Source organism: Bubalus kerabau, chromosome 4, assembly GCF_029407905.1.
Source record: "Bubalus kerabau isolate K-KA32 ecotype Philippines breed swamp buffalo chromosome 4, PCC_UOA_SB_1v2, whole genome shotgun sequence".
Lineage (NCBI taxonomy): Eukaryota > Metazoa > Chordata > Mammalia > Artiodactyla > Bovidae > Bubalus > Bubalus kerabau.
Genome location: NC_073627.1, coordinates 11,932,469 through 12,220,826, shown reverse-complemented (window position 1 = coordinate 12,220,826; position 288,358 = coordinate 11,932,469). Strand labels below are relative to the sequence as shown.

Sequence of the window (288,358 nt, the reverse complement as noted above, 5' to 3'; positions counted from 1 at the left end):
AACTTGAGGGTATGTTGCTGTGAGTTCCTGAGATGGGGAGCAAAAGATGACTGCCAAACTTGGAGATCATGAGTTAGTTTGGATTTAGGTCACAGAATCTAGTCAGTTTTTGCTCCCCTCCTCTTTTCTTCAAAAGCTTTCCAATTTATTAGTGAACTCCCACAAGAGGAGAAGCGGGGTTCTACCCTGGCACTGTTCCCTGTCCAGAGTCCCGCCTCTCTCACTAATGCACCCGGGGACCCAACGGTGCGGCCCCTGCCCAGAGTCCCCTAGGGGTTACCTCAAGCTCTGGGTAGCTGAGCACCACCAGGGAGGCGCAGGCGCTGCCACTGTCGTCTTTCACAAAAGACACGTCCACGCCCCCGACCCTCTGCAGGCCTGAGAAGGCGGGGTCCCGTTGCCAAGCCTCCGTGTCCCGGTCCACAACACGGGTCTTCAACGAGGCTTGCTCCCTGAGAGTAGAAACAGGTCCAGCGGGCCGCGCGGCCCAGAAGCCCCGCACCCCGCGGTCCAGCTAAGGCCGCCCTCACGCGGATTCCAGGCCCGGGAGTCGAAGCTCTACCAGGGACCCTCCTGGTCTCGAAGTCCCTCCCTCCCCTGGGACCCAGACGCGGTCCCGGAAGCTACAGCCCTTTCGCCCGCAAGCCAAAAGCAGGCCCAGGCCCCTGCGGCCCTAAGTCAGGGGTTATGAGGTCGGAGGTCCGCGGGGACCCACGTCGCTCCAATCCCCGGACTTCGCGCGTGCCCTGCCTCATTACCGTTTCCAGTCCAACAAGATCTCCTCAGGCGGTTTTCCAGCCGCCTTTCGGGCCATGCCGCTGCCTGGAGCGCCCCCTTCCTGTAGCGTCACTTCCGGAGCGCCGCGCGCAGGCGCTATGCCTGCGTCGTCGCCGTGGCAGCGTTTGCTGAGGCTCTTGGACACCGCCGTCTGGTGGCCGGAGGCCTAGCTGGGCATTAGCTGCGCCGAAAGAGCGGCAGCCAGTCGTCAGAGTTGACCTTCTGACATAGCCGCGGGGAAGGGAAAGTCTTACCCCTCCAGAGCTTCTGATGGGATGTGAAAGTTACACTGACAAACACAGATCTGCAGGAGAAAAGCATGTGTTCATATTTTACTGAGTTTCTCCGCGTACCTGCTTACCTTGTGGCTTAGCTGGTAAAGAATCCGCCTGCAATGCGGGAGACCTGGGTTGGGAAGATCTCCTGGAGAAGGGAAAGGTTAACCCACTCCAGTATTCTGGCATGGAGAATTCCATGGACTGTATAGTCCATAGGGTCGCCAAGAATCGGACACGACTGATCGACTTTCACTGCTACACGTACAGGGAGGGGACCTTTCATTAGACAGTGGAGACCCAAAGAAGTGGCCAGAACGAAAGCTTTATACCTATTAGAGAAAGAAACAATGAATTTGTGAAGAACCAACCAGTCCATTCTGAAGGAGATCAGCCCTGGGATTTCTTTGGAAGGAATGATGCTAAAGCTGAAACTCCAGTACTTTGGCCACCTCATGTGAAGAGTTGACTCATTGGAAAAGACTCTGATGCTGAGAGGGATTGGGGGCAGGAGGAGAAGGGGACGACAGAGGATGAGATGGCTGGATGGCATCACTGACTTGATGGACGTGAGTCTCAGTGAACTCCGGTAGTTGGTGATGGACAGGGAGGCCTGGCGTGCTGCGATTCATGGGGTCGCAAAGAGTCGGACACGACTGAGCGACTGAACTGAACTGAACTGATAAGGCAAGTGAGGTTTGGGCTGTGGGTAGTAAATAGTGAAACCAGATCGAGCTTTCCTCACACAGCCTTCTCAATCCTAAACCCCCTGCCTCTGGTGATAAGAATGTCCCTCTCCTTCCTGGGAGGGGACCTTTCACCTGGGAGATTTGGAGCGAAAAATGGTTGAAGCAGGAGTGATTTTGCTGCTTCTGCCATTGTCTAAAATTTCTCTGGCTTAAGATCAATATGCCAAGGTGCCATATTTTGGGGTAGTGTGTCCTGAACGCCATCACCAAGCATCTTCCGTTTACGTGGTACCTTGACCTCAGTTTCAGTGACTCTTTTTGAGGACAGGACACAGTCCTTAGTGGGTCCAGACTCATAATTTGACCTGGTGGATCTTGGTGAGCATAAAAACTAAATAGGGACAACCTGTGGGGCATTGACTGACCCCTGCTTGTCAGTTGAAAGAATAATGATTCCATTCTCGTTGTGCTAGGTGTTGTACAAGATGCTGAGGTTACAGCTTCCTGATGTTAGAACTGCAGTTGTGTTAAGTGCTGACATGAAAAGAATATGGGAGCCTGTTCAAACTGGTGGTAAAAGGAGCCCTGAAGGTTGAGTACAAGAGAGCATTTTAGGCAAAGAGAACAGCACATGTAAAGGGCTGAGACAGCAAAGAGGTTGGTATATTTGATGTACTGAAAGGTGACCAGATAGGCTGAGGTGCAGCGATTTAACCAGTGGTTTATGTTCTACTAGGGGAATTTGGAGAAGTATATAGATAAGTAATCTGAATACAAACCTCAAGAGGAAAATACAGGAGACTAGGACAGGAGTCTGAGTTTCAGGAAAGGCTTCATATGGCATTGACCACGGATGGGCCTGGAGATGTGGGTAAGTTTTCAGCTGGGAGAGGGGATGATGACTGTTTCCTGAGCGCTCACAGCAGACCAGGCACTGTGTTGTGATTTACCCACGCCCTCTTATTTCTCACCACAGCACTGTATTTTACAGATGGGGAAATTGAGGGGTAAAGAGGTCAAGTGGCTTGCCTGAGGCCAGACAGCAGGCAAATGGGAGGGCCAAGAATTACTCTGGGGTCCACCTGGGCTGTACTCTGTGTCAGCCTTGTGTTACAGACAGGATGCAGAGGGCTTTCGATCCAGTAATCCGGAGCCATTCACTGGCCTGTGGAGACGGAGACAGTTTTTGGGTGCTGAGGAGAGAGCAGTGGCCTGGATGGAGGTTCTGATGTGCTTCAGGGTACAGGCGTGGTGATGGGGAGGGAATGCTGGGGAAAGTGCAACACTCCAGGTGGGTCTCGGTGTAAAGGAAGGGAAGCAGGGTTAAAGGCAGGCCTTTATAGGATGTGCAGTCACAGGGGTGGTTTCCATGTGCTCCCACTGGGCCCTTTCCTCTCCAGTTTCTCTCTGCTGTTGCCCCAGATGGCTTCCTGAAATAATCCCAGCTCCTCAGAAGGAAGCACAGCCTTGCTGTCCTCAGAAGACACTTCAGTCTGATGAGGTGTGAATCTTGTCAGCATTTGCTTTCTTGGGAGAAGGCACATTCCTGGTGTTTTTCCAGTTGGAAATGGGATTCATAATGTTTGAGCATGGGACTAATTAATAACTAGAGGGATTAGAAAAAGCAAAAAGCAATATAAATGCAAATCATGGCATGGATGGATGGTTATTCAGCTCAAGGCCTCAGGCTTTCTTCTTCTATTAATATGTCCTCATCTAGTATCTTTCCAGATCCAGCTGATACAGTGACCTTATACTTGGCAAGAACATATTAAAAGATGTAGCAGTGGCCCTGTGTGGGGCTGGACATGGGTAGCTTTACCTACTGAGCAAGGCCCTTTTCCACAGTGATTGTTTGTCAGTAGAAGTTTGTTTCCGAAGTGGAATTGCCTGAACCTGGGAGGAAATGAAATAGCTCGTGATTGTCTCAGTTTGTTATTTAGTCGCTAAGTCATGTCTGACTCTCTGTGACCCCATGGACTGCAGTGTTCCAGGCTTCCCTGTCCTTCACTATCTCCAGGAGTTTGCTCAAACTCATGTCCATTGAGTCGGTGATGCCATCCAACCATCTCATCCTTTGTTGTCCCCTTCTCCTCCTGCCCTCAACCTTTCCCAGCATCAGGGTGTTTTACAGTGAGTCAGCTCTTCCGCATCAGGTGGTAAAAGTATTGGAGCTTCAGCATCAGTCCTTCCAATGAATATTCAGGGTTGATTTCCTTTAGGACTGACTGGTTTCATCTCCTTACTGTCCCAGGGACTCTCAAGAGCCTTCTCCAGCACCACAATTCAAAACCATCAGTTCTTCAGCACTCAGCCTTCTTTTTGGTCCAACTCTCACATCCATACATGACTACTGGAAAAACCATAGTTTTGACTATGTGGACCTTTGTTGGCATAGTAATGTCTCTGCTTTTTAATATTTAGTCTAGGTTTGTCATAGCTTTCCTTCCAAGTAGCAAGCGTCTTTTTAATTTCATGGCTGCGGTCACCTTGTATGGTGACTTTGGAGCCCAAGAAGATTAAAATCTGTCACTGTTTCAGCTTTTTCCCCAGGATGCCATGATATTCGTCTTTTGAATATTGAGTTTTAAGCTAGCTCTTTCACTCTTCTCTTTCACTCTCATCAAGAGGCTCTTTAGTTTTTCTTCAGTTTCTGCCATAAAGGCTGTATCATCTGCATATCTGAGGTGGCTGATATTTCTCCTGGCAGTCTTGATTCCAGTTTGTGATTCATCCAGCCTGACATTTTGCATGATGTACTCTTTATATAAGTTAACTAAGCAGGGTGACAATATACAGCCTTGACATAATCCTCTCCCAATTTTGAACCAGTCCATTGTTCCATGTCCAGTTCTAACTTTTGCTTTTGGACCTGCATACAGGTTTCTCAGGAGACAGGTAAGGTGGACTGTTATTCCCATCTCTTTAAGAATTTTTTACAGTTTGTTTTAATCCACACAGTCAAAGGCTTTAACATAGTCAATGAAACAGAAGTAGATGTTTTATTGGAATTCCCTTGCATTTTCTATGATCCAATGAATGTTGGCAATTTGATCTCTGATTCCTCACCTTTTCTAAATCCAGCTCATACATCTGGAAGTTCTCAGTTCATGTCCTACTGAAGCTAGCTTGAAGGATTTTGAGCATTACCTTGCTAGCATGTGAAATGAGCGCAATTGTATGGTAGTTTGAACATTCTTTGGCATTGCCCTTTGTTGGGATTGGAATGAAAACTGACTTTTTCCAGTCCTGTGGCCACTGTGGAATTTTCCAAATTTGCTGGCATATTGAGTGTAGCACTTTATTAGCATCATCTTTTAGGATTTGAAACAGCTCAGCTGGAATTCCATCACCTCCACTAGCTTTGTTCATAGTTATGCTTCCTAAGGCCCACTGACACCAGTGAAAGGTAAATAATTTACACACATAGTAAGGTCATAGGAAGAAGACAGTGATCAGTTGTGAAGATTTTCAGGTTAAGTCACCATCATCCTAGTGACTGTTTCTGTTTGGGCTGAAAGCAGAAGGAATTGTGTAGTATGTGAAGTCCAGAAAAATGAATATGACTGGAAACAAGAATGAGTAGGCTGGAGGGGAAGGTCAGGCAGGGTCAGTGGGAAGCTATGGAGGAAGGGAAGGCAGGTGGACTTGACAGACAGGGGACAGCAGGGGGCACATCTGTGAACCAGCACCTCCTCTTACTATGGTTCCAGACCATGGGTTCTCTCCTGGAGGAACCCCTTCTTTTTAGAAGAGAAAATGCAGTTTTCCCCTAAAGCAGTGTTTTGCCACTTGAATGAAAGTGGGCTGCTGGAACCTTATTGTTTCTCTCTCAAGTGTCTTTACTTCCTTTTCCCGAGGAGCTGCTTCCCCAAACCACAATCCAGCTTCCTGCCAGAATCAGCTCTTCCTCCTCATTGGCTGGAGCTCTGCTATCCTCCCGGAAAATCCTGTTAGGCAGGGAGTGAGAGGGCAGCCTTCTAGGGTGAAGCTTTGGCTGAGCCTGGAAACCAGGGAGCAGTGTGAAATTCCATGTCAGCTCTGCTGTCCTTTTGTCCAGAGGAAGTTTACCCTGTTAACGTTCTAAACCAGAGTTCACGTTTTCTGTCCAGAACCTTCCACGTTTTGGACACCCCTGCAAGGACATTTCCACAAACACATGGAACCATTCCCCAAAGTCTCTTTCCCGGAGAGGATTCTTTAGCAAGTTTATTGAAACAGGTATGACAAGTATAACAAAATTTACATTTGCCTGTGCTGGACCAGTATATTTCTGTACAAACAACAAGATAGTGTTAGCTAATGACAGTTAACACGTTGAAAGCATAACATACAAAACAACATATCTTCATCACCACCCCCCCCCCCAAAAAAAAACCCTTCATAACAGCGGGGAAAAAATTCTCCCCTGCCCCTCAAAGGAGGTCTTCACAGGCTGGCCAGCTCCATCCCAATTCTGAGGTGTCAAAGGAGTTCCAAGTGCAAACTGAAATGATGAACAAGCAACTCCCCAACTCCCACATCCATTAAACACACAATCTAGGAAACAGATGTCCTCACGGAGTGCCTTTGCATAGAATTATTAGATAAACATAGGTTACTATATTACAAGTGGATATGGTACCAGATCCTAGGTCCCTGTGCTCCCCTTCCTCAACCACAGTGAAGAGAAACCAAAATAATGAAATTGGAGCACAAATTGTTCTGCAGCTCCCTCCAGTGGTGCTGAAGGGCCTACGTTGTCCTTGGCAAGCATTTTCTATTTTTGTAGCTCTCACCATTCTGTGGGCCCAATTTCAAGTTGATTGAGTCATCATCTTATTCAGAATGTGTGTGAAAGACATTTACCTCTGACTTGTAAACAACTGTTGGTTCAGGGCTAACAGGTGCCGAGCTACCCAGGAACAGGAATTAGCCCAGAGAGGTCAGAAGCACCAAGTAGATTTTGAAAAAATGACACAACACTTACAGTGAGAATAGCAGCACAAGCTTGGGGTGCGTTGACTATTCTCTTTTTCCTTTATCAGAAACTTGCCTGGTTGTATATTCTGAGTCTGTTTCTGTGCCTTGACTGAGACCCAAAGAAAGGACCAGGTAGTCATACACTTGGGAAAATCAAGACCATGCTAAAAACTTATGTTTATTTAGCAGAATCCTACAAAAGCAAAAACTTCCCCCAGAAATGCCAGAATACCAGAACCATGCCTTTGATCCAACTTTACACTGATCAACTTTCACTTAGAATTTACTAGAATACTAGAACTGGCAGGAAATCTGGACTTCAATCCAGTCCCTTGATTTTGTAGATGAGGAAACTAAGTCACTAACAGTGTCCTTGACTCTTGGCCCAGCGCTCCTCACAATGAAAGCTTGGGGCTCTGACCCTTGAAATTTGGCAGTGAATCATTTGTGGGCATGGGTTAGGGCTGGCTAGTTTGGCATCAAGGCACTCGCAGAATGGCCTGACTTGTATTTGTATCTTCCTGGAGACCTAGAAGTATTTGTACAATTCTCTGAATTTAAAGGAATGGAAGAAGGAAGAAAGCCAGCTTCTCTTTTGTGACTGCAGAATAAACTAGAAAAGAAGGCAAAAATTAATAACCTTATTTTCCGTCCCTCTCAGCATGCAGTAGTCTGAGGAAGCAGGGCCTGGCTGGGTACATGCATGGTAAGAGACTAGGACACCTGGGGCACAGGTTTGTATGTGTGAAGCTGAGAAGCTATTTTTGGTCTCTCCTGGTCTCTCCTAGAGGATGGTGCTTTATTCTAGTTCCATGTAATCTTCAGTTCTCACCTCCCAATGAATGGTATTCCAAATATGAGGAGATAAGTTTCTGAATATACACATGTTCCTGAAACAGCTTGGCTCTCAAGACGCTGTCAGCCAGCACAGCACATCTTGGTCTCAAATTTAGTGCTGTGCCCACAGCTTTCCTTCTAAGCACCCACCCGTGAGGAGGGAAGAGCCTTCTCTGCCCAAGTCCCCTGTAGAGACAGGAAATAATTCTATCTCATTTGTCGATTCCGTTTCAGTTCAGCAGCCATTTTCCACACAGCGACACAACTGGAAAGCAGTATCTCTTCTGGGAACTGAGATTCCATTTCAGGAGGAATTTCACTGTCTTTAGTCTCCATGTAACTCACCAGTGTATCTCTCAGGCTGAAAAACCAAGGAACAATAGACAGCATTAAATAGTCATGTGACATAAGGAGTCATGTGATCACTGGTCAGTTTTTCAGGTCATCATAGGACTAAAGTGCTCATTAAGGCCGGTAATACTGAGAGTCAGTTTAAAGACAACTAACCGCTGGCTCAGTGGTTAAGAATCTGCCTACAATGCAGGAGACCTGGGTTCAATCCCTGGGGTGGGAAGATCCCCTAGAGAAGGGCATGGCAACCCACTCCAGTATTCTTGCCTGAAGAATTCCATGGACAGAGGAGCCTGGCGGGCTACAGTCCGTGGGGTCGCACAGAGTCAGACGCGACTGAGCGCATGCAGCTGAGCCGCTGAGTCACTGGCCTGGCGCTGGAATCCTGGCTTCAGGGCTCCAGTGCATCCCTGCTGCCCCCACCCTGGAGTGCACATACTCTATGGGAAGGAGCTCCCCTTGATAAGGGCCCAACCAGATGGTTCTAAACACTCGAGTAATATGTCTGCTATACAAAAAACAAAGCCTCACCATTAATAAAGCTTCTAGTCCAGTTCATGATTTAACAAAGATCATAAATTCTCTAGGAAGAGATATTCTTTCCCTACACTAAAAAGTCTGGGATAGTAAAGATTTTTTAAATAAGTTCAAAGAATACAAATGTAAATAGGCATATGCTACATAGCATAATGGAGGAAAATGGCAATTATGAAGCCCTATGTCAATGAGGAAAACAGGAGTTTATTTATTTAGCAAAACAATAAAGTAAAAATCTCTTCCTCAGACCACACATTAAAGCACAAGGAAAAAACACGGGAGGATATTTTATAACCTTGGGACAGGACCCTTAGAGGTATATTTTCCTAGAGTCCTCATAGGAAAATTCTCTCAGATTTGGCTTCATAAAATTAAAGACTGAGATAGAGCAATTGTAACATACCAGATAAAATATTAAGAAAAATACAAATAGTCCAAAAGAAAAATAATCAAGAGGCAGTTTGGAGGAAGATACACAAATGGCTGATAAGTATTTTCAGTCTTACCAGCAAATGGGAAAATATAAGCAAAAATGAGATACCATTTTTGGGCCATTAGATTGTTAAAAATATGAAAGATGGATAATATCCAGTGTTGGGTATTCTTTATATATTGGTGTAGCTTTTTCTATCAAAGTTAAAATGCACATCTCTCTGACATAGGAAGACCACTACTCATAATGTGAATATATGACTTTTGCAATTGATAATGGTTAATCAGACTTTCCTGATGGCTCAGGGGTACACAATCTGCCTGCAATGCAGGAGATGCAGGTTCAGTCCCAGGATCAGGAAGTGGGAAATGACAACCCACTCCAATAATCTTGCCTGGAGCATCCCATGGACAGAGGAGCCTGGCAGGCTATCATTCATGGGGTTGCCAAGGACTTGGACACGGCTTAGTGACTGAACAACAATGGTAAATCAGCAGGAAACCAAATTCTGCAGTGAGACAAGAACAATTTCCACGACTATGGAAAATCTTGGGAGACATGGCAGAATGTTGTATGTGTGCCTCGCTTGGCAGGCTTGCAAGCCCATACCTCCACTCAGGGTTGAAACTCTCTGCAATCTTGGGGTTCTTTAGCTTCAAGATCATCATTTCGTGAAGCTCCAGGAGGAAAGCATCCAGGCCAATCTGATTTAGGAAGGTGTTGAGCAGCTTAGCATTTTCAGGGCTGAGATCAGCTTTGTACCTTGAATCAATTTCCCCAAATGGCTCCTGGAATGAAATAAGAACAAATGATACATGAAGCCTGGAAAGGGAATGTGCGGCTCCCTGAGTCCAGGTGGACAGGAAGAGGCGAAACTCACTTTTCCCAGGCGAAGTAGCTGTTCAGACTTGTGGGCAGAGAGGAACTGCCAGAGGGCGATGGTATGTTTTAACTGGCATCTGTTTAAGGCCTGAAAGAGAAGAGAACTCTTGAATATGAGGCCCTGTTTTCATTTGGCCCTGCACTGATTCCACCTCCTTTACTATGGAGGCCACCTCTGCTTTATCCACTGATTTCCTGCCTCAACTCTGAAATGTCTCTGAAAGCCCTCTCCCACTGCAGCATCTCAGGGTCCAGCAGCAGCACGCAGTCTGCATGCACACCTCAGCAGACTTGTGCTTCCAAAATCTGTACATTCCGAGTACATCTCTGCATCTCCTGTCAACGTGTTCTGTTTACACTGTAGACTGGCTGGGAAACGAGGTATTTTCGCCTCCCCTCCTTTTCAGGGGCTGCCTAGATAGTAGATACCACCCCTACTCCCTAGGGGGTGGTATCCCAGTAGGAAGTGGAGAGACGATGGAGGGGACAATGCTGATTTCCTTTGGAAGAGGCCAGACACGAGACCTACCTTTGAAACCAGTGAGGTCAGATCACCCATCTTCAGCATGTCTTGGATATACACATTTAAGTGCATGTCTGGATCCCCGCCAGCTGTGCTCAGAAACCCCAACGTGACTTCTATGGCAGACAGAGCTTCACAGGCGTCACTGTAGGACTGCAGTTGTCCTCTGATGGCAGTGATGGCCGCATTGGGGAGGGGACACTAAAAGTCAAAAGCAGGATAGGGTCCACAGTTGGGGCATGCTGTGCACTGCTACCCTGTAAGAGTCTTATCTTCATCACTGCCAAGGCCACGGAATGGGACAGGCTCTCTAATAACAGCAGTAGTCTGCACTTGGTGCTTCTTAAGTGTAGCAATATTCAGGTATATTACAGAAAGAGAGATGAACTCGTTGAATGCTCAAATCAACTTTGTGAGGATATGAATATGGACACACACACAGATACACAGCCCCCACAAACTCACACAACATGCATAAATCAGAAAAGCAGGAATAAGTAAGTTCTCTGGACCTTTTGTCTCAGCATACACAGTCATGACAGCATTACTAAAAAACTACAAGCACAAAATTTCAATCTGTTTATACTGAACGAGAAAACTTCTGCTGGGACTTCCCTGGTGGTCTGGTGGTTAAGAACCCTCCTTGCAATGCAGGGGATGCGGGTTTTACCCATGGTTAGGGAACTAAGATCCCACATGCCACAGAGCAACTAAGCCTGCCTAGCAACTACTGACTGCATACACTCAGGATCTCGTGTGCCACAGCTAGTGAGTCTGCGAACCACAGTGAAAGTTCCCTCATGACATGGTGATGGTCCCACACGCTGCAACTAAGACCCGAGGCAGCCCAAATAAAGAAATACTTTAAAAAGATTAATGAAAAATAAAAAAAACTTCTGCTGATCCTGTGTGCCCTCTAGAAGAATCATGGCGCTCAGAACCGAGGGAGGCCCTGAAACTCTTTGGTGCTCACAGCAAATGCCCCGAGTAAAGGCAGAAGAGTCCTAACATGGGCGGAAACACTCTGGTAAGATGGAGGCACACGCAAATAAGGTTGATCATCACCTGTGGCATTTTGTTCTTGATGTCCATGAAGAGATGCTCATAGTTCCAGTCCCGTCTGTATACCAGAGTGGGTAATCCCTAAAGGGAGAAAGAAAAAGACTGGAAATGGAATCCACTGTGGAGGTTTCCATCAGATGACAATATATGCCTGAGCTGAGACTCAATGGTAGTCCCAGGGATTTCAGTGCATCACCCGGCAAAGCAGGCAGCTCCTTGTTGCCTCATGATGTGTGTGTTTAACCTGGAAGCTATGGAAACAGTGACACAGTGAGGAGCCCAGCCTGCCCGCCATGGCCAAGCAGACACTGTCACGTAGTATTCTGTGGCCCTCGAGCCACCAGTGCAGGCAGGTCGCGAGGACATGGGCTGACACCCTGAGCACAGACCGTGAGCGAGGGGCACTCAGCTGACAGCGCAGAATGAATCAGGCTCGCGCTCGAACAGTTCACCGCCTAACTGCAGGCAGGGAGGGAGCATAAACAGAACGAAGTACCACACCTTTGACTGGACCTGGAAGCAACAAGCACAGCGCAGGCTGCATTCAGGGAAGGGAGAGTGATCCAGCCTGTGCGGTCATGGCATTCAATGCAGGGAAATGGTTGGAGAGATGCATTTCTGGATGTTAGAAATGTGGCCTAAAGAGCCTGAAGACAGGGACTGGTTGGGAGCTACCGCAGCAGTGGAGCTTAAGGACAGATGCTTTGAACTAGAGCAGCGGGCTGGTTGGTGAAACGGAGGCGCCTGATGGTAGAGATGACAGACTGTGTTTGCGGACTAAAGGAAAAGGGGAAAAACAATGAGGTTCAGTGTGGGTGGCTTGTGGTGCCATTAACTACGGCAGAGAAATCTGGACTAAGTCCATTGAGATCTGCAGTCACCCTTGGGGTACTGAGGTGTGGATTGGATGCACAGACACTCTGCAGAGCCGTTGGCCCTGAATGCAGGTGTGGTCACAGATACTGGGAGTGTGGACGAAGGGTCCAGAGGATCCCTCCTCATTCTGAAATCGCTGTGATCAAAGCCACACTTGAGGCAACTTTTGCAAAACAGACACACAGACCACAGACATGTGGACCATGGACACGTGGGCCACGTCAATACAGCAGGTCAGCCTTGCCTTGAGGGTCAGCCTAGGCTTGCCCTGAAGGAAGCGGCTGATGATCTGGCGCTGGATCTTCTCCAGGTCAAACTCCTGCAGGGTCTCCCCGCCCTGCTCCACATGGTACTGACAGTTGGAGAGAATCAGTGGAATCAGATCCCGCTCTACTTCATAGCTGATGACGTGCAGGTCGGCAATCTCAGAGGCATCGACGGAGTAGCTGGGGACAGACAGAAAGAGCTTAGGGTCCCAATGAGGTGCACATGGCCTGTCCGTGCAGAGCCAGCTCCTGTCTGACGTTGCCACAGGCTGTGCAGGTGAAGGGACATGCAAATCTGTGACACTTGTGAGTGTAGCTGAAGGGGTTTCTGTTCGAGAAGGACCTGAAGCCTGGCTTGCTGTCTCTAGGTCTGGTGACCCTCCCTGTTTGTTCCCCCCAGAAACGACTTCCTGCGCTGAAAGAGCGTCCCCTGCTGTCGGCTTGCGTGCTTACCTGTTGTCTTCTTTGGAGAACTTCTCTACCGCATAGACAATTTCATTGTGCAAGTTAATCAAGTAGCTGACTAAGGCGGTGGAGCAGAGGCCCCGGCCCTGGCGGCGAGGCAGGATGACTTCCAAGTCAGTGTCCAGATCCAGGTCGGAGCTGCAGTAGTCTTTAGGGAGCTTGATCTCACCTTTAAACGACAGAGGGGCAGTCACCTCCCTGCTGTTTCTTTCATAGCCTCAGGACTAGGAGCCCACCACAGTGGGAAGGGAGGCAATGCAGAAGCCCCCTCAACAGAACACAGCTGGGAACCAAGAGTGCTTCTGTCTCCCACATCTCTTTTACATGCTGACAAGTTTCAAATAGTCTCAGCTTCTTTTTGATACCAAATTTATAGACTCAAGAGGACTGAGGGGTTGCTCTTTCTGAAATGTTATGCACTCATCTCAGACACCCTCACCAAGAGTCCACAGATCCAGCATTAGAGACACACAGCATGGTGCTGTGCACACACAGAACAGGCAGAGTTAGGCTGGAGAGAACAGGCCTTCAGAGAGGTGCTCCTGTGATGTTTAGTATTAAAGGGGAGTTGACTTACCATTGGTCTCCAGCGATCGCCTCAGCTTGTTCCATGTTGACAGAAAGATAGTGATTCTACTGCGGGTTAACTTCTTCAGCCCATCTAGCAAACAAAACACTTTTTAAGAACTGCAAGATAACACCTACTCCCATCTAGGTCAAACCAACAGAATTACTTGCTTTTTGACCCCCACCTTCATATCATCATCAACACACTCTAAATGCTGTTTAAACTAAAGCTGAGTTTGAGGAACCAGAGAGAGAGAGGGAGATTCTGGACTGATACAGCAGAAACCTCTAATGTGTCCCAGGCACTCACAGCACCCACTGCTTCATGCTACAAGCTTAGGGTACAGAACACACATTAGCTCTGAACTGGTAGTCCTGATGCTCTGTGGGAGCAGAGCCTTACCTGAATCGTGACTGCTAATGAAACTTTGGATGGATCTGTATTCAGCTTCTGAAACATTCTGGAATCGTTTCACTAGATTCCTTTGCAGGGCCAAAATCTCGGGCAAGAATTTCACCAGTCTCAGCTCTGCCTCCTAGAGAAGGGAAGACCACCAGGAACACTTTAGTGTACCTAGATAATGTTCCTGGGAAACAGACTTTGGGGCTGGCTCGAGCCATGTATTTGTAGTTTAATACGGTCAATGTGCCATTTTACATAACACATAGTACTTGAGAATGGTGAAAGGCAAGTACATTTCCCTTCCTTCAGCAAGTACTTAGTGACTGCTTACAATGTGTTGGCCAGTGTTCTACACTCTAAGGGTCGAGAAGCAAAACTGTAGGGCTGACACAGCAAATGTGTTGGCCAGAAGCTGATGAAAGAAAACAACCTCTTGGGCCCAAGATGGTCTGGGTGTGGAGAGGCACTGCTGAGAGCAAGAAGACGAAGCATGTAGGCAATGATACTTAGAGATGATCCAGTGTCATTCTGAAGACCTAGGACCTTAGCTTCTTCAGTGTAATGGACCTGCCTGAGCACACCAGTGACAGATCACAGTGTTAGCACGATGGCCTTCCCACCGGGAATCCGTTTTCATTAACTGACCCACCAAAATTTCTGCATCATCTTACTTCTTCCTAGACTGCAAGTACTGGTGCATGGAAGTAATGATTAGAAAATGTGTTTTAGAAAATAAAAATTCAAATGGATTCAAGTTAGGAAGAGTGTGTAATTCTGGCTCTGAAAGGTATGATGCACACGTTACAGCTCTGCTCCCCTCCAGTCCTCCCAACACCCTCCCTCTGAATGGTTTAGGGGAAGATTTTTTGTTGGATTTCAGTTATGCATTCTCAACTAAAATTTTTTCATTCAATAGGCACTCATTGGTGACTAACTGCTTCAGGCACTGGGGGGATGAAGTCGAACAGATAAAGGAAAGATTTTATTCTATTCTTTCTTGCTGAGTAATTGGGAGAAACCCTCCTGGCCAAGTATGTTACAGATTTCTACTAATTCCAACGCATGCATATATTTCACCTGTGCCTTTATGCTTCAAATGACTCATACAGATGGATGTGTTTGGAGATATCTATCCCTGAGTCTTCTGCCAGAGACATTTTATTCAAAAATCAAAGTAGTTTAATGGCTGTCCCACCCTCAGGACTGATCAGACTAAATGAGAGTAGGGCCTTCACATCTCCAGGGGACATGTAAGTTGCGGTCACAGTGAAGCAGCCTCACCTTCTGCAGAAACTTCCAGAGGATGGGCACTGATTCTTTGCCGTTCTTTTGCTCCACGATGTGCTGGAGGTACTCAATGGTGATCCTTTTCCTGCAGCTCCACATCTTAGAGCAGTGAACCATGCTCTTCTTGGGCAGGTGGGGCAGGAAGGTCACTGGGTCACCATACACGATTTTGGCCACAGGGTTGGAGCTGATGCGCTCATCTTGGCTGATCTGAGCGTTCACTGCCAGGAGGGTTTTATCTAGATGCTAGGTGAAGAAAGCGACATGGGATCTGGAAGTGAGATGCTAGGTTTTTGTCTCCTCAAACAGAATAAGTCTCAGACATCTATATTTTATTACCATTATTTTAAATACTTGCTGATTTATATTTCCCAAGAGGCTTAGTTACTCTCAGTAACATTCTTATCTGACAGGGTTTATTTCTCTGCCTCGTTTGCACATTCTGCTCTAAAAAGTAGTGGAGAGAAAACGACTGCCTGCACTTTCTGGATCCCCAGTAATTCCTCAGCTTGACATACCAGCCCGCCTCGGGAGGGGACAGGATAGGGAGGGGGCAACAGGAAGTTGGGGTGACCAAACAGAGAACACCTAAATCTGTGACTTAGCCTAGGGTTTCTTTCTCTAAGGGACACTTCCAGAAGGGACAAGAGATCAAGTGCTCAGCAGAGGCTGTGGAAACCCCCTCCTGCACTTTCCCAGAGAAAGTGGCCGCATAGCTACTCATCACTTACCTCGAGTTCACGCAGAATAAGAGTCTGAACAAGATTTTCCCAGCTGTTCCTCTGTGTTCTGGTTGACAATTGTGCATCAAAATGTAAAGACCCTACAAAGAAAAATGTGTATGTTACCCAAGAAACAAAAACCACAGCATTCTACATAAAACACTGAAGAAATGTTTAATTGAAATAATGCTCCTTTTGGGAGCCGGGGTGGATATATTTTCCTAAAGTAACCTGAGTATTTAAAAATGTTTCCTGCTGCTACCACCAAACTCATGATCTTTGTGAAGGTACTTCAAACTCTAAAATCTCTAACCCACGTAATTATCACCTTAAAGCCATTCTGAACAAAATTACTGCAAAGACAATACTTTAAATCAGAAGCCCAGGGGCAAACTAACAGTGACTAGTGGTACCACAGGTCTCAACTGCTGCCACCTGGGCCTGAAGACGGAGCAGGACCCTGCGGGTGCCTTCGACGCAGAATGCCATAGAAACTGTCAGTGTGCTTCTAGAATGTGGTCACTTTGTCAGTGTGATACTCGCTGAGCTTACCTAGTGTGAAACCACTCCAGAATGAGAAACTGAAAATCAGATTTTGCTAAGTGGAAAATATATACAGATGTTGAGTGAGTGAAAGTCGCTCAGTTGTTCCGACTCATTGCGATCCCATGGACTCTACAGTCCATGGAATTCTCCAGGCCAGACTACTGGAGTGGGCAGCCTTTCCCTTCTCCAGGGGATCTTCCCAACCCAGGGATTGAACCTACGTCTCCTGCATTGCAGGCGGACTCTTTACCAGCTGAGCCACAGGCAAGCCCATACGGATGCTGATTTCTGGCAAAAAAAGCTCCAGAAGTGGGAATGGATTTTCTTGTCATGTGCCAGAACTTTTTATTGCTATTGTTATTTTCAATAACCTTGTCATTAGAGTGGTAATTTAAAAATATTTTTGCAGATAACCTAAAAGAAAACAAAACTGTTCTTCCACCACTCAGAGACAACCCTCTTACTAACTTGTCTTATAGACCTTTTCTTTCTGTGTGGACTTTAAACTAGAAAATGAGCTTAATAGTTGTTAGCCTACTTTTACATGTAACACATTGTGGATGCATATACATATTGAGTCAGTCCAAGAATGCAGTATTATTTTAGGAAAAGAAGGTGCTCACCCCGCCCCGTAAAACAAAACAGATCTCCAATAGAAAGAGACCAAGTTCCAAGTGCTTATCAAACATTAGTCTCTTTGATGTTTCTTTAATACACGTCGCTTCTTCTGGATGCCCTGTGTTCCCCATGCAGCGGCTGAACTACATCCAAGGCTGACTTTTGAAACTAAAGCCTCCCAAATACACTCGCACCACCAGGGGGTCAATGGAAAGGCCAGGCAGGTCCTTCCCTCCCTGACTCTCTGGAAAGTGCCCGTCTTCCTGCTTCCCCCTCATCTCCTTCTGGGGTCGAGGAGTGCCCTGCTTCCTCTCCTGGCTGTGCCCCACGCCCCTGGCCCCATGCCCAGCTCCTCACTGTGGCCCTGCTCTCGGAGAAGGTGGCACAGGACGAGGTGCACCACGCTGGCGGTCTCGTCTGCGCTCCTCCCCAGCGTGTTCATTAGCTGCTCCAGGTCTCTCTGGATGTGCTGCTGCAGAAACCCTTTTGGATCCCACACCAGAGGTTTGATGATGTTCATCAAGTCCTGTGGGAGCAAGAGGACAAAATGTCAAGCAAGGTCTTGTTTGTGGAGGGGATGGCAATTCAGGAGAGGTCAGGAGGGGTGAAGAGCCAGTTCTGAGCTAGAGGACAATCTCTAGGAGGGATGTCAGCGTGATTCAAACAGTAGAGGCGACAGAAAACTGAGAAGCAGAAATGAATGTGGTCTGAAAACGACTGCCTTCTATATTGTCAATGTGAAATAAAGAACTTTAAAAACCGAAACTTTTTGCTCCCATGGTTAATTAACTTAGATAAAAATGCAACATGCTATTTCTTTCCTCCCCAGAGTTACAGCAAAGACACAGGTAAAATCATGGTTATTTTAGACTCTCCATTCCCAGGTGTGGACTGGAGACACACAGCTATTCAGTAAAAACTGACTTTACATAATGTGACAAGTAGTCCCCCTTACCACCATAGGCCACAGTGGGAAAAATTAGGATATGTTAATTTTACATTATGTTCTGCGTTAGGTAACAATGACTTACTCAAAATCCACAGGGGGTGGCTAGGTCGTTTAATTTTATTTTTTTCAACTACTAAAAATGACTTATTAATTTTTTTTCATGATTTACTAAAATTTAAAAGTCAACGTACAAATTAGAACAATGACAAAAATTCAGACTAAAATGGTTTAAATAATACTAAATTTTTAATTTCAATTTTTATTTTAATTAAACCTTTTAAAATATTTTTATATAAAATTGTAATTCTAATGTTTGATATCCATCTAATTGTCAATGAATTGGTATCAGGCTTCAACATGTTTCATCTAGACCTATATGCACAAATGTAGGTTAATAAGATTTGTTTTATATTGTAAAGCATTCTTCATTTGTTACTATTGCCAATACAATTACTAATTCATGAGAACCCTGGGAACCACAAATTGGAACTTCAAAGAGGAGTAAGAAAATAGTTCCTTGTTTCTTTTGGGAAAGGATACTTAGTTATCAGAGAAGCAATACATTCATACTCTCTGAAAGGAAGGAGTAGACAAATTCATTGATCTGTCTTTCCCCTTATCCAAGTACTTCTGCATTCAGATCTTCCCCATACTTCCTAAATAGTTTCTGCTTCTGATGTCAGTAAGTCCACAGCACACAAACCTCACAGCATGCAGACGCAGGAAGCAGTCTTGTGTTTCAAGGGGCAAAATCAGAGAACTGGAGCAGAACAGGGTTAACCACAATGAAACCAAGCAGGACCCTGCAGGGCCTTCTCAGGAACTGGGTAGGGTTTTTTAGATGAAAGGATTCACTATGAAAAAACTACCATAGAAACTAGTACATGATTGGGCAGTAATATGCTCTACCTGGGGACTCTGGGTGGCTCCCAGAAGCATAGCCAGATGAGTGAGTAGCCGGAGGAGAAGGAAGACCACTGGGGACATCTGTCGGTCAGATACCACGGGCGCACCTCTGGGTGGTGGGTTTCCCAGCACGTGGCCAGTTTGAGTCCTGTCCATGGTGTTACTGGAAAGGATGAGAGAAGACAGGGTGAAGGCTGAAGAAGACCGTTTCTTCTGGCTCTGGGGGCACACTTCAGAGTCTCAGGACCGAGAGACCAGGTTCACGGTCTTAAAGAAAATGATGCTGAAAGTTACTGATTGAAATAAGCCTAGACCACTTTTCCAAGTCTTTTTCTTTATAGACAAGCCCTTCTGGCTGACCAAAAGCCCACAACAGTGTAAAGTGGCTGTTTGTGAGACTAGTGGGGGGGAAGAGGGGCAATATAATAGTAGGGGGTTTGAGGTACAAACTATTATGTATAAAATAAGCTACAAGGATATATTGTACAACACAGGCAATATAGCCAATATTTTATAACTATAAACGGAATATAGCCTCTAAAATCGTGAATTACAATACTGCACACCTGTAACTTATATAGTATTGTACATCAACTTCAGTTAAAAAAAAAAACAAATAAATAAACTTTTCTGATAAGCAGCCCTGAGATGACCTCTAAAAATGGTTCAGCATTCACTTGACCCAAAAAACCCCACAAAATCACGCAAATCAAGATTCACTTTAAGAACATTGGTGAAACCGCCCTGGCCATTGAGGGTATGCATATCTGAAAAGCCACCGAGTATCTGGAGGATGTCACTTTACAGAAGCAGTGTGTGCCATTCCACTGTTACAGTGGTGGAGCTGGTCGGTGTGCAAAGGACAAGCACTGGGGCTGAAGGCAGGGTCGGCGGCCCAAAAACAGTGCTGAATTTTTACTGCACATGCTCAAAAATGCAGAAGGTGATGCTGAACTGAAGGACTTAGATGTAGATTATCTTGCTTATCAAGCACAGCCAGGTGAACAAAACCCCACAATGCGGCACAGGACTTACAGAGCTCAGGGTTGGAACAACCCCTCCATGAGCTCTCCCTGCCACACTGAGATGATCCTTTCTGAAAAAGAACAGACTGTTCCTAAACCAGAAGAGGAGGTTGCACAGAAGAAAAAGATACCCAGAAGAAACTGAAGGAACAAAAACTTAAGGTACTGGAATAAATACTGCAAAAAATAAATGCAAATAAATAATAATAATGAAATAAAATCATTATCAAAACAAAACTGGCTGTTTGTGCTACTCCTGGGGCCATATGTCAGGATGGTGGTCTGGACTTGCTTCTTGCCCTGAATCAGCGGGGGAGCGGCAGGCAGGCAAAGGACAGAGTCTGGAGTAGCTGACATTAACATGGAAGTATATACACACTGGTCTCCTTTCCCACATTCAAAACTAGGATCCAATCTCTGCAAAGGATTTGGCATCACACCCAGATGGGAGGTGCAGTGTGATGGCTATGTTCAGCTGAAATGATACTGGAGATTCTAGGACATTCTAATAGTTTATGGAGATAACAGGTTAGAATATTTTAAACTGTAACAGCACCAAAATAGCTAGACTATAAGGTCAATGTAGAGAGGCCACACCTCCTATTAAGGGGGCATTTACAGCCATACTTGTCTAATGAGCAAGTGTGGGATTATGAGATCCAGTTTTTAGCTGGATTCTGAAGTATTTGATAAGATTGACTAGGTCCCTCTATTTTTCTCAAAAAAAAAAAAAAAAAAAAAAAAGAGTAAGCTAAGAGTTTGTAAATGACAGACTTAAACTTCCCCCTGAATTTTGTCACCCTGTTTATGTCAAGCAATTTCTACAGGGGTTGTAACCAAGGTTCAACTGGAAGATATTTGAATTAAAAAGTATTAATATTAATACGTATTAAGGTATGATCTGTTTTTGCATTAAAAGCCCAGTTAGCCAGTGACAGATCAAATGCCTCACTACTGAATGACCACAGAGACCTTGGCGTGATATCCAACATGACCCAGATCCAAATGTACTATCGTAATTGATAATATATTTAGTATCGATTTATCAGCTGGAATAGAAACAGCTGCAAAGCACATGGTTCGATTATTTATAAAGGAAATAGAAAACTGCATACTCGATAACACGAAATCCCTCCTTCGGTTGGTGATTAATCCCTCCAATTGGAGCACGACAGTCAATACAAAAGCTCTGTTGCATCGGCTTGCCACACTAGGAGAAACACAAATGTGACCCCAGATCAGTTTGGACAAATCCCAAAGTGAGCCCATACTTAGCACAGAAGGTAGTGGATGCCACTAGGATTGCTTCCTTCAGTGTATGTGTATGTCAGGTGGGGCTGCAGGAGCCCTGGGAGACAGGGCAGGCACTCCGTGCCAACTGTGGTGTGTGTGTGTGTGTGTGTGTGTGTGTGTGTGTTAGTCGCTCAGTTGTGTCCATCTCTTTGCGACCCCATGGACTATACCCACCAGGCTCCTCTGTCCAGGGGACCCTCCAGGCAAGAACACTGGAGTGGGTTGCCATTTCCTTCTTCAGCCAACTATGTTGTATGTGGGAAAATATAGACTTTTTTAAAAATAGAAGCTATTAAGTTTTATTCCCAAACAGACACTTTATAGACAAATATACAAAACTCAATCTTTTATTTTCACATTCATCACTGTTTTCCATTCATTCTCCGATGAGTTTAATGCTTCATTATCTGACACCAGGAATACTACAGTAGCTTCCAAACTGACGTCCTTAAATGGCATTCCTTAATGCCATTTAGACTTTTTTATTTTTAAACAATGTCACCATATGATTTACTACTTCCAAAGGTTCATTTTTCAAAATCAGATTGTGTGCTACTATAAATACACTAGTAGTCTGTAACAAACAAAACCAGTATCAGATTTCTGGACCACAGAATTTCAGAACTGGGAGTAGTCTTAGGAAGAATCTATTTTAATCTCATTTCATGGACAGTGAACTGAGAAGCTCAGAAATATAAGGTGCGAAGCATGTATCCAGTTTATCCTCCATGCTGCTTATTTACTGTATTAAATAACATTTGTCTGTTTCAATTCAATAGCCTGTTCTGAGCATGTATAGATGACACTATGAATGGCCCTGGCTAGATGCTTTGGGACTCAGACATGAACAATACACGCATCTTCCCCTCACAGGCTTACAAGCCACGCATCTCCTTTTCCTACCCTTTGCTGTCTAGACCCTGTCTCCTTGCTGGGCTAGTAATCCAGCCTGCAGTCTAGTCAACACCTCGTCATCACAAAGACCTGTGTCGCTGACTCTGTACTTTAGTGGCCAGGAAGGACTGCCAGCATGGTTCCAGCCCTGCAGTTCGGTCTTTCAGGGGACCTTGAGCAACATCTGGAGGCAGTTTTATTTGTCACACTGGCGAGACAGGATACTACTGCCATCCGGTGAGTTGAGGCCAGGAATGCTTGTAAACCTGCAAGAATGCCCAGGCCAGCCCCACAATAAGGCCTTATGTCCACAGGGCTGAGGTCAAGAAACCCAGGCTGGAAAACCTTCATACCGTTTGGAGGTTTAGTCAGAATACCTAGTGAAAGTGAAAGTCATTCGGTCGTGTCTGACTCTTTGCAACCCCATGGACTGCAGTCCATGGAATTCTCCAGGCCAGAATACTGGAGTGGGTAGCCCTTCCCTTCTCCAGAGGATCTTCCCAACCCAGGGATCAAACCCAGGTCTCCTGCACTGCAGGCAGTTTCTTTACCAGCTGAGCCACAAGGGAAGCCCAAGAATACAGGAGAGAGTAGCCTATCCCTTCTCCAGCAGAGCTTTTCGACCCAGGAATCGAACCCGGGTCTCCTGCATTGCAGGTGGATTCTTTACCAACTGAGCTATGAGGGAAGCCCCATAGAACAGCTGTCAAAATGAGTCTATGTTCTCCCCAGAGGTCCAGTCTCTCATTATCCTCCTCCCTCATGGGCCCCCTCCTCGGACCTGGAGGAGGAACACACATTTTGAACCTCCCCAAACCCTATCCCAAATACCAAGACTCACCTCTCCTACAGAGCACACGTGACCATTGGGACATGCTGTTGAAAGAACAGGACACAATGTTGGCTGGTGAGGTTTTGCCTAATGACCCACCATTAAAAGGGAAACCTAACTCCCTGCTTTCTGGTCTAACCAAATAATGACGTGGACTTGATGTCCCAAGCATGTTACCAGAAATCTTAAACTCTGCTAGTTTACTAACAGATATTTGACACATACCAGGAGCTCAACTTGTATCAGTGAAAAATAGTGTCTGCGTTTAATTTTACAAAGCAAAGAGAAACTAGATTATAGGCTCATACCACGGGTTATTTTTGGAGGCAAAATGGATAGTATTTTATACCCTCCTTTTATTCTCTTTGATTTTTTTTTCTTTTTGCTGTGACCAGGTTTTATAACAACTTTTAAAACTACTTTTAAAAGATTATCTACTCAAGATAGGTCATGGGTTATATTATTTCCTCTCTCAGTTCTATATTTCTAAAAGAACTATCTTTGGGTCAAAACCTTGGTTGTATTGTTAGCTGGCCCTAGACTGAGTTCCTGATGTGGTTCCCAGTGCCCCCTTCTCCCCCAAAAGGGCATATTCCAGGAAACAGAAGTGCATCCAAAAGGACCCTTTCCCTGTGACTAAGAAAAAGAATGATCTGGTTCATCCACAGTCAGCAGGTACCAATTCCCGCAAACTGTTCATGTTCTGCAAAGGCACCCACGGCAGGAGGAGGCAGGCACCGTGGACCCTTCAGGCACAAACCCATGTACCCCCATTCTATACCGATGTTTTCTGTAGTTTTAGGCTGCTATTCAAAGCTCAGGAGTGGGATTCCACCACAGGCCACACTTACTGTACCACGTGACTCCTTCCAGACCCTTCCAATTCCTAGCTTGAGCCAGCAAGTCTTCAGGCATCGTTGGAAGAAAGGCATTCTGAAAAGTCAAAAAAGCAGAGCTGGCTTTAGCTTAGTGAACACATCGACTGGCTGTCGCTGCTCAGCAAGAGGCCTTGAGTAAGAAAGTGACCTTGATTTTCTTTCTTCTCGACCCCAAAAGCTCTCTATGAAGAGCACAGAACAGCTCTCTATGAAATGACAAAGGGCAAGGCAAGGTTTTCACCCTCACTGTGGACTAAAGCATCAAGTGAGAAAGAGGAAGACGGCAAACATACAAGATAAACAGGTTCAACAGTTTCTGAGGTACCGGCTGGGTCTCTAAAGTTTTCCCTGTGAATGCAGAAGAAATCATATCCCAGTCTTACCACCATGAGGTGTGGGAAGAAGGCCAAATTCTTCAGGGGTCCTAAGACTTGGCTTTGTCCACAGAGAAGGACGGTTGCAGCATGAACAGCCATTTCTATTACTGTCCCTTCCAGGTTGCTGACCCCAGGACCTGTCCTCAGCAGGGGTAGTTCATTATTCACAAGGGATATTGCAAAATCTCTGATATCAGGAGACAAGGTCTTGCTTTTCTCAATGAATTTCTTCATAGCCTCACATTGCTGACAGGAAAAAAAAATACATCAAATAAAAATATTCTATGAATAGCAGGAGAAAAACCAAAGGTTTTCTCTTATGTTAGTCATGCTTTTTGATACCAAAAACTTATCAAATATCTGCTTAAGAGGAATCCTCTGGTGGTCCAGTGTTAGGACTACCACTTTCACCGCCGAGGACCCGAGGTTCAGTCCCTAGTTGGGGAACTGAGATCCCTCAAGACACAGGGCGCAGCCATAAATAAATAAATAAACAAATAAAGTTAGTTGCATTAAAAAACTTTTAAATCAAGGTTAGAATGGCTAAATGATTACTGCCCGAAGGGGAAATTATCCAGAGAAATCTCCTCCACGAACACAGAAACCACACATGCAAGCACTAGTTTTGAAAATTCTGTTTTGGAAAACATTATTAAGACATCTTAAGGACAACTTTATTTTTATTTATTTATTTTAAATTTATTTGGCTTCAATGGGTTTTAGTTGTGGCATGTGAGATCTAGTTCCCTGACCAGGGATTGAACCCAGGCCCCCTGCATTGGGAGTGCAGAGTCTTAGCCAGTGGACCACCAGGGAAGTCCATAAATCATTTTTTTGACTTTAGTTTTAATTGTTACCCTAAAAGCTTTGGGTGAAACAGAAAGTAGTTCCTCTTCATAAGAATGCTGAAAACCTCCATCGAAGACTTTTTTAAATTTTGGGCATAATTGTTGTACATGACTTTCTTTTTAAATAAATATTTATTTATTTGGTTGCATCCAGTCTTCGTTGTGATATGTGGTACCTATTTCCCTGACCAGACATCAAACCTGGGCCCCCTGCATTGGGAGCAGGGAATCTTAGCCAGTGGACCACCAGGGCAGTCCTGGTGTTTGTGAATTTTACCTCTATTCAAAAAGTCCGTTCAAATTGTGAGACTATGAACACAGCCCTGGAGGCTGATACTCACCTGTGGCTTAGGATGGAGGTCTGCATTGTGGGATCTGTACAAAGTGGCGACCTCTCTAAAAAGTGCTAACAGTAGGTAGACAGCCTTCTGACTTGTGGTGCTTCTACAGGCCTGAAAAAGCAAGGACATCAAGTGAGACTTTTCAAAGTTATACAGATATAGCTCAGGGCCAGACTCTCATGTGATCTATATGTGAATAAAGAATGAGATCAGTACTAAAGCCTTGGAGACGGTGAGGGAGCCTTCTCTAATACCATAGGCACCTGGAACCCTGCACCTCATGACCACCTTCTAGAGAACAACTCTTCAAAAACATTCTCATATTAAACGCAAGCTATATTTATTAAATAGCTTACAGCAGAAGTAACAGAGATCACTATCTGTTCTCTTTCTGACTACTTCCCTGGTCCCTTTTGGGAACTTTTGCTGAACTAAGATATTTCTTTCCTCTGTTTCCAGCAAAGCGTCAAGGTAAATAATGACTCAGAAAGGAAATAAGAACATAACAATTTAAGGATTGTATTTTTAAAAGCCTGCATCTATTAAAAAAAACACGTGCATATGTCTCTATGGGAATTATGAGGTTTTGCCTCCTGTGCCATTGCATCTCAGAGCAGAGGAATCCTGGAGGAAGCGGCTTTTCAGCAGGGTCTCAAAAAAAAAAGGACCTAAATGAATCAGAAAAGAGCTGCTGGTTGGCTCTCACAAACCCAGCAACCCAAATCAACCACTGCCACTCCCCTGTTTTCCAAGGGAGCTCACAGGCCATGGACATAGGACTTCCAAGGCAGCATGTCACCCTGTGGGGCTTCTTCCATTGCATCATTTGACCCTAACAAGACAAGACTCAGGCTATGAGGGGCCACTGTGTACACAGAGCAGCCGCCAGCCTGGCCTACCTCCAGAGCAGCCTCCACAGCCAGGGGCTTGGATTCCAGAATGGCTTTGCCCACTGCATCCCGGACAGCCTTGTAGTCGTTCCCATGCACCAGATACCGATCCATCTGGCCTGGATGATCCCTCTGCAACTCCAAGAACACAGGGGTTAAGCACGGTGGGTACAGGGTGGGAAATATTGACAAAGAACCTTCTTGATAGGTAAAGGAACCAGGCAATCACTGAAGGTTTAAGGGCAGTTGAACCAGGTTTCTGGGGCAGACTGAGGCACAACAGCTCACTACTGTTTGGGAAGCACCTCCTCCTCCCTGGATGAAGAGTGGGCGGAAATCTAAGGGAGGTGATACTGCAGCTGCTTTCCGTCTGCACTCAGAGGAGAGCACCAAAGGACTGACGAGTCAGGCCTAAGTTCCAGTTGGGAGGAAAAAAAAGCCAGGATTTTTAATGCCATTTTTGTAACCCCAGGACAGTAAAAATTCATTCATTTCTGGGCACTAGGAAAGGACAACTGAGCAGTCCTGAAGCCAAAATGACTGCAACTCTGTCATCCTTAGACCTTTCCTGTCTTGCCTGCTGAGGATAAAAAGGGCTTATTTTACAGAATGAATGACTTTTAATTTGCTAAAGACCAAAGCCACAGAATCATTCTTTTGCTTATCCTGTGTTGAACTCAATCAGAAGTGATGCCTACATACGCTTTGCAGGTAGAAGACAAACCAGAAACACACACAGACACACCTATTTCCTAGGCAGATAACCATGATCACAAGCTGGGTCAATTGAAACCCAGAGACAGAGGACCAGACCAAACCAGATGCAAGCATTTTCTGGGATGGATGTGGGAGAAGGTCAGGGAGGAAAGGAGAAGCAGCAGCCCTCTTCCAGGGGTGGATGGGACAGGGGAGCTGAGACAGCACTGGGGCTGCCAGACTGCCCTTCTCACCTGCTGTGCGATGACTTCCCTAGGAAATACCCAGTGGGCCGGATGGCCCTCTTTGGAGAGGCTCTGCACAAACTCCATCCCCTGCTGGCTGGTGAGCTTCCTGACCAGGTACACTCGGTACCAGTCATTCTGGACCCGGGCACAGAAGCGCTCCACCTGCTGCAGGTAGCGATGCTTCTCCTCCGCCACCTCTGCAGAGTCAGTGAGAAAGGCCAAGTGATTGGTGAGGGTACTTGTCAGTTAACTGTCTGGAACAGAGGCTAGTAAAGGCTCTGCGCCTACCCTTTGGGAATTCACACTGAGAGAACTAACCTAGAAGAAAGGGGCCATGGTACAGACCAGTATTATTCTGAGAACCAGCTTCCCACACTTCCTGAATTTCTAAATCATGGGGGCTCCCAGCCTGTGGTCAAGAAAGGTTGGAAAGAAGACCTGCCTGAGCCGTCCTGAAGCTCAGCGAGGATCTCAGATGCCTTGTCAAGACAGAGGCGGATGCGGGCCATCTTCTGCAGGTGCTCCACTGAGGCCTCACCAGCAAGCCATCGGCTGCATCCCACTGGTTGGTATGTCCTAAGGAACTGGCCTTCCTCTCGCAGGTATTTCAATTCATCCCTTATGAACAAAGCATTATTCTTCTCATGTATTGAATCCTAGGGAACATAGGACCAGAAAGAAAGGATATTATTCTTTTTTATTTACAAGACCCCATCTTTGAAATGTCACCAGTGTGGTCATGGACAATGTAATAAGGATAAAGAACAGTGTTGTGGGTTTGAGTGGATATTTTTTGAATCATGAAAAACTAACAGCTGTTTTCATTTTTATTTTAGGGACCAGAAGGAGGGAAAAGAATAAAAGCTATAATGAAAAAAAATTTTTTTTTAACGTAATTTAACTTTTCATATGCATTGTAAGATTTTTGGAAGAAACAACAATACGAAGAGAATAACAATTAGAAGTATTCACAACCTCAGCACCTGCAGAGAGGCATCATCAACTTTGGTGGCGTATTCGTCAATGCCTTTTTCCCCCTCATGCACATGCATATAATGCCAATATAGGCCATTTCTGAGGACAGAAGTAATGTTTCTGAGTCATTTTTCCCCCTAAATGGAGTACAGCATCTGTTAATGTCACCACATAAATTATATTCCATAAATTTTCAGAAAAACACTATTCCACTGCATAAACCATGTGGTTCTGAGAGCCTGCAAAAGAAATGTAGTGAGGTGATAGTCAGCTTACCTCCAGGCAGTTGCTAAAGAGCATGTACAGTTCGGTTTTATCTTCAGCCAGGAATGGTTTCTTTTCTAACTCGGACAAATAAATCTGAATATACTCTTTCACGTCACAGAAGCTAGGGAAGGAGAAATATTATATATACCTGGTTAGCTAAGGTCTGGAAACCCATTTTGTGAAAACAAAGGTATGAAGTATCGATCTGCCTATTATTCATTTCCTGCTTCCTGTATAATTATATATATACATACATACATAGCTGGGAAGATGCCCTGGAGAACAGAATGGCAACCCACTCCAGTATTCTTGCCTAGAGAATTCCACAGACAGAGGAGCCTGGCGGACTACAGTCCATGGGGTCACAAAGTGTCAGACACTACTGAGCAACTAACACTTCCACTTTCTCACGTACACGGATGTGTTTATATAGTTTATAACATGATTTTATGAAGAATAGTTTAGCACCAACTTGGAGGAATATAAAATTCCATATTTCAGATGGGCTTCCCAGGTGGTTCCGTGGTAAAGAATCCGCCTGCTAATGCAGGAGACTTGGGTTTGATCCCTGGGTCAGGAAGATCCCCTGGAGGAAGAAATGGCAACCCGCTCCAGTATTTTTGCCTGGAGAATCCCATGGACAGAGGAGCCTGGCAGGCTATAGTCCCTGGGATTGCATAAGAGTCAGACACAACTTAGTGACTATACAATAACAATTTTATATCAGCTGTTCTCAAAATTTTGGCTCAAGGACTCCTAATAGACTTAAAAATTAATGAGAACCACAAAGAGCTTTTGCTTCTATTGGTCATATCTTTTGATATTTACAATAATAGAAATTAAAACTAAGAAACATTGAAAATATGTATCAATATTCATCATTTAAAATAACCATACTAAACTCATCACATATTAACATAAATAATATAAAAAAAAATCTTTTCCAAAACAAAATTTCATTAGTAAGAAGGGCATTGTTTTTCAATCCTATCAATCTTTTTAATGCCTGGCTTAACAGAAGTTCACTGGATTCTCAAATCTGCTTCTGCTTCTAGTTGGTTTCACTATATTATATGAGGAAAATCTGGTCTCATACATTATGTAGTTGGAAAAGGGAGAAATATTTTAGTAGTCTTTTCAGGTAAATATGGAAACTCTCTTTTGATGCTACACCAAAAATGATAGATGATAATTTCTAAAGATTAGTTTCAATGTGCAATCTGAAACCTTATCAATGCACTTTTCATAGTTAATTACATTAAAATCAAATGATCTGCCTTGTATATCAGCCAGATTTCTTTTTGATCATTGCACAGTTCTGTGACATCAAGAACCAGTTATTTCATAAATACTGGTTCGCTGAGCTGTGCATATTTTGCAAATGTCAACACATTTTTATTCTATATTTTATAAAACCTCACATTCATTCATATCACCACCCATGTTGTCAAAAAGTTTGTACATATTAGAAAGCTGACAGGCTCACAGTGGAGGATATAAGTTTTCCAACATTTTATTTTATTGTTTTTTAATTTAGCCATGCTGAGACTTGAAGGATCTTAATTATCTGACCAGGGATTGAACCTGGATCTTCGGCAATGAAAGCGTGCAGGCCTAACCACCGGATCGCCAGGGAATTCCTCCAAACCTCTAAATATCTGCTTATAAGCTTGAATTTTATAATCAGCAACAAAACCCTCAGTTTGTGACAGGCTCACCTCACTTTTTTTCAAGAAAACGCCTGTCAACCACCTGCCCAGGTTTGAGTGTCATTTGTCAGTCATTCTTTCAAGTACAAGTGGTATTTCACAAAAAGAGCAGCCAGATCAGGATGTAACTCAAAAACTGCAGGAGTGGTTTTCCTTGACACAACCTTGTACCTTGATGTGCTGCTGGAGGCTTTGTGTGTACCTCTCATTATAAAACAACATTAACAGTCATATCCTTAAGAGCGGGGATTTAGTAGAATTAGTAATTTTTATAGCTTCATCAAGGACATTACATGAAACTGGCATTTTAAAAAATTACATGTGCATGGTGGTGACAGAAATAACGGCCCCTACCAGGGTCTACTTTAGTAACATCAGTGCAAACATCAACAAGTTGAAAAAGTCACATGCCATCTTAGTGTTATCTGCAGTCTGGTCAACACTGTCCCATGCACGGGTCTGCCCAGACAGCAGGTGCCTACATTTCCACAAAGTATGTAAGTCCAGTCTGATTCATTCTTAACACACAAAAGTACATGAACCACAAAAAGCAATGACGAAGCAAGTATTTTTAAATCCAGGGAATGACCATTCATATTTTTAAACTGTGTTTATGTCTGAAGATTTTTATTTCAAAATCAGTTCTGTAAATTTTACTCTAAATATTCCAGAACAAAGCATTTACCTTTGAGTGTAGTTTGTACTCATATTAATGTGTCTATACCTTATGTCAAGAGATATACATGTCAATGCATTTTTCCCTTTCTCTAAGCAAAGAGATTCACATGAATACAGATTTCACACATTTCCCAAAATTAATGAAAATCACAGAATAGCAAGAGGCTCTTTTCATATCTCAAGGCAACTGTGTCTATCTATATGCCTTAAGAGCCATTTTCGGGTATAGCAAGAAATGTATTTTAAGAGTATTTTATTTGAAAATCCTGTTTGAAAAGACAATTTCATAAATAATGGGGGGGGGGGCACCAAAATAAAATGTCTGTAGACAAGGCTGCAGTGGATCCCTGTTTTAAACATAAATTTAATCTCTATCTTAAGTCACATTTCAGACATTTAAGTTAGAAGTAGTTGTGTTTGTTGGAACTTTTCTTATAGCATCTTGATTTTGCCAGCACCTCAAGGTGAACTCCCTCAAGTTAGGACACAGGTTGAGAAACAGAGTATATTCCAAAAGACATCTTCCAAATGCAGATCAGCTTTCTAAGAATTTTTAAAAATAACATAATTCGACAAGCCCATTGAGCTGAGGCGCCATATGGGCTTCCCTGTTCATTTATAGAACCAGAGAAACTTAAGAGCACAAGCAAAACTTAGACAACATCAAGAGCGAGGAGGTTACGGTCCAAAAGCCCACAAAACTTTGTAGCTGTGGAACTGAGATGAGAATTGCAGATTCCTGACTCCCGACTTCCTGCACCCACACGTCTCACAGCGTTATGTCCCCTTCCCCCAAATCTGTCTTCTTCTTCCTAAACACGTGCTTGTGGCCATACTGAACTCACAGCCAGCATGTGATATGCCAAGGATACAGTCCATACAGATAAAGGAACCAGGGCATCTCTTGCTAAAGAAGCTTTCCCAGATAGTGAGCTAGCTACCAGTTCTGCAAAGAATGCTTTGTGGCAAAGAAAAAGCCATGAGGAGAAAAAAAACAAAGAAGTCAAGGTGTTTCCTAGGCAACTTCATGTTCGTGGTGCTCACCTGTATTTTAAAAGCAGTTTCAGTACCACTGAGCGGATCACGGGGGTCTTATCCACGACATCATCAAAAGGAGAAAGAGATTTTGTGTGTTCACGGCGTCCTAAAACCAGAAGGAGAAAGGTAGATCATTGTTCACATCAGACATAAAAAGTGAGATGAAGAACTGAATTTTTAACTCCACTCACGTTGGGGAGCCTCTCGAAGGAGCTCCTTCTCAACGAAGAGTAAGGATAGCAGGTCTTTTACTACTTCCTTCTGAGGTGGAGAATTGTCTTTGAAGCACATGGTAGAAACCAGGTCCACGAAGAAACTATTGCACATCTGCCGGAAGCGGGCATGTTTCTCAATGACCTCCCTTGGGAATGATTAAAAACCGTGGTTAAAAGTCTGATAAATTGTGTTCCAGAATTCCTCCCTACAGAGTGCTCTGGGATTTGGATAGCTTTTTTTTTTTTTTAATTAAAAGATGCAAGTATCTCCTTATATTGATTAGAATCAGTCTCCAAAAACTGCAACAGATAGTACGCACACTTGGCTCTTTTGAGAAAGACTTTGATCATTTGGACCATCTAGTAATAGCTTTTATATCCCAAGAGTTTCTCAAAGCTCCCATCTACTGGACTTGTCTTGTGCCGCACTTTTAGAAGGCATGAGAAGGGAAGAAAACCAACCTCTTGGGCTATTTTAATCAGTGCCCGATGTGAGTCTGAGTGAACTCCGGGAGTTGGTGAGGGACAGGGAGGCCTGGCGTGCTGTGATTCATGGGGTCATGAAGAGTCGGACACGACTGAGCGACTAAAATGAACTGAACTGAACTGAAAGGCATTTAGCCAGACAAGAGCTAGCTTTAGCCTCAAATCATAGAACATGGATGGCATTTACACATCAAGAGGATAAGCCAGTTGCATCTAAATTCTTTGGGTACTCGTGGTGGCTCTAATTAGTTTACAACTTTCTGGGTTTTTCCTCCAATTTTTCAATCTCCCGCTTCTGTGCCCATGCATGTCTTGGGGAAAGGATAATTTTCAGACACTAGGTGTTTATAAAGGTACATAAATAACTAGTTGTCTTTGTTAGGACACTTCTCTGCTATGAGGCTTTCTAAGGTCAATAGTATATTTTAAAAATAATTTTATTTTTGGCAGTGCTGGGTCTTCATTGCTGTGCAGGTTTTTCCTCTAGTTGTGTTAAGCAGGGTCTACTCTCCAGTTGCAGTGCTCAGGCTTCTCATTGCGGTAGCTTCTCTAGTTGCGGAGCACAGACTCTAGGGTACCTGGGCTTCAGTAGTTGCGGTACATGGGCTCAATAGTCGGGGCTCAAGGCTCTAGAGCACAGGCTCAATAACTGTGGTGCACAGGCTTACTTGCTTCACCACATGTGGGATCTTCTCTGATCAGGGATCGAACCCACATCTCTAGCATTAGCAGGTGGATTCTTTACCACTGAGCCACCAGGGAAGCCCAATAGTTATATTTTTGAATACTGTATTTGCAAAAAAGGAAGAAAAAGGAGGACGCTTTCTCAAGAGAAAGGCTGTTTTACCTGTGCTCCTGGGAAACAGTTGGAGAGTATCTGTCTGGTAAGTCGGTTAAACACAAGGGGCATCCCATATGCCCTTGCGTGAGGTTAACTTCAATGCAGCGCAGGCAGAATACATGGTCACAGGGCAGGCAGACAGGATCCTGTGCATCTCCCAGGCAGATGGGGCATGGCTGAACCCCAAACCTAGAAGCCAAGAAGGGTGGTCAGTTTTAAAGCAGGGAAGTGGGACATGAGAAGCAAAAAACACAAAACTTCCGAATTCTCAACCTTGCAGATCCCTAACCCAAAACCTCACCTGGTGAAACTCTCGCTGACCTGGTCCTTACATTTACGAAGAGTAGTCATCACCGCCATGAAAGGCCTGTGGGTCTTCATGTCAGAGTTCTCTAGCAGGCACTGAAGGAGAAGGGCATTGGCAGGAGGGCAGGGGGCAGTGAGGAAGAGCAGAGGTCAGCCAGGCAACAAAACATAGCATGCCCTCTGCCATTGGTGGAGCTAGACAGTTAAGGCTCTGCTGTCTGTAGTGCAAGGCTTTTTAAAATTTTATTTAGCAATTTCTTTAACTTTGAATAACCATTGTGACTATGCTGTTTTGGGGAGAAGACCGATATTCTCAGCTTTAGATTTTCCCCTTCTTCCTCTTTTTTTTTTTTAAGGTCTACCCCCCTTTCCATTATATTTCGAACTATAAATGATAATATAGTGACCATCTGTGTATCCACCAAGCATTAAGTAATCTTGGGATTTTCTGAATATTTGCTTTATCAGTTTCTGAATAACCAAATGTTACAGGTGTACTTTCAACTTCAAGTATATCCCTTTCTACTCCCAGGCCCAGGGAACCACATTCCTAAATTCCCACTTCTACTAGATTTCCACCCATGCATGCATGCACGCAACTCTGTATTAGGGACATCACACTATACCTAAGCTTGGCAACTTCCATTTTTCATTGGTAAAAGTAGGTTCAGATCATTCATGTTTACTACTGCATGGTACTTGTTGACAAATACATTGGTCATCTATTTTCCTGTTAATGAACATTTAGGATGTTCCTAATTTCCTGCAATTACAATCATTTCTGGACCCAACATTCTTCCATGTGTCTGAGTGGAAACAGGAAAATTCCCTAGGGTATATATTTAGAAGTGGAAACACTGTTTCTTAGGAAAGACATATCTTTAATGACATAAGATAGTAAGTTTAATTGGTATGCTTATGGAATTTTCTGGTTAGATATGATGCTTGTTATAGGTGTTTTTGAACATAATATAGATATTATGTATATCCATGACATTATCTGCTCAAGGAAATTTCCTTTCTATTCCTAATTCGGCAAGAATATCTGTTTACCAAATTATATATTTTATGAAAAGCTTTTTTTGTACCTTTTAAAATAATCATTTACAGTGTATTTTTTGATTTGTTATGTAACTGATGACATTTATAGGTTTTATAACTTTGAGCCAACCTTGAATTCCAGGACTAATCTTACTTGGAAATTATGAGTTTTTAATACCCTGCTAAATTTGATCTGTTACAATATTCAAAGATGGCCCACGGACTTGAATAGACATTTTCCAAAGAAGGTATACAAACGGGCAATAAGCACATGAAAAAACACTCAACATCACTAGTCACTAGGGAAATACAAACCGAACCACATTGGGTTGGTGCTCTATGATGACCTAGAGGGGTGGGATGAGGGGAAGGGAGGCTCAACAGGGATACACGTATACATACAGCTGATTCATGTTGTTGTATGCAGAAACTAACAACATTGTAAAGCAATTACACGCCAATAAAAAAAACCCAACACCACAACGAGATACCACTGCATACCCATTGGGAGGGTTATTATTTTAAAAATGGAAAATAACAAGTATTGGCGGGGATGTGGAGAAGTTGGAGCCCTGGGTTATTGCTGGTGGGAATGTAAAATGGTGTGGCAATTGTGGGTAATAGTATGGTGATTCCCCAAAATGCCAAACATGGAATTACCATGTGATCCAGCAATTCCACTCTTAAGTACACACCCAAAAGAATTAAAGTAGTGACTCAAATAGATACTTCTACGCCCAGGTTCATAGTGGCATTTCACCAAAAGGTGGAAACATCCCAAGTGCCATCAACAAATGGCTGGATAAACAGAATGTGCTCTCTCCATACAGTGGAATCCTACTCAGCCTTAAAGAGGAAGGCAATTCTGACACCTGCTACAATGTGGACACATCTTGAGAACATGAAATATGCTAGTTAAAACAGGACATTTCAAAGGCTGCACAGCAAAGCTGCTGGCAGTGCTTGTGTGAGGTTCCCAGGAGGCAGAGGCTGTTTTCCCTGAGAGGCCACTGATGCTGAAAGGACGGTCACTTTTTCTGCGGGGTATTATCCTGTGTGGCACCAGCTTTATAAAGGGTGTCGAAGGGCAGAGACATGGGCCTTCCTGTGCCCTTGCTCCCACCAACAGCACTGTGTTTGGAAGTCCATAAGTCCAGTGGCATTCTCTTACACCCCCGTCTTCCTGATCATGGCAGTGGCAAGCTGCTCCCGCTATGGGCCAGGCTGCTGGTCTTTCTAGGGCCACTGGAGGCCTGGTTGGAGCCCACCCTTCAGTCCTCCCAAGCAGATTTGCTGCATTGATAGTTCCTTTTCGTGCAAGAAACCCTAAATGACATACCTTGACTTACCACTCAGGAGAGGGTAAAAATTAAACCATTAAATGCCACAAATAGAGTAGCTTATGTGATGAAATCACTTTCATTACTATATTCAGATAAAACTGTCCGAGCAGAAAGGGAATATACCACCTCACTGATAGAGGTTAGGTCATGCTTCAACTGTGCTTCGTCTTACAAAGAGGCAGACCTCTGCCTGCTAGGCAGAACCTTTGCGCTCACCTTATTCAGCAAGGAGACATAGTTGGTTACCAGCTTGCGCAGCTCGGGAATTTGACTCTCTGTCTCTAGCAGCACGTGCTCCACAAAGAGCGAGATGGAGAAAATGCGATTCCAGTGGGTTCTGTCAAGAGAGGGGTTCCCTCACTCAGCTCTGACAAAAAGCACCTGAGACAGAAGGCAGAGGTGCAGGGAGGTAGTTTCAAGGCACAGGAGTTGAAAGTTAAGACAAGGAGCAGATCTTAAAGTATTGAAATCATAGAGAGACTGTTCTCTTATCACTGTGGAATTATATTAGAAATCAATATCAAAAAATATTTGAAAATAACCCACATATTTTCAAGTGCAATGTGACATTTATCAACAGAAATCTTTGACTTAGCCACTGAAAGCCTCAGGAAAACTAGAAGACTGGAAAAACACAGAGGGTGATTGCAGAGAATAAAAGATTTAAATGAGAAATATGAAAGTGAGAAATTAATATCAAAGATACTTAAAAAACCCCATGTATTTGGAAATTAAATGTCCACTTTTAAATGGTAGATGTATATAAGAAGCCATAACAAGGAAAATTAGAATATCTGTAACACAATAAAAGTGAAAAGGGAATTTCTCAGAATTTGTTGTATGCAGCTGAAGCAACTGAATACAATGTGGAATCTTGAATAAGATACGAAAACTAATAATGGACACTAACCTAAAATTTTGCAAAATTTGAACAAAATCTGTACTTAGTAATACTGTATCACATGTTAATTTCCTGCCTTTTTTTTTTTCTTTTTTTTTACAATATGGTATTTCTTTATATTCTCAGAATTGGATTAGAAGTTCAAAGCTTCATTCAAAAAAAATTTAACTCACTAAGATAATAAACTTTCTAGTCTTTAAGCAAGAATATTAGAGGCCAAAATACATGGAAGTATATCAACGTTATGGTGAATAAATATTAGATATCTAGCATTCTCTTCGTATTAAGTTAAACAAGTGGAATCAAAATGTCATAAATTTTTTTGCTAAGCAAAAATTCATGTCTCTAAAATACATATTTTAATTATACATACTATGTTTATATATACATATACATATCTGTGTATGTACAAAACTTTTTTTCCTATGCTAGATCAAGGCTTAAGAAAGAACAATAAACAAGAGACAGAAATTGGAAAACATAAACTAAATGAAACAGGAGCATTGAATATGAAATAGAAAAAGTGAAACAAACTAGACAAAAGTAAAAATCATCATATAATCCAATTGTTTTTAAACATGGATAATCATTAGAAACACATCTGGAACTCTGGAGAAAAAAGCAAAACATGGGCATTTATATTTTTCAAAAAATTCCAAGATAATTCTGATATGCCTCTGGATTTTAAAAAGTATTACAGGTTTTTCTATTACATGGTAGTTTTACTGATATAGAACTCTATTATTTTCTGTTGACCTATCATAACAATGGTATTAAGTGAATAAATAATAGTTATATAATCACAATAGTAAAAGGTGTTTACCGTTTTCATGTTTCAATACCTTTAGACCATGAAGTTTTCACACCTGGGATATGTTCTAATGTCTTTTAGTTTACAGTCTATGGGAACTTGAATAGAATTTGTATCCTACTGTTGTGTGAAAATTACAAAAAACTTTATTATGTTGAATTGGTTCATGGTGCTTTTCAGATCTACTGTATTTTTTTACTTTTCTGCATATTCATTCTATTAATTTTTGAGAGTTTGATATTGAAACTACAACTAAAAATCTTAATTAATCTACTTAAGAAATAATTGTAATATATGGTGGAACTATGTATAACTTTGTTCTGTATCTTCCAAATCTCCTGTAAATGTGTTATCATACTTTCATAATTTAAAAAATAAAAAAGAAAGAGGAAAAGAAGGAGCAGGTGAGAAGGTAAGTGAATTAGGTAGAAGCCCTTTGTGATGTTCTCCCTGACCTCTACCCACTTCTGTCTTTCTCCTCCCCACAGACTCCCAGCTCAGACAACTCAAGTTCTATGTCTCTGCCCACGTCTGGTGACTCCCACCTCGCCCTTAAAGGCCAGCCCAGGACTTGTCCTCTGGAAAGTCTACCCCGAGTGCATGCCTTTTCTCTGTCACCCTGCTGGGGTCCTCTGCAGCTGCTCCTTCTCCCGCAGGATCGTAATAATCCGCTCACCTCTGTATCACCCCCATCACTCTGTGCATTCCCTGAATGCTCAGTTCTCTCCTCTGTTTTTCTAGGATCATTGCGATGCCTGGCGTTTAAGTAGGTTTCCACAGATGTTATAGAATGAATGAGGAAAGGCCCACTTCCAGCAATAGGAACATCTGCCCTCTCTCTCTGATGTGCCTGGGCCTCCTGGGTCTTACCTGACGCCCCTGATGAAGTCTCTGGTCATCATCCCACAGTCCTGCATGTACCCTTCTGAGCAGAGGAGCTCCAGTGGCATGGAAAGATTCTTCACAGTCTGTAACCAAGCTTGGGGACTGGGCTTCAGGAGGTTTTCCGTCAGCATTTCAGCACAGGCCACTGCTGCCAACACATCCAGACTCTGGGGAGCAGAGAACAGGCCCATGACTGAGCAGTCTGTCCCCCGACCCCCACTGGGCTGCTCTAAACCTTAAATCGGAGGTCCTGGGTGTTTTTCTTGTGTTCCAGGCTTGAAGCTTCCTCTTTCATTGTCTTGGGATCGAGGAGCCATGAGTTAGATGTATTCTAACTGAGAAGCCACACTGACGTGTGTGCTGGTGAAGATGTCTCCCGGTTGGAACAAGGCCCATAAGCTTCCCCTTCCCAGGGTGGTGGTGGGAGCACCCCTCCCTCCACACTTGCTTGAGGAGGCCAAGCTGGGCTACAGGCACGAAAGATCCCTAAGACGGGCCATACCATCTCACGTCCAGCCCAGTTGTGGTTCTGTGTGCCTTTCGTAAGGCTTAGTAGAATTGGAGGGTGGATGGTCAAGATCCTGGAGAAGTTCTGTAGCCGGTTTCTGAAACGGTGGTAGGCGAGGTGCACTAATGGTAAGGAGACCTCTTCCTCTGGCCTTCCTGCATTCAGCTGATTGATGCAGGACCACAGAGCCATCTGCAGAACCTGGGATGAAAAACAAGCTTTTATTATATTATTTGTAAAGTATTTTTTAAAAAGCTACATTTTGCTTGTGGAAAATGAGAACCATTCAAAAATGACAAAAAAGAAAATTAAAAACCATGCACACTACTAGTATCCCACATTTACTTCTTGGTGTTATCCCTTCTAGACATTTCTAGATCCATACCTCTTCTCCCACTGGTCCCCAGATTAGTGTCACAATATATTCCTGATCTTTTTCCACTTCACAAGCATTGCTCTATCACAAGCACACCTGAAGAACATTGTTTTTAATGGCTGCACAATACCAATCAAATGGCTGTACTTTAACTTGTCCAACCCTCACGTTTTGACAAGTAAATTGTTTCAAATTTTCCATTTTTATAGAAATAGAACTGAAAAGAACATTCCTATGAATAAAATATTTGTCCACATCTCTGATAATGTTCTCAAGATCAAATCACCAGTTCAGATTTTATTCAGAAGTTCTCCCTTCACCCCAGTGGTTTACAGAACCACCATGCTGTTCACACCACCTTTGGCACTGGAGGAACTTCTGGCCATTTTTAAAAAACCAGTTTTGCCACATAGACAAAAATGATGGTAGCTGAAAGTTGTTCATGCCTTGTTGATTTACTAGTGAGGCTGAGAAGTCTCCTCTGTTTTCTGGACATCTGTATAATTATTCTGTTAATAGTCAACTTATAACTTTCATTCGTTTTTAAAGATTAGGGGATGTTCTTATTGGTTCCTAAGAACACTTTAGTAACCCTTAATTATGCTAGTTGTACGTTCTCAAAACTGCCAGTTTCCTTTTTTATGTACTGAAGTTTGAAATCTCCAATATTTCCATTGAAATTTCAGTTACTCTTATTATTAACTTGCTATGATCAGTTAAATATTTACCTAGTTTTCCTCCATAAAAACTAAACATTTAAAAAGAAAGCATCACAGGAAATTGGAGGTCTTCCTGTTACTAAAATCTCCATGCTTTAGGGGTGCTGAGAGGTGGGGTAAGTGTCCAGCCTCGAGGGTTCTGAAGGTGTGAGTGGCATTTTCTCACACCACTCTCCTCTTGGGCCACATTCTGTTCCACAGACATTGCAGCTCCGGCAGTGGAGGAAGTCCCATGTTGGTATTTTGTCCACTTACGCCAGCCTTGCCTGACCGCGAGTCAGTACTTACGTTTAACTGTTCCCAAGTGGACACTCTCATGGTCAAGAGAAGGAAATCTTTCAGGTAACACTGAAGAAGCTCCTGCCGCTGGTCCACTGTGAGCTGAGCAAGAAAACTTCCCAGTGGGGTCTTCTGAAAGAGTTCTAGTAACTTCTCTGCCAGTCCTGCGGGGAAGGGCAGGGGGCAGTGGGGCGGGGAGGGAGAGAGACCCACTGGGGTGGCGATGGTGACTAGGACTCCCCTTACCCACCAAACGCCTTTTTAGCTTCATTTCTGGACACTTCAGATATTTTCCAGTGAAATAACAGGAACAAAGTCAGAAGGAATGCTCTGTTCTGGTCATAAAAGCCTGCGTGTGTGCTAAGAAGTCGCTTCAGTCATGTCTGACCTTTGCGTCCCCATGGACTGTAGCCTGCAAGGTTCCTCTGTCCATGGGATTCTCCAGGCAAGAATACTGGAGTAGGGTGCCATGCCCTCCTCCAGGGGGTCTTTCCAACCCAGGGATCGAACCAATTTCTCTTATGTCTCCTGCATTGGCAAGTGGGGTCTTTACCACTAGTGCCACCTGGGAAGCCCCCATAAAAGCCTAGCTAGCCCTAAAGAGAATACAATCTGGGGTAGACCAATATTTCCACAAGTTGTAAAGTGCTTCGGGAGCCCAGGACCAAAGTGAACCAGGAACAAGTGGGCTGCCTGCCGGGAGTTGGGTCAAATGCTGCTCAGACCAAAAAGACCTGCCTTCTAGCGGATGGGGTGCTGGCCCCCAAGTCATGTGCTATCATAGAACAGTAGGGTCAGTTTTTGATAGGGTATGAAAAAGAGAAATACGCTCTCCTCAAGAGAGAGATTGTTTTGAGTTTGTTCAGAAAGAGTGACAGAAAGCTTATCGAGAAATCTAAGTTCATCTTCAAGTATTTTGACATGAATTTTTTAAAAGACATCTGGCCTTTATTTAAAGATTGAACTGTAGTCAATGTACCATGTTACTTTCAGTGATCTGATGTCTGCCTATCTTATGAAATGATCGCCATAATTTAAAAAAAAACAAAGCTATACATAAACTTTGAAAAGACTACTTCACGTATGAAAGATGACATTCCCAAAAGTGGTGTGTGACCATTGGGGTTTTCCTGGAATGCCTGTGGCCAGATGACTTGGCATATGACCACAGAGCAATGGAGGACAATGATGGCTCGGTCTGGGCAAAGGTACTACTGTGGTCACTGGCACTTGCTGAGAGGGGCTCAGCCAGACATCCTGGTGTCCTAGTTGTCCAGGACTCAAATGGAGGTGATGCCCTATGACAGGGTATCAGGGTCTCCTCCTGTAGAACACATCCCCTCCCACAACTGCTGGGCTCACCTGCATCTCCTGTGATGTACTGAGTGTGGACCCACAACTCCTCCAGATAGTCCTTGATTCTCCAGCTGAATGGGACACTATTGGAGGCCTTCTCTGGGAGGTTCATGTAGTTCTGCACCACGATGTAGGACATCTCTCCTTTAGACCTGCAACAGGCCAAACGAGGACTAGAATTAAGTGGTTACTGAGATGGCACTCAAGACGCAGATGAGATCTGCTTCTGACGCCAATTCCTCTTCATCTTCAAGTACTGGGAGGCTTAGTGGGCTGCAAAGACAGCCTCCTGGTCTACTGAACAGCTCATTTTTATACTATAAAAGAACTGAAGGATGATCTTATATCATCACTGGGTTTTACAGACAAAACAAAGACAAACCACAGTTGGAAAGCTGCTTGAAATCTTGGGCAGAACCAGTCTGGTGATGTCTGAACCCACTCTTGCCCTATACCTGTGCAGAGAATCAGAGCCACCTAAAAGCCAAGCAAAGTTTTGGTAGGCTAGCTGAGCTTGAGTTACATAAGATCAGGCCTAGGGACCGGCTCTGCGGTTCCTGCCATTGGCAGGAGGAACAGGAAAAACAACATAAATGCTCCCTTACATGCAGCTTCCCCTGCAGATGAGGTGAAACTGGGCCATTTTAACTGCAAAGGGTGCTCTGAGCACAAGGAAATGAAGAAAATCAAGAATGAAGCAAGAATTTTTCAGAATTGTGTCAACGCTTTGTTACTGTTGTCATGCCCTTGAGGTTACAAAAAGGGCCAACTTCAATGTGATTCTAAAATCCATACTAATATTTCATCAAACATCTGGGAGAGCCTATTAAGTTTGCTGCTACGTTATGGGTTTATTTCCCTTCCCAAGAAAAGAAAGTCTTCTATTCACCTTGTATCAATTGTCACAAGAGGAATGTTCAGAAGTTTAACGTCACGGAAAATAAACATCCAAAGATCTCTCGCCCAGGACGGAGAATGTGGGCTGACCAGCAGCTCAAGGTTGCCGTCCCTGTCCACGCAGGAGATCACGCTCGCCAGCAGGGGAGTCACAGCACCCTGGACCCGCTTCCAGAGGGTCTGCCTGTGTGTGGGAGAGACAAGTCCACTCAGGTTAGAAGGACCACAGACCATACTGGGACGCCCATATCCTTTTCATATTTTGTGCCTTCATGGCAGTAACAAAACATCTGCTCTATTATACCCACACTAAAGCTGTGTTTTTCATGTTTTTTACATCATTTTTAAGTACTAGAAGAGATTAAATCAAACTAAGATTAGAGGCAGGTCAGGAAGCAACAGTTAGAACTGGACATGGAACAACAGACTGGTTCCAAATAGGTAAAGGAGTACGTCAGGGCTGTATATTGTCACCCGGCTTAACTTATATGCAGAGTACATCATGAGAAACGCTTGGCTGGAGGAAGCACAAGCTGGAATCAAGATTGCCGAGAGAAATATCAATAACCTCAGATATGCAGATGACACCACCCTTATGGCAGAAACTTAAGAAGAATTAAAGAGCCTCTTGATGAACGTCAAAGAGGAGAGGGAAAAAGTTGGCTTAAAGCTCAACATTCAGAAAACTAAGATCATGGCATCCAGTCCCATCACTTCATGGGAAATAGATGGGGAAACAGTGGAAACAATGGCTGACTTTATTTTGGGGGGCTCCAAAATCACTGCAGATGGTGATTGCAGCCATGAAATTAAAAGACACTTACTCCTTGGAAGGAAAGTTATGACCAAACTAGACAGCATATTAAAAAGCAGAGCCATTACTTTGTCAACAAAGGTCCATCTAGTCAAGGCTATGGTTTTTCCAGTGGTCATGTATGGATGTGAGAGTTGGACTATAAAGAAAGCTGAGCACTGAAAAATTGATGCTTTTGAAGTGTGGTGTTGGAGAAGACTCTTGAGAGTCCCTTGTATTGCAAGGAGATCCAACCAGTCCATCCTAAAGGAAATCAGTCCTGAATATTCATTGGAAGGACTGATGTTGAAGCTGAAACTCCAATACTTTGGCCACCTGATGTGACGAGCTGACTCATTTGAAAAGACCCTGATGCTTGGAAAGATTGAGGGCAGGAGGAGAAGGGGATGACAGAGGATGAGATGGTTGGATGGCATCACTGACTCAATGGACATAGGTTTGGGTGGACTTCGGGAGTTGGTGATGGACAGGTGTGCTGCGATACATGGGGTCACAAAGCGTCGGACATGACAAAGTGAATGAACTGAACTGAACTGAAGATTAGAGGCAGAACTTGAAAGGTCCTTAATTTTATCTCTAATAGACTGGAATTCGTTCATTGAAAAGGCCAAGTAGTATTGTTTTATTTTGTTACATACTTGTTTTCCAGAACAAGTCATGTATACTCTATAAATAAATAAAAGAATGACCAAATTCACTTGAAAAGTATGTCATTTGAAGAAAATCAGTTGTGAATAGACTATAATAAAGAAACCAAAGTAAACTCATTTCACTTTACATTAAACAAGAAAGCATGTCTTTATCTAAATCACTTCAGTTGTGTATGACTTTTTGTGACCCTATAGACTGTAGCCCACCAGGCTCCTCTGTCCATGGGATCCTCCAGACAAGAATACTGGAGTGGATTGCCATGCCCTCCTCCAAGGGATCTTCCCGATCCAGGGATCGAACCTATATCTCTTACGTCTCCTGCGTTGGCAGGCACGTTCTTTACCACTAGTGCCACCTGGGAAGCCCTGTGAACACCAGCAAATGTAGGAAGTTCAGTAAGTGAAGGGGTGGTGTCAAGGGTACATAGAAAGTATAGATTTTTAAGAAGCATTTATCTAAAATCCATACAGAGGAACCAAGAGAAACAAAAATAATTCCAGATCCAAATCTGATCCTTCAGAAGGTACAACAGGGAAAGAAATGAAAAATAACTAGAGAAAAACATAGAAGCAGAAAAGCCCTACAGTTACAAAACCAGCATCAGTAAGCTCACATGGTCCATTCAACCTAGATATTCCCACATGTCCTTCTTGCCAACAGTGTGGAGATACATCCCCTCAGAATCCAAGCCTCTGGACGAGTCAAGCGTTCTCTGGGAGTCAAAGAAACTAAGGGCCAGATTGGTGAAGTCCCAGGTCTTAGACGACCTTGCAGATGGGGTGGGCGGCATCTCCCACTGCCCACTACGGGACGCAGAGCAATAGCCTCTACCTCAGCCATACAGGTTGGCATGGACTAGTCTTGAGCACAGCATCAAGGTTTGTAGAAAAAAGACCACGGACAATAAGTGAATACTTTGGGTCTTATTTTCGTGGTTATCAAATAACTTCATGCAGGAGGTCTAGGACAAAAACGTCCTTCCCTCCCCTACATATCTATCATCTCTTTAATTTACCAGCCTAAAAGGGCACCCATGTCTATGGTGATGAACATGGTGGTAAAAGTTGACATCTGATAAGAACAGATGTTCTGGTTTCTGTTTGTTTTGGGTTTTGCTATGAAAAAATTTAAACACACAAAAGTACAGAAAAGAGTCGAGCAAACCCCATACAACTTACCACCCAGACTATCTTGTGCTCTTCGGGGGAAAAAAAGTTGATGGCTCTGAATTTCTCAGAGGTTTGGAAGGAAGCGGCCCCTCAGCTTGGAGAGCCTTGTGCCCAGCCCCTCCCCGCCTCCGGGGCTTCCTTTCCTGGCGGTACCTGAACGTGCCGGCCTCCTGTAGAGCGTCCTGATTGGAGGCCGCCCTCACCACCCAGTCCTTCACATTGCAGATGGCGTTCTCTTCCTGCTTCATTAAAAGGACGTAGAGGCGCATCTTAGCGACCAGCAAGAAAGTGGCTGTGGAAAACCAGAGCAGACGTGCATTCAGCACATCCCTGGGCATCAAGCGGTGGGCTCAGCATCCCGAACCCATCCCAGCAGGAAGGGAAGCCCGTCTCCTTTGGCCAGGCCGAGTCTACAGAAATCCCAGAGGCCTGCATAGATTGCCAGAGAGCCAGCTGCTTCTGGGAGCCATGGAGAGCTACAGCAGGGGGATGACTCAGGGACCGAAGGAGAAGCCCAGGCTGGGGTGTGGACAAGAGGGGCTCCCACACCTCTGTACTCACCGTCTTCGTCTAGGAGGCTGAGGAGGATGGACACCCTCCGAACGCTGCGCTGACGGTCCTCGTTCTGGTCTCTGAGCATGCCCACCGCGCCCTGAATACAGCTTCTCAGCAGCCTGGTGGTGTCCAGGATCTGCATCTGTTGACAGACAATCAAGCCTTCCATTTCTGCTACTTACACGTCAAGAAAAGCCAGGTGATGCCAGAGATGAGGTCCAGGCACTGGGTGCAGGGGCAGTTTTCCTCCTGCCCAAGCTCCCACCTCATGCCCTCGTCAAGTTCCCCTGAGAACCACTGTGAGGGAATTCCCTGGAGGTCCAGTGATTAGGACTTTGCACTTTCACTGCCATGGGCCTGGCTCAATCCCTGGTCAGGGAACTATTAATAAGACCCTGCAAGCAATGTCGTTCAGCCAAAAAAAAAAAATCCACTACAAGACATCCTATGTGCCTGGGGACCTTGTCAGTGGTCAAGCAACAGAACAAAACTGTTCAGGGGACACCAGGAAAAGCCAAGGTCAGGTCTGCTGCTGGTGATCTCAGCTGCACTCACAGAGGCAGGGAGAGGAGTGCTGGGCTGAGCCCAGGCCATCTGAGTCCACTCCTCGGACCCCTGGATGTAAATCTAAGGAAGCGGAGCCCACAGCCCGAGGGCTTAGAGGGATAGAAAGAGTGAGAACTTACATCATGTTCTGGTCCGAAGCCTGGGCTATCACTTGTCTCAGGACTTTCTGTCTCCATTTTTACCTCTGCCACTTGCTGTGATGTGACCGCCTCAGTTTCCATCACCTCCTCACCATCTTCTTGGGCTCGGCGTCCCACCTCCACTGCAAAGAAGTAAAACAATGGAGCTACTGTTCAGAGGCAGAAGTGGTGGTGGGGAACGCTGGCAACATCGTGTGCATTGTGTGCTGGGGGTCTATCCGGGTTTCCCTGGCACCAGCCTCAGGAAGGGGCTCCAAAGGACAGACCATCAGTCACACAGATCAGCCTCCATTCACCCACTGGACGTGGTCCACCAGTGGCAACCCGAGCTTCCATCCTGGGCTCAGAAGGCTGATCCAGAAGCCAGGGTAAACAGAATCTGACATGTTCCACAGGCACCTGCAAAGACCTTGTGGAAATACTGTCTTCTCCTGGCCTTGGAAGCAGCAGACAGTGCCCTGGATTCATCAATACTCAGTTCAGCAAATGTGTCCCGAGCTCTTGCCAAGGGGAAGGTGTTGGACTGGGGGACAGTAGCCTAAGCATCTGTCCTCGCAGCAGAGTGCACACCTCCTGGCCTTCCGCTCCCACCATCCTACCTCCCCGAGGACCTTTTCTCCAGACTCACCCTTAGGGAGATCTTGTGGTTTAAACAGCTGGCTGATGGCCACATCCTGCAGTTTAGTTATGTCTGAAACCATGACTGTGGATCTCCGGAGGTCGTCGATGTGCACAGAATGCCACAGCCCTGGGAAAACAAGCCCCAGAATCTTCCCTGTGTCCTCTGGTTTCTTCCTGACAGTTGTAAGCAGGGATACACCATTGTCCTGACGTTTTAACATACTATTGAATGAATGATTTGTATCCTAAAGTCTAATCCCTTGAATATACACAGGAAACATATAGATGTCATGCTACAGATGTTAACAACTTTAGCATCAAAATCAGTTTTAAGAACTGAAATGACTAATATAAAAAAGTATTTAGAAGAGGCTTATTATTTTTATAAATGTATTATTAAACTTTCTGTATCGTAATCAGTAGAGGGGTATGAGACACCAGCAAGGTTTGCCTCTTATTAACTATGAAATTATTAACCTAAACTATTATTTGCCCATTTGCTAGAATACCAATTTTCTCATACAGGAGATTCCTTGGAGATTCAATATTACAATAAATCAAACCACACAAGTTTTTTGGTTTCACAGCATCTATAAAAATGTTGTTTATACTACACTGTATTTTATTAAGTATGTAATACCATTATGTCTCAAAACACGATGTACATGCCTTAATTAAAAAATACTTGGGACATTCCTTGTGGTCCAATTGTAAAGAATCCACCTGCCAAAGCAGGAGACACAGGTTCAGTCCCTGGTCTGGGAAGATTACACACGCCTCAGGGCCACTACGCCTGTGCATCAGGACTACTGAGCCCGTGCACCCTAGACCAGCGCACTGTGATAAGAGAAGCCACCATAGTAAGTCTGAGCACCACAACTAGAGAAAGCCCACGCATAGCAATGAAGACCCACGGCAGCCAAAAGTAAACAAATAAAAATACTGTACTGCACACACACAAAAGAAAACAACCAAAAAATACTATATTGCTCAAAATGCTAACCATCATCCTAGCTTTCATCTAGTCATAGTAGTAACACAAAAGGTCACTGATTGCAGGTCACCATAGCACATACAATAATGAAAATGCTTGAAATATTTTGAGAATTATCTCAAACACATGAGATAATTCAGAGACATGACGTGAGCAAAGGCCTTCCGAAAAATGGCACTGAAAGGCTTGGCACGAGCCTTCAGTTTGTCAGAACTGCAGGTCTGCGGAGTGCAACAAAGCAAAGTGCAAGTGAACAAGGTGTGCCTACGCAGCAAACGTCTGCTGAGTCCTCATCAGGAACAAGAGAGATTTAAGACAGCATTTTCTGGCCCCAGAAGCAGGCGTTAAGTATCCACACATTCAGAACAATGCTAGTGGGAAATATCTCTCTGCATTATCCATATAGTAAAAGGGGAGGAACCAGAGATTAATCAAGCATGTATCAACAAATAATGAAATGAGGTATTGTATGCTGTAGTAGGAGTCTGAAGATGAAGTGTTTTTTGTTTTTTTTGCATCAATCAGCTTTAAGAAAGGAGAAGGCAATGGCACCCCACTCCAGTACTCTTGCCTGGAAAATCCCATGGACGGAGGAGCCTGGTAGGCTGCAGTCCATGAGGTCTCTAAGAGTCAGACACGACTGAGCAACTTCACTTTCACTTTTCAGTTTCACTCATTGGAGAAGGAAATGGCAACCCGCTCCAGTGTTCTTGCCTGGAGAATCCCAGGGACGGGGGAGCCTGGTGGGAGGCGGTCTATGCGGTTGCACAGAGTCGGACACGACTGAAGCAACTTAGCAGCAGCAGCAGCTTTAAGAAATCTAATTGCATTTGAAACAAATACAGTTGAGATTATGTGTGTGTGCTCAGTCACTCACTTGTGTCTAACTCTTTGCAACCCCATGGATTGTAGCCTGTCAGGCTCCTCTGTCCATGGAAATTTTCCATGGACAGTAATTTTCTGGAAATTTCCCAGGCAAGGAAATGGAGTGGGTTGCCATTTCTTCCTCCAGGCAATCTTCCCAACCCAGAGATCCAACCTGCATCTCCTGTGTCTCCTGCATTAGCAGGCAGATTCTTTACCACTGAGCCACCTGGAAAGACCACTGAGATTAACATTAATCTTCTAATATTAGACTTTGTACATCATAGGACCAAACAGTGGCTTGGGGAAAGAATCAGCAGCAATGTAGGAGACTGCCTGCAATGCAGCAGACGTAGGTTTGATCCCAGGGTCGGGAAGATACCCTGGAGATGGAAATGGCAACCCATTCCTGGAAAATCCTAGGGACACAGGAGCCTGGTGGGCTACAGTCCATGGGGTCACAAGAGTTGGACATGTCTTAGTGACTAAACCACCACCACCACAGGACCAAATTAGAAATAACTTAAATATTATTATACAAACATATTCACAAATATTTTGGTCCTACCTCCATGGAATCCTACATAGGACGTTCCACTTCCCATCCGGGACAGTTTTGTGATAAAATAGACTAAGATATAGTTCTTATCTCCTTGTATCTTATTGATTTCATTTATAGCAGAATACCTGTTTTAAAAACGAAAAAAAGCAAAGACAAGACAAAACAAAAAAACAAAGAAAATAAACAAAATGAACATTGCAAAATGGCTGAAGGGTGTCCTCAAAGAGGTAAAGTTTCATCTCACTTTGTTTTTAACTATAAATAAATTTCACACCTTCATGCTTTTTATTCTCTTACAAGAGAACAGGGACAAGACTTCTCTAAATAGTCTCATTTCTTTCTCCCATTCCTGTGTTCCTCTTCTTCGAAATGGCATTTTTTATTGAATAGGAACCCTCTCTTATAACACTTAATAAGCTTGGTCAGATGCTACTCAGGATAAGGGTAGTGTTCTTGTCCATTTCAAGAAACAGACTTCTGTGGACAACCAAAGGACAAAGACAATCATGATATGAAATATGCCTTCCAATGCTTTGGAAGGTCCAAAAATTACTTTTATTTTAACATCAAGTAATAAGGGGATGCAGTTAATTCTAAAAGCATCAAATTTCCACTACAAACAACTTAAAGCTGTCAAATAAATACAACTGAAAGCATTTAAATACCATTAAGGCCCCTGAGGGGCAGAAGGAGAAGGGGACGACAGAGGATGAGATGGCTGGATGGCATCACTGACTCGATGGATATGAGTATGAGTGAATTCCGGGAGTTGGTGATGGACAGGGAGGCCTGGCATGCTGCAATTCATGGGGTCGCAAAGAGTTGGACACGACTGAGTGACTGAACTGAACTGAAGGCCCCCGAACTTGCAGTAAATTCATATCACATAATTTAAAATGAATAATGACCAAATCATGTCAACTAAAATATGTTTCAAGGATACTCTCTTATATCCTGCTAATATTCTGTTATTTTATACTTCTTGCATTGGCTATTTTTCCATTGTTAAGAGCCTTTCTCTCTTGGTTTCTCTAGTCCATATTTAGGGGAATAAAAATGGAGAATAATTTTTATTTCTAAGTTTATTCTGATACTATACAGTTTTTAAGGAAGAAATTCTTTAGGAGCTCCTGAATAAATTTGGGGTATCCTATGTAGTTTCTGAGAAAAAGAAAAAAACATACTTTGCTGAGGCAATGAGCTGAGCACTCTGACTTCCATCTTCAAAATCTGTTTGAATAACAAGGATTTTACAACTGGCTGTGTGAGCTAAGCAGTTTCTGAAAGAAAAAGGAAATTATCCAAGTGAGTTTTCTGTCCTAAAAGTTGGTGATAATATTCTCCAAAGTGATGGGAAACACAAGGGGTATATAGGAAAACTATTCAAGTGGGATTTTCCTCTGTAAGGTGAGTAGACATTCCAGTGGAGAGAGAAAAAAGCCCCAATAGATGCCTCCTAATGAGACATAAGGATGCTGGATTCAAAAAGGATGTTTTCACAGAGGATAACAGAGATCAGGACACTTGGAGAAGTAAAACGCATCCTTTTCAGAGTCACATGTTCTCAAGGTTCACTAGCCAAGCTGGTTAGAAAACACCAGTGGTTAATAGTCACACATATGAAATACAAAGTGGTCGATCCTGAGGAGGGAGAGGAGCAGGAGGGGAGGGCAGGGATCCTCACCGAACTTCCTTGAGGAAAGAGTACTCAGTGTCAAACTGCTGCAGTGACAGGATGGTGAGTTTCACAGCCCAGTCCTTTACTTCTGATTCTAAAAGTTCACAGTCATGACTGGTTAGCAGCCTGGAGAACGTAGTGATCTGCAAAGGCAGGAAATTAAAATTATTCCGTGGAATGCAAGAAAGCGTTGTCTCCTAGATTCAGATCCAAGAAACATGAGGATACTCAGCAAATATCTTCTATGGGCTCCTCATTGTGCAGTTGGTACACAGATCCAACTGGGAATCCAAACCCAGAGGAGTTTTCTAACGTGAGGTGGTGCTGAGGCAAACAGAACCTACAGGATCAAAGGTATTGGAGAGAAGACTCATCCTGCCCCTAAGATGCCTTTGAATCTTCTTCCTAGATTCCAACATCTTTTCCTGCTTTGAACCCTGCTTGTGATGATACCTTAGCGCTCAGAACAGATACCACTTGTCCTTTGCAGTCTTACTTCAACCTTTCCGTGGAGCCGGCCATTGAGGTCCGTCTCCCCCACAGCTGTTAGCCAAATCTCCCCTGCTACTGGATGACACCACACAGTGCGACCAGTACACTCCTTCAGGGCACGCTGCTAGGTCCTGAAGCATTATCTCCAGGCTGGCCTTGCCACTGAGCTTCCCATTCCTATACCCAATTGATGACCGACTACATAGATGCTACAGGAACATCAAAGCCCATCCCAAATGGAATTCATCACTGGCTCCACCAGACTTGTTGCTCATAACTAGTTTGTGATTGGCAGGAAAGCTATGAAAAACCCAGACAGTGTATTAAAAAGCAAAGACATCACTTTGCCAACAAAGGTCTGTACAGTTAAAGCTATGGTCTTTCCAGTAGTCACGTATGGTTGTGAGAGCTGGACCATAAAGAAGGCAGAATGCTAAAGAATTGATGTTTTCAAACTGTGGTGCTGGAGAAGACTCTGAGAGTCCCTTGGACAGCAAGGAGATCAAATCAGTCAATTTTAAAGGAGATCAACCCTGAATACTCATTGGAAGGACTGATGCTGAAGCTGAAGCACCAATACGTTGGCCACCTGATACGAACAGCTGATTCACTGGAAAGACCCTGATGCTGGGAAAGACTGAAGGCAGGAGGAGAAGGGGACAGCAGAGGATGAGATGGCTGGATGGCATCCCCGATGCAATGGACACAAAGTTGGGGAAACTCCAGGAGATGGTGAGAGACAGGGAAGCCTGGCATGCTTTAGTCCATGGGGTCACAAAGTCAGACATGACTTGTTGACTGAACAACAACAAAGATGTGATTAACCAAACTTCTGGTCAACCAAAGAAGAAACCATGGAGTCATCCTTAGCCTCCTCCATCTCCCAGAGCTCCTATAAAGAATCAATCTTTATCTCTGTCAATATGAATCCTTACTATGTCTCAATTCCACCCATCCATCCTTTGACTGAACTGGTACTGCAGCCTCACTACTGGTATATCTTATCTGTGAGTCTTCTATCAGACTTTTTTCCCCTTCCTCTTTCAGGTAGTGGGACATATTTCCACACACATTTCTCCATCACTCCCCTTACACAGGAAAGCAAAGCTCCTTGGTGCCACTGAAAAACCCTCCATGAAGTCTCTCTGGCTATATCTCACTCCTATCTCTCAGAACTTAGGGCCTTGAGCTTTAGGCTTCATTAGTAATTAACTCTGGGTTTCCTGCAAAGACTGGGTGTTTTAAACCTTGACATCCTTGCTCAAGTAGGACCCTCTTCTTATAGTACCTTCCAAACCATACTTTACAATCAGCTTGATGGTCACGTCTTAAAGACGAGTTTGTGACCTCATCCTGATCTGTGTTGCTCCTCTTTGCCTCTGTGGATAACACTATCATAGGCTATCAACAGTACCCATTCATGAGTGTCTTTAAACCTTACACTGTATGCTGACCAAGGACAAGCCCTGTGCCAACTCATCTTTATATCCGCAGAGTCCTTCGTGCAGTACTCGAATGTGGTATTTCCCTTGTTGAACTGAGCACTGTGCACAGCACTGCACAAAAATGGGCACTCAAACTTGGTAACACTAAACATGTAAAAATATGGAGGTCTCCTTGCACTTACCACGGAGAGGAACCAAAAGTCTCAACATGTTCATTTATGGATCCTATACACTGACTTGCAAAGAATCTTGAATTCTTGAGGCTAGGAAGTCAAGGACCCAGAGGTGAAAGAGGAAAAGGGTAAAATACAGAAAGATAATCACCTCTGTGAAGATGGCATGGCGTTCTGAATCCATTGTGCAAAGGTGAGCCTGCAGGAAGTCTGCAAAGGAGTTATGGTGCTGCCTGTAATAATATTCTTCCGACAGGGACTGTGCAGTGAACTGGCCCAGTGAGGAAGCACTCAGCCGAACCACAGCATCAGGGGTGGCACAGTCCAGCAGCACTGACTCGGCCTGCTCAGAGACTTTCTGGTAGAGTTCATCAGTCAAGACCTCGTGCCCCAGCTGCTCTATGACCTGGAGCACCACAGAGGCACACGTGTCTGAGTGGTACCCAATGAAGACGTCAGAAGGGCTGTATTTGGGTCTGGCTAGAAACTGCTCAGCTTTCACATCTATAAACTTCTCCACCCAGACCTTGAGCTCTTCCACGATATTCTTCTGCCATTTCTCCAAAACAGTGTTGATGTCCAGATAGTGCTTCTCCAGCCGGTTAATGAGGGGGATGGGAAAATGTTTGTAGACGACATCTTTCTCCTCAATGACTATCAAGCGGAAGTCTGGGTGAACCCGACATTTGACCCGATGGGTCCCCAGACCAAGGTCCACGTACTTCTGACCGCCGAGGTAGACGTAGTATTGATTGAGTGCGTCGTAGAGGCTCTCATAGAGGTTCTGCAGGTTGAGCAGCACCACCATCTTGCCGGTTTCCATGCAGATCTTTACTCGGTTGATATTTCGGCAGATCTGGGTATACTCTTGATCTTTGGGAAAACTGGATCCAAAAATAATCTCTGGTCGGTCTGTAATGAAGAACTGCTGCTGCAGGATCCGCAGGGCCACGTAATTTCTGGTCAGCACAAGCAGGTAACGGGACTCAGAATCATCCAGCTCTCTGCCATGCATCTTCTGAAGATGGCCGTATATGTTCTGGTGGATCAGCTGCATGGTGCTGACTTCCTCTGTGTACTTTGCCTCAGGTAAATTGGCTGAAAAAATGTCCAGGGCATGAATGTCGTCTTTGCCACTGAAGTTCCGAAGGACGGCTTGCGTGATGTCTTGAGGGGAAGGCTCCTTATTGGAAGCTTTTGCTGCAGCAAAGACCATTTTGATGAGGCTATAGTAGTCACGAAGCCCAAAGAATTCCTTGTCCTGCCTCTTACAAACTGTTTCATAGGCTTTGGCAAAGGATGTGAAGTATCCTTGGATTCTTGCTTGGACGAGGGGCTCTGAAGCACAAATTCCCTTGGCGCTCTCAATGAGCTCTCCTTTGTTGGGGCTGCCACGCGACACAAATATACCCCGGTTCATCTTGGCGGGATCCAGGGCCCAGTTGGAAATGCCTATGAAGCCAACTTTTTTGTGGGGGGCAGGATCGTCTTCAATGCATCCATCTTCCAGCAATGGGTGCAGCGCCTTCAGGGGCATTTTGGGTGAGTCTTCTGCTAGTCCAACCTCATCTAACACCACCACGGACACATACTGCTCAAGGTCCTTCCCCTGCTGGAAACGGGCACACTGCTTGAAGGTGCCTATGATGCCCTGTGGGGTGGAATGTGGACTACACTGGAATGACACCAGATGGACCTCCTTCAAGTGCCGGAAGAGGTCCGAGTGTGCAGCCTGGCCTTGCATGGCATCTGCCACGATGGTCTTGGCAAGAGATTTGGAGCTGCCGGGCTTGCCCACCAGGAAGAGAGGAATCTTGAGCTCGATGCAGATAACCATCATGAAGACGTTCTCCTTCAAAGCCAAGTTCCTGGCGATCGTTTTCCTCAGAGATACACCATTCAGAAAAAGATCCTGGGTTCGCGTTATCTCATCTAAGATAACCCTGCTGTCATTATACGGTGCTGGAAAGAACTTGCAAATAACTTTCCGGTAAGATTCCTTCTTCTCTAAAGAGGCATGGTAACATACCCCGATGGCCAGAACCAAGGACCAGAGGACAGGATCTCTCTCAAAGTCATTTTGGATGACCTCGGTCTCAGAGAGAAAGGAATCCAACTTAGATAAGAGCATCTCACTGTGGTCGTAAAACCATTTGAAAACTTTCACACAGCGTTCTACATCCCTGAGGCTGACAAAGCTGCATTCATTTTGTCTTTCCCTCATGAAACCCTGAGAGGCAGAAAGCACTTCCGTGATTACACGAGTCTTGCTCTTCACCATGTTGATGGACTTCACAAGTCTCTGGACAATCTGATGGATGTAGAGCTTTTCTGCAGAGTCATTCAATTGTCCAAAGTCCCACACCAGGGGGATCAGGCTCGGCGGCAGAGCATGGACACGGTACACCAGCTGCCTCAGGGGGATGGAACCAAGCCTCTCGGCCGTCTCTTCTGCACTAACCCTGTACCCCAAGCCGGCTGACTCCAGACGGCAGATCATCTCCTGGGTGTGCTTCCGGTAAGGGTTGCAGGCTGCAATGATATGCAAGCCAGAATTCTTAGCCAGGGGCTGGCCACCCACTGTGTGGTCACACAGGACCTCTTTGATGCAGCTTATGGCCTCTGTGGTGTTGGCTTCATCGAAGAACAAGATGGTGTCCAACTGATATTGGGCCTTATTGAAGTGGGCCAGCTCTTCAGCCTCCCTGACCTTGGAGTAGATCATGTCAGCAGTTGTTCCTCCGTGGACCTTGACCAACTTCATGGTTTCAGCATCGACACCCCCACGCCGCAGGTCACTAAGGAATTTAATGAGTCTGGTTTTCCCACAGCCGGTTTCTCCCATGATGATGACAGGGATGCCGCACCGGAAACGCATCTCAATGGCAAGGATCTTAAGCATATTGTCTGTTGTAAGCTCGTATGTTTCATCAGGGTCAGTGGCCCACTGGATACCCAATGCCAGGCACAGTTTTTCAAGTTTCTCATGTCTGGGCAGCTGGTCAAAGTCAACGTTGAAGGGCACCCTCTGAAGCAACAGTCCCTGGTACAGTTGCACTGTCATAACATCCTTCTTGATTACTTTCCCACTCAAGTGGTCTATGGCATCAACACCACCGTTCCGGTTGGATTGGAAATGGAAACCTATGAACGTCATGGATGTGTGGTCACTGTTGAAAAAAACGTATGGGTGGGGCTCCGACTCCCACCTCTTCCGGAGAGTGAAAGGGGCGAGGTCTTCTTCTTTGACCCCATCCATATTGAACATGTACTTCCCCGGACTTTGGTCAGATGTGTGAAGTGTAGGTGTGGCGAAATCTCGGGCCATGAAGATCATGAAAGTGACCACAAAGTTCTTGAAGCCCATCAATGTGTCTCCAACAAAGGTGGGATCACAGAAGAGAGAGGCCTCACAATCTCTGAGCTGGTAGTTCAGGAACCGAGCAAAGTTCTGAAGCTCTGACCAGGATGGGTTTATCACCCCGCAGTAAATCAGGAGGTGTTGGATGCATTCGCCAGGGCTGCCCTCAACAGAACCTTTTTGGTACTGGAATGTGTCTAGGTTTTTTTTCTGATGGAACCGTCTTAAATATTGGTAAGGTCTCTGGAATATTTCACTACAGAATTCTCTCTGATCCATTCCTGGCTCTTTGTAGCTCTGCTGAGGATCCAGCTCCATGTTGATCACTTCTTTGGGAGGTCTGCAGGTCACTTTGGGGAAGACGTCTAGAAAATTGAACTGGGGGACAAGTGCATTCTGGAAAGGAGAGACATAAATGAAATGAGTTATGGCTGAATTTCCCAAAAAGCGCTTTTTGTTTTAATCCTCAACATGGTCCAGACTGCATGGACCTTTATGAAAAATCACTTTTATTGAAGGGATTTCTGTAGATACCTCTTGGCATGAGGTGTTACCTTCTGTACATTCAGGCATGGTGTGAGCTGCACTGTAAGTAACAAAGCCCTTTTCTACTCAGCCTCTTGGAACTAAATCTCTCCATCAAGCACATACATGCGTGTTTGTGTGTGTGTATGAGCATAGAACTCCCTTCAATTAAGAAACTGATATAATGGAATTCTCTTTCCCATGTTGGCTGTCATTAAGAAAGACAGTGCTTCTCCTAGCACATGAATTTCCTGCATTCCAGTCACCACTGGCATTTAACCCAGACACACAGCACTCACCCCAGAGAGAACAAATCTAAGGTACTATTAATTAATAAAAGAATCTTTGTATTCCATGCATTATTTAAAACTAAGTTTAAAGATTCTTCTTTACTAACACTGCACTCAGCTACTCTGCTAAGACAAAAGTGGGGAATCATAAACATGAATAAAAGCCCCTGCCCCCACAGCAGCATGAGAGTGCCCTGATACACACCAGCTTCGAAGGCCTTCGTGGCAAAGTCGAATTCCTTTCTAGGATTTCAATGATATATAAGTGGCATGGGTTCCGAAGCCACATCTTCCCATTTATATCCATTAAGTACTGGAGAATGAGGAGTTTGAAAAGAAACACCCAAATACCAGTCCGTACCTAAAGATAGAATCATGTGGGTCTGTAAATATTTACACAAAAGACAGCAATCCTCCTAACCCTAAGGACCTTGTTATTCTGCTCTATCTTACAATGATTCTGAGTATCATTACATGTAGAAAGAAGAAATTCCTTATACTGGAGATAGGGTACTGCAGGATGTGGAAGCTGTGTCTTTCCCTATCCAGCCACTCAGCTAGAACCTGGGGGCAACTTACTGGAGTGAAAGTGAAAATGTTAGTCACTCAGTTGTGTCTGACTCTGTGACCTCATGGACTATAGCCTGTCAGGCTCCTCTGTCCATGGAATTCTCCAGACAAGAATACTGGAGTGGGTAGCCATTCCTTTCTCCAGGGGATCTTCCCGAGCAGGGATTAAACCTGGGTCTCCTGGATTGCAGGCAGTTTCTTTACCGTCTGAACTATCAGGGAAGCTCGACTTACTGAAGAGGTCATGTCAAAGTGGAAAATTATGGGTCTCCTCTGATATGGGGCATCCAGGAAAGGCAGAAGGGACCTCAGGACTTCATTCTCATCCACCTGAGGGTCAATCAATCGAATAACTTTTAGAGGCACTTTTGCTCCATTAAACTGCATTCTCAGTTTGCCGTGCAACCTCTTCACAAAGAGAGACCTTCCTGTTGATGTGAACATATGAAAATTAGATGCCAGGGCTGCAGATCAAGAATGAAAATGTCCAGAAAATTACTTCTCTTTGTACAAAATTAAAAACTGATGCAACCTAACATCAGCTTAAAGAATACTTTAAGCTGAGTATACTTGAGTCCTCAAATTTCCTTGCTGTTCCCCACCCAACAGCCCTGCTGCTTCCTGGGACTAAGGATGGAAGTCTGAGAAGGAGGTCAGGACAGCAGAGCTTGCTTCATCAGGGAGGGGAGTGAGTGTCACTGGACAGAAGGGAGTACCATTAAAGGGATGCAGTCAACAGAATGGAAATCATGATGGCGACTGAAGGTGGAGGCATCTGTTTCTTCTCAAGACAGAGGAAATATACCTTGTCCTGATCAGGACCCACATCAACCCCAAAGTATTCAATGGACTTAGAGAGAAAGAAAAAAAACAGCAGAGAAGCCAGTTTAAAGGAGGAAGATGGTTCAGTCAAGCTGGGACCAGGTGAGAAAAGTATCCCGTTCCAGTGAGGGCCCTGATTTATAATTTCAGGTGAGTCAATCCTCCAGGGACTTAGTTCCCTACCTGAAGAAGGGCTTATCTGAGCTCACCTCACTCCCCACTGGACAAAGAAGGGCCATCAGATGGTCCCTGGGATCGGGGACACAGCAGCCATTATTACCTACACCCGCTCTCTCCGAGGCTACGATCCCAACACACATGCGGTCCTGGAACATGGAGGCGGCTGATGGGGTCTCTTCTGGGACTCGGAAGTGGTGAGCCAGGTAGGCCTGGATGTCCTTGAGGGGCGCCTGGGGGGTGACGAGGACCTTGTGCTGGCTGAAGGCCGAGGGGAGATAGCAGTGCTCCCGCTCACAGTCACAGACCATCACGAGCCGGTAGTGCTCCCGGTGGGGCTGCGTGCACAGCCTCTGGAAGAGCGCCTCTGCCCGGCAGGCCACCTCGTAGCTCAGCTGGTCCGCATACAGCAGGCTATAGACCCCAAGTCCCTGGGAGCCTGGGGTCAGGCAGCGATGCAGGAGCAATGCCACCTCCTCGAACGTGGTGTCTGGGGTGCAGATCAGCACTTCATCGTAGGTGGGCAGAGGTTGGTGTGGGGTCTGCATGTAGATGGCCAGGGCAGCTGGCAGCACCTCAGAGTGGCCACAGAGGACAAGGTTGGGCTGGCCCTCCTGTAGGCCATGGGAGAGCTCCCGCTGCACAGGGGGTCCAGCCATCCTCGCCAGGTGAGCCAGACAGTGGCCAAGGGCCTCCAGGTCCAGGCAGTGAGGCAGGAAGACACGCATGCATGTCATCGAGCATTTCATGATGACCTTCAGCTTGTCCACCAGTCTGGACTCAGAGAAGGGCAACAGTGGCAAGTTTTCCACCACTGTTCTCTCCTGGTGGGTGTTGGCCCTTCTACTGGGCCCCCTGCAGGCCCTCGAGACATCCCATGGGGTGCACTTGCCTTTGATGAAGGAGAGCATGGTGAGGGCAGCGTTGCTGGGCGTCTCCCTCCCGAGCTCCAAGCCCAGGTAAACCAGCTGCTCAGCAGTGTAGTAGTTGAGGTAAAAGTGCTCAGCTCGCTTCTCTGCCACGAATCTCTCCCAGAGGCCCAGGAAGTCCTCCAGCTGCCGGCAGAGAGCTTCCAGCAGCTGGACGACTGGCCCGCCCTCCACCAGTGGGCCCATGAGCCCCAGGCAGAAGTCCAGCCGGATGGAGGTACCCTTTAGGGGGGTACAGTACACCTCGGCTGACCAGGCCCTGAACAGCATGTTTCCAGCAGAGTAAAGGTTTATGAAAGACTGGACAAGCCTCTGCACGTTGCAGAACACCTGCAGAGAGAGGACATGTAGTCTAGAATAACACAAACAAATTTATAATTCGAAGGGCTGGGGTTCATGTCCTCCATGGTTCACTGTGGCATCTCAAGCATGAGATTGATCATGGAAGGTCTTCCTTTCTTATTTCCATAGTCTCTTTCTTAGGAAGCGATATGTTGTGAAGATAAAGGATATCATTTATAAAGTACAAATGAACTTTACAGATTAAAAACTCATAATCAAAAGGATAGACTGTTACATAAACCAATATGTCTTTACCATTGTGGTTACTGTGGATTTCGATGAATGATGTCCAACTACATCTTTAAGTATTTTGGGATGCTTGCTGATTTACGGAGAAAATGGACATCTCTTTGGGTCATGAATTTGAAATACAGGCACTCTGCAAGACCCCCTGGCTCTACTCTCCACAGTTTTAAGAGCAGAGTGATTCCTATGAATTAAAGACAAACTCAGTCTCTTCTGACTTCCCAGGCACCTCAGCAGTGAGAGTGCTCAGCCCAAACAGATGCGATTAGGACACTTGCTCCAACGTAGATACAAATCCTTACCTCGGAAAATACCTCTACGACTTCAGCATTGCTGTGTTCTTTCTTGCCAGACATCAGCATCAATTTGTTCAAAAGCTCTTTCAGCTCTTCTAAAGAGTAGTCTCGCTTCTCCTCGTGGCCTCCCTGGCCCTCGGGAAGGATTAAACGAAGAACTGTGTCTGGGGAAATCTGTGGAACAGGGCACAGTCAGAGGTCGATTTGGGGAGGCAGAAACCCCCCGAGGACAGCAGCCGTAAGAGCCTCCTGCAGCCGTGCCTGCGATGTGAGGCTCACCTTTTGGCCATCCGTGGGAGCCTTGATCACATAGATGCCTCTGCTGTTGATCGCTGTCGCCAGGGACAGGGACGAGAGCTCCACAGACCCATGACTCTCCTTCACTGTCTTCAGCCACTCGAGGTTCCGGGCAGAGTCACGCTGTCAGGACAGGAGAGAAAATGGGCCGAAGCTTAGGCGTGATCTTCTTCCTGCCACTCTCTCCACCTCTGCCTTCCAGGGACAGACGCCTCCTCCCCTTCTCTGGCCCAGTGCACCATCACCCACAGGGGAGGCGCCCCTCATCTGCTGCCCACCACTGCCACGGGCTTTGGCTCTCCCTCCTGGGTCACGCGCTGTTGCTGCAATGGCTGTTCCTCTGTGTTCCCACCCAGTGCCCTGGATACGTGGATGGGGAGCGACAGGCATGAACTCAGCTCTCTGTGAGAAGCGGCCTTCAGCCGGGCCCCTAACCGGGGATAATGCTGGCTGAAACAAGCACGTGAGCTCTGTGAGCTCCTGCCATTCCTCTTCTGCTCCTTCACCCCTAGTGGGGCCTCAGCCACCCTGTTAGGCAAGTTATGAACTATAGGCTTGCTGGAACCCTGGTGCAGCTGATTTATGTACACGGAAATGTTTACTTTTCTGATTAAAAATGAATCTGTACCAATTGTGGAAAGTATGGAAAAATACCAAAATGTATATATAGCATATTAACTAACAACTACCCCCATTCAGAGAAAACCACTGGTAACATTTTAGCACATTTCCTTTCTATCTTTTTTCCCATGTATTTCCACCGGAGAGATCACTCTTATTTACATGCAGTTTTATATCCAGTTTTCTAACAATAGGACAGAGAAAATACTTCCATTTGGGAAGAAAAACTGTTTTTAAACATCCTTTTAAAAGGCTGCATTAAAAACCTGCCATGTGAGTGTGCAGTTGTGCCGCTAGTGTTTCTAAGTGACACTTCATTGAACTTAACCTGCTCTGGAGCCAGAAATAAGACTCACCAGTTTCATGGGCAGGTTGTGGTCATTATCCAGAGCCTTCCACAGATCTTTCAGGTGTTGCATGAACTCATCAAAACCCGCACTTGTGTCCAGCTCATAGAGCAGGGGCGCGTAACCCTGCACAGCATCGTGGAAGCAAGCTACGCGGTCCACGTCAATGTCATTCTCCCCCGCAGAGATGGAGGCCAGGTCTACGAACACCTTCAGCTCGGTGATGCCTGGGGCAGAATGGGTAGATGAATGCAGGGCTACCCTGTGATGACAGGAGCCCCAAATCTGGAACAGTGCTCCTTACTGGTGCTATTCCTGGATAGTGAATTTTTCGGGTTTTCCCACTCTGCTTCAGTAAGAACCTGGGGCACTTTTTCTTTTGCCATTTATGTTGTTTAGTGGCTAAGTCGTATCCAACTCTTTGGCAAGCCCATGGACTAGCCTGCCAGGCTCCTCTGCCCATGGGATTTCACAGGCAAGAATACTGGAGTGTGTCACCATTTTCTTTTCCAGGGGATCTTCCTGACCCAGGGATTGAACCCGACTCTCCTGCTTGGCAGGCAGATTCTTTACCACTAAGCCACCAAGGAAGCCAAGTCATTTATGTTGATACTACTGAACAAGACCTGACCCTACTGAACAACACCAATGTCTGGGCATTGCATAGGTTTTTTCTTGTGTGTGTGTACTATTTCATGTAATCCATGTAATATTGCCATTTCATTATTAAAAGTAAGCTTAGCTGGTAAATAACATGTTGACAGTCATCTACAACCAACGGCTGCTTACTAATTGAATGAAGCAGTGAAGCTGGGATGAGATGAGCACACAGCCCATCCCCTGTCCCTGGACACCAGGGCCATCCACCTTCCTTCTTTCCTGCCTCCTTCTTCCCTCCATGCATTAATTCTGCCAAAATCACCCAAGCCACAGAGCTAAAAAGACTGCCAAGCCTGTGTGCAACAATAAGTAGATGTGATTATGTCTAGAAGACAAGGCTGCCTTGGCTTCTAGTAAAAAAAAAAAAAAATTCAAGCAAAGGAAAAAGCTAAAGGGACATAATTTAAAAAAAATGATTGCCTGCTGTTCACAGCGTGCATCCAGAGTGAGAGGGAAAAAAAAGTAGCCAAGGAAATGGCTTTTACAACAGCAAATGAGTGATACTATCCTGATATAAATTCTACCTACAAACCTAGGCACACCTTGCACATTTACCTAATGAATACAGATGAAAACTTGCTAAGAGACTAGAATTATTCCAATCACTAAAATAAAGAGAGAATTATGGGAGGTGATGGAGGGCTAATTATAGTTACAATTACAATCATATTATAAAATATAAATGTATTAAAACAATGTGTCATGTACCTTAAATTTATGCAACGCTACAAGGAAAATAGTGAGGTGAAAGTCACTCAATAGTGTCTGACTCTTTGCCACCCCATGGACTATACAGTCCATGGAATTCTCCAGGCCAGCATACTGGAGTGGGTAGTCTGTCCCTTCTCCAGGCAATCTTCCCAACCCAGGGATCAAACCCTGGTCTCCCACATTGCAGGTGGATTTTTTACCAGCTGAGCCACAAGGGAACCCCAAGAATACTGGAGTGAGTGGCCTATCCCTTCTCCAGCAGATATTCCTAACCCAGGAATTGAACCAGGGTCTCCTGCAATTGCAGGCAGATTCTTTACTGACTGAGCTATGAGGGAAGCCCTTATATGTAAAATACATTTCAATTTTAAAAGTTTGAATGTAAAAAATGCAGAACATGATCAAGGGAGTGACTGCCCAGAAGTTCAGGAAGACCACCCCATGAACCATCTAAATACTCTCCAGCCTTCTGGCCACCACAGTGGCGGACTGTACCTCTGAGAGCCTCCTGGACCCAACTAATGAACTCCTTTCTCTGGGACAGCTCCTTCAGACACTGACACCGAGTCTCATCAATATCCTGCAGAAGCTTTTTGGCACGGACAATTTGCTGGTTGATACGGTCCAGTTTTTTGTGGCGAAAGTTGTCCAAGACAGTCTAGAAAGTCATCAAAGAAAGCTGTCAAAGACAGTCTGCAAGACAAAGCACTTTGTATGTGGGCTGAAACTGGCTCCTGGACCCCCAAGAAGAACTGTGCTGACCATCCCAATAGTCCCTCCCACCAAACTTCTAAAACTGACACTAGCAGTCACACTAGTGGTAAACAAAGGTAAAAACAAAGCCCTTGGCATATTCAGGCGTTGAATAAAATACAAATAACCCTGAAGGAAGCTGTGAAATCATCTTGCCCAGTTTTTCAAAGCCAGAGATCTGGGATGTCCCCACAGCCGCCCCACCCCCAACCCCAGGAGTCCCCAGTAAATAACTTACAAAGCTTAGTAAGGTGTGGAGAACACTGAAGTCACCAGTCAGGCCCAAATTCTCTTTGACCTCCAAGATGACCTTGGCTGAGTCGACTGCCTGATGCAGGTGATGGTATTCCTTGATCTGCTGGACTCGCTCCTTGATCCAATCCTGCTCTCCGGGATACAGAGCCGACATGGTCTGGAGGTCTTCAGTTAGGTCGCTGTATTTATTCACAAAGTCCTTGAAGATGTCATCGATTTCCCCAAAGGTGACCTCCCCTGACTTCAGATCCTGATACAGTTTTGTAAACCTTTTGAAACAAGGACAATATAAACATTCATACACATCCTCAGGCTGAAATATCTCCCTTTCCAAGTTCTCTTCTGGCTCACTCAGCTCCTGTGCGGCTTCTTCCCATAAGATCTGGAAGATGTGACTGTCCTTTAGCAAATATGCGTTTTTGGCCATTTCTTGGACTTCAGGGCTCAGGTTATAATGTGTTGTCCACTTCGAGTCAACGGAGGTGGCTGACACAACTTGATTTAACTTTTTCCCACTGAGGTCTTCCGAATGTCTTTCAGCAATCTCTCCAAAATCCACTTTTGAAACCATAAGAGAATGTCAAGTCAAACTCTGTTCACAATATCATTTTACTTTCCCAGTTTTCACTCCCCTTGCTGCTCTTAAGGAAATGCAAGTGAACACACTTGGTGCATTTGTTCTCAGTGAGCATCCCTAAATCTCCACCCTCGCCTTGCTCTTCAGTTTTCTTTCTTTTCTTTTTTTTTTTTAATTTTATTTTATTTTTAAACTTTACATAACTGTATTAGTTTTGCCAAATATCAAAATGAATCCGCCACAGGTATACATGTGTTCCCCATCCTGAACCCTCCTCCCTTCTCCCTCCCCATTCCATCCCTCAGTTTTCTTGACAAAGAAGGCTTTGCACCTTCTGGGTGAAGATGACCATTTGAAGTCTGCACATGTTTCCACTCCCTCCCCAAATCCTGCTGCCATGATTGAACTGAGATTGTTTTTCAAAAGCCATAAAGCAACAGGGCTGGGAAGTATAGAAAAGGAGACCACAGCAACAAAACTTTGGAACTTGAAAAGCAGATGTGCTGAGGGTAAATAATGTTTCAAGCCTGAGAACTTGGATTCTTAGCCCATAGTGGGGAAACCTGAGATTCTGCCAGGCGTCTGTCATCATAGAATTTCCCACATGCACAGACCCTGGCTGCACAGATGCTGGAATTTGAGAGGTGGTGATGAAATAAGGAGGATTGGGCTGAAAGTCTGCATAACAAGTCATCAAACAGGCTCATTTTCATCCCAACCCATTCCATCAGCAGGCTGATGGTACCTCCTCCACCCTGGCATGCAACAGGTAGTTTATATTCTAGAGAGGCTCTAGAGGGCTCACAGAGGGCTCTCTTGATTGGGGGGTTTCAGGTACATGGCGGAATAAACGCATTTCCAGACACCTACACTTCGTCAGGAAGCTAATGGTTGGTATGTGCCACTAAATTTGAGAAGCTAGAAAGGAGAAGAGAGGACACAGGGAGTAGAAGGAAGGACTGGGGCTAGATATGCATCTTGGATGCTGAGAACCCTCCAGCCCTCATTGCTGTCTTGACTCATAGAGACCTGGCAGGCAGCGCTATATCTTCCAGGCAAGAGACTGGTGATCTGAGCAGCCCAAGAGAGAGGAGCTAAAGATACAGGCTATTTCAAAACTTAGCCACCCCACCCTCAGAATCCCCCACCAGGGCGTTAGTTGCCCCTCTTAATATAAACAGATAAAAAAGAATTCTAGACAGAGGACCAAAGCCTTAAACATGAAAAACAGACATTAAAACATACCAAGAGATAAAAGCAACTTGGAGGAAAGAGGAAACTATTTAAGAAAAAGAAAATCTCTAAATAAAAAGTATAAAAAATCTCAGAAAGATATGATACTATAGCCATGAACCAGAACAGGATAGTATGGAAAAAGGATCACTCAAAGCAAAAAGAGTTCTTGTAAATTAAATAAAAGAAAGAAGAAAAAGTAAAAAATTTAATGGCAAGCTTAGAAAGAAAACTTAAGAAATTGCTCAGAAAACAGAACAAAACAAGACATGGAAAATAGGAGAGAAAATATATGGAAGTTAGATGACTATTCCAGGAGCTCCAATATCCAACTGTAGATTCCAACAGAAGAAAAAGTAATCACTTAACTAACACAAGAAGCTTCCCCAGAACTCAAGGACTTGGATTTCTAGATTACAAAGACCCACTTCAGTATGCCCAGTACAGCATATGGGAAAGAGAGCCATTCCAAGGAACATCATTATGCCATTTCAGAATAAGGGGGACAAAAAAAAAAAATCTCAAGAGCCTCCAGGGAGAAAATATGTCATCCACAAAGGATGAGAATCCCAGATCAGATCATATCAGATCAGTCGCTCAGTCGTGTCCAACTCTTTGCGACCCCATGAATCGCAGCAATCCCAACCTACTCTAAACAGTGACCCTGCAGAGACAATGGAGCCACAAACCCCAAATCCTGAAGGAAAGATCTGCACCAAACAACAGATCTCCTGTGAGGGCAGACATTTTCAGATAGGCAAGAACTCCTGGGCCCCTTACTCAGGAGAAACAAGAGTGTGTATTTCACTAAAACACAGGAGGGAGAGCAGGGAGCCATAACATCCAGGATACAGATCCAGCTGAGAAGAGAGGCAGGATACCCCTAGGATAGCTTATCTCCGGTTTGGCAAGATTCTATCTGAAAAAGCAAATGGATCTCCTTTGGAGGAAATTGTTGGTAAAGAGTCTGGCATTGAATTAAAAAAATAAATACACTGAAAACAAAGCATAGGACAAGATGAGAGTTTTAAATCTAGAGAAGACAGTTTGCATAAGAAGTGGGAGAGAATAATGGCTCCGGTGTAAAGAGTGTATTTACAGAGTCGTGACATTTAAACCCTGAGGGCTGATGAAATTATGATAAAATTGGAAGGAAGTGAGATTGGAAAGGCTATGTGTACAAGACAGAAATTGGAAAAACAAGGAAATCTAAATCCTAATTATCCATAAATGATAATGTTTAAACCTGAAAAACCAAGAAACAGGCTATTTAGCACTATGTCAGATAATTACCAAAAAATTTTTTACTTTATTAAAAATTAACACATTAGAAAAAGCCTCCCCCCTCCAAGATAAAGGGCTGCTACTCTGATATGTTTTTAATCATATTATCCTTTGACCCTTCTCCCCTGCGGACCTTTCAAGTTTGTTTATTTTAATGCTTTAAGAATATCACCTTTTATCACGTCTTTTACCCTCCCACACAACTTCAGGAGAGAGTCAACATTTGTCTTCTCTTTCTTTAGAGTGAATAGTTCAATCTCCCTCTGACTCAGCACTTGCTCTATAGGGTGTTTTTTGTCTTGGGCTAAAGAACTTTTACTCTCTGGAAAAAAAAAGAAAGGAAAGGAAGTCAGTAGAACAAACAAATATCCACTTTGTGGCAAGCCATTTCTCGAACCTCCCGTGAGTGTGCTCCACATGATGGGCTGTGTGGAGGGTGATGCCGGAGCCTGTATGCATGGCTACTCCAAGATGTCCTGTGTCAGTCAGTAGGAATAAAAACAACCAGTACTCTAACATGGTCAGTATTTGATCACTTCCCCTAATTTTCCAAATAGGGAAAGGAGTATGTCAAGGCTATATATTGTCACCCTGCTTCAGTCAGTCAGTCAGTCAGTCAGTTCAGTCGCTCAGTCGTATCCAACTCTTTGCGACCCCATGAATCGCAGCACGCCAGGCCTCCCTGTCCATCACCAACTCCCGGAGTTCACTCTGATTCATGTCCATCGAGTCAGTGATGCCATCCAGCCATCTCATCCTCTGGCGTCCCCTTCTCCTCCTGCCCCTAATCCCTCCCAGCATCAGAGTCTTTTCCAATGAATCAACTCTTCGCATGAGGTGGCCAAAGTATTGGAGTTTCAGCTTTAGCATCATTCCTTCCAAAGAACACCCAGGGCTGATCTCCTTTAGGATGGACTGGTTGGATCTCCTTGAAGTTCAAGGGACTCTCAAGAGTCTCCTCCAACACCACAGTTCAAAAGCATCAATTCTTCGGCGCTTAGCTTTCTTCACGGTCCAACTCTCACATCCATACATGACCACTGGAAAAACCATAGCCTTGACTAGACGGACCTTTGTTGGCAAAGTAATGTCTCTGGTTTTCAATATGCTATCTAGGTTGGTCATAACTTTCCTTCCAAGGAGTAAGCGTCTTTTAATTTCATAGATGCAGTCACCATCTGCAGTGATTTTGGAGCCCCCAAAAGATAAAGTCTGACACTGTTTCCCAATCTATTTCCCATGAAATGATGGGACCAGATGCCATGATCTTCATTTTCTGAATGTTGAGTTTTAAGCCAACTTTTTCACTCTCCTCTTTCACCTTCATCAAGAGGCTTTTTAGTTCCTCTTCACTTTCTGCCATAAGGAAGTCAGTAGAACAAACAAATATCCATTTTGTGGCAAGCCATTTCTCAAACCTCCCGTGAGTATGCTCCACATGCTGGGCTGTGTGGAGGGTGGTGCCGGAGCCTGTATGCATGGCTACTCCAAGATGTCCCGTGTCAGTCAGTAGGAATAAAAACAACCAGTACTCTAACGTGGTCAGTATTTGATCACTTCCCCTAATTTTCCTGAGGATTAGAAGCCATCCCCTGACAACTTCCTGGAGAGAGAAGCCATCATAAAGATGACAAAGATCACCTCTCCATAAGACACACAAGCAAAGAGAGACGCTTCTGAGCTCCTAACTCCTCAGGAGCCTGAAGTCCACATCTCAACGTGATACTTACTTGACTGCCAGATGTCAAGGAATCTATCCATGTGTTGTAGGATCAGCTCCAGGTGCCCAACTAAAATTGTTCCATTGATGAGGTCATTTGTAACTTCTGTGAACACAGAGCCCGCAGTGGCCATCAACTTCTTGCCTTCCTTGGTAATATTTGCTAATATTTCCTTGTTGGTTCCTGACCAAGTGAAGAAGAGAGTTAAAACGGTAGGCACCCCACTTCCTTCCCACTTTAATGGATTGCTAGTACCTCCTATTGCTCTGCCCCAACTTTCATATAATAAAGCAAAGTCATTCTGTATTCCCAGGTATAATTCTCACATTCTTTAGAGGGCAGGATTTTCAAACATACTTAGTTTAACCATCAGAAATTTTCTTTCCCAGTAATATTAAGATCAAACATTTGGGTCATGTAATTAAAATCAAATATAGAAGCTTTATTCACAATTGCAAAATCTTGGAACTACCCAAGATGCTCCTCAGTAGGTGACTGGACAAACCATAGTCCACCCACACAACTGAATATTATTCAGTTGTTTAAGAAGTGCGCTACTAAAAGGAACCTTTGATGCATATTGTTAAGCAAAAGAAGCCAGTCTGAAAAGGCAACAGAGAGTATGATTCCAACCATGTCCCTTTCTGGGAAAAGGCACAACTGTATAGGAGAGGAGAGGGAAGGGATGAACTGCTGGAAACAAGGAAGTTTGAGGGCAGTGAAACTGTACCATAGGATATGGTAACAGTGGATGCACACGTTAAACATTTGTCAAAATCCACAGGAAGTACAGGAGCAAACCCTAATGTAAACACTGGACTTTACTTATTCATAACATATCAATATTGGCTCATCAGTTAAAACAATGGTACTGAAGCAAGATGTTAATAATAGAGGAAATTGTGTGTGTTGAGTGGGTAGATATGGGAACACTCTGTACTTTCTGCTTAATTTTTCTGTCAACTTAAAACTGCTCTAAAATACGAGGTCCGTTAATTTAAAAGACAGAAATGGAATATTTTCAAGTGAGTATCTTTTAATAGACAACAACAAAACAAGAAGAGCCAAGTCAATTTTCTTATTTGATAACTACAACAACTCAGGCATGAGAGGAACTTGGGTTTTTTGTTGTGTTTTTTTAAGACTGTCTCAGTAATTAGATGAAATTGACACTCAAAATAATCTGTGGAGCTTTTCCATTAGATCTGAACCTATGACTCACACATAAACCTGAATATAACATTTTTAGGGCAATACACCTTTCCCCTCTTTGGTCACAAACTCTAGGGTCATGGAGGGTAGGGGTGGAAGAATCAGGCAGTACTTAGTTTTTGCTAAGGTCACCAGTACTGGATTGGACACTTACATGGATCTCAGAATAAGAAAGACAGGGCTTTAGATACAGACACACTGGGTTTGGATTTCAGTTCTTAACACTTATTATCGGCGAGACCTTAGGTAAGTCACATTACACTCTCCACCTCAGCTCTTGGTCTAAGGTTACTACGTCAGCCCAGTAGCTGTTAGTATAGCAGTTTATTTCATCAATGGTGGCTTTCAGTGTTAGTTCTCAATTATAATACAAGATACTCCGAGCCTTCCTGGGTCTGTCCATCCAAGCTGCTTCATTTGGCAAACATCAACCCGATCTAACTGACTAACAGGTCAAATACTCTGCCGCCACTCTTGAGTCAGGAGGTGCCACTGGACAGATGCTCCAAGCACCCTCCATGAACATACCATATAACTTGAAGAGGTGCTTGATGTCTGGCCACGTGAGCAGGTGATTCAAAACCCCACGCATGTCCTCTACAAACTCCCCTCTACTTGTTGGCCAGGACTTGGTGATCACAGCAGACACAAGGTTGCCACATTTTTGCAAGTCATTATAAGAGATTTTCCCAAGGATGCTGGTTTGAGACTATAAAAAGATGAATAAAGAGAGGGATATTTAGAAGGTTATATGGTTGATTTACTTTTTAATAAAGAAGCAAATTACCTACCCAACAGCATTTCAGAAGTCTCTCATAACTAGTTTTACAATGCATCAAAAAGCCAAAAGAGTAAATAAAATACTTAACTTTTCTGAGGGCATTTCCATTTTCCTGTCCACTGTCTCCTTAAGATTGAACATTGGGGATGTGGAAACAGGTAGCCACAGACAGATACTGACACAACCCACAAATTACCCCCCTTTTCTCTCGCTCAGTGCCATTTTTCTTGGAACTTTCACATTATTAAAAGTATTAAACATAATACTGCTGCTGCTAAGTCACTTCAGTCATGTCCGACTCTGTGCGACCCCACAGACAGCAGCCCACCAGGCTCCCCCGTCCCTGGGATTCTCCAGGCAAGAACACTGGAGTGGGTTGCCATTTCCTTCTCCAATGCATGAAAGTGAAAAGTGAAAGTGAAGTCGCTCAGTCGTGTCCAACTCTTAGCGACCCCATTTGGTATTATTAACTGTAATTATTTTAAAGTTGTCTACAGACAACACACACATTTTAATTCTCTTCCTAAGTGAACTGATAAAATCTTTTCAACTCTAAACATTTTTCTTCCATAATGCTTTGTTAACCTTTGGGGTCTTTTACTGCATGGTAAGCAAGTGATAAAGCCAAGGGTGGGTGAGTGGCAAAGATAATAATGAGGCATTTAGGAAAAGCCTGCAAGATTGCTGGAGGTTACATGTGAGCTGCTATGATGTAAAACAGCAGCAGGAAGCTGAGCAGCATTTCACAGAATGGGTAGAGTACTGGATTTCAGGGTGGGGAGGGGTTGCCCAGAGCCCATTCTTTGCTTGGGTGTAGAGTCTCGGAACCAGCAGTGCTTAATAGCCTTTGGCTGGTGATGTCAGAAAGCAAGTATGCATCCAAATGCGGTTCCGAGTGGGAAAGGTTGTTCACCTGGCAGACCGAGCCCACGGCTTCAATGGCACACATCTCAAAGCATTTCGCCACACTGTCTTCTGCACCTGCAGCAACCCAGTGAGAGCTGCAGAAGGCCAAAATCCGGCAGAGAGGCATCTCCTGCAAGACGGGAAGACGAGGGTGTGAGAGCTTAGGGGTGCGACACTCTCAGACCCTGTGCAATGCAAACACCCTAGTAATTTTCACTTTCCTAGTGTCATATCAGCTCCCCATTACTGTGGCCTTCTTTCCATCCCATGAGAAGCATGTCCTCCATGCTTCTAACCATTAGACCAAAAAGGCCAAAATACCTACTTAGCAGAAAAAGCATCCGGCACAGCAGCTTGCAAAAAACTAGCGAAACTGAAAGTGAGAGTCGCTCAGTTGTGTCCGACTCTTTGCGACCCCGTGGACTATACAGCCCATGGAATTCTCCAGGCCAGAATACTGTAGTGAGTAGCCTTTCCCAAGGGATCTTCCCAATCCAGAGATTGAACCCAGGTCTCCTGCATTGGAGGCAGATTCTTTACCAGCTGAGCCACAAGGGAAGCCCAAGAATACTGGAATGGGTAGCCTATCCCTTCTCCAGCGGATCTTCAGGACTCAGGAATCAAACCGGGGTCTCCTGTATTGCAGGCGGATTCTTTACCAACTGAGCTATCAGGGAAGCCCACAAAACACAGGTAAACTTTTTAATAAGATGTCTTCCTTGCTTCTCTTTTCCTAAAAAGACCCATTTAACAATTACATATAAGACTCATGTGTTTTTAAAAAGCTGAATCTTCTAGGGTCACAGGCCTCAATTAAAAATGGAGAGCACTTTTGTGTTTTCCCCCAGTTGTCACTGGGTTAACAGGGTTCTTGTCACCAACAGGCCACTTAGAGCAAAGAGCACATAGGCTTAGTTAGTGCCTATTAGAGCTTCACACAAGCCAAAGTTCCCCTGGTGGCCAGAAACTGTGCCCTTATTCTTCTCTGGGATACCATCTGTGGTCGAACTATTAAGGCTGAATCAGAAACAGTCACCTGAACCCCATGCCCTGTCCATTCAAATGCAGTCATCACATGTACTGGCTAGTCCATGTGGTCTGGTTCCAAAAAGAACATCCCCTGCCTTTCAGTACCTGTTTGAGCCTCCCTGCCATGTCCCCCAGCAAGGATTCCTTCCAGTCATACTCCATGGGGAAGTTTATTTCCACCAGTCGCCTCCAGACCTGCAAAATCCACAAGTAAGGGACAGCCAGTAAGACAGCTAGATGCCACCATGGAATTCTATGAAAGAAGACAATTATGCAGCAATCCCACTGCTGGGCATACACACAGAGGAAACCAGAAGGGAAAGAGACACGTGTACCCCAATGTTCATCGCAGCACTGTTTATAATAGCCAGGACATGGAAGCAACCTAGATGTCCATCAGCAGATGAATGGATAAGAAAGCTATGGTACATATACACAATGGAGTATTACTCAGCCATTAAAAAGAATACATTTGAATCAGTTCTAATGAGGTGGATGAAACTGGAGCCTATTATACAGAGTGAAGTAAGCCAGAAAGAAAAACACCAATACAGTATACTAATGCATATATATGGAATTTAGAAAGATGGTAACAATAACGAGACAGCAAAAGAGACACTGATGTATAGAACAGTCTTATGGACTCTGTGGGAGAGGGAGAGGGTGGGAAGATTTGGGAGAATGGCATTGAAACATGTATAATATCATGTATGAAATGAGTTGTCAGTCCAGGTTTGATGCACAATGCTGGATGCTTGGGGCTGGTGCACTGGGACGACCCAGAGGGAAGGTATGGGGAGGGGGGAGGGAGGAGGGTTCAGGATGGGGAACACATGTATACCTGTGGCAGATTCATTTTGATATTTGGCAAAACTAATACAATTTTGTAAAGTTTAAAAATAAAATAACATTAAAAAAAAATAAAGAAAGAAAGCTGAGCACCGAAAAGAAGACAATTATGGTAAAACAAAGAGCACAGTGCTTTGAGGACACATTGGTTCAGACTCATTTTTGTCCAGTTGTCTGCTGTGTCACTGCTAAGTCAGGGCAACCCACTTCAGCCTTATAAAACAGAGGGTCCTGACTGGGCCAGGTCACCACTAAGGTCCACTACTGTGCTTCGTCCAGAAAGGATTTCCCTCCATTGTTTTAATTTCAAAAAATTTCAAACTTAAGAGAAAGTTGCAATAACAGCATAAGGACACTCATACCTTCAGCCAGACTCCCCAACATTTAAAGTGGCTGCTCTATCTCTTTCCTTTTTGTGCTCCCTTTAGTCTTTCTCGAAACGGGCACTGTCTCTGCTGAACCAGAGTTGCAGACGCCATGCCTCTTGGCCCTTGCGCAGGCGTTTCCAACCCCATGGCCCTTCTGCTACACACAGTAGCATGGGTGTCACTCTGAGGCCCGTTCACTCAGGTGACATCTTCCTCATCTTTCTCCCTGCCCACATTTTGCCATTGTTCACTAGTCAACTGACTGGGTCCAGGGTCCAACCGAGGGACACACGGCATTATCATGTCTCCTTTCTAGAGGAGTTCTCCAGCCTTTCCTTTCTTCCTTTATGACAGTGAAAACATTTTTTTGCTTTCCCGTTATGGTTTATTACAGGATACTGAAGATAGTTCCTTGTGCTATATAGTAGCATCTTTTTTATCTGTTTTATACATAAGAGTTTGTATCTGTTAATACCAAACTCTTTAATTATCCTTCCCCCACCTCCTTTCCCTTTTGGTAACCAACAGGTCTATTCTCTATGCCTGTGAGTTTATCTCTGTTTAATAAATAAGTTAATTTGTGTTTTATTTCAGTTCAATCGCTCAGTTGTGTCTGACTCTTTATGACCCCATGGACTGCAGTACATCAGGCTTCCCTGTCCATCACCAACTCCTGGAGCTTGCTCAAACTCTTGTCCATTGAGTCAGTGATGCCGTCCAACCATCTCATCCTCCATCACCCCCTTCCCCTCCTGCTGTCAATCATTTCCAGCATCAGAGTTTTTTCCAATGAGTCATCGCATCAGGTGGCCAAAGTATTGGAGCTTCAGCTTCAGCATCAGTGCTTTCAATGAATATTCAAGTCTGATTTCCTTTAGGATTGACTGACTTGATCTCCTTGCTGTCCAAGGGACTCTCAACAGTCTTCTCCAACACCATAGTTCAAAAGCATCAATTCTTTGGCATTCAGCTTTCTTTATGGTCCAACTCTAACATCCATACACGACTACTAGAAAAACCATAGCTTTAACTATACGGACCTTTGTTGGTAAAGTAATGTTTCTGCTTTCTAATATGCTGTCTAGGTTGGTCACAGCTTTTCTCCCAAAGAGCAAGCGTCTTTTAATTTCAGGCTGTAGTCACCATCTGCAGTGACTCTGGAGCCCAAGAAAACAAAGTCTGCACTGTTTCCATTGTTTGCCCATCTATTTGCCATGAAGTGATGGGACTGGATGCCATGATCTTAGTCTTTGGAATGTTGAGTTTTAAGCCAGTTTTTCCACTCTCCTCTTTTACTTCAAGAGGCTCTTTAGTTTCTCTTTGCTTTCTGCCATAAGGGTGGTGTCAACTGCATATCTGAGGTTATGGTTTTTGTGTTGTATTTTAGATTCTGCATGTAAGTGATAGTATTTGGTATCTGCCTTTTTCCATCTGACTTACTTCACTTAATATGATAATCTCTAGTATGATACTAGAGATTACTCATTTCCATTACTCATTTTGATATTCAAATTGCCTCAGATTTGGCTAGTGAGAGCCCCCGCAGACTAGCTTCTGTTTCCTTTTTTTTTTTTTTAATGTAATAATCTTAGATGAACAGAAATATTGCAAAGATAGTACAGAGACTTCCAATTAACCTGAGTGCTAACACTTTACGAAGCCATAGTACAGTTGTGAAAACCAAGAAATTAGCATTGATAGATTATCATCCAGAGAAGGCAATGACAACCCACTCCAGTACTCTTGCCTGGAAAATCCCATGGATGGAGGAGCCTGGTAGGCTGCAGTCCATGGGGTCTCGAAGACTTGGACACGACTGAGCAACTTCACTTTCACTTTTCACTTTCATGCATCGGAGAAGGAAATGATAACCCACTCCAGTGTTCTTGCCTGGAGAATCCCAGGGACAGGGGAGCCTGGTGGGCTGCTGTCTATGGGGTTGCACAGAGTTGGACATGACTGAAGTGACTTAGCAGCAGCAACAGCAGATTATCATCACCAAAGCCACTAACTTTATTTGGATTTCACCACTTTTTCCAACAATCATTCTTTCGCCCTCCAGGGTATACCCTAGGATATCACCTGGGTCCTGTCTGCTTGTGAAATGTCACCACTTGATTTCAAGTACTTTTGCTTTATGGTAATACAAGGTGTTTCAGGCTGGACTTGCATTTCTTCAGCCCCACCTTTAGAATCTGCTGTTCTTTCCAGAAGCACAGGGGTTTTTCTGTTTTGTTTTTTAGAGGGAATGGCATTTAGAAGCCATGGCTGGGTGTGCTCACAGACCTGGGTGTCACCATCTCTAGGCCCTTTCAGTGGATGGAGCTAGGAAATGTTGCTTTTTACATCATGAGTTCACACTACACCTCTAGCTCTTTTCAATAGGCCTCCTTTCCCCTCCCCTGCTCCACATGTTCCCTCCTCCAATGAGAAAGAGCCCAAGCTTCCAACAGCAGCAACCCCTGTATCCATCTGCCCAGCCTTACAGTACACATAACAAAGCTTCAGACTTGCTACACTCATTTCACTCCCAACTACAAAACTTCAAAATCAAGTTCAAGATTTATGTATGTTTTTTCTGTTTTGACCTTAGACTCTGTCCCTGTGACGGTGAGTGGTCAGAGTTCTGGGATTTATGTATGTTTTTTCTGTTTTGACCTTAGACTCTGTCCCTGTGAGGGTGAGTGGTCAGAGTTCTGGGCTCTGAAGTGAAGTGTTAGTTGCTCAGTCGTGTCCAACTCTGTACGGCCCCATGCACTGTAGCCCACAGCATCCTCTGTCTATGGAATTCTCCAGGCAAGGATACTGGAGTGGTTGTCATTCCTTTCTCCAGGGGATCTACCAACCCAGGGATCAAACCCAGGTCTCCTACATTGCAGGCAGATTCTTTATCATCTGAGCCGGAATACTGATGCTCTGGGCTCTGGGTGTTCAGATCAATGATCTTCTCCCCTTGGTCTGGACAGGTAATATGTCTGAATAAGACTGAGATGTAGTGAGAGTTATCTGTTTTTGTTCATACACAGTTTCAGTGATGTGATTTTATGATGATCTCATTAAAGTATCCCTGGAAGACAACAGCCTAAGTCAGAGGGCCACTTGCTTGGTTTGTTTGCGGCACTTTCTAGAACTGTGTCCTGGAGCCAATAGCTTTAGGCCCTTCCTCCTCCTCCTCCCCAGCATAAGATTCTGTCCACATCTGTTTCTGGAAGCCCTCCCTGCCTCCAAACCTTCTGGGTCTGATTTCTAATTTCCTCACCTTCAGCTGCCGCTCAGCCCAGTTTCCCTTTCATGGAGGCCTTGCTCTCATCTTATTTTCTACTGTCAACATCATAACCTGACCCATAGCCTCAGCACAGCATCAGACGTGAATGCCCTTCCCCACCGGCCACCATGTCCCAACAAGCTCTGTCTCCCCATCCCGCCGCCTCACCACTGATGTGGGGACCACAGTCCACCCACCAGGGAGCCCATGCTTTCAGTCCTGTTAGGGGAACAGCCGTCCATTCTGCAGAGGAGACCCCTGTGTCCCCTGCACTGGACTGGCTTACCTCAATCTCCTTGCTGTAAGCGAAGGTGACAGGTGAACCAGTCTGGAACATGCTCATTGTAAACATTTTCCGAAGCCAAGATTTTGTAGCAGCGAGGGTCCCCTGGAAGACCGTTTTTACTGAATTCTTCTTTCCAGTTTCATTTCCCGGCCCTCCTGCTGAATCCTGTCACCGCAAGAGAGAGACGGAGTTGAATCAAGCCCACGTGGCAAACCCAAAGCATCATCCAGATACTTCTCCACCCGCCTCTGTGGCTGATGCCACCTGAGCACCTGGCAGAGCCTGCACATTCACAGAACTTTCATTTCCCCGGTGTTTCAGGTTCACTCTGGGTGGACAGCATGGGGGTTGAGGTAGAAGCACTGGCATGGATGCCCCCTCAAGTGACCCCAGGCAACTATAACAGAGGTGATGCTGCCTCGCCAACCAGTAGACCTCCTGGACTCTGAGCAGAGAAAGGCTGACAGACAAGGGAGAAGGGTGCACCATGGGCTCAGAGCTTCCAGCAGCTCAGAGAGCCAAGCTCGTGTAAACCCTGTCCCCGACTGACATGCTAGAGCCAGGAAGAAACCCAAATCCCTACCCTGGTGCTCTTTCCTTGAAGTTCTCCATTCATTCCCACCCCCTGAAAAGCTGCTTTTCCCGGGGGTCGAGGGCTCTAGGGATGGGGATTCCTCTTTCCTGCTCTCCTTCCCTTTCTCTTCAGAAGCATCTTTACCACAAAGTGGATACAGCCATCAGCCCCACTTAGAAAGAGGCCTCTCCCAGTTCTGATGTGTATTCTCTTTTGCTTCAACCAAGTCCCACAGATTGTGTAAGTGCCAAGGCCCCCCAAACTGGATCTGCTGGTGTCACTCCCTCCTTCCAGAGATGGTGGGCCCAAGGGCTAGAGACATCATAGTGAGGCTGCTGCCCAAGGAGCTGATTGCTAAGTGGGAGACCAGTACAATCAGTAAACAAGGCAAGTAACAAGATAGGAAAGGCACATAAAGGGTGCTGGGGACTTCCCAATAGCTCAGATAGAAAAGAATCTGCCTGAAAAGCAGAAGACCTAGGTTTGATCCCTGGGTCAGTAAGATCCCCTGGAGAAGGAAATGGCAACCCTTTCCAGTATTCTTGCCTGGAGAATTTCACGGACAGAGTAGCCTAGTAGGCTACAGTCCATGGGGTTGGAAAGAGTCGGACACGACTAAGCAACTAACACATAAAGGGTGCTGTATCCAGTCTTGGGTGTGTTTGTGGGGGCAGGTTCTCCCCTGAAAGATTCAGGGAGCTCTGGGCAGAGTGTGAGGGGTAGGCTGGGTTATGTGTGGGCAGGGGTACAGCTATGCTGGGAGAATAGCACACAGGATATGGGTGGTGTGGGTCAGCCAACAGTTCTCAGCTGAAAATGGGACATGCTGGCCCAAACTGAAAGTCACCAAATGGGCCAGCAACTTCTCCAATGATCCAGAAACTTTGGCAGGGTGTGCATGCCATCTGCAATCTGGCCTAGCCTAGACCCAGGCTCCATCTCCAGCCAGGCTAGCCTACCTGCAGAGCAGCAGGATCCTCTCCTCCCTGACACGCACATGCTGCTCTCTCACTCTGTGGGAACGCCAGCCCCTGCAAAGGCCCCGTGTTCCCAGGACACCTTATGGACATTCCAGTTTAGTATTAACCCACTGTGCTGCAATTATGTGCTCACTGGACTGCCCCCTCCTATGCATCCCTGCTGCCAGGCACCTCTCTTCTCCATCTGGGTGTGCCCTGCAACCAGCAGCAACCCAAGCCTAAAAATCTTCTCTAGAACTTTCGCCTTTGCTCCTTGTTTTTCTCCACCTGATATCCCGTCAATCCTATCAACCCTTTATATTGGCACATAACCAAAAGTGTTCAAAACTTCTTCATATAGTTTGGTTTTATTTAATTTCAGTTTTGCAAAGCTTTTTGTTTTTATGGCACATTTAGAGAATTTGGACCAAACTGTGGTTACACTAATCTGAGATCCCAACCAACGTTCAGGATAGTTATTTCTGCAGGGACATATACCATAAGTAACTAACAAATTTCACATTTCTTGAACACAGTTTATCTAGAAGTTGGCACCTGCCTAGGATGGTTTAAACAATAGCCACTTCAGGAAAAAGCAATCATCCTACCAATGTTTATTTTTAAATGTTCCCTTGGTATTTTTTTAAAAAAGAAGAGCTAAAAGGAACAAAGATAAAATACACACTCAATTATATCACTAACGTCACAGTTCTGACTTGTCAAATGGTCGGTCTGAATAGGAAATCATCTATCACCTTCATGTGGAAGCTCAAACTTCACCAGCTGAAGACCACACAACAATGAGATAAATGAGCTGTGGACACATGCAACATCACAGATGGATCTCAGAGATGTGCTGAGCAATGAAAGCCAGACACAAAAAAGGACAGAGTTCCAAGACAGGTAAAACTAACTTGTGGTGGTGGTAATCAGAAGACTGCTTACCAGTGGGAGGTGTGCAGGGAGGGGGCCCAGAACTCTGGATTGTTCCTACAGCTTGATGCGGGAGGTGGTGCTTGTGTGGAAAGGCTCTTAGGTATGCACTGAGGTGTGTGGACTTTGCTACTGTATTCGAGTTTCGGTGAACAGGAAAAAGGCTCAGGTGGGAAAGATTAGGCATGAACATGCATTTGGGTGGGGAGATTCTTGCTTGAAGTCCTGGCCACTTGCTGGGCTCTTGAATTTACCCAGTCACAGCTAATACTCTACACTTGAACTCCTGCACTGCCTCCTTCCTCCATTCTTCCCTCTAACGTAAGCCCTGGAGGGCAAGCATGCAGATCCTGGTTCACCAAAATAGCCTCATGAGCAGAACAAAACCCAGCATCAGTATGTACTGACACACCTGATGGCGGAACCAGCCGCTCTGTCATTCCAGCAATCCTAGAATCAGCCTATCTCCTTTTTGAATAGAGGATGCCTCAGGTTCCATAGCTCTGCTGGGTATGGCATTATGCGTACATGTTCAACTTACCACTACAGGTTTAAGTATAATAATTCTGCGAACAATCTCAGCAGATAAGGCAGGCATCTCATAAAACGTGTGGGCTTTTGATATTCTGCAGGTAGTTTCGTGAAGTTTCAGGCACACAGTCAAGTAGGACTGTATCAAGGGCTCCTCAAGAATCCTAACCCACAAAGAGTTGAGAGAAATGAATGAAGTAATTGAGGAGGAATTAGAAAACAGTACCCATTATTAATGACAAGTTCCTTCCCTTTAAAACGCCTACAAGGAAGGCATGTACTTGATCCCATATAGGATAACATCCAGAACATTTCCATTAATTTTGAAATTGTGACTAAGATAAAAAGGAATAAAACTCTTTTTGATTTGCCTCCATGGTTCTGAACTATTTTAACAAAAGCAAGTTAAACTATTTCCAAGTGTATTCCTTTGTTCGAAAAAAATCTTAAGGATGGATATTACCAAAGATTCAAATACCATACAATTTTTTAAAAAAAGAATCAGTAAGCTACAGCGAGGGAAAAAAGGAAAGAAATGCTAGATGCATATGTCCTGTGCATGAAATTTCTTTCAGTTCTGAGTGGACCTGCTTATTGGCTGATACATGACCAGAGCTGAGAGGTAGAGAGCTGATCAGAGGAGGGTTTAGAAGGTGGCAAGAGACAAGAATTACTGGGGCAATTCTGTAATACACAGAATTAGATGGGGTTCATGAAGTCCCAGGTGCTTGGTGTTAATGAAGATCTGACACTCCCACCTCCATCCTGAACACTCTAAGAATTCAGGTGAGGCGATCCTGGCAGTGCTCCACGAATCTAAAAAATTACCTTCTCTCCCACATTTGTTCATTTTGTACACTGTGCTTCCAGGGTGTCAGAGCTCACACATATTTGCAGGAGCAAATGACTTCAGATCATTATGGAAAGCTACCTTTGTATTTATTTTCAGCTTCTCTGACTTGCAAAAAAAAATATGAAGACTAAATGCTGATAAGATGCAGGACACAAGCATGAATATGTAATATGATGATAATCACTTAAAAATAAATGACAAAAATGCACAGGAAAAAAAATTAGATGAAAATAAACTGAAATGTTAGCACCTGATTTCTGTGCTTTTCCCTATTTAAAAAAGTAGGATGATTACATCAACACCTTGAAAAAAGAAGTGGAATATATATTAATTTATGGCCTTACATTAATGACAGCAAATATGGCATAAACCCAATCATAAGGGATAATCTTGTACAAGAGAGATTACCTTTTACTTTTCTACTTACTTTTCCTGATAAATATCCAGAAGGCACAACAGCATTTTAAAAGTATTCTCAATACTCTAGGGTGGGAAAGAAAAGAAAAAAGGGAAGATTTAATCATGATGCCACTATCTTTGCTAAAACAGAACCAAAACAAAAAAAAAATCCAACATAATAAGGCATAATAATTTTCTTTCTATAAACAAGCTTTAAGGGGCTCAAGTACTAATCTTATACCTGTTACAATTAAAACTTAGGATTTAAAATTAAACCATTTCTCCTCCCCAAAATGGGAAAGGACAACAGCAATTAGGAAGTGGACCAGCATGCAGGATAACTTCTAACCCTGACTTGCACAATCTCACATATCCAAAGGCTGTTGTTTTATTGAATTTTGTTTACTGAAACAGAATAAACTCAAGTAAATTAACCCCTTACCCTAAGAAATATTGACCCTTCCCAGTTCTCTTATATCTAAGTGCTTTACCAGATCAGGTTTTCAGGAAAGGAAAATCACAAACTCTGACCGATTAGTTTTTGACCTGCTTTTGTTAAGCAAGGTCTCAAGAGCCGATTCCAGACAACAAACCTCGAGGTTTCTTTGAGAGATTTCCTGAAGTCCGTCCAGACGGTACCAAGTCCCTAGAAGACAGTCGAGGACACGCGGGGGACACTGACTCAGGTAATCGATGAGGTGTTCCATGTAAGGAGCCAAGTTACTCAGAGGAAGCAAACTGAACCAGGATCGGAATAGATATTTATCCACATTCAGCAAATATCTATTTTTTTCCATTAGCTGGAGTAATTGATTCCTTATAAGGGAAAATTGGAACAGAAAAAAAGGGCGGCAGTGAGATTGGTATAAGAAACAAAGTTAATTAAAATTATGTTCGAAGGGATCTAGAAAGTTCTGATTTCAAAAATAATTGAAATGCCAACAACTCGATCAAATAAGAAGTAAACAATAATATATTAAGAATTCAGCAACATGGATGAACTCTAAGGACAAGATGCTCAGTGAAATCAGCCACTCACAAATGAACAAATAATTTGATTCCACTTAGGTGAGGTCCCTAGAGAAGTCTGATTCATAGAGACAGACAGCAGAGTAGTGGGGACCAGGGACTGGTGTTGGTGGGAGAATAGGCTACTGATTATCGAGAACACAGTTTCAGTTTTACAAGATGGAAGATTCTGGAGATGAATAGAGGTATTGGTCGCACCACAGAGTGAATGTACTTAACACCACTGTTGTGGTGGTGTACACTTAAAATGATTAAAATTATAAATGTAAAATTTACATCATTTTACAATGATGTAAAATTGTAGGTTATGTATATTTTACCACAATAATAAAAAAATTCACCAAGAATTAAGCATTTTCAATACCTGTATATGTATGGCTGAGTCCCTTTGCTGTTCACCTGAAACCATCCCCACACTGTTAATCTGCTATACCCCAATACAAAATAAAAAGCTTAGAAAAAAGAATTAAGTATTTTCCAGCTTTATTGAAATATGGCATATAACACTGTAAATTTAGGGTTGGTTTGATACACTTACATACTGCACGATGATTACCACAGTAACAATACTTGATCCCTGCATCCACTGTGTCATATAGTTACCATTTCTTTTCTGTATGAGAATCTTTAAGATCTAATCTCTGAGCAACTTTTAAGTAAACAATATAGTAGCAACTAGAATCACCGGGTGGTACATTAGCTCTCCAGAATTAATTTGTCCTCAGAATGCTGAAGTTTGTATTGTTGGACAAACATCATCACTTTTCCCCACCTCCCAGCCCTGGTAATCACCATTCAACTCTCTGCTCTTGTGAGTTTCACTTTTTTCAGATTCCACATATGGGAAATCATATCTATAGTATTTGCCTTTATCTGCCTTATCCCACTTAGCATAATGCCTTCAAGGTCTATCCATGTTTTGCAAGTGGCAGGATTCCCTTGCTTTCCTGACTGAATAATATTTCATCATGTATACATATATATGGTGTGTATATATATACATCATATATATGCATACACACATACACACCAGTTCTTCTTTATCCATTCATTTACTGACAGACGCTTAGGTTGTTTCCACATCTTGGCTATTGTGAATGATGCCGCAATGAACATAGGGGTGCAGATATCTCTTTAGATATTTATTTCATTTCCTTGGGAAATACACCCATAAGTAGGATTGCTGGATATGGCAAAAGCTCTTGGTTTAACTTTTGATGCCATTTTCCATTGTCGGTGTAACAATTTAAGAACTAAGCATGTTGATGCATGATGCCCTGGATTCTACATGAACCCAGTTCAGGGAAGGTCTTTAAATTATTCTGTTCTGTAACACTGTCCTGGACACCCAAAAAGATGACAATGTGAAAGAAAATACTGTACAGCAGAGTGCCACAGAACTGACAGAGGTTACGAGAAACACGTGGATAAAGCTTCACTACATACTAACGGCCACTTTTGCCTGAAAGAGCCAATATTTAAGACCAATGCTAATGTTTGTCATTCTCCAGCTAAATTTCTTCTAGACAGTTGGTCTCCAAGATAAATGACCCTTGAAAGTCATTTAAAGCATATATAATTTTATAAATAATCTTAATTTGGCTTTAATTTCAAAAGATTTCAATAATAGTGAGGAAGCAATAATTTAATTTAGCTTGCTCACTATTTCAGTCCCTAAATTCCTACAGGATAGATCCTGTTAGACTGGGGAGAGCAGATGAGACTTGGAATAGTTTCTTTGACAAAAGACAAAGTAAATAGGGAATGTTCTCTGTGCTTGGTAATAACTGCTAATATTAATTTTTGACTGAATTTGTATTTTTTATTTAGTTTTTGTACTTAAATTTGATTTACCATTTTCCTTTTACAGACTGTGCTTTCTGTGTCTTCTCTAAAAAGTCTTTGCTTACCTCAAAATGGTATTTCACTGTGTACCTACAGAGTGCAAAGCCACTGATCTTTTTCGATTCCACTTTCAGGAATTTATCTTGAGGAAATAATTGGACACGGAAAATTACAAAGAAGTGCATCAAAACATGCTTACAAAGCGAATGTGCAGAAACAATCCAGGTGTCCAGGAAGAGAGAACTAGCGAAATAAAATTTGCAACACTAAGCAGTCATTACAATAGGTGTGTATTTACTGGCAAAAATAAAATCATTCATACAATTGATACAATACACTATTAAGTGAAAAAAGAAAGTTGGAAAACAGAATAAAACAGGATAAATGATCTATTATAGAGGCAGAGAGTGGGGGACAATTGGACAAAACCAGACAAAAGGCACAAATTTCCAGACATAAATAAGTGCCAGTGACATAATGTATAACATGATAAATATAATTAACAGTACAGTGGATTATACATAAAAGCTGTTCGAGTAAATCCAAAGAGTTCTCATCAAAAAGGAAACATTTTTTTCTGTTTCTTTAATTTTGCACCTATGGATGATAGATGTTCACCAAACTTATCATTGGTCATCATTTCATGATGTAAGTCAAATCATTATGCTGTATTTCTTCAACAGTGCTGTACCTCAATTATATCTCAATAAAACTATAAGAAAAATAAATAATCTATCTTTTGTGGTTTATTTTTAAATATATAAAGCACCCACATAGCCACATTTGGACACAACTCTGCAAATACACGGGCCAAAGTGTATGATTATCTCTGTGGTTGCAGGCCATTTTTGTAGTTTTCCATTTCTTGCATGTTTAAAACTTTTTAAAGAAGTAATTTTAAAGGAAACAATATATTACTTCCATCACTAGAAGGAGAGGTAAGTGGACACTGGAAGTCCACTGGAGATCTTGGAAGCACAGTTATGATTCTAAAATTTACATACACGAGTGCAGGTCCAAAACTTACTGATCTGGTGTTCTTTCCCGAAACTCCGAGAAGGAGATGCCTTCAAGGGCTGCCCAGGTGTCCTCAGGCTGCGTGACTGAGCCCTGGGCTGGCGGGGACAGGTCCATGCCGTGGTGCAGCACAGGCAGGGCACACACCCAAAAGTCAACCTTTTTGTCCATGCACATTTGGCACAGGCTTACCAAGGACTGTCGCCAGCTAGAAAGGGAACAGAAATGGACGTGAGTCCAGGATGGCCAATGTGAGGCCCACCTGGGGGTCTGACATCCATTAGGGAAGGGACAGCTCCTCGCACAGAGCAGAAGGGCACTCTGGGTATCTGACCAGGGAGAAACCTCAGGGCTCACTGGGCACCCAACAAAAGTGTCAGGCACCGAACAGGCCCTCTTGCAGCCCCAGAGCAAACTCCCAAGGGCATCCTTCCATTCTCCATGATAGTGGGAGAGGCATAGGTTCAGAGAGGCTTGCGATCTGCAAAAGGTCCCTTGTGTAGAGCCGGAGCTTGAACACAGGTCGTCTGGCAACAGTAAATCTAAATACGAAGCACCTTTTTACATCTAAGTGGGGAGCCTACAAATAATACATGCCATGTTCCTTACAAACACATGTACGTTTGCCAGCATTTCTTTTCTCTTTGAAAATTTTATTAAATCCTGGACAGGATTTAACCGGATGTTTAAAATTTGTAAAACCAGGAGGCAAGTGTCCGTTAAGACTGGCTGCTCAGAGAAGGCTACCCAATATTATTCTTGAGTTCAATTCAAACAGCTGCAGAAAAAAGACCTGGGGATCATCAGAGGGTTCTGGGGAGGCATCTCCACCCAGTGAAATATAAGTGCCTTCGGGACAGGCCACAGCCTCCACACTCCCAGTGCTCCCAGCCCTGTGCAATGGGCACAGCAGTGGCTCCTAAACTGGGAACAACAGTGGCTGAGGCCACGGTGAGGGCATCTACAGTACTTCCACAAACATCTTTGAGTCCAGCTTCATTGTCTTACTATGACTCATTCCCCCAAACACAGGCCCACGGGGCTAAGACATGATACACCTTGCGTGCGTGTATGCTCAGGCACTTCATTTGTGTCCAACTCTTTGCTACTGTATAAACTGCAAGAATACTGGAGTGGGCTGCCATGCCTTCCTCCAAGGGATCTTCCAGACCCAGGGATCAAACTCATGTCTCCTGCATTAGCAGGCACATTCTTTACCACTGCACCACAGGGGAAGCCCATCAGTCAGTCAGTCAGTTCAGTCGCTCAGTCGTGTCCGACTCTTTGCGACCCCATGAATCGCAGCACACCAGGCCTCCCTGTCCATCACCAACTACCGGAGTTCACTGAGACTCACGTCCATCGAGTCACTGATGCCATCCAGCCATCTCATCCTCTGTCGTCCCCTTCTCCTCCTGCCCCCAACCCCTCCCAGCATCGGAGTCTTTTCCAATGAGTCAACTCTTCGCATGAGGTGGCCAAAGTACTGGAGTTTTAGCTTTAGCATCATTCCTTCCAAAGAACACCCAGGACTGATCTCCTTCAGAATGGACTGGTTGGATCTCCTTGCAGTCTAAGGGACTCTCAAGAGTCTTCTCCAACACCATGGTTCAAAAGCATCGATTCTTCGGCGCTCAGCTTTCTTCACAGTCCAACTCTCACATCCATACATGACCACTGGAAAAACCATAGCCTTGACTAGACGGACCTTTGTTGGCAAAGTAATGTCTCTGCTTTTTAATATGCTATCTAGGTTGGTCATAACTTTTCTTCCAAGGAGTAAGTGTCTTTTAATTTCATGGCTGCAGTCACCATCTGCAGTGATTTCGGAGCCCCAAAAGATAAAGTCTGACACTGTTTCCCTGTCTATTTCCCATGAAGTGATGGGACCAGATGCCATGATCTTAGTTATCTGAATGTTGAGTTTTAAGCCAACTTGAAACTCTCCTCTTTCACTTTCATCAAGAGGCTTTTTAGTTCCTCTTCACTTTCTGCCATAAGGGTGGTGTCATCTGCATATCTGAGGTTATTGATATTTCTCCCAGCAATCTTGATTCCAGCTTGTGCTTCTTCCAGCCCAGCGTTTCTCATGATGTACTCTGCATATAAGTTAAATAAGCAGGGTGACAAGATACAGCCTTGACGTACTCCTTTTCCTATTTGGAACCAGTCTGTTGTTCCATGTCCAGTTCTAACTGTTGCTTCCTAACCTGCATACAAATTTCTCAAGAGGCAGGTCAGGTGGTCTGGTATTCCCATCTCTTTCAGAATTTTCCATAGTTTATTGTGATCCACACAGTCAAAGGCTTTGGCATAGTCAATAAAGCAGAAATAGATATTTTTCTGGAACTCTCTTGCTTTTTCCATGATCCAGCGGATGTTGGCAATTTGATCTCTGGTTCCTCTGCCTTTTCTAAAACCAGCTTGAATATCTGGAAGTTCACGGTTCACGTATTGCTGAAGCCTGGCTTGGAGAATTTTCAGCATTACTTTACTAGCATGTGAGATAAGTGCAATTGTGTGGTAGTTTGCACATTCTTTGGCATTGCCTTTCTTTGGGATTCGAATGAAAATTGGCCTTTTCCAGTCCTGTGGCCACTGCTGAGTTTTTCCAAATTTGCTGGCATATTGAGTGGAGCACTTTCACAGCATCATCTTTCAGGATGTGAAATAGAATTCCATCACCTCCACTAGCTTTGTTTGTAGTGATGCTTTCTAAGGCCCACTTGACTTCACATTCCAGGATGTCTGGCTCTAGGTGGGTGATCACACCATCGTGATTATCTGGGTCGTGAAGATCTTTTTTGTACAGTTCTGTGTATTCTTGCCACCTCTTCTTAATATCTTCTGCTTCTGTTAGGTCTATACCATTTCTGTCCTTTATCAAGCCCATCTTTGCATGAAATGTTCCCTTGGTATCTTGAATTTTTTTGAAGAGATCTCTAGTCTTTCCCAATCTGTTGTTTTCCTCTATTTCTTTGCATTGATTGCTGAGGAAGGCTTTCTTATCTCTTCTTGCTATTCTTTGGAACTCTGCATTCAGATGCTTATAGCTTTCCTTTTCTCCTTTGCTTCTCTTCTTTTCACAGCTATTTGTATGGCCTCCCCACACAGCCATTTTGCTTTTTTGCATTTCTTTTCCATGGGGATGGTCTTGATCCCTGTCTCCTGCACAATGTCACGAACCTCAGTCCATAGTTCATCAGGCACTCTATCTATCAGATCTAGTTCCTTAAATCTATTTCTCACTTCCACTGTATAATCATAAGGGATTTGATTTAGGTCATACCTGAATGATCTAGTGGTTTTCCCTACATTCTTCAATTTAAGTCTGAATTTGGCAATAAGGAGTTCATGATCTGAGCCACAGTCAGCTCCCGGTCTTGTTTTTGCAGACTGTATACAGCTTCTCCATCTTTGGCTGCAAAGAATATAAGCAATCTGATTTCGATGTTGACCATCTGGTGATGTCCATGTGTAGAGTCGTCTCTTGTGTTGTTGGAAGAGGGTGTTTGTTATGACCAGTGCATTTTCTTGGCAAAACTCTATTAGTCTTTGCCCTGCTTCATTCCGTATTCCAAGGCCAAATTTGCCTGTTACTCCAGGTGTTTCTTGACTTCCTACTTTTGCATTCCAGTCCCCTATAATGAAAAGGACATCTTTTTTTGGTGTTAGTTCTAAAAGGTCTTGTAGGTCTTCACAGAACCGTTCAGCTTCTTCAGCGTTACTGATTGGGGCATAGACTTGGATTACTGTGATACTGAATGGTTTGCCTTGGAAACGAACAGAGATTATTTTGTCATTTTTAAGATTGCATCCAAGTACTGTATTTCGGACTCTTTTGTTGACCATGATGGCTACTCCATTTCTTCTGAGGGATTCCTGCCCAAAGTAGTAGATATAATGGTCATCTGAGTTAAATTCACCCATTCCAGTCCATTTCAGTTTGCTGATTCCTAGAATGTCAACATTCACTCTTGCCATCTCTTGTTTGACCACTTCCAATTTGCCTTGATTCATGGACCTGACGTTCCAGGTTCCTATGCAATATTGCTCTTTACAGTATCGGACCTTGCTTCTATCACCAGTCACATCCACAACTGGGTATTGTTTTTGCTTTGGCTCCATCCCTTCATTCTTTCTCCACTGATCTCCAGTAGCATATTGGGCACCTACTGACCTGGGGAGTTCCTCTTTCAGTATCCTATCGTTTTGCCTTTTCATACTGTTCATGGGGTTCTCAAGGCAAGAATATGAAGTGGTTTGCCATTCCCTTCTCCAGTGGACCACATTCTGTCAGACCTCTCCACCATGACCCGCCCGTCTTGGGTGGCCCCACGGGCATGGCTTAGTTTTATTGAGTTAGACAAGGCTGTGGTCCTAGTGTGATTAGATTGACTAGTTTTCTGTGACTATGGTTTCAGTGTGTCTGCCCTCTGATGCCCTCTTGTAACACCTACCGTCTTACTTGGGTTTCTCTTACCTTGGACGTGGGGTATCTCTTCACGGCTGCTCCAGCAAAGTGCAGCCGCTGCTCCTTACCTTGGACAAGGGGTATCTCCTCAAAGAGATACATCTCAAAGCCTCTCAAAAGCAAGTATTCAATAGAATATGTAATAAAATGAAAAACAGTACATAGACTAGAAAAAGGCTAGACTGATAAACACTGAAATGACAATAGTGAGTGGTAAAATTACAGGTCATTTTTTTCTTGTATGTTTTCATCTATTCTATGACAAGCTCTTATTTTTATAATCAGATAAACACCATTAGAGAGCTAGGAAATCTTTACACACACACACACTACCTCTGAGATGTTTCAAAGATGTGTTTCAGGTCCCTGCAAAAGGCATCTGGTGATGTGGCATCTGAGTGAAGGAGGTGACAGAGTGAGGCCAGGTCTTTTTCCGGTAAGAGGAAGTTGAATTTTTCCACTAACAGAAGGACAATCATGCCCATTCTCAATTTACTCTTCACTGGGCAGTCTTCAGGCAGAGGGTCCCCACCGGTTTTCAGAAATGGTGCCATTTTCTTTGTCAAACACTCCCACAGGTGCTTCCTCACCTGGTCCCAGGAGAAAAGGAAAACACACGACCATGGCGTTGAACCCACCAGAGGTGTCAGGACCTGCCCGTCACTGAGCTTCGTTTCCTGTGAGCTGGGTAGGGCCCTGAGGAATGAGGGGCAGGGAAATCTCTGGGGAGGAGTCACCCTCTACCTGCCTCCCCACTAAACCCTGAGCATCCCCTTGCCCTGGGACTTTGGGAGGTACCACCAGTGGTACATCCAGAGGCCTCAGCATGCTGGAGAGGATCTCAGGTTGGGGTCCTGAGCCTTATAAGAGTTCACTAGTCATCTCAGACGTGGCTCCAGTTCTGTCTCAAAAATGCTTAAGCCATACCACACAGTAGCTGGAGATGCCGTGGAGGAGGATGCCAGTCTTCTTGTCGTGGAAGGAAAGGGCAGGTGAGGAGGTAGGACCAGTAGAGGGCAGGTGAGGAAGTGGGACCAGGTAGTGGAGGGGAAGGGTGGGACAAGGAATGGAGGTGGGTCTAGAGGAGTTGAAACTGAAAGTGTTAGTCCCTCAGTTGTGTCCTACTCTTTGTAACCCCATGGACTGTAGCCTGCCAAGCTCCTCTGTCCATGGGATTTTCTTGTCAAGAAAACTGGAGTGAGTTGTCATTCCCTTCTCCAGGGGATCTTCCCAATCCCAGGATTGAACCCAGGTCTCCTGCAATGCAGGCAGATTCTTTACCATCTGAGCCGCCAGGGAAGCCCTAGTGAGGACGTGGGAGGAGACAAAAAATGAGGAGGACAAAGAATTCCCTAGAGGTGGTGCTAGGAGACAAGAGGCTGAAATAGCCTGCTCCCATCCATCCCCATCCACTGAGTCTTGGAGTCATCTGGCCACTAGATGGTGAGGTGATGCTGAATGCCCAGGAGACAGAAAAGGGAGATGTTGCTGACACCCCTGGTACCTTCTTCTCTTCATACTGTAGAGAAATCCATGGCTGTTCTTCTCCTTCATAGATCATGGGCACACGAATGACATTATAGAACTGCTGGAACTGGGTGAAAAAGTTCTTTAAATTGATGGCATTCCAGGTTTCAAGAATGCTGAAGATGCGATCCAGCATGACTGCAGCTGAGAACTGCTTCCCTTTCACCAAGTCTTTCCTCGTACCATCTGTTATATGATTCATCAATTTCTGAAGTGGCCCAGGGGGCTTCATACAAATTATATCATCATACTGATGCCAGTCTAAGAGTAAAGAGAATATTATACTTAGGGGCATTGAAACCCACTAGACCTGAACACTCCACCCTGGAAGGTTGATCTTGACCAGAAGAAACAAGATGAAGGAATCAAAGAAGGGAATGAAGGAGCCAAAGAAGAGAAGAAAGACAGGAAAATTACAGAATGTGGTAAACAGAATGCAGCCAGTACTCACTCCATCTGGGTACCCAGCCGTAGATGAGCAACATGGGGCTTGATACCAGAGGTAGCACAGATATTTAGGACAAGTAACCAAGACACCCTGCAACTACACTGAAAGTACTTGAAACATGCCTTTGTTGAACCAGATGGCTCAGCACACTTGGTACGTGAGTTCCTTAGAAAATTACCACATGAAGGTCAAAAATTTCATACTGAAACTGCATCACTCACTAGGAATTGTGCACCATTTTGGTATGTTACTTGGTGCAAGGGCTCATTTCCTCTGTCCTGGGAACAGTGATAACCACCTCATGAAGGATGGTACAGGTCACACAGCGGACAAAACAGCACTAGACATGGGGCAAGGGTTGAACTCGTGCTTGCTCTTATAACCAGCTGAAATGATGTGAGTGCAGACCAGAAAACCCAGGAAAATCAATTGTCAACTAATTAGAAGGAAAAGAGGTCAGTAAGACACCAGAGGCAACACAAGTGCATAAAAATAGCCATGAAAATCAGCAAGTCAAGCCTCTGAACAAGCCTCCTGCTTCTTGTTGCCCAACCTGTTGTCTTTGCTGGAAGGCCCTGCTCACACATCCCTGCCCCATCCCAGCCCTGCCCAACGATAACTCGGAATCACTATTTGGATCTGACCTCAAGCGTCAGCTCCTGTGGAAGCTTTCCCTGCTCCAAACATTCTTCCAGAGAAAAGGTGAGTGAAAGCTGCTGGCCTGGGATGGCTAGTGCCATGGAGGTGGGGGGAGCACCAGTCAGGGTCCTGGCATGGGACACCCTCGACCCCAGGACAGTGGGGCAGGGATGGACATTAACGGTCTTGGTCTCAAAGAATCTACTAGAAGATTAGAAATAAAATATTTAAGTTCCAACCTCATAGAGAAAAGAGAAAACATCCAAAAGCTAGAAAAAGCACAAAAAAGCACAAGGAAAACAAGGTAGACAGAAAGATAAGGTAATTTGTCAAAAGTGAGTCTTCCGTTGATGGTCACAGTTCATGCCAGGGGGCTAAATTCATCCATTAAAGATTATCAGACTGGGAATTCCCTGGTGGTGCACTGGTTAGGACTCCACACTTCCACTGTAGAGGGCATAGGTTCAATCCTTGGTCTGGCAATGAAGATTCCCCCATGTTGCACAGTAAAGCCCTCCACCCCCAACTTGCCCCCCCCCCAAAAAAAACCAAACCAACTAAAGTTCAGCAAAACAGGGATGTGACTGTAACAGCTGGATCTGAGAGAAAACTGAGGAGTTGGGACAAAAGCAAAGAGGCTGAGAGGGTGGGTGAGGAACAGACACAGCAGAATCAGTTTCAGGCAAAACACAGCACAACGCAAAAGACAATGGAACAGACAGAGTGCCAGTGACGGCTGTTTCTGCCAGCAGCACACACATCTGCCCTCTGGTCTCCCTGCATCACGAGGTGGAGCCCAGAATCTCCATTCTGCCTGCCCTGCAACAGTGGCTTCTACCAATGAGAGTGCTCACAAGAGGCTTAGAAGGAGGAAGAGGGGAGGGAAGACATCTCTCTGTTTATTGGGATTAATGAAAACTAAATGTATTTAACATAGATAAACCACCATCACACCAAATGGAGCAAATTACAAAACTTTCCTCAATGCACAAAATTCCACTGCCTTCCGGACACTCCTCACAAATCATGGATGATGTTAGGGGCTGGGGCACCTCCTCACCTGGGTCCAAGTGACCTCCAGACCCTCAGAAGCCAATGAAGACCCTCCTTGGCCTTCCAATCAGCCCTTCCATTGGTTATTATGACTCACCTCCTTCCTGCTTAAAATGCCTGATTTAACCCAACCAACCCAGGTACCATCTTCCAGGGAGCTCTAAGGTCAGTCTACCAACAGAACATCTAAATAGGACAGCCCACACCAAGAAGTAACCAAAGTGCCCGTGGACTTTTGCAACAAGGAAGGAAAAGTTCTAACACTGATTTCTTTTTAAAAGCTTGCAAAATGTAATTACTGAAAAACTTGGACTTCCCTGGTGGTCCAGTGGTAAAGAATTCATGTACCTATACAGAGGACACATGTTCAATCACTGTTATGGGAAGATTCCACATGCCAGGGAGCAACTAAGCCCATGCACCTCAACTACTAAAGCCCATGAACCCTAAAGCCCATCTTCTGCAACAAGAGAAGTCCCTGCAATGAGAAGCCCAAGCACAGCAACTAGAGAGAAGCCCCTGCTTGCCACAACTAGACAAAGTCTATGCAGCATTGAAGACCCAGAGTAAAAAAAAAAACTCTATTTAGTACAATATCATGATTAAGAAAGCATCTAAAAAATAAAGTTTTTGGCAATTCTGAGTTAACTCTCCAACTTAAAAATCTGTTTAATGAACAGTTCATACAATTCAATCAAAAAATAAACAACCCAGTCCAAAAATGGGCAGAAGACTTAATAGACACTTATTCAAATAAGACATACAGAGGGTCAACAGGCATATGAAAAGATGCTCAACATCACTAATTATTAGAGGAATGCAAATCAAAACTTCAATGAAGTATCACCTCACACAGGTCAGAGTGGTCATTATCAAAAATCAACGGATAAATGCTGGAGAGGGAGTAAAGAAAAGGGAATTCTCCTGCACTGTTGATGGGAATGTAAACTGGTGCAGCCACTATGGAAAACAGTATGGAGTTTCCTCAAAAGACTAAAAATAGGGCCACCATATAATCCAGCAATCCTATTCCTAGGCATATATCCATAAAACAGGAAAACTCTATTTTAAAAAGATACATGCACCCCAATGTTATTTACAATAACCCAGCATGAAAGCAACCTAGGTGTCCATCAACAGATGAATGGATAGAGAAGACATGATATACACACATACACACATATACACACTGGAATATTGCTCAGTCATTAAAAGAGAATGAAATATTGCCATATGCAGCAACTGGATGGACCTAGACATTATCATATTAAGTCAGACAGAGAAAAACAAATATTATATGATATCACTTATATGTGGAATCAAAAAATAATACAAATTAATCTATTTACAAAACAGAAACAGATTCACACACAAAGTAAACCAACATGGTTACCAATCGGGAAAGTAGGTGGGGGGAGGATAAATTAGGAGTATAGGGTTAAGAGGTACATACCTATATATAAAACAGGTAAGCAACAAGGATTTAATGTAATAGCACAGGGAAATATATTCAATATCTTGTAATAAGCTAATAAAGGAAAAAATCTGAAAAAAATAAATAACTGAATAATTTTGCTGTACACCTGAAGCTAAAACAACAACTAACTATACTTCAATAAAAGAAAGAAAGAAGAAAAGAAAATCTTTTTAACGGACTTTAAAATGACTGGCTCATATTAAAAAATGCATCTCTATCTGGTTTGACAGCTTAAGTACCAGGAACCAGCCAGATAAATCTGAAGTGACTAAGGCAGTGCTTCTTAAATAAGAGCAAAGGGGACCTGCCGTCCCAAATCACTACCATGTCTTCTGCAAAGACTAGTTTAGCACCGGCTCTTGTCTGATGAGGGGTCATCTCAAGCATGGAAACAGCCAGTTTGGATCATCCAGCAAGTGCAGGGCAAAGTCAGAAACGATCATGGGACTCTGCAATCAGCCCATATAGAAGAGAGTCTTGCAAAGGCAGGCAATCAAGTCAACACTTGGGCACATTTAAGAAGACAACACAACTCTAGTTTCTTCTCTCTTTGGGCCAGTTCAAGATAATCAAGCATCTGCCCCCATTGACCTCTACTGCTGTCAGACACCCAACAGAGATCCCTGCCATGGGCAGCTTCAATGGCAAAGACCCGTCCAGACGATTTCATCAAGTCACTCCCAGCTTTCAATCCTGCCTAGCTGAGACTCCAGACATCAGAGAGCAGAAACCAGCCAGCCCTGCTGTGCTCCATCCAAACTGCTAACCTACAGAAGTAATGAATATAATAAAACTGTTTTATGCACCCTCAAAAAACAAACAAAATAAAGCACCTGGTCTTGGTGACAGACTGGTCCATCTCTCAAAAGCTGACAGATCAATCTTTATAAACAAGAACTTTAATATTAAGTAGGCTTTATCTAATAGTAGCTCAGATGGTAAAGAACCACTGCTGCCTCTCCACGCCCCAGTCCCCTCACTTCTCAGAGGATCCACCCTCTCTCCTTTCCCTTAGAAAACATCTGCTACCTTGTTTACTCTTGTGAGTGCTTAAGTTAAACTGATCAGAAGCATGCTGCCAAGCTCAGGCTTAGAAAACATAAAGCTGGGAGGTACGACAGGGCCAATGCCAAGCAAAGAACACCCACAGAGGACAAGGAAAGCCTTTGTTCCAGAGAGTATCGTCCAGCTTCAGAGGCTGATCGATCAAGAGTCTTTGGCTTACCTCCAGAGTCCAGAAGGGAAGATTTCACTCGCAGACAGCGGTTCACATGCTCGCCTTTCTTTGGCTGTTCTTTGTAGATGAACTCATACTCCACAGAGTTCTTGCCTCGGCAGATAACGTACTTGTAAGGAATGGGTTTATCCATGTGCTGCTTGGAAATGGTGGTGCTGCCTTCAATGAGGGACCCGTTCTCATGTAAGTCTCTGTGAATAAACAGACAGCAGCTGGTTATGTGAAAATCCTCTCCCAGAAACGTTCATTCTTCTCAAACACAACATGGAGTGCAGACCTAATGCTATAAATCTATGCTGAAAGAAGGGATGCTTCTAGATCAAGGCTCACTTCCACACGGAGACAGAAAGAAGACCCAGATGAAGGATGACAAAGAACTGCATTATAGGGAAGAGTTTTTTGAAATATTCATCTTTCAAAAGTTATAAGAATTAATCAACTTGGTCAGAATTATGATTTCAATATATTTCAAAGACTGGACATTCTGTACATTTCCTTATGGGCCAACTGGGATATACTTACTTGCTGTAGTGCATTTCGCAAACATTTTGATTCCATGCAGGCTTCCCAAGTTCTTTCCCGCCCCTAACATATACTTTGTGTTGATCGGGGTTGAATCCAAAATGTTTAGAAATGATAGCATGGAAGTACACCATGATTCCTTCTGCGGAGCTCAGCAGGCTGGGGGAAAGTCACAGAAGAAAACACTGATTAGATCTGGTCTCTCTACTCCCTCTCCACACACACACATGCAGGCATACATGTGCACACACAATCTTGTTTCTGGGCGTGCACTAACACACACCCTAGCAAAGTGCAAGAGAGCCCACATTTCAGATAGACTGCCCACCATGTGGGTCCCCTTGGCTCTCCGTCTATGGTGGAGGAGGACAGTGGGCACAGGGTGGGGTGATCTCTGCCCAGCTCCAAAGAGGGGTGGTGGGAGGGGGTGACTGAGTACTCTGGGGCATGACTGCCTCTCTCCTGACTTCTGTAAGGTCCATGCTGCTCCAGGTCCCCAGAGACCATGTGATGGCGCATTTCAACCAATTGAGGAATTGGGACAGATGCCCCTCCCCTGCCTACCTCCTGAGCGTTGCTCTTTGCACTGCGAGTCAACAAAAAGGCAGCTTGGGAATCTCCTTTGGGGTGGTGTAGCCCTTTCCAGCCCCAGTGCTGGGTGGGGGCCAGGCCTGTGCCTTCCTGAGCCAGTTGCACCCACCTCTCCTTAGCTCGCTGTGTGCTCTGGTTCCTTTGCTCCTTCTCATTTTTCACAGGGGCTGCATTATTTCCGTTATTCCCCTCTGGCCTCTTCAGGTTCTTTGGCTTGGCTTTCTCATTTTCACTTGTTTTCCCTCCAGGATGAGCCGTCTGGTCCTTGGTTGCAATTTCCTGGAACAGGCACCCAAACCCCAACCTTTAGACCAGGCTCCATGCTTGCCCCCAACATAGGACGCTTGTCACAGTCGCCAGACTGGTCACATCCCTTCCCTGCTCAGAAGCTTTAAACGGCATCTGGTCCACCCACCACAGGCTCCAAGGACTCCTGTCCCAACATCGTTAACCCCAGCCCCAACCCCGGCCTCTCTTCCCTTCACCTGCTCTTGGGAGAAGCAGATTTCCTGCTGCCCCCTAAACAATCCCACCACACTCTCCCTTAGGGCCTTTGCATGTCCCGAGATAGGCACGTGGCTTGCCTGTCACTCTTTGAGTTCTCCTTGGAGAGGCCCTGACTGGCACCCACCTCAGTCCCTTGCCGTACTTCTCTCCAGGGCATTTCACACAGTCTGGCTTTGCATGTCTTTCTCCCCACTAGAATGTGAGCTCCCAAAGGCAAGAACTAGTCTCATTCATGGCTATACTCCCAGCACCTAACACATATTCACCAAATGATTAAGCTGCGGAAGGAACGGGACTAAAAGGAGCAGCCCATGGGATGGACAGCAAGGATGGGGAGGGCATCCTGGAAAGGCGACCAGGCAGGCACAAGACGCTTTACCTGGCGGTGGTTTCGGGAAGCAGGGACGCTTGTGGGTGGCTCTTTCATTTCCTCAGTCTTATCTTTAACATCTTTTTTAGCTCCTTCCACTGAACCAGCTGGCTCAGCTGCAGCATCACTTGCCTGGAAGAAATAAAGCACCAAAACATTAGGGCCAAAATGACAAAATGCACAGGGAAACTTGGACTCAGTGGCATGAGGGTCAGCCTCTGCCACCAGCCCAGGAACAGGGGTCAGCAGCTCAGGGTAGAGGCATAGCCCCTCCCACAGCCCCCCTCCCAAGAAGCAAGTCCAAGTGGACTCCCTTCCCAGACAGTGAAGTGTTGTCAGAACCGCACTGCACAGCAAGGTGTTGAGACACGGCAGGCCTACCCTGGTCATCACTCCCCTAACTCACCCCAGAACTAACTCACCCCAGAGGCAGGAGCCCTGGCCAGCTGCTCAGTGGTCTGCAGCTCTTTCCTGGGCTTGGAGGTGTCCGCCTTTGGCTCAGGCAACAAGAGCTCCTGGGCAGTATCCTTCTCCCTAGGAGAGCCTTTACTGGCAGAAGTGGGGAGATCTTCACCCGTGGAGGGGCTCGGGGACTGGTGGTCATTTCCTTCTGGGAGGGCTCCTCCCAGAGTCTGGTCCTGAGGTGCCGGGCTGCTTAGAAACTCGGTGCCTGTGGCTGCTTCTGCCTCTCCTGCAGCCTCGCCTTGCAGAGGGTGCCCCATAGCCTCCAGTGGTATTTTGCCCATACTTGGAGGCAGGCCTGGCTGGTGAGTGGGACTACCCTGCTGAGCTGGGCTTTGGCATGGAGCTGTGTCCTGGAGCCCAGAGTTTGCAAGTGAACTCAGACTACAGGGCTCCAATGAGGATGGGGACAAGGAATCCAACTCTGCAGATGTGGAAGCATTCTTCCAATTCCTTTTCTTCCTTTTACTCCTTCTACGCTGCTAAACAGAAAAAGAGACACTCATTTTGTTTCTCAGGTATTCTATACGCTCACCAAAGGTTTCCTCCAATTTCCTTTCCATTTCTGAAGTATGTCAAGCATAGCTCAACCCAACCACCTTACAACTGCTAAATCTGCCATTCGTCTCTCTTGGAAAGAATGTGAGCACGAAGTGAAGGGGGGTGGTGAACAGAGTTGAGGGACAAGTGGGGAACAGTGATGGTCACACACTTTGCTTTGCCCAATCCAAGCTGAGACCCTCATGTGGAATACCTTCCAGCAGGAGGGCCCTGTAAAGATGGCTTTCAAATGTTGAAAAGTATGCACAGGCCCGACATGTTACACTCTTATATGGTGTGTATTACAGACGAAATAGAGATGCAAAAATGAGCAGAAGGCTAAGTTGTTCCTTCCTGCACTTTCACTGGCATATTATGCTTCTGCCTGCAGGTCCTCACTCAAAGGCAAGAATCCTCAGCTTCGGAATCAGAGACGAGCTTGTAGAAGCAGTTGTGACAGGCCCCTGCGAGGACCCCGAATGGCTGAATGCCCTGCATGTATGGCAATCTTGGTCTGCAGCAAAATATTGATTAGTTCATTAAGTGCCAGTAACCTGTGACCCTCCCTGCCACTGAAGCCCAGTGTGGGCCTAGGGCTTGGCATCTTACCCCTTGCCTGGGCTAAGTCCTCGGGAGAGGGAGATGGAAGACCTTGGGGTTTATTTGCACATGGGGTGGGACATCGTGTTCTGGGTCAGCTTCCAGATTTTCTCCAAGAAACCTGACCGAACTTCCAGCCCATCTGCTTGAAACAAGCAGCGCAGGGCACAGGCTGCCCTGAACGGCAATTTCCCGGTCTGACATCGACACCAGCTAACACTGTGGGAGAAAGATGGAAGGTCATTCAAGGAGGCCACGTCCCCAACTTCCAGGGCATATAGATCTCTGAAGATCTTGCCAACATACTGATGGTAACTCAGCACATCTGGGGGACCTCAGGTTCTGCATTTCCATGGTGCTGCTGCCAGTCCAGGCTTGCTCTGTGAGCATCACCAGCAAGCAGGTCCCCACTCCAGGCACCAGCATCTCCATTAGCTTTCTTGGTGGTCCTCAAGTGCAGCCTCACTGGGAACCACAGATCAGACCAGCAGGAATCTGTATGCAGACCCCACGGCCCCAGGCCCTTTGCGGATTCTTCCTTTTGAAGGCAAGGCTGGCTTAAATTAAGTAGCTTATGCTGATTTACCAAAAGGAACCTGGAACTCTGTCCTAAGCACAAGGAACAAGAAAGTAAGATGAGTTCCTCCCCCATAAAACTGATGGTTTACTGGGAGAGAAAGACTAAAACCAGATGGTTTTAGCTTGTTAGTAGGACTCGGAGGCTTCCAGCGAAGAGACTCAGGTTGAGTCTGAAAGTCACTGATAGCCAAGAAGGCAGTTTCATCAATCGGCAAAGATTACTGGGACCTGTGCATCTGAACGTGGCCAAAGCCACAGGCTACCTTCCAGGTTGACTGGCCCACCCAGAATCAAAGCTTATGCTTGGCCAGAAGACCCCACAGGACTGGCCTTCACAGTCTGTCAACCTTATCCTACCCTAGTCCTGCCCTGGCCTCTTTTTACTTTCTGTACTTTAGGATGTTTTGGCATTTGGGGGGACCTTGCTCATCCTGGAGAGACTGCCCCTCCCAGGGTTACTAATACCCAGAGAGAGGTGGTGACTCCCCAAAAGCACATCTTTCATCTGCCAATCAACCAACACGGAGCTCCTCCCTTCACCCACCGCCCACCTCCTTTATCAAACTCTCCCTCCAAGCCAACATTTCCAGCTCCAAATCACCACAGGGCCAAGTACAGGACATCTAGACCACCCTACAGCCCAGAGTCCACCAAGAGCATTCACACTAGCCAATTCTGAACCTCCTCAAACCTGCCTGCCCTGCCCTACAAGGCAGGCTCGGGGCCACTTTCTCCCCTTGCTCCTTCTATCTCCCCTGTGGCCCTTCAGGCATGGCCCCTCCTCCTGGGAGCTGTGAGGAACACTGACCTCCCTGTCATCGCTAGTCAATCAGGGCGCCTCGGGCTTCTGGTTCCCTCTTTCGCCAGACACCTCCTTCACTTTTCACTTTGTCCTCTGCCCCACACCCCTCGACAGACCACCTGGACTCTCCCAGTAGAAAGCAAACCTATGCAGCCCTGCACTTGCTTTATTTTGTTCCTCAGAAACCGTCAACTAAACGCCTTTTATTTTCTCTTCCCTCCACGAAGGAAGTCTCTGTTTTCTTCACTGCTGCATCCACAGTGTCTAGAACAACCCCTGAGCCCCGGTAGGTCCCTAAATGCTTCTATCTCATTATATAAATTCCTCAGAAAGTCCCGTGTCTCCCTGAAGCACCGGCATGTTTCCTCTGCCCCAGGACGCACCCACCTCCATCAGGTCTGTGATCAGATCCAAAAACAAAGGGTTTTCTATCAAACTATTAGTGAAATGAAAATCAAAACTACAATGAGATATCACCTCACACCAGCCAGAATGGCTGTCATAAAAAAAAAAAAAATCCACAAACAATAAACTCTGAAGATGGGTGGAGAAAGGGAACCCTCCTACACTGTCGGTAGGAATATAAATTGGTACAGCCACTATGGAGAACAGTATGGAGGTTCCTTAAAAAACTAAAAATAGAGCTACCATATGATCCTGCAATCCCACTCCTGGGCACATATCTGGAGAAAAACATGATCCGAATGGAAAAATGCACCCCAGTGTTTATTGTGGTACTGTTTACAATAGAGAAGACAAGGAAGCAACCTAATGTCTGTTAACAGAGGAATGGATAAAAAAAGCTGTGTTACATACAATGGAATATTACTCAGCCATTAAAAACAATGTAATAATGCCATCTGCAGCAACATGGATGGATCTAAAGAGCGTCATACTGAGTGAAGTAAGTTAGACAGAGAAGGAGAAATATCGTGTGACATCCCTTATATATTGAATCTAAAAAGAAATGAAAGAAATGAACTTACTTACAAAATAGGAAGAGACTTAGAAAACGAACTTATGATTGCCAGGGGGAAGGGAGAGTAGTTTGGCATGGTCATGTACACACTGCTATGTTTAAAATGGACAGCTAATAAGGACCTATTGTATAGCACATGGAACTCTGCTCAATGTTATGTGGCAGCCTGGATGGGAGAGGAGTTTGGGGGAGAATGGACACATGTATATAGATGGCTGAGTCCCTTCACTATTCATCTGAAATTATCACAACATTGTTAACTGGTTTTACCACAATATAAAATAAAAAGTTCAAAAGAAAAAAAAAAGAGAGTTCTGACATCTGATTTGCAATTTGCCTATCTGCTCTTTATCTCACTTTCTCCTTTTTTTTTTTAAAATCCCTATTCGATTGTGCTTTTTATAAGGTGCTTCAAAACACTTAGAATAAGATTCAAATTTCACACAGGCAACTTAGTTCTCTCAATACACATCAATGGGGCCACATGAGTGTGTGGCCCCTCACAGGTCTACAGGCAAGGCACAAGGCTAAACTCTAAACTTTTCCTTGACAAAAATCAAGTCTATATATACATGTTACATATTTATGTAGTCCTCATTACTATGGTCTGTCTCTGAACTCATTAGTCAGGAATATGTACACTAAAACTAAACACTACTGATTAGGAATCCAGACCTGGGTCACAACCTCTGGGTGTGGGCAGTGGATGAGGGTGGTTGGGAGGAGACCCCAATACTCCTGATGATGTCTTTGTTGACGATGGATGGTAGGGGATGAGTATCCACTAAGATAGTCCTGCATCTGTGTTATAAATACTCTGTAGGGTGGGTGTAATATTTAATTAAAACATTTGTTAAGTGCAGAGTTTATCGACTTGTAAGGGATGCTAGAGAACTTTCTGGGGACTGACTGTCCTGTCACTGGATCAGGTAGGGGTGACAAAGCGGTACACACAGCAGAACATATCCAGGGGGCTCTACCCTGAAGGCCTGTGTATTTCATTCAATACCAGTTATACCTCAGTTCAAAGGCTGTATGCTGCTGCTACTGCTAAGTCGCTGCAGTCGTGTCTGACTCTGTACGACCCCATAGACGGCAGCCCACCAGGATCCCCCATCCCTGGGATTCTCCAGGCAAGGACACTGGAGTGGGTTGCCATTTCCTTCTCCAATGCATGAAAGTGAAAAGTGAAAGTGAAGTCGCTCAGTCTTGTCCAACTCAGCGACCCCATGGACTGCAGCCTGCCAGGCTCCTCCATCCATGGGATTTTCAAGGCAAGTGTACTGGAGTGGGGTGCCATTGCCTTCTCCGCTAAAGGCTGTATACCAGCTCTAAATGCATACATAAAGGCTACTCCTATTTCTGCCTAGAGAGAATTAGTGAGAAAAAAGTAACAGTTTGCTACTTCTTGGAGAGAAGGTGGGTTAGTCAGAATACATGTCTGATTTTATATTTTATAATGAGTGTACTCAGAGAGCAGAGAGATCTCAGTTTTGGGAGGGCAAGGTAGTCTTGTTCACTCCCCTGAATACTGGGTCAGGAGCACATGGAGGGGTGGGGGTGTGTGCTGTGGACCCTGAAAAGGCACATATGGCAGGAAGTGAGGGTGACAGGTGAGAACACTGACCAGTTGGACAGAAAGTCTGTGAAGGTTTTGACAAAGGCTGAAGGATTGGAGGCTAAGTGGGCCTGCAGCTATGCCCAAACTCCCAGGGGTCCTCTGCCTCATTCTGCATTGACAGTGATTGGGATAGAGTAGGATAGTTAGTTTAGGAATCACTCTAGGGGATTAAGAATGGAAAAGGAATTTTATGGGAGTTTGGGAACCTGTTGTAGGCTAATGACTACTCAAGAAAAGAATCCAGTAACCTAGCAACAATCTATACTATCTTGAAGGAAGACCAAGCATCCAAGCATCAGGCACATTCAGGCCACAAGTTCTGATAATTAAAACACAAGACAGTAGATATGGTATCTGAATCTTGTTACATGAAGTCAGGGAGTTAACAGTCCTTGAAGAGTAGCATTTTGTAGCCAAGACAGGAACATAGGTGAAGGGGAAAAGAAACTAAATGAAAGAGGACATTATATTAAAACTTAACCGAGCCCAAGCTCATTCTCCTGGCTGCACTGACAGGTCAGTAAATCGGGAGATGAGTTGTTGGAACAAGGAATAATGATTTTAATCGGAAAGTTAGCAGACTGAGAAGATGGCAGCCTAGCGTCTAAAAAAACCGTCTTACCACAGTTCAAATTCAGGCTCCTTTTATACACAAGAGGGGGAGGGAGAGGAGCCTACTTAGGCACTGACCAATGGCTGAGCAGGACCACTAACGGTCGCTGGTTTGACACGTGCTAAGTTGCTTCAGTCATTGTCCCACTCTTTGCAACCCTATGGACTGTAGGCCGCCAAGCTCCTCTGTCCATGGGATTCTTCAGGCAAGAATACTGGAGTGGCTTGCCATGCCCTCCCCCAGGGGATCTTCCCAACCCAGGGACTGAGCCCATGTCTCTTCCGTCTCCTGCATTGATAGGCAGGTTCTTTACCACTAGCACCACGGTCACTGGTTGACAGCTGCTCAGTAACAGTCACTTGTTTGGGGGAGGGGCCCACTTTGACATTGAATAATGGCTGAGCAGGACCACTAACTGGTCCCTGATTGACAGTTGCTCATTTTGGGGGAGGGAGAAACCACTGAGGGACCAACCAATGACTGAGTGGGGCTGCTATAGCTCCTGCCTGCCTCATCACTATGCCACCTTGAGTAGAAAGGTGTGACACCAGAAAGCAGCCAGGTCTGAAGTACCTGGTGGCCCTCACAGTGTCCTCCAGCTCTCAGTGGAGTGAGATGCCCAAGCGGCAGAGACTGCATTTGATGGGATTGTGGTCTAAGGTGGCAGGTGCCATGGGCTCAGCCCACTGCTTGCTTCAGTGGTCAGATCGTGACCAGTGAGATGACCTGGGAGCTGGTGTCCCCAGAGCAGAGCGTCCACCTGTCCGCTTTCACAGTAGATGGCTTCCCAGGTGGCACTGGTGGTAAAGAACCTGCCTGCCAATGCAAGAGACATGAGAGATACGGGCTCCATCCCTGGGTCTGGAAGATCCCTTGGAGGAGGGCATGGCAACTCACTCCAGTATTCTTGCTTGGAGAATCCCTTGGACAGAGGAGCCAGGTGGGCTATAGTCCATAGCGCCACAAAGAGTCAGACATGACTGAGGTGACTTAGCATGCATGCATGAGTGGCAGGTACAGGGTCCCTTCTGGTGGGCTAGTGGGCTAGGCATGGCTGCCTAGAAAGGTGTGGTAGAGCAGTTAAGGGCATTACCATTAACCTGCATTAAGGGCACCAGGGAGAGAGGAGGGAAGGATCCAACACACTTTGGGTTCCAGTTTGGGCTGGGGGGGCCGCTATTACAAAACCTGAGATGAATTGCCATATTTTAGTATATGTTACCACCCTTTTGCTAACATACATATGATTTAAATAAAGCCATGGTAGTCCCAGTTAGACCATATAGAGTCAAAGGAAGGACTAATGATGTAAGCCTTGATATCTACTCAAAAATGAGGAATAAGGTGGTCTTCTCCCCTCCCCACTTTTGCTTTGATTATAAAAATGAAGCCCTGTTTGTTCTTGGGGTGACGCTCCCTTGCCTGCCTGCTTGTATCTGTCATAAGTGTCCTAGGGTAATAAACTCGTTCTTTGTCTATCACTTTGCCTCACGCTGAATAATTTCAGTGATGAGACAAAAGAACCTAAGCTTCAGTAGGTACTGACACAAGGTGAGGGGTTTTAATTAAAAGACAGTGGGTTTGGACTTCTTTCCTGGTCCAGTGGTAAAGAATCCACCTGCTGATGCAGAAGATGCAGGTTTGATCCCTGGTCCAGGAAGATTCCCTATGCCGAGTGTAAACTAAGCCTGTGTGCCACAACTACTGAAGCCTGCACACCTAGAGCCTGTGCTCCACAACAGGAGAAGCCACCACGATGAGAAGCCCACACACCACAACAGAGTAGCCACTGCTCGCCGCAACTAGAGAAAGCCCTCAGAGCAACAAAGACCCAGGGCAGCCAATTAAAAAAAGAGAGAGAGTGGGTTCAAGTCCTCTCCCAAGCCAGGGATCATGGGTTCAAGTCCCAGCCTGTGGATACAAGTCCCAATCTGAGTTTGGATTAGGTTTAAGTCCCATCTGAGAAAAAGCATGGTTTCAATGGAAAGTACTGTGCCAATTCAGGAAGGACAGTGTCACCTTTCCACTGGCATCTGATCAAGCACTTCCTTCTAGCAAACAGGCACTGCCTAAGCGCCTTCTCTGCAGCCGTCCTTCCTGCCATCTTTGGACCCAAGTAAACTTCCTCAGCTTCAGTTTCCTCTTTTGTAGAACTTGGATGACACTTGTGGACAGTACTTTGATGGGGGAAGAGGGATGCGGCGGGGGTGGGGGTGGGGGGGGTGGTCCATCCACAAACATAAGGCGGGCTTTGCAGAAGCAACAAGAGAAAAAAACCTGGGATCAGAACTAGAAATATCACGTTGACCCCCAGCCTGACCAATTCCAAGTAGCGGTGTCATCATTAGGACCAGTGCCAGCCTCTCAATTACACACTATACACTTGGAAAAGGGAACAAAGACTCCACAGTAGGGACTGCCAAGGAGGAAGAGAGGGGCCAACAGGAAAAGATGTGGCAAGAATCTCTACTAAGGGCACCACGAGATTCCTGGATTTGCTGAGAATGGGAGCTTCAAGGGACTCCTGGAGTCTTGGAGAGATGCTCAGACCACCCCTTGCCCCACCAGCTGCCTGGCACCGTGCTCCCACTCCCCAACTCCAGGAAGTGATCCCTTGAACCTCCCATTCTCAGTTGAGTGGTTCCAGCAAGATTAACTCTACTCCAGCCGCAGGGTCAGCACAGCACCCTGGCTTGTTAGGAATGGGTACGTGTCCCAATCAGAGCCACCAAGATTTGAGGACAGCTTCCCCTGGGAAAGAGATATTTCCTCTTTCTTCTCTGGAAGCCCCCCAAAGAGGCATTCTCTTATCCCTCTGAACAACGCAGTGGGAGGTTGGTAACCTGTGGAAGGGTCCAAGGTGTTGGAGACTGTTGAGAGGCCAAGGAGCTAACTGACATGAGGAAGGCAGTGCAAAAACAGACAGATACCTGGACTTCGGGAATATCAAGGTGCCCGGATTAAACCTTATCTGCAGGTAGATGCCCGGATTAAACCTTGCTTGCAGTTAGGTCTACCCAAGGGCTTCTCAGTTACATGAGTGACAAATTCCCTTTATTGTATTGATTAACCTAAACTGGGGTTTCAACTGTTTGCAAGCAAAAGATCTCCAATGCTTAAAACAAACCTCAAAGTAGGTTGTTTCCTTTTTTACAGAACTTCAAAGTAGGTTGTTTCCTTTATACAGAAGCCCCAAATAAGTCAAGGCAATCAATGTTCTAACAACTTTGGTGGCATAAGATGTCAGACTCTGGTAGATACACCTGGGCCACAACATCCTCAGGGCTCCAGACCTCTATACTGTGGCATACTCCAGGAGGACCCCTCTGTGACACATGCCCAACCCTCTGGTCACTTCAGAAGGTAGTGGAGGCTTTGGATCCCATGAACAGGTGCCAGCTGCCCACCCCATGGAACCTGGATCAGGCCTGCCTTCTAGAAGAAGGGGTGCTGTCAGTAGGGAAAAAATCAAGGAAGTACACGCCATAGCGAGGGAGGTGACCCTGCAGAACCAACAGGGTCTGGGAGGTGTGGCTGTGTAAAGATGGCAGTAAATGAAAGATGGACCCCTGGAGGGACATGACCCAGTTCCTGGAAGACAAAGATTATGGGAAGGGATGACAGGATGATAATAGCCCAACATGTGGACCCCAAACCACATCCCAGCCCCCAACAGCAGACTGGTAGACATCACCACACACCACCGGCCACCAGCCAAACCCTGTTTTTAATGGAACCAAACCTGGGGACCTAAAAACAGAATAGAAATGAACTTATTTACAAAATAGAAATAGACCCACAGACATAAAAACAAACATGGATATCAAAGGTAAAAGAGGGGAGGGATAAATTAGGAGTTTGGGATTATCAGATATACACTACTATATATGAAGCAGATCATCAACAAGAATTTACTGAATAACCCAGGGAATTATATTCAATATCTTGTAATAAGCTATGATGGAAAAGATTCTGAAATGTAATATATATATATATATTTAACACATGTATAGGTGTCACTTTACTATACACCTGAAGTATTATAAATAAACTACACTTCAATTTTAAAAATTGTAATAAAATAAGTAAATAAAACCAAATCCCACCTAACCGAGCGGCAACAGGGCAGTCTCTGGATACTGATCATGTGCTCTGCTCTTGCCAGCCCTCGAGGGGAACTCTCCCACATTTGCTGCCCACTTATCCCTTTCTCATGAGAACTGCCTTTTACATCTTTCACCCACTGTCCTGATAGTACATGGATTTCTTATTTCTTTGAAAGAATTAGTTAGGTATTCCAGGTGTAAACCCTTTGTCATCATATGTTGCAAATCTTTTCTAACCACCTGCTTCTCCATAGCATTGCTGAGTGGTCTCCTCTAACCCAGAATCTGGAATATTTTATGCATCCCTATCTGCATTTAAGGGGTTGTTTTAGTGAGGCTCTGGAATATCCACATAATTTTATAAATAGTCACCTATATTTTCTAGAACTTTCAGGGTGTCTTTTACATTAGTCAACCAATCTGGTATATATCTTAGTGTTTACTATGAGTAAAGAAGGGCTTCCCTGGTGGCTCAGTGGTAAAGAATCCACCTGCCAATATGGGAGATGTGAGTCCGATCCTTGGGTCAGGAAGATTCCCTGGAAAAGGAAATGGTAACTCCACTCGAGTATTCTTGCCTGGGAAATCCCATGGACAGAGGAGCCTGGCAGGCTATAGTCCTGGGGTCACAAATGAGTTGGACGGGACTTAGCAACTAACCAACAACAAGGAGAAAAGAATTGTTTTTTCCAAATGGTGAGCCACGGTTCAAATGCCCCTTACTTAACACAGTGTTGCTCTCTGATACATGATACCACCTTTATCACCTGCTCAACTGTCATACATACTCACATCTGCATCTAGATGTTCTATGTCAACTTTCCCTACTGGGTCTCTGTTACTCCATCAAGATGCTCTATTGCTTTATATTGCTATGCTTATAGTTTACAACACATTTTGATGTCAAATCTCCCATTTATTGTTGTACTTTTCTACATTCTTTATAGGAACTCTCACCAATTTATACTCCAGATGGACTTTTAGTGTCTTTTATCCATTTCCAAAAACAAAACAAAGCCACTGGAAGCAATACTACTTTTACACATTAATTGACCAACTGGATCTATATATCTGAGGAAAGAACTGACATCTTTACAATATTAAACCTTCCTTTTGGGAAAATCTATTTGTAGTTTGCTTTTCCTGTTTTTAGATCATGAAGGGACTCTCCACATCCACTCAATATTTTCTATCAGTGCTCATGCACAGCTGTCCTCTGTATTGACAAGGTGCTTTTGGGTTTCTGTTTTTTGTTGCACCACATGGCTGGTGGGATCTTAGTTCCCCAATCACAGATTGAACTGAGGCCCCAGCAATGAAAACACCAAGTCCTAACCACTAGACCGCCAGGGAATTCCCAAAGTGTTTCTGCTCTGAACTAACCAACAGATCGAAGCCCAGAGGCAAGACCACACCTCATTTACAGCCTTCCACCAGGCACCCAGTGCCCCCACATGCAGCAGCTGCTCAATAAATCTTTGTTAAATGACTCAATTGGCCATCTTACTCAGGAAAAAAATCACCATTCTGTGAAAGGATGATAGTTAAACACATCACTCTTCAGTGTCTGAAGCCTCAGTGCTTTTCCTCACAAGCAAAATTACTTCCATTACATATATTAAGTAGTCTCACTTTTGATATTATTAGTAAAACCCTCAAGACTCACAAATGCTATAGACAATGAAAGAAGTCGGGCTAAATTCAGCAGGCTTCCATGGCACAACCAGGGTTCAGAACATGAGCCTGTAACCTCAGGTGTTGATGACTGCAGGGGCTGGGTGCATTCTCCAAGCCCTAGTAGAAGTTCAGCCTGGACCCCCACTGGTATGGTCCCAGCCCCCAAGGGAGACCCAGGCCCCCTGCTCTTCTCCATGAAGAGAATCTTGCATGGCCTGTGGAGCTTTCAGGGTAAGTTTCCCATTTGCCAAAGGAGATAGCTACACAAGAAATTAAAAGATGGATGGAAAAGTAGGGATGGGGGCCACAGGGGCTTCCCCGGGGGCTTGGTGGTAAAGAATTTGCCTGCAATGCAGGAGTTACGCGTTCTATCTCTGGGTTGGGAAGATTCCCTGGAGGAGGAAATGGCAACCCACTTCAGTGTTCTTGCTGGGAAAGTCCCACAGACAGAAAAGCACATGGGGCACACACAGCATAGGGAGCACAAGCAATAAAGCTGAAATTCAACATTAGCAGAACATCCTCAGAGTCATGAGAGCTAAAACCCACAGGCATGGCTACTGTGTCGACCAGCCTGGGTAGGAGTGGAAAAAGCCTCCCAACAGCCACCTTCAGCATCAGAGAGGGTGTGGCACTTGGTTCCATGCAAGCCTTGGCAGGGAGCATCGTGGGCCACTATTAACACAAACTACCTGCTCAGACTCTGGAGAGCACGTGTCAGTGACCTCAAACAGGATTGCATCTTCTTTTCTTCTTTTGTAGGCAGAGTAACTAGCAGCTTCCAGCTCATCGGATGTGGATGTGCCATCTGCCGCATCTACAAAACCCTTGGACACAACTCCCTGTTGAAACATGATCCCCTTCAGACAGAGCAGGGTGACCACAGGCACTGATCCATCAGGGTCTAAGGGACCCCTAACTCAAACCCAAGTGGGGACACTCTCAAGTGAGGATTGCACCAGCTCCCCAGGCCCCCTGGCATCCAGGCTCAGCAGACACGGGGTCCCTGGGGTAGGGAATAAAAGAAAGGGTTCTGCGGGTGGCAGGCAGAGCAAATCCATGCAAGCAAGCTGCCCCATGTTAGAGTTGATGTCTGAAAGCCTTGGCACATCTGACCTTCCATACAAACAGGCCTAGAGCCTGGTTCTCTAAGCTCCATCCCAATGCCCAGGCCAGTACTTGCACACAGATGCAGCTGTGGGGACATTCCTGGAGGGGCAGGTAGCCCAGCATCTGAGGCCAGGCCCCAAGGTGGCTTTTGGGAATGCGGGCATGCAGGGTAGTGACCAATCTCTCTGGATGGCACACCCTAGGGAGCACAGAGTCAGCCCTGTGCCATCCCTTCCTCCATCAAAGGAAGCAGTGAGGACCAGTGGGACTCACCACTGGGCGCCAGGCCACTGAGGGGAACAGGGCAGGACAGGGAACAGGGGAGTTGGGCCCAAAGCCAAGGCCTGGCTTCTGCACTGCAGCTGCTGCAGGGGAGCAGAGAGGTCCATTAGCCCAGGGGGGATACCTGGTGCAGCACTGCACCCAGGTGGAGGGAAGACAGGAAAGGTCAAGAGACTCTGACTGTTGAGGGGGGCAGGCAGTCGGTGTGGAAAGGGAAGGGCAGTTCCCTGAGGGGCACTTGGAAAGGCCCAGTGAATGAGATGAGTCAGAGCACACTGGCAGCCCAGGTTCAAAGCTCATCCCAGTCAGTGCCAGGTACCCAGGCCAGCTGCCAGCAGGAAATCAAGGACAGGACCAAGGTGACACTGGAAGGAACCACAGGATCAGTCAGCACCTTCAACCTGACTCCCTGGCCCATCCTGTGCTCCTCTTCCTCGTGGTAGATACAAAATATTTTAAAATTTCGTTGCTATGCCACACCGCAAGGCATGTGACAGCTTAGTTCCCTGACCAGGGATCAAACCCTCGCCCCTGGCATTGGAAGAGGGAACTTAAACACTGGACCACCAGGAAAGTTCCTCCCTCACATCTTAAATATTTGGTGGAAATAACAGATGGAGGCCACAGTACTTTCTGCTATATGGCTGATACAAATGACACTCTCCAGGGTGGAATATTCAGGTGGACTCCAACATTGGCCATAAAACACTAAGGCTGGGACTTCCCTGGTGGCCCAGTGGTTAAAAATCTGCCTTGCAAAACAGGGATGCCCGTTCGATCCCTGGTCCAGGAGGATCACACATGCCACAGGACAGCTAAGCCTATGAGTCACACAACTACTGAGCCCATGTGCTGCAACTACTGAAGCCCTAGAGCACATGCTCTGTAACAAGAGAAGCCACTGCAACAAGAAGCCTGTGCACCACAACGGGAGACTAGCCCTGACTCTCTGCAACTAGAGAAAGCCCGAGTACAGCAACAAAGACCCAATGCAGCCAAAAGTAAATAAATAAATATTAAACACACACACACACTCACACTAAGGCTGTGATAAAATCCTCTACTGAATCCTCACGTGCCTAAGGTTATTTTCTTATGATGATAGCAGAGAAGCAGAACAGGTCAAAGGGTACCTGCTTTACTAGGGGTCCCACCACGTTACTCTCACATGTAGCGAAAAACCTGCCCCATTGTTGCAAATGCTGACTTTCAATCCATTTTTTAGTTTAACAGGTTTAATATAAAACCTTGCAGCTCTTTTAATTTTGAGTGTTTGGTTTCAGAGGTGGGACAGTTATATGTTTAATGGCCATTTCTATCTTCTCTACTGTGGACTATATCAATTGCTAGTCATCTTTCTGTTGGGTAGGTTACTGTTTTCTACTTGATTTCTAAGAGTTTTTGACATATTGAGGCAACTCACTCTTAATTTTAAAATATTTCTTTGTAAATACAAATCTTTTTATGTACATGTGCGTGCTAAATTATGTCATTTGAGTCGTATCCAACTCTTTGTGACCCTATGGAGTGTAGCCCGCCGGGCTCCTCTGTCCATGGGATTCTCTAGGCAAGAAAACCGGAGTGGGTTGCCGTGCCCTCCTTCAGGGAATCTTCCAAACCCAGGGATTGAGCCTCCACTTCCTGCATCTCCTGCATGGCAGGCAGATTCTTTACTGCTGAGCTACCTGGGAAGCCCTTTTAGGTACATACAAATATGTAAACACATATTTTCCTAAACCATTTACTCTTCATTTGTGCTCATCATACAAAGTTTTTAATTCTTTTAAGACTTTTTCTATACTCAAATATACCAATCTTTTGTTTGTATTTTTCCCTTTTGCTTTAATTACTAGAAAATCTTCCCCATTCATGGGTCAGATAAATATTTATGTATATTTTTTCCAACTGTCACTATACACATTAGGGTCTGTTTCTGGGTTGTATTTCTGGTACATAGACTCCTCCCAAGATTCATTGTTTTAATGACTGGCTTTGAAACATGTTTTTGTTCATCTAATACAGCAAGTCCCACTTTAGGCATTTCTTTTCAACAATTTTCTCGGTTATTCTTGCCCATTCTTTCTTCCAAGAGAGCCTTAAACTTACTCAATCAAGGTTTAAAAAAGGTCTAATCCTGCTGGGGTCGATACTGTTTTCAATCACAGTGTCAAACACTTAACTTCCTAATGGTGCGTATTCCTTGATACTTGCTTTAAAAGTATTTACAATAGCCAGGATATGGAAGCAAGCTAAGTGTCCACTGACAGGTGAATGGATAAGGAAGATGCAGTGTAGACATACAATGGAATTTTACTCAGACATAAAAAGGAACAAAACTGGGCCATTTATACAGGTATGAATGGACCTCAAGTCCATTATACAGAGTGAAGTAAGTCAGAAAGAGAAAAATAAGCATTGTTATATTAATGCATGTTACGTAGAATCTAGGAAAATGGTCCAGATGAACCTAGTTCCAGGGCAGGTATAGAGACACAGATGTAGAGAATGGACATATGGACACAGGTAAAGGGAAGGGGAGGGTGGGATGGATTGGGAGCCTCGATTTGACAATAAATACACTACCCATGTGTAACATAGAGAGCTAGTGGGAACCTGCAGTATAGAACAGGGAGCTCAGCTTGGTGCTCTATGATGACCTAGATGGTGGGATGGGGGTGGGCACGAGGGGATATATGTATACATATAAGTGATTCCTTTCAAGTACAACAGGAACTAATACAACTTTGCAAAGCAATTATACTCCAGTTAAAAAAAATTTTTTTAATAAATAAAAAATAAATTTGAAAAACGAACTAAAAAAAAAAGTTTACCCAAAACTTCAGTGTCCCCTGTGGCCCAGGCTCAAAGCTGGCCATCCTGCTCTGGTAAGGATTAGTGTCCAAGGAGAATGAAAACACTCACACACATTTCACAACTACCGCACACACTCACACATGCATATACCACACACATACTATGAGCACACATACACGCGAACGTGTGCACATACTCACGTAGGCACGCACACACACTCACGAGGGCCACAGTAGAGACAGCTGCAGCACCTCCCCACCACCAACCACAGGGAACAACCAAGGACCACATAGGAGACCAGCCCCAACCAGGCAGAGACACAATATCCCTCTCAGTCCTCCACGGAACCTGGGAACAAACCCAGCTGCTTAGGTCTAGACAGGCTGGACTTCGGCGTGGGGAGCTCTCGCTCATCCAGAAGGATGAATCTGTCCTGAATCTGTCAGGCAACTCTCTGCAGCCTCACTTGGGCTCCTGCCTGGTCACTCACTCAAGAGACACTCTTGGGGTCCGACACTTATAGGGAGACAAGACAGCTCAGAGTGTCCTTCAAGGAATGGTGGCATTTCCAGAGCACCTCCGTTTCCCCAGAGCCTGGACGCACCTTAGGAACTGTATGGTCCATGCAAAATGCCCAGAGCAGAGACAGACATCAACGTGGCAGAAGCTCAGACACCTAGATGCAGCCCCGCCACAGCATCTGGGAGACACGACATGCTGGGTATGGTGGGAGAAAAAGGGAAGGGGATGCAGAGACCCTGAATGAATCAGGCACAGAAGGGGCAGCTCTGCCGCAGCCCAGCATGCAGGGGCCAACAGGCTGGGCAGCAGTGAAGTGAAGCTGTCCTGGAGAGGACGCTGTGGGGACACTTGTTCAGCCACTGATGAAACCACAGCAGGAAACAGTGTCCTTGTAAAGCTAGGAGATGGGCAGAACCACACCTCCCAGACCCAGCTCCCCAGGGGCCAGATACTCACACGCTTGGTTTGCCACGAGGCATTAGAACGGGGCTCGTCTGGGCTTTCTTGCCAGTCACCTGAGCCCAGGGCCAAGGAGGGGCTGCTTTCCTCCCTCAGCTCCTGTCCACACTCCATTTCCACCTCCAGGACCGATGTCTCCTTGAGGTTGCTCTGAGGACCTATAAAAGCAGATGCACATGGGTCACATCTCAGAAAGACAAGTGAATGTCCCAAGGGAAAACTTGGACTCCTCCCATGAGCACTGTTCAAGATCACTCAAGGTGCTGTCTTGGCTACAGTGAATCAGCCTGGTACAATTTCTGCTGTCGGGTGGACAAGGGTGTACATCATGCGAAATGCCAGGCTGGATGAAGCACAAGCTGGAAACAAGATTGCTGGGAGAAATATCAATAACCTCAGATATGCAGAGGACACCACCCTTATTTATGGCAGAAACTGAAGAAGAACTAAAGAGCCTCTTGATGAAAGTGAAAGAGGAGAGTGAAAAAGTTAGCTTAAAACTCAACATTCAGAAAACTAAGATCATGGCATCCGGTCCCATCACTTCATGGCAAATAGATGGGGAAACAATGGAAACAGTAAGAGACTTTATTTTGGGGGGCTCCAAAATCACTGCAGATGGTGACTGCAGCCATGAAATTAAAAGACGCTTGCTCCTTGGAAGAACAGCTATGACCAACCGAGACAGCATATTAAGAAGCAGAGACATTACTTTGCCAACAGAGGCCCACCTAGTCAAAGCTATGGTTTTTCTAGTAGTTATGTATGGATGTGAGAGTTGGACTATAAAGAAAGCTGAATGCTGAAGAATTGATGCTTTTAAACTGTGGTGTTGGAGAAGACTCTTGAGAGTCCCTTGGACTGCAAGGAGATCCAACCTGTCAATCCTAAAGGAAATCAGTCCTGAATATTCATTGGAAGGACTGATGCTGAAGCTGAAACTCCAGTACTTTGGCCACCTGAGGCGAACTGACTCATTTGAAAAGACCCTGATGCTGGGAAAGATTGAAGACAGGAGGAGAAGGGGATGACAGAGAATGAGATGGTTGAATGGCACCACCGACTCGATGGACATGAGCCTGAGAAAGCTTTGGAGATGGTGATGGACAGGGAAGCCTGGCGTGCTGCAGTCCATGGGGTTGCAAACAGCTGGACACAACTGAGCAACTTAACTGAACTGAACAAATATAATAAACATCTACAAACATCTAAGGTTCATCTACAAATGAAACTTAAGGCCAAGGAACTAAATAAAACTGGAAGGATATTTGTAACACACAACAGCCCGGGGCCACTGTCCTTTGGTAAACTGTGGGCATGCTGACCTCCTCTCTCTTCCACCAGCCTCCACTGCAGGGGGTGGGGCCCCCATTAGACTGAACCAATCAGAACCTGGCATTTCTCCAGTGCCAGTGATTGGCAGAAGTACAGCAGGGGTCCAGGGCTGGTTACTGGGGTTTCTGACCCATCAACTCCTTCCTTCCCATCAGACAAACAGACCCTATGCTTGGAATCAACTAGTTTGCCTCCATGAAGGCAGCAACCTGAGGACAAAGCAGGGCCGCTGGGACTTGAGAAAGACGCAGAGCTGTGCAGAGACCTGACTCCCTCAGTCTGGAAATGAACGTGTGAGGCCCAGTGCACGCATCCCACTGAGGAAGCTGGGAGCTGGGTGTCTGGTCATCTCCAATACAAACAGCCCCAGTGACTGAAAATCAGTAAGAATAACTTTTAAAAAAGGGAATTCCCCAAAGAAAACAGGCAGTTCAAAGAAAAGGAATTATAAGTGAGCTCTTAACCTTTGAGAAGACACTTAGTTTCCCTACCAATCAAGGAAGTAGCAAGAGAACCCAAGAGGTACCCCCTTCTACCAATCTGACTGGCCCAAAGCTAGACACGCTGGTGTGGCTGGAGAGGAAAGCTCAAAGAGCCTGCAGAGGAGAGAGGCTAGGGGAAGCCTTGTGGATTTGAAGGTTTCCATTATAAATGCACACAGCTGCTCCTTGGAGCTTGTCCTTGAGACACACTGGCACCAGAGGCAGATCCCTTGCCAGCATCCGGCCCAGCTATGTGCATTTATGGCAGAACAGGAGTCCAGATAGGACCAGCTGCTGTGTGGCAGAGGTGAGGCCAGTCTCAGCTAGAGGCCATGGCGCAGTGCCACATGATAGAAGCAGGGTGCACTAGTTTTCAACCACATGGAGGAAACATTTGGAAGGTGACACACCAAATGTTAAGTGTTGTGTTCATAAGGGTGTGAAGGGTCTGGGCTGGGGGTAAACTGAGGGAGGTTACCAATTTTTATATCCTCCCATCGTAACATATGGGTTATTCATACCAGCATGTGTTCAGTTCAGTTCAGTCCAGTCGCTCAGTCGTATCCAACTCTTTGCGACCCCATGAATCACAGCACGCCAGGCCTCCCTGTCCATCACCAACTCCCGGAGTTCACCCAGACTCATGTCCATCGAGTCAGTGATGTCATCCAGCCATCTCATCCTCTATCGTCCCCTTCTCCTCCTGCCCCCAATCCCTACCAGCATCAGAGTCTTTTCCAATAAGTCAACGCTTCACATGAGTGGCCAAAGTACTGGAGTTTCAGCTTTAGCATCGTTCCTTCCAAAGAAATCCCAGGGCTGATCTCCTTTAGGATGGACTGGTTGGATCTCCTTGCAGTCCAAGGGACTCTCAAGAGTCTTCTTCAACACCACAGTTCAAAAGCATCAATTCCTTGGCACTCAGCTTTCTTCACAGTCCAACTCTCACATCCATACATGACCACTGGAAAAACCATAGCCTGGACTAGACGGACCTTTGTTGGCAAAGTAATGTCTCTGCTTTTCAATATGCTATCTAGGTTGGTCATAACTTTTCTTCCAAAGAGTAAGCGTCTTTTAATTTCATGGCTGCAGTCACCATCTGCAGTGATTTTGGAGCCCCCCAAAATAAAGTCTGACACTGTTTCCACCTTAGTTAAACCTAAAACAATCAGCTGTACAGACTCTACTTCTGGGCTCCGAAATGAACCCCAGCAGCAGCTCTGGATCTGCTTCCCCTGCCCTCCCACAGCAATCCCCACCCCTCCCTGCATCTGCCTTGTCCTGAAGGCTAAAGAAAATTCCAAATGCCTCAAGCTTTCATATGAGGTTCCCTAGAGCAGTCAAAGTCACAGGGACAGAAAGTAGGATGGCAGATGCCAGGGGTTGGGGGTTGGGGAGGGAGGTTAGTGTCTAATGCGGACAGAGTTTCTGTGTGAAAACAGGAAGAAATTCTGGAGATGGATGGTGATGACTGGTTGCATAACAGTGTGACTGTGCCTAATGCCACTTAACTGTGTCAACTGAAAAAAAATATTCATAACCTCAGGAGTTCCCTGGTGGTCCAGTGGTTAAGAATCCACCTTGCAATGCAGGGGACACAGGTTCTATTCCTGGCTGGGGAAGGAAGATCCCACATGCCTCGGAGCAACTAAGCCCACATTGCAACTACTGAGCCTGACACTGCCAAATAAATAAATAATCTAAAAAAAAAATACTCATAACCTAAACATTGAGAGTTATGTGTTTTATTCAGTGGGAATTCTTTGGACTTCAAGCCCCCAAGACAGGATCTCAAGTTATCCCATGAGAACTGCTCCAAGGAGGCAAGGGGAGGAGCCAGGTGACACAGAAGCTTTGCAACAAAGGGCAGGGAGCCTGAACATCAAAAGATTATTGTTAATTAAAGAAAACCAGGTAACCCAAATTAAGAAATTTAGCACTTTTCTATGTATGGGAAGATGCAAATGTCTGGGCTCACTGAAATCATTCATTTGATTGATTCAGATATCTGGGGCCAGTATCTTGCTTTCACATCCAGAGTTCCTCAGGGCTCACCACAGGGAGTGGCTACAGTCTGATGGCTGCTGCTGCTGCTGCTAAGTCACTTCAGTTGTGTCGGACGATGGCTGCTAGGTAGCAGGTATTCTTTCCTTCCTGGGTTCTCTCAGGGCTCACCAGCTCACCATTCACAGTGGCTGCAACTGCTGGTGACTGTGACATCTTTATTGATATGATAGGAAATGGTCCTGTCATATTTCTCAACTGTCCAGTTAAAATGTGTTTAAATTGGTAAAGTTTGTGCATCAAAGCAAATAATCAATAATCAATCTATAATAAGGAATTGTTGTTGTTCAGTCACTATGTTGTGTGCAACTCTTCTGTGACCCCATGGACTGTAGCCTGCCAGCCTCCTCTGTCCATGGGATCTCCCAGGCAAGGATACTGGGGTGAGTTGCCATTTCCTTCCCCAGGGGACCTTCTCTTCCCAATTCAGGGATCGAACCCATGTCTCCTGCAATGGCAGGTGGATCCTTTACCACTGAGCCACCAGGAAAACCCTCTAGAAGAGAGTTTTATTCAAGCAAAACTGAGGACTACAGCCCAGGTGGCAGCCTCTCAATAGTTCCGAGGAACTGCTCTGCTGAAGCCTGGTCCTCAGTTTTACACCTTGTCAGAACAAAGAACATACACCAAACATGAGAGGGGTACATCCATGAAGTAGTTATCACGTACACTGCAAGTCAGCAAGACCCTGGTGTCTGGAAAGGGAACCTCAAGTTTGGGGGGGTTGTGGTTTGTGTTGGTTTGTGTTGATGTGGACACCACAGCACAGAACGCATCCATCCCTATCTTCAAAGCATTCTTGCTAACGGCTAAAGCACATGTGTGAGGCATGTTTGACAGGCCATGAGTCAGGCTGTTCCAGTTCACGCAGCGTTCAGGCTGAATCGTGTATAAGCCCCAATGACTTCCCCATATCTCAGTTTGTGATCATCTCTCCCATCACTTGTTTTTAAATACTTTATCACAATTAAAAAAAAAATTAAAACCACTACATAGAACAATGCAATTCTCCCAGCCCACCCAATCCTCCCACCACCCGACAGCCCCCGGGTCAGGTGTGGTGGGCATTGAAGGGGAGCAGAATTTCCCGCCTCAAAGAGCTACTTTATCACCCAGGGTTATTTCCTGCTGAAGGCAATGAAAACTCAGGGGATTTAAGAAAAGCTCTTGAACTCCCCCTCAAAGTTTTAGATTTACATCAGAAAGGGGGTCTATAACAGGAAGACAGCCATTACAAAAGCAGCTTTTAACCAAGAAACTTATCTACATAATAGAGCAACCTCTATTTTCCAAAATAGGTTGCCTCCCTGGGAAAAGTCCTCTTTTTTGTAACCCCAGATCCTAGCAGGCTCCTTAAGTCAGGATGTTATAGAAGCTCTAATTACCTGGCTGCCTTTTGGGTCTCAAATTTTTATGGGGCTCCTATACATATGAAATGTGAATCTGTCTCTTATCAATTTAATTGTTGAACAGCCCAAGAATTTAGGAGGGAAGAGGGAAATGTTTTGCTCCCTTGCGGCACAAATTCGACAGCCAGTGCAGGCAGCCACAGAAACCAAGTGTGGCCACATCTTTGGACCCACAAGTGGTGGCAGGCAGGTGGCTCTTTCTCTAACCAGTGAGCCCTCCACAGTCACACCCGAACCCGAGGGGCTAACCCTCTCCCACGGTGGCTGCCTCTGGAGCTTCCCCAGTGGCTCTCAATCCTTCCCGGACGCCTATGGGGTCTTGGGCTGCTTATCTTACTGTTTTCTATCATAAAAACATCAACAAGAAAAACTTGGAAATGCAGAAAATAGAAGGAAAAATACATTTCCCAGAAACCACCTCCCTTCCAAAAAATAATCTTTTAGCACTCAAGGAGGAAGTCCCACTTGGATACTCTGGGGCACCTGTCAGAAGAGGGGAGAATTGGGGTTGGGGAGGGCCTCCTGACCCTCTGCCCTGCTGGATCTAATGACATTGGAAGCCCTCCACAGCAGACCAGATGCACATCACCCTTGGCAAAGCCAGTCACCCTCCACCTATGTCCAGGGTGGCTTGGAACTCTCCACACACTCTCCTTTTGAGGCAGAAATTGTTAGACAGTATAAGACTTTGAGACCTCGATTTCTTTTTTTTTTTTTTTTTTAATTTCAACTTTTCTCTTCTCAAGTAAGCATCTCACTCTTTGTTCCAATTTCCAGGCATTCAGAGGAATGCCTCCCTGGTCTGGAGGGTCATAAAACCTTCAAATCCAGGACAAGACAATCATTAACTGCTGTCCAGTTTATCAAGGAGAAAAACTCCAGGTAGACAATTAGCTCCTAAACATACATCTAGCCCCTAAATAATGGTCTGGGGTCTTGAGAAAGGGTTGAGGGATGTTGCTGAAATGTCTGGAAAAACTGAGAAACTGGGGGATCCAAGAAAGCTAGAAAAATGACAAACTGGACACTGCGACGTTTAAACTAACTGGTCAGAAAGGACATATATTCAGGTCACGAGCCAACCAAAAAGGTACAGATCAATACTAGTAAAGATATGAAACTGCTACAATCCTCGCCTTTTGGGAGGTTCTTTACCCCCTCTCAATGTCTATGCTGAGGGCTTTGTATCCCTGTCTTCTAAAAATAAACTTTGCCTGTATGATTTTGCTAGTTTGCAGAATTCATTCTTCGGCTCCATGAACAGAACTTGGGTTTCACGTTTCACTTTCACGTCCTTATCTGGGTGGCCTCTCACTCCCCCTCAGATTCAGTCATCCTGGGCACCTCCAGGAAGCTGCACCACAGCCCCTTCTGGGTCCAAGCCCTGCTCAAGTTTGCAAGGAACTTGCACCCGCAGCACCAGAGGGAGGCCAGCGTCCAGGATGCCCAGAGCTCCCGGCCTGGCAGACCTACAAATGGCTAAAAGGTAGAGACAACCCCCACAGCAGCCAAGCCTCCTAACAGTTGGGTTTCAGTTTCCATTCCTGTTAGGAGAGGCTTGGCTGGGTGAGAGAGACATAGAAGCCGGCAGGAAGTGGGTGGGGGACAGAAGAAGGAAACTGGCAGTCTCATTCAACACCCGGTCCTCAGCCCTACTGTGTGCCCCACACTGAGTGATCAGGGCCCAGCTCCTCCCCTCCCACCCCCAGCGATGGGTGAGGGGCCACCCCCAGTGACCCAGCCCTAAGGACAATGGCCCTGTTTAGCACTCACTGTGCTCACAGAGGATAAGCAGGCAGCCTAGAAGCCAACCAGCTCCCCCAAACTCTCAAAGCCTTTGCCCCTGGAACTGGCAGAGATGCCAAGCATCTCAGAGGTATGGGCTGTCCACTTTGGTAGTGACCGAGCCCTGCTAAGGGTAGAGGCTCCAGAATGACCTCTGACTGGGCTGAGGTGGATGGCTATCTTGCCTGCTCTCCCTATCTGCCTGGACATGCAAGACCCTAGAAGATGACCTGGTGTTCTTAGACGAGGCTTTTTTTCCCCTGTTACGTTGGAAAACACATTAGTTGCTCTTAGCAGCCCTTTGAAAGCCCCTCGCACAAAATTAAAGGGAGGCCAGGAGGATTGAGCTTTCCTGTTGACTCTCCCAAAGGGGTGAGTCTCAGGAGGCGCCAGGCACAGGACTTGAGACCCAAATGAAGGCCTGATTTTTCTCCTGTTAATCCATCTCATGTCAATTTAATTCTTAGACAAGCCAAAAGGACCTAGAAGGGAAGAGGAAAACTTCTTCCCCGACGATGCTAAGGCCAACAAGACCTTAACCACAGCTTCCTTCTAGGGAACTGGCTCTGGGTCCTGAGTTCAAAATCTTTTCTCTACCAGTTGCTAGCTGCGTGACTGTGAACAGTTACTTACCTCTCCTTGCTTCACTCTTGGCATTTGTAAAATGGGGATTGATGATAGCTCCTCCCTCAATATTTAGCATAGCACTGGGCAAATCACAGGTTAGCTGATTGGTATTGGTTTCATTTGCGCTTTTAGTCTCTGAGGTCCCAAAGACCCCTCCTCCCAAGACCCTCTAGTCAGGCAGATGTTCTAGTAACCAGGGGTGGGGAGCTCTGGAAGGTGGGAAATTACAACTGGATACCAAAACTTCAGCCATGCCATGCCATGATTCAACATCTGGACCAGGAATTGATGATCAGGAACTGGCTGCCCACCAAGCTCCTCCCAAAGGATTAGCAACAAGAAAAAATCAATAAGAAAAGCAACAACAAAAAGTGCAACAAAAAGTGGCCACGTCTCCATACCTCTTACAGTCCAAAGAGTGCATCTGTAACAGGAGCACTTTGTGCAAATGCAGCCAAAATGGAACCAATTAAAAGAACTGGGCGGGGTCGGGGGTTGGGGGGTGGGGTGGGGGGTGGGGGCGGCATCTATCTCATCCCTGATTCAAACTGCACCTTCTTCAGTTCACACAGCAATTATTTGTTGAGCACCTACTGTGTTCCAGGCAATGTATGGGAGACTTGGGATAAAGCAGTGAATAAGAGAGCAAAGGTCTCTGAAGACCCACCATGGTGTCATCCAAGTGCTACTGGGACAGATAGCCTGGGGAAGGGCAGTTCGGAGTGAAGGGGTGGGGCAAGCACAGTTTGCAACTGGGTGGTCAGAGTGGGCCTCCAGAAGAGCAGACAGCTGAGCGAAGACTGGAAGGCAGGGATAGGGGAAGCTGTGCAGCCCTCTAAGAAAAGGTGTGTTCCAGGCAGAGGGACCAGGAAGTGCAAAGGTCCTGCGGTCAGAGCATGTCTAGCATGTACTAGAAGGAGAGGGAGACAGTCCAATGTCCCAGGCATCAAGAGAATCAAGGACCCACCAGAGTCAGCAGGTGAGGACCACCTGACAGGGTTCCTCCTTCATGCACCTATGAGCCACCCCTCATCGGGAAGGGGCCTGTGCAAGCTGTGGGGACCCCTACCCCACCAAGGGGGCCTGGGATGCCACTTTATACAGCATCCTCTGAAATCCACTAAGATCCCTCAGCTCAGCCCAACACTTCCCATTCCCTAAGGAGCAAGGAAACTCTAAGTTCTCTCCAAGAAATGAAACTGAAATTCTTTAAAAAGTGACAGATGCTTTCAGCAAAGGACCGGATAAAACTGTATTTCTAAGGAAAGTGTTTCCTCTAGAAACAGTTCTCTAGTCGCAGAAGACCTGCTAGCCTGGGATGCCTGCTGGTCAAGGTCTCCACTTCTAGGGATGGAAGAGGGACTGAGCTAACTGCCCTCCCCACCACCTGCACCAGGCTCCCAGCCCCATCAGGGCCTTACCTGCTACTCCTTCGGGGGCTGCAGGAAGCAGCCTCTGTCCACACTCGCTGCAGAACTTCGGGGCTTCCTCTTTGGAGATATGCCGGCAGGAAGGACATTCCTTACTTCCAGGGAGAGGAATTCCTGGGGCTGGCATGCTTCTGCCGATCTGGAAGCTAGAGTCTTGAGGCTGCCAGCTTTATACCCTGCCACCTGTCACGTGACCACAGCCTTGCTTCAGTTTCATTTTCTGAGAAAGTGAAATTGCAGCAGCCCAGTTCTCCCTGCTCAATTGGAACCTAGTCTGATCACCGCCCCCGAGGTTCTCCAGTCTTCCTCATCCCAACCTCCCCTTCCATGTGGCTGCAGCACCCACTTCCTTTTCTGCTGCCCCCACCAGGGCCAGGTTTGCCCCTCCCAGCCTCCTGACAAGACTCAGTGAATCTAAAAATGTCCCCACCCAGCTGAGACTGGGAGCCAGTTCAGCTGAGCCAAGTGAGTGGAGACTGGGGTTAGTAGGGGAGCAGACAGAGACTGGGGCTACCTGCTGTATGCCCCAGACAAGGGACTCAGACTCTAATTGGCTCACTGCAGAAATGCTGGCAGCAGATGGCTGAGTCAGAGCCTGCCAAAGGAACCAGCCTGCACAGGGCAGCCCAGGGCTGTACAGGGGATGACAGTCAGGACTCTTAATAACAGGGCCAGTGGTCAAGATTCCTAATAACAGGAATTGCCATCTACTAAGCCTACACTCTTCTTACAGACCATCTGGCCCTCTGAACACCCTCTGTGGGGGTGGCAGCAAACCATGGTCAGGGTCATGTGCAAGGTCAGGACTCAGGCTGAGAATCTCCAGCCTCCAGAGACCACTGAGTTCATCCATGGTGAGAGTGGAGACACGTATCTTGGTTCTTGGGGCACAAAGATCCACCTGTCACCCTCTTCTGTTGGCTTCAGACCCAAGAATTCTGCTGGAACAGTGGCCCAGTTGGCTCCTTCCCCAGCTGGGAGGGCAAGCAAAGGACCCCATCAGACAGGGACTCCCTGTCTGCCGGCCCCCTGCGGTCCCTGAGTCTCCTTCTCACTTTGTCTGACACCACCAACTTGTTCTCCCTTGACGGTGGGCTGGGTAGGGGGAGAGCAGGACCAAAAGCACCTGAAGTGTGCAGTTACCCTCAGGGTCCTGATCCCCACCTCCCTTCTACCCCTCCCAACGCCCCCTGAAACAACCATCTCTGTAGTCTGGGCACTCTCTCACTAAAAGACTCTTGATGACTCCCCAGGGCCCAGTCCTCTCTCCTAAGGTGCATTCCCTCTGTCCAAAGCTCTGCCTCCACACAGACCAGAAAACTCACAGCAGGGATCAGAATTCCTCACTCAAGTGTCCTGTTGTTTCTCCTCAGCACCAGGGGCTTATGGGTTATGGCAGGTACCAACACTTCTCTATCCTCTCAGTTACCTGACTTTTTTCCTTCCCCCTTTTTCCAGCAGCATCCTCCCAACCACCACCAAAGAAAACCAGGTGGAGGCCCCCACCTCCACTCCCCCATTCTCAGCCCTCCCTGGCTTCCCCCAGGGCCACAGCCCACTCCCAGCTGTCAAGGCCATCACGGGAGGGGCGCCAACTTGGCCTTCAGCCCCTGGCCATAGACAACTCTGATGAGTCAGACAACCCTGATAAGTCAGGAGCACCCTGCACTCTGGACGGCCCGATTATGTGGGCAGTGATCCCGGTCTCCTAAAAGTTACTGTGAAATAAAAGATAACTGGCATTTTTCGCAACATCACTTTCCTGTTGTTGCAATTAGTGAAAGCCCAGGATTCAGTTCAGGGTAGAGCCAGAGGCCCCCGGTCTGGCGGTCCCCATCGTCTATCAGCCCCCGCCGCGCCCCCTCCCAGGTAGGGTGCTCTTGGGTTCAAAGCCGGAGTCCACCACTTCCCCGCGGGGAGTCCAACCCGAGGCTGGGCCCCTGGGAACGTCGCTGGGGCCCGGGGAAAGCGCTCGGGCCCGCCGCGCCCACCTGCTGCTCGCGGCCAAAGAGCAGGGTCAGCACTGCCCCGCGGGGCCGGGATGGACCAGGAACCCGCAGAGAAACCGAAACTTGGCGCCCGAAGAAGGAGGGGGCCGGCCGGACGGCGGCCGGACGCGACGCATCGGGACGCAAGCGCCGCTCCCCGGCAGCGCCTCGGGCCGGGCCACCGCGACCCAGGACCAGACTCGGCGGGAACCCTGATCCATGGGACCCTCTCGCCTCTAGGGGAATGCCACTCCGACCAGTGGGACAGCCCGTAACCAGGGTAACTTGCGCCCTGCACTCACGGGACTCGGCATCCCTCCCCGTAAACCCGCATTCCGCCCCCTCGAGACCTGTGTCCAAGGTACCCGCGCCCGGTCCCTGCAACTGTGCACCCCAGCCCGGCCCGCTAGTTCTCACCTAGGCGGCTCCCGAGCCCACTGTGCCGCCGGTAGGCAAGGTTTCGTTTCTCTAGTCCTGGGTCCCGCCCCTCCCACTTCGGCAGACTCTGCGGAGCTCACGTGGGTGTGGCCGGAATCCCCGGTCGAGTGGCGCCCTCCAGTGGACCCGCAGCCAGGCCCTGTTCAGTTCAGTTCAGTCCACTCCAGTCTCTCAGTTGTGTCCTTTTGCGACCCCATAGACTGCAGCACGCCAGGCCTCCCTGTCCATCACCAACTCCTGGAGTTCACTCAGACTCATGTCCATCGAGTCAGTAATGCCATCCAGCCATCTCATCCTCTGTCGTTCCCTTCTCCTCCTGTCCCTAATCCCTCCCAGCATCAGAGTCTTTTCCAGTGAGTTAACTCTTCGCATGAGGTGGCCAAAGTACTGGAGTTTCAGCTTTAGCATCATTCCTTCCAAAAAACACCCAGTACTGATCTCCTTTAGAATAGACTGGTTGGATCTCCTTGCAGTCCAAGGGACTCTCAAGAGTCTTCTCCAACACCACAGTTCAAAAGCATCAATTCTTCGGCCCTCAGCCTTCTTCACAGTCCAACTCTCACATCCATACATGACCACAGGAAAAACCATAGCCTTGACTAGACGGACTTTTGTTGGCAAAGTAATGTCTCTGGTTTTCAATATGCTATCTAGGTTGGTCATAACTTTCCTTCCAAGGAGTAAGCGTCTTTTAATTTCATGGCTGCAGTCACCATCTGCAGTGATTTTGGAGCCCAAAAAAATAAAGTCTGACACTGTTTCCACTGTTTCTCCATCTATTTCCCATGAAGTGATGGGACCGGATTTAACATATATGCTAGTACATCATGAGAAACATGGGGCTGGATGAAGCACAAGCTGGAATTAAGATTGCCAGGAGAAATATCAATAACCTCAGATATGCAGATGATACTACATTTATGGCAGATAGCGAAGAAGAACTCAAGAGCCTCTTGATAAAAGTGAAAGAGGAGAGTGAAAAAGTTGGTTTAAAACTCAATATTCAGATAACTAAGATCATGGCATCTGGTCCCATCACTTCATGGCAAATAGATGGGGAGACATTGGAAACAGTGACAGACTTTATTTTTGGGGGGCTCTAAAATCACTGCAGATGGTGACTGCAGCCATGAAATTAAAAGATGCTTGCTCCTTGGAAGAAAACTTATGACCAACCTCAGTTCAGTTCAGTTCAGTTCATTTGCTCAGTCGTGTCCGACTCTTTGCGACCCCATGAATTGCAGCACGCCAGGCCTCCCTGTCCATCACCAACTCCCGGAATTTGTCGGGAGCCGCATTAGGCATTACTGACAAAATGAAGGCACGGTCCCCAGCCCCCTCTCCTCATTCCGCAGGCATGGATCCCGGGATGAGGAGTTAGGCCTTGTAATTCTGACTTGTCTTTGCCTCTCCTCAGCTGAGTTGACTGAAAAGGAATATTAAGGTGCTTATTGTTCTTGAGAGGAGCATGAGAAGGCAAAAAGCCTTCTGCAGTTGTGCTCAGAAAATAATTCATAAAGTTAATCATTGACATTTGTTCAAGGACTTTTACAAAAGAGTGTTCCAGGATGAGCACATAGGCCGTAGCTTGAGGCCATGGGAGGGATTGATATCTGAAGCCTATTTGTGAGGAGAATGTTTATGGCAAAGAAGTTTACTGAATTTAGGGCTTAGAAATAATTAAAATAATTGGAAGTTAAAGATTTAAGGAATGTTGTAAAGTTAGCATATTTTACTATAGCTTATAGAAGTTAGTGATGGACAGGGAGGCCTGGCGTGCTGCAATTCATGGGGTCGCAAAGAGTCAGACACGACTGAGTGACTGAACTGAACTGAACTGATAGAAGTTAGGAATTTTTAGAGACACTATAGCTAGAAGACTTTTTAAGAGACAGTGAGCTCAGGATGTTAGGGGCAAACAGGATTTAGGAAGATAAGTAGTAAACTGAGGAATATAGCATGAGTTACAATGTAATCACAAGTTAACTATAGGACACATTAGAAGAGGTAGATAATAGATGATAAGGCTGATTCCGCAAGAATCACTAAAGCAGGAACTCGGAAGAGCAACAATGATTTATGGAGATAATAAATCTGGGAGGGGGTAACTGAAAATGTCAAACCTCTGGCCTAATGTTTTTGTAAAAGTATAAAAGAGAAACTTAAACTTGGAATAAACAAGCAGTCCATAGAAAAATGAGAGGCTGTCTCACTGGCCGACACCGTCATCTCTTCAGGTTGAATCCCTTGTTGCTGGAGTTGGACTCCGGCAAGTGGCGCCCAGAACAGGGGATACTGAAGAGGAAGTAATCTGGGAATGTAACGCAGGATGGTCAGGATTGTACCTGTGGGTGGCTGGCACCCCTCTGCAGTTTAGGCAGGGTGAGGAGGGTACAGAATCAGTAAGAATATTCTCTAGAAGAATGGGTTTCTCTGCATCTAAGAATAGACAAATGTTTATTGAAATATTACTTCATATGTTAGCCCATAAAGGTGTTAAAGTAAGCACAGGAAGACTGTCTAAATTTCTACGTTTGTTTTATACTTTGCATGGGCCAGAAATGGTTCCTGTAGATGCTTTTGCTCTGTGGAATATGATTAGAAATGTCCTGGACCCTCGTCATGAGGCTGTTAGATAGCCTATGGGGGAGGCTATAGCGGTGGATGGTGGGTCTCCACCTTCTGCGCAGATCATGTTTTCTGCCATTGACGAAGGAAAGGAGGGAGACTGTGCTCTACCTCCTGAGGAAGTAGAGGGTTTACAGGACGCTGCGGCCAGGGGCTCTGGCAAGCCCCCTCCCCGTCTACGCAAAGCTTTAAAAATTTATCCACCACTTTCTTATTTAAGGCGACCACCGCCACCTCCACTTGTGCCTCCCAGGGCCCAGGAGTTCCCCATTTTGCCTCCAAAGCCTCCCAGAGCATTGCCTAAGGCTTAGAAAGATAAAGAGGTTTTTTTTGTTTTTTTTTTTTTTTTTAAACAAAGGAGCTTTTAAAGCAGCCGCATGCACAATATACGAGAAAACCCCCTCGGGGGGCCTCACCCAGGCTAAAAAAAAAAAAAAAAAAAGATTAATCGTAATGGAAACGATTCTACAAATAAAAAATGTTTCTCTTGTGGCCAAATGGGGCATTTTTGCTGGCAATGTCCTGCCAAGCAGGGACAACAAGCCGTGCCAATCAACCCCAGGTAGCGCACGACTGGACCTCAGTTCCACCACCGCAACAATATTAACCCCTGACCGGTTACTCCGATTCCAATGGGAGTGGCTGGCCCCCTAACTGAGGGCATTGTAGGACTTGTGCTGGGGCTTAGCTCGCTTTCTTTACAAGGAATTTCAGTGGTGCCTGGTGTAGTAGATTCTGATTATACTGGGGAAATTAAAGTTTTGATCTCGCTGCCTACTAAAACTGTGCAAATTAATAAAGGTCAAAGAATAACACAGCTTTTGCTTTTACCTTATTATCAGACAGGAGAAACCTTGACTTCTCAAGCTAGGGGCCCCAGAGGATTTGGATCTAGTGATCTAGCTTTTTGCGTGCAGGAAATTACAGCTTCTAGGCCTTTAAAAGATGTTTTAATTCAAGGAAATAAAATGTCAGGGCTGTTAGATACTGGAGCAGACGTCTCTTGCATTGCTGGAAAAGATTGGCCCTCGTCCTGGCCAACGTGCTTGACCAGTGCCGGCCGGGTAGGAATAGGGTCAGTGCCCTCGGTTGCTAAGAGCTCACAAATTTTGACATGGTCAGATGAGAAGGGGGCACAAGACACTTTTTGTCCATATGTGATTCCTTTACTACCTTTTTCTTTATGTGGGAGAGATATGTTATCCAGATGGGAATGCTTTTAATGCCCGGATGAAAAGGTTACTAATCAAATGCTGCAAATGAGGTATAATCCTGATAAAGGGCTTGGTAAAGATCAGCAGAAAATTGTTTCTCCATTAGAGGCGGTTCCTAACGAAAATACAGAAGGTCTGGGATATTCAAATTTATCCTAGAGGCTGTTGCTCTTGCTGCCGACCCTATTACCTGGAAATCTGATGATCTGGTATGGGTGGAACAATGGCTTTTAACAGCTGAAAAGTTACAGCATTTAGTTATGGAACAATTGGCAGCCGGCCATATAGAGCCTTCTAATAGCCCCTGGAATACTCCTATTTTTGTTATTAAGAAAAAATCAGGAAAATGGAGATTGTTACAAGATTTGAGGGCTATAAACGCAACTATGGAAGACATGATGGCCCTCCAGCCAGGCCTCCCTTTCCCAGTGGCTGTGCCTTTTCAGTATAATGTGATAGTTATAGATCTACAGGATTGTTGCTTTACCATTCCCCTGGCTGATCAGGATTATAAATGGCTTGCTTTCAGTCTCCCTTCAGCTAATTTTAAACAGTCCTATAGAAGGTTTCAATGGAAGGTTTTGCCTCAGGGAATGAAAAACAGCCCTACCTTGTGTCAGAAATTTGTAGACCAAGCTGTGCAAAATGTTAGAGGAAAGTATAAAGATCTATATTTGATACATTATATGGATGATATGCAGCTTATAAGGACAGAGCCTTGTTGCAACAAATTTTATCTGAATTGATTGAGGCCTTGGAAAGCTGGGATTTAAAGATAGCTCCAGATAAGATACAAGTAAATCCTCCTTTTTCTTATTTAGGGAGAGTATTAAATACCCATACCGTGAGTCATGCCCCTTTGCAGCTGTGGAAAGATCGTTTACTAACTTTAAATTATTTCCAGAAATTATTAGGGGATATTAATTGGATATGCCTACATTTAAAACTGACCACTGCAGATTTAAAGCCTCTGTTTAATTGCTTCAAAAGCGATCCTGATCCTAGTTCTAAGACAGAATTGACTAGTGAGGCCGAATCGGCTCTTGTTAATGTGGATAAGGCCTTAAATGATCAGTTAATTAGGATTAATACTACCAGAGGATGGGATTTAATTATTCTTGCCACAGAGCATACACCTACAGGGTGCTTGTGGCAAGAAGGCCCATTGGAATGGCTCCATCTATCTTATCCCAGCTTGGTGGCACAATTAATTATAAAAGGTAGAAAAAGAAGTGTGGAACTTAAAAAAAGTTTGAGATGGCTGGATGGCATCATCGACTCAATGGACATGAGTTTGATTAAACTCCAGGAGTTGGTGATGGACAGGGAGGCCTGGCGTGCGGGGATTCATGGGGTCGCAAAGAGTCGGACACGACTGAGCGACTGAACTGAACTGAACTGAACTGATGACTACAATCAGTTCTGCCTGAAAGTAACTGTTTTCCATTCTTGACCTGCTAATTGCCCAACAAAACAGTACATCTTACTGATGGAAAAGTTTCTCTTAAGTTATGTTAATGTATCTTGTTTGCAAGTCTGTTTTCCTTCAAGAGGTATACAGTATATCTCGCCCAGAGACATTCTCCTCCAGAAAGGATTCCCGTTGTGCAGATATGGATGTTGTAGGAGAACTCTCTCAGCCTTGAGGTGTTTCTTCTGTGATCAACGGCTTGCTAACAAGTATAAGATGCCTTGCTAAAAACTGTTAAAGGGATATTCTCCTGCCCCTTTCTGATGTCCGTCAGAAGCTTCCTCTTTCTCTTTTATGCTTTACTAAAACTTTGCTACACAAAAGCTTCAAGTGGTCAAGCCTTGTCTCTGGCCCCAGATCAAAATCCTCTCCTCTGGAAGCCAAGAATCCCAGGGCCGTTACGGCTCACAGCCACAACCTACCATGAGCACCCACCTGAGAACTTTTGTGAGGGTCCTCGCACAGGCCCATGTGATGCTACAAATGTCATTTAGGATGAGCATCACTGTTTTATTAAAAGGCCCCGGGTTAATGCATATATATGGAATCTAGAAAAGTGATTCTGATGAACCTATTTGCAGGGCAGGAATAGAGATATTGGAAGGACTGATGCTGAAGCTGAAACTCCAATACTTTGGCCACCTGATGTGAAGAGCTGACTCATTTGAAAAGACCCTGATGCTGGGAAAGATTGAAGGCAGGAGGAGAAGGGGATGACAGAAGATGAGATGGTTGGATGGCATCCCTGACTCAACGGACATGAGTTTGGGTAAACTCTGGGAGTTGGTGATGGACAGGGAGGCCTGGAGTGCTGTGGTTCATGGGGTTGCAAAGAGTTGGACACAACTGAGCGACTGAACTGAGCTGAATAGAGACACAAGAGAATGGACTTGTGAACACAGGGACGTAAGGAGAGGGTGGGATGAATTGAAACAGTAGCATTGAAAATATATGTATTACCAAGTGTAAAATAGATAGCTATAGAACACAGGGCACTCAGCCTGGTGCTCTGTGAGGACAGAGATGGGTAAGATGGAGGTGGAGGCTGGGAGGGAGGCTCGAGAGGGAGGGGAAATGTGTATACTTATAGCCAATTCACATTGTTGTGAGGCAGAAACCAACACAGCATTGTAAAGCACTTGTCCTCTAATTAAAATTTAAAAAAAAATTTAATTAAAAAAAAAAAGGCTCAGGGTTCCCACTCATCTTCTCCTTTCCCACACCCACCAGACACTGTCCTTCCTCTGGGCTGAGAACAGCAAACTCTGTCCTTTCTGGGGTTCCCCTCCTGCAGTGCCTGCCTCTTGCAAGGTTGGTTTCTCCTGGCCATTGAATCCCAGCATCTTTGTCTGAGCTCAGGCAGTGCTTAAGGATTTGGGGGAGGCCCGCAGAGCTTGGTTGGGCTTGTTAGTATGGGGACCTGTGAACCCTGCCAGTGCCCATATCAGAATCCTAGGCCAGCCCCGAGGTGATCCAGGGCGTTGCTAAAGGACCAACAGAGTGGGCTCCACTGTCAGGATACCACACCAGGTGAGGTCAGAAGGAACACATCATGTAGCCTGAGAAAACACATTTACCTGCCGGATGCAGCATCTTTAGTTTTAAAACCCAACTCAAGGACTTCCCTGGCAGTCCAGTGGTTAAGATCTCCTGCTTCCACTGCAGGGGTCAGGGGTTCAATTCCTGGTCAGAAATCTAAGACCCTTATACAACATGTAGAGTGACCAAAAATATAAGAAAATAAAACCCAACACATCCTTAAGGAATTTGAATTCTTCCAGTGAGAGACCAAGCCCTACAAAGGAGGTGTCTTTATGCCATTTGAAAGCCCTCAGAGTCATCTTCCCTCCACCTTCTTCTCCATGTCCTTGTCCATTCCTTACAGGAACCATGAAACAGTAAAGGGATTTTTAAAAATCCATCCTTGGAGAAATGGGGGAGGGGTGGTCCACTGTTCTGCCTTCAGTTTAGTTTGTGGTTCAAGATAAATGTGGGACAAGCCAGCTGGTGTGTCAGGTCACCTCCTCTAACGAGTCTTCCTTCAGCCTGGACAGTCCAGTGTTAGCCTGGCTGCTCAGGGCGCTCCCAGGCATGGAGTTAGAGTGACATCTGAGCACTAATCTCTCCGACAGAGGTAGCCACTTATAGCAGGAGTCCTCGGCTTCCAACTTTCTGAGAAGTCAGCATGTGGCATGGTCAGTGTGGACATTCTGTCTTGCTGGTGTTCCAAAGTAGATCGAGGTTCTGGACACTGGACACGTCCAGGTGCCGAGGACCTAGTGGGAAGTGGCCCTGTCAATGTGTCAGCTAAACCAGAACGATGGTTAACAACCCACAGAACCAAGTCAAAACACACAAACTGAATCAAATGAAGACAGAAAAGATGGAAAAGCCAGCTGTTAGGAGACCATCTTGAATACTCACAGAGAAAACCCCTCACATTCCCTAATCTGTATCAACGCAATAAATGTAGGCATTGAAACATGCACAGAATTTTTTTTTTTTTGGCTGCATCAGGTCTTAGTTGGGGTGTTCGGTCTCAGTTGAAGTGGGTGGGCTTAGTTGCCCTGAGGCATGTGGGATTTTAGTTCCCTGATCAGCGATCAAACCCATGTCCCCTGCATTGGAAGGCAGATTCTTAATTATTTCTTTGGAAGGCTGATTCTCAACCACTGGATCACCAGGGAAATCCTGTACAGTTTTTAAAAATAAAAAAAAATAATATAACATTAAACAATGTACAATATATGACTTAACAAAATCTGAAAATAAGATTGTTGTTTAGTCGCTAAGCCATATCCAACTCTTTTGTGACCCCACAGACTGTAGCCTGCCAAGCTCCTCTGTCCATGGGATTTCCCAGGCAAGACTATTGAAGTGGGTTGCCATTTCCTTCTCCCGGGGATCTTCCTGATACAGGAATCGAACCCATATCTTCTGCACTGGCAAGTGGATTCTTTAGCACTGAACCACCAGGGAAGCCCAGAAAATCAGATAGAAAATAACAGGATATGAGAACAGTGGTAGGTGCAGTTTATTTTGTGTGGCTGAGGTAGGCACAGACAGAGATCCACTGGGTGGAAGCGGATGGTGGGGTGGTAGGATGAACGAAGAAGGGGACAAGGAAGCCAGAGTACTTGATGAACAGTTTCAGATGGCATCACCTCCCACTTTGTCCCTAAAAGATGGTGCTCTGGACATTGCTGGCTTCAGTCTGGACATCTCCTTTAGGTCCAGTGTTCACAAAGGGACTGGCTCCTCCACATAGAAGCTCTGCTTGTGGAAAGTCTGCTGGTCATTATTCCCCAAGTCAGCTGCATGACAGGGGAGCCCCTGGACTTAGCCCCACAGCCCACCTGGCCAAAACCCAGTGTAGAGTATCTTCCTGATCCCTTAGATATTAGATCATTTGAAATTTCCTCAATCTTGTTGTAACCACCAGCATTTGTAGGATGGATTAGGTTGGGCCACAAACATACTTTGGGGCTGGTCTTGCTCCTTGCCTGCTTATCTGATAATCCTGGGGTCGTCTATAGGCAGGATGCTCTCCAGGGCACAGTTTGCTGCAAGGGTAAGTGTGGTAAGAGAGTGGAGCAAGGGACCTTGTGGGGGAAGGTAGGCCAGGGACGTGGTTCTGCCCTGCTGGGCTGCACAGCTCCATGGCCCTGCTCCAGAAAAGAACGTCCAGACATCTCAAAGCAGGGCCTGTGTGACCGAGCAGGCTGCACATAATGCCCACAGTAAATCTAGAGCCGTGCAGAACAACAGGGGCTTGTATTTCCTGGTTTCGTTTTGCATCTATTTCCCAGCCTGCCTTCAGATCGTTCTTTCAGCCGTTTTTCCCCAATGGAAAGACAGGAGTGAGATCTGCAGTTAAGTTTCTCAGGAAACAGGCTTTGGAGTTCCGCTTGGTTAAGGCAAAGTTTGACTGATGAAAGTCAGTTTTCTGGGCCTGGGTATTCTTGCCTGAGGATCATGTTCTTTGGACCCCATGGAGTAAAAGCTGTCCCAGGGTCAGGTGTTTCCCAAGTTAAAACAGTGAGGCCCAAAAATTTGGTCCTAGGTCAGCACCAAATTAGTTCACCCACCTTGGGCTGGCAGGCCTGCCCAGACAGAAGAACAGCCTGTAAGGAACTGTGGTTCCTTTCTTATTTAGGGAGGCAGGAGGGGCAGAAGTAAGACATACATAACGAAATAACTTCATGGCTCCCATGATGGCACCTCCCTGTACCTGTGTCTCTGTCTTCTCTTCTTATTAGGATGCCACTCAAGTCCCATATGACATCATCTGAACTTAGTTAATTACATCAGCAAAGATCCTATTTCCAAAGAAGGTCACAGTCACAGGTGCCTCTGATCAAGAATGTAACTTGTAGGGGACACAATTCAGTCCCCTACAGGCACCAGCTCCACGGGCTTTGCCAGGAGTCTCTAGAAGATTCAGCCATCAGCACTGCACAAAGATTCAAAGATTTAGATGCACTTGGGTCCTTTCAGAGGATTAAAATTATTTTAAAAGGGGAGGGGAAGGATAACAGGCTGTTTGCCAACATCAGCAGCAGAATTTACAAAGGTAGATAAATCGATGCAAAACATATTTTATAAAAATAATCATACTTTAGGCAGCCAAGGGTTTGCTATTCACCCCTGGGTTAGCCCAGGTTAGCTCTGCTCCAGGTTGACTTGATCTTTTTTTTTTTTCTCTCTCTGGGAGGCCTACAGGATCCCAGTTTCCGACTAGGGATTGAACCCAGGCCATGGCAGTGAAAGCATCAAGTCCTAAGCACTGGACTGCCAGGGAATTCCCAGGTAGACTTTATCTCAAAAAAGATGGAGATCCCTGCCCTACTCCAGCACTAATGGGGACGCCCACTGCTCCCCACCCCTATCAGCTCACAGAGCACTGCCGGGAGTCACCACGGGAGATCCCACCCATGACAAAGGTCATGCGGAGAAGACCTGACAGGCAAAGGCGGATCAGGACTCGAGGGATTCCCTGGGCCTGCTCAAGCATCTATCCTGAAACCAAAATCTGTCTGTCTACTGTTTACTATATTATGCCTTTCAACCACTCTTCTGATATTAGCAGGGGGCTCTCCCTGACCACCTTTCTCTGGAGAAAATCAACTTAGGGCTCTAAGTTGATAAGTCTTCTGGGCATGAAAGGAATATTTCTATTCTAATGCCTCTGTTGACATTCTAGCTTGCTTGACAGGTTTTTCCTTACTCTTAACAACTAACGCACGTGATTGTTCACAACTTCCCAACCATGAAAGGCACGGGGAGCCTAAGCATTCTAAAAGTCCCAATGAGCATAGAGCCCTTTGAGGGATGAAAAATTATTAGAATAGTACTGGTAAAGGGCTTCATTATTGGGCCAATGCTTGCTGCCAAGTTCCCATATCCCTTATCCATTGTGCACCTGGGAGTGCATTAGTTAATGTAGTTGGAATGTAAAAAAAAACAAGTAATAGCCTTGGTATTAACCACATCAGACCTTTGAGCCAAAATAAGTTTTTTCTTTGTTGTGACCCACTGCACCTTTGCTCTGTGAGAATGTAACTCTGTTTAGTACTTTCTGAGGCTGACACAGATTAGAAATATAAAGAAAAAACACTTCAAGGGAAAACAAGTTTTCTGGTTGATCAACCTTTATCAAAAAAGGTCATATAATGTCAACGGGCCTCCAGGCCAGAAGATAATGTACATAGCATAAGACCCTTGTTTATGGAAAGGCACACAGAAAAAAAATCCTAGTTTCGATAAGGGCAAAGCTACTGGAGTGTTTGGGCTGACTCTGCTTGACCTTGCATCTTTCATTTCCCTCTATGTACAAGTCAGGGTATAAAAGCTCCTTTTGAAAATAAAGTTATGGGCCTCACTCACCGAAGCTTGGCCTCCCTGTGTCATTCATTCACTGATGCTGTTCATCTTGAGGGTATCCCTGGACTCTGCTGAGGCTGGTCCCCAGCAGAGCACCCTCAGCCTCCCCTGCCCACTGGGTGTGGGGCCTGCAGGGATGTGGCTGCAGAGCCCTCAGCTGCCACTTTTGGGTCTGGTGGCACTGAGAGCATTGCTCCTGGACACCATGACAGACCAATCACACCAGATCCCCAGCATCATTTCATTTTTGAGTAAATGGATTACTGGGGCATGGGCAAGATGTGATTGCTGGCATTGCAGCCTGAGTCCTAAACCATGCCCCTTCTTCCTCCTGTCCAACCTCCTTCCATCATCAGGGTTTTGCATCAAGTAGCTTCCTCCCAGGGCCACGTCCCCAAAGACTCAATTCTTAATAAAACCAGACCTTGAGGGTGAGCTGCCTGACCTGCATTAGACACTCAGTTCATGTGGGAGAGAGAGTGAGGACAGAGGAGGGTGGAGCAAATAGAATTCGAGGAGGTTCAACGCATGACAGCAGCAACTACTTCTTAAATGCATACTACATGTACACCCCAGGTCTCCACTCTCCTCTTCAAATTAATCTGTGCAACAGCCTATGGCCATTACACCCTGAACATGCCAGATCTCATTTCATCTGTGCCCTTTTGGAAACTGAGTCAGAGAGAGTAGACCATTTACCAGTCATCATGTGTTGAGAAATCAGGACAGCCTGGACTCAAACACAGTTCTCTCTGAGCCCGCCATACCAGCTGCCTCCTCGGCTGTGACTTTTAGATTTTCTTTCGATTGTCTTCAGAGTTTCCATAGAAACAAACACAAGCACAGGCTCTAAACAACCTGAGGCTTCCTAACCACTGTATTTTATTTTTATATATTTATTCTTTTACCTTTGCCAGGGCACAGCATGCGGGATCTTAGTCCCTGATCAGAAATTGAACCCATGCCCCCTCCAGTGGAAGGTCTTAACCACTGGACCACCAGGGAAGTCGCTTCCTAACTATTTTAGATTTGAACATTCTAAACTCACATCATCTGACACAGCAGCCAAGAGACAGGTCGCACTGAGCTCTCCACATGTAGCTGGTCTGAATTGAGATGTGAGTATACAGTTCATGTTGGATTTCAGAGATTTAGTATGAGAAAAGTAATGCAAAATACTTCACTGATAAGTTTTACATGGATTTCGTGTTGGAAATATTTATTTAGATATTATGTTAAATAAAAAGATATGCTAATTTCACCTGTTTGTTTTTACATTCTTTAATACTATTGCTTGAGACGTTAAAATGTCACGTTGGGACTGCATTTTCTGTTGGACAGTGCTGCTCTACATCACCATCATCTGTGTAGTCAGGGCTCCACCAGCTGCTGTAACAGCAGACAGTCAGAGCTTACTTCTGGCCCATCTAACAGTGCTGGCCAGGGCTCAGCTCAGGAGGAGCCCTCCTTCACTCCACTGACTGAAACTCTGCCATTCACAATATGTGGCTTCACAGGCCTTTCTTTTCAGCTGTGGAGCCCCTCCAAAGGCCCTGATGGGATCTGAAAGTCACACTGAAAAACACAGATCTGCAGGAGAAAAGCATGTGTATACATTTTACTGAATTTCTACATGTACAAGGGACCTTTCATTGGTGAATGGAAACCTGAAGAAGTAACCAGAGCAGGAAGCTTTATATATTTAAGAAAAAGAAACAATGAATTTTTTAAGGCAGAGATTGTTTGGGCTGTGGGAAGTAAATGGTGAAACCAGATCAAGGTTTTCTTATACAGCCTTCTCGGCCCTAACAGCCCTGCCTCTGGTGATAAGAATTTCCCTCTCCCTCCTGATACAGGGAGGGGACATTTCACCTGGGAGAACTGGAGTGAAAAATGGGAGGAGCGGGCCATCTCTGATGGCTCAGCAGGTCAAGAATCCACTTGTCAATTCAGGAGCCACAGGAGGCACAGTTTCAATTCCTGGGTCAGGAAGATCCACTGGAGGAGGAAATGGCAACCTACTCCAGTATTCTTGCCTGGAAAATCCCATGGACAGAGGACCCTGGTGAGCTCTAGTCAAAAAAAGGGTCGCAAAGAGTCGGACACGACTGAGTGACTAAGCACACACTTTGGAGAAGCAGGAATGACCTTGCTTCCTCTGCTGTTGTCTCCAATTTCTCCAGCTTAAGATCGATAGGGCAAGGTTCCATTTTGGGGGGTAGTGTGTCCTGAACGCCATCACCAAGCATCTTCCATTTACATAATACCTTGACCTCAGTTTCAGTGACTCTTTTTGAGGACAGGACACAGTTCTTAGTGGTTCCAGGCTCAAATTTGACTCAGTGGATCTTGGTGAGCAGAAGGACAAACAAGAGCAACTTGTAGAGCACTGACCCCTGCTTGTCCATTGAGTGAATAGTGATTCCATTCTCTTTGTGCCAGATGTTGTGCGAGATGATGGGGTTGCAACTTCCTGATGGTAGAACTGCATTGTGTTAAGTACTGGCCTGAAAATAATATGGGAGCCTGCTTAAACTGGTAGTAAGAGGAGATCTGATGGGTGAGTATGACAGCATTTCACGCAAAGAAACAGCACATGTAAAGGGCTGAGGCAGGAAAGAGGTCGGTTTATTTGATGTACTGAAAGGCAGCCAGCTAGGCTGAGGTGTAGCAATTTAACCAGTGGTCTATGTTCTACTAGGGGAATTTGGAGAAGCATCTGGTAAATAGTCTGAATATAGACCTCAAGAGGAAAATACGGGAGACTAGAACTGCAGTCTGAGTTTTGGGAAAGGCTTCATATGGCATTGACCACTGGTGGGTCTGGAGATGTAAGTTTTCAGCTGGGAGAGGGGATGAGGACTGTTTTCTGAGCACTCACAGCAGACTAGGCACTGTGTTGTGATTTACCCACACCCTCTTATTTCTCACCACAGCACTGAAGGGTATTTTACAGATGGGGAAATTGAGGGGTAAAAGGTCAGTGGCTTTCCCAAAGTCAGAGAGACAGGAGGCCAGACTTTACTCTGGGGTCTATCTGGGCTATACTCTTGTCATGTTACAGAGCAGACAGGATGCAGAGGGCTTTCAATCCAGTAATCCGGAGCCATTCACTGGCCTGCGGAAGTGGAGACAGTTTTTGGGTGCTGAGGAGAGAGCAGTGGTCTGGATGGAGGTTCTGATGTGCTTCAGGGTACAGGCGTGGTGATGAGGAGGGAATGCTGGGGAAAGTGGAACACCCCAAGTGGGTCTCGGTGTAAAGGAAGGGGAGCAGGGTTAAAGGCAGGCTTTTATAGGATATGCAGTCACAGGGGTGGTGTTCGTGTGCTCCCGCTGGGTGCTTTCCTCTCCAGTTTCTCTCTGCTGTTGCCCCAGATGGCTTCCTGAAATAATCCCAGCTCCTCAGAAGGAAGCACAGCCCTGCTGTCCTCAGAATACAATTCAGTCTGATGAGGTGTGAATCTTGTCAGCATTTGCTTTCTTGGGTGAAGACACATTACTGGTGTTTTTCCAGTTGGAAATGGGATTCACAATGTTTGAGCATGGGATTATTAGTGATCAGAGAGCTTAGAAAAGACAGAAAGCTATATAGATGTTAATAATGGCATGGATGGATTTGTATTCAACTCAAGGCCTCAGGGGCTCTTCTCTTATCTCCACCTCTAGTGTGTCTTCAGGCCCAGCTGATACACCAACCTTACACTTGGCGCCAATGCATTAAGTCAGATGTAGCAGTGCCCTTGGTCTTCCCTGGTTGCTCAGCAGTAAAGAATCTGCTTGCCAATGCTGAAGACACGGTTTCAGTCCCTGGATTGGGAAGATCCCTTGGAGAAGGAAATGGCAACCCACTCCAGTATTCTTGCCTGGGAAATCCCATGGACAGAGGAGCCTGGTGGGCTACAGTCCATGGGGCCACAAAGAATCAGACACAACTTAGTCATTAAAGAACCGTAACAGAAGCAAGCAGTGCTCTTGTGCAGAGCTGGACATGGGTAGCTTTACCTACTGAGCAAGACCCTTTCTTCACAGTGATTGCTTCTGTGTTGCAATTGCCTGAAGCTAGGAGTAACTGATTGGGACAGAAATGGTATGGACCTAACAGAAGAAGAAGATATTAAGAAGAGGTGGCAAGAATACACAGAAGAACTGTACAAAAAAGATCTTCACGACTAAGATAATCACGATGGTGTGATCACTCACCTAGAGCCAGACATCCTGGAGTGTGAAGTTAAGTGGGCCTTAGAAAGCATCACTACAAACAAAGCTAGTGCAGGTGATGGAATTCCAGTTGAGCTATTTCAAATCCTGAAAGATGATGCTGTGAAAGTGCTGCACTCAGTATGCCAGCAAATTTGGAAAACTCAGCAGTGGCCACAGGACTGGAAAAGGTCAGTTTTCATTCCATCCCAAAGAAAGGCAATGCCAAAGAATGTTCAAACTACCACACAATTGCACTTATCTCACACGCTAGTAAAGTAATGCTGAAAATTCTCCAAGCCAGGCTTCAGCAATACGTGAACCGTGAACTTCCAGATATTCAAGCTGGTTTTAGAAAAGGCAGAGGAAACAGAGATCAAATTGCCAACATCCACTGGATCATGGAAAAAGCAAGAGAAAGAGAGTTCCAGAAATACATCTACTTCTGCTTTATCGACTATGCCAAAGCCTTTGACTGTGTGGATCACAATAAACTGTAGAAAATTCTGAAAGAGATCGGAATACCAGACCACCTGACCTGCCTCTTGAGAAACCTATATGCAGGTCAGGAAGCAACAGTTAGAACTGGACATGGAACAACAGACTGGTTCCAAATAGGAAAAGGAGTACATCAAGGCTGTATATTGTCACCCTGCTTATTTAACTTATATGCAGAGTACATCATGAGAAACGCAGGGCTGGAAGAAACACAAGCTGGAATCAAGATTGCCGGGAGAAATATCAATAACCTCAGATATGCAGATGACACCACCCTTTTGGCAGAAAGTGAAGAGGAACTGAAAAGCCTTTTGATGAAAGTGAAAGAGGAGAGTGAAAAAGTTGGCTTAAAGCTCAACATTCAGATAACTAAGATCATGGCATCTGGTCCCATCACTTCATGGCAAATACATGGGGAGATAGTGGAAACAGTGACATACTTTATTTTTTTGGGCTCCAAAATCACTGTAGATGGTGACTGCAGCCATGATTTTAAAAGACGCTTACTCCTTGGAAGGAAAGTTATGTCCAACCTAGATAGCATATTCAAAAGCAGAGACATTACTTTGCCAACAAAGGTCCATCTAGTCAAGGCTATGGTTTTTCCAGTGGTCATGTATGGATGCAAGAGTTGGACTGTGAAGAAAGCTGAGTGCAGAAGAATGGACGCTTTTGAACTGTGGTGTTGGAGAAGACTCTTGAGAGTCCCTTGGACTGCAAGGAGATTCAACCAGTCCATTCTAAAAGAGATCAGTCCTGGGTGTTCTTCGGAAGGACTGATGCTAAAGCCGAAACTCCAGTACTTTGGCCACCTCATGCGAAGAGTTGACTCATTGGAAAAGACTCTGATGCTGGGAGGGATTGGGGGCAGGAGAAGAAGGGGACGACAGAGGATGAGATGGCTGGATGGCATCACCGACTAGATGGATGTGAGTTTGAGTGAACTCCGGGAGTTGGTGATGGACAGGGAGGCCTGGCATGCTGCGATTCACGGGGTCACAAAGAGTCGGACACGACTGAGCGACTGAGTTGAACTGAACTGAGGAGTAACTGATTAGGGCATGACTATCTCCATTAACACATGATGAAATCCTATAGCCAGTGATGAAAGATAAATAATATATACACAAAGTAAGGTCTTAGAAAGAAGGGAGACAGTGATCAGTTGTGAAGATTTTCAGGTTAAGTCACCATCATCGTAGTGACTGTTTCTTCTTGGGCTGAAAGCAGAAGGAACTGTGCAGCACGAAAAGTCCAGATGAATGAACATGAATGGAAACAAGAATGAGTAGGCTGGAAGGGAAGGTCAAGCAGAGTCAGTGGGAACTACAGAGTAAGGGAAGGTGGGTGGACTTGATAGATCTAGGGCAGCAGGGGGCACATCTCCTTGTGAATCAGCACCTCCTCTTACTATGGTTCCAGACCATGGGTTCTCTCCTGGAGGAACTCCTTTTTAGAAGAGAAATACAGTTTTCCCCTAAATCAGTGTTTTGCCACTCCTGGAAGAGTGCCTTTGCATAGAATTATTAGATAAACATAGGTTACTATATGCAAGTGGATGTGGTATCAGATCCTAGGTCCCTGTGCTTCCCTTCCTCAACCACAGTGAAGAGAAACCAAAATAATGAAATTGGAGCACAGATTGTTCTGCAGCTCCCTCCAGTGGTGCTGAAGGGCCTACATTGTCTTTGGCAAGCGTTTTCTATTTTTGTAGCTCTCACCATTCTGTGGGCCCAATTTCAAGTTGATCGAGTCATCATATTCAGAATGTGTATGAAAGACATTTGCCTCTGACTTGTAAACAACTGTTGTCTCAGGGCTAACAGGTGCCGAGCTACCCAGGAACAGGAATTAGTCCAGAGAGGTCAGAAGCACCAAGTAGATTTTGAAAAAACGACACATTTACAGTGAGAATAGCAGCACAAGCTTGGGGTGCGTTGACTATTCTCTTTTTCCTTTATTCTGTTTCTGTGCCTTGACTGAGACCCAAAGAAAGGACCAGGTAGTCATACACTTGGGAAAATCAAGATCATGCTAAGAGCTTTATTGTTTATTTATCAGAATCCTATAGAAGCAAAAACTTTCCCCAGAAATGCCAGAACGATGCGTTTGATCTAACTTTACACTGATCAACTTTCACTTAGAATTTACTAGAATACTAGAACTGGCAGGAAATCTGGACTTCAATCCAGTCCCTTCATTTTGTAGATGTGGAAACTAAGACACCAACAGTGTCCTTGACTCTTGGCCCAGCGCTCCTCACAATGAAAGCTTGGGGCTCTGACCCTTGAAATTTGGCAGTGAATCATTTCTGGGCATGGGTGAGAGCTGGCTAGTTTGGCCTCAAGGCACTCGCAGAATGGCCTGATTTGTATTTGTATCTTCCTGGAGACCTAGAAGTATTTGTACAATTCTCTGAATTTAAAGGAATGGAAGAAGGAAGAAAGCCAGATTCTCTTTTGTGACTGCAGAATAAACTAGAAAAGAAGGCAAAAATTAATAATCTTATTTTCCGTCCCTCTCAGCATGCAGTAGTCTGAGGAAGCAGAGCCTGGTGTGGTGGGTACGTGCATGGTAAGAGACTAGGACACCTGGGGCACAGGTTTGTATGTGTGAAGCTGAGAAGCTATTTTTGGTCTCTCCTGGTCTCTCCTAGAGGATGGTGCTTTATTCTAGTTCCATGTAATCTTCAGTTCTCACCTCCCAATGAACAGTATTCCAAATATGAGGAGATAAGTTTCTGAATATACACATGTTCCTGAAACAGCTTGGCTCTCAAGACGCTGTCAGCCAGCACAGCACATCTTGGTCTCAAATTTAGTGCTGTGCCCACAGATTTCCTTCTAAGCACCCACCCGTGAGGAGGGAAGAGCCTTCTCTGCCCAAGTCCCCTGTAGAGACAGGAAATAATTCTATCTCATTTGTCGATTCCGTTTCAGTTCAGCAGCCATTTTCCACACAGCGACACAATTGGAAAGCAGTATCTCTTCTGGGAACTGAGATTCCATTTCAGGAGGAATTTCACTGTCTTTAGTCTCCATGTAACTCACCAGTGTATCTCTCAGGCTGAAAAACCAAGAAACAATAGACAGCGTTAAATAGTCATGTGACATAAGGAGACCATCAATGGTCAGTTTTTCAGTCATCACAGGACTAAAGTCCTTATTAAGGCCAGTAGTATTGAGAGTTAGCTTAAAGACAACTAACTGCTGAGTTACTGACCTGGCACTAGAATCTTGGGGTCAAGGTTCTAGTACATCCCTGCTGCCCCCTCCTTGGACTGCACATACTCTACAGGAAGGAGCTCCCCTTGATAAGGGCCCAGCCAGATGGTTCTAAGCACTCTAGTAATACGTCTGCTATATAAAAAACAAAGCCTCACCATTCAAATAAAGCTTGTATTCCAGTTCATGATTTGTATTAACAAAGATCATAAATTCTCTAGGAAGTGACCATCTTTCCCTACACTAAAAAGTCCAGTAAAGATTTCTTGAATGAGATCAAAGAATACAAATGTTAATAGGCATATGCCACATAGCATAATGGAGGAAAACAGCAATTATGAAGCCCTATGTCGGTGAGAAAATCTGGAATTTGATTATCTGTTTAGAAAAACAGTAAAGTGCAATTTCTACTTCAGACCACACACAAAAATGAATTGGTTAACAAAACAAATGTAATATATAAAACTATAAAGGAACAAGGAAAAAACATGGGAGAATATTTTATAACTTTGGTAGAAGACCTTTCAGTTCAGTTCAGTCCCTCAGTCGAGTCCGACTCTTTGCAACCCCGTGAATCGCAGCACACCAGGCCTCCCTGTCCATCACCAACTCCTGGAGTCCACCCAAACCCAGGTCCATCGAGTTGGTGATGCCATCCAACCATCTCATCCTTGGTCATCCCCTTCTCCTCCTGCCCTCAATCTTTCCCAGCATCAGGGTCTTTTCAAATGAGTCAGCTCTTAGCATCAGGTGGCCAAAGTATTGGAGTTTCAGCTTCAACATCAGTCCTACCAAGGAACACCCAGGACTGATCTCCTTTAGGATGGACTGGTTGGATCTCCTTGCAGTCCAAGGAACTCTCAAGAGTCTTCTCCAACACCACAGTTCAAAAGCAATAAGACCCTTAGAGGTATATTTTCCTAGAGTCTCTGTAGAAAAATTCTCTCAGATTTGGCTTCTTAAAATTAAAGACTGAGCTACAGCACGTGTAACATAACAGGTAAAATATTAAGAAAAAGACAAATAGCCCAAAAGAAAAAACAGCCAAAGTATATCAAGAGGCAATTCGGAGGAAGATATAAAAATGGCTGATAAATACGTTTAGCTTCACCAGTAAATAAGAAACTACTAGGAAAAATGAAATACCAATTTTGGCTCATTAGATGGATAGAAGTATAAAAGATGGATAATATCCAGTATGGGCATTCTTATACATTATACATTAATGTAGTTCTTTCTATCAAATTTAAAATGCACATCTCTCTGACATAGTAATTCTACTTGTCATATTGAGAATATATGACTCTTGCAATTGGTAATGGTAAATCATCAGGAAACCAAGTTCTGCATGAAGATTTTCATGTTGGTGGAAGATGTTGGAAGACATGGAAGAATGTTGTGTGCGCCTTGCTAGGCAAAGTGCGTGTGCTTGTGCTTGTGTGTCTACAAGTCCGTACCTCCACTTAGGGTTGAAATTCTCTGTGGCCTTGGGGTTTTTTAGCTTCAGGATCATCATGTCGTGAAGATCCAGGAGGAAAGCCTCCAGGCCAATATGATTCAGGAAGGTGTTGAGCAGCTTAGCATTTTCAGGGTTGAGATCAGCTTTGTACCTTGAATCAATTTCCCCAAATGGCTCCTGGAATGAAAGAAGAACAAGTGACACATGGAAGCCTGGGAAGGGAAAATGCGACTCCCTGGGTCCAGGCGGACAGGGAGAGGCCAGACTCACTTTTTCCTGTCGAAGCATCAGTTCAGACTTGTGGGCAGAGAGGATACGCCAGAGCGCAACGATGTGTTTTAACTGGCATCTATTGAAGGCCTGCAAGAGAGCAGAACTCCTGATTGGAGGCCCTGTTTTCATTCGGCCCTGCACCAATTCCACGTCCCTCACTGTGGAGGCCACCTCTGTTTCGTGTTCCCTGCTTCATCTCCAAGATGTCTCTGAAAGCCCTCTCCCACTCGTAGCATCTCAGGGTCCACCAGTGGCACGCAGTCTGCACGCACACCTCGGCAGACTTGTGGTTCTGAGATCCGTACATTCCAAGTACATCTCTGTGTCTCCTGTCAACTTGTTCTGTTTACACTGTAGACTGGCTGGGTGAGGGGGTATTCTCGCCTCCCCTCTTTTTCAGGGGTTGCATATATTGGTACCCCTGTGGGGTGGTATCCCAGTAGGAAGTGGGGAGATGATAGAGGGACAATGCTGATTTCCTTTGGAAGAGGCCAGACACGAGACCCACCTTTGAAACCAGTGAGGTCGGATCGCCCATCTTCAGCATGTCTTGGATATACACATTTAAGTGCATGTCTGGATCCCCACCAGCTGCGCTCAGAAACCCCAACATGACTTCTGTGGCAGACAGAGCTTCACAGGCGTCACTGTAGGACTGCAGTTGTCCTCTGATGGCAGTGATGGCCGCGTTGGGGAGGGGACACTAGAAAGTCAAAAGCAGGATAGGGTCCACAGTTGGGGCATGCTGTGCACTGCTACCCTGTAAGAGTCTTATCTTCATCACTGCCAAGGCCACGGAATGGGACAGGCTCTCTAATAACAGTAGTGGTCTGCACTTGGTGCTTCTTAAGTGAAGCAATATTCAGGTATATTACAGAAAGAGAGATAAACTCGTTGAATGCTCAAATCAACTTTGTGAGGATATGAATATGGACACACATACACATCACACAGATATACAGCCCCCACAAACACACACAACATGCATAAATCAGAAAAGCAGGAATAAGTAAGTCTCTGGACCTTTTGCCTCAGCATACACAGTCATGACATCATCTCTAAAATCTACAAGCACAAGACTTCAATCAGTTTATACTCAATGAGAAAACCTTTTGCTGGGACTTCCCTGGTGGTCCAGTGGTTAAGATTCTGCCTTGCAATGCAGGGGATGCGGGTTCTATCCCTGGTCTGGGAGCTAAGATGCCACATGCCACGGAGCAACTAAGCCCACGTACTGCAGCTACTGCCCCCATGCATTCAGGATCTCGTGCGCCACAGCTAGTGAGTCTGTGCCTTGCAATGAAAGTTCTCTCATGATGCAAAAAGGTCCCTCGTGGGGCAACTAAGACCCAACACAGCCAAAATAAAGAACTACTTTTTAAAAAGATTTATGACAAAAATAGAACTTCTACTGATTTGCTATCCTATTTACCCTCTGGAAAAAAAAAATCGCTGAACTTGGAACAGAGGGAGGCCCTGAAACTCTTTGGTGCTCACAGCAAATGCCCCGAGTAAAGGCAGAAGAGTCCTAATGTGGATGGAAACACTCTGGTAAGATGGAGGCACACGCAAATAAGTTTGATCATCACCTGTGGCATTTTGTTCTTGATGTCCATGAAGAGATGCTCATAGTTCCAGTCCCGTCTGTATACCAGAGTGGGTAATCCCTAAAGGGAGAAAGAAAAAGACTGGAAATGGAATCCACTGTGGAGGTTTCCATCAGATGACAATATATGCCTGAGCTGAGACTCAATGGTAGTCCCAGGGATTTCAGTGCATCACCTGGCAAAGCAGGCAGCTCCTTGTTGCCTCATGATGTGTGTGTTTAACCTGGAAGCTATGGAAACAGTGACACAGTGAGGAGCCCAGCCTGCCCGCCATGGCCAAGCAGACACTGTCACATAGTATTCTGTGGCCCTCGAGCCACCAGTGCAGGCAGGTCGCGAGGACATGGGCTGACACCCTGAGCACAGACCGTGAGCGAGGGGCACTCAGCTGACAGCGCAGAATGAATCAGGCTCGCGCTCGAACAGTTCACCGCCTAACTGCAGGCAGGGAGGGAGCATAAACAGAACGAAGTACCACACCTTTGACTGGACCTGGAAGCAACAAGCACAGCGCAGGCTGCATTCAGGGAAGGGAGAGTGATCCAGCCTGTGCGGTCATGGGATTCAATGCAGGGAAATGGTTGGAGAGATGCATTTCTGGATGTTAGAAATGTGGCCTAAAGAGCCTGAAGACAGGGACTGGTTGGGAGCTACCGCAGCAGTGGAGCTTAAGGACAGATGCTTTGAACTAGAGCAGCGGGCTGGTTGGTGAAACGGAGGCGCCTGATGGTAGAGATGACAGACTGTGTTTGCGGACTAAAGGAAAAGGGGAAAAACAATGAGGTTCAGTGTGGGTGGCTTGTGGTGCCATTAACTACGGCAGAGAAATCTGGACTAAGTCCATTGAGATCTGCAGTCACCCTTGGGGTACTGAGGTGTGGATTGGATGCACAGACGACTCTGCAGAGCCGTTGGCCCTGAATGCAGGTGTGGTCACAGATACTGGGAGTGTGGACGAAGGGTCCAGAGGATCCCTCCTCATTCTGAAATCGCTGTGATCAAAGCCACACTTGAGGCAACTTTTGCAAAACAGACACACAGACCACAGACATGTGGACCATGGACACGTGGGCCACGTCAATACAGCAGGTCAGCCTTGCCTTGAGGGTCAGCCTAGGCTTGCCCTGAAGGAAGCGGCTGATGATCTGGCGCTGGATCTTCTCCAGGTCAAACTCCTGCAGGGTCTCCCCGCCCTGCTCCACTTGGTACTGGCAGTTGGAGAGAATCAGTGGAATCAGGTCCCGCTCCACTTCGTAGCTAATGATGTGCAGGTCGGCAATCTCAGAGGCATCGACGGAGTAGCTGGGGACAGACAGACAGAGCTCAGGGTCCCAGTGAGGTGCACGTGGCCTGTCCGTGCAGAGCCAGCTCCTGTCTGACGTTGCCACAGGCTGTGCAGGTGCTGCTGCTGCTGCTGCTAAGTCGCTTCAGTCGTGTCTGACTCTGTGGGACCCCATAGACGGCAGCCCACCAGGCTCTGCCGTCCTTGGGATTCTCCAGGCAAGAACACTGGAGTGGGTTGCCATTTCCTTCTCCAATGTGCAGGTGAAGGGACACGCAAATCGGTGACACTTGTGAGTGTAGCTGAAGGGGTTTCTGTTTAAGAAAGACCTGAAGCCTGGCTTGCTGTCTCTAGGTCTGGTGACCCTATTTTCCTGTTTGCTCCCCCCAGAAACGACTTCCTGTGCTGAAAGAGCATCCCCTGCTGTCAGCCTGCATGCTTACCTGTTGTCTTCTTTGGAGAACTTCTCTACCGCATAGACAATTTCATTGTGCAAGCTAATCAAGTAGCTGACTAAGGCGGTGGAGCAGAGGCCCCGGCCCTGGCGGCGAGGCAGGATGACTTCCAAGTCAGTGTCCAGATCCAGGTCAGAGCTGCAGTAGTCTTTAGGGAGCTTGATCTCACCTTTAAACGACAGAGGGGCAGTCACCTCCCTGCTGTTTCTTTCATAGCCTCAGGACTAGGAGCCCACCATGGTGGGAAGGCGAGCAATGCAGAAGCCCCCTCAACAGAACAGAGCTGGGAACCAAGAGTGCTTCTGTCTCCCACGTCTCTTTTATGTGCTGACAAGTTTGGAATATTCTCAGCTCCTTTTTGATTTTATATACTTTACTTTGATTTTATAAAATTTATTTTGAATTTACAGGACTTTAGAGGACTGAGGGGTTGTTCTTTCTGATATGTTATTCACTCATCAGACACCCCCACAAGAGTCCAGCATTAGAGGCACAGAGGCACACAGCATGGTGCTGTGCACACACAGAAAAGGCAGAGTTCAGCTCAGCTCAGTTCAGCCGCTCAGTCGTGTCTGACTCTTTGCGAACCCATGGACGCCAGGCTTCCCTGTCCATCACCAACTCCCGAAGCTTGCTAGACTGGAGAGAACAGGCCTTCAGAGAGGTGCTCCTGTAATGTTTAGTATTAAAGGGGATTTGACTTACCATTGGTCTCCAGCGATCGCCTCAGCTTGTTCCATGTTGACAGAAAGATAGTGATTCTACTGAGGGCTAACTTCTTCAGCCCATCTAGCAAACGAAACACTTTTTAAGAACTCCAAGATAACACCTACTCCTATCTAGGTCAAACCAATAGAATTACTTGATCTTTGACCCCCACCTTCATATCATCACCAACACACTCTAAATGCTGTTTAAACTAAAGCTGTGTTTGAGGAACCAAAAAGAGAGAGTGAGATTCTGGACTGCTACAGCAAAAGCCTCTAATGTGTCCCAGGCATTCACAGCACCCACTGCTTCATGCTACAAGCTTAGAGTACAGAACACACATTAGCCCTGAACTGGAGCCCCTGAGTTGGACCAATTCTTTGTACCACAGGGGTAGTCCTGATGCCCTGTGAGAGCAGAGCCTTACCTGAATCGTGACTGCTAATGAAACTTCGGATGGATTTGTACTCAACTTCTGAAACATTCTGGAATCGTTTCACTAGATTCCTTTGCATCTCCAAAACCTCAGGCAAGAATTTCACCAGTCGCAGTTCTGCTTCCTAGAGAAGGGAAGAACACCGGGAACACTTTTTAACATATCTACATAATGATCCTGGGAAACAGACTTTGGGGCTGGCTCAGGCCATGTATTTGTAGTTTAATACAGTCAATGTGGAGAAGGCAATGGCACCCCACTCCAGTACTCTTGCCTGGAAAAATCCTATGGACAGAGGAGCCTGGTAGGCTGTAGTCCATGGGGTCACTAAGAGTTGGGAACGACTGAGCGACTTCACTTTCACTTTTCACTTTCATGCATTGGAGAAGGAAATGGCAACCCACTCCAGTATTCTTGCCTGGAGAATCCCAAGGACAGAGGAGCCTAGTGGGCTGCCATCTATAGGGTCACAGATTCGGACACGACTGAAGTGACTTAGCAGCAGCAGCAGCAGCAGCACGGTCAATGTGCCATTTTAGATGATAACACATCATAATACTTGCAAATGGGTTAATAGACCAAATCATTCTCTCAGCAAGTACCTAGCGACTGCTTACAATGTGTTGGCCAGTGTTCTACCCTCTAAGGGTCAAGAAGCAAACTTGTGTGGCTGACACATCAAATGTGTTGGCCAGACGCTGATGAAAGAAAACAGCCTCTTGGGCCCATGAGATGGGCTGGGTGTGGAGAGGCACTCCTGAGAACAAGAAGATGAAGCATATAGGCAATGATGCTTAGTGATGATCTGGTGTCATTCTGAAGACCTAAGACCTATGCTTCTTCAGTTTAATGGACCTGAGCACACCAGTGACAGATCAGAGTGTTATCATGATGGCCTTCCCACCGGGAATCCATTTTCTTTAACTGACCCACCAAAATTTCTGCATCATCTTACTTCTTGCTAGACTGCAAATACTGGTGCATGGAGGGAAATGATTAGAAAATCTGTTGTAGAAAATAAGAGTTCAAATGGATTAAAGTTAGGACAGTGTATAATTCTGGCTCTAAAATGTATAATGCACATGTTACTGTGTTACTGCTCTGTTTCCTTCAATCCTATCACCACCCTCCCTCTGAATGGTTCAGGAACAGAGAAAAATTTTTGTTTGATATTGGCTATCCATTCTCAACTAAAGTTTTTTCATTTAACAGACACTCATTTGGAGACTAACTGCTCCAGGCACTGGGGAATGAAGATGAACAGACAAAGGAAAGATTTTATTCTATTTTTTCTTACTGAGTGATTGGGAGAAACCCTCCTGGCCCTCAAGTACTTTACAGATTCCTACTAATTCCAATTCGTGTATATATTTCACCTGTGACTTTATGCTTCAAATGACTTATACAGATGGATATGTTTGGAGATCTCTGCTCTATCCCTGAGTCTTCTGCCAGAGACACTTTATTCAAAACTCAAAGTAGTTTAATGGCCGTCTCATTTTCAGGGCTGATCAGACTAAATGAGAGCAGGGCCTTCACATCTCCAGGGGACATGTAAGTGGCGGTCACAGCGAAGCAGCCTTACCTTCTGCAGGAACTTCCAGAGGATGGGCACTGATTCTTTGCCGTTCTTTTGCTCCACGATGTGCTGGAGGTACTCAATGGTGATCCTTTTCCTGCAGCTCCACATTTTAGAGCAGTGAACCATGCTATTCTTGGGCAGGTGGGGCAGGAAGGTCACTGGGTCACCATACACGATTTTGGCCACAGGGTTGGAGCTGATGCGCTCATCTTGGCTGATCTGAGCGTTCACTGCCAGGAGGGTTTTATCTAGATACTAGGTGAGGAAAGCGACATGGGATCTGGAAGTGAGATGCTACTTCAGATGGACTGGATACCTAGTGTGACCTTACCAGTGGGCTGATTTTGGAGGCTGCCCTCCTTGTTTTAGCCCGTAATCAAATAGTCACATTTCCTATCTTTATCATAATTTATATGTTCCTTATTTGCAGGTTTTTGTCTCTCCGAACAGAATGAGTCTCAGACACCTATATTTTATTACTATTATTTTGAATACTTGCTGATTTATATTTCCTGATGGGCTTAGTTACTCTCAGTAGCATTCTTATCTGACAGGGTTTATTTCTCTGCCTCTTGCTCACATGTTCTGCTATAAAAAGTAGTGGAGAGAAAAGGACTGCCGGCATTCTGGATTCCCAGTAATTCCCCAACTTGACATACTGGCCCGCCTCAGGAGGGGACAGGATGGGGGAGAGGGCAACAGGAGGGTGGGGTGACCAAATAGAAAACACCTAAATCTGTGACTTAGCCTAGGGTTTCTTTCTCTAAGGGACACTTGCAGAAGAGACAACAGACCGAGGGCTCAGCAGAGGCCACAGAAACCCCTTCCTGCACTTTCCCAGACAAAGTAGCCCCATAGCTACTCGTCACTTACCTCTAGTTCATGCAGAATAATAGTCTCAACTAGCTTTTCCCACCTGTTCCTCTCTTCTCTGGTTGACAATTCCGCATCAAAATCTGAAGAGCCTACAAAGAAAAATGTGTGTGTTACCCTAGAAACAAAAACCACAGCAGTCTGCCTAAATGCTAAAGAAATGTTCAATTGAAATAATGCTCCTTTTGGGAGCAGGGGCGCATATTTTTTCCAAAAGTAACCTGAACATTTAAAAATGTTTCCTGATGCTAAAACCAAACTTATGATCTTTGAGAAGATACTTCAAACTCTAAAATCTCTAAGCACATAATTATCATTTTAAGCTATTCTGAACAAAATTACTGAAAGAACCAATACTGTAAATCAGAAGCCCAGGGCCAAAATAACGGTAACCAGTGTCTCAACTGCTGCCACCTGGGCTTGAAGATGGAGCAGGACCCTGTGGGTGTCCATGTGGTGCAGAGAGCTGTAGAAACTGTCGGTGCGTGTCTAGAATTTGCTCACTTTGTCACTATGAATTTGGCTGAACTTACCTGGTGTGAAATCACACCAGAATGAAAGACTTAAAATCTGATTTTGCTAAATGGGTACATCTGTGCTGATGTTGGTTTATGGCAAAAAAAAAAAAAAAAAAAAAAAAAAAAGCTCCTGAAGTGGATTTTCTTGCCATATGGCAGAAGTTTCAATCGTTGTTGTTATTTTAAATAATATTTTCATTAGAGTGGTAATTTTAAAAGATTTTTGCAAATAAACAAAAAGAAAACAAAACTGATCTTAATTCCAGCACTCAGATAACCTTCTTATTAATTTGTCTTACAGACCTTTTCTTTCTGGGTGGATTTTAAGTTTTAAACTAGAAAAATTAGCTCAGTGATCATAATAGTTGTTAGCCTGTTTTTTAATGGAACAAATTGTGGACATGACATGTATTAAATCAAGCTGAAATGGGTCAGGACCCTATGGTAATTGGGCCACTCTTGTCCTCTGCCTGCCTTTGTCTGTGGAGAAACTTTAGCCAGAGAATAAGTTTAATCAGAGAAATGATAAAATACAGAAACAGAGGAAAACAGTCATCGGAGGCCAAATAATAATAATGTAGTCATTAAGCATAATCAAGGACCTTTAGTTCCTTCTTAAGGGTTATAGATAATATTCTGAGACATATTCTATGAGCTGTCTTATAGATACTGAAACCCCAGTTGGAGAAATTAACCACATGATGACCATACTGAGCCATGACATAAGCTGCCATAATTCTGAGAGTTGGCTTCAAAGAAATGGAAACAAATCTACCCTGCAACTGAAGATTAACTGTACAAGACAATCATGATGATGATAGTCAGACCATCGACGACCAATTTCAAGAGTACTGGCACAGCTGACTGTCCTGCTTCTGTATGTAGTCCCCTCCTTTCACTTATAAAAGCTTTCGCCTACTAGTTGTCAGAGAAGGGAGTCGGCCTTTGGTAAGACATCTACCAGCCATCCTCTTCCTTACCCCTGCCTGCTGCCCACTGCCGGCATGCTAAAAAAAGAAAACTTTTCTTTTCACCAAGTTGGCCTCTTTATGGCTTTTGGGTGGTGAGCTGCCAGACCCCACTTTTGGCAACAAGCCCACTACAGCATTTTTTAAGGAAAAGCAAATGCTGTCCTCCCCCACCCCCCACCAAAAAAATGGGACAGATGTACAATTGAAAGAAGCCAAGTTCCAAGCCCTTATCAAACATTAGTCTCTTTGATGTTTCTTTAACACACATCACCTCTTTTGAATGCCCTGTGTTCCCCATGAAGTGGCTGAACTACATTCAAGGCTGACTTTTGAAACTAAAGCCTCCCAAATACACTCACACCAGCAGGAGGTCAATGGAAAAGCCAGGCAGGTCCTCCCCTCCCCGACTCTCTGGAAAGTACACGTCTTCCTGCCTCCCCCTCATCTCCTTCTGGGGTCGAGGAGTGCCCTGCTTCCTTCCTCTCCTGGCTGTGCCCCACACCCTGGCCCCGTGCCCAGCTCCTCACTGTGGCCCTGCTCTCGGAGAAGGCGGCACAGGACGAGGTGCACCACGCTGGCGGTCTCGTCCGCGCTCCTCCCCAGCATGTTCATTAGCTGCTCCAGGTCTCTCTGGATGTGCTGCTGCAGAAACCTTTTTGGATCCGACACCGGAGGTTTGATGATGTTCATCAAGTCCTGTGGGGGCAAGGGGACAAAATGTTAAGCAAGGTCTTGTTTGTGGAGGGGATGGCAAGTTTAGGAGAGGTCAGGAGGGGTGAAGAGCCAGTTTCGAGCCAGAGGACAGTCTCTAGGAGGGATGTCAGTGAGATTCAAACAGCACAGGCGACAGAAAGCTGAGGAGCAGAAATGACTACAGTCTGAAAATCACTGTCTTCTATATTGTCAATGTGAAATAAAGAATTTTTAAAGCCTAAACTTTTTGCTCTCATAGTTAATTAACTGAGAGAAAACTCAGCATGTTCTTTCTTTCTTCCCCAGAGTCACAGAAAAGACACAGGTAAAATCATCGTTATTTTAGCCTCTCCAATCCCAGGTGTGGACCAGAGACACAGAGTTCATTAAAAACTGTCTTTACATAATCTGACAAGTAGTTCGCCTTACCACCATAGGCCACAGTGGGAAAATTAGGATATGTGAATTTTACATTGTGTTGTGCATTAGGTAACGCCCCTTATTTGAAATCCACAGAAAGTGGCTAGAACTTTCTATTTCATATTTTTCAACTATTTAAATGATTTACTAAACATTTTAAATGATTAAAAGTTAAAAGTCAAAGTACAAATTACAAGAGTGACAATTAAAAAAATTCAGACTAAAATGGTTTAAATAATGCTAAATTTTTATTTAAATTTTGATTGCAATTGAACATTTTAAAGTGTTTTTATATAAAACTTTTAATTCTAAATTCAATATCCATCCAAAATCTAAGTAAAGAATTGGTATCATATATGGTTAATTGAGTTCATCTTTATATCACCCTGTTGATTATCTTTTACAATGGTATCCTTCTTTTTTAAACTTCCAATGAGTTACATTTAGAATAAGCTTTACTCCTTTCATGGAAAAAAAAGGATTGGTATCAGGCTTCAACATGTTCCATCTGGACCTACATACACAGATAAACGTAGGTTAATGAGATTTGTTTTATATTGTAAAACATTCTTCATGTGTTACTATTGCCAGTACCATGCTAATTCATGAGAACCTCTTGAACCACAGATTGGAACTTCAAAGAGGTATAAGAAAATAGTTCCTTGTTTCTACTGGAAAAGGATACTTAGTTATCAGAGAAGCAATACATTCACACTCTCTGAAAGGGAAGAGTGGACAGATTCACTGATCTGTCTTTCCCCTTATCCAAGTACTTCTGTGCTCAGATCTTCCACACTTCCTAAGTAGTTTCTGCTTCTGATGTCAGTAAGGGCACAACAGAAACCTCTCAGCATGCAGACATAGGAAGTAGTCTTGTGTTTCAAGGGGCAAAATCAGAGAACTCTGGAGTGGAACAGGGTTAGTCACAATAAAACCAGCAGTACCCTTCAGAGCCTTCCCAGGAACTGGGTAGGGCTTTTTAGACAAAAGGATTCACTATAAAAAAAACTACCATAGAAACTAGTACATGATTGGGCAGTACAATGCTCTACCTGTGGACTCTGGGTGGCTCCCAGAACCATAGCCAGATGAGTGAGTAGCCGGAGGAGAAGGAAGACCACTGGGGACATCTGTCGGTCAGATACCACGGGCGCATCTCTGGGTGGTGGGTTTCCCAGCACGTGGCCAGTTTGAGTCCTGTCCATGGTGTTACTGGAAAGGATGAGAGAAGACAGGGTGAAGGCTGAAGAAGACCGTTTCTTCTGGCTCTGGGGGCGCACTTCAGAGTCTCAGGACCGAGAGACCAGGTTCACGGTCTTGAAGAAAATGATGCTGAAAGTTACTGATTGTAATAAGCCTAGACCACTTTTCCAAGTCTTTTTCTTTATAGACAGCCCCTTCTGGCTGACCAAAAGCCCACAACAGTGTAAAGTGGCTGTTTGTGAGACTAGTAGGGGGGGAAGAGGGGCAATATAATAGTAGGGGGTTTGAGGTACAAACTATTATGTATAAAATAAGCTACAAGGATATATTGTACAACACAGGCAATATAGCCAATATTTTATAACTATAAATGGAATATAGCCTTTAAAATCATGAATTATAATACTGCACACTTGTAACTTATATAGTATTGTACATCAACTTAGTATAAAAATAAAATAAGTCTTTCTGATAAGCAGCCCTGAGATGACCTCTAAAAATGGTTCAGCATTCACTTGACCCAAAAAACCCCACAAAATCATGCAAATCAAGATTCACTTTAAGAACATTGGTGAAACTGCCCCAGCCATTGAGGGTGTGCATATCCGAAAAGCCACCGAGTATCTGGAGGATGTCACTTTACAGAAGCAGTGTGTGCCATTCCACTGTTACAGTGGTGGAGCTGGTCGGTGTGCAAAGGACAAGCACTGGGGCTGAAGGCAGGGTCGGCGGCCCAAAAACAGTGCTGAATTTTTACTGCACATGCTCAAAAATGCAGAAGGTGATGCTGAACTGAAGGACTTAGATGTAGATTATCTTGCTTATCGAGCACAGCCAGGTGAACAAAACCCCACAGTGGGGCACAGGACTTACAGAGCTCAGGGTTGGATTAACCCCTCCATGAGCTCTCCCTGCCACACTGAGATAATCCTTTCTGAAAAAGAACAGACTGTTCCCAAACCAGAAGAGGAGGTTGCACAGAAGAAAAAGATATCCCAGAAGAAACTGAAGGAACAAAAACTTAAGGTATCGGAATAAATACTGCAAAAAATAAATGCAAATAAATAATAATAATAATGAAATAAAATCATTATCAAAACAAAACTGGCTGTTTGTGCTACTCCTGGGGCCATATGTCAGGATGGTGGTCTGGACTTGCTTCTTGCCCTGAATCAGCAGGGGAGTGGCAGGCAGGCAAAGGACAGAGTCTGGAGTAGCTGACATTAACATGGAAGTATATACACACTGGTTTCCTTTCCCACATTCAAAACTAGGATCCAATCTCTGCAAAGGATTTGGCATCACACCCAGATGGGAGGTGCAGTGTGATGGCTATGTTCAGCTGAAATGATACTGGAGATTCTAGGACATTCTAATAGTTTATGGAGATAACAGGTTAGAATATTTTAAACTGTAACAGCACCAAAATAGCTTGACTATAAGGTCAATGTAGAGAGGCCACACCTCCTATTAAGGGAGCATTTACAACCATACTTGTCTAATGAGCAAGTGTGGGATTATGAGATCCAGTTTTTAGCTGGATTCTGAAGTATTTGATAAGATTGACTAGGTCTCTTCTACTTTTCTCAAAAAAAAAAAAAAAGAGTAAGCTAAGAGTTTGTAAATGACAGACTTAAACTTCCCCCTGAATTTGGTCACCCTGTTTATGTCAAGCAATTTCTACAGGGGTTGTAACCAAGGTTCAACTGGAAGATATTTGAATTAAAAAGTATTAATATTAGCCAGTCAGAATGGCTGTGATCCAAAAGTCTACAAGCAATAAATGCTGGAGAGGGTGTGGAGAAAAGGGAACCCTCTTACACTGTTGGTGGGAATGCAAACTAGTACAGCCACTATGGAGAACAGTGTGGAGATTCCTTAAAAAACTGGAAATAAAACTACCTTATGATCCAGCAATCCCACTGCTGGGCATACACACTGAGGAAACCAGAAGGGAAAGAGACACGTGTACCCCAATGTTCATCGCAGCACTGTTTATAATAGCCAGGACATGGAAGGAACCTAGATGTCCATCAGCAGATGAATGGATAAGAAAGCTGTGGTACATATACACAATGGAGTATTACTCAGCCATTAAAAAGAATACATTTGAATCAGTTCTAATGAGGTGGATGAAACTGGAGCCTATTATACAGAGTGAAGTAAGCCAGAAAGAAAAACACCAATACAGTATACTAATGCATATATATGGAATTTAGAAAGATGGTAACAATAACCCTGTGTACTAGACAGCAAAAGAGACACTGATGTATAGAACAGTCTTATGGACTCTGTGGGAGAGGAAGAGGGTGGGAAGATTTGGGAGAATGGCATTGAAGCATGTATAATATCATGTATGAAACAAGTCACCAGTCCAGGTTCGATGCACGATACTGGATGCTTGGGGCTGGTGCACTGGGATGACCCAGAGGGATGGTATGGGGAGGGAGGAGGGAGGAGGGTTCAGGATGGGGAACACATGTATACCTGTGGCGGATTCATTTAGATACTTGGCAAAACTAACACAATACTGTAAAGTTTAAAAATAAAATTAAATTAAAAAAAAATAAAATAAAATGTATTACCCATAAAAAAACTATTAATATTAATAAGTATTAAGGTATGGTCTATTTTTGCATTAAAAGCCCAGTTAGCTAGTGACAGATCAAATGCCTCACTACTGAATGACCACAGAGACCTTGGCGTTGATATCCAACATGACCCAGATCCAAATGTGCTACTGTAATTGATAATATATTTAGTATTGATTTATCAGCTGGAATAGAAACAGCCGCAAAGCACATGGTTCGATTATTTATAAAGGAAATAGAAAATTGCATACTCGATAACACGAAATCCCTCCTTCGGTTTGTGATTAATCCCTCCAATTGGAGCACGACAGTCAATACAAAAGCTCTGTTGCATCGGCTTGCCACACTAGGAGAAACACAAATGTGACCCCAGATCAGTTTGGACAAATCCCAAAGTGAGCCCATACTTAGCACAGAAGGTAGTGGATGCCACTAGGATTGCTTCCTTCAGTGTATGTGTATGTCAGGTGGGGCTGCAGGAGCCCTGGGAGACAGGGCAGGCACTCCGTGCCAACTGTGGTGTGTGTGTGTGTGTTAGTCGCTCAGTTGTGTCCATCTCTTTGCGACCCCATGGACTATACCCACCAGGCTCCTCTGTCCAGGGGACCCTCCAGGCAAGAACACTGGAGTGGGTTGCCATTTCCTTCTTCAGCCAACTATGTTGTATGTGGGAAAATTTAGACTTTTTTAAGAGTAGAGGCTATTAAGTTTTATTCCCAAACAGACACTTTATAGACAAATATACAAAACTCAATCTTTTATTTTCACATTCATCACTGTTTTCCATTCATTCTCCGATGAGTTTAATGCTTCATTATCTGACACCAGGAATACTACAGTAGCTTCCAAACTGACGTCCTTAAATGGCATTCCTTAATGCCATTTAGACTTTTTTATTTTTAAACAATGTCACCATATGATTTACTACGTCCAAAGGTTCATTTTTCAAAATCAGATTGTGTGCTACTATAAATACACTAATAGTTTGTAACAAATCAAACCAGTATCAGATTTCTGGACCACAGAATTTCAGAACTGGGAGCAGTCTTAGGAAGAATCTATTTTAATCCCATTTCATGAATAATGAAGTGAGAAGCTCAGAAATATAAGGTGCGAAGCATGTATCCTCCATGCTGCTTATTTACTGTATTAAATAACATTTGTCTGTTTCAATTCAATAGCCTGTTCTGAGCATGTATAGATGACACTATGAATGGCCCTGGCTAGATGCTTTGGGACTCAGACATGAACAATACACGCATCTTCCCCTCACAGGCTTACAAGCCACGCATCTCCTTTTCCTACCCTTCGCTGTCTAGACCCTGTCTCCTTGCTGGGCTAGTAATCCAGCCTGCAGTCTAGTCAACACCTCGTCATCACAAAGACCTGTGTCGCTGACTCTGTACTTTAGTGGCCAGGAAGGACTGCCAGCATGGTTCCAGCCCTGCAGTTCGGTCTTTCAGGGGACCTTGAGCAACATCTGGAGGCAGTTTTATTTGTCACACTGGCGAGACAGGATACTACTGCCATCCGGTGAGTTGGGGCCAGGAATGCTTGTAAACCTGCAAGAATGCCCAGGCCAGCCCCACAATAAGGCCTTATGTCCACAGGGCTGAGGTCAAGAAACCCAGGCTGGCAAACCTTCATACGGTTTGGAGGTTTAGTCAGAATACCTAGTGAAAGTGAAAGTCACTCGGTCATGTCTGACTCTTTGCAACCCCATGGACTGCAGTCCATGGAATTCTCCAGGCCAGAATACTGGAGTGGGTAGCCCTTCCCTTCTCCAGAGGATCTTCCCAACCAAGGGATCAAACCCAGGTCTCCTGCACTGCAGGCAGGTTCTTTACCAGCTGAGCTGCAAGGGAAGCCCAAGAATACTGGAGAGGGTAGCCTATTCCTTCTCCAGCGGAGCTTCTCGACCCTGGAATTGAACTAGGGTCTCCTGCATTGCAGGTGGATTCTTTACCAACTGAGCTGTGAGGGAAGCCCCATATAACAGCTGTCAAAATGAGTCTGTGTTCTTTCCAAAGGTCCAGTCTCTCAATATCCTCCTCCCTCATGGGCCTCCTCTTTGGACCTGGAGGAGGAACACACGTTTTGAAGCACCCCCAAACCCTATCCCAAATACCAAGACTCACCTCTCCTACAGAGCACACGTGACCATTGGGACATGCTGTTGAAAGAACAGGACACAATGTTGGCTGGTGAGGCTTTGCCTAATGACCCACCATTAAAAGGGAAACCTAACTCCCTGCTTTCTGGTCTAACCAAATAATGACGTGGACTTGATGACCCAAGCATGTTACCAGAAATCTTAAACTCTGCTAGTTTACTAATAGATACTTGACACATACCAGGAGTTCAACTTGTAGCATTGAAAAATAGTGTCTGCATTTAATTTCACAAAGCAAAGAGAAACTAGATTATAGGCTCATACAAGGGGTTATTTTTGGAGGCAAAATGGATAGTATTTTATACCCTCCTATTTATTCTCTTTGATTTTTTTTCTTTTTGCTGTGAGCGGGTTTTATAACAACTTTTAAAACTACTTTTAAAAGATTATCTACTCAAGAAAATGGCAAAATTTACATCAGGTCATGGGTTATATTATTTCCTCCCTCAGTTCTATATTTCTAAAAGAACTATCTTTGTGTCAAAACCTTGGTTGTATTGTGAGCTGGCCCTAGACTGAGTTCCTGATGTGGTTCCCAGTGCCCCCTTCTCCCCCAAAACGGCATATTCCAGAAAACAGAAGTGCATCCAAAAGGACCCTTTCCCTGTGACTAAGAAAAAGAATGATCTGGTTCATCCACAGTCAGCAGGTACCAATTCCCGCAAACTGTTCATGTTCTGCAAAGGCACCCACAGCAGGAGGAGGCAGGCACCTTGGACCCTTCAGGCACAAACCCATGTACCCCCATTCTATACCAATGTTTTCTGTAGTTTTAGGTTGCTATTCAAAGCTCAGGAGTGGGATTCCACCACCGGCCACACTTACTGTACCACGTGACTCCTTCCAGACCCTTCCAATTCCTAGCTTGAGCCAGCAAGTCTTCAGGCATCGTTGGAAGAAAGGCATTCTGAAAAGTCAAAAAAGCAGAGCTGGCTTTAGCTTAGTGAACACATCGACTGGCCGTCGCTGCTCAGCAAGAGGCCTTGAGTAAGAACGTGACCTTGATTTTCTTTCTTCTCGACCCCAAAAGCTCTCTATGAAGAACACAGAACAGCTCTCTATGAAATGACAAAGGGCAAGGCAAGGTTTTCGCCATCACTGCGGACTAAAGCATCAAATGAGAAAGAGGAAGACGGCAAACATACAAGATAAACAGGTTCAACAGTTTCTGAGGTACCGGCTGGGTCTCTAAAGTTTTCCCTGTGAATGCAGAAGAAATCATATCCCAGTCTTACCACCATGAGGTGTGGGAAGAAGGCCAAATTCTTCAGGGGTCCTAAGACTTGGCTTTGTCCACAGAGAAGGACGGCTGCAGCATGAACAGCCATTTCTATTACTGTCCCTTCCAGGTTGCTGACCCCAGGACCTGTCCTCAGCAGGGGTAGTTCATTATTCACAAGGGATATTGCAAAAGCGCTGATATCAGGAGACAAGGTCTCATTTTTCCCAATGAATTTCTTCATAGCCTCACATTGCTGACAGGAAAAAAAAAATACATCAAATAAAAATATTCTATGAATAGCAGGAGAAAAACCAAAGGTTTTCTCTTATGTTAGTCATGCTTTTTGATACCAAAAACTTATCAAATATCTGCTTAAGAGGAATCCTCTGGTGGTCCAGTGTTAGGACTACCACTTTCACCACCGAGGACCCGAGTTTCAGTCCCTAGTTGGGGAACTGAGATCCCTCAAGACACAGGGCGCAGCCATAAATAAATAAATAAACAAAGTTAGTTGCATTAAAAAACTTTTAAATCAAGGTTAGAATGGCTAAATGATTACTGCCCGAAGGGGAATTATCCAGAGAAATCTCCTCCACGAACACAGAAACCACATATGCAAGCACTAGTTTTGATAATTCTGTTTTGGAAAACATTATTGTATGTTCTTTTTAAAGACAACTTTATTTTTATTTATTTATATTAAATTTATTTGGCTTCAATGGGTTTTAGTCATGGCATGTGGGATCTAGTTCCCTGACCAGGGATTGAACCCAGGCCCCTGCACTGGGAGTGCAGAGTCTTAGCCACTGGACCACCAGGGAAGTCCATAAATTATTTTTTTAACTGTAATTTTAATTGTTACTCTAAAAGCTTTGGGTGAAACAGAAATAGTTCCTCTTCATAAGAAGGCTGAAAACCTCCATCCAAGATTTTTAAAAATTATGGGCATAATTGGTGTACATGACTTTCTTTTAAAATAAATAAATATTTATTTGGTTGCGTCCAGTCTTAATTGTGATATGTGCGATCTATTTCCCTGACCAGAGATCAAACCTGGGCCCCCTGCATCGGGAGCGCAGAATCTTAGCCATTGGACCACCAGGGCAGTCCCAGTGTGTGTGAATTTTACCTCTATTCAAAAAGTCTGTTCAAGTCATGAGACTATGAACACAGCCCTGGAGGCTGATACTCACCTGTGGCTTAGGATGGAGGTCTGCATTGTGGGATCTGTACAAAGTAGCGACCTCTCTAAAAAGTGCTAACAGTAGGTAGACAGCCTTCTGACTTGTGGCGCTTCTACAGGCCTGAAAAAGCAAGGACATCAAGTGAGACTTTTCAAAGTTATACAGATATAGCTCAGGGCCAGACTCTCATGTGATCTGTATGTGAATAAAGAATGAGATCAGTACTAAAGCCTTGGAGACGGTGAAGGAGCCTTCCCAATACTGTAGGCACCTGGAACCCTATACCTCAGGACCATCTTCTGGGTAACAACCGTTCATAAATATTCTCACATTAAACACAATGCATATTTATCAAATAGCTTACAACAGAAGTAACAGAGATCACCATCTGTTCTCTTTCTGACTACTTCACTGGTCCTAGGAACTTTTCCTGAGCTGTTCTTTTCCTGGCAAACTGCCAGGATATTTATTTCTTCTTTTCCTGGCAAAGTGCCAGGGTAAACAAGGACTTAGAAAGGAAATAAGACCAGAAAAATGTAAAGATTAGGTTCTAAAACCCCCTGTCTATTAAAATAAATACATGCTTATGTCTCTATGGAAATTATGTAGCTATACAGATAGAGGTTTTGGTTCCAGTGCCATCACATCTAAGAGCAGAGGAATCCTGAATCAGCTTTTCAGCAGGGTCTCAAAGAAAGTAATGGACATAAATGAATCAGATAAGAGCTGCCGGTGGCCTCTTGCAAACCTACCAACCCAAATCAACCTCTGCTGCTTCCTTGTTTGCCAGGCGAGCTCACGAGGCCATGGACATAGGACTTCCAGTGTAGCATGTCACCCTCTGGGCCTCTCTAGACACTAACAAGACAAGACTTGGGCTGTGAGGGCCCACTGTGTACACAGAGCAGCCGCCAGCCTGGCCTACCTCCAGAGCAGTCTCAATGGCCAGGGGCTTGGATTCCAGAATGGCTTTGCCCACTGCATCTCGGACAGCCTTGTAGTCCTTCCCATGCACCAGATACCAATCCATCTGGCCTGGATGATCCCTCTGCAACCCCAAGAACACAGGGGTTAACCACAGTGGGTACAGTAGGGGAAATATTGAGCAAAGAACCTTCTTGATAGGTAAAGGAACCAGGCAATCACTGAAGGTTTAAGGGCAGTTGAACCAGGTTTCTGGGGTAGCATGGCAGCTCATTGCTGTTCGGGAGGCACCTGCTCCTCACTGGATGAAGAGTGGGCGGAAATCTAGGGGAGGTGATACTGTAGCTGCTTTCCCTCTGCACTCAGAGCAGAGCACCAAAGGACTTAAGCTTCAGTTGGGAGGAAAAAAAAAAAAAGTCAGGATTTTTAGTGCCATTTTTGTAACCCCAGGACAGTAAAATTCATTTCTGAGCACTAGGAAAGGACTACTGAGCAGTCCTGAAGCCAAAATGACTGCAACTCTGTCATCTAAGTCCTTTCTTGTGTTGCCTGCCGGGGATAAAAATGATTTATTTTGCATGATGAATGACTTTTAATCTGCTAAAGGCCTAAGCCACAGAAGCATTCTTTTGCTTTTCTTGTTTTGAACTCAATCAGAAGTGATGCTTACATATGCTCTTCAGGAAGATGACAAACCAGAAACACACACACCTATCTCCTAGGCAGATAATCACAAGCTGGATCAATCAATTGAAACCCAGAGACAGAGGATCAGACCAGACCAGATGCAAGCATTTTCTGGGATGGATGTGGGAGAAGGTCAGGGAGGAAAGGAGAAGCAGCAGCCCTCTTCCAGGGGTGGATGGGACAGGGGAGCTGAGACAGCACTGGGGCTGCCGGACTGCCCTTCTCACCTGCTGTGCGATGACTTCCTTAGGAAACACCCAGTGGGCCGGATGGCCCTCTTTGGAGAGGCTCTGCACAAACTCCATCCCCTGCTGGCTGGTGAGCTTCCTAACCAGGTACACTCGGTACCAGTCATTCTGGACCCGGGCACAGAAGCGCTCCACCTGCTGCAGGTAGCGATGCTTCTCCTCCGCCACCTCTGCAGAGCCAGTGAGAAAGGCCAAGTGATTGGTGAGGGTACTTGTCAGTTAACTGTCTGGAACAGAGGCTAGTAAAAGCTCTGCGCCTACCCTTTGGGAATTCACACTGAGAGAACTAATCTAGAAGAAAGGGGCCATGGTACAGACCAGTATTATTCTGAGAACCAGCTTCCCACACTTCCTGAATTTCTAAATCATGGGGGCTCCCAGCCTGTGGTCAAGAAAGGTTGGAAAGAAGACCTGCCTGAGCCGTCCTGAAGCTCGGCGAGGATCTCAGATGCCTTGTCAAGACAGAGGCGGATGCGGGCCATCTTCTGCAGGTGCTCCACTGAGGCCTCACCAGCAGGCCATCGGCCGCATCCCACTGGCTGGTATGTCGTAAGAAACTGGCCTTCCTCTCGCAGGTATTTCAATTCATCCCTTATGAAGAAAGCATTATTCTTCTCATGTATTGAATCCTAGGGAACATAGGACCAGAAAGAAAGGATATTATTCTTTTTTATTTACAACTCCCCCATCTCTGGAATTTCACCAGTGAGAATGAGATCTTGGTTAATGCAATAAGGATAAAGAACAGTGTTTTGGGTTTGAGTGTACATTTTTTGAATCATGGAAACTAATATCCCTTTTAATTTTAGTGTCCAGAAGGAGGGAAAAAGAAAAGCTATGATGAATTTTTTTTATCTATTCTAATTTTTCACATGTTTTTAACATTCTTGGAAGTAACTAACATATGAAGAGAATAAAAAATAAAAGTATTCATAGTCTTACCACCTGGAGACAGGCATGATCAACTTTAGTGGCATAATCTTTTATGCTTTTCTTCCCCCTGTGTCTATGCACCTAAATGCCAATATATTCAACTGCTGAGGGAAGAAGCAATGCTTTTGAAACTTTCTTTCCCCCTAATGGAGCAGGGCATCCATTAATGTTACCACCAAATTATATCTTGTAATTTTTCAGAAAAACACTATTTCATAGCATAAACCATGTGGTTCCATGAATTTGCAAATGAAAATGCATGGATGTGATAGCTTACCTCCAGACAGTTGCTAAAGAACATGTATAGTTCAGTTTTATCTTCAGTCAGGAACAGTTTATTTTCTAACTGGGACAAATAAGCCTGAATATACTCCTTCACGTCATGGAAGCTATGGCAGGATAAATAGTATACTTGGTTAGCTCAGGTCTGGAAACCCATTTTGTCAAAAAAAAATAAAAATAAAAAAGGTATGTATATATCTACCTACCTGCCTATTACTCATCCCTCCTTCCTGTATAATTATATATATATATATATATATATGTACACACACACACACACATACATAGAGGTGTATATATAGTTTGTAACATGATTTTATGAAGAATAATCTAGCATCAACTTGGAATGTGAAATTTCCTATTTTATAATAGACCAGCTGTTCTAAAACTTTTTGGCTTCAAGACTCCTTTACAGACTTAAAAATTATTGAAAAGCCCAGAGAGCTTTTGTTTCTGAAGGTTATATATATTGATATTTACAGTACTAGAAATTAAAACTGAAAAAATATAAAATATTTACCAGTTCATTTAAAACAACCAAACTAAACTCATTACACGTTAACACAAATAATATTAAAAAAACCTTTTCCAAAACGAAAGTTGATTAGTAAGAAGAGGGCCACTGTTTTTCATTCCTGCAAATCTCTTTAATGTCTGGCTTAACAGAAGTTCACTGGATTCTCAAATCTGCTTCTGATACTAATTGGTTGCACTATATTGAATTATATGAGGAAAGTATGGTCTCACACATTATGTAGTTAGAAAAAGGAGAAATATTTTAGTAGTCTTTTCAAGTAACTGTGGATATTCTTCTTTGACACTACATGAAAATTTAACAAATGATAATTTCTAAAGGTTAGTTGCACTGTGCCATCTGAAACCCTATCAATGTACTTTTCATAGTCAATTATCTTGAAATCAAACGATCCAACCTGCATTTAAATGGATTTCTTTTTGACCAGTGCATGATTCTGTGACATCAAGCATTAGTCTCTTAAAAAACACTGGTTCACTGAGCTATGCAGATCTTTCAAATGTTGATACATTTTTATTCTTTGATATATATTTTTAAAACCTCATATTCATTTAAAACCTCATATTCACCACCATTGTCATCAAAAAGTCTGTAAGTATTAGAAAACTGACAAACTCCCAGTGGAGGATAAATGTTTTCCAAAATTTTATTATATATTTTTTAATGTATTTATTTTTGGCTTCATCACACAGGCTGCAGCAACTTAGTTCCCTGACCCGGGAATAACCCTGGGCCCTCAGCAGTGAAAGCTGGAAGTTCTAACCACTGAATCCTCAGGGAATTTGCTCCAAAATTTTAATTTTTGCTTAAAAGCTTGAATTTTATCATTAGCAACAAAAACATCAATTTTCTTCCTTGATGTGACAGGCTCACCTCAGTTTGTTTTCAAGAAAACACCTGTCAAATGATCACATTTGAGTAAGTGTTGTTTGTCAGTCATTCTTCAAGCACAAGTGGTATTCCACAAAAAAGCAGCCAGATCAGCATGTAATTAAAAAACAGCTGGAGTGGTTTTCCTTGAGGTAACCTTGTACCTTGGTGTGTAGCTGGAGGCCTTGTGTGTACTTCTCATTATAACATAACATTAAGAAGTCATATCCTCAAGAGTGGAGATTTAGTGAAATTAATAATTTTTATAGCTTCATTAGGGACATTAAGTGAAACTGGCATCTTTAAAAACTACATGTGCACAGTGGTGACAGAAACACTGGCCACTAGCAGGGTTTTCCTTGTGCTAAGATGCTAGCAGCTTTACTCTTCATTCCTTTAGTAACATCATTGTGAATATCAACACATTAAAAAAGCCAGATACCATCTTAGTGTTACGTGCAGTCTCATCAACCTTGTCCCATGCGTGGGTCTTCCCAGAGAGCAGGTGCTTATGTTTTCATAAAGTATTTCTAAGTCCAGTCTGACTCATTTTTAAAAAAATATTTATTTATTTGGCTGGGCTGGTTCTTAGTTAAGTCCAACTCTGGTCAGATGCTAAGAATCTGCATGCAATGTAGGAGACCTAGATTTGATCCTTGGGTCAGGAAGATCCCCTGGAGAAGGGAAAGGCTACCCACTCCAGTATTCTTGCCTGGAGAATTCCATGGACAGAGGATCTGGGCGGGCTACAGTACATGAGGTCTTAGTTGTGGCACATTGGATCTAGTTCCCTGTCTAGGGATTGAACCCAGACACCCTGCATTGGGAGCACGGAATCTTAACCACTGGACCACCAGGGAAGGCCCCAGTCCAACTCATTCTTAATATACAAAAAGACTCAAACCACAAAAGACTGATAGAGCAAGTATTTCTCAACCCAGAGAGAATGACAATGCAGATTTTTAAATTGTGTTTTGCCGGTGCCAGCCGGCAAAGTCGATCAGGTCCCGAGAACGTGCACGGTGGGGCTGAGAAAGGAAACTAAAGCAAGAGAAATCTACAACAAAGATGGGGTCGAGAGGTTCAGACACGTCTCCACGAAGGGATGCAGTCTGACACCAACTTTATTCAGCATCTCATATTTATACAGAAGAGCGTGAGAAAGACAAGACAGTTAACATTTTCTTTGTTGACCTATACATCTTACAAACAGTCACAAGAAATCTTGAGAGCATGGGAATGGCACCCTGTTATTATTTCTTACATCAGATAACATTTCTCTGTGCATGAGAAGTTTGCACAGAACTCCAGGTGCCTGTAGTAAATAAGCGCCTAATCTCTGGGGTGGCGGGACAGAGAGCTATGTTTGCAAGCAAACCCTCAAGGACTGAGGCAGCTCCCAGAGCTGTGTCCTTTGGACAAAGGATCCCATTCTCACGGGCAGCTCCCCGCAGTGTTTTATGTTTCAACCTTTTTATTCCAAGATCAGTTCTATAAACTTTACTCTCTCTATATTTCAGAACAAAGTATTTATCTTTGAGTGTAGTTTGTACTCATGCTACTGTGTCTACACTATATGTCAAAGGGTTGGCATATTGAGCATACTATTCTCTTTCTTTAAGCAAAGAGATTCACATGTACAGATTTCACTCATTCACCAAAATTAATAAAAATCACAGAATAGCAAGAGGCTCTTTTCATATCTCAAGTCAACTCTTTCTATATATACCTTAAAGTCATTTTCAGGCTTCCAGTTCAAGATGGTGGGGTAGAAGGATATGTGCTCATCTCCTCTGAGAGAACCAAAATCACAACTAGCTGTTGAACAACCCTAGACAGGAGGATGCTGGAACCTAAAAAACAAAGATACCCCATATCCAAAGACAAAGAAGAAGCCACAGCAAGATGGTAGGAGGGCCACAATCATGATAAAATCAAATCCCAAACCTGTCAAGTGAGTGACCCACAACTGAAGAATATTAATACTGAGCGCAATCAGCAGATAATTGGATTAAAGTTTTACTGAACAAAGGCCCTGCCCACTTGCTACTGCTGCTAAGTTGCTTCAGTCGTGTCCGACTCTGTGCGACCCCAGAGACGGCAGCCCACCAGGCTCCCCCGTCCCTGGGATTCTCCAGGCAAGAACACTGGAGTGGGTTGCCATTTCCTTTTCCAATGCATGAAAGTGAAAAGTGAACGTGAAGTCGCTCAGTCGTGTCTGACTCTTAGCGACCCCATGGACTGCAGCCTACCAGGCTCCTCCGTCCATGGGATTTTCCAGACAAGAGTACTGGAGTGGGTTGCCACTGCCCACTAGAGCAAAACCCAAATTTTCCCACCAGCAGTTCCTCCCATCAGGAAGCTTACACAAGCCTCTTAGCATCCTCCATCAGAGGGCAGACAGAAGAAGCAAGAAGAACCACAATCCCACAAAGACAAAAACAAAACCACATTACAGAAAGGTAATCTGCATGAAAAAAGCAGAAAGTTATGTCCCAGATGAAGGGACAAGATAAAACCCCAGAAAAACAACTAAATGAAGTAGAGATAGGCAACCTTCCAGAAAAAAAATTTAGAATAATGATAGTGAAGATGATTCAGGATCTCGGGAAAAGAATGGAGGCAAAAATTGAGAAGATGCAAGAAATGATTACCAAAGACCTACAGAAACTAAAGAACAAACAAACAGATGAATAGTACACTAGAAGGAATCCATAGCAGAATAATGAAGGCAGAAGCACAAATAAATGACCTGGGGGACAAAATGGTGGAAATAACTATTGTAGAACAGAATATAGAAAAAAGAATGAGAAGAAATGAAAACAGCCTAAGAGACATCTGGGACAACATTAAGCTCACCAATCTTCACAATATAGGGCCCCAGAAAGAGGAGAGAGAGAAAGGACCTGAGAAAATATTAGAAGAGAAAAAACTGAAAACTTCCCAACATGGGAAAGAAAATAATCAACCAAGTGCAGGAAGCACAGAGAGTTCCAGGATAAACCCAAGGAGGAACACACCGAGATACATAGTAATCAAACTGACAAAAATCAAAGACAGAGATAAAATATTAAAAGCAACAAGGGACAAATGACAAATCCCATACAAGGGAACTCCCATCAGCCTATCTGCTAATTTCTCAACAGAAACTCTGCAAGCCAGAAGGGAATGGCATGACACATTTAAAGTGATCAAAGGGAAGAATCTACAACCAAGAATACTCTACTCAGCAAGACTTTCCTTCAGATGTGATGGAGAAATCAAAAGCTTTCCAGGCAAGTAAAGGTTGAGAGAATTTAGCACCAGCTTTACAACAAATGTTAAAGGCACGTCTCTAGGCAGAAAACTAGAAGGAAAGCCCTATCTACAGAAAATAAACCCAAAACAATTAAGAAAATGGTAATAGGATCATGGGTTAAATGCACCATTCAAAAGAAATAGACTGGCTGAACAGATGAAAACATGTGCATGTATGCACTTCCACTTACTACATCACTGTGCATGACCCCCCAAATTATATGCAATTATTTTATACTGTTAGGTTAATCCTGTTCTCATTTTGGCTTGCAATTGTAATTATCTTTTATTTCCTGTCTGGCTATTGGTTGTGAAAACTGATAAACATCTTTTACTATTGTGATTATGTAACTATTACTCCCTTAATACCGTTGTATAATGATTGGTCAACAGAAAATTAATAGAACCTTATATCACCAAAGCTAGGATCTAATAGAAAAACCTGTAATCAATTATTAAAATCCATATGCATATCAGAATTATCTTGGAATTTTTTGAAAAATACAAATGCCCAGGTATTGCTTTTTTTTTCCAGAGCTCCAGATATGTTTCTAATGAGCAGCCATGCTTAAAAACAACTGAACTATATGAGAATCTTCTACTTTTATCTAGTTTGTTCACTTTTTCTATTTCATATTAAGTGTTCCCATTTCATTTAGTTTATGTTTTCCAATTTCTCCATCTCTTCTTTTTTTTTTTTTGATGGTCTTTCACAAGCCTTTATCAAGCATAGGAGAAAAGCTTTTGTATACATATATATAAATATGTAACATATATATATTTTAGAAAACTTATGAATCTTTGCCTAACTAAAAAATTTATGGCATTTTAATTCCACTTGTTTGACTTAGTATGAATAGAATGCTAGATATCTAATTTTAAAAAACAGCTATGCAACAAGCAACAAAGGCTTACTGTATAGTGCAGGGAATTATAGTCAATATCTTCTTTTAATAACCTATAATGGAAAATAAATTCAAAAATAATATATATGTATATGTATAAACACATAAAAAAGAAGTCTACTTTTTGAAATTTGGTACTGTTTATCTTTTTGCCAGTTTTTCCAAATGTCTCATGGATATCTAACAACAGTGTATGAGATACAAAGTTTTAAATATACTTGTGTAGGATATGATTAATATAAATTAATTAAGTATAAATCCATTATATTTAAATTATTAATGACATCACTCAAGATGCTTCTATTCTTATCTTTTCTTCATTTGATAAAATATTCTCAGAGAAATGTTAATATGTCTCACTATGATTTTATATTTTTTCTTTTCCCTTGTATTTCTTCTATTTTTTACTTTATATACCTTTGTTTCTCTGTTGCTAAGGTGTCTAATGGCTTATGATGTCTATTTTCTTTATGAGTTGTACCTTTTATCATTAAAAATATTCATTGTTGTTTCAATTAAAATAAATTAACCAATTTTAAAAATAAAAAAACTAAAAAATAAAAACAAACCAAAAAAGGTCATTTTTAGGTATGGTAAGCTATTTGTTCTGTAAGAAAATGTATTTTAAAAATTTTTAGTTGAAAATCTTCCAGGAATTCTGTCTGAAAAGACTATTTCACAAATAATAGGGAGGGAAAGAAGCAAAATAAAATGTCTGTAGACAAGGCTACAGCAGATCCATGATTTAAATGTAAATCTAATCTCTATCTTGAGTCACCTTTCAGACATTTAAGTTAGAAATAGCTGTCTCTGTTGGAAATTTTTAATGGCATCTTGATTTTGCCATCACCTCAAGGTATACTCTCACAAGTCAGGACACAGGATGAGATATCAAGTATCTTCCAAAAGATGTCTTCTGAATACAGACCAGCTTTCTAAGAATTTTCGAAAATAGCATATGGGCTTCTCTGTACATTCATAGAATCAGAGAAACTTAAGAACAGAAGCAAAACTTAAAACAACATCAAGGGCAAGGCAGGTAAGTGGAGATTCTAAGTTACTGTCCAAAAAACCCCACAAAACTTTGTAGCTGTGGAACTGAAATGAGAACTTCAGATTCCTGACTCCCGATTTCCTGAACCCACACATCTCACAGCGCTCTGTCCCCTTCCCCCAAATCTGTCTTCTTCTTCCTAATCACGTGCTTGTGGGCATAATGAACTCATGCCCAGCATGTGAATATGCGAAGGATACAACCCATACAGATAAAGGAACCAGAGCATCTCTTGTTAAAGGAGTTTTCCCAGATCATGAGCTAGCTACCAGTTCTTCAAAGAATACTTTGCAGCAAAGAAAAAGCCACAAGGAGGAAATAAAGAAGTCATCGCGTTTCAGAGGCAACTCGATGTTCATGGTGCTCACCTGTACTTTAAAAGCAGTTTCAGTACCACTGAGCGGATCATGGGGGTCTTATCCACAACATCATCAAAAGGAGAAAGAGATTTTGTGTGTTCACAGCATCCTAAAACCAGAAAGAGAAACCAGAAAGATCATTGTTCACATCAGAGATAAAAAAATGAGATGAAGAACTGAATTTTTAACTCTATGGAAAGATAGCCACTCACGTTGGGGAGCCTCTCGATGGAGCTCCTTCTCTACAAACAGTAAGGACAGCAGGTCTTTGACCACTTCCTTCTGAGGTGGAGAATTGTCTTTGAAGCACATGGTAGAAACCAGGTCCACGAAGAAACTATTGCACATCTGCCGAAAGTGGGCATGTTTCTCAATGACCTCCCTTGGGAATGGTTAAAAACCGTGGTCAAAAGTCTTGTACAATGTGTTCCAGAGTTCCTCCCTACATAGTGCTTTGGGATTTGGATAGCAATTTTTAAATTAAAAGATGCAAGTATCTCCTTACATAGATTAGAATGAAACTGCAATAGACAGTACATAACTTGGCTCTTTTAAGAAACACTTTGATCATTTGGATCATCTAGCAATAGCCTTCATATCCTAAGAGTTTCTCAAAGATCCCATCCACTGTGCTTGTCTTGTGCTCCACTTTTAGGAGGCATCAGAAGGGAGGAAAATCAATGACCTGGGTTAATTTTAACTACTGCCCTGAAAGGTTCTTAGCCATACAAGAGTTAGTTTTATCCTTAGGATAAAACTTATCTTTATCCTTAGGATAGAACATGGATTGCATTTATACATCAAGAGGATAAACCAGTTGTATCTAAACTCCTTGGGTACTTGTGATGGCTTTAATTAGTTTACAACTTTCTGGTTTATTTCCTTTAAATTTTCTATCTCCCTAATCTGTACACACACATATCTTGGGGAGAGAATATTTTGAGATGCTAGGTGTTTTATAAAGGTACATAAATAATTAGTCATCTTTCTTAGGACACTTCTCTGCTTTCAGTTTTTCTAAGATTAGTAGTTATTTTTCTGAATACTGTATTTCCCAAAAAGGAAGTAAAAAAGAAGAAGCATTCTCAAGAGAAAGGGTGTTTTACCTGTGCTCCTGGGAAACAGTTGGACAGAAGGTGTTTGGTAAGTCAGTTAAACAACGGGGGCATCCCATCTGCCCTTGGGTGAGGTGAACTTCAATGCAGTGCAGGCAGAGTATATGGTCACAGGGCAGGCAAACAGGATCCTGTGCATCTCCTAGACAGATGGGGCATGGCTGAACCACAAACCTAGAAGCCAAGAAGGGCGATCAGTTCTAAAGCAGAGAACCCAGCCGTAAGAAGCAAAAAATACCAAAGGTTCTGAATTCTCTCTCCCTTGGAGATCCCAAATTCAAGAGCTCACCTACTGAGGCTCTTTGTCACTTGATCCTTACATTCACGAAGAGTAGTCATCACTGCGATGAAAGTCCTGTGGGTCTTGGTGTCAGAGTCCTCAAGTAGGCACTGAAGGAGAAGGGCAGTGGAGGGGGTGGGTGGAGCTAATTAGCAGTGAGGAAGGCAGGGAGCAGAAAGGCAACAAAGACAAGAAAACAGCCTACTGGAGGAGCTGCCCAGTTAGGGCTCTGGTATCTGCAGTTCAAGGCTTTTTTATTTGTTTAGCAGTTTCTTTAACTTTGAATGCCGTTTGTAACTATCCTGCTTTGGGTTGAAGGCCGATATTCTCAGCTTCTGGTTTTTCTCCTCTTCCTCCTTTTCTTTTAAGGTCTTAATGCCCCTTTCTATTATATTTCAAACTGTAATGATAATAAAATAACTATCTGTGTATCAACAAGTTTAAGTAATCTTAGCACTTTTTGAATATTTGCTTTATCAGTTTCTAAACAAATAAAATGTTACAGGTGCAGTTTCAACTCCAAAGTATATCCCTTTCTAATTATATATCTGCCCTTTTCCCCCAAAACCCTACCCTCAGCCCTGAAGAACACATTTCTAAATTCCCACTTTCACTAGATTTGCATGCATGCATAAAAACCTTGTTGTTGTTTTGAATATTGTAAACTTTGTATCAGGGACATCACATTGTACCTAAATGCCTGCAAATTGCATTTTTCATTGACAGAAGTAGATTCAGATCATTCATGTTAACTGCTGCATGGTATCTGTTGACAAATATACTGGTCATCTATTTTCCTGTTAATGAACATTTAGAATGTTCCCAAATTTCTTGCAATTTCCAACAATTCTGTATCCAACATTCTTTCATGTGTCAGTACAAATGGGAAAATTCTCTAGGATATGTATTTAGAAGTAGAAACACTGTTTTTTAGCAAAGGCATATCTTTAATGATATAAGACTGTGAGTTTAATGGATGTCCTTAGGGAATTTTCTGATTAGGCATGTTTACTGTAGATGTCTTTATATTATGTATGCCCTTGGACGTTATCTGCTGAAGGAGAGTGCCTTGCTCTTCCTAATCTGGCAAGGGTATCTTTTTACTGTTATAAATTTCCTCAAATGCTTTTCCAGAACCCATTGAAATAATCATTTAGAGTTTATCTTTAAATGTGTTATGGACTAGTTTATTTGGGGTTTTCTATAACATTTTATGAAACATAAATATTTTATTTTCAGAATATTTTATGAAAAAATCTGACAAACACACCAAATGACAAATTGTCCAAAAAACTTGTTCAGATTTTTTCATAAAGTGTTCTGAAAATAAAATATTTATGTTTCATAAAATGTTATAGAAAACCCCAAATAAACTAATCCATAACACATTTAAAGATAAACTCTAAATGATTATTTCAACAGGTTCTGGAAAAGCATTTGAGGAAATTTATAACAGTAAAAAGATACCCTTGCCAGATTAGGAAGAGCAAGGCACTCTCCTTCAGCACATAACACCCAAGGACATACATAATATAAAGACATCTACAGTAAACATGCCTAATCAGAAAATTCCCTTAGGACATCCATTAAACTCACTATCTTATATCATTAAAGAATGGCAGAATGTGGTCCACTGGAGAAGGGAATGGCAAACCATTTCAGTATTCTTGCCTTGAGAACCCCATGAACAGTTCAGTTCAGTTTAGTCACTCAGTCGTGTCCGACTCTTTGCGACCCCATGAATCACAGCACCCCAGGCCTCCCTGTCCATCACCAACTCCCTGAGTTCACCCAGACTCACGTCCGTCGAGTCAGTGATGCCATCCAGCCATCTCATCCTCTGTCGTCCCCTTCTCCTCCTGCCCTCAATCCCTCCCAGCATCAGAGTCTTTTCCAATGAGTCAACTCTTCGCATGAGGTGGCCAAAGTACTGGAGTTTCAGCTTTAGCATCATTCCTTCCAAAGAAATCCCAGGGCTGATCTCCTTCAGAATGGACTGGTTGGATCTCCTGGCAGTTCAAGGGACTCTCAAGAGTCTTCTCCAACACCACAGTTCAAAAGCATCAATCCTTTGGCACTCAGCTTTCTTCACAGTCCAACTCTCACATCCATACATGACCACAGGAAAAACCATAGCCTTGACTAAACGGACCTCTGTTGGCAAAGTAATGTCTCTGCTTTTTAATATGCTATCTAGGTTGGACATAACTTTCCTTCCAAGGAGTAAGCGTCTTTTAATTTCATGGCTGCAGTCACCATCTGAAGTGATTTTGGAGCCCCCAAAAATAAAGTCTGACACTGTTTCCACTGTTTCCCCATCTATTTCCCATAAAGTGATGGGACCAGATGCCATGATCTTCGTTTTCTGAATGTTGAGCTTTAAGCCAACTTTTTCACTCTCCTCTTTCACTTTCATCAAGAGACTTTTTAGTTCCTCTTCTCTTTCTGCCATAAGGGTGGTGTCATCTGCATATCTGAGGTTATTGATATTTCTCCTGGCAATCTTGATTCCAGCTTGTGCTTCTTCCAGCCCAGTGTTTCTTTTGATGTATACTCTGCATAGAAGTTAAATAAGCAGGGTGAGAATATACAGCCTTGACATACTCCTTTTCCTATTTGGAACCAATCTGTTGTTCCATGTCCAGTTCTAACTGTTGCTTCCTGACCTGCATACAGATTTCTCAAGAGGCAGGTCAGGTGGTCTGGTATCCCCATCTCTTTCAGAATTTCCCACAGTTTATTGTGATCCACACAGTCAAAGGCTTTGGCATAGTCAACAAAGCAGAAATATATGTTTTTCTGGAACTCTCTTGCTTTTTCCATGATCTGGCGGATGTTGGCAATTTGGTCTCTGGTTCTTCTGCCTTTTCTAAAACCAGCTTGAATATCAGGAAGTTCACGGTTCACATATTGCTGAAGCCTGGCTTGGAGAATTTTGAGCATTACTTTACTAGCGTGTGAGATGAGTGCAATTGTGCGGTAGTTTGAGCATTCTTTGGCATTGCCTTTCTTTGGGATTGGAATGAAAACTGACCTTTTCCAGTCCTGTGGCCACTGCTGAGTTTTCCAAATTTGCTGGCATACTGAGTGCAGCACTTTCACAGCATCATCTTTCAGGATTTGAAATAGCTCAACTGGAATTCCATCACCTCCACTGGCTTTGTTCGTAGTGATGCTTTCTAAGGCCCACTTGACTTCACATTCCAGGATGTCTGGCTCTAGGTCAGTGATCACACCATCATGATTATCTTGGTCATGAAGATCTTTTTTGTACAGTTCTTCTGTGTATTCTTGCCACCTCTTCTTTATATCTTCTGCTTCTGTTAGGTCCATACCTTTTAGTTCCCTGATCTCCTCCTGACGTGGACAACTGGCCAGAGTGCCCTGACCGGCCCCTACAGTGGATTGGTCTATAGAGAAGACAGCTGACCTGATCTCACCTTAAAATGATGCTCAAGCAGGAGAAACAACACTACACCAGGATGAGAAGATGACAACATTAGAGGTAGACAGCTTGCCCAAGATGCTCGACCCGATTTGTATGATCATTTATGTTTTCTTGACTTCTTAGACCTCTGCATGGAGAAGGCAATGGCACCCCACTCCAGTACTCTTGCCTGGAAAATCCCATGCATGGAGGCACCTGGTGGGCTGCAGTCCATGGGGTCGCTACGAGGCGGACACGACTGAGCGACTTCACTTTCACTTTCCACTTTCATGCATTGGAGGAGAAAATGGCAACCCACTCCAGTATTCTTGCCTGGAGAATCCCAGGGATGGGGGAGCCTGGTAAGGCTGCCGTCTATGGGGTCGCAGAGAGTCAGACACGACTGAAGTGACTTAGCAGCAGCAGTAGACCTCTGCATATAAATCAAATGCTTTTCTATCATAGGCCTGATTCTATGCTAGTTTTAGAAATCAATTCAATTGTTGGATTTGTGGCCAATTACCTGTGTCTAGTTCTGGGTTACCTTGCTAAATTTCTCTACTACAAAACTCTAACTGGTTGGCCCTGAGAAAATTTACTTAAAAAAAAATTATAGTCATATTCAGGTTACTGTGATATTACTAGATGGGATCCCCTCACTGGGCCAATTAATTATGCCTGCTCTGACGCTGGCCATAAATTTGAGCTTTTTTCTATTACTCAAGCTCATCAGAGCAACAAGAAAAGTTTCAGCAAAAGAGGAAAAAATCTCCCACAATTATGGGATGGATTTATATAGATGACACCAGGCTATGGTAATTTAGGTTTAAAGTCTCCTCTGTGTTGGAAACAATTAGATCATACTAAGGGCAGACACACTGAAACCATACTCACAGAAAACTAGTCAATCTAATCACACTAGGACCACAGTCTTGTCTAACTCAATGAAACTAAGCCATGCCCGTGGGGCAGCCCAAGATGGGTGGGTCATGGTGGAGAGATCTGACAGAATGTGGTCCACTGGAGAAGGGAATGGCAAACCACTTCAGTATTCTTGCCTTGAGAACCCCATGAACAGTATGAAAAGGCAAAATGATAGGATACTGAAAGAGAAACTCCCCAGGTCAGTAGGTGCCCAGTATGCTACTGGAGATCAGTGGAGAAATAACTCCAGAAAGAATGAAGGGATGGAGCCAAAGCAAAAACAATACCCAGTTGTGGATGTGACTGGTGATAGAAGCAAGGTTTGATGCTGTAAAGAGCAATATTGCATAGGAACCTGGAATGTCAGGTCCATGAATCAAGGCAAATTGGAAGTGGTCAAACAAGAGATGGCAAGAGTGAATGTAGACATTCTAGGAATCAGCGAACTGAAATGGACTGGAATGGGTGAATTTAACTCAGATGACCATTATATCTACTACTGCGGGCAGGAATCCTTCAGAAGAAATGGAGTAGCCATCATGGTCAACAAAAGAGTTCGAAATGCAGCACTTGGATGCAATCTCAAAAATGACAGAATGATCTCTGTTCGTTTCCAAGGCAAACCATTCAATATCACAGTAATCCAAGTCTATGCCCCAACCGGTAACGCTGAAGAAGCTGAAGTTGAATGGTTCCAGGAAGACCTACAAGACTACAAGAGCTAACACCCATAGGGGACTGGAATGCAAAAGTAGGAAGTCAAGAAACACCTGGAGTAACAGGCAAATTTGGCCTTGGAATACGGAATGAAGCAGGACAAAGACTAATAGAGTTTTGCCAAGAAAATGCACTGGTCATAACAAACACCCTCTTCCAACAACACAAGAGAAGACTCTACACATGGACATCACCAGATGGTCAACACCGAAATCAGATTGATTATGTTCTTTGCAGCCAAAGATGGAGAAGCTCTATACAGTCAACAAAAACAAGACCAGGAGCTGACTGTGGCTCAGATCATGAACTCCTTATTGCCAAATTCAGACTTAAATTGAAGAAAGTAGGGAAAACCACTAGACCATTCAGGTATGACCTAAATTAAATCCCTTATGATTATACAGTGGAAGTGAGAAATAGATTTAAGGGACTAGATCTGATAGAGTGCCTGATGAACTATGAACTGAGGTTCGTGACATTGTACAGGAGACAGGGATCAAGACCATCCCCATGGAAAAGAAGTGCAAAAAAGCAAAATGGCTGTCTGGGGAGGCCTTACAAATAGCTGTGAAAAGAAGAGAAGTGAAAAGCAAAGGAGAAAAGGAAAGATATAAGAATCTGAATGCAGAGTTCCAAAGAATAGCAAGAAGAGATAAGAAAGCCTTCCTTAGCGATCAATGCAAAGAAATAGAGGAAAACAACAGATTGGGAAAACTAGAGATCTCTTCAAGAAAATTAGAGATACCAAGGGAACATTTCATGCAAAGATGGGCTCGATAAAGGACAGAAATGGTATGGACCTAACAGAAGCAGAAGATATTAAGAAGAGGTGGCAAAAATATACAGAAGAACTGTACAAAAAAGATCTTCATGACCAAGATAATCATGATGGTGTGATCACTGACCTAGAGCCAGACATCCTGGAATGTGAAGTCAAGTGGGCCTTAGAAAGCATCACTACGAACAAAGCTAGTGGAGGTGATGGAATTCCAGTTGAGCTATTTCAAATCCTGAAAGACGATGCTGTGAAAGTGCTGCACTCAGTATGCCAGCAAATTTGGAAAACTCAGCAGTGGCCACAGGACTGGAAAAGGTCAGTTTTCATTCCAATCCCAAAGAAAGGCAATGCCAAAGAATGCTCAAACTACCGCACAATTGCACTCATCTCACACGCTAGTAAAGTAATGCTCAAAATTCTCCAAGCCAGGCTTCAGCAATATGTGAACCGTGAACTTCCTGATATTCAAGCTGGTTTTAGAAAAGGCAGAAGAACCAGAGACCAAATTGCCAACATCCGCCAGATCATGGAAAAAGCAAGAGAGTTCCAGAAAAACATATATTTCTGCTTTGTTGACTATGCCAAAGCCTTTGACTGTGTGGATCACAATAAACTGTGGGAAATTCTGAAAGAGATGGGGATACCAGACCACCTGACCTGCCTCTTGAGAAATCTGTATGCAGGTCAGGAAGCAACAGTTAGAACTGGACATGGAACAACAGATTGGTTCCAAATAGGAAAAGGAGTATGTCAAGGCTGTATATTCTCACCCTGCTTATTTAACTTCTATGCAGAGTACATCATGAGAAATGCTGGGCTGGAAGAAGCACAAGCTGGAATCAAGATTGCCAGGAGAAATATCAATAACCTCAGATATGCAGATGACACCACCCTTATGGCAGAAAGTGAAGAGGAACTAAAAAGTTTCTTGATGAAAGTGAAAGAGGAGAGTGAAAAAGTTGGCTTAAAGCTCAACATTCAGAAAACGAAGATCATGGCATCTGGTCCCATCACTTCATGGGAAATAGATGGGGAAACAGTGGAAACAGTGTCAGACTTTATTTTTGGGGGCTCCAAATTCACTGCAGATGGTGACTGCAGCCATGAAATTAAAAGATGCTTACTCCTTGGAAGGAAAGTTATGACCAACCTAGATAGCATATTAAAAAGCAGAGACATTACTTTGCCAACAGAGGTCCGTCTAGTCAAGGCTATGGTTTTTCCAGAGGTCATGTATGGATGTGAGAGTTGGACTGTGAAGAAAGCTGAGTGCCAAAGGATTGATGCTTTTGAACTGTGGTGTTGGAGAAGACTCTTGAGAGTCCCTTGGACTGCCAGGAGATCCAACCAGTCCATCCTAAAGGAGATCAGCCTTGGGATTTCTTTGGAAAGAATGATGCTAAAGCTGAAACTCCAGTTTTTTGGCCACCTCATGTGAAGAGTTGACTCATTGGAAAAGACTCTGGTGCTGGGAGGGATTGGGGGAAGGAGGAGAAGGGGATGACAGAGGATGAGATGGCTGGATGGCATCACTGAGTCGATGGACGTGAGTCTGGGTGAACTCAGGGAGTTGGTGATGGACAGGGAGGCCTGGCGTGCTGCGATTCATGGGCTGGCAAAGAGTCGGACACGACTGAGCGACTGAACTGAACTGAACTGAATAATGATTGAAGTTTATAGACCATGATTTTGAGTGTCCTTGAATTCTGAAGATTAGTTTTACTTTGAAATGATATGAGTTTCTAACACTCTGCAAATCTGTTAATCAAAAGATTCAAAAAAGGCAAAGAACTTTAGACATTTTCCAAAAAAGATTACAATAAGGAATAAGAATATGAAAAAAATGCTCAACATCACTAGTCATTAGGGAAATACAAATCAAAACCACAATGAGATATCACTTCACACCCATTAGGCGGGCTGTGATTTTTTTTAAAAAAATGGAAAATAGCAAGTTTTGGCATGGATGTGTAAATACTAGAGCCCTGGGGCATTGCTGGTAGGGATGTGAAATGGTGTGACAACTGTGGAAAATGGGATATTGATTCCTCAAAATGTCAAACATAGAATTGCCCTATGATGTAGCAATTCCATTCTTAAATGCAAACCCAAAAGAATTAAAGTAGTGACTCAAACAGGTACTTCTACACCCAGGATGACAGCAACACCATTTACAATCATCAAAAGGTGGAAACAACCCAAGCGCCCATCAATGGATGGCTGGATAAACAGAATGTGCTCTATCCATACAGTGGAATCTTAAAAAGGAAGAAAATTGACACCTGCTACAATGTGGATAAACCTTAAGAACATGAAATATGCCAGTCACAAAAAGACATTTCAAAGGCTGCACAGCAAAGCTACTGGCATTGCTTGTGTGAGGTTCCTGGTGGGCAGAGGCTATCTTCCCCGAGAGGCCACTGATGCTGAAAGGACGGTCGCTTTTTCTGAAGGGTACTATCCTGTGTGTCACCAACTTTATAAGGGTGTCGAGGGGCAGGGACATGGGTCTTCCTGTGCCCTTGGTCCCACCAACAGCACTGTTTGGAAGTCCACAAGTCCAGCGGCATTCTCCTGGTTCCCCGTCTTCCTGACCTTAGCAGGTCCCCTTGGGCCAGGCTGCTGGTCTGGTCTGGGGCCACTGGAGGCCTGGTTGGAGCCCACCCTTCAGTCCTCCCAAAGCTTTCCCAAGTGTACTTGCTGCATGAATAGTTCATTATCCTTCTAGGAATCCTAAATAACATATCCTGACAACACTCAGGAGAGGGTAAAAATTAAACACCAAAATTGTAATGGCTTATATGATGAAATCATTTTCCTTAGCACTTCTAGATAAAACTGTCAGAGCAGAAAGGGAAGGTACCACCCAACTGATAAAAGTTGGGTCATGCTTCGACTGTTCTTCATCTTACAAAGAGGCAGATCCATGCCTGACAAGCCAAGCCTCCGAACTCACCTTGTTCAGTAAGGAGACATAGTCGGTCACCAGCTCGAGCAGCTCAGGAATCTGACTCTCTGTCTCCAGCAGCACGTGCTCCACAAAGAGTGAGATGGAGAAAATGCGATTCCAGTGGGTTCTGTCAAGAGAGGGGTTCCCTCACTCAGCTCTGACAAAAAAACCTGAGACAGAAGGCAGAGGTGCAGGGAGGTAGTTCCAAGGCACAGGGGTTGAAACATAAGAGAAGGAGCAGGTGTGAAGGTAGATGAATTGGGTAGAAGCCCTTTTGGATGTTCTCCCTGACCTTCACCCACTTCTGTCTTTCTCCTCCCCACAGACTCCCAGCTCAGACAACTCAAGTTCCATGCCTCTGCCCACGTCTGGTGACTCCCACCTCGCCCTTAAAGGCCAGCCCAGGACTTGTCCTCTGGGAAGTCTACCCCGAGTGCATGCCCTTTCTCTGTCACCCTGCTGGGGTCCTCTGCAGCTGCTCCTTCTCCCGCAGGATCGTAATAATCCACTCACCTCTACATCACCCCCATCACTCTGTGCACTCCCTGAATGCTCAGTTCTCTCCTCTGTTTTTCTAGGATCATTGCAATGCCTGGTGTTTAAGTAGGCTTCCACAGATATTATAGAATGAATGAGGAAAGGCCCACTTCAAGTGATAGGAGCATCTGCCCTCTGTCTGATGTGCCTGGGCCTCTTGGGTCTCACCTGATGTCTCTGATGAGGGTTCTGGTCATCATCCCACAGTCCTGCACGTACCCTTCTGAGCAGAGGAGCTCCAGTGGCATGGAAAGATTCTTTACCGTCTGTAACCAAGCTTGGGGACTGGGCTTCAGGAGGTTTTCCGTCAGCATTTCAGCACAGGCCACTGCTGCCAACACATCCAGACTCTGGGGAGTAGAGAACAGATCTATGACTGACCAGTCTGTCCCCCAACCCCCATTGCACTGCTCTAAACAACCCCAGTTGTTCCTGTGTTCCAGGCTTGTAGCTTCCCATTTCATGGTCTTGGGATTCAGGAGGCATGAGTTAGATGCGTTCTAAATGAAGAACCACACTGATGTGTGTGCTGGTAAAGATGTCTCCCATTTGGAACAAGGCCAATAAGCTTTCCCTTCCCAGCGTGGTGGTGGGAGCATTCACTTCCTCCACTAGCTTGAGGAGGCCAAGCCGGGTTAAATGCATGAAATGTCCTCAAAAGGGGTCATACCATCTCACGTAAAGCCCAGCTGTGGTTCTGTGTGCCTTTTGTAAGGCTTAGTAAAATTGGGGGGTGGATAGTCAAGATCCTGGAGAAGTTCTGTAGCCGGCTTCTGAAATGGTGGTAGGCGAGGTGCACTGACAGTAAGGAGACCTCTTCCTCTGGCCTTCCTGCATTCAGCTGACTGACGCAGGACCACAGAGCCATCTGCAGAACCTGGGATGAAAAACAAGCTTTTACTCTATTATTTGTAAGCTATTTTTTAAGAAAGATACATTTTCCTTGTGGAAAATTGGAACTATTCAAAAATGACAAAAAAGAAAATTAAAAACCATGCACACTATTAATATCCCTTGTCTACATTTTGGTGTTGTCCTTCCTAGATATTTTTAGATCCATACCTCCTCTTCCTGTGGTCCCCAAATAGGGTCACAATGTATTCCTTTTTTTTTTTCCACTTTAGCGTCTAAGAATTTCTCTACCATGAGCACAACTGAAGAAAATCATATTTAATGGCTACACATTAACCAATCAGTTGACTGTATTTTAATTTGTCTAACTCTAATTTTAGACAACTAAATTGTTTCTAAATTTCCATTTTTAGAAATAAAAGTGAAAGGAACATTTCTGTGAATAAAATAATTGTCCACATCTCTGATTATTCAGATTTTGTAAAGTTCTCCATTCATCCCAACACAGTTTTCCAGAAGCACCATGCTGTTCACTGGCAATGGAGGAACTTCTGGCTGTTTTAAATACCAGTTTTGCCACATGGACAAGCAAAGATGGTATCTAAAAGTTATTCATGCTTTGTGGATTTACTAGTGAGGCTGAAAATTTTCCCAGTGTTTTCTGGACATCTATATAATTATTCCATTTTTAGTTAATTTATAACCTTCACTCATTTTTAAAAATTAGGGGATTTTCTTATTGATTTCTAAGAATACTTTATTAACCCTTAATCTTCTCGGTTATATGTTCTCAAATCTGTTAGTTTCCTTTTTTATCTATACTGAAGTTTGAAATCTTCAATATTTCCATTGAAATTTCATTTATTATTATTATTAACTTGCTGTGGTCTGTTGAATATTTACTTCATTTTCTTTAAGAAAAACTAAACATTTAAAAAGAAAATGTCCCAGGAAATTGGAGATCTTGTTCCTGTTACTAAAAACCCCTTGTTTTAGGGGTGCTGAGAGGTGGGCTAACCATCCAGCCCCAAGGGTTCTGAAGATGTGAGTGGCATTTTCTCACACCACTGTCCTCTTGGACCACATTCTGTTCCACAAACATTACAGCTCCAGCAGTTGAGGAAGAGTTCTCATGTTGGCATCTTGTCCATGATATACTAGCCTCGCCTAGACCCCGAGTCAGTACTTACATTTAACTGTTCCCAAGTGGACACTCTCATGGTCAAGAGAAGGAAGTCTTTCAGGTAGCAGTGAAGAACTTCTTGCTGCTGGTCTACTGTGAACTGAGCAAGAAAACTGCCCAGTGCAGTTTTCTGAAAGAGCTCCAGTAACTTCTCTGCCAGTCCTGTGGGGTAGGGCAGCGGGAGGTGGGGCGGGGAGGGAGACAGAGAATGCTTTGGGATAAGGATGTCGACCATGACTTCCCTTACCCATTGAATGCAGGGACACGGACATGGTTCTACTAAGGCCACCTTTTTATCATCATTTTTAATCAAAATGTTTTGTTATTATTTATCATTATGTTTTATTTTTTCAATTAATTATTTAATTTGAAGATTAATTACTTTACAATATTGTCATGGTGTTTTGCCTGTGGCAAAAAACATGAATTGGCCACAGGTATACATGTGTCCCCCGCATCCTGAACCCCTTTCCCACCTCCCTCCCCACCCTATCCTTCCCGGTTGTTTCAGAGCACTGGCTTTCAGTGCCCTGCTTCATGCATTGAATTTGCACTGGTCATCTATTTTACATATGGCAATACACATGTTTCAATGCTATCCTCTCAAATCATCCCACCCTCGCCTTCTCCCACTGAGTCCAAAAATCTGTTCTTTATATCTGTGTTTCCTTTGCTGCCCTGCATGTATGATCATCTGTACCATCTTTTTAAATTTCATATATATGTGTTAATACACAGTATTTGTCTTTCTCTTTCTGACTTACTTCACTCTGTATAGCAGGCTCCAGGTTCATCCACCTCATTAGAACTGACTCAAATGTGTTCATTTTTATAGCTGAGTAATATTCCGTTGTGTATATGTACCACAACTTCCTTAGCCACTTATCTGTCAATGGACATCTAGGTTGCTTTCATGTCCTAGCTATTGTAAATAGTGCTGTAGTGAATTGGGGTACATGTGTCTCTTTTAATTCTGGTTTCCTCAGGGTGTGTGCCCAGCAGTGGGATTGCTGGGTCATATGGCAATTCTATTCCTAGTTTTTTAAGGAATCTCCACTCTGTTCTCCATAATGGCTGTACCAGTTTGCATTCCTACCAACAGTATAAGAGGGTTCCCTTTTCTTCACACTCTGTCCAGCATTTATTGTTTGTTGACTTTTTGATGATCGTCATTCTGACCAGTGTGACATGATACCTCATCATGGTTTTGATCTGCATTTTTCTAATAATGAGTGAAGCTGAGCATCTTTTCATGTGTTTATTGTCCATCTGTACATCTTCTTTGGAGAAATGTCTTTAGGTCTTTTGCCCACTTTGTGATGGGGTTGTTCATTTTTCTGGTATTGAGCAGCATGAGCTGCTTGTATACTTTGGAGATTAATTCTTGGCCAGTTGTTTCATTTGCTATTATTTTCTCCCATTCTGAGGGATGTCTTTTCATCTTGCTTATAGTTTCCTTCATTGACCAAATGTTTTTAAGTTTAAATAGGTCCAATTTGTTTATTTTTGTTTTTATTTCCATTACTCTGGGGGGAGAGGGGTCATAGATCTTGCTGTGATTTATGTCAGAGAATGTTCTGCATATGTTTTCCTCTAGAAGTTTTATAGTTTCTGGTCTTACATTTAGGTCTTTAATCCACTTTGAGTTTATTTTTGTGTATGGTGTTAGAAAGTGTGCTAACTTTCTAGAAAAAGTGTTCATTCTTTTACACGTAGTTGACCAGCTTTCCCAGCACCACTTGTTGAAGAGACTGTATTTTCTCCATTGTATATTTTTGCCTCCTTTGTCAAAGATAAGGTGTCCATAGGTGTGTGGTTTTATCTCTGGGCTTTCTATTTTGTTCCATTGATCTATATTTCTGTCTTTGTGGCAGTACCATATTGTTTTGATGACTGTAGCTTTGTAGTATAGTCTGAAGTCAGGAAGGTTGATTCCTCCAGTTTCATTCTTTCTCAAGATTGCTTTGGCTATTTGGGGTCTTTTATGTTTCCATAGAAATTGTGAAATTATTTGTTCTAGTAGTTTGATAGGGATTGTGTTGAATATATAGATTGCTTTCGGTAGAATACTCATTTTCACTATGTTGATTATTCCAATCCAAGAACATGGTATATTGCTACGTCTATTTGTTTTATCTTTGATTTATTTCATCAGTGTTTTATAGTTTTCTGTATACAGGTCTTTTTTTGCCTCAGGTAAATTTATTCCTAAGTATTTTATTTTTGTTGTTGCAATGGTGAATGGGATCGTTTCCTTAATTTCTCTTTATGATTTTCATTGTTAGTGTATAGGAATGCAAGGGATTTCTGTGTATTAATTCTATAACCATGCAACTTTACTATATTCATTGATTAGCTCTAGTAAATTTCTGGTGACATCTTTATGGTTTTCTATATAGAGGATCATGTCATCTGGAAACAGTGAGAGTTTTACTTCTTTTCCAATCTGGATTCCTTTTATTTCTTTTTATTCTCTGGTTGCTGTGGCTAGGACTTGCAAAACTATGTTGAATAGTAGTGGTGAGAGTGGGCACCCTTGTCTTATTCCTCATTTTAGAGGAAATGCTTTCAATTTTTTGCCATTGAGGATAATGTTTGCTGTGTGTTTGTCATATATGGCTTTTATTCTGTTGCGGTATGTTCCCTCTATGCTTACTTTCTAGAGAGCTTTTATCATAAATGGGTGTTGAATTTTGTCAAGCCTTTCCCTGCATCTTTTGAAATAATCATATGGTTTTTATCTTTCAGTTTGTTAATATAGTGTACCACATTGATTGACTTGCAAATAATGAAAAATCCTTGCATCCCTGGAATAAAGCCCAGTTGATCTTGATGTATGATCTTTTTAATATGTTGTTGGATTCTTTTTGATAGAATTTTGTTGAGGATTTTTGCACCTTTGTTCATCAGTGATAATGGCCTGTAGCTTTCTTTTTTTCTGGTGTCTTTGTCTGGTTTTTGTATCAGGATGATGGTGGCCTCATAGAATGAGTTTGGGAGTTTCCCCTCCTCTGCACTTGTCTGGAAAAGTTTGAGTAGGATAGATGTTAGGTCTTCTCTAAATTTTTGGTAGAATTCACCTGTGAAGCCATCCGGTCCTGGGCTTTTGTTTGTTGGAAGATTTTCGATTACAGTTTCAATTTCTGTGCTTGTGATTGGTCTGTTCAAATTTTCTATTTCTTCCTGGTTCAATTTTGGAAGGTTATACTTTTCTAAGAATTTGTCCATTTCTTCCAAGTTGTCTATCTTATTGGCATATAGTTGCTGATAGTAGTCTCTTATGATCATTTGTATTTCTTTTTGTCTGTTGTAACTTCTCCATTTTCATTTCTAATTTTATTGATTTTTCTTGATGAATCTGGCTAACAATTTATCTATTTTGTTTATCTTTTCAAAGAACCAGCTTTTAGTTTTATTGATCTTTCCTATAATCTCCTTCATTTCTTTTTTGGTTATTTCTGCTCTGATTTTTAGGATTCCTTTCCTTCTACTAATTTTGGGGGTTTTAGTTCTTCTTTTCCTAGTTGCTTTAGGTGTAAAGTTAGATTGTTCATTTGATGTTTCTCTTGTTTCTTGAGGTAGACTTGTATTGCTATGAACTTCCCTCTTAGCACTGCTTTTACTGAATCCCATAAGTTTTGGGTTGTCATGCTTTCATTACCATTTTCTTTTTTTTTACATATTCTTATTTCCTTTGTGACTTCTTCAGTGACCTGTTGGTTATTTTAGAAGCATGTTGCTTAGCCTCCATATGTTTGTGTGTTTTTTTATAGTTTTTTTTTTCCTGAAGTTGATATCTAATCTTACAGCATTGTGATCAAAAAGATGCTTGAAAGTATTTCAATTTTTTAAAATTAACCAAGGCTAGATTTGTGGCCCAGGATGTGATCTATCCTGGAGAATGTCCCATGTTCATGTGAGAAAAATGTGAAATCCATTGTTTTTGGGTGCAATGCCCTGTAGGTGTCAATTAGATCTAATTGGTTCAATGCATCATTTAAAGTTTGTATTTCCTCGTTAATTTTCTGTCTGGATCATCTGTCCATTGGTGTGAGTGGGGTATTAAAGTCCCCAACTATTATTGTGCTACTGTCAATTTCCCCTTTAATATCTGTTGCTGCTGCTGCTGCTAAGTCACATCAGTCATGTCTAACTCTGTGCGACCCCACAGTCGGCAGCCCACCAGGCTCCTCTATCCCTGGGATTAATATCTGTTAGCATTTGCCTTATATACTGAGGTGCTCCTATGTTGAGTGAATATATATTTATAATTGTTATATCTTCTTCTTGGATTGGTTCCTTGATCCTTATGTAGTGGCCTTCTTTGTCTCTTATGACAGTCTTTATTTTAAAGTCTATTTTATCTGATATGAGTATTGCTACTCCCGCTTTCTTTGGGTCTCCATTTGTAAGAAATAACTTTTTTCCAGCCCCTCATTTTCAGTCTGTATGTGTCCTTAGGTTTGAGGTGGGTCTCTTGTAGGCAGCATATATAGTGGTCTTGTTTTGCATCCATCCAGTCAGTCTTCGTCTTTTGGTTGGAGCATTTAACCCTTAACATTTAAGGTAATTATTGATAAGTATGATCCCATTACCATTTACTTTATTGTTTGGGTTCATTTTTATAAATATTTTCTGTTTCCTGTATAGAGAAGATTCTTTAACATTTGTTGAAGAGCTGATTTGATGGTGCTAAATTCTCTCAGCTTTTGCTTGTCTGTAAAGCTTTTGATTTCTTCTACAAATCTGAATGAGATCCTTGTCAGGTAGAGTAATCTTGGTTGTAGGTTTTTCCCTTTCATCACTGTAAGTATATCCTGCCATTCCCTTCTGGCCTGCAGAGTTTCTATTGAAAGTTCAGCTGTTATCCTTATGGGGATCCCCTTGTAGGTTACTTGTTGCTCTTCCCTTGCTGCTTTCAATATTTGCTTTTTGTGTTTAATTTTTGTTAGTTTGATTAATATGTGTCTTGGCATGTTTCACCTCGAGTTTATTCTGTATGGGACTCTCTGGGCTTCTTGGACTTGGGTGGCTATTTCCTTCCCTATTTTAGGGAAGTTTTTTACTATTATCTCCTCAAATTTTATTTTCTCATGCCATTTCCTTTTGTATTCTTCTTCTGGGACATTTATGATTTGAATGTTGGGGCATTTACTATTGTCCCAGAGGTCTCTGAGGCTGTCCTCATTTCTTTTTATTCTTTTTTTATTTTTTCCACTCTGCTTCATTTATTTCCACCATTATATCTTCCAGCTCACTTATACTTTCTTCTGTAATCAATGCTTTTATCATCATTTCAGGACACTTTATAATTTTCCCAGTGGAATAACAGAAGCAAAGTAAGAAGGAATGTTCCATTTCAGCCATAAAAGCCTTGTTGTTTCTGTTCAGTCAGTAATTTGTGTTCCACTCTTTGTGACCCCATGGATGGCAGCGTGCCAGGCCTCCCTGTTCCTCACCATCTCCCAGAGTTTTCCCAAGTTCATTGAGTCGGTGATGCCATCCAACATCTCATCCGCTGTCACTCTTTCCTCCTCCTCCTCCATAAAAGCCTAGCCAGCTCCAAAGAGAACACAATCTGGGACAGGCTGATTTTATTTCTACCAAGTCATAATGTACCTCAGGAACCTGGGACCCAAATGAAACAGGAAAAAGTGGGTTGCCTTCCAGGACATGCAGTCAAATGCTGCTCAGAACAAAAAGATCTGACTTCTAGTGGAGGGGGCGCTGACCCCAAGTCTTGTGCTATCATAGAAAAGTAGGGTCAGTTAGGATATGGTGTGAAAGAGAGAAATACTCTCTCCTTGAGAGAGACTGCTTTGAGTTTGCTCAGAAACAATGGTAGTATATGTACTAGAAAAATAAGTTCATCTTCAAGAATTTTGACATGTATTTTTTAAAGAAATCTCTCCTTTTTAAAAAATAATTGAAATGTAATTGATGCACCAGTTTGGGCAAAGGTACTACTCTAATCCAGTCACTGGAAATTGCTGAGAAGGGCTCAGCTGGAGACATCTTGAATCCTGGTGCCTTAGCTGTCCAGAGAACTCAGAATGGGGGTGATGATCTATGACAAAGTAGTAGCGTCTCCTCCTGCCAGAACAAATCCCCTCCCACCATCAGTGGGCTCACCCTCATTTCCTGTGATATACTGAGTGTGGATCCACAGATCCTCCAGATAGTCATTGATTCTCCAGCTAAATGGGACATTATTGGATGTCTTCTCTGAGATGTTCATGTTGTTCTGCACCATGGTGTAGGATATCTTCCCTTTAGACCTGCAACCGGCCAAATAAGGACCAAGAATTAAGTGGTTAGTGAGATGGCACTCAAGACACAAGATGAGATCTATTTCTGATGCCAATTCCTCTCCATCTTCAAGTACTGGGGGCTTAGTGGGCTGCAAATACAGTCCCCTGGTCTACTGAACAGCTCATTTTTATGCAATAAAATAACTCAAGGATGATCTTATATCATCATTTGGTTTTACTCAAAACCAAAACAAACCAGGGCTGGAAAATTGCTTGAATTCTTGGGCAGAACCAGTCTGGTGGTGTCTGAACCCACCCTTGCCCTATACCTGTGCAGAGATTTGGAGCCCCCTGAAAGCCAAACAAGAAAGTTTTGGTTGGACAACTGAGCTTGAGGTAACACAAGATCAGGCCTAGGGACAGGCTTTGTGGTTCCTGCCTTTGGCAGGAGGAGTGGGAAAATCAACATAAACGCTCCCCTACATGCAGCTTCTCCAATGTAGACGAGTTAGAAGTGGGCCATTTTAACTGCAAAGGGTGCTCTGAGCACAAGGAAATGAGGAAAGTCAAGAATGGAACAAGAATTCTTCAGAACTTGCGTCAAATCTTTGTTACTGTATTGTCATGCCCTTCAGGCTACAAAAAGAGCCAACTTCAATGTGCTTCTAAAATCCATGCTTATATTTCATCAAACATCTCAGAGAGCCTATTAAGTTATAGGGTTTTTTTCTCTTCCCATGAAAAGAAAGTCTTCTATTCACCTTGTATCAATCGTCACAAGAGGAATGTTCAAGAGTTTAACATCACTGAAAATAAACATCCAAAGATCTCTCGCCCAGGACGGAGAGTGTGGGCTGACCAGCAGCTCAAGGTTGCCGTCCCTGTCCACACAGGAGATCACGCTCGCCAGGAGGGGAGTCACAGCGCCCTGGACCCGCTTCCAGAGGGTCTGCCTGTGTGTGGGAGAGAGAGAGGCAGGACCACTCAGGTTAGAGGGACCACAGACCACTCTGGGATGCCTGCATTCTCTTCATATTTTGTGCCTTCATGGCAGTAACAAAACATCTGCTCTACTATGCTCACACTACAGCTGTATTTTTCATATTTTTTACATAATTTTTGGAGAAGGGAATGGCAACCCACTCCAGTACTCTTGCCTAGAGAATCCCATGGACAGAGGAGCCTGGTGGGCTACAACAGTCCATGGGGTCACAAATAAAGAGTTGGACATGACTGAAGTAACTTAGTATGCACATAATTTTTAAGTACTAGGAGAGAGAATCACAAATTAAAATCAGCTTAGAGGCAGAACTGGAAAGGTCTTTAATACTACCTCTAATAAATTGGAATTAATTCACTGCAAAGGCCAAGTAGTATTTGTTTTATTTTGTTATAAACTTGTTTTCCAGAACAAGTCACCTAGGTTCTAAAAATAAAGAAAAGAATGACCAAATTCATTTGAAAAAAAATGTTATTTTAAGAAACAATATCTGTTGTGTATAGAATATAATAAAAAGAACAAAGTAAATTCATTCCAGGTCACATTAAACAAGAAAATATGTCTTTATTTAGAACTTAGTTTTCAGTGTTGAAGGTTATGTACACTAGATCTGAATATATGTATATATGTAAACTGAATATTTACATATATGTAAACTTAATTGCTTATATTAACTACAGTAAAGTTTGTTGCTACAATTATATTTATCATAAAAATAAACTTGATAAATTGTTTACAAATTCTCATGGTAAGGCCTAAGAAATCTACTACTTGGTAATTAATATTGGGGAGAAAAAGACATGCTCTGTTTAGAAAAGAAAAAAGAGAAATGGTGAGAAATTTTGCTCACCTTACCATACTCACTTTACCACCAAAGTAAAGAGAAATTTTACTTTTTAAAAATGATGAACCAGAAATATGCAGAAGACTGTGAGAGTGAAAGGCAAGAGCTGGCTGCAAGGAGACCTGGGGGAAGCTATACCTGGTCACATATGCAGAACCTGGATGCTGGAAAATCCCAAGTACAGTCATCCCTCCTTACCCATAGAGGGTTGGTTCCAGGACCCTTGCAGACACAAAATCTGAGGATGCTCAAGTCCCTTATATAATATGATGTAGCCTTTGTATATCCACATCGTCCCATACACTTTAAATCATCCAAAGATGAAAATTCTGAAAGAGATGGGAGTACCAGACCACCCTAGCTGTCTCCTGAGAAACTTGTATGCGGGTCAAGAAGCAACAGTTAGAACTGGACATGGAACAACTGACTGGTTTAAAACTGGGAATGGAGTAGGTCAAGGCTGTATATTGTCACCCTGCTTATTTAACTTATATGCAGAATACATCATCTGAAATGCTGGACTGGAGAATCACAAGCTGGAATCATGATTGCTAGGAGAAATATCAACCACCTCAGATATGCAGATGATATCATATCTAATGGCAGAAAGTGAAGAGGAACTAAACAGCCTCTTGATGAGGTTGAAAGAGGAGAGTGAAAAAGCTGGCTTGAAACTCAACATTCAAAAAGTTATGATCACAACATCTGGTCCCATCATTGCATGACAAATAGAAGGGGAAAATGTGGAAGCAGTGACAGATTTTATTCTCTTGGGCTCCAAAATCCCTGTGGATGGTGATTACAGTCATGAACTTAAAAGACACTTGCTCATTGAAAGGAAAGCTGTTACAAACCTAGACAGTGTATTAAAAAGCAGAGATATCACTTTGCCAACAAAGGTCCAAAAAAACTATGGTTTTGCCAGTAGTCATGTATTAACATGAGAACTGGACCATAAAGAAGGCTGAGCACTGAAGAATTGATGCTTTTGCCTTGTGGTGCTGGAGAAGACTCTTGAGAGTCCCTTGAACTGCAAGGAGATCAAACCAGTCAATCCTAATGGAAATCAACCCTGAATGTTCATTGGAAGGACTGATGCTGAACCTGAAGCTCCAATACATTGGCCACCTGATTCGAAGAGCTGACTCATTGGAAAAGACCCTGATGCTAGGAAAGATTGAAGGCAAAGGGAGAAGAGGGCGACAGAGAATGAGATGATAAGATAGCATCACCGACTCAATGGACATGAATTTGAGCAAACTCTAGGAGATGGAGAACAGAGGAGCCTGGCATGCTGCAGACCATGGGGTCGCAAAGAGTCAGACATGACTGAGTGACTGAAAAACAAGATTACTTATAACACCTAATAAAAAGTCTGCATAAATCATTGTAAATAAAATGTAAATGCTGTGCAGATAGTTGTTGAAATGTGGTGAATTCAAGCTTCAATTTTGGGAACTTTGTGGACTTTTTCTCCCCAAAATATTTTCTACCTACAGTTGGTTGACTCTGCAGATTTGGAACCTGCAGATACAGAGGACTGACTACATAAAGACTATCCCAATTTGGAATAATTCCAAGAAGGCAAATAATTGAAGTCCAAAACACATGGTCAGCGAGCAGTTAGCCTCCAAAGGCTTGTGAGAGTGGACCAGGAGGTTCCAGAGCTCCACCTGGACTCAGATGCTGGTCAGACCCTGTGGCAGCCCCTGTGTGAGAGGGAGAGAGTACGGACACAGCAAACAGCAGGGCAGTGACAAGTGGAGGACTCTTGCTGCTTTGAACACCCTATGAACACCAGCAAGTACAGGAAGTTCAGCAAATGAAGGGGTGTTGTCAAGGGTACACTGAAAATAAGGATTTTAAGAAGCATTATGTAAAGTCCAAACAAGGAACCAAGGGAAATGAAAATAACTCCAGGTCCAAGTCTGATTCTTCAGAAGGTACAACTGAGAAAGAAAAGAAAAATAATTACAGAAAAACATAGAAGCTGAAAAAACCTACAGTCACAAAACCAGTATCAATAAGCTTACATTGTCTATTTAATCCAAGATGTTCCCACATGCCCCTCCAGCCAACAGCAGGAAGGCAGCACGTCTCTGCCGAGGTCAAGCCTCTGGGTGAGTTTAATTTTCTCTCAGAGATAAAGAAACTGAAGGCCAGAGTGGTGAAGTCCCAGGTGTAAAACAACCTTGCAGGTGGGAGTGGGTGGCATCTTCCATTTGGGAAGCAGAGCCATCCCCCCAACCCCGGGCCACACTGGTTTTCCTAGGCTTGTCTTGAGAACAGCATCAGGGTTTGTAGATAAAGGACCATGAACCATCTATGAATACTCTGGGTTTTATTTTGGTAATTATCAAATAACTTCATATAGGAGGCCTAGGAAAGTAACTGTCTTCCCTCCCCTACATATTACCTTCTTAATTTATCACCTAAAATGGCACCATGTCTTTGATAATGGACATGCTGGTACAAGTTTACATCCAACAAGAACAGATGTTCTGGGTTTTCTTTGCTTTGTTTGTTGTTTGTTATTAAACAAACAACAAACAAAGCTATCCTAATAGCTTAGCTGTTAAAGAATCTGCCTGCAATGCAGGAGGCTCCAGTTCAATTCCTTGGTCAGGAAGATCCCATGGAGTAAGGAACAGCTACCCACTCCAGTATTCTGGCCTAGAGAATCCCATGGACTGTATAGTTCATGGGGTCACAAAGAGTTGGACATGACTAAGTGACTTTCACATTCATGAAAAATTTAAACACACACCAGAGTAGAGAAGAGTCAAGCAAACCCAATATAACTGCCACCCAGACCATGGCTTCTTTTCCTGGCGATACCTGAATGTGCCAGCCTCCTGCAGAGCGTCCTGATTGAAGGCCTCCCTCACCACCCAGTCCTTCACACTGTAGACGGAATTCTCTTCTTGCTTCTTTAAAAGGTCATAGAGTCGCATTTTGAAAGCCCGTAAGAAAGAGGCTGAGGAAAAGCAGAGCAGACATGCATTCAGCACATCCCTGGGCATGGAGCGGTAGGCTTGGCATCTCTGACCCATCCCAGCAGGAAGAGAAGCCCATCTCCTTTGGCCAGGCCGAGTCTACAGAAATCCCAGAGGCACGTGTAGATTGTCAGAGAGCCAGCTGCTTCTAGGAGCCATGGAGAGCTACAGCGGGGGGATGATTCATGGACCGAAGGAGAAGCCCAGGCTGGGGTGTGGACAAGAGGGGCTCCCACACCTCTGTACTCACCGTCTTCATCCAGGAGACTGAGAAGGATGGACACCCTCCGAACGCTGCGCTGACAGTCCTCGTTCTGGTCTCTGAGCATGCCCACGGCGCCCTGAATACAGCTTCTCAGCAGCCTGGTGGTGTCCAGGATCTGCATCTGTCAACAGACAATCAAGCCTTCCTTTTCTGCCACTTACACTTCAAGAAAAGCCAGGTGATGCCAGAGATGAGGTCCAGGCACTGGGTGCAGGGGCAGTTTTCCTCCTGCCCAAGCTCCCACCTCATGCCCTTGTCAAGTTCCCCTGAGAACCACTGTGAGGGAATTCCCTGGAGGTCCGGTGATTAGGACTTTGCACTTTCACTGCCAGGGGCCTAGGTTCAATCCCTGGTTAGGGAACTATTAATAAGACTCTACAAGCCATGTAGTGCAGCCAAACAAACAAACGAAAAACCCACTACAAGACAATTCTATGTGCCTGGGGACCCTGTCAGTGGTCAAGCAACAGAGAAAAACTGACCAGGGGACACCAGGAAAACCCAAGGTCAGATCTGCTGCTGGTGATTCACCTGCACTCACAGAGGCAGGGAGAGGAGTGCTGGGCTGAGCCCTGGCCAGCTGAGTCCACTCCTCGGACCCCTGGGTGCAAGTCTAAGGAAGGGGACCCTGCAGCCTGAGGGCTTAGAGTGAGAACTTACACCATTTTCTGGTCCGAAGGCTGGGCTGGCGTTCGTCTCAGGACTTTCTGTCTCCATTTCCACGTCTGCCACTTCCTTTGATGTGACCGCCTCAGTTTCCATCACCTCCTCACCATGTTCTTGGACTAGGCATTCCTCCTTCACTGCAAAGAAGTAAAACAATGGAGCTACTGTTCAGAGGTGGAAGTGGCAGTGGGGAGCACTGGCAACATCATGTGTTTTGTGTGCTGGGGATCTAACCACTAGGTTTCCCTGGCACCAGCCCCAGGAAGGGGCCCCAAAGGAGAGACCATCAGTCATACAGATCAGCCTCCATTCGCCCACTGGACGTGGTCCACCAGTGGCAACCTGAGTTTCCACCCTGGGCTCAGAAGGCTGATCTGAAAGCCAGGGTAAACAGAATCTGACATGTTCCACAAGCACCTGCAAATACCTTGTGGAAATATTGTCTTCTCCTGGCCTTGGAAGCAACAGACAGTGCCCTGGATTCAACAATTCTCAGTTCAGCAAATGTGTCTGGAGCCCTTGCCAAGGAGCAGGTGCTGGACTTGGGAGACAGTAGCCTGAGGACTGTCCTCGCAGCAGAGTGCATACCTCCTGGCTTCCGCTCCCACCATCCTACTTCCCTGAGGACCTTTTCTCCAGACTCACCCTTAGGGGGATCTTCTGGTTTAAACAGCTGGCTGATGGCCACATCCTGCAGTTTAGGTATGTCCAAAACCAGGACTGTGGATCCCCGGAGGTCGTCGATGTGCACAGAATGCCACAGCCCTGGGAAAACAAGCCCCAGAATCTTCCCTGTCTCCTCTGGTTTCTTCCTGTTAGTTTTAAGCAGGATACACCACTGTTCCGACATTTTAACACACTGTTGAATGAATGATTTGTATCCTAAAGTCTAATCTCTTGATTATACACAGGAATCATATAGATGTCATGCTGTAGATGTTAGAAACTTTAGCATAAAAATCAGTTATAAGAACTGAAATGACTAACTTATAAAAAAAAAGTATTTTAAGAAGGCTTGCTATTCTTTTATAAATTTATTATTAAATGCCATATCATAATTAATAGAGGGGTGTGAGACACTGGCAACGTTTGCCTCCCACTAACTATGACATTATTAAAGTAAATTTTATTTCCTATTTCTACAATACCAAATTTTATTACACAGGAGATTCCATGGAGATACTGTGGGATTAGGCTCAGACCATCACAACAAAGTGAATATTGCAATAAATTGAGTCACACAAGTTTTTTGATTTCCCAGTGCTTATAAAAGTTATGTATAAAATACTATACTGCATTTTGTTAACTAGCATTATGTCTCAAAAAACAATGTATATGCCTTAATGTAAAAAATACTGTATTGCACCACAAAAGAAACATAAAACAACCGAAACATACTATACTGCTAAAAAAATATTAACCTTCACCTAAGCCTTCAGCTAGTCATAGTAATAACATCACTATTCACAGGCATTACAATGATGATTATATTCACATATAATAATGAAAATATTTGAAATATTTAGAGAATTACCAAAATGTGACAGAGAGACAAGACCTAAGCTTTCAGAAAAATGGCACTGATAGAATTGACACAAACCTTCAATTTGTAAAAAAAAGAAAAAAGCAGTATCTGTGGAGTGCAATAAAGAAAGTGCAGTTAAACAAGATGTGTCTGTGTAATAAATATTGGGTGGCTCATTCCTCAGGAAGGAAAGAGAGAAAGAAAGAGAGATTTAAGATAGCATTTTCTGGCCCCAGAAGCAGGCATAAAGTATCCACACATTTATAATGATGTTAGTTGGAAATATCTCTCTGCATTATCCATATAGTAAAAGCAGAGGAACCAGAGATTAATCAAATGTTTAATCAACAAGTAATGAAAGGAAGTGCTGTACATTGGAGCAGCCAGTCCAAAGATGATCAATTATGTATTAATCAGCAGTAAGAAATCTAGTTGTATCTGAAACAAATATTGTTGAAATTGACATTAATGTTCTAATGTCATACTTTGTACATCACAGGACCAAATTAGAAATAACTTAAACATTATTATACAAACATATTCACTAATATTTTGGTCCTACCTCCATGGAATCCCATATAGGATGTTCCACTTCCCATCCGGGACAGTTTTGTAATGAAACAGACTAAGAGATAGTCCTTATTTCCTTGTATCTTGTTGATTTCATTTATTGCCGAATATCTATTTTAAAAACAAAGAAGCAAACAAATCAAAACAAAAATGAATAAAAGAAAATAATATATATATATATATATTGTAAAATGGGTGAATGGTGACTTTGCAGTGCTCATGTTCCACCTCATGATTTTTAGCTTTAAATAGATTTCACACCCTCATGCTTGTTATCTTCTCTTACAGGAGAATAGGGGCAAGACTTCTTTAAATAGGCTCATTTCTTTCCCCCATTCTTGTGTTGCTTTCTTTGAAATGGCATTTTTTAAAAGGTATCAGGAACCCTGTCTTATAATCCTTGATGGGTTTGCTCTGACGCTACTATGGGTAAGGGTAGTGGACTTTTCCATTTCAAGAAATAGAGGTCTGTGAACAGATAACCAATGGACAAAGACAACTATGATATGAAATATGGCTTCCAATGCTTTAGAAGGTCCAGAAATTTCTTTTACTTTAACATCAAGTAATAAGGGAATGTAGTTAATTCTAAAAGTATCAAATTTCTCCTGAAAGCATTTACGTACCATTATGGCCTTTAAACTTGCAATAAATTCGTAGAATGCAATTTAAAACAAATACTGACAAATCATGTCTGTTAACATCTGTTCCAAGCATACTCTTATATCCTGCTAATATTCTGTTACTTAATGCTTCTTGCAATTGGCTATTTTTGTGTTGTTATGAGCCTTTTCTCACTTTGTTTCTCTAGTCCACATTTAGGGAATTAAAAAAGAATAATTTTTAGTTTTATTTCTATGCTTATTCTGACATTATACAGTTTTCAGGGAAGAAATTCTTTAGGAGCACTTGAATAAATTTGGGGGTTCCTATGCAGTTTCTAAGAAAAATAACAAAAACATACTTTGCTGAGGCGATGAGCTGAGCACTGTGAATTTTGTCTTCAAATTCTGTTTGAATAATGAGGATATTATAACGGGCTATGTGAGCTAAGCAGTTTCTGAAAGAAAAAGGAAATTATTCAATTGAGTTTTCCATCCTAAAAATTGATGATAATATTCTCTAAAGTGGTGGGTAATATAAGGGGTATATAGAAAAGATGTTTGATTCTGAGCACGGAAAGGAGCAGGAGAGGAAGGCTGGGACTCTCACTGAACTTCCTTGAGGAATGAGTACTTGGTGTCAAACTGCTGCAGTGACAGGATGGTGAGTTTCGGAGCCCAGTCCTTTACTTCTGATTCTAAAAGTTCACAGTCATGACTGGTTAGCAATCTGGAGAACGTAGTGATCTGCAAAGGCAGGAAATGCAAGTCATTTACTGTGTAGCATGTCTGTTAGGTTAGATCCCAGAAACCTGAGGATGTTCAGCAAGTATCTTCTATGGGCTCCTCATTATGCAGCTGGCACACAGATAGAAAAAAATTTTAAACCCAGAGGAGTTTTCCAAAACAAGGCAGTGCTGAGGTAAACAGGATCTAAGGTATTGCAGAGAAGACTCATACTGTCCCTAAAAGTGAAAGTTAGTTGAACAGTCATGTCCGACTCTTTGTGATTCCATGGATTGTAGCCCGCCAGGCTCCTCTGTCCATGGAATTCTCCAGGCAAGAAAACTGGAGTGGGTTGCCATTTGCTTCTCCAGGGATCGAACTCCAGTCTTCTGCAAGGTAGGCAGATTGTTCACCAAAAGAGCTACTAAGATGCCTTTGAATCTTCTTCCTAGACTCCATTGCCTTTTCCTACTTTGGACCTCATTGAGAGTTCTGATGATACCTTAGAGCTAAGAAATGCCATTTCTCCTTTGAAATCTTATTTCATATTTTCCAATGGAGCTGGCCATTAGGGTCCTTTCCTTCCTACAGCTGTTAGCAGTTCTCCCCTGCCACTGGATCACACCACACAGTGCAACCCAGACACTCCTAAAGGCCATGCTGATATCCCGGGTCCTGAATTATTATCTCCAGGCTGGCCTTACCACTGTGCTTCTTATTCCTATATCCAACTGATGAGAGACTACCTAGATGTTACAGGAATATCAAAGCCCAAAGCAAATGAAATTAACCATTTCCTCAGCCAAACTTGTTACTCATAACTAGATTCTGATTAACCAAACTTCTGGTCAACCAAGGAAGAATCCAGGTGTTCATCCCCAGCTCCTCCATCTCCTAGAGATATCTCTGCCAATCTGCATACTTACTATGTCTCAATTTTACCCATCCATCCTCTACTTTGACTGAACTGGTACTGGAGCCTCCCTACTGGTCTATTTTTTCTGTGAATCTTGTATCAGGCTTTTTTCCCTCCCTCTCAGGCAGTGGGACACATTTCCACACACATTTCTCCATCTCCTCCTCTATAAGAGAAAGACAGAACTCCTGGGTGCCACTAATAAGACCCTCCATGAAGTCACTCCCACCATATCTCATCCCCATCTATCAGCACTTGCAGCCTTGAAATGAAAGCTTCATCAGTGATTAATTCCTGGTTTCCTGCACAGATAGGGTTTTTAAAACCTTGATATTCTTGTTCAAGTAGGGCCCTCTGCCTATAATACCTTCCCAATCATATTTTACAATCAGCTTGATGGTCATCTCTTAAGATGGGTTCATGTGACCACATATCCTGATCTGTGTTGCTCCTCTTTGCCTCTGTGTATAACACTATCATACGATATCAACCATACCCATTCATTAATGTCTTTCAACCTTACACTGTATGATGATCAAGGACAAGCCCTGTACCAATTCATCTCTATATCCCCAGAGTCCTTAGCACTACTCAGATGTGGTATTTCATCTGCTAAGATAAACCCTGTGCACAGCCCTGCACAAAAATGGGCACTCTAAAGTTAGTTAAACTGAGTATGTATAAATATGTAGGTCTCCTTGCACTTGCCATGAGAGGAACAAAAAGTCTAAACACCCTCATCTATGGTTCCTATACACTGAGCTTGCAAAAGAGCTTGAGTTCTTGATGCTAGGGAGTCAAGGACCCTGAGGTAAAAGAGGAAAAGGGTAAAATATATAATCACCTCTGTGAAGATGGCATGGTGTTTTGAATCCATTGTGCAAAGATGAGCTTGGAGGAAGTCTACAAAGGAGTTATGTTGTTGCTGATAACAGTATTCTTGCAACAAGGATTCTGTGAAGAGGCCTAATGCAGAAGCTTTCAGCCGAGCCACAGCATCAGGGGTGGCACAGTCCAGCAGCACTGACTTGGCCTGCTCAGAGACTTTCTGGTAGAGTTCATCAGTCAAGACCTCGTGCCCTAGCTGCTCTATGACCTGGAGCACCACAGAGGCACACGTGTCTGAGTGGTACCCAATGAAGACGTCAGAAGGGCTGTATTTGGGTCTGGCTAGAAACTGCTCAGCTTTCACATCTATAAACTTCTCCACCCAGACCTTGAGCTCTTCCACGATATTCTTCTGCCATTTCTCCAAAACAGTGTTGATGTCCAGATAGTGCTTCTCCAGCCGGTTAATGAGGGGGATGGGAAAATGTTTGTAGACGACATCTTTCTCCTCAATGACTATCAAGCGGAAGTCTGGGTGAACCCGACATTTGACCCGATGGGTCCCCAGACCAAGGTCCACATACTTCTGACCGCCGAGGTAGACGTAGTATTGATTGAGTGCATCGTAGAGGCTCTCATAGAGGTTCTGCAGGTTGAGCAGCACCACCATCTTGCCGGTTTCCATGCAGATCTTTACTCGGTTGATATTTCGGCAGATCTCGGTGTACTCCTGATCTTTGGGAAAACTGGATCCAAAAATAATCTCTGGTCGGTCTGTAATGAAGAACTTCTGCTGCAGAATCCGCAGGGCCACATAATTTCTGGTCAGCACAAGCAGGTAACGGGACTCAGAATCATCCAGCTCTCTGCCATGCATCTTCTGAAGATGGCCGTATATGTTCTGGTGGATCAGCTGCATGGTGCTGACTTCCTCTGTGTACTTTGCCTCCGGTATATTGGCTGAAAAAATGTCCAGGGCATGGATGTCGTCTTTGCCACTGAAGTTCCGAAGGATAGCATGTGCGATGTCTTGAGGGGAAGGCTCCTTATTGGAAGCTTTTGCTGCAGCAAAGACCATTTTGATGAGGCTGTAGTAGTCACGAAGCCCAAAGAATTCCTTGTCCTGACTCTTACACACTGTTTCGTAGGCTTTGGCAAAGGATGTGAAGTATCCTTGGATTTTTTCTTGGACGAGGGGCTCTGAAGCACAAATTCCCTTGGCGCTCTCAATGAGCTCTCCTTTGTTGGGGCTGCCACGCGACACAAATATACCCCGGTTCATCTTGGCAGGATCCAGGGCCCAGTTGGAAATGCCTATGAAGCCAACTTTTTTGTGGGGGGCAGGATCGTCTTCAATGCATCCATCTTCCAGCAATGGGTGTAGCACCTTCAGGGGCATTTTGGGTGAGTCTTCTGCTAGTCCAACCTCATCTAACACCACGACGGACACATACTGCTCAAGGTCCTTCCCCTGCTGGAAACGGGCACACTGCTTGAAGGTGCCTATGATGCCCTGTGGGGTGGAATGTGGACTACACTGGAATGACACCAGATGGACCTGCTTCAGGTTCTGGAAGAGATCCGAGTGTGCAGCCTGGCCTTGCATGGCATCTGCCACGATGGTCTTGGCAAGAGATTTGGAGCTGCCGGGCTTGCCCACCAGGAAGAGAGGAATCTTGAGCTCGATGCAGATAACCATCATGAAGACGTTCTCCTTCAAAGCCAAGTTCCTGGCGATCGTTTTCCTCAGAGATACACCATTCAGAAAAAGATCCTGGGTTCGTGTTATCTCATCCAGGATAACCCTGCTGTCATTATACGGTGCTGGAAAGAACCTGCAAATGGCTTTCCGATAAGATTCCTTCACCTCTAAAGAGGCATGGTAACATACCCCAACGGCAAGAACCAGGGACCAGAGGACAGGATCTCTCTCAAAGTCATTTTGGATGATCCCAGTCTCAGAGAGAAAGGAATCCAACTTAGACAAGAGCATCTCACTGTGGTCGTAAAACCATTTGAAAACTTTCACACAGCGTTCTACATCCCTGAGGCTGACAAAGCTGCATTCATTTTGTCTTTTCCTCATGAAACCCTGAGAGGCAGAAAGCACTTCCGTGATTACATGAGTCTCGCTCTGCACCATCTCAATGGACTTCACCAGTCTCTGGACAATCTGATGGATGTAGAGCTTTTCTGCAGAGTCATTCAATTGTCCAAAGTCCCACACCAGGGGGATCAGGCTCGGTGGCAGAGCGTGGACACGGTACACCAGCTGCCTCAAGGGAATGGAGCCAAGCCTCTCGGCCGTCTCTTCTGCACTAACCCTGTACCCCAAGCCGGCTGACTCCAGACGGCAGATCATCTCCTGGGTGTGCTTCCGGTAAGGGTTGCAGGCTGCAATGATATGCAAGCCAGAATTCTTAGCCAGGGGCTGGCCACCCACTGTGTGGTCACACAGGACCTCTTTGATGCAGCTTATGGCCTCTGTGGTGTTGGCTTCATCGAAGAACAAGATGGTGTCCAACTGATATTGGGCCTTATTGAAGTGGGCCAGCTCTTCAGCCTCCCTGACCTTGGAGTAGATCATGTCAGCAGTTGTTCCTCCGTGGACCTTGACCAACTTCATGGTTTCAGCATCGACACCCCCACGCCGCAGGTCACTAAGGAATTTAATGAGTCTGGTTTTCCCACAGCCGGTTTCTCCCATGATGATGACGGGGATGCCGCACCGGAAACGCATCTCAATGGCAAGGATCTTCAGCATATTGTCCGTTGTAAGCTCGTATGTTTCATCAGGGTCAGTGGCCCACTGGATACCCAATGCCAGGCACAGTTTTTCAAGTTTCTCATGCCTGGGCAGCTGGTCAAAGTCAACGTTGAAGGGCACCCTCTGAAGCAACAGTCCCTGGTACAGTTGCACTGTCATAACATCCTTCTTGATTACTTTTCCACTCAAGCGGTCTATGGCATCAACACCACCATTCTGGTTGGATTGAAAATGGAAACCTATGAACGTCATGGACATGTGGTCACTGTTGAAAAAAACGTATGGGTGGGGCTCCGACTCCCACCTCTTCCGGAGAGAGAAAGGGGCAAGGTCTTCTTCTTCTTCGATGTTGTCCGTGGTGACTGTGTACTTCCCTGGACTTTGGTCAGATGTGTGAAGTGTAGGTGTGGCGAAATCTCGGGCCATGAAGATCATGAAGGTGACCACAAAGTTCTTGAAGCCCACCAATGTGTCTTCAACAAGTCTGGGATCACAGAAGACAGAGGCCTCACAGTCTCTGAGCTGGTAGTTCAGGAACTGCGCAAAGTTCTGAAGCTCCAACCAGGATGGATTTATCACCCCACAGTAAAACAGGAGGTGTTGGATGCATTCGCCAGGGCTGCCCTCAACAGAGCCTTTTTGGTACTGGAATGTGTCTAGGTTTTCTTTCTGATGGAACCGTCTTAGGTATTGGTAAGGTCTCTGGAATATTTCACTACAGAATGCTCTCTGATCCATTCCTGGCTCTGCGCAGCTCTGTTGATGATCCAGCGCCATGTCAATCACTTCTTTGGGAGGCCTGCAGGTCACCTTGGGGAAGATGTCTAGAAAATTGAACTGGGGGACTAGTGTACTCTGGAAAGGAGAGACACAAATGAAATGAGTTATGGCTGAATTTCCTAAAAAATGCATTAGTGTTTTTATCCTCAACAAGGTCTAGACTGCATGGGCCTTTATGAAAAATCACTTTTCATGAAGGGATTTTTGTAGATTCCTCTTTGCATGTGGTGATACCTTTTGCATATTCAGGCATCGTATGAGCTGCTCTGTCAATCACAAGCCCTTTCCCACTCAACCTCTTAGAACTAAATATCTCCATCAAGTACATACATGTGTGTGTGTTTGTACATGTGTGTGAGCATGAACGTCTCTTTTGTTAAGAAATTGATATGATGCAAATCTCCTTCTCATGTTATCAGTCATTAAGAAAGATGGTGCTTCTCTTAGCAAATGAATTCTGAGCAAATGAACTCTACATTCTGAGCACCACTGGCACTTAACCCAGATACACAGCATTCATCCCAAAGAGAACAAAACAAATCTAAGATAGAACTAATTAATAAACACTATTACTATAACAAAAATTATTTTCTATTTAAAATAATTTCATTCCACTTATTACTTTAAAATAAGTTTAAAGATTTTTCTTTCCTAACACCACACTCAGCTACTTTGCTAAGGCAAAAGTGGGGAATCACAAACATGTATCAAATCCCCTGCCTCCAGAGTATCATGAGAGTACCCTGATACACACCAGATTTGAAGGCCACCGTGGCGGTGTCAAATTCCCTTCCAGGATTTCAACGATATATAAGTGGCATGGATTCCGAAGCCACATCTTCCCATTTACATCCATTAAGTATTGGAGAATGAGGAGTTTGAAAAGAAACACCCAAATTCCATTCCATACCTAAGGATAGAATCATGTAGGTCTGTAAATACTTACATGGAAGACACTAGTCTTCCCAACCCTAAAAACCCTCTTATACAGCTCTTTGATATGATGCTGCTGACTATCAATACATGTAGAAAGAAGAAAGTCTTTACACTGGGGATAGGGTGGGGCAGGATGTGGGAGCTGTGTCTATCCCCACGTGGCCCATCAGCTAGAACCTGAGGGCACTTACTGAAGAGGTCACGTCAAAGTGGAATATCACGGGTCTCCTCTGATACTGGGCATCTAGGAAAGGCAGAAGGGACCTCAGGACTTCATTCTCATTCACCTGAGGGTCAATCAATTGAATAACTTTTAGAGGCACTGTTTCTCCATTAAACTGCATTTTCAGCTGGCTGTGCAACCTCTTCACAAAGAGAGACCTTCCTGTTAACATGAACATATGAAAATTAGATGCCAGGGCTGCAGATCAAGAGTGAGAATGTCCAGAAAATCACTTTTCTTTGTACAAAATTAAAAACTGATGCAACCTAACATCAGCTTAAATACTTGAGCCCTCAATTTCCTTGCTGTTCCCCACCCAACAGCCCTGCTGCTTCCTGGGACTAAGGATGGAAGTCTGAGAATGGGGTCAGGACAGCAGAGCTCGCTTCATGGGGGAGAGGAGCGAGTGTTGCTGGACAGAAGGGAGTACCATTAAAGGGACGCAGTCAACAGAATGGAAATCATGATGGTGACTGAAGGTGGAGGCATCTGTTTTTTCTCAAGAGAGAGGAAATATACCTTGTCCTGATCAGGACCCTCATCAACCCCAAAGTAGTCAACTGACTTAAAAAAGAGAGAAAAAGAAAAAACAGCAGAGAAGTCAGTTTAAAGGAGAAAGATCGTTCAGCCAAGCTGGACAAGGTGAGAAAAGTGTCCCACTCCAGTGCAGGGCCTTATAACTTCAGGTGAGTCAATCCTCCAGGGACTTAGTTCCCCACCAGCAGAAGGGCTTATCTGAGCTCACCTCACTCCCCACTGGACAAGGAAGGGCCATCAGATGGTCCTGGGACCGGGGACTCAGCAGCCATTATTACCTACACCCGCTCTCTCCGAGGCTACGATCCCAACACACATGCGGTCCTGGAACACGGAGGCAGCTGACGGGGTCTCTTCTGGGACTCGGAAGTGGTGAGCCAGGTAGGCCTGGATGTCCTTGAGGGGCGCCTTGGGGGTGATGAGGACCTTGTGCTGGCTGAAGGCCGAGGGGAGATAGCAGTGCTCCTGCTCACAGTCACAGACCATCACGAGCCGGTAGTGCTCCCGGTGGGGCTGCGTGCACAGCCTCCGGAAGAGCGCCTCTGCCCGGTAGGCCACCTCGTAGCTCAGCTGGTCCGCATACAGCAGGCTGTAGACCCCAAGTCCCTGGTAGCCTGGAGTCAGGCAGCGACGCAGGAGCAATGCCACCTCCTCGAATGTCGTTTCTGGGGTGCAGAGCAGCACTTCATCGTAGGTGGGCAGAGGCTGGTGTGGGGTCTGCATGTAGATGGCCAGGGTGGCTGGCAGCACCTCAGAGTGGCCACAGAGGACAAGGTTGGGCTGACCCTCCTGTAGACCGTGGGAGAGCTCCCGCTGCACAGGGGGTCCAGCCATCCTCGCCAGGTGAGCCAGACAGTGGCCAAGGGCCTCCAGGTCCAGGCAGTGAGGCAGGAAGGCACGCATGCATGTCATTGAGCATTTCATGATGACCCTCAGCTTTTCCACCAGTCTGGACTCAGAGAAGGGCAACAGTGGCAAGTCTTCCACCATTGTTCTCTCCTGGTGGGTGTTGGCCATTCCACTGGGCCCCCTGAAGGCCTCTGAGACATCCCTTGGGGTGCAGTTGCCTTTGATGAAGGAGAGCATGGTGAGGGCAGCGTCACTGGGCGTCTCCCTCCCGAGCTCCAAGCCCAGGTAAACCAGCTGCTCAGCAGTGTAGTAGTTGAGGTAAAAGTGCTCAGCTCGCTTCTCTGCCATGAATCTCTCCCAGTGGCCCAGGAAGTCCTCCAGCTCCCGGCAGAGGGCTTCCAGCAGCTGGACAACTGGCCCGCCCTCCACCAGTGGGCTCACTAGCCTCAGACAGAAGTCCAGCCGAATGGAGGCATCCTTTAGGGGGGTGCAGTATACCTCGGCTGACCAGGCCCTGAACAGCATGTTTCCAGCAGAGTAAAGGTTTATGAAAGACTGGACAAGCCTCTGTACATTGCAGAACACCTATTGCAAATGGAAGCAGGAGGCAGATATCAGAGCTGACTGCAGTGAGAGGACACATAATCTAGAATAACACAAACAGATTTATAATTTGAAGGGCTGGGATTCATGTCCTCCATGGTTCACCGTGTGATCTCAAGCACTGATTAATCATGGAAGGTCTTCCTTCCTCATTTCCATAGTCTCTCTTTTAGGAAGCAATACATTGTACAGATAAAGGATATTGTTTATGAAGTATAAATGATAATTTATATTTCTTAATTCCCTTATGCTGGGAAAGATTGAAAGTAAAAGGAGAAGGTGGTCTCAGAGAATAAGATGGTTAGGTAGCATCACCAATTCAATGGACATGAATTTGAGTAAACTCTGGGAGATAGTTAAGGACAGGGTAGCCTGATGTGCTACAGTTCATGGGGTCCCAAACAGTTGGACATGACTTAGCGACTGAACAACAACAATCATAAAGTATAACTGAACTTTACAGAAAGAAATCTTATAATCAAAAGGAGAGACTGTTACATAAATTGATATGCCTTTATCATTGTGGTTACTATGGATTTTGATGAACAATGTCCATCTACATCTTTAAGTATTTGGGGATGCTTGCTGATATACAGAGTAAGTGGACATCTCTTTGGGTCATGAATTTGGAATACATGCAGTCTGCAAGATCCACTGACTCCACTCTCCATAGTTTTAAGAGCAGAGTGATTCCTTTGAATTACAAACTCAATCTCTTCTGACTTCCCAGGCACCTCAGCAGTGAGAGTGCTCAGCCCAAACAGATGCGATTAGGACACTTGCTCCAACGTAGATACAAATCCTTACCTCGGAAAATACCTCTACGACTTCAGCATTGCTGTGTTCTTTCTTGCCAGACATCAGCATCAATTTGTTCAAAAGCTCTTTCAGCTCTTCCGAAGAGTAGTCTCGCTTCTCCTTGTGGCCTTCCTGACCCTCGGGAAGGATTAAACGAAGAACTGTGTCTGGGGAAATCTGTGGAACAGGGCACAGTCAGAGGTCGATTTGGGGAGGCAGAAACCCCCTGATGAAAGCAGCCGTAAGAGCCTCCTGCAGCTGTGCCTGCGATGTGAGGCTCACCTTTTGGCCATCCGTGGGAGCCTTGATCACATAGATGCCTCTGCTGTTGATCGCTGTCGCCAGGGACAGGGACGAGAGCTCCACAGACCCATGACTCTCCTTCACTGTCTTCAGCCACTCGAGGTTCCGGGCGGAGTCACGCTGTCAGGACAGGAGAGAAAATGGGCCGAAGCTTAGGCGTGATCTTCTTCCTGCCACTCTCTCCACCTCTGCCTTCCAGGGACAGACGCCTCCTCCCCTTCTCTGGCCCAGTGCACCATCACCCACAGGGGAGGCGCCCCTCATCTGCTGCCCACCACTGCCACGGGCTTTGGCTCTCCCTCCTGGGTCACGCGCTGTTGCTGCAATGGCTGTTCCTCTGTGTTCCCACCCAGTGCCCTGGATATGTGGATGGGGAGCGACAGGCATGAACTCAGCTCTCTGTGAGAAGCGGCCTTCAGCCGGGCCCCTAACCGGGGATAATGCTGGCTGAAACAAGCACGTGAGCTCTGTGAGCTCCTGCCATTCCTCTTCCGCTCCTTCACCCCTAGTGGGGCCTCAGCCACCCTGTTACGCAAATTATGTATTATGAGCTTGCTGGTGCACCCTGCAACTGACCTGGTGCTGGTGGTATACTTACACTGAAGTATTTATTTTTTTCTGATTAAAAATGAATCTGTACCAACTGTGGAAAGTATGGAAAATACCAAAGTGTATAGAGAATTAAGTAACAATTACCACCATTCAGAGAAAAATACTGGTAACATTTTAGCTCATTTCCTTTGCATCTTTTCCCCTCTTATGTTTCCATAGTAGAGATCACCCATATTCTTGTTGTTTAGTGGCTAAGTTGTGTCTGATTCTTTCGTGACCCCATGGATATAGTCATCCAGGCTCCTCTTGCCCATGGGATTTTCCAGGCAAGAATACTAGAGTGGGTTGCCCTTTACTTCTCCAGGGGATCTTCCTGACCTAGGAATCGAATCTGAGTCTCTTGCATTACAGGAGGATTTTTTTTAACCTCTGAGACACCAAAGCAGCCCAGAGATCACTCTTAATTACATGCAATTTTGTATCCACTTTTCTAATATAATAGGACAAAGAAAGCATTTCCATATAGGATGAAAAGCTATTTTTAAACATCCTTTTAAATGGCTGCATTAAAAACCTGCCATGTAGATAGCAGAGTAAAAGGACATATACTTGTCTACTGTGTGAGCACCAAAATTGCAACTAGCTGTTGAACACCATCAACAGGAGGATGCTGGAACCCACCAAAAAAAGATACCCCACATCCAATGACAAAGAAGAAACTGCAGCAAGACAGTAGGAGGGGCACAATCACAATAAAATCAAATCCCAAAACCACAGACTGGAGAACAATAATACCATTGAAGTTCTTGCACTATTGTGAAGGTTCTGAACCCCATGTCAGGCTTCTCAGCCTGGAGATCCAACAAAGAGACTAGGAAGTCCCAGGGAATCTGGCTTTGAGGGCCAGGAGGATTTGACTATAGGCCTTCCAGAACACTGTGGGAACAGAAACTCCAATCTTTGAGGGCACAAACAAACTTTTGCATGCACCAATACCCAGAGGGAAGGAGCAGTGACCCCACAGAAGACTGAATCAAAACTATCTGCTAGTGTTGGAGGGCCTCCTGTGGAGGCATGAGATGGCAGGGGCTCACCATACAAACGGAGGCACTAGCTGGTCACCCTTGTCATAAAGCCTCTTAAGACTTCGCCATCAAAGTTAACCCTACCATAGACCCTGGGCTTCCCTAGTAGCTCAGCTGGTAAAGAATCTGCCTATAATGTGGGAGACCTGGGTTCGATCCCTGGGTTGGGAAGATCCACTGTAGAAGAAAATGGCAACCCACTCCAGTATTCTTGCCTAGAGAATCCCATGGATAGAGAAGCCTGATGGGCTACAGTCCCTGGAGTGAGAAAGAGTTGCTGACTAACTTTCACTTTCATAGACCCCAGGACTGGATTGCCTCAGGCCAAATAACTACCAGGGAGGGAGTGCAACCCCACCCATCAGCAGATAATTGGATTAAAGCTTTACTGAGCAAATCCCTGCCAACCAGAGCAAAACCAAGATTTTCCCATCGCTAGCCCCTCTCATTAAAAAGCTCACATAAGCCTCTTAGCCTCATCCATCAGAGGGCAAAACCATATTACAGAAAGTTAATCATGATGAAAAAGCAGAAAGTTGTGTCCCAGATGAAGAAACAAGATAAAATCCCAGAGAAACAACTAAATGAAGTAGAGACAGGCAACCTTCCAGAAAAAGAATTCAGAATAATGATAGTGAAGATGATTCAGGATCTCAGGAAAATAATGTAGGCAAATATCAAGAAGATGCAAGAAATGTTTACCAAAGACCTACAAGAACTAAAGAACAAACAAACAGAGATGAATAATGCACTAGAAGGAATCCATAGCAGGATAACTGAGGCAGAAGCACGAATAAATGACCTGGAGGACAGAACGGTGGAAATCACTATTGCAGAACAGAAAATAGAAAAAAAGAATGAAAAGAAATGAAGACAGCCTAAGACATCTGGGACAATATTAAATGCAACAACACTCTCCTTATAGGGGTCACAGAAGGAGAAGAGAGAGAGAAAGGACATGAGAAAATATTTGAAGAGATAATAGCTGAAAATCTGGGAAGCACAGATAGTCCCAGGAAGGATGAACCCAAGGCAGAACACACTGAGACACATTGTAATCAAACTGACAAAAATCAAACAGACATAAAATATTAAAAGCAACAAAGGAAAAACAGCAAATAACATAGAAGGGAACTCCCATCAGGCTATCAGCTGATTTCTCAACAGAAATTCTACAAGCCAGAAGGGAATGGCATGATATTTTTTAACTGATGAAAGGTAAGAAACTCCAACCAAGATTACTCTGCCCCGCAAGACTCGCCTTCAGATCTGATGGAGAAATCAAAAGCTTTCCAGGCAAGCAAAAGTTTAGAGAATTCAGCATCATGAAACCAGCTTTACAACAAATACTAAAGGAACTTCTTTTGGCAGGAAACACAAGAGAAGGAAAAGACCTACAGAAAATAAACCTAAAGCAATTCAGAAAATGGTCATAGGATCATCAGTTCAGTTCAGTCACTCAGTCATGTCCAACTCTTTGCAACTGCATGAACTGCAGCACGCAGGGCCTCCCTGTCCATCACCAACTCCTGGAGATCACTCAAACTCATGTCCATCGAGTCGGTGATGCCATCCAGCCATCTCATCCTCTGTTGTCCCCTTCTCCTCCTGCCCCCAATCCCTCCCAGCATCAGAGACTTTTCTAATGAGTCAGCTCTTCACATCAAGTGACCAAAGTTTAGGAGTTTCAGCTTTAGGTGAAATTTAGGTGTTCCTCCCAAAGAACACCCAAGACTGATCTCCCCTAGAATGGACTGGTTGGATCTCCTTGCAGTCCAAGGGACTCTCAAGAGTCTTCTCCAACACCACTGTTCAAAAGCATCAATTCTTTGGTGCTCAGCTTTCTTCACAGTCCAACTCTCCCATCCATACATGACCACTGGAAAAACCATAGCCTTGACTAGATGGACCTTTGTTGGCAAAGTAATGTCTCTGCTTTTGAATATGCTATCTAGGTTGGTCATAACTTTTCTTCCAAGGAGTAAGCATCTTTTAATTTCATGGCTGCAATCACCATCTACAGTGATTTTGGAGCCCAAAGAAATAAAGTCTGACACTGTTTCCACTGTTTCCCCATCTATTTCCCATGAAGTGATGGGACCAGATGCCATGATCTTCGTTTTCTGAATGTTGAGCTTTAAGCCAACTTTTTCACTCTCCACTTTCACTTTCATCAAGAAACTTTTTAGTTCCTCTTCACTTTCTGCCATAAGGGTGGTGTCATCTGCATATCTGAGGTTATTGATATTTCTCCCGGCAATCTTGATTCCAGCTTGTGCTTCTTCCAGCCCAGCATTTCTCATGATGTACTCTGCATATAATTTAAATAAGCAGGGTGACAATATACAGCCTTGACATACTCCTTTTCCTATTTGGAACCAGTCTGTTGTTTCATGTCCAGTTCTAACTGTTGCTTCCTGACCTGCATACAGGTTTCTCAAGAGGCAGGTCAGGTGATCTAGTATTCCCATCTCTTTCAGAATTTTCCACAGTTTATTGTGATCCACACAGTCAAAGGCTTTGGCATAGTCAATAAAGCAGAAGTAGATCTTTTTCTGGAACTCTCTTTCTCTTGCTTTTTCATGATCCAGCGGATGTTGGCAATTTGATCTCTGTTTCCTCTGCCTTTTCTAAAACCAGCTTGAACATCTGGAAGTTCATGGTTCACCTATTGCTGAAGCCTGGCTTGGAGAATTTTGAGCAATACTTCTACTAGCATGTGAGATGAGTGCAATTGTGCGGTAGTTTGAGCATTCTTTGGCATTGCCTTTCTTTGGGATTGGAATGAAAACTGACCTTTTCCAGTCCTGTGGCCACTGCTGAGTTTTCCAAATTTGCTGGCATATTGAGTGCAGCAGTTTCACAGCATCATCCTTCAGGCTTTGAAATAGCTCAACTGGAATTCCATCACCTCCACTAGCTTTGTTCATAGTGATGCTTTCTAAGGCCCACTTGACTTCACATTCCAGGATGTCTGGCTCTAGGTGAGTGATCACACCGTCGTGATTATCTTGGTCGTGAAGATCTTTTTTGTACAGTTCTTCTGTGTATTCTTGCCACCTCTTCTTAATATCTTCTGCTTCTATTAGGTCCATACCAATTTGTCCTTTATCGAGCCCATCTTTGCATGAAATGTTCCCTTGGTATCTCTAATTTTCTTGAAGAGATTTCTAGTCTTTCTACTTTTTCTATTTCATATTCAGTGTTTCCATTTCATTTAGTTTACGTTTTCCAATTTCTCCATCTCTTCTTTTTTTATTTATGTTCTTTCTCAAGCCTTTATCAAGTGCAGTAGAAAAGTTTTTGTATACATATGCTGTGCTATAGTCACTCAATCATGTCTAACTGTTTGTGACCCCATAGCCTGTAGCCAATCAGGCTCCTCTATGCCAGGCAAGAATACTGGAGTGGGTTGCTATGCCCTTGTCCAGGGGATCTTCCCAACCCAGGGATCAAACCCAGGTCTCCTGCATTGCAGGTGAATTCTTTATAGTTTGAGCCACCAGGGAAGTCCAAGAATACTGAAGTGGGTTAGCATATCCCTTCTCCAGGGGATCTTCCAGACCCAGAAATCGAACCAAAGTCTCCTTCATTGCAGGCGATTCTCTACCAGCTGAGCTACCAGGGAAGTCTTTTGTGTGTGTGTGTGTGTATGTGTGTGTGTGTGTGTGTGTGTATATATATATATATATATATATATGTTTTAGAAAACTTAAGATTTTTTGCCTACGTAAAAAATTATGACATTTTGATTCCACTTGTTTGGCTTAGTATGAATAGAATGTTAGATTTCTAATTAAAGAATAGATATGCAGCAAGCAACAAAAGTTTACTGTACAGCATAGGGAACCACAGTCAATATCTTATAATAACCTATGATGGAAAATAATTTCAAAAATAGCATATGTGTATTTGTATAACTGAATCACCTTGCTGTGTACCTGAAACACTGTATGTCAACTATACGTCAACTATATATATATATATATATACATTTAAAATGACAAACACACAAAAAACCCTGCCATGTGAGTGTGCAATATTTGCAATTGTGCCCCTAGTGTTTCTAAGTGATGCTTCACTAAACTTAACCTGCTTTGGAGCCAGAAATAAGACTCACCAGTTTCGTGGGCAGGTTGTGGTCATTATCCAGAGCCTTCCACAGATCTTTCAGGTGTTGCATGAACTCATCAAAACCCGCACTGGTGTCCAGATTATAGAGCAGGGGTGTGTAGCCTTGCACAGCATCATGGAAGCAAGCCACCCGGTCCACGTCAATGTCATTCTCCCCTGCAGAGATGGAGGCCAGGTCCACGAACACCTTCAGCTCGGTGATACCTGGGGCAGAAGAGGTAGATGAATGCAGGGCTACCCTGTGATGACAGGAGCCCCAAATCTGGAACAGTGCTCCTTACTGATGCTATAAGTGGATATTTAGTGGATTTTAGGGTTTTATCCATTTTTTGCTTTCAATAAGAACCTGAGGCCTTTTTCTTTTGCCATTTATGTTGATATTCTGACCAATACCTGACCTTACTGAATAGCATCAATGTCTGGGCATTATGCCAATAGGGATTTTGTGAGTCTTATTTCATGTAATCCACATTATATTGTCATTTAATTATAAAAAAAAAAAAAACAAGCTTAGATGGTACTAGAATTTCTCAGATAGCACTAATGGTTTAAAAAAAAAAAAAACAAAAAACAAAAAAAACCTGCCTGCCACTGCAGGAGATGCAAGAGAAAGGGTTCAATCCCTGGGTTGGGAAGATACCCTGGAGAAGGAAATGGGAACTCACTTCAATATTCTAGCCTGGAAAATTCTATGGGTTGAGAAGTCTGGCAGACTACAGTCACAAAGAGTCAGACATGATTGAGCAACTGAGCACACACACAATGTTGAGCTGGTAAAAAAAACATGTTGACAGTTATCTATAAAAAAAACTGCTGCTTGCTAATCAAAGCTGGGGCATTGCAATAACCTGAAGAGCCCACAGCTGAAAGCAGTGAGGCTGGGATGAGATAAGCACGCAGCCCATCCCCTGTCCCTTTACATCATGGCCACCCACCTTCCTTCTTTCCTGCCTCTTCCCTTCCTCCATGAATTAATTCTGCCCAAATCACCCAAACCACAGAGCTGAAAATACTGCCAAACCCATGCACAAAGACAAGTAGATGTGATTATGTCTAGACAAGGTTGCCTTGGCTTCTAGTAAAACTCAACAAGAAGAAAAAGCTAAAGGGACACAATTTTTAAGAAAATGATGCTGCCATTCACAGCAAGCATCCAGAGTGAGAGAGGAAAAAAGTAGCCAAGGAAATAGCTTTTACACCAGCAAATGAGTGATACTGTCTGGGTATAAATTCTATCCACAACAACTATGCACATCTCACACATTTACCTAAAGAATACAGATGAAAACTTGCTAAGAGACTAACTCTTAATATTTCAATCACTAAAAGGAAAGGAAAATTATGGGATGTTATCAGTTCAGTTCAGTTCAGTCACTCAGTCGTGTCTGACTCTGCGACCCCATGAATCGCAGCATGCCAGTCCTCCCTGTCCATCACCAACTCCTGGAGTTCACTCAGACTCATGTCCATCAAGTCAGTGATGCCATCCAGCCATCTCATCCTCTGTCATCCCCTTCTCCTCCTGCCCCCAATCCCTCCCAGCATCAGAGTCTTTTCCAATGAGTCAACTCTTTGCATGAGGTGGCCAAAGTACTGGAGTCTCAGCTTTAGCATCATTCCTTCCAAAGAAATCCCATGGCTGATCTCCTTCAGAATGGACTGGTTGGATCTTGTTGCAGTCTGGGAGCTAATTATCATTACAATGGTAATCATATGACAATACATAAATGGATCAAATCAATGTGCCATACACCCTAATTTTACACAATACTGTATGGTAAGTATATTTCAATTTAAAAAATGCAGAATGTGTCTCACAGTCCTTTACTCAGAACATGATCAAGGGAGTGACTGCCAATAAGTTTAGGAAGAACACCCTGCGAACCATCTAAATACTCTCCAGCCTTCTGGCCACCACAGTGTTGGACTGTACCTCTGAGAGCCTCCCGGACCCAACCGATGAACTCCTTCCTCTGAGACAGCTCCTTCAGACACTGACATCGGGTCTCACTGACATCCTGCAGTAGTTTTTTGGCATGGATAATGTGCTGGTTGATCTGGTTGAGGCTTTCATGGCAAATTTTGTCCAAGTCAGTCTAAGACAGTCATCAAAGAGAATTGTCAAAGACAGTCTGCAAGACAAGGCAGTATGTGGGCTAGAACTGGCTCCTGGACCCCCAAGAACAGCAGTGCTGACCATCCCAATAGTCCCTCCCAAAAATCATCCAGGACTGACATGTACATGAAGCTCTTATCCCAGATTGGACACTGTAGCCACCCTTGCTGTCCCCCCTTCATCCACTGTAACCACAATTCCTCTACATCTAGGGATTCTGCTAAGAAGAACCCAGCTAGGTGCATCTTATAAGTTTTCTTGTTTTCTAAGTAAAGAAGTGAAGGACCATGACAGTGACCTACTCAAGAACATGCTGCTGGGTTTCAAGCTTATGTAATTCCAAACTTTGGGCTAAATTTTAGTCATCATCACACCTGTCCATGCAATAATATAGATCACCATATACCTTAAAAATGCCCACCAAAAAAGTCAGAAGGCAAAAGACTCACTTCTTAATTGTAAAACAAATAACTTACCACATAACACGCCGAGTCAAGCCCTAGATGTGGAAAGCCAACAAAACAAATGGCTTTTTTTGCTTATGGAACCTAAAGAACTCAGGACACTCTTTACAAATACCTGATAACTAAAGAAGGATCATTGCCTTTTCCTAAATTCATGATCCTCCCGCTCTAAGGAAACCCTCATAAGCCAAAGAACGAACAGTCACACTATTGGTAAACAAAGGTAAAAACAAATATCTTGACATATTTGGGCATCAAATAATACAAATAACCCTGAGGAATCTGTGAACTCACCTTGCTCAGTTTTTAAAAGCAAGAAGCCCAGGATCCTTGCCACCCTTATGCCCAGGAGTCCCCAGTAAATAACTTACAAAGCTTTGTAAGGTGTGGAGAACACTGAAGTCACCAGTCAGGCCCAAATTCTCTTTGACCTCCAGGATGACCTTGGCTGAGTCGACAGCCTGATGCAGGTGATGGTATTCCTTGATCTGCTGGACTCGCTCCTTGATCCAATCCTTCTGGTCTCTGGGATCCAGAGCCCACATGATCTGGAGGTCTTCAGTTAGGTCGCTGTATTTATTCACAAAGTCCTTGAAGATAACATCGATTTCCCCAAAGGTGACCTCCCCTGACTTCAGATCCTGATACAGTTTTGTAAATCTTTTGAAACAAGGACAATACAAATATTCATATACCACCTCAGGCTGAAATATCTTCCTTTCCAAGTTCTCTCCTGGCTCACTCAGCTCCTGTGCGGCTTCTGCCCAGAAGATCTGGAAGATGTGACTGTGCTTTAGCAAATATGCTTTTTGGGCCATTTCTTGGACTTTGAGGCTCAGGTTATAATGTGTTGCCCACGTTGAGTCGATGGAGGTGGCTGACAAGCTCACTGTCACAACTTGGTTTAACTTTTTCCTACTGAGGTCTTCTGAATGTCTTTCAGCAATCTCTCCAAAATCCACTTTTGAAACCATAAGAGAATGTCAAGTCAAACTCTATTCACAATATCATTTTACTTTCCCAGTTTTCACTCCCCTTGCTGCTCTTAAGGTAATGCAAGTGAACACACTTAGTGCATTTGTTCTCAGTGAGCGTCCCTAAATCTCCACCCTCGCCTTGCTCATCAGTTTTCTTGACAAAGAAGGCTTTGCAATTTCTGGGTGAAGATGACAATTTGAAATCTGCACGTTTCCATTCCCTTCCCAAATCCTGCTGCAATGATAGAACTGAGATTGTTTTTCAAAAGCCATAAAGCAACAAGGCTGTAAGTATAGTAAAGGAGACCACAGCAACAAAACTTTGGAACTTGAAAAGCAGATGTGTTGAGGGTAAACAATGTTTCAAGCCCGAGAACTTGGGGTCTTAGCCCATAGTGGGAAATCCTGAGATTCTGCCAGGTGTCTGTCATCACAGAATTTCCCACATGCACAGACCCTGGCTGCAGACGCTGGAATTTGGGAGGTGGTGATGAAATAAGGAGGACTGGGCTGAAAGCCTGCATAACAAGTCATCAAACAGGCTCATTTTCATTCCAACCCATTCCATCAGCAGGCTGATGGCACTTCCTCCACCCTGGCATGCAACAGGTAATTTATATTCTAGAGAGGATAACACAGAGGGCTCTCTGGATTGGAGGCCTCAGATACACGGAAGAATAAAGGCATTTCCAGACACCTATCCATTGTCAGGAAGCTAACGGTTGGTATGTGCCACTAAATTTAAGAAGCCAGAAAGGAGAAGAGAGGACATAGGGAGTAAAAGGAAGGACTGGGGCTAGATATGCATCTTGGATGCTGAGAACCTCCAGCCCTCATTTCTGTCTTGACTTTTAGAGACCTGGCAGGCAGCCTGATATCTTCCAGGCAAGAGACTGGTGATCTGAGCAGCCCAAGAGAGAAGAGCTAAAAATACAGGCTATTTCAAAGCCTAGCCACCCCACCCTCAGAATCTGCCACCAGGGCGTTAGTCCCTTCTCTTAATATAAACAGATAAAAAAGAATTCTAGACAGAGGGGCAAAGGCTTAAACAGGAAAAATAGACATTAAAACATACCAAGAAATAAAAGCAATTTGGAGGAAAGAGAAAACTACTTAAGAAAAAGAAAACCTCTAAATCAAAAATATCAAATATCTTGGAAAGATATGATACTATAACCATGAACCAGAATAGGATAGTATGGAAAAGTGATCACAAAGCAAAAAGAGTTCTTGTAAATTAAATACAAGTAAGAAGAGAAAGTTAAAAATTTAATGGAAAGCATTGAAGGAAAATTGAGGAAATTGCTCAGAAAACAGAACAAAAAGCACAGACACTGAAAATAGGAGAGAAAATGTATGGAAGTTAGATGAATATTCCAGGAGGTCCAATATCCAACTGTGGATTCCAGCAAGAGAAAAGATAATCACTTAACTAACACAAGAAGTTTCCCCAGAACTCAAGAACTTGGATTTCTAGATTACAAAGACCCACTTAAGTATGCCCAGTACAGCAGATGGGAAACAGACCCATTCCAAGGAACATCATTATATTTCAGAATAAGGGGGACAAAAAAAAAATCTCAAGAGCTTCCAGGGAGAAAATATGTCATCCACAAAGGGTTAGAATCCCAACCGACTCTAAACAGTGACCCTGAGGAGAAAATGGAGCCACGAACCCCAAATCCTGAAAGAAAGATCTGCACCAAAAAACAGATCTCCTGTGAGGGCAGACGTTTTCAGATAGGCAAGAACTCCTGGGCCCCTTACTCAGGAGAAACAGAGTTTGTATTTCACTAAAACACAGGAGTGAGAGCAGGGAGACATGACACCCAGGATACAGATCCAGCAGAGAAGAGAGGCAAGATACCCCTAGGATAGCTTATCTCTGGTTTGGCGAGATTCTAGCTGAAAAAGCAAATGGATCTCCTTTTGAGGAAATTCAAACAGTTGGTAAAGAGTCTGGCATTGTACTAAAAAAAAAAAAACAAAAAAAAAAATACGTTGAAAACAAAACACAGGACAAGATAAGAATTTCAAATCTAGAGAAGACAGTTTGCACAAGAAATGGGAGAGAATCACGGTCTGTTTCATGGCTCAGGCGTGAAGAGTGCGTTTGCACAGATGTGACATTTAAACCCTGAGGACTGATCTAACTCAAATTATGATAAAATTGGAGGAAAGGAAGATAGGAAAGCCTATGTGATAAGACAGAAATTTGAACAATGAGATTTAAATCCTAATTTTCCATAAATGATAATGTTTAAACCTGAATATCAAGAAGCATGCTATTTTGAGCTATGTCAGTAGTTACCAAAAAGTTTTTAACGTTATTAAAAATTAACACATTAGAAAAAGCCTCCCCCCTGCAAGATAAAGGGCTGCTACTGTGGTATGTTTTTTTAAATCATTTTCTCCTTTGACCTTTCTCCCCTGGGGACCTTTCAATTTTGTTTATTTTAATGCTTAGAAATATTACCTTTTATCAGGTCTTTTACCCTCCCACACAACTTCAGAAGAGAGTCAACGTATGTCTTCTCTTTCTCTAGAGTGTCCAGTTCTTTCTTTCTCAGATTCAGAGTGTCTTCTTTCTCTTGGGCTGAAAGACCTTTATCCTCTGCGGGGAAAAAAGGAAAGGAACCCAGTAGAACAAATATCCATTTTGTAGCAAGCCATTTCTCAAACTGCCCATGAATATGCCCCACATGCTGGGCTATGTGGAGGGTGATGCCAGGGGCTGCATGCATGGCCACTCCAAGACATCCCCGTGTCAACAGCATGGAATAAAAACAACAAGTGCTCAATAAAAACAAGTGCTCTGATGTGGTCAGTATTTTATCACTTTTCCAATATTTTCCTGAAGATTAGAAGTTATCCCCTGTCAACTTTCTGGTGAGAAGAGCCACTCATCATAAAGACCACAAAGATCACCTCTCTATAAGACACACAGGCAAACACAGAAACTTTTCAGCTCCTAACCCCTTAGGAACTTGAAGTCACATCTCAACTTGATACTTACTTAAATGCCAGAGGTCAAGGAACTGATTCATGTGTTTTACAATCAGTTCCAATTGTCCAACTAAAATTGTTCCATTGATGAGGTCACTTGTAACTTTTGTGAACACAGAGTCCGCAGTGGCCATCAATTTCTTGCCTTCCTTGGTAATATTTGCTAATATTTTCTCATTGGTTCCTGACCAAGGTAAGAACAGAGTTAAAATGCTAGGCACCCCACTTCCTTCTCACATTATTGGATTTCCAGTAAATTTCCAATAAATTGCCCCAAATTCCATAGAATAAAGCAAAGTTATTCCATATTTCCAGATGTTTTTCTCACATTCCTCAATTCTGCTTCTCCCATGAGATTTACATCTCACCCAAATTCATCTCCCAAAGGACTTCCTTCTTCATGAAGAAGAGTGGCCAAAGTAAGTGAGGAGAATGACCAAAGGAAGCCAAGAGAATCACATTTCTCAGTTTTTAAAAATCTGTGCCCACTTTAGTATACCGAATATCTTTTTTAAAGTAGACATCATTGCCTTTAAAATTTCCCAATCTTGAGAACTCCTAGAGAAGAATAAACTTCATCAGGAATGCACTGATGTCCAGCAAGGGTTATCTACATGTCTTAAGGAGGCATCTTCACAGAGTATAAAAACAAGAAACATCAGTGATGTGTGAATGGACCACACATGACTGTGTGTGGATGACTATACACATGTGGATGACTATACACATGTTGGCTATCTTGAAAAATTATGAATGTGAATTTTAGGATAGATTTAGAGGGCGGAATTTTCCAATATACTTAGTTTAACGTCCAGAATTTTTCTCTTCCTGTAATATTAGGGTCATATACTAGGGTCATGCCATTAAAAGCAAATAGAGCAGTTTTATTCACAATTGAAAAATCTTAGCAGGATCCAATATGTCCTTCAGTAGGTGAATAGACATACAAACTGTGGTCCATTCACACAATGGAATAATATTCACTGGTAAAAAGAAGTGAGCTACAAAAAAGAAGCTTCAATGCATGTTGCTAAGTGAAAGAAACCAGTCTAAAAAGGCAACAGAGTGTGTGGTTCCAACCATATCACTTTCTGGAAACAGCAGAACTACTGAAGAGAGAAGAGGGGTGAACAGGTGGAACACAGAGGTTTTAAGGCAGTGAAACTATTCAGTGTGATATGGTAATAGTGGATGCACATCATTACATTTGTCAAACCCACCGAAAGCACCAGACTAAACTGTTAGGGGAAGTACACTGATTGAAACCGCCCACCCTGTCCAGGCACCATAGTAACCATTTGCATGAGTTGTTTTATGACAGGAGATCCTGATAAGGAATACAGAACTAATAAGCCACCACCAACCGGAAGAGTCTGGGAAAGGTCAAAAGGAGACACCACGTGTCCGTCCACTTCCCAGAATCCCTCCTGCTACCATCCACCTTGGCTGAGTGATGCGTGCGCCACCAGGAAAGACTGAATTAGAATGATTGGCCAAAGACCACCCGGAAACTAATCCCATCACCATAAAACCCAAGACTGCGAGCCACTTGGCAGAGCAGTTCTTCTGGGTTCCCTTACCCTACTGCTTTCCAGCCGGGTGCCCTTTCCCAATAAAATCTCTTGCTTTGTCAGCACGTGTCTCCTCGGACAATTCTTTTCCGAGTGTTAGGCAACAGCCCGCTCTTGGGGCCCTGTAGGGGGGCCTCCCCCTTCCTACAACAAAACTGTCATGTAAACATTAGTCTTTAGCTATTAATGTGATGTGGAATATTTCCTGCCATATCAATAAAGAAGGATGTCACAACCATTCTTTTTTTATTTTATTTTTAAACTTTACAATTTTGTATTAGTTTTGCCAAATATCAAAATGAATCTGCCATTCTTGATTCTAGCCCTCACAGTGTGAATTTCTGAGCCTGGAGGGTGCCCAGGAAGAACAATGCCAGCCATCTGGCAGCCATCAGCCACTGAGATGCATAAGAAAGTAATTATTTCAGTAAGCCCAGACTCTTGCATCTTCCTACACATAGAAAAGTGCTAAATTCCTTAACTTGAGATATCTGGTTTTCCTTAATTAACAATAATCTTTTGATGTTCAGACTACCTGTCCCTTGTTGCAAACTTTTATATAGCATGACTCCTACCCCTGCCTCCCTCCTTGAAGCAGTTTTCCCAGGGTTGCTTGAGAAGCTGTCTACTGGGCTTGAAGTCCTAAAAATTCCCATGGGGGGAAAAAAAACACACAACTTTCAACTCTTAGGTTGTGACTATTTTCTTTAGTTGGCATTAAAAACGTATCCATATTGGCTCATCAGTTAAAATCATCCTGCCACACTGAAGCAAAATATTAATAATACAGGAAATTTTGTGTGTGGAGCAGGTAAATATGGGAACACACTGTACTTTCTGCTCAATTCTTCTATCAACTTAAAGCTGTTCTAAAATATAAGATCTATTAATTTAAAAGACACAAATGTAATCTTTTCCTGAAGTAGGAAACAGAACAGGCTCCATCTTGAAAGCAGGACTCCATCTTGGGTTGGACTGTGGACTTTGAGCTATATGCCCAGTATCTAGGAAACGACCTACCAACTAGAAAACCAGACCCCCCTCACCCCCACCCCCACCCCTGCCCGATGGACGAGCCCCAGGGCTCATACCTAGACTCTCCACTGCCTAAAAGAATACCCTAATTATCTGTGTAACTGAATAGAATCATAAATTCTATTATGCTTATTGGGGTATGACCACAGGCCTATTGATAATTGTCCACTGTTAACTACCTAGGCTTAAGGCATAGAATCACGGGTTTAAGCATATCAATCACGGATTAACTTTGATTGTATCTTGCTTTTCCTTTGTTCAGACTAGTTTCAGGGAATTTGGGGAGGTGGGTTTGAGCACGTACACTTAGGGTATATAAGGTTTTCACAAAAACTGGTCGGGGTCCTTGGCTAAGAGGAGACTCTGCCTTGGGCCTGCTGGTGTAATAACCTGCACTCAATTATCTGCATTGTCTTTCTGAGTGAGTTTGTTTCCCAGAACGCATGGCTACAACATTCAGGTAAGTAGTTTTTAACCATTACATAGGAGTTCCACATCAATCTTTTTATTTTATCCCTGTGACAAGCCAGCATGGAAGGAACTTAGCTTTTTTTTAAGGCTGTCCCAGTACTTTGATGAAATTGAGCCTCAAAATAATCTTACATGTGGTGTTTTTCCACTAGATCTAATGACACACATAAGCCTGAATATAACATTTTCAGGGCAATACGCATCTCTCCCTCTTTGGTCACAAACCCTGGGGTTATGGAGGATCGGGATGGAAGAATCAGGCAGTACTTAGTTTTTGTTAAGGTCACCAGGTTTGGCTTGAACATTTATATGGATCTCAGAACAATATAGGTTTTAGATCCAGACACACTTGGGTTGGGGTTTTGGTTCTCAGACTTATTGGCAAGACCTTGGATAAGTCATATTATATTTTTTCACCTCAGTTTCTTCATCTGAGGATCCTCAGGAGCACTTCAAGGGTACAATATCAGCACAAAGATGGTGTCCTGCAGGTTTTGCATGAATGGTGGCTTTCAGTGTTAGTTCTTAATTATAATCCAAATGCTCTGAGCCTTCTGGGTCCTTCCATCCAAGTTGCTTCTTTTGGCAAATGTCAACCCAATCTAACTGACTAACAGGTCAAATATTTTGCCCCCAATCTTAAGTCAAGAGGTGCCAGTAGACAGAATAGATGTTCCCAGCACCCTCATGGACATACCACACAAATTGAAGAGATGCTTGATGTCTGGCCATATGAGCAGATGATTCAAAACCTCACCCACATCATCTACAAATTCCCCTCCACTTCTTGGCCAGGACTTAGTGATCACAGCAGACACGATGGTGTAACATTTTCGTGAGTTATTATAAGAGATTTCCTCAAGGACACTGGTTTGAGACTGTAAGAAAATGAATAAAGAGAGAGACATTTAGAAGATTTTTTGGTTAGTTTATTTTTGAATAACAGAAGTAAAATACTCATTATAATTATAAGAAATCTCTTATAATTAGTTATGCTGTCTTGTGCTTTGTTACCCAGTCTTGTCCGACTCTGTGTGACTCCCTGGACTGTAGCCCACCAGGTTCTGATGTCCATGGGGATTCTCCAAGCAAGAATACTAGAGTGTGTTGCCATGGCCTCCTCCAGGGATCTTCCCAACTCAGGAATCAAACCCAGGTCTCCCGCATTGCAGGAAGATTCTTCACAGTCTGAGCCACCAGGGAAGCCCATGAATATTGGAATGGGTAGCCTATCCCTTCTTCAGGGGATCTTCCTGACCCAGGAATCCAATTGGGGTCTCCTGCATTGCAGGCGATTCTTTACCAACTGAGTTACCAGGAAGGCCCATAAACAATGTCTCAAAAAAAACAAAAACAAAAACAACAAAAAAAAACACCCAGAAGAATAAATAAAATAAAAATACAAAATAAATTAAATTTCTGAGGGCATTTCCATTTTCCTATGCACTGTCTCCTTAAGAGATGAACACTGGGGTTGTGGAAACTGATACCCACAGACAAATACAGACACAATCTACAAGTCACACCCTTTTCTCTGGCTCAATACTATTTTTCTTGGGACTTTTACATTATGAAAAACATCAAACATAATATAAGTAAACCATTACTACTGGTATCTTTTGTATTTTTAACTGAAATTCTTTTAAAGCTGCCTACAAACAACACACATATTTTAATTCTTTTCCTAAGTAAACTGATAAAATCTTTTCAACTGTATGCATTTTTCTTCCATAATGCTTTGTTAACCCAACCCAGGGATGGAACCCAGGTCTCAAGCATTGCAGGCAAATTCTTTACCATCTGAGGCACCAGGGAAGCCCTTATTGCATGCTAAGCTAGTGTTATCAGCAAGCAATAAAACCAAGGGTGGGTGGGTGCCATTAATAACAACAGGGCATTTAGGAGGAGCAGCCCGCAAGATTGCTGGAGGTCACACATGAGCTGCTCTGTGTGGCATTTCAGAGTAGGTAGAGAGTACTGGATTTCAGGGTGGGGAGGGAGATGCCCAGAGCCCATACTTCGCATGGGTACAGGGTCTCAGAACCAGAGAAGTTAATAACCTTTGGCTGATGTCTGAAAGCAAGTGTGAACACAAATGCGGTTCCGAGTGGGAAAGGTTGTTCACCTGGCAGACCGAGCCCACGGCTTCAATGGCACACATCTCAAAGCATTTCACCACACTGTCTTCTGCACCTGCGGCACCCCAGTTAGTGTTGCAGAAGGCAGAAATCTGGAATAAAGGCATCTCCTGAAAGATGGAAGACAAGGGTGTGAGAGGTTAGGGCTGCTACACTCTCAGACCCTGTGCAATGAAAACACTCTAGTAATTTTCACTTTCCTAGTGTTGTATCTGGAGAAGGCAACGGCACCCCACTCCAGTACTCTTGCCTGGAAAATCCCATGGATGGAGGAGCCTGGTAGGCTGCAGTCCATGGGGTCACTAAGAGTTGGACACGACTGAGCGACTTCCCTTTCACTTTTCACTTTCACGCATTGGAGAAGGAAATGGCAACCCACTCCAGTGTTCTTGCCTGGAGAATCCCAGGGATGGGGGAGCCTGGTGGGCTTCCGTCTATGGGGTCGCACAGAGTCGGACATGACTGAAGTGACTTAGCAGTGTTGTATCAGCTCCCCATTTCCACGGCTGGCTTCTCATCCCACAAGAAGCATGTCCTCTGCTTCTAACCATTAGACTAAGAAGGCTAAAATTCAAATAAGACCAAAAAGGCTAAAATACCCACTTTGCAGAAAAAGCATCTTGCACAGCAGCTTGCCAAAAAGAGTAAATTTTTTAAAAAAGATTTTTGTCTTGCTTTTCTTTTCCTAAAAAGACCCATTTAATAATTACACATAAAACTCTCATATCGTCTTTTTTAAAACCTGAATTTTCTAGGGACACGGGCTTTAATTAAAATTGAGGAGCACTTTTATGTTTTTCCCATTTGTCACTGGGTATAGTAAGGTTCTTGTCACCAACAGGCCACTTAGAGGGACAGTACATAGAGTTAGTGTAGTGCCTATTAGAACTCTACCTATGCCAAGGGTTCCCCTGATGCCCAGACTCCATGCCCTTATTCTTTTCTGGGATATCATCTATGGTCAAACAACTAAGGCTAAATCAGAAACTGAGTCACCTGAACCCCATGCCCTGTCCACTCAAATGCAGTCATCACGTGTGTTTAACTGTTCCTCATGATCTGGTTTTACCAACTTCTGAAAAGAATACCCCTTAATTTTTGGTACCTGTTTGAGCCTCCCTTCCATGTCCCCCAGCAAGGATTCCTTCCAGCCATGCTCCACAGGGAAGTTTATTTCCACCAGTCGCCTCCAGACCTGCAAAAGCCACAAGTAAGGGACAGCCATTAAGACATCTAGTTGCCACAGTGGAATGCTATCAAAGAGCATAGCACTTCAAGGACATCTGGGTTCTGACTCATTTTGTCAATGATCCACTGTGTCACTGGTGAGTCAGGGCAACCCACATTAGCCTTAAAAAACAAAAGGTCCTGATTGGGCCAGGTCACTACTAATGGTCTACCACTGGTTTTTATCTAGAAAGGATTTCTCTCCTTTCAATTGAATTGTTTCAATTTCAAAAGATTACAAACTTAAGAGAAAGTTGCAATAACAGCACAAGGACTCCCATTCACCTTTAGCTAGACTCCCCAGTGTTTAAAGTGGCCGCTTTATCTCTTTTTTGTGCTCCCTGTAGTCTGTCTAGAAAAAGGCATTTTCTGTGCTGAACCACTCGAAAGAAGTTGCAGATATTATGCCCCTTGGCCCCTAAGTCCTGCCCAGTCATTACCAACACCACGGCCCTTCTGCTACACACAGAAGTACAAGGGTCATCCTGAGGCCTGTTCACTCGTTCACTCAGGTGTGACTTCTCTAGAATTGAACCCAGGTCTCCCACATAGCAGGCAAGCTCTTTACCATCTGAGCTACCAGGGAACCCCTAGGTAGTCAATTGTTTATATGTACCCCATCTTCCTCTCTAGGAAGTCTCCCTGTCCACATCCCCATTGTCCATTAGTCATCCGACAGCTTGGATCCAGGGTCCAACTGAGGGACACACGCTGCATTTAGCTGTTGTGTCTCCTTTCTAAAGGAGTTCTCCAGCCATTTTTTCTTCCTTTCTTTAATGATATTGACAATGTTTTTTCTTTTCCATTACAGTTGATATGGGATATTTAAAATAGTTCCCTGTGTTATACAATAGAAGCTTGCTGTTTATCCATTTTATATGTAGAAGTGTGTATCTGTTAATTCCCAACTCCTAATTTATCCTTCCCCACCCCCTCTTCCTTTTGGTAACCACAAATCTGTTCTCTATGTCTGTGAGTCTATCTCTGTTTCATAAATAAATCCATTTGTGTCATATTTTAGATTCCACACATATATATTTGTCTTACTTCGCTTAATATGATAGCCTCTAGGTCCAGCTATGTTGCTGCAAATGGCATTATTTCATTCTTTTTTTGGCTAAAAGAAAAGTGAATTTGCTCAGTCGTGTCCAACTCTTTGAGACCCCATGACTATAGCCTGTCAGGCTCCTCCATCCATGGGATTTTCCAAACAAGAATACTGGAGTGGATTGCCATTTACTTCTCCAGGGGATCTTCCCAACCTAAGGATCGAACCCAGGTCTCCCGCATTGCAGGCAGACTCTTTACCATCTGAGCTACCAGGGAAGCCCTTGGTAGATAATTGCTTATATGTACCCCACCTTTTTTATCCATTCATCTGTTGATGGACATTTAGGTTGCTTCCATGTCTGGGCTATTGTGCTGCTATGAACATAGAGGTACCTGTATCTTTCTGAATTTCGACTTTTCTCCAGGTGTATGCCTAGGTGTTAGACTGCTGGATCACATGGCAGATGTTGACAACTTTAAAAAGTTCAGGCTGGCTGTCTTTTGGACTGCCTCTCAATCTAAGCTGTCTCAACTCTTCCAGGATTAGATTCAGATTGCACTTGGGGAACAAGAACATTAAGAAGCTGAGCTGCACTGAAAATGTCCTTTTCATAAGTCAGGCAGGGTAGAAAGAGCAGCACCTTCCCCTGCTCACCTTCTCTCTTAGGGGTGCTGCTCCCCCTCGGAGACTCCCCCAAGGAGGCTGGGAGACTCTTTGCCAGGTCTGTCCCTTGAGAAACTGCTCACTCCTGGTACTAAAATGTAATCTGTGGTGGGTCCTCTGGGATGCCTTGTACCCTGACACTTTTTATCTGCTCATTTCAGCATTCCTGGATGAATCTTACCCGGAGTCAATCATTACTGCTGTGTCATGAATTGATGGGCATTTTGTGTGGTTATGTTTGTTTTTAAACATAAATCAATAAATCTTAATAAAACAGTACAAAAAGTTATTGCTATTGTTTCAAATTCCACATTACAATGAACCTTTGAGAAACTACCACTTATTGAGTTTTAATGTAATATCAAAGAAGTAAATTCATTAAAACCTATTTAAATGTATTTCTCTTTTGCAACTATGTATCTGCATGACACTAGATTTTCCTCATGTACAACAACAAATTGTCACAAATTGTAAGAGATTGAACATAGACCCAATATGAGAATCCAGTTGTCTTCCACTGAGGTCAATGTCAAAGTGACTTGCAAAAATGTAAAACAGTGCCATAATTCTCACTATTTTTTTTTTTTTTTGCTTTGGGAATTATCTTTTGTACAATTATGGTGTTTGATGGTTTTCTATTCCAATTGTTTCTTATACGTTTACTGGCCAGCATTCTTCTATAAAAAACTTATCTTTTCTCCTTTTTTTTTTCTGAACATATGTTTTATTTAAATGAATTATAATCCTCTCTTGGTCATTACTCATTTTGACGTTCAAATTGCCTCAGATTTGGCTAGTGGGAGCCCCTGCAGGTTAGTTTCTGTTTTCTATGTTGTAAAAATGGAATAATTTTAGATGTACAGAAATATTGCAAAGTATGGAGAGTTCCAGATATTCTCAGCCCAATTTCCCTGAGGACCAACACCTTGCAAAGCCATAGTATAGTTGGCAAAACTAAGAAATTAGCATTTATAGATTACCATGAAGAAAACCACTGACTGTATTTGATTTCCCCACTTTTTCCCACAATCACACTTTTGCCATCCAGGGTCTAACCTAGGATATCACCTTGGATCTAGTCCTGTCTCCTTGTGACATGTTACCACTCAACTTGAAGCAATTCTTTTAAAGCTTTCTTTTTTTATTTACTTTTGGCTGTGCTGAGTCCTTGTTGCTGCGCATGAGCTGTCTCTAATTGCAGAGAATGGGGGCTACTCTTTGGTTGTGGTGCGCAGGCTTCTCATTGCAGAGGCTTCTCTCATTGCGGAGTATGGGCTCCAGGCATGCAGGCTTCAGTAGATGTGCCACATGGGCCTAGTTGCCCCTTGGCATGTGGGATCGTCCCAAACCAGGAATTGACCATGTGTCCCCTGCATTGGCAGGCAGATTCTTAAGCACTGGACTACAGGAAAACCCTCAAGTACTTTTCCTTTAAGGCAATGCAAGGTATTCAAGGCTGGCCTTGCACTTCTTCAGTTCCACCTCTAGAATCTTCTGTTGTTTCCAGGGAGAATCTTTTTTTTTTTTTTTTTTGCGGGGGTGGGGGTGGGGCGGGGATTGTGGGGTGGGTATGGCATTTAGAAGCCATGGCTGGGTGTGCTCACAGACTTAGCTGTCATGATCTCTAGGCCTTTCACTGGTTGGAGTTAGGAACTGTTGTTGCTTTTTAAATCATGAACTCACAATATACGATGATCCTGTTAAAGTATCACTGGAAGGCAACAGCCTACTGAAGGCTGGTGCAGGGTCAGAGGGCCACTTGCTTGGTTTGCTTGTGGCACTTTCTAGACCTTTCTCCTGGAGCCAATAGTCTTTAGGCCCTTCCTCCTCCTCCCCAGCATAAGATTCTGTCCACATCTTGGTTTCTGGAAGCCCTCCCTGCCTCCCAACCTTTTGGGTCTGATTTCTAATTTCCTCACCTTCAGCTGCTGCTCGGCCCAGTTTCCCTTTCACGGAGGCCTTGCTCTCATCTTATTTTGTACTGTCAACATCATAACCTTGACCCATAGCCTCAGCACAGCATCAGACGCGAATGCCTTTCCCCACCGGCCACCATGTCCCAACAAGCTCTGTCTCCCCGTCACACCACCTCACCACTAGTGGGGGACCACAGTCCACCCGCCAGGGAGCCCATGCCCTCAGTCCTGTTAGGGGAGCAGCTGTCCTTTCTGCAGAGGAGACCCCTGTGTCCCCTGCACTGGACTGGCTTACCTCAATCTCCTCGTTGTAAGCAAAGGTGACCGGTGAACCAGCCTGGAACATGTTCTTTGTAAACATTTTCTGAAGCCAAGATCTTGTAGCAGCGAGGGTCCCCTGGAAGACTGTTTTTACTGAATTCTTCTTTCCAGTTTCATTTCCGGGCCCTCCTGCTGAATCCTGTCACCGCAAGAGAGAGACGGAGTTGAATCGACCCCACATGGCAGACCCAAAGGATCATCCAGATACTTCTCCACCCGCCTCTGTGGCTGACGCCACCTGAGCACCCAGCAGAGCCTGCACATTCACAGCACTTTCATTTCCCCAGCGTTTCAGGTTCACTCTGGGTGGACAGCATGGGGGTCAAGGTAGGAGAAGCATGGATGGCATGGATGCCCCCTCAAGTGACCCCAGGCAACTATAACAGAGGTGAAGCTGCCTCACCAACCAGTAGACCTCCGGGTCTCTGAGCGGAGAAAGACTGACAGACAAGGGAGAAGGGTGCACCGCAGGCTCAGAGCTTCCAGCAGCTCAGAGAGCCAAGCTTGTGTAGACCTTGTCCCTGAGTGACATGCTAGGGCCAGGAGGAAACCCACATCCCCATCCTGGAGCTCTTTCCTTGAGGTTCTCCCTTCATTCCATCTTCCTGAAAAGCCCAGTTACCCTGGGTTGACTGAAAATTTTCTCATTTCTTGAATACATTTTATCTAGAAGTTGGCACCTGCCTATGATGGTTTAAATAATATCTGAATAATACCTGCTTCAGGAGAAAGCAATCATCTTACCAATAATGCTTATTTTTTAAATGTTCCCTTGGTATTTTAAAGAAGAAAAACTAAAAGGAACAAAGTTAAAACATACACTTAATTATTTTGTATCACTAACATCAGAGTTTTGACTTGTCAAATGGTTAACAAATAAATGGTCGGTCTAAATAGGAAATCATCTATTAGCTTCATGCGGAAGCTCAAACTCAAGTGGGTGAAGACCACACAACAATGGGAAAAAATGAGCTGCAGACACATGCAACATCACAGATGGATCTCAGAAATGTCGTGCTAAGTGACGAAAGCCGGACACAAAGAGGAAAGAATTGAAAGACAGGTAACACTAACTTGTGGTGGTAGTAATCAGGAGAGTGCTTACCACTGGGAGGTGTGGAGGGAGGGGGACAGAACTCTGGATGGTTCTGTAGCTTGATGTGGGAGGTGGTGCTTGTGTGGAAAGGCTCTGAGGTGTGCACTGGGGTCTGTGGACCTTGCTACTGTATTTGAGTTTCAGTGAACAGGAAAAAAGCTCAGGTGGGAAAGATTAGGCATGAACATGCATTTCAGTGGGGAGATTCTTGCTTGAAGTCCTGGCCATTTGCAGGGCTCTTGAATTTACCCAGTCACAGCTAATACTCTACATTTTAATTCCTGCACTGCCTTCTTCCTCTCTTCTTCCCTCCAACACAAGCCCTGGTTCACCAAAACAGATGCACAGAACAAAACCCGGCATCAGGTATGTACTGACACACCTGATGGCGGAAACAGCCGCTCTGTCATTCCAGCAATCCTAGAATCAGCCTATCTCCTTTTTGAATAGAGGATGCCTCAGGTTCCATAGCTCTGCTGGGTATGGCGTTATGCATACATGTTCCACTTACCACTACAGGTTTAAGTATAACAATTCTGCAAACAATCTCAGCAGATAAGGCAGGCATCTCATAAAACGTGTGGGCTTTTGATATTCTGCAGGTAGTTTCGTGAAGTTTCAGGCACACAGTCAAGTAGGACTGTATCAAGGGCTCCTCAAGAATCCTAACCCACAAAGAGTTGAGAGAAATGAATGAAGTAATTGAGGAGGAATTAGAAAACAGTACCCATTATTCATGACAAGTTCCTTCCCTTTAAAACGCCCACAAGGAAGGCATGTACTTGATCCCATATAGGATAACATCCAGAACATTTCCATTTATTCTGAACTTGTGACTAAGATAAAAAGGAAAAAGAGAACTTTTGGTTTGCCTCTATGGTCTGAACTATTTTAACAAAAGCAAATTAAACTATTTCCAAGTGTATTCCTTTATTTGAAAAAATCTTAGGGATGTAAATTACCAAGGATTCAAATATCGTATAAATTTTTAAAAAATCAGAAAGATACAGGGAGGGAGAAAGAGAAAGAAATGACAGAAGTATATGTCCTGTCCATGAAATCTCTTTCAGTTCTGTGTGGACCTGTTTATTGGCTAATACATGACTAGAGCTGAGAGTTAGGGAGTCTGTCAGAAGGGGGTTTAGAAGGTGGCAAGAGAAAGGAATTACTGGGGCGATTCTGTAATACGCAGAATTAGATGGGGTCCATGAAGTCCGGGTGCTTAGTGTTAATGAAGATCTGACACTCCCACCTCCATCCTGAACACCCTAAGAATTCAGGTGACACGATCCTGGCAGTGCTCCGAGAATCTAAAAAATTACCTTCTCTCCCACTTGTACTTTTCTATTGTTCTGCATTTTCTACACCGTGCCTTCAGAGTGTCAGAGCTATTTGCAGAAACAAATAATTTCGGATAATTATGGAAAGCCACTTTTGATTTTTATAATCAACTTCCCTGACTTGAAAAAAAAAATTGAAGTTTAAATGTTGATGAGATGCAAGACATAAGCATGATTATGTAATATGATGGTGATCACTGAAAAATAAATGACAAAATACAAAGAAAAAAATGGAAATAAATCAAAACCTTATCAGCCTATATATATGCTTTTCTCTTTTCGAAAAAGTAGGATGATTACATTAATACCTTGGAAAAAGAAATGGAATATATATTAACTTATGACTTTACATTAATGACAGAAAATATGGGATAAAGCCAATCATAAGGGATAAACCTATATAAGAGAGACTGCATTTTACTTTTCTACTTACTTTCCCTGGTAAATGTCTAGGAGGTGCAACAGCATTTTAAAAGTATTCTCAATACTCTAGAGTTGGGAAAAAAAAGGAAGATTTAATCATGATGCCAACATCTTTGCTAAAACAGAAGCAAAAATCCAATATAATTAGGTATAATAATAATTTTCTTTCTATAAACAAGTTTAAGGGGCTCAAATACTAATCTTTTACAAATGAAACTCAGGATTTAAAATTATACCATTTTTTTCCACCCCCAAAATGGGAAAAGACAGATAGCAATTAGGAAGTGGACCAGCATGCCGGATAACTTCTAACCCTTCTCACATACCCAAGGCTATTGCTTTATTGAATTCATTTAATGAAACGGGATAAACTCAAGTAAATCAAACTTTTACCCCAAGAAATATTGACCACCCTCCACCCCCCCAACTAGGTCTCTTATTTCTAAGTGCTTTACCAGGTCAGGTTTTCAGAAAATAAGAATCACAACTTCTGACTGATTAGTTCTTGACCTGCTTTTGTTAAGCAAAGACTCAAGAGCCGATTCCAGACAACAAACCTGGAGGTTTCTGTTGGAGATTTCCTTAAGTCCTTCCAGATGGTACAAAGTCCCTAGAAGACAGTCCAGGACACGCAGAGGAGACTGACTCAGGTAATCGATGAGGTCTTCCATGTAAGAAGCCAGGTTACTCAGGGGAAGCAGACTGAACCAGGATCGGAATAGATACTCATCCACATTCAGCAAATGTCTGTTCTTTTTCATTAACTTGAGTAATTCTTTCCTATATAAGGGAAAATTGGAACAGAAAAAAAAGAGCAGCAGTGAGGTCCAAAAAACAGACGAAGTTAATTAAAATTTATCCAGAAGAGATCTAGAAAGTTCCAATTTAAAAAATAATTGAAATGCCACAAACTCAATCAAATGAGAAGTAAGCAATAATATATTAAGAATTCAGCAACAAGTATGAACTCTGAGGACATAATGCTCAGTGAAATCAGCCACTCATAAATGAACAAATAATATGATTATATATATACATACATCATACATATATATTTATATATATGTATACACACGTACACACCAGTTATTCTTTATCCATTCATTTGCTGACAGATGCTTAGGTTGTTTCCATATCTTGGCTATCATGAATGATGCTGCAATGAACATAGGGGTGCAGATATCTCTTTGAGATACTTATTTCCTTGGGAAATACACCAACAAGAAGGATTGCTGGATCATATGGCAGTTCTTTGTTTAAATTTTGATACTGTTTTGCATTGTGGCTGCAATGATTTGTGAACTAAGCTTGTCAATGTGTGAATAAGCAAGTGCCTGGATCAAACAACCTATGTGAACCCAGTCCAGAGAAGGTCTTTAAATTATTCTGTTCTGTAATACTGTCCTGAAGACTCAAAAAGATGGCAATGGGAAAGTATGGCAGAGTGCAACAGAAGTGACTACAAGAAACACATGGAAAAAGCATCACTGCATACTAAAAGTCACTTTTGCCTGAAAAACACAATCTTTAAGACCAATTTAATGTTTTTCATTTTCTCTCTCATCATCTAAATATCTTCTAGATAGTCAGTCTTCTAGTTAAATGTCCCTGGAAGGGCATTTAAATATATATATATATATATATATATATACACACACACACACACACACACACATATATATATATATAATTATATAATTAATTTTATTTTGGCTTTAATTTTAAAATGTTCCAATAATAGTGAGCAATCAATAACTTAATTTGGCTCACTCACTATTTCAATCCCTAAAAGTCTGTAGGCTAGATCCTATTGGATTGGGGAGGGGGATAGATGAGACTTGGAATAGTTTCTCTGGCAAAAGACAAAGTAAGTGGGGGATGTTATCTGTGCTTAGAACTAAGTGCTAGTATTAAATTTTTGTACTGAATTTGTATTTTCTATTAAATTTTTGTACTTAAATTTGATTTACCATTTTTCTTTTATGGATTGCGCTTTCTGTGTCTTCTCTAAGAAATATTTGCTTGACTCAAAATGGTACTTCACTGCCTAAAGATGTGTACCTACAATCTGCAAAACATACAGTGCTGTATGTTAACTATATCTCAATAAAACTGCAAGAAAAATAAATAAAAATTGTATCATTTGTGGCTGACTTTTAAGCATGTAAGCACCCAAATAATCACACTTGGATGAAACCTTGCAAATACATAGGCCAAAGTTTAACAACAATGATCATCTCTGTGGTTGCAGGCTATTTTTGTAGTTTTCCTATTCTTGCATGTTTAAAACTTTTTAAAGAAGTAATTTTAAGGGAAGTGATATGTTACCTCCATCACTAGAAGGAGGGGTAAGTGGACGCTGAAAGTCCACTGGAGATCTTGGAAGCACAGTTATGATTCTAAAATTTACATACACGAGTGCAGGTCTACAACTTACTGATCTGGCCTTGTTTCCCGAAACTCCAAGAAGGAGATGCCTTCAAGGGCTGCCCAGGTGTCCTCAGGTTGCACAACTAAGCCCTGGGCTGGCGGGGACAGGTCCATGCAGTGGTGCAACACAGGCAGGGCACACACCCAAAAGTCAACCTTTTTGTCCATGCATATTTGGCACAGGTTTACCAAGGATGCTCGCCAGCTAGAAAGGGAACAGAAATGGACATGAGCCCATTCTCCATGACAGTGGGAGAGACAGAAGTTCAGAGAGGCTTGTGATCTACAAAAGGTCCCTGGTGTCAGAGCTGGGACTTCAATTCAGGTCGTCTGGCAACAATAAACCTATATATGAAGCAATATTTTACATAAAAGTGGGGAGCCTATAAATAATACATGCCACGATCCTTACAATCACAAACGTGCGTGTTTCTCAAGACCTGGAAACACATGTACATTTGCCAGCTTTTCTTTTCTCTTTCAAAATGAACAGGATTTAACTGGGTGTTTAAAATTTGTAAAACCAGGAGGCAAGTGTTCATTAAGTCTGGCTGCTCAGAGAAGGCTACCCAATATCATTCTTGAATTCAATTCAAACAGCTGCAGAAAAAAGACCTGGGGATCTTCAGAGGGTTCTGGGGTGGTGTCTCCAACCAGTGAAGCCTAAGTGCCTTAGGACACAACACAGCCTCCACACTACTGGGGCTCCCCAGCCCAGCACAGTGGGCATGGCGGTGGCTCCTGGACTGGGAACAGCAGTAGCAGAGGCCATGGGGAGGTCATTCATGATGGTTCCACAAACATCCTTGAGTCCAGCTTCATTGTCTTACCACGACCCATGCATGCATGAAAGTCACTCAGTCGTGTCTGACTTTTTGCGACCCCATGGACTATACAGTCTATGGAATTCTCCAGGCAAGACTACTGGAGTGGGTTGCCTTTCCCTTCTCCAGGGGATATTTCCAACCCAGGGATTGAACCTGGGTCTCCCGCATTGTGGGCAGTTTCTTTACCAGTTGAGCCACAAGAGAACCCCCCCACCCCCCGCCCAAATACAGGCCCGCAGGGCTGAGACATGATACACCATAAACCTGCCCCAAAGCAAATATTCAATAGAATATGTAATAAAATGAAACATAGCACATAGACCAAAAAAGGCTAATGGGATAAACACTGAAATGGCAACAGTTCAGTTCAGTTGCTCAGTAGCGTCCAACTCTTTGCAACCCCAAGGACTGCAGCACACCAGGCTTCCCTGATCATTGCCAACTCCCAGTGCTTACTCAAACTCATGTCTATCGAGTTGGTGGTGCCATCCAACCATCTCATCCTCTGTCGCCCCCTTCTCTTCCTGCCTTCAATCTTTCCCAGCATCAGGGTATTTTCAAATGAGTCAGTTCTTCGCATCAAGTGGACAAAGTATTGGAGTTTCAGCTTCAGCATCAGACCTTTCAGTGAATATTCAGGACTGATTTCCTTTAGGATTGACTGGTTGGATCTCCTTGCAGTCCAAGGGACTCTCAAGAGTCTTTTCCAACACCACAGTTCAAAGCATCAATTCTTAGGCACTCAGCTTTCTTTATAGTCCAACTCTCACATCCATACATGACTACTGGAAAGACCGTAGGTTTGACTAGATGGACAATTGTTGGCAAAGTAATGTCTCTGCTTTTTACTATGCTGTCTAGGTTGGTCATAGCTTTTCTTCCAAGGAACAAGTGGCTTTTAATTTCATGGCTGCTTCACCATCTGCAGTGATTTTGGAGCCCCCAAAAATAAAGTTTCTCACTGTTTCCATTGTTTCCCCATCTATTTCCTATGAAGTAATGGGACCAGATGCCATGATCTTCATTTTCTGAATGTTGAGTTTTAAGCCAACGTTTTCACTCTCCTCTTTCACTTTCATCAAAAGGCTCTTTAGTTCTTCTTTGCTTTCTGTCATAAGGGTGGTGTCATCTCCATTTCTGAAGTTTTTTCTATTTCTCCAGGCAATCTTGATTCTAGCTTGTGCTTCATCCAGCCCAGCATTTCGCATGATGTACTCTTCATATGTTAAGTAAGCAGGATGACAATATACAGCCTTGACGTACTCCTTTTCCTATTTGGAACCATTTGTTCCATGTTCAGTTGTAACTGTTGCTTCTTGACCTGCATACAGATTTCTCAGGAGGCAGGTAAGGTGGTCTGGTATTTCCATCTCTTTAAAAATTTTCCACAGTGTGTTGTGATCCACACAGTCAAAGGTTTTGGCATAATCAATAAAGCAGATGTTTTTCTGGAACTCTCTTGCTTTTTCAATGATCCAACGGATGTTGGCAATTTGATCCCTGGTTCCTCTGCCTTTTCGAAATCCAATTTTGCTGGGAGCCAGCACAGGCGATCCCACCCATGACAAAGTCATGCAGAGGAGACCTGACAGGCAAGGTGGGTCAGGACTCGAGGGACTCCCCTGGACCTGCTCAAGCATCTACCCTGAAACCAAAATCTATCTGTCTACTGTTTACTATATTATGCCTTTCACCAACTCTTCTGACATTAACAGGGGGCTCTCACTGACCACCTTTCTCTGAAGAAAATCAACTTAGGGCTGTAGTTCATAAGTCTCCTGGGCTTGAAAGGAGTATTTCAATTTTAACCCCTCTGTTAACATTCTAGCTTGCTTAGCAGGTTTATCCATACTCTTGCAACTAACGCACATGATTGTTCACAACTTCCCAAACATGAAAGTCACGGGAAGCCTAAAACATTCTAAAAATCCTAATGGGCATAGAGCCCTTTAAGGGGTGAAAAATTATTAGATAATACTGGTGAAGGGCTTCATTGTTGAGCCAATGTTTGCTTCCAAGTTTTCTTATCCCTTACCCATTGTGTGCCTGGGAGTGCATTAGTTAATATAGTTAAAATGTAGAAAAACAAGTAGTAGCCTTGACAATAGCAACATAAGACCTTTGAGTTAATAAGTTCTTTCTTTGTTGTAACCCACTGCACCTTTGCTCCATAAGAATGTAACTTTATTTAGTACTTTCTGAGGGTGACACTGATTGGAAAAATAAAGAAAAAACACTTTAAAGGAAAAACAAGTTTTCTGATTGACCAACCTTTATCAGAAAAAGGTCATAAAATGTTAATAGGCCTCCAGGCCAGAAGATAATGTACATAATACAAGACCCTTGTAAATGGAAAGGTATGCAGAGAACATCCTGGTTTCGATAAGGGTTAAACAGATGTATTGTTGAGCTGACTCTACATGCCTCTACATCTTTCATTTCTAGAAATGTGTAACTCAGGGTATAAAAGCCCCTTTTGAAAATAAAGCTGTGGATCCCACTTCACCAGAGCTCTGGTCTCTGTGTCTTTCTTTCTCTTTCTCTCTCTCTCTCTTCTTTTTCAGGCTGACTCCCTGGAGCACAGAGGCCCTCTGAGTTCATTTTTTTTTGCCTGGGCTTCTAAGGCGCAATCGAGAAGGTGCTCTGCATCTTCAATCAGGGAAGAAGGCGCTCTGCGTCTTCACCCCATCAGGAGGGTGCCTGTGGCCTCCGTGAACAGAGCAAGTCCCGTGTCAGGGACTTTATTGACTTTCTGGGTAAACCAAGGAACATTAGCTTCTTTCTCTCTCCCTTATTCTTTCTCTTTATTTTTATTTTGACCCCGGACCACTAGGTCCCAATCCATTATAAGACCCGTGTCATCTCTCTCTCTTGCAGATGCTGTCCATCCTGAGGGTACCCTAGGATCCTGCTGGGGCTTGACCCCGGCACAATTTGAACATATGGAAGTTCATGGTTCACATACTGTTAAAGCCTGGCTTGGAGAATTTTGAACATTACTTTGCTAGCATGTGAAATTAGTGCAATTGTGCAGTAGTTTGAACATTTTTTGGCATTGCCTTTCTTTGGGACTGGAATGAAAACTGACCTTTTCCAGTCCTGTGGCCACTGCTGTGTTTTCCAAATTTGCTAGCATATTGAATGCAGCACTTTCACAGCATCATCTTTTAGGATTTGAAATAGCTCAACTGGAATTACATCATCTCCACTAGCTTTGTTTGTGGTGAAGCTTCTTAAGGACCACTTGACTTCACATTCCAGGATGTCTGGCTTTAGGTGAGTAATCACACCATTGTGGCTATCTGGGTCATGAAGATCTTTTTTGTATAGTTCTTCTGTGTATTCTTGCCACCTCTTCTAAATATCTTCTGCTTCTGTTAGATTCATACCATTTCTGTCCTTTATTGTGCTCATCTTTGCATTAAATGTTCAGAATGATCTCTGTTTATTTCCAAGCAAACCATTCAATATCACAGTAATCCAAGTCTATGCCCTAATCAGTAATGCTGAAGAAGCTGAAGTTGAACGGTTCTATGAAGACCTACAAGACCTTCTAGAACTATCTCCCAAAAAAGATGTCCTTTTCACTATAGGGGACTGAAATGCAAAAGTAGGAAGTCAAGAGATAACTGGAGTAACAGGCAAACTTGACCTTGGAGTATGAAAATGAAGCAGATCAAAGGCTAACAGTTTTGCCAAGAAAGCACACTGGTCATAGCAAACACCCTCTCCAACAACATAAGAGAAGACTCTACATATTGACATCACCAGATGGTCAATACCAAAATCATATTAATTATATTATTTGCAGCCAAAGATGGAGAAGCTCTATACAGTCAGCAAAAACAAGACCAGGAACTGACTGTGGCTCAGATTGTGAACTCCTTATAGCCAAATTCAGACTTAAATTGAAGAAAGTAAGGAAAACCACAAGACCACTCAGGTATGATATAAATCTAAACCCTTATGATTATAGAGTAGAAGAGACAAATAGATTTAAGGGATTAGATCTGACAAAGTACCTGAAGATCTATGGACAGAGGTTTGTGACATTGTACAGGAGGCAGTGATCAAGACCATCTGCAAGAAAAAGAAATGCAGAAAGGCAAAACGGTTGTCTGAGGAGGCCTTACAAGTAGCTGAGAAAAGAAGAGAAACTAAAGGCAAAGGAGAAAAGGAAAGATATACCCATCTGGATGCAGAGTTCCAAAGAATACCAAGGAGAGATAAGAAAGCCTTCCTCAGTGATCAATGCAAAGAAATAGAGGGAAACAGAGAATGGGAAAGACTAGAGATCTCTTCAAGAAAATTAGAGATACCAAGGGAACATTTCATGCAAAGAAATGACAACAGTGAGTGGTAGAATTATGGGTAGTTTTTATTTCTTGTATGCCTTCATCCATTCTATGACAAATACTTATTTTTATAATCACATAAAAACCAATAGAGAACTAGAAAATCTTTACACACACACATACAATACCTCTGAGATGTTTCAAGGATGTCTTTCAGGTCCTTGAGAAAGGTGCCTAGTGAATTGGTGTCCAAGCAGAGGAGGTGACAGAGTGAGGCCAGGTCTTTTTCCAGTAAGAGGAAGTTGAATTTTTCCACTAAGAAAAGGACAATCATGCCCATTCCCAATTTACTCTTCACTAGGCAGTCTTCAGGCAGAGGGCCCCCACCGGTTTCCAGAAATGGCGCCATTTTCTTTGTCACACACTCCCATAAATGCTTCTTCACCTGGTCCCAGGAGAAAAGGAAAACACACGACCATGGCGTTGAACCCACCAGAGGTGTCAGGACCTGCCTGTCACTGAGCTTCATTTCCTATCAGCTGGGTAGGGCCTGAGGAATGAGGGACAGGGAAGTCTCTGGGGAGGAGTCGCCCTCCACCTGCCTCCCCAGTAAACCCTGAGCATCCTCTTGCCCCAGGCCTTTGAGAGGTACCACCAGTGGTATATCCAGAGGCCTCAGCATGCTGGAGAGGATCTCAGATGGGGGTTTTAAGCCTTATAAGGTTTCACATGGCTCCAGGTATGTCTCAAAAATGCCTAAGCTATACCACTGAGCAGGTGAAGATGCAGTGAAGGAGGGTTCCAACCTTCTTCCCACTCTTCCCCAGGAGAGATAAGGAGGTGGGGCCAGTGGGCAGGGGGTGAGAGGGGAAGTGAGGAGATGGGACCAGTGGCAGAGGTGGATCTAGGTGAGCAGGTGGGAAGAGGACAAACTGAAGAGAACAGAGAATTCCCTAGACAGGGCACAAGGAGAAAGGGGACTGAAATAGCCTGACCCTCTCCACCAGAATATTAAAAAGCAGGCATCACTTTGCAGACAAAGGTCCATCTAGTCAAAGCTATAGTTTTTCCAGTAGTCATGTGCGGATTTCAGAGTTAGACCATAAAGAAAATTGAGCACCAAAGAATTAATGCTTTCAAACTGTGGTGCTAGAGAAGACTTTTGAGGGTCCTTTGGACAGCAAGGAGATCAAACCAGTCAACCCTAGAGGAAATAAATATTTCTGAATATTCACTGGAACGACTAATGCTGAAGCTAAAGCTTCAATAACTTGGCCACCTGATACAAAGAGCTGAGTTATTGGGAAAGGCCCTGGTGCTGGGAAAGATTGAGGGCAGGAGGAGAAGGGGACGACAGAGGATGAGATGGTTGGATGGCATCATCAACTCAATGGACATGAGCAAACTTTGGGACATAGTGAAGGACAGGGATGCCTGGTGTGCTGCAGTCCATAGGGTCGCAAAGAGTCAGACACGATTGAATGACTGAAAAACAACAATAATCCACCTGGTCCACTGAGTCAAGAGGTCATATGGCCACTAGGAAGTGGGGTGATGCTGAGCATCCAGGAAGTAGAAAAGAGAGCTGTTGCTGACACCCCTGAGACATGGTACCTCCTTCTCGTCATACTGTAGAGTACTCCACGGCTGTTCTTCTCCTTCATAAATCATGGGCACACGAATGACAGAATAGAGCTGCTGGAACTGGGTGAAAAATTTCATTAAATTGATGGCATTCCAGGTCTCAAGGATGCGAAAGATGCTGTCCAGCATGACTGCAGCCGCGATCTGCTTCCCTTTCACCAAGTCTCTCCTTGTACCATCTGTTATATGATTCATCAATTTCTGAAATGTCCCAGGGGGCTTCATATGAATTACATCATCATACTGATGCCAGTCTAAGAGTAAAGAGAATATTATACTTAGGGGCATTGAAACCCACTAGACCTGAACACTCCACCCTGGAAGGTTGATATTGACCAGAAGAAACAAGATGAAGGAGCCAAAAAGGGAAGAAAGACAGGAAAATTACAGAGTGTGGTAAACAGAAGGCAGCCAGCACTCACTCACTCTGGTACCCAGCCACAGACGAGCAACATGGGGCCTGACCCTGGAGGTAGCACCAATGTTTAGGACAAGTAACCTATACACTCCACAGTGAATTGAGTGAGGCCCAAGCTCACACCATTCATCTGCCCTGAGAATACTGAAATCATGTCTTTGTCAAACTAGACAGCTCAACACATTTGGTATGTTAGTTCCTTAGAAAATGACCACATGGAAGTAAAAAAATTCATACTGAAACTGCATCACTCACTAGGAATTGTGCATCATTTTGGTATGTTACTTGGTACAAGAGCTCCTTTCCTCTGTCCTGAGAACCATGGTGCCCACTCCATGAAGGATGGTACAGGTCACACAGCAGACAAAACAGCACTCAACATGGGGCAAGGGTTGAACACATGGCTTCTCTTATAACCAGCTGAAATATGAGTGCAGCCCTAGAAAGCCCAGGAAAATCAATTGCCAAATAATTCGAAGGCAAAGAGGTCAGTAAGACACCAGAGGGAACACAAGTGCATAAAAATAGCCATGAAAATCAGAAAGTCGAGCCTCTGAACAAGCCTCCTGCTCCTTGTTGCCCAGCCTTTTGTCTTTGCTGGAAGGCCCTGCTCACACATCCTTGCCCCATCCCAGCCCCGTCTGGCAATAACTAGGAATCACTGTTTGGATCTGACCTCAGGCATCAGCTCCTGTGGTTGCCTTCCCTGCTCCCTGTGCCTCTCACAGGTTGGGGGACACAATGGCTGTCTCTCAGTTTTATAAAAACTTTCTTCCAGAGAAAAGGTGGGTGAGAGATGCTGGGCTGGGACAGCCAGTGCCATGGAGATTGTTAGAGTGCCAGTCAGGGTCCTGGGCTAGGGACACCCTTGACCCCAGGACAGTGGGGCAGGGAGGGACATTAATGGTCTTGGTCTCAAGACTCTACTAGAAGAATAAAATATTTAAGTTCCAACCTCTTAGAGACAAGAGAGAAAAATTTTTAAAGTACGAAAAAGAACAAGAAAACAAAGTAGACAGAAGAGACATGATAATTAGTCAAAAGCGAGTCTCCCATTGACAGTCACAATTCATGCCAATGGGCTAAGTTCCTCCAAAATATGATCAGATTGAGAATTTCCCTGGTTGTCCAATGGTTAGGACTTCCCACTTCCACTGCAGGGACAAGGGTTTGATCCAAGGTCTGGGATCTAAGTTCCCACAAGCCACATAGCACAGGAAATAAAAAGATCAGAATTTCCAAGCAAATTTATTTTCGGAAGCTTTCTTAAGCATGATATTGTTTTAAATAATGTTTTTCAATAATTATATTTTGCAAGCTTAGAAAAAACATAAAAATGGACTGCAAGGAGATCCAACCAGTCCATCCTAAAGGCGACCAGTCCTGGGTGTTCATTGGAAGGACTGATGTTGAAGCTGAAACTCCAATACTTTGGCCACCTGATGTGAAGAGCTGACTCATTTGGAAAGACCCTGATGCTGGGAAAGATTGAGGGCAGGAGGAGAAGGGGACGACAGAGGATGAGATGGCTAGATGGCATCACCAACTCAATGGACCTGAGCTTGGGTGGACTCTGGGAGTTGGTGATGGACAGGGAGGCCTGGCGTGCTGTGGTCCATGGGGTTGCAAAGAGTTGAACACGACTGAGAGACTGAACTGAATACACTGAATACTGAATGGGAAAAACAACAACAACAACAAAAGCCCAGCAAAACAGGGATGTGGCTGGAACAGCCGAATCTGAGAGAAAGCAGCAGAGTTGGGACAAAAAGCAAAGATCCTGAGGTGGGGGTGAGGAATGCAGACACAGCAGACAGTTTCAGACAAAACACAGCACAAGGCAAAAGACACTGGAACAGACAGAGTGCCAGTGACGGCTGTTTCTGCCAGCAGCACACACATCTCCCCTCTGGTCTCCCTGCATCACGGGGCTGGAGCCCAGAATCTCCATTCTGCCTGCCTTGCAACAGTGGCTTCTACCAATGAGAGTGCTCACAGGAGGCTTAGAAGGAGGAAGAGGGGAAGGAAGACATCTCTCTGTTTATTGGGATTAATGAAAACTTCATGTATTTAACATAGATAAACCACCATCACACCAAATGGAGCAAATTACAAAACTTTCCTCAATCAACAAAATTCCAGTGCCTTCTAGACACTCCTCACAAATCACCTACATGGATGATGTCAGGGGCTGGGACATTTCCCCACCTGGGCTCAAGAAGTGACCTCCTGACCCTCATAAGCCACCAGAGTCCCTCCCTGGCCTTCCTAGCCCTTCTATCAATTAATATGACTCACCTCCTATCTACTTAAAACTCCTTATTTAACCTAACTGACCTGGTTTCATCTCCAAGGGAGTTCTAAGGTCAGCTTACCAACAAGACATCTAAATAGAAGAGCCTATATGGAGAAATAACCAAAGGGCCTGAGGGCCTTTGCAACAAGGAAGGAAAAGCTCTAACACTCATATTTTTCTAAGCTTGCAAAATATAATTATTGGAAAACACTATTTAAAACAATACCATGCTTAAGAAAGCTTCTAAAAACAAACTGACTTGGAAATTCTGAGTTACTCTTCAACTTAAAAATCTGTTTAATGAAACAGCTTATATAACTCAATATTTTTAAAAAGCCAATCAAAAAATGGGAGAAGACCTAAATAGATACTTATCCAAAGAAGACATACAGATGGCCAACAGGCACATGAAAAGATGCTCATCATCACTAATTATTAGAGAAATGCAAATCAAAACTACAATACTACAATAAGGTATCACTGCACACTGATCAGAATGGACATCATCCAAACGACACAAATACCAAATGCTGGAGAGGGTGTGGAGCAAAGGGAACCCTCCTATACAGTTGATGGGAATGTAAATTGGTACAGCCACCTTGGAAAACAGTATGGAGTTTCCTCAATAAAACTAAAAATAGAACTACAATATGATCCAGCAACACCAACAATCCCACTCCTGGGTGTATATCCAAAAAAAACAAGGACTTTATTTTGAAAAAAGACATGCCCCTCCATGTTCACTGTAGCATTATTTACAATAGCCAAGAAATGAAAGGAAACTAAGTGCCCATCAGCAGATGGATAGATAAAGAAGACATGGTATATATACCCAATGCACTGTTACTCAGCAATTTAAAAAATATTGCCATGTGCAGCAACTGGATGGATCTAGAGAATATCATATTAAGTAAGTCAGAGAAAGACAAATATTATAACACATATGTAGAATTAAAAAAAATAATGAATTTATAAAACTGACACACAGACAGAAAATAAAACATCATTACCAAAGGTAAAAGTGAGGGGGAAAGGATAAATTAGGAGTATAGGTTTAAAAGATACACACTACTAAATATAAATTAGAAAAGCGACAAGGATTTACTGTATAACACAGAGAACTATATTCAATATCTTGTAATAAGCCGTAATGGGAAAGAATCTGAGATATATATATGAATCTGATATATATATGTATAAAACTGAACCACTTTGTTGTAACCCTGAAAGTAACACAAAAATTAAAATATACCTCAATGAAAGAGAGAAAATGAAAGAAGGGAGGAAAAAAAGGAAAGAAAATGTTTTTAATGGACTTTAAAATGATTGTTTCTGTGTTAAAAAAAAAAAAAATCATCTCTATCTGATTTGACAGCTTAGGTACCAGGACCAACCAGGTAAATCTGAAGTGACTAAGGCAGTGCTTCCTAAGAGCAAATGGGACCTGTCATCCCAAATCACTACCACGTCTTCTGCAAATACTAGATCAACACCAACTATTGTTTGATGACAGGCCATCTAAAGCTTGGAAACAGTCAGTTTAGATCATCCAGCAAGTGAAAGGCAAAGTCAGAAAAATCATGGGACTCTGGGATCAGACCATATAGAAGAGTCTTGTAAAAGCAAACAAGTCAACACTTGTGCACATTGAAGAGAACATGACTCTAGTTTCTTCTCTGTCTCTTTGGGCCAGTTCAGAATAACTAAGCACCTACCCCATTGACCTCTATTGCTGTCAGCCCAACTGAAATCCCAGGCATGGATAGCATCAATGGCAAAGATCCCTCCAGATGACTCCAAACCCAGCCATCAAGTCACTCCCAGCTTTCAGTCCTGCCTAGCTGAGGCCCCAGACATTAGAGAGCAGAAACCACCCAGCCCTACTGTGCTCCATCCAAACTCCTAACCCACAGAAGTAATGGATATAATAAAACTGTTTTATGCACTCCCAAAAAACAAATAAGCAAAATAGAGTACCTGGTCTTGGTGACAGACTGGTCCATCTCTCTCAAAAGCTGACAGATCAATCTTTTTCAACAAGGATTTTAATTTTAATCTAATAGATATACATTCAGCTTTTGAGTCTAAAAACTTGATTATCCATTCTTTCTGAGGATACATGTAATGTTTATGACAGACCAGGAATTCAGCTACAAAGAAGATCTGAGGAGTTCCTAAGAGTAGAACCCATATAGACTCTCTCTATACAACACATGCACATGTATGCACACACCAAACAAACACTACACACACAATGCATACAGTGAGTGGAATAGAGCACAGAGAAAATAATTAGCTACAGACAAGAATAGACAGAGAAAAGGAGAATAAAGTGGTAGAAAGGAGAAAAAGTAAATAGAAGAGTGACAGTGATGACAGACAGCAGCGAGTGGTGAATCTGGCCCTTGATGGCTTCTGCTGGATGTCTTATTCATAGTTGCCATTTGGAAATCTGTTAAGGTCTTCTATCCTGTCTGGCAGCCCTGTTTCCCTTTCCCTTGCCCCTGCTTACTGCTGCCTCTCTATGCCCCAGTCCTGTCACTTCCCAGGCAGATCCACCTTCTCTTCTTTCCCTTAGAAAAAGTCCATTTCCTTGTTTACTCTTGTGAGTGGTTAACCTAAACTGATCAGAAACATGCTTCCAAGCTCAAGTTTAGGAAACATAGAGTGGGGAGGTAAGGCAGGGCCAATGCCAAGCAGAGAGGACCCACAGAAGTCAAGGAAAGCCTTTACTCCCCAGAGAGGCATGTCCAGTCTCAGAAGTTCTGATCAAGAGTCCAGACTTCAGCTTACCTCCAGAATCTAGAAGGGAAGATTTCACCTGCAGACAGCGGTTCACATACTCGCCTTTCTTTGGCTGATCTTTGTAGATGAACTCATACTCCTCAGAGCTCTTGCCTCTGCAGATGAGGTACTTGTAAGGAATGGGTTTATTCATGTGCTGCTTGGAAATTATGGTGCTGCCTTCAATGAGGGACCCATTCTCATGTAAGTCTCTGTGAATAAACAGGAGAGCAGCTAGTTGTCTGAAAATCCCCTCCCAGAAATTTTCATTCATCTCAAACACAAAATGAAGTACAGACCCAAAGCTATAAATACATGCTGACTGAGAAGATGCTTCTAGAACAAGGCTCTGTTTCCACGTGGAGACATAAAGAAGACCAAGATGAAGTATGACAAAGAAGTGCATTATAAGGAAGAGTTTTTTGAAATATTCATCTCCCAGAAGTTCTAACAATTAATCAACTTGATCAGAATTATGATTTCAATATATTTCAAAGACTGGACATTCTGTACATTTCCTTATGGGTCAACTGGGATATACTCACTTGCTGTAGTGCATCTCGCAAACATTATGACTCCATGCAGGCTTCCCGAATTCTTTTCCGCCCCTGACAAATACTTTGTGTTGGTGGGGGTTAAATTCGAAATGTTTAGAAATAATTGCATGGAAGTACACTGTGATTCCTTCTGCAGAGCTCAGCAGGCTGAGGGAAAGTCACATAGGAAAACACCAATTATATCTGGGTTTCTCTACTCCCTGCCCACACACACATGCAGGCACACATGTGCACACATGATCTTGTTTCTGGGCTGTGCACTAACACACACCCCAGCAAAGTGTAAGAGAGTCCACACTTCAGATAGACTGCCTACCATGTGGGTCCCCTTGTGGGTCTACGGTGGAGGAGGACAGTGGGCACAGGGTGGGGTGATCTCTGCCCAGCTCCAAAGAGCTGGGGTTGGTGGGAGGGGGTGACTGAGTACTCTGGGGCATGACTGCCTCTCTCCTGACTTCTGTAGGTTCCATGCTGTTCAGGTCCCCAGAGACCATGTGATGGAGCATTTCAACCAATCAAGAAACTGGGACAGGTGCCCCTCCCCTGCCTACCTCCTGAGCATTGCCCTTTGCCCTGCAAGTCAACAAAAAGGTAGCCTGGGAATCTCCTCTGGGGTGGCGTGGCCCTTTCTAGCCCCAGTGCTGGGTGGGGGCCAGGTCTGTGCCTCCCTTAGCCAGTTGCACCCACCTCTCCTTAGCTCGCTGTGTGCTCTGGTTCCTTTGCTCCTTCTCATTTTTCACAGGGGCTGCATTATTTCCATTATTCCCCTCTGGACTCTTCAGGTCCTTTGGCTTGGCTTTGACATTTTCACCTGTTTTCCCTCCAGGAACAGCAGTCTGATCCTTGGTTGCAATTTCCTGGAACAGGCAAATTCCCAACCTTTATACCAGGCTCCATGCTTGCCCCCAACACGGGATGCTTGTCACAGTTGCCAGACTGGTCACATCCCTTCCCTGCTCAGAACCTTCAAATGGCTTCTGGTCCACCCACCACAGGCTCCAAGGATTCCTGTCCCCAGCATCGTCAACCCCAGCCTCAACCCTGGCCTCTCTTCCGTTCACCTGCTCTTGGAAGAAGCAGCTTTCCTGCTGCCCCCTAAACAGGTCCACCACACTCTCCCTTGGGGTCTTTGCATGTCCCCAGATAGGCACATGGTTTGCCTGTCACTCTTTCAGTTCTCCTTGGAGAGGCCCTGACTGGCATCCGCCTCAGTACATTGCCCTACTTCTCTCCAGGGCACTTTGCACAGTCTGGCTTTGCATGTCTTTCTCCCCACTAGAATTTGAGCTCCCAAAGGCAGGACCTGGTCTCATTCATGGCTATACTCCCAGCACCTAACACATATTCACCAAATGATTAATCTGTGGAAGGAACTGGACTAAAAGGAGCAACCCATGGGATGGACAGCAAGGATGGGGAGGGTGTCCTGGAGAGCCGACAAGGCAGGCACGAGGCACTTTACTTGGTGGTGGTCTCGGGAAGCAGGGACGCTTGTGGGTGGCTCTTTTGTTTTCTGAGTCTTATTTTTAACATCTTTCTCAGCTCCTTTCACTGAAACAGCTGACTCAGCTGCAGCATCACTTGCCTAGAAGAAGTAAAGACCCCAAAACATCAGGGCCAAAATGACAAAGCGCACAGGGAAACTTGGACTCAGTGGCATAAGTGTCATCCTCTGCCACCAGCCCAGGAACAGGGGTCAGCAACTCAGGGTAGACTAATAGCCCCTTCCATAGCCCCCATCCCAGGAAGCAAGTCCCAGTGGATGCTCTTCCAAGACACTGAAGTGATATCAGAACTGCACTGCACAGCAAGGTGTTGAGACATGGCAGGCCAACCCTGGTTATCACTCCCCTAACTCACCCCAGAGGCAGGATCCCTGGCCTGATGCCTGATGGTCTGCAGATCTTTTCTGGGCTTGGAGGTGTCCATCTTTGGCTCAGGCAGCAGGAGCTCCTGGGCAGTATCCTTCTACCTAGGAGAGCCTTCACTGGCAGAAGTGGGGAGATCTTTACACTTGGAGGGGCTTCGGGAGTGGTGGTCATTCCCTTCTGGGAGGGCTCCTCCCAGAGTCTGGTCCTGAGGTGCTGGGCTGCTCAGAGACTCAGTGCCCGTGGCTGCTTCTGCCTCTCCTGCAGCCTCGCCTTGCAGAGGGTGGCCCATGGCCTCCAGCAGTATTTTGCCCACACTTGGAGACTGCCCTGGCTGGTGAGTGGTATTACCCTGCTGAGCTGGGCTTTGACATGGAGCTGTGTCCTGGAGCCCAGGGTTTACAAATGAACTCAGACTACAGGGCCCCAGTGAGGACGGGGACAAGGAATCCAGCTCTGCAGATGTGTAAGTGTTAGGGGAAGCACACTGACTGAAACCGCCCACCCTGGCCAGACACCATAGTAACCATTTGCATGAGTTTTACAACAGGAGGTCCTGGTAAGGAACATGGAACTAATAAGCCACCACCAACTGGAAGAGTTCAAGAAAGGTCAAAAGGAGACACCACATGTCCGACCACCTCCCAGAATCCTTCTCTCTGGCATCCATCTTGGCTGAACAAGGCATGTACCAACGAGGAAGGACTCTGAGTCAGATGATTGGCTAAAGACAACCAGGAAACTAATCTCATCCCCATAAAACCCAAGACTGAGAGCCACGTGGCAGAGCAGTCCTCCTCAGTTCCCTTACCCTACTGCCCTCCACCCAAGTGCCCTTTCCCAATAAAATCTTTTGCTTTGTCAGCACATGCATCTCCTCAGACAATTCATTTCCAAGTGTTAGACAAAAGCCCAGTTTCGGGTCCTGGAAGGGGTCCCCCTTCCTGCAACAGAAGCATTCTTCCAATTCCTTTTCTTCCTTTTACTCTTTCTGTGCTGCTAAACAGAAAAAGAGACACTAATTTTGTTTCTCAAGTTTACTATACTCTCACCAATGTTTTCCTTCAATTTCCTTTCAATTTCTGAAATACATCAAGCATAGCTCAACCAAACCACTGAGAGTGTTAACAGCCTCAGTAGAGAGGCCAGAGGTCCCCAAGCAGCAGGAGCAAATAAACTGCAAGTGGCAGACATTAATTTTTTTTTCCTTCTCTACACAAAATTAAAGGTTTCTTTTATTTCTGTGTTATCATGGCAACACCTGGATCAGCCTGAACTTAACTTTATCTCAAACTTTGAGCTAACCGAATGCATTTTTCTTAAGGAAATAATTCCTTCTACAATGTTAATGAACCATGTATTTGCTTGGAAATCTGCCTTTCTTCAAGATTCATGTCAATTGTTTCATGGCCTGGGATGTCATTATGGCCTCACCTAGTGCCAATGTTATCTCAAAATGCATGTTGTGGGTTAGGGGCCTGGTGCAACTCTCTCAGTTTTGAGGTATTTCTTTTCTTTAATTAGCAGCTTGCTAACAGGTATATAAATCCTTACTAAAAACTAGCAAGGGGGTCACTCTTTCTGCCCCCTTCTGATGTCTATGTCAGAAACTTTCTCTATCTCTTTTTATGCTGTAATAAAACTTTGCCACACAAAAGCTTCTAGTGATCAAATTCCTCTCCTCTGAAGGCCACGAATCCCAGCATCATTCACAGCTCGCAGAAGCAATCTTACCACCTTACAATGGCTATATCTGCCATTCCTTTATTTTGGAAAGAAACTGAACATGAAGTGAATCAGGGTGGTAAACAGAGTTGAGGCACAAGCTGGAAGCAGTGATGGTCACATGCTTTGTTTTGCTCAACCCAATCTGAGACGCTCATGTGAAATTCCTTCCAATGGGACGTCCCTGTGGGTGTGTGCTACAGTCATGTCCAACTCTTTGGGACCCTATGGACTATAGCCTGCTACGCTCCTCTGTCCAGGGGTTTCTCCAGGCAAGAATACTGGAGTGGGTTGCCATGCCCTCCTCCAGGAGTACTTCCCAACCCAGGAATCTAACCCACATCTCGTGTGTCTCCTGCATTGGTAGGCAGATTCTTTACCACTAGTGTTAGGGGAAGCACATTGATTGAAACCGCCCACCCTGGCCAGGTACCATAGTAACCATTTGCATGAGTTGTTTTATGACAGGAGATCCTGATAAGGAATAGGGAGCTAATAAACCACCACCAACCAGAAGAGTCCGGGAAAGGTCGAAAGGAGACACCGCATGTCCGTCCACTTCCCAGAATCCCTCCCACTAGCAACCACCTTGGCTGAGTGATGCGTGCGCCACCAGGAAAGACTCTGAATTAGAATGATTGGCCAAAGACCACCCGGAAAATCCCATCACCATAAAACCCGAGACTTCGAGCCATGCAGTAGAGCAGTTCTCCTGGGTTCCCTTACCCTACTGCTCTTCACCCAGGTGCCCTTTCCCAATAAAATCTCTTGCTTTGTCAGCAGATGTCTCTCTTTGGACAATTCTTTTCCGAGTGTTAGACAAGAGCCCAGTTTCGGGCCCTGGAAGGGGTCCCCCTTCCTGCAACACTAGCACACACTGGGAAGGCCATGTCCCTGTAAAGGTGGCTTTCAAATGTCAGAAAGCATGCAGAGGCCCCCACACTTTACACTCCTATTTGGTATTATGTACAAAATAGAGACGCAAAAATGAGCAGAAGTCTAACTTGTTCCTTCCTGCACTTGCACTGGCATATTATGCCTCTGCCTGCAGATGATCCTCACTCAAAGTCAAGAGTCCTCAGCTTCAGAATCAGAGACGAGCTTGTGAGAAGTAGGTGTGGCAGGCCCCTGCGAGGACCCCAAGGGGCTGGATGCCCTGCATGCATGGGGATCCTGCTTTGCTGCAAATATTGATTAGTTCATTAAGTGCCAGTAACCTGTGACCCTCACTGCCACTGAAGCCCAGTGTGGGCCTAGGGCTTGGCAACTCGCCCCTTGCCTGGGCTGAGTCTCTGGGAGAGGGAGATTGAAGACCTTGGGGTTTATCTGCACATGGGGTGGGGCAGCCTGGTTCTGGGTCAGTTTCCAGATTTTCTCCAAGAAATCTGACCAAAATTCCAGCCCATCTGCTTGAAACAAGCAGCATAGAGCACAGCCTGCCCTAAATGGCAATTTCCCAGTCTGACATCCACACCAGCTAACACTGTGGTAGAAAGAAGCTTAAGGAAGGTCATTCAAGGCAATCACACCCCCAACTTTCAGGGCATATATATCTCTGAAGATCTTGCCAACATACTGATGGTGACTCAGCACAATGGAGGGAACTTCAGGTTCTGCATTCCATGGTGCTGCTGCCAGTCCAGGCTTGCTCTGTGAGCACTACTACCAAGCAGCTCCCTACCCCTGACACCCGACTCTGATCTGACAGGTCTGGAGGCCTAGGCACCAGCATCTCCTTTAGCTATCCTGGTGGTCCTGACATGCAGCCTCACTGGGAACCACAGGGCAGACCATCAGGAAGCTGTGTGCAGACCCCACAACCCCAAGCCCTTTGCAGAGTCTCCTCCTTTTTGACTGCGAGGCTGGCTTAAATTAAGTTGCTTAGCTCTATGCTGATTTAACAAAAGGAACCTGGAACTCTGTCCTAAGCACAAGGAAAAAGAAAGGAAGACATGTTCTTCCCCCACAAACCTGATGTTTAGTGGGATAAAAAGACTAAAAACAAGTGGTTTTAGCATATTGGAAGGACGGGGAGGCTTCCCATGGAAGAGGTGCAGGTTGAGTCTGAAAGTCATTGAGAGACAAGAAGGCAGTTTCACGCAGTCCAAGGATTTCCGGGACATGTGCATCTGAACATGGTCAAAGCCATGGGCTGCCTTTGAGAGGGTAACAGGCAGAAAGGCCAGGAGTCTCCAAATGGAGGAAATTGGCTGCAAGTGTCAGACATTTTTTGTCTTAAGCAGCAGGAGGAGACAAACTAGTGTTAACTTTTTCCCCCCTTCTCTAGCAAAGAGTCAGACACGACTGAGCGACTGAACTGAACTGAACTGATACAAATTTAAAAGAGGCTTCTCTTAAAATTCTATGTTGCCATAATGACACCTGGTTCCACCTGAACTTAGCTTTTCTCAAACCTTGAGCTAACCAATGCATTTTTCTTATGGAAATGTTTGTCTTAAGCTATGTTAATGTACTATGTATTTACCCGAGACTGTCTTCAAGTCATTTCTGCCTAAAGGCTCAGAACCCACTTGACAATCCAGTATGTTATACTCATACATTGTTCTCCTAATCTATGTTATGAAACTATATATTTGTATGGAAATCTGCCTTTCTTCAAGATTCATGCCAATCGTTTAATGGCCCAGGATGACTCACCTGATGCCAAGATGATCTCAAAATGCATCTTGTGGGTGAGGGGCCTGGTGCCACTCTCTGAGTTTTGAGACATTTATTTTCTTTAATTAGTAGACTACTAGTAGCCATATAACATTGTCAACTACAAATTGGCACTTACCAAGAGCACTGCCAACTATTGAACAACAAAGGCGTTTGCCATCTGCCTCTACGGAGGTTGAACCCCATGCTGCTATAGCTGTTGACCTTCAACAACCCCTGAAGGTTGAAATAGAGGAAAACAACAGAATGGGAAAGACTACAGATCTCTTCAAGAAAATTAGAGATACCAAGGGAACATTTTATGCAAAGATGGGCATGATAAATGTCAGAAATGGTATAGACCTATCAGAAGCAGAAGATATTAAGAAGAGGTGGCAAGAATACACAGAAGAACTGTACAAAAAAGATCTTCACGACCAAGATAATCACGATGGAGTGATCACTCACCTAGAGCCAGACATCCTGGAATGTGAAGTCAAGTGGGCCTTAGAAAGCATCACTACGAACAAAGCTAGTGGAGGTGATGGAATTCCAGTTGAGCTATTCCAAAGCCTGAAAGATGATGCTGTGAAAGTGCTCCACTCAATATGCCAGCAAATTTGGAAAACTCAGCAGTAGCCACAGGACTGAAAAAGGTCAGTTTTCATTCCAATCCCAAAGAAAGGCAATGCCAAAGAATGCTCAAACTACTGCACAATTGCACTCATCTCACACACTAGTAAAGTAATGCTGAAAATTCTCCAGCCAGGCTTCAGCAATATGTGAACCGTGAACTTCCAGATGTTCAAGCTGGTTTTAGAAAAGGTAGAGGAACCAGAGATCAAATTGCAAACATCCGCTGGATCATGGAAAAAGCAACAGAGTTCCAGAAAAACATCTACTGCTTTATTGACTATGCCAAAGCCTTTGACTGTGTGGATCACAATAAACTGTGGAAAATTCTGAAAGAGATGGGAATACCAGACCACCTGACCTGCCTCTTGAAAAACCTGTATGCAGGTCAGGAAGCAACAGTTAGAACTGGACATGGAACAACAGACTAGTTCCAAATAAGAAAAGGAGTACGTCAAGGCTGTATATTGTCACCCTGCTTATTTAACTTCTATGCAGAGTACATCATGAGAAACGCTGGGCTGGAAGAAGCACAAGGTGGAATCAAGATTACCGGGAGAAATACCAATAACCTCAGATATGCAGATGACACCACCCTTATGGCAGAAAGTGAAGAGGAACTAAAAAGCCTCTTGATGAAAATGAAAGAGGAGAGTGAAAAAGTTGGCTTAAAGCTCAACATTCAGAAAACGAAGATCATGGCATCTGGTCCCATCACTTCATGGGAAATAGATGGGGAAACAGTGGAAACAGTGTCAGACTTTATTTTTGGGGGGCTCCAAAATCACTGTAGATGGTGATTGCAGCCATGAAATTAAAAGACGCTTGCTCCTTGGAAGAAAAGTTATGACCAACCTAGATAGCATATTCAAAAGCAGAGATATTACTTTGCCAACAAAGGTCCATCTAGTCAAGGCTACAGCTTTTCCAGTGGTCATGTATGGATGTGAGAGTTGGACTGTGAAGAAAGCTGAGCACCAAAGAATTGATACTTTCAAACTGTGGTGTTGGAGAAGACTCTTAAGAGTCCCCTGGACTGCAAGGAGATCCAACCAGTCCATCCTAAAGGAGACCAGTCCTGGGTGTTCATTGGAAGGACTGATGTTGAAGCTGAGACTCCAATACTTTGGCCACCTCATGCGAAGAGTTGACTCATTGGAAAAGACCCTGATGCTGGGAGGGATTGGGGGCAGGAGGAGAAGGGGGCAACCGAGGATGAGATGGCTGGATGGCATCACCAACTCTATGCACATGAGTTTGGGTGAACTCCGGGAGTTGGTGATGGACAGGGAGGCCTGGCGTGCAGCAATTCATGGGGTCGCAAAGAGTCAGATATGACTGAGCAACTGAACTAAACTGAACTGAACTGAACCCCTGAGGGAGTTCAGGGTGAAGTGAGGCACTCTGTGCTCCAGGGAATCTGGTGGGACAGGTCTTTAGACAGTTGGATGTTTTTATGAACAGATTTTATGATCTCAGTACTTGCATCTCCTCATATCTAGAGAAGCACTAAATCCCTTCATGGTAGTATCAGATCCTCATGACTAACAAAAAGCCTTTTGTAAAATGAGTGCTTCATGGTATTGAACTCCCCCTTCTCCAAAACCTTATATATTGTCTTTCCCCCACTGCCACTTTGGAGCAGTCTCTCAGAGCTATCTGAGATGCTGCCTCCCAGGCTGCACTCCTCATTTTGCCCCAAATAAAACTTAACTCACAACTCTCAAGCTGTACATCTTTTTTTAGTTAACAACATTCAGCTAAAAACTAGCAAGGGGAAAAAAAAAAAACCTAGCAAGGGGGCACTCTTTCTGCTCCCTTCTGATGTCTATGTCAGAACCTTTCTCTATTTCTTTTATACTTTAATAAAACTTTATTACACAAGAGCTCTGAGCGATCAAGCCTCGTCTCTAGCCCTGGATTGAATTCTTCTCCTCCGAGGCCAAGAATCCTGGCGTCTTTTGTGATTCAACAACAACCTTTTACCTTCTAGGCTGACCTGCCACCCAGAATCAAAGCTTATGCATAGACAGAGGACCCCACATGACTGGCCCTCACTGTCTGTCAACCTCATCCCACCCTAGTCCTGCCCTGGCCTCCAGCATCAATCCTGTTTTTTACTTTCTGTATTTTAGGATGTTTGGGCATTTGGGGGGACCTTGCTAGTCCTGGGCAGACTGCCCCTCCCAGGGTTAGCTAATACCCAGAGAGAGGTGGTGACTCTCCACAAGCACATCTTTCATCTGCCCATCAACCAACATGGAGCTCCTTCCCCTACCCCCAACTCCTTTATTAAACTCTCCCTACAAGCCAACATTTCCTGCTCTAAATCACCACAGGGCCAAGTACAGGACATCTAGACCAACCTACAGCCCAGAGTCCACCAAGAGCATTCACACTAGCCAATTCTGAACCTCCTCAAACCTGCCTGCCCTGTCCCACAAGGCAGGCTCAGGGCTACTTTCTCCCCTTGCTCCTTCTATCTCCCCTGCGGCTCTTCAGGCATGGCCCCTCCTCCTGAGAGCTGTAACTCTGGCCTCTCCTGTCATCGCTAATCACATAATCAGGGCGCCTCTGGCCTCAGGTTCCCTGTCTCCCCAGACATCTCCTTCACTTTGTCCTCTGCCCCACACCCCTCGACAGACCACCTGGATATCCCCGGTAGGAAAGCAAACCTTCGCAGCCCTGCACCTGCTTTATTTCCCTCTGTAGCAACCATCAACTAAACTTAGCTTTTATTTTCTCTTCCCTCCAGGAAGGAAGTCTCTATTTTCTTCACTGCTGTATCCACAGTGTCTAGAACAATCCCAGACCCCCTGTAGGTGCCTAAATGCTTCTACCTCATTATATAAATTCCTCAGAAAGTCCCCTGTCTCCCTGCAGCACCAGCATGTTCCCTCTGCTCCTGGGACCCCCCATCCTCCTCAGTTGGGTCTTTCTATGATCAGATTCATGAACAAAGGATTCTGACTTATGATTCATAATTTGTCTTTCCCTTCTTTGCCTCACCTTCTTCTCTTATCTCTATTTAATTGTGCTTTTTATAAACTGCTTCAAAATACTTAGAATAAGGTCTAGATTTTGTACAGTCAATTAGTTATCTCAACATACGTCTGGTAAGTTAGTTCTCTCAACACACATCTATGGGGCTGCTTGAGTGCCCGCCCTCCTCACAGTTTTATAGGCAGGGCTGGGATGCTGGCAGATCTCAAACCACTGGCACGCTTGCTATAACAAGGCTTGAGGCTAAAGTTTAAAGTTTTCCTTGACAAAAGTCAAGTTTAGATAGCCCTGTTACATATTTATTTATTCCCGATTATTGTGGTCTGTCATTTTGACCTCATTAGTAAGGAATATGTACACTAAAACTAAACATTCCTGACTGGGAATGCACACACAGACATGCACCCCCGATCTCTGGGTATGGGCAGTGGATGGAGGCTGTTGGGAGGAGTCCCCAAAAGTTCTAATGATGTCCATGTTGACGATGGATGGTTGTGGATGAGTATTCACTTAGTTAACCCTGCATCTATGTTATAAATACCCTTTAGAGTGGGTATGATATTTAACTAGGGCTTTCCTAGTAGCTCAGTAGTAAAGAATCCACCTGCTAATGCAGGAGACACAGGTTTGATCCTAGGGTCAGAAAGATCCCCTGCAGAAGGAAATGGCAACCCACTGCAGTATTCTTGCCTGGGAAATCCCATAAAAAGAGGAGCCTATTGGGCTACAGTCTACGAGGTTCCAAAGAATTGGGCACAACTTAGTAACTAAACAACAACAGTGTATAATTAAAACTTATAAATGAGTTTGACTTGGAAGGGATGTTAGGGAGATTTATGGGGACTGGAATGTCCTGTCTCTGGATCTGGTAGCAGTGACAAGGCTGTATATGCAACAGAATATTTAGGGGACTCTCCACTCCAGTACTCTTGCCTGGAAAATCCCATAGATGGAGGAGCCTGGTGGGCTACAGTCCATGGGGTCGCAAAGAGTCGGACAGGACTGAGCGACTTCACTTTCACTTTTCACTTTCATGCACTGGAGAAGAAAATGGCAACCCACTCCAGTGTTCTTGCCTGGAGAATCCCAGGGACAGGGGGAGCCTGGTATGCTGCCGTCTATGGGGTCGCAGAGAGTCGGACACGACTGAAGCGACTTAGCAGCAGCAGCAGCAGCACTGAAGACTTATGCATTTTGCCCCAAACCAATTATTGTTGTTTAGTCACTAAGTTGTGTCAGACCGTTTTGTGACACCCTGGGCTATAACCTGCCAGGCTCCTCTGAATGTGGGATTTCCCAGGCAAGAATACTGGAGTGGGTTTCCCTTTCTTTCTCCAGGAGATTTTCCCAACCCAGGGATCAAACCCTACTCTCCTTCATTGGCAGGGAGATTCTTTATCACTGTGCCACCTGGGAAGCCCAGAACCATTATACTTTGATCCAAAAGCTATGCTGTGCCAGCTGTAAATGCATACATAAAGGCAACTTCTATTCATTCTAAAAAATAATTGACTAGGAAAAAAAATAACAGTTTGCTACTTCTTAGGAGGAGGTATTGGTCAGAATAAACCTCTAGTTTTACAATGAGTGTCAGTTTGTTTTTCCATCAAAAAAAACCAAAGGCTTCCCACACAGGGAGAGCAGAGAATGGAGCTCGAGCAGGCCAGCCTCATTCACTCACCTGCATGCAGGGTCAGGAGCACATGGTGGGGCTGGCGGGGTTGGTGGGGTGCTGCACACCCTTAAGAGACAACTATGGCAGGAAGTAGGGGTAACAGGTGGGAATGCTAACTATTTAGGAAGTTAGTGAAGTTACTTAACAAAAGTTGAAGTGTTAGAGGCTAAGTGGGCCTGCATCTCTTGCCCAAAACACAGGGGTTCTCTGCCTTATTCTGAGCTGATAGCGTTAAGTACTTAGAATAGGAAACAGGAGTCCAGAATGGCAGTGTCTAAAAGACAAGGAAGGGAAAAGCCAGCGAAAATAGAACAAAGGAAGGTTCAAGGACTGGAGGGAGGACCTCAGGTAGAACAAACAGCACTCCTGGTTAGCCCAATTTACATAGCACAGGCCCAGGGGGAGGAAAAAACATGTAAAAAGAGGAGCCAAAGGGCCAGGGGTCTCCCTCTCTCCCGCTCAGGTGCTCTCTCTCTCTTCTCTTCTCTTCACGTCTCTTGGGTCGGCATGCCCTCACACCTCAATGATGTATTTTCCTTTATTTTCTAAATAAAACTGATCTGTCCGAGAGGTATAACACAGTCTGTCTGAGAGCCGAGAACTATAAAACGGACTGAGAGCTGTGACGTGCAGAGGGCTTTAACATCCGTCGCTTCAAATTTTTGTTGAGAAGAGACAGAACCAAGGAGATTACACTCCCCTGACATCTATGGTGCTGTGACTCGGGTTTAACCTAGCTGAAACAACCTTGCACGGCCCCCGCAAGGAGGAGGCCAAGCAGGGCAGGAGCCCAACTCAGCGAAAGCTCCCGCAGTAGAATTGAATGCGAAGAAAACCCAGTGCAAGGGAAAGAGGCTCATTGTGCTGGAAACTGGGACAGGGAAAAACGAACTCAGCAGAAAGCTCACGCAGCTCAGTCCCAGACACCAGAAGACCTCTGGTTAAGGTAGGAGGTCCTCGCTCCTATGGCTGGAGGGACATATGCCTAACGAAATCTTAATTCCTTTACAATCTCTCATTTCTTGTTTCCTTGAAACCCCACCCCCACCCCCGCGAACAGGCGGGTGGCCATGGGCGCAATTGAGGCGTTCTGGAGAGGCTACTCCTCAGCTATATCCCAAAGGCACTATCAGCTGAGCCCCAATAGCTGTTACCCAAGCCGGTGGGGGTTCTTCTGTCCTTAATCTTCTTTGTGTCAAGGATCAGGCCAACGAAAACTGTGAGCACAGGATTTTTTTAGCAGATTTTCCAGCTGGCTATGAAGGGGATTCCCTGGCACGTTTTTCCCACTGCTTTTTCCTCCCGTCCTTCATGTCCTCTCTCCCAGGACTTGAGCCTGGCCAAATCCCATCATGCCTGGCTTCAGGACCTAATGAAGCTCAGGCTTTGATGTCTCATTGCAAAAATTCAGTGAGAGACACAGCAATAGGTAAGAGGTGGATTTGTTAGGATTCAGAGAGAAGCACACTCTTCAGGGTGTGGGCCATTGCAGTGGGCAAGGGCTTTGGCCATGGAATGAGGCCTGGCTAGGTTTTGTGAGCTGGGTGAATTCATATGCTAATGAGTGGGAGGATCATCCAAACCATTGTGGAACCACCCACTCCTCCATCTTTTGACAGTGGCTTGGAGCTGTCCTGCCACCTCTGGGTGTGTCATTTAGCTTACAGATTGGGGATTAAGATTTACTTGAATTTGACTTATCATCTTGGTTAAATCAAAAACGGATTGATTTTAATCAGTTTATGTTATGCCCTTGCACTATGTCATTCTTTCAAAAGTTGTGCCCTGCCCACCCCCTTCCCTCCTGTTTCAAGCTCTTTTCCTGAGCCCCATCCAGACCCACAATGTTGCCTCTACAATCTTCTGGAGGGACAACCAGAAAATAGCTGGCCCTTCGGAGGGAAACACTGTATAATATCCAATCCCTCTAGATATTCAGGCCTTCATCTTCCATGTTTCCTACAACATGTCCAACATCAGCATCTCTCAGTGAACCTGCTAGGGCAGGCGACAGGCACACAATGCCTGCTAGAAGTCCATCAGTTGGCATCCCTTCAAAGGCAGCTGGGCTTCCAGGGATAATGTTTGCCACTTTGGGAGTTTGCCATGCAGGCCAGTTAGGCCCAAACCCTTACCACTCTTCTCCTAAAGTTGCAAACATACCCCTGGGTCAAATCTCTACTCTACTTTTATGGAACATCTGGTCTGTTGCCTCTTAACAAATTTGTTCTTAAGCCAATTACTAACTCCTACAACCAGGACCCTGCCCCCCTTGTAGGCAACATTGGTCTACCCAGTCTATTATTAAAACACTTTAATGCCCCAACTGGGCCAGATAACCCACTCCTTTGTCATTACTTCTGTTATTACCTTAAGTGGGTCTATGACAATGAAATGTTTACCATTGGAGGCACCCTAACCTGCTCTTATGGAGGACTAGGGGAGGAAATAAGTGACTTACAAACCCTTAGATCAATAAGAGGATAAGGTTTATGACTGTTTTACTGTTTCCCAATCTCAGGGCACAGGCTTGGATTGCTTTACATCATAGTATCTATTCCTGTCTGCCATGAACAAACTGGCAATGAGTTAAAATTACAACCCCTTAATCCTCCCCAGCACTGGTCATGCTGGAGACCTTGGGGATGCCCAACTCCAGTCCAGGGATCCCAGGAGGTCAACCTACCTTGACCTGCCTAGAGATCTGGTCCTCGATAGCTTGTCACACCTCAACCTGCTTGGGGATCCGCCAGTCCAGGGGCCCCAGGAGGTCATCACACCTCGACCTGCCCAGGGACCCAGTTCTTGGGAGGCCAGCCTGCCTCATCCTGCCTGGGGATCTGCACCCTGACCCGGGGACGCCTGGCTCTCAGGTTGCAACAGTATTGGGTAGGATAAGCTTCAGAAAGACTCACCCATAAGGAAGTCCACCCATGGAAACAGAAGGAAGCCTATTACCTGTGGGACTGCGCCCAGTCTCAGCAATAACTCAGGAGCCCAATTTGAACCCCATTGCCTTTCTGGAAAGGCTAAAAGAGGTGCTCCAAAAGTTTATCAATTTGGACTTAGACTCTTACAAGGGACAGGTAATTTTAAAGGACAAATTCCTGTCCCAATGTGCATCAGATATCAGAATAAAGTTACAACAGCTACAGCAGCAGGACCCTGCTTCCTCTTTAGATGAGATGGTCCAGACAGCTACCAATACCTTTTATAACAGAGAACAGGACAAGGGGGCCAAGGCCCAGGAGAGGGAGAAAAGGAAAGAGACAAGGCATGCCCAGATGCTGGCCGCCCTCCAGGGAAGCCCTATGGCAAACCCTGAGTACTTGAAGGACAAGGCAGGAGGCAAATGCCTAATCTGTAGACAGGCAGGACATTGGGCCAAAGAGTGTCCAAACCATGACAAGTCTCCTAAAATGGCTTTCTATAAATGCCATCAACAGGGACACAGCATGGTACTCTGCCCTCAGGACCAAAGAGCCTCAAGGTCAAGTGCCAAGCCTTCCCTCACGATGGTCCAACAGGACTGAAGCAGGCCCACTTCAGCTAGCCCACTTGTCACAGATAACTATCACAGGGCTGGAGCCAAGGGTGCAACTGGGTGTGGCAGGTAGACCTGAGAATTTCTTGGTTGACACAGGGGCTACCTACTCTATCCTACTCCAGAGCCTTCTCCTCCCAAACCTGTACCATTTTGGGTGCTACAGGAAAAACAATTACAAAAAGACTCACCTGAGCACTTTGTTGCTAGGATGTTCGAATACTTTCCCACCAGTTTCTAGTGGTCCCTGACTGTCCTCTTCCCTTATTGGGAAGAAATCTCTGCCTTCGAAACCTTGCAGCTATTGCAGTCCTGATAAAAGATGCTTTAAAACTCTCTTTTGAGGGCAAACTATTTTTACCAGCCACCAAATGAAACAACTCCTAAATGGGAGAGGCCATTTATGGATGCCGGATCAAAGAGTCCTCAGATATCAAGTAGTGCTGATGGAAAATCCAGGGCTCACTATATCCCCTTGTGAGGTTCTTAACCCAGCCACCCTCCTCCTGCCTGCCCCTGAGGGCTCTCTTCCCTTTCACTCTTGCCTAGAAATCTTGGACCACTGGACAAAACCCTGAGAGGGATTATCAGAGGATCCTCTGACCAGTCCTGAGAATATCTGGTACACTGATGGAAGCAGCTTTGTCTTGGATGGAAAAAGAAGAGCTGGATATGCAGTAGTCTCCAATTTTGAGACCACAGAGACTAAGACTTTGCCACCAGATACTTCAGCCCAATTAGCTGAGCTCATAGCCCTGACTTGAGCTTTAGATCTGGGAAAAAGAAAAAGAATAGCCATTTACACTGACTCCAAGTAAGCCTTTCTGGTGCTTCATGCATATGCTGCTATTTGGAAAGAAAGGGGCCACTTGACCACCCGAGGGTCCCCAATCAAATATGGTAATCAAATTCTTAGACTCTTGGAGGCAGTCCATCTGCCTACTGAGGTTTCAGTCTCCCACTGTAAAGGACACCAAAAAGGGAGCACGGAAGTGGCACGAGGGAACCAAGCAGCTGATCAGGCAGCTAGGAGAGCAGCATTACAGAACAATGACCTAATACGGGTTGCCACCTTAGTTCCACAGACTAATTTGCCAGAAACTCCTTCATATACTGAAGGTGAGACTCTTAAAGTTAAGAGTGAGGGCTTTCAAGAAGATCATATGGGGTGGTTCCAAAAGGAGGGACTCCTTTGTCTGCCTGGAAACCTCCAATGGAAGTTGGTTAACTCCTTACATGCCACCACTCATTTAGGGGAAAAGGCCCTCCAAAGATCACTAGAAAGTCCTTCAGAAGAACAGGCCTCCAAACGATTATAAAGCAAGTGGTCTCCTCTTGTCCCACTTGCCAATTAAACAACCCCCAAGGAGCTCAAAGACCCCCCAGCTGGTCCAGCCAGTCCAATGACATAGGGCCTATTCAGAAGAGGACTGGCAGATGGACTTCACCCAGATGCCAGTTTCTCAAAGGTATACATACCTATTAGTCATGGTAGATACATTCACAGGATGGATTAAAGGCTTTCCCACCCAGACTGAGAAGGCTGAGGAGGTGGTAAAAAAACTGCTCCATGTAATCATTCTGAGATTTGGTCTTCCGAGGTCATTACAAAGTGACAATGGGACATCATTTACTTCTAAGGTCACCCAATGGGTGTCTAAAGCATTGGGCATTACTTATTATCTCCATTGTACCTGGAGGCCTCAGTCTTCAGGAAAAGTAGAAAGAGCCAACCAATTCTTAAAATCAGTGATAAAAAAATAACCCAGGAGAACTCCCTGGGATGGAAGGAGGTTTTACCAATAGCTCTCCTCCGCACCCGTATTGCCCCTAAGGAACAGGTTGGTCATAGTCCTTATGAAATGCTATATGGGAGACCTTTTGTTTATGTCAGTGACCTCTTCCTAGATCCAGAGGCTCAGACCCTCCAGTCTTATACCATGGCCATTGGGCAATTCCAACAGGATATACACTTGTGGGGTGTGAACCAGGACCCAAAAGATTCTAAGGAGTCACCACTATATACTCCAGGAGCTCAAGTCCTAATTAAAGTCTGGAAAGATGGGTCCCCAAAGGCTCAACTCCAGCCCACATGGAAGGGCCCTTACCCTGTAATACTTTCTACCCCCCCAGCAGCCAAGGTACCAGGACATGACTCCTTCAATCGCTACTCACGAGTCAAGCCATGGAAGGAAACAGAAGAGGACACTCAATATACCTGTGAGCCCCTGGGAGATCTCAGACACCTATTCAGAACTACCAGTGAGTGCCATTCTAATGAACACCCCCAAAATCTAGTTTCTGGGGATAAGATTTCTCAGGATAGCTCTAAAGAGCCAACACAGCTTGGCGGAGATTATACTCCAAAACAGACAGGAGATAGATCTTCTGATCTCTGAACAAGGAGGGACTTGAGCCATCCTGACAATGGGAATTTGGAGTTGGCTAATGCCCCTACTAGTCCTTGTTATGCCATATTGATGCTGTTTATGATTGTTTCATGTATTATCAATTGTCTAACCCACTTTGTCTCTGCCCAGGTCAACATGCTACAACATGCAGTGCCAGTTAAACAAGGATAAATACAACGACAGCTGACCATGGAAAATATCACTCACCCTTAGATGGACACCGCTGTAAGGACTCTGAGGCCTGAGACTAGCAAGAGGGGGAGGCCCAATGCCCCTCGCTGTCCCAGTTCAGCAGGAAGTAGCCAGAAAGAACTTGACCCCCCTATTCCCAAAGAATTGGGCCTCCCATCTCTTGAGGGGGGAATGTTAGGTAGTTAGACTAGGAAACAGGAGTCCAGAATGGCGGTGGCTAAAAGACAAGGAAGGGAAAAGCCCGCAAAAATAGAACAAAGGAAGGTTCGAGGACCAGAGTGAGGACGTCGGGTAGAACAAACAGCACTCTTGGCTAGCCCAATTTACATAGGGCAGGCCCAGGGGGAGGAAAAAACATATAAAAAGAGGAGCCAAAGGGCTGGGGGTCTCTCTCTCTCCTGCTCACGCGTGCTTGCTCTGTTTCTCTCTCTTCTCTTTGCGTCTTTTGGGTCCGCATGCCCTCACGCCTCAAGAATGTATTTTCCTTTATTTTCTAAATAAAACTGATCTGTCTGAGAGCTGTAACACAGTCTGTCCGAGAGCCAAGAACTATAAAACGGACTATCTGAGAGCTGTGACACGCCAATGGCTTTAATGTCCATCGCTTCAAATTTTTCTTGAGACAGAACCAAGAAGGTTACACTCCTCTGACAACAGTGATAGGGATAGAGCAGGACTGTTAAATAGTTTATAATTCACCCTAGGGGATTAAAGACAAAAAAGAAATTTCTAGGGAATTTGGGAAACTGTTGTAGGCTAATGACCACTCAAGGAAAGAATGCAGCAACCTAGAAACAATCTACGCTACCTTGAAGGAAAACCAAGCATCCAAGTACCAGGCATACTCAAGCCACAAGTCCTGATAAATAAAACACAAGACAGTGGATAAGGGGTCTGAAACTTGTTACATGAAGTCAGCAAGTTAGTGGTCCTTGAAGAGGAGCATTTCTGCATGTAGCCAAGATAGGAACATAGGTGAAAGGGGCAAGAGACTAGGTGAAAGAGGACATTATACTGAAACTTACTGAGCCCATATTTGTTCTTAATGCCGCCAGACAGGCCAGTAAATTGGGAGACAAGTTGTTGGAGCAAGGAATAACAATTTTAATCGGAAAGCTAGCAGACCCAGAAGATGGCAGACTAGTATCTCAAAAAACCATCTTCAGTTCAGTTCAGTTGCTCAGTCGTGTCCGACTCTTTGCGACCCCATGAATCGCAGCACGCCAGGCCTCCCTGTCCATCACCAACTCCCGGAGTTCACTCAGACTCACGTCCATTGAGTCGGTGAGGTCATCCAGCCATCTAATCCTCTATCGTCCCCTTCTCCTCCTGCCCCCAATCCCTCCCAGCATCAGTCTTTTCCAATGAGTCAACACTTCGCATGAAGTGGCCAAAGTGTTGGAGTGTCAGCTTTAGCATCATTCCTTCCAAAGAACACCCAGGACCGATCTCCCTTAGAATGGACTGGTTGGATCTCCTTGCAGTCCAAGGGACTCTCAAGAGTCTTCTCCAACACCACTGTTCAAAAGCATCAATTCTTAGGCGCTCAGCTTTCTTCACAGTCCAACTCTCACATCCATACATGACCACTGGAAAAACCATAGCCTTGACTAGACGGACTTTTGTTGGCAAAGTAATGTCTCTGTTTTTGAATATGCTATCTAGGTTGGTCATAACTTTTCTTCCAAGGAGCAAGCGTCTTTTAATTTCATGGCTGCAATCACCATCTACAGTGATTTTGGAGCCCCCCAAAAATAAAGTCTGACACTGTTTCCACTGTTTCCCCATCTATTTCCCATGAAGTGATGGGACCAGATGCCATGATCTTCGTTTTCTGAATGTTGAGCTTTAAGCCAACTTTTTCACTCTCCTCTTTCACTTTCATCAAGAAACTTTTTAGTTCCTCTTCACTTTCTGCCATAAGGGTGGTGTCATCTGCATATCTGAGGTTATTGATATTTCTGCCAGCAATCTTGATTCCAGCTTGTGCTTCTTCCAGCCCAGCATTTCTCATGATGTACTCTGCATATAAGTTAAATAAGCAGGGTGACAATATACAGCCTTGACGTACTCCTTTTCTTATTTGGAACCAGTCTGTTGTTCCATATCCAGTTCTAACTGTTGTTTCCTGACCTGCATACAGGTTTCTCAAGAGGCAGATCAAGTCGTCTGGTATTCCCATCTCTTTCAGAATTTTCCACAGTTTATTGTGATCCACACAGTCAAAGGCTTTGGCATAGTCAATAAAACAGAAATAGATGTTTTTTTCTGGAACTCTCTTGCTTTTCCAATGATCCAGCGGATGTTGGCAATTTAATCTCTGGTTCCCCTACCTTTTCTAAAACCAGCTTGAACATCTGGAAGTTCACGGTTCACATATTGCTGAAGCCTGGCTTGGAGAATTTTGAGCATTACTTTAGTAGCGTGTGAGATGAGTGCAATTGTGCAGTAGTTTGAGCATTCTTTGGCATTGCCTTTCTTTGGGATTGGAATGAAAACTGACCTTTTCCAGTCCTGTGGCCACTACCGTCTTACCTGAGTCCAAATTTGGGCTCCTTTTATACACAAAAGAAGGATGGGGAATAGCCACTGTGGCACCAACAAATGGCAGGGCCACTAAAGGTCACTGGTTGACAGATGCTCACTAACAGTCACTTGTTTGGGGGAGGGGCCCACTGTGGCACCGACCAATGGCTGAGCAGGACCACCAGTGTTCACTGGTTGACAGTTGCTAGCTTCAGGGGAGAGGCCAATTGTGGTGCCAACTAATGGCTGAGCAGTTGCTATAGCTTCTGCTACCTAATTGCTATTACACCCTGAGTAGAAAGGTGCTTCCCTGGTGGCTCAGTGGTAAAGAATCTGCCTACCAATGCAGAAGACTCAGATTTGATCCCTGGGTCAGGAAGATTCCCTGGAGCAGGAAATGGCAACCCACTCCAGTATTTTTGCCTGGGAAATTCCATGAACAAGGTAAGTTGGACATGACTTAGAGACTAAACAACACAACAGAAAGGTGTGACTCCAGAAAGTGGCCAGGTCTGAAAAAGTACCAGACCGCTCTCCAACATTGTCCTCCAGCTCTGAGTGGAGAGAGGCATGTAAGCAGTGGAGACTTCGGTGACCATGCAAAGGCAGTTCGATGTCCCTGTTACTAGGATCACTGTCTGAGGCAGTGGCCACCATGGGCTCAGCCCACTGCTGGCTTCACTGGTCAGTTGATGACCAATGAGGTGGCCTGGGAACTGGTGTTCCTAGAGCAAAGTTCTTGTTTGCCTGCTTGTACAGTGGGTGGGTGACAGGCTAGGTGTGGTATGCTGGGAAGGGAGAAGGGAAGGGCCCATCATGCTTGACGTTTGGGTTAAGGAGTCCACTATTACAAAATTTGAGGTGAATTACCATATTTTAGTGTCTGTTACCACCCTTTTGCTAACATGTGCATTAAAAGCCCATCCTAGTCAGGGCCAGGTATCCAGCCTGGTTCCATCCTCTCCAAGCAGGACGCTGAGGACAGGACTGAGTTGACACTGGAAGGAAACCACAGGGTCAGTAGGCACCTTCAACCCAACTCTTTGGCTCCATCCTGTGCTTCTCTTCATTGCAGCAGAGAGCAGGGCAGTTATTTCAGGGGGAGAATGAATCCATTCAAAATCCATTCAGAATGCATTTAGAAGCAAGAAACAGCAAAGCTACCCAGTCAGTCAGGATCAAAGGGCCACCACAGAAAGGACAGGCAAGGACAGGAGCTCCCCATGGCCCCATAACCCCAACACGCCTGCATCTACCCCAAGAATGCCAGGTGAAGAACCCACTCAGTGCCTGGGGACGAGGTGGGACAAGTGGCCTGGGTCCTGGTTCTGGCCTTTTCCCTTGGTCCCTGTTGCCATCCACCATTGTTAGAATGTGACATCATCAAACACAGGCCCTTCCAACAACATGCACACCGTTTTCTACTAGGATTATGTAGGGACTGACAACAGTCACAAAAGTCCTCATGAGCTAATCACCAGAAAAACCCCCAGCATTCCTTTGTTCACTGCAGCTGGCTTCCCCTCTTGTGTAGCTGGCTAATTATGCATTCAGGCTTTTGTTTTTAAATCCCCTTCTCTGACAATGTTGTTCAGTTGCCAATTTGTGTCCGACTCTGAGATCCCAAGGACTGCAGCACGTCAGGCCTCCCTGTCCCTCACCATCTCCCAGAATTTTAGCAAGTTCATGTCCATTAAATAGGTGACGCCATCCAACCAAACATCTCATCCTCTGTCGCCCTCTTCTCCTTCTGCCTTCAATCTTTTCCCGCATCAGGGTCTTTTCCAATGAGTCAGTTGTTTGCAGTACTACACAGTTTTCTTATATTGAGGTGAAAATCATAACATAGCCTAAAATTAACCACCTTAAGGCACACAACTCAGTGGCATTTAGAGATGTATAACCATCACTTCCATCTAATTTATTCTGTCCCTCCAGAAGGAATCCCGTACCCAGGAGCTCCGGGCACTTGCATGGTTTTCTCTAGATTCCTCACCAATCCTGAGAGCTGTTTCAAAATCTTATTCTCCTAGAAGAACCTTCTCTGGCTTTTCATCCCATGCTCTGGCACATCTGCTGCTGTTCCCAGCTGGAAACTTCCACCTGGTGGGGGGTGGGGGGGCAAATCTTTCCATCTGCCTTCAGTGAATTTGAGGATCACCTTCTGCATGGCTGCTTTTCCACCATTAGAGAGTTAGTTTCAAATAAGGTGCAAAAAAGGCAACTGCCCTGTGTCACTTCTTCTAGGAACCCCAGATGGGTCACAACAGACAAATACACTTCCTTGGGGGCAGGTCTGCTGGATCCCCTCTGGGACTGGGAGCCCACAGCAGAAACTCAAAACCAGGCTGTCATCCTCAGACCACCCACATGTGGAAGAGGAGGGCATGGCTGATTACAGCACCTTAAAGTTCTCCTACCAGGTTAAGCCCCTTTATCTTGATACTGCAATCATTTGGTTACTGCTGAGAAATGGAATATTTCCTGCCATATCAGTAAATAAGGATGTCACAGTTATCAGCCATCGCAGCCCTCCAGTGTGAGCTGGTGAGCCCCGAGGAAACTCAGGATGAAAAATAATACCTGCCATCTAGCAACCATCAAACTGCAGCCATCAGACTGCAACCACTCCCTATGGGGAGTCTGAACAAACTCAGGATGTGAAAACACAGGATACTGGCCCCAGATAGCTGGGGTATGTATCAAAGGATGATTTCAGTGAGTCTAGGCTCTTGCATCTTCCCATACATAAAAAAGCACTAAATTCCTTAACTTGACACAGTAATCTTTTGATGTTCCCAACTACCTGCCCTTTGTTGCAAAATTCCTTTATATCCTAGTTCCCCTCTCGCTTCCTCAGAGAAGTTTCTCAAAGCTATCAGAAAAGGTGTCTCCCGGGCTGCAGTCATTTCCCCCCAAATAAAACTTAACTCATAACTCTCGCACTGTGCAAATTTTTCAACACTGCAAACCTTGGACTATTTTCCAGAGTTCCAGTAAACTTTATTCTTACAGTTCTGTTCATTTTGGAGGGTGTTTCTCTGAGGCGACAGGCCCTTGGAATTTCCTTCTTTGCCATTTTTGCTGACATCACTCTACTATATATTGTTCTTTTATTTTTATTTATCTGTCTAATTTGATTATAAAAATTCCCTCACATCTTGAGTCTTTGACAGAAATAACAGTTGGAGGTCACACTACTTTCTGCTGTAAGGATAAGACAAATGACACTCCCCAGGGTAAAATATTCAGGTGGACTCCAACTTTTGGCCATAAAACACTAAGCCTGTGATAAAATCCTGATGTTATTTTCCTACAATGGCAGCAGAATAGCAGAAAAGCAGGGCAAAGGGCAACTGCCTCACTGTGGGTCCCTCTATATTACTCTCACCTGATGTGAGAAACCTGCCCCATTGCTGCAAATGCTGACTTTTAATCAATTCTTCAGTTCAATAGGCTTAATATAAAAATTTGCAGCTCTTAATTTTGACTGTTTGATTTCAGAGGAAGAACAGTTATATGTTTAATGGCCATTTCTATCTTCTCTATTGTGGACTATATTGATTGCTGCCCTGTCTTTCTATTGGGTTGGTTACTATTTTCTACTTTATTTCTAAGAGCTTTTGATATATTGAGATAGCTCACTCTTTGCTAAAAAAAAATTCTTATGTAAATACAAACCTTTTTATATATTTGTAAATACATACAAATATGTAAATACATATGTTTTCTAAACTGTTTGCCCTTTATTTGTGCTTATCATATGAGGTTTTTAATGCTTTTAGGACTTTTTCTGGAGTCAAATATACCAATCTTTTGTTTGTATTTTTCCCTTTGCCTTAATTATTAAAAAATCTTCCCCATCCGTGGATCAGATAAATATTTACATATATATTCTCTACCTGTTTTTTTTGTTCATTTGTTTTAATTTTTTAAATTTATTTTAATTGGAGGCTAATTACTTGACAATATTGTAGTGGTTTTTGCCATACATTGACATGAATCGGCCATGGGTGTACATGTGACCCCATCCTGAACCCCCCTCCTACTTCTCTCAGGGTCATCCCAGTGCACTGGCCCTGAGCACCCTGTGTCATGCATCAAACCCGGACTGGCAATCTACTTCACATATGGTAATATACATGTTTCAATGCTATTCTCTCAAATCATCCCACCCTCGCCTTCTCCCACAGAGTCCAAAAGGCTGTTCTTTACATCTGTGTCTTTTTGCTGTCTCGCATATAGGGTCATCGTTACCATCTTTCTAAATTCCATATATATGTGTTAATATACTGTATTGGCGGAGAAGGCAATGACACCCCACTCCAGTACTGTTGCTTGGAAAATCCCATGGACAGAGGAGCCTGTTAGGCTGCAATCCATGGGGTTGCTAAGAGTCGGACACGACTGAGTGACTTCACTTTCACTTTTCACTTTCATGCATTGGAGAAGGAAATGGCAACCCACTCCAGTGTTCTTGCCTGGAGAATCCCAGGGATGGGGGAGCCTGGTGGGCTTCCGTCTATGGGGTTGCATAGAGTTGGACACGACTGAAGTGACTTAGCATAGCATACTGTATTGGTGTTTTTTCTTTCTGACTTACTTCACTTTGTATAATAGGCTCCAGTTTCATCTACCTCATTAGAACTGATTCAAATGCATTCTTTTTAATAGCTGAGTAATAATATTCCATTGTGTATATGTACCACAGCTTTCTTATTCATTCATCTGCCGATGGACATCTAGGTTTCTTTCATGCCCTCTCTATCTGTTTTGTACACATTAGGGCCTGTTTCTGGGTTGCTTATTCTAGTACATCGACTCCTCCCAGGACTCACAGTTTTAATAACTGGCTTTGAAACTTGTTGCTGTTCATCTAACACAGCAAGTCCCACCCAAGGCTTTTTTTTAAAAAGCAACTTTCCTGGTGGTTCTTGCCCATGTTTTCTTCCAGAGGAACCTTAAACTTACTCACTCAAGGTTTTTAAAATGCCCCAATTTCACAGGGCTCAATTCTATTTGCAATCACAGTGTCATACATATTTCCTAATGGTAAGTAAGTGGTAAGAGTTTACCCACAATTTCAGTGACCCACACAGCCCAGGCTTGGAGCTGGTCATCCTGCTATGTACAGAATTATTGTCCAAGGGGAAGAATACACTCACATACACACATCACATTGGCTTCTCTGGTGATTCAGGTGGTAAAGAATCTGCCTGCAATGCGGGAGACCTGGGTTTGATCCCTGGGTTGGGAAGACTTCTTGGAGGAGGGCACAGCAACCCATTCCAGTATTCTTGTCTGGAGAATCCCCATGCAAAGGAGCCTGGCAGTCTGCAGTCCATGGGGTTGCAAAGAGTCAGACACGACTGAGCAACTAAGCACAGCTGACACATCACAACTACCACACACACACATCGTTTACCACACACATGCTCTCATACAAGTGCACACACACATACTACATAACACATACACTCACACATGTGCACATACTCAGGTATGCACACACTGCATACATGCTGGGCTGCAACACTGCCAGCTGTAGTACCTCCCATACCACCCAACCACAAGGAACAGCAGAGGACTAGACAGGAAACCAGCCCCAACCAGGCAGAGAGACAACGACCCTCTCAGTCCTCCGGGAAACCTGGGACTAGACCCAGCTGCCTAGGTCTGGACAGGCTGGACTTCAGCATGCAGAGCTCTCATCATTTTCCCTGAATCTGTCCAGGTAACTCTCTGCAAGCCTCACCTGGGCTCCTGCCTGGTGACTCACTCAGAGGACATTCAGGGTCTGACACTTATAGGGAGACAAGACAGCTCAGCTTCCTGTTTGAGGAAGAGTGTCTTGGCAGCTGGTGTGCATTTCCTGAGCACCCCACTTTCCCCAGAGTCTGGGGGCACCTTAGGGAATTTCCTGGTCCATGCAAAACACCCAGGGCAGAGACAGACACCCATGTGGCAGAAGCTCAGACACCCAGACCCAGCCCAGCCACAGCATCTGGGAGACACTACATGCTGGATCTGGTGGGAGAAAAAAGAAGGGGGGATGGGAAAACAGAGACCCTGCATGAATCAGGCATAGAAGGGGCAGGTCTGCCAAAGCCCAGCTTGCAGGAGTCAACAGACTGGGCAGCAGTGAAGTGAAGCTGTCCTAGAGAAGATGCTGTGGGGACATGCGGGAACTTGTTCAGCCACTGATGAAACCATAGAAGGAAACAGTATCTTTGCAGAGCACAGGGATGGGCAGAACCACACCACCCAGACTCTTTCCCCAGGGGCCAGGCACTCACTTGCTTGGTTTGCCAGGAGGCTTCCAAACAAGGCTCATCTGGATTATCTTGCCAATCACCTGAGCCCAGGGGCAAGGAAGAACTGCTGTCCTCTCTCAGCTCTGGTCCACACTCCTTTGCTCCTTCTGGGGCTGATGCCTCCTCGAGGTTGCTTTGAGAATCTACAAAGGCAGATACACATGGGTCACATCTTGAAAAACAAGTGAACGTCATGAAGAAGAACTTGGGCTCCTTCCATGAGAACTGTTCATGATTAGACCTCTCCCCACTCGAAGTGCTGCCCTGGCTGTGGTGAACCAAGCCTGGTACAATTTCAGCTTCTGGTGGGCGAATGACCACACAGAACATGCAGGTGTTAGTTGCTTGGTTGTGTCTGAATCTTTGAGACCCTTGGACTGTACCCAGCCAGGCTTCTCTGTTCATGGAATTCTCCAGGCAAGTTTTCTTGGGACTTCCCTGGTGGCTCAGAAGATAAAGAATCTGCCAGCAATGCAGGAGACTCCATTACGATTCCTGGGTCGGGAAGATGATCTGTAGAAGGGAATGGCTATCCATTCCTTGAAAACTGGTGCGAGAGAGGGACCCAGAAACCCAGGCCCAGCTCAGCAAGAGAGTGCAGTTCAGCACCTCCTGGTGTCCCTCTGCATCAGCACAGCCCCAGACTCTGCCATTTCAGAGGTACTTCAAACTCTACAGAACTTTAGTATGGAACTGCCACCAGTTCCCTTATCCGATATTGTTCCAAACATTACTGGTTTTTAATCTGTGTTTTTCCAAATATAAGGAAATATTTCCTCTTAATTATAGTTATGACACACCAGAAAGTTAAAAGTAATAGATAAGTATGGGAACTGGGATTAAAATCCTGAGTCTAATTACAATTAGATAACAGGGCTAAGGGATTTCATCAGGTTCAAATAATTATAGATAAAAAAGAAAAGAGAACTGTTCATTTACTAAAGATTCTAAGGAAAACTCCTTGCTCAAGGCTGATCATTTCCAGTCCACGATCATCCTTCATCATTCCTGTTCAGCAGAAGTAGCTAAGAAATGTCATTGCCTTTTCCCACAAGACTGTGGAATAGATTTTGACAGTGGGGAATTGTAATAGTGAATAACAAATCAGACTCCATATTAGATCTGTTTCTTTTAATTTTTAACCTTTGCATTCCATTGCTTTTGCCACAAGTTAATTACTAACAGGATATTGCCAATCGCTTATTCAAATATACATAATGGCCCATCTTAAGGAACCCCCATGCCTGAATGTTAAAATACCTACGCTCAGCTCATAGGGAACATTCAGACCCAGGCTACTTGTGAATGGCTGCAGGAAAGAAGAAATGAACTCATCCCCTCCCGAGTCTTGATAAAACCAGAAGATATTTGCAAAAAAACAACTTATGACCTATATTACCTGTTTTACAAAATTGTTTTTTCTGTATTAACAAATGTGGGTGAGCCTCTGATAAAATGATAATATATATGAATAGTTCCATATGAGATCAATGATTGGAATAGTGTAACTCTAACCACGGTAAGAAGCAACAGGAGGGAATATTTTCCTGAACCATAAAAGACAAGTAAGACAGGTGATCTGGAGGCTTTTGGCTATTGTTGATAAGGCCAAGTCCAATGAAAGCACATTAAATGGCCAATGAAATCTTTTTGAGATCTGGGAATAAGCATTCCTAGCACTATAGGATGAAATTGTCATGAAATGCCCCCAAAACCATGGTCAAACTTATGACCATGAAGGGGCCTTGCCAACTAAAAATTCACACTTGCCATCTATTTCTACAAGGATTAAATCATGAGCCACTGTAGCTGCTGACCTTCAACATGCCCTGAAAGGAGTTCAGGGTAAAGAATGAGACACTCTGTGCTCTGGGAAAAACTGGCAGAACAGGCCTTCAAATAGCTAGATATTTTCAGATTTATGAGTCCCAATTCTTGCATCTTATATCTAGAAAATCATTAAAATCACTAACAGTGACTTCTGTTGGCCATTGAGTAGACAAATGCATTTGGAAGTAAAAATGGAATAGCTATGTCAGACTCAGATACCACCAGCCATTCTCAAAGCAGTGTCTGCTGTAATTACAAGAGAGCAGGACCCTGTCGGTGCCTCTGTTAAGTTTTGTGATTAACCTTCTTATCTGAACCTTTATTCTTTTTCTTGTTCAAAACTTGTTCTCAAGATTGAGGAGTATCAAAAGAAAAGGGGGAAATTGTAACCAAGCAGGACCCTATACACCTTTCCTAGGACAGGCCTCCCTCATTTCCTCTGCTTTAGCTCCTCTCTAAAGTATCTAAAGAACAACAGCATTTGATGCACATTTCCTGAGTTGTTTTACACATGTGAAACCCCCTCAGTACATGGAAGATGTTAACTACTTGTTGACTTTGAACACATAGATCCAGGCTTCCTGGAGCCTAAGTAGTGATAATATTAACACCCGTGGTGCCACTCTGTTCCCTCACCATCAGCCAGTCAGAATAGTGCACAAGCTGATCACATACCCTGTGACCCCCTTCCCTGACCTGACTTTTAAAAATGCTTTCCCCAATATCTGTGGATAATTCATGTTGATGTATGGCAGAGATCAACACACTATTATAAAGCAATTATTCTCCAATTAAAAAAAAATCTTTTCCCAAAGGTTTCTGGGAGTTTGGGGCCTTTTAAGGCATGCAACACTCATTTCCTGGCATGGCCCTGCAATAAACCTTTCTCTGCTACAAACTCTGATTTTTAAGTTTGTTTGACCCCACTGTGCCCTAACACCAGCCCTGCTCAAGTTTCAGAGGAACAGGCCCCAACTGTGGCCCAGAGGGAGCCGAGAATTCAGGATGTCCAGAGTTCAAGAGCTGGGTGGTCCAACAGACTTACAAGTAACAGAATGGTAGAGATAACCACTTCAGCAGCTCCACCCAAGCCTCCAAGTTCCATATCTGTAAATGAGACTTTGCTGGAGTGTAAGTTAAGCAGAGAAGTAAGTAGGCAGAACTATACAAAAGAAGGTCTTAATGAACTGGATAACCACTATGGTGAGATCACTCACCTAAGCCAGACATCCTCAAGTATGAAGTTAAGTGGGCCTTAGGAAGCATCACTACGAACAAGCTAGTACAGGTGATAGAATTCAAGCTGAGCTATTTAAAATCCTAAAAGATGGTACTCTTAAAGTGCTCCACTTAATATGTCAGCAAACATGGAAAACTCAGCAGTGGCCACAGTACTGGAAAAGGTCAGTTTTCATTTCAATCCCAAAGAAGAGCAATGCCAAAGAATGTTCAAACTACCACAGAGTTGTGCTCATTTCACATACTAGCAAGGTTATGCTCAAAATTCTTCGAGCTAGGCTTCAGCAGTACATGAACCAAGAACTTCCAGATGTATAAGATGAGCTTAGAAAAGGCAGAAGAACCAGAAATCAAATTGCCAATATTCGTTGGATTATAGAAATGCAAGACAATTCCAGATAAACATCTACTTCCGTTTCATTGGCTACACTAAAGTCTTTGACTGTGGATCACAATAAGCTGTGGAAAATTCCTAAAGAGATGGGAATACCAGACCACCTTACCTGCCCCCTGAGAAACCTGTATGCGGAACAAGAAGCAACAGTTATAACCAACAGGTACAACTGACTGGTTCAAAACTGGGAAAGTAGTATGGCAAAGCTGAATATTATCACTCTGCCTATTTAATGTATACGCAAAGTACATCATGCAAAATACTGGGCTGGAAGAATCACAAGTTGCGATCAAGATTGCGGGAAGAAATAAAAACAACTTGAGATATGCAGATGATACCACTCTAATGGCAGATGCTGAAGCTGAAGCTCCAACACTTTGGCCCAGTGATGCAAAGAGCCGACTCATTGGAAAAGACCCTGATGCTGGGAAAGATTGACGCCAAGAAGAGAAGCGGGCGACAGAGGATGAGATGGTTAGATAGTATCACCGGCTCAGTGGACATGAATTTGAGCAAACTCCAGGAGATAGTGGAGGACAGAGGAGCCTGGAGTGCTGCAGTCTATGGGGTCACAAAGAGTCAGACATGCCTTAGCAACTGAACAACAACAGGTAGGCAGGAAGCAGGTGGGGATCAGAAGCAGGAAATTGGCAGTCTCACAATTCAATACATGGGTCCTCAGCCCTACTGTGTGCCCCACACTGAGTGACCAGGGCCCAGCTCCTACCCCACCCCAGCCCCAGGAACAAGTAAGGGACTACCCCCAGTGACCCAGCCCTAAAGACAATGGCCCTGTCCAGCACTCTCTGTGCTCACAGAGCATAAGCGGGCAGCCCAGAAGCCAGCCAGCTCCCAATAGCTCTCAAAGCATTTGACCCTGAAACTGGCAGAGATGCCAAGCATCTTGGAGGTTTAGCCTGTCCACCTTGGTAGTGACACAGCCTGGCTAATGGCTGGGGACTTGCGGGTGACATCTGACTAGGCCGAGGTAGATAGCTACCTTACCTGCTCTCCCCACCCGCCTGGACAGGCAAGACCCTAGAAGGTGACCAGGTGTTCTCAGACAGGCTTTTTTTCCCCCCTGTTATGTTGGAAAACATACCAGCTGCTCTCAGCAGCCCTGTGAAAGCCCCTTGCACAAAATTAAAGTGGGTGAAGAAGGAGTGAGATTTTCTATTCTCCCTCCTAACTTGGGATAAAGCAGTGAACAAGAAAGCAAAGGTCTCTGAAGACCCACCATGGTGTCATGCAGGTGCTACTGGGACAAACAGCCTGGGGAAGTGCAGTTCGGAGTGAGGAGGGCATAGTTTTGAACTGGGTGCTCAGAGTGGGCCTCTGTAGAGAGGGAGACAGTTGAGCAAAGATTGGAAGGAAGGATGGGGGAAGCTGTGCTGCCTTCTAAGAAAAGGTGTGTTCCAGGCAGAAAGACCAGGCAGTGGAAAGGTCCTGTGGTCAGAGCATGCCTAGTATGTACTAGGAGGAGCAGGGAGACAATTCAAGGTCCCAGACACCAAGAGAATCAAGAATTCACTGGAGTCAGCAGATGAGGCCCACCTGACATGGTTCCTCCTTCATGAACCCACTGGCCACTCCTTACCAGGAAAGGTCCTGTGCAAGGTGCGGGAACCCCTCCCCCACCAAGGGGGCCTGGGATGCCATTTCTATGCAGTATCCTCTGAAATCCTCTAAGACCTCTCTGCTCAGACCAACACTTTCTATTCCCAATGTAACAGGGAAAAACAAAATGTGACTCCATTTGGACCTGTTTCTTTTACTTGAACCTTTGCTTTCCATTTCTTTTATTACTACAATCACTAAAAGATGCTGTTTATAGCTATAAAGGTAAATAATGAACTGCCTTCGGAAATTCTGCCCCTCTGTCTGAAATTTAAACTGAAGTGCCTTTGTTCAGCTCACAGGGAAACACTCAGACCCTGTCCACCTGTGAATGGCTGCAGAAAAGAGTAAATTAACACACTCCCTCCCTGAGACTGGCCAAACCAGGGGATATTTTGCAAGATTTAAGGCTTTTTTACTTTACTTCCTCACCTCCTTCCCCTCACTGTTCTATAAAGAAAGAAAACCCTGATAAGATGGTGCTCTAGTACTCTAGTTCTCCATCTTCTTGGTGGCCCAGCTTTTAGAATCCAGTCACTATTCCTTGATTCCACACTGTGTCTCCCAATTTATTGGCCTGTTGAGTGGAGAGCAGACTAAGCTTGGACTCAGTAACACCAACAGTAATGGGAAACCTTGAATTCTCTCCAAGAAACAAAATTGAAATTGTTTAAAAAGTGACAGATGCTTCCAGCAAAGGACCAGATAAAACTGTGTTTCTAAGAAAAATGTTTCCTCCAGAAACAGTTCTTTAGTCATAGAAGACCTGCTAACCTGGGCTGCCTGCTGGCCAAGGTCTCCATTCTAGGGATGGAAGTGGGACTGAGCTAACTGCCCTCCCCACCACCTGCATCAGGCTCCCAGCCCCATCAGGGCCTTACCTGGTACTCCTTCGGGGGCTGCAGGAAGCAGCCTCTGTCCACACTCACTGCAGAACTTTGGGGCTTCCTCTTTGGAGATATGCCGGCAGAAAGGACACTCCATACCTCCAGGGAGAGGAATTCCTGGGTCTGGCATGCCTCTGCTGATCTAGAATCAAGAGTCCTGAGGCTGCCAGCTTTATACGCTGCCAACATGTCACATGACCACAGCCTTGCTTCAGTTTCATTTGTTGGGAAAGTGAAATTGTGGTGGCCCAATTCTCCCTGCTCAGTTGAAACCCACTGCTGATCTGATATGATCACTGCTCCCAAGGTGCTCCAGCCTGCCTCATCCCAACCTCGCCTTCCAACTGCCTCCTGATCCGAGG

At 44.3% G+C, this 288,358-nt stretch overlaps 3 protein-coding genes across 18 annotated transcripts in view; all 3 read right to left on the bottom strand.

Annotated features, from left to right (window-relative positions):
- Window positions 1–878, bottom strand: part of ENDOV (endonuclease V) — a 20,138-nt gene extending 19,260 nt beyond the window's left edge. For 9 of the 10 annotated variants that reach the window (XM_055575330.1, XM_055575323.1, XM_055575320.1 and 6 more), the window contains exons 1-2: window positions 759–878; window positions 281–452 (exon numbers count right to left, since the gene is read on the bottom strand). In XM_055575330.1, coding sequence (XP_055431305.1) covers window positions 281–452; window positions 759–814 — 228 coding nt within the window. In that variant the 5' untranslated portion in view covers window positions 815–878. Of the gene's footprint in view, window positions 1–280; window positions 453–758 lie in introns of those variants that run through there. The other variant, XM_055575325.1, reaches the window with a different exon arrangement.
- A 5,984-nt stretch (window positions 879–6,862) lies between these two features.
- LOC129648729 (E3 ubiquitin-protein ligase RNF213-like) lies at window positions 6,863–128,067 on the bottom strand. 7 transcript variants are annotated; one of them, XM_055575313.1, is made up of 69 exons: window positions 128,016–128,067; window positions 125,602–125,793; window positions 116,473–116,633; window positions 111,981–112,130; window positions 99,732–100,253; window positions 99,319–99,441; window positions 98,542–98,711; window positions 97,842–98,000; window positions 97,308–97,510; window positions 92,443–92,726; window positions 91,272–91,528; window positions 86,475–86,672; window positions 83,167–83,389; window positions 82,602–82,657; window positions 81,332–81,485; window positions 78,325–78,489; window positions 73,662–73,751; window positions 72,535–72,657; window positions 71,369–71,549; window positions 69,638–69,811; window positions 68,080–68,229; window positions 64,797–65,371; window positions 64,301–64,463; window positions 62,444–62,661; window positions 61,449–61,589; window positions 61,176–61,343; window positions 59,460–60,615; window positions 58,592–58,785; window positions 57,993–58,148; window positions 53,763–57,368; window positions 51,508–51,644; window positions 51,008–51,103; window positions 49,830–49,948; window positions 47,411–47,530; window positions 46,762–46,904; window positions 46,082–46,217; window positions 45,674–45,812; window positions 42,879–43,070; window positions 41,996–42,141; window positions 40,643–40,797; window positions 39,254–39,460; window positions 38,737–38,918; window positions 36,371–36,491; window positions 33,766–33,866; window positions 33,471–33,653; window positions 32,114–32,283; window positions 31,929–32,028; window positions 28,507–28,618; window positions 27,698–27,911; window positions 27,262–27,452; window positions 26,321–26,443; window positions 25,422–25,532; window positions 24,239–24,478; window positions 23,829–23,910; window positions 22,987–23,021; window positions 21,074–21,168; window positions 18,937–19,096; window positions 17,436–17,604; window positions 15,924–16,015; window positions 15,187–15,438; window positions 13,906–14,038; window positions 13,513–13,596; window positions 12,924–13,104; window positions 12,449–12,650; window positions 11,332–11,409; window positions 10,273–10,467; window positions 9,742–9,831; window positions 9,471–9,649; window positions 6,863–7,901 (listed from the first exon to the last, which is right to left on the bottom strand). In XM_055575313.1, exons 2-69 carry the CDS (start codon window positions 125,735–125,737, stop codon window positions 7,748–7,750), a joined length of 15,675 nt encoding a protein of 5,224 aa, XP_055431288.1. In that variant the 5' UTR covers window positions 125,738–125,793; window positions 128,016–128,067; the 3' UTR covers window positions 6,863–7,747. The 7 variants fall into 7 exon arrangements, 6 of the variants coding, with proteins under 6 accessions (XP_055431288.1, XP_055431291.1, XP_055431290.1 ...); XM_055575316.1 differs by having other exon boundaries at window positions 99,732–100,250; XM_055575315.1 differs by lacking the exon at window positions 128,016–128,067 and adding an exon at window positions 127,602–127,904.
- A 17,889-nt stretch (window positions 128,068–145,956) lies between these two features.
- RNF213 (ring finger protein 213) lies at window positions 145,957–288,093 on the bottom strand. Its single transcript, XM_055579591.1, is given in 67 exon segments — window positions 145,957–146,993; window positions 148,609–148,787; window positions 148,881–148,970; window positions 149,392–149,586; window positions 150,473–150,550; window positions 151,591–151,792; window positions 152,216–152,396; window positions 152,933–153,016; window positions 153,363–153,495; window positions 154,957–155,208; window positions 155,827–155,918; window positions 157,843–158,011; window positions 159,481–159,640; window positions 162,474–162,568; window positions 164,361–164,395; window positions 165,221–165,302; window positions 165,631–165,870; window positions 166,811–166,921; window positions 167,727–167,849; window positions 168,631–168,830; window positions 169,076–169,289; window positions 169,871–169,982; window positions 176,905–177,004; window positions 177,108–177,277; window positions 178,002–178,184; window positions 178,300–178,400; window positions 187,093–187,213; window positions 187,792–187,973; window positions 188,294–188,500; window positions 189,666–189,820; window positions 195,791–195,936; window positions 196,671–196,862; window positions 200,592–200,730; window positions 200,988–201,135; window positions 201,675–201,817; window positions 202,326–202,445; window positions 203,768–203,886; window positions 204,740–204,835; window positions 204,988–205,124; window positions 206,864–210,469; window positions 211,149–211,304; window positions 211,522–211,715; window positions 212,369–213,524; window positions 214,350–214,517; window positions 214,623–214,763; window positions 220,401–220,618; window positions 222,348–222,510; window positions 223,366–223,955; window positions 226,448–226,585; window positions 226,988–227,161; window positions 230,752–230,932; window positions 232,180–232,302; window positions 233,298–233,387; window positions 237,345–237,509; window positions 238,978–239,131; window positions 240,240–240,295; window positions 240,787–241,009; window positions 242,667–242,864; window positions 247,970–248,226; window positions 249,396–249,679; window positions 254,933–255,135; window positions 255,469–255,627; window positions 256,168–256,337; window positions 256,943–257,065; window positions 257,341–257,733; window positions 282,012–282,172; window positions 287,991–288,093. Coding segments are annotated over 67 exon segments (15,387 nt in total). The 3' UTR covers window positions 145,957–146,839.
- Window positions 288,094–288,358: the final 265 nt, after the last annotated feature.

Coding starts and splice junctions, on each gene's coding strand:
- LOC129648729 (XM_055575313.1), bottom strand. CDS start 125,737: ATGCCAGCCCCAGGAATTCCTCTCCCTGGAAGTAAGGAATGTCCTTCC. Junction 62,662..64,300: donor GGTCCAGGAGGCTCTCAGAG/GTACAGTCCGCC, acceptor ATTCTGCCCCAG/GCATCACCGAGCTGAAGGTG. Junction 45,813..46,081: donor CAGCCTCCTAGACGAAGACG/GTGAGTACAGAG, acceptor GGTTTTCCACAG/CCACTTTCTTGCTGGTCGCT.